This window comes from Pongo pygmaeus, chromosome 2 (assembly GCF_028885625.2).
Source record: "Pongo pygmaeus isolate AG05252 chromosome 2, NHGRI_mPonPyg2-v2.0_pri, whole genome shotgun sequence".
NCBI classification, from domain to species: domain Eukaryota; kingdom Metazoa; phylum Chordata; class Mammalia; order Primates; family Hominidae; genus Pongo; species Pongo pygmaeus.
This window is the reverse complement of record NC_085930.1, coordinates 136,841,419-137,129,776: the sequence shown is the minus strand read 5'-3', so window position 1 is coordinate 137,129,776 and position 288,358 is coordinate 136,841,419. Positions and strand designations below refer to the sequence as shown.

The 288,358-nt window shown below is 38.7% G+C and overlaps 1 protein-coding gene and 1 long non-coding RNA gene across 7 annotated transcripts; one reads left to right on the top strand and one right to left on the bottom strand.

Moving 5' to 3' along the window:
- Window positions 1-68,930: 68,930 nt before the first annotated feature.
- PLCL2 (phospholipase C like 2) lies at window positions 68,931-270,515 on the top strand. Of its 6 annotated transcripts, XR_010125759.1 has the most exons (8): window positions 68,931-69,148; window positions 69,434-69,992; window positions 189,466-191,952; window positions 194,486-194,689; window positions 222,666-222,741; window positions 247,871-247,980; window positions 261,120-261,356; window positions 269,641-269,747. XR_010125759.1 is itself a non-coding variant. In XM_054480690.1 (7 exons), the coding sequence occupies exons 2-7, from the start codon at window positions 69,666-69,668 to the stop codon at window positions 269,818-269,820; spliced, it is 3,384 nt and encodes a 1,127-aa protein (XP_054336665.1). In that variant the 5' UTR covers window positions 68,931-69,148; window positions 69,434-69,665; the 3' UTR covers window positions 269,821-270,515. The 6 variants fall into 6 exon arrangements, 5 of the variants coding, with proteins under 5 accessions (XP_054336665.1, XP_063518233.1, XP_054336666.1 ...); XM_054480690.1 differs by lacking the exon at window positions 261,120-261,356 and having other exon boundaries at window positions 269,641-270,515; XM_063662163.1 differs by lacking the exons at window positions 261,120-261,356; window positions 269,641-269,747 and adding an exon at window positions 250,672-251,669.
- LOC129032807 (uncharacterized) lies at window positions 222,544-234,371 on the bottom strand. The gene is made up of 3 exons (XR_008501467.1): window positions 234,313-234,371; window positions 223,843-223,977; window positions 222,544-222,705 (listed from the first exon to the last, which is right to left on the bottom strand). It is a non-coding gene; the product is annotated as an uncharacterized LOC129032807 (long non-coding RNA).
- Window positions 270,516-288,358: the final 17,843 nt, after the last annotated feature.

The following is a 288,358-nucleotide window of genomic DNA, read 5'->3' as shown; positions in this document are numbered from 1 at the left end:
TGGAAAATGAATCATTTGAACATTTGGTTGTAAGGGGTGTGTATCTGAAGAGATTTTTCTCCAAAATAGACTGCCCAACAGTTGAAGAGACTTCTTAGACTAGGCTCTGACGACGAATCAGAATTTCAGAGATTCTGAGGGTAGGATTTCGACACTTTACAGAATTTTATTCTGTAGTTAGTCTCTACTAGGTTAAAAAAAAATTTCCCTCATCACCATCCTAGTTGTTTTTCAGCCTGGCAGCCCATCGTCATGGAAAGAAAGATTGTAACCAAATATGCTATGGATCTTCAATTAAAATATTCCAATATTGTTTGAAGGTTGGAATTGGTAAAATAATTTTAGGGTTGCTTTCTTTCATCTCAACTCTTTCTGAGTGAAATTTGTAGGAGAAAATTTTTTTTCAAAAATAGTATCCAGAATATTTAAATGTTCCAAATAAAGTCAGCACCAAGTCCACAGCCCCCTCCAAAAAGAAAACAAAAACAAACCCCCAAAATACTCTAAATCGTTTTTTCCAATGGAATTTCCTGAAGAAATGCTTCAAAAGGTCTAGCTACCTCCAAGATGGCTTAAGTCACACTCTTCCCTTAAGCCTCAGTAAGGTACTTGCCTCATGTTCTCAGTGGCTTCTCAAGTTATTTTGGCTACTCAGCTCTGTCAGTTAAATAAAAACTTGATGATAGAAGAGGTTTCATTATGTGTGTGAATGTATTTTCTTCAGCTAATCAGTGAACGGCAGACTAGAAGTCATTCAGAGGCCGGAACAATAATGTCAAAGCTAATTCAGTCCCTCACAGCTCAAGGCTGTGACCATGGCTATAGCCTTTGTCAGACAAACAAATGCATAGCACTTCTGTAAGCATCTTTCCTGCGCAGAAAGTCACACTTTAAAATAAGTGGGCATTGATTTCTCTTGCTCCCATCTGTGTTTATCTTAGGTTCTTTCACTGGGGATAAAGCAGAGATGGTGTTGTTCCTGCCTGGCCAGTAACTCTTCCACACTTTTCTCTCCTACAGCATTTCAATAGCACATGTCAGGATCACACTTGTTATTACATGCTTATTACTCACCACTGATAGGTTGAATTTTATTTTTATTTTTATTTACTTATTTTTGAGATGGAGGCTCACTCTGTCACCCAGGCTGGAGTGCAGTGGCACAGTCTCAGCTCACTGCAATCTCTGCCTCCTGGGTTCAAATGATTTTCCTGCCTCAGCCTCCTGAGTAGCTGGGACTACAGGCGAGTGCCACCATGCCTGGCTAATTTTTGTATTTTTTAGTAGAGACAGGATTTCTCCATGTTGGCCAGGCTGGTCCTGAACTCCTGGCCTCAAGTGATCCACATGCCTCGGCCTCCCAAAGTGCTGGAATTACAGGTGTGAGCCGTCACACCCAGCTGATACGTTGAATTTTCATATCACATTATTTTTCTCTCATATGAACACCCCAAAATATCAGAGTCTTTGTGTAAGGATCTTTATCTTTTCAGGAAGATAAACTGATTTTACAGTTAAATTCTGGAACCAGTTATTCTTAAGTTTTCTCATTTTTGATGCAAGTTATGTAGAGATGATAGATTTTATTGTGATTGCCCTGGACTGTGAAAATGGTCTTAAATTTAACAATTCCTTCATCCAGAAGTTGTTTAAATATATATTTATTTAATAAGCAAAGCAAGAATATGCAAAATAACAATAACGTTTCCTCAGGAATTACACATGACTAATTTTTTTCCAGTGAATGCCAACTAGAACTAAAATTGCCTAGTGAACAATGGTCTGCCTAGGTCATCATCTTAATTGCCAAATCTTGAAAACCTAGCAAAGAAAAATGATGCCTGTAATTTCTAATTATAAACATATAAGGTGGGGTGACCTTGAATGCTAAATTTCCAATTAAGAGATGCAAATAAACAGTCACATCATGTTTCACAATACCAGCCATCTGTTCCCAAAGCCTGTGGGTTCTCTCTCGCTATAAGAAACAGTTAAGTAAAAGACAGAGTCAGACGTCAGCTTTTATAGCCAGTATAGATTAGAAATCTTACCACATATATTTTAATGAATATAATTTTATTACTTTAAGAATATTTTATTGCTTTTTAAAAATGATGGCCAAAAGATCCTTGTTTAATATTTAGAAATGTATGAAGTAAAAAGTGAGGGAGTACCCTATAATTTCTCTATCCCCATCCCTACTTCAGATATAACCACTTTAGACTCTTCAGCAAATTTATTTTTCATCCTTTTGCTCACTTGAAAAGATGAATTCTGCCTTCTTCCTTATTGATTTCCAAGAGCTCTTTATATGTAATATTTAACTACATGAGGTTCGTAGGTGTGAGTGAGACTAAATGCTGTGAATAATAAACAAATCTTGTGCAAATAGGAATAGAATAAACTCTCTACTAAGCAAAATGTTTTGTGGAAGACACTTTATGTGTTTTACTTTTACAGAGCAGTTTACCCTCATCGTTAGGGAATGCTCCTTTCAAAGACTAGACACAGTGATTACATTTTGTTAACATCTTGGCTTTGCTGTTTTGGGGATAATAAGGTTTAGAATTGGAATCTGTTCCCCAGCAGTTATTGCCTGCATGGTTATACTTTATAAAATACATGCTCCCCCATCAAGGAGTTGGAGGATAAGTCCCATCTTTTATATGTGGGCTACATATAGGGACTGCCTTCCAAAGAGTACAGTATGGACAGGGAGATAATGTAAATTTTCGGTGGAGAAACATGTCCAACATGACCTCCGCCGTGTAATCAAGGTTAATATTAGTAGTGGTAAATCATGCTCACAGTATACAGCCTAGATATGGTGTGATCAGAATGGCACTTTACTTCTGCGGTCTCTCTCTCCAAAACTGATAACCACAGTCTAACCATGAGAAAAACACACTGGACAAACCCACACAGGGAGACATTGTACGAAGTATCTGATTAGTACTCCTCAAAACTGTTAAAACAGGTCATCAAAAACAAGGAAAATCTGGGAAACTGTCACAGCCTAGAGGAGTCTAGGGAAACATGACTACTAAGTGTATATAGTACAGTATCCTGGATGAGATTGTGGGGAAGAAACGGGGCATCACTAAAGTTGAAGGAAATAAAAATAATGTGTGGAGTTTCATTAATAATAATGCATCATTACTGGCTTATTAGTTGTGACAAGTGTACCATGAAATATAAGATGCTAGTAACAGAGGAATCTGGGTGTGGTAACTCTGTACTATCCTTGCAAATTTTCTTTAAATCTTAAACTATTCTAAAATAAGTGTGCTACAAAAATGAATGGCAAATATTTGAATTGACCCATTTCCCCAGTGAAGCTATAAACCTGATTTAGACTGGTTGTGACCACGACACCCTCCGAGGCTGACCCTGAACTTTATTAATTTAAGAGCAGCAGCAACAAAACAAAATCTAACTTTGGAATGATTTTCTAGGGAGGCTGAGGTTAAGGTTAGTAGTCATTGTGGCTGTATGACCAGACCAGTGAAAATACCGAGACCATAAAGGGTGACTCCATTGAACCATTTCATTTTGCAGATGAAGAAATTGAGGGCCAGAAAGAGGAAGTCATTCACCTGGGGTTTTGTGGACACTGAACTTGAACCCATATTTTCTGCCTCCTAATTCAGGGTTCATTCTCCTCCCTCATGCTTCTTCCTGAACCCTTCTGCTCAACACAAAATCTTGCTTTTGCTTTCCTCCTGTTTTGTCCAAAGATAGGGGTGCCACATATCCTAAACATTGTATTTTAAAAAAAGGGAGAAAAATACATGAAATTTTGGATTAAGTTGAGATGGGTCTGAATACCAGCACTTTTTTGGTCTCTGAGCCTGTTTTCCTCACTTACAAAAATGACTCCAATAGTCCCTGCCTCTCAGGATTCAGTGAGATTCTGTACATAAAACCTAGTACACAGCCTGGCCACCCAGGACCCTCATTAATTGATGGTTTCCATAAAAATACATATTTGTATACCAATGGCAGTGACAAGATGCCATGGGCCCTTAAATAACACATATGAATTACATAATAACTATATTCATGAAAGATTTTCCTAATCAGGGAAAGCCAGCTAACCATAAAGCCAGCTACTTCTGCAGGCCTTCCTCCTTACCACAGTGTTCTCTGTTAAAGTCAAGGCTAGTGAGTGGGGAGATTTACATGGCAAATTAGTGCATGAGTTTCAAGAGATAGCCTCCTCCTGCATGGGGGCTAGGAGACAGCAGTTTGACTAAATGCATTATTATTAGGATATATTTTTTAAATCACAGGCTGGAAGCAACACAATTTGATGCCTTGGAATGTTCAGCTTGGTCTCTGAATATTATATTGATATTGAATTGTCTCTTCCTCACAGCTGATAAAAAACTGAGATTTGTGTTTCAGATGGCAATTAATAAGGATAATCTCCACTCTTCATTTGCATTTTAATGCAAAAAGCAGTGTGTGCGTTCTATAACTGGTCTTGTGGTCTGCCTTTGATGGCCAGTCCCAAACACTCTTACTTATCATAAAGGCAGGCAAAGAAATGTGGCAAGACAAACCATATTGCATAGTTTGTCAAATTTTAAAATATTTTTAAAAAGTAATTGATTAGCAGCTTTCATTATGGAGTTCTTTAGGAGAACATTTCCAACATTGCAGAAAGGTCTTATGAGCTGTTTTAGATGATGATTTCCTCAGGCTCTTCTGTTCTGTAGATCCCTGAAAATCTTGTCTAAACTGATTATCTATTAGTCAGGATAGCCTAAGTTTTGCTGCAATAACAACTTCCAAACCTTGGTGGCTTCAAACAACAAAGGCCTATTTCTCAGTCATATTACATGTCCAATGCAGTACCTAGGTTGAGAAAGAACCCACCATCTGGAAAATTGTCAATCACTCTGGCAGAGGAAAAGAAAGTTCTGTGGATCTTGAAACACCAATTGGTGCCCCAGATCAGAAATGACATGTCATCTTCATTAACAACCCACTGGTCAGAACAAGTCATGTAATCCCACCTAGCCACTAGGGGAACCAAGAATTTCAGAGAGAAAACCTGGATATCAGTGAGCTGGTCTGTTGACATCAGTTGACATGATCACTTATTCATTTTTGCTCATGAATTTACTCAACAGATGTTTGGATATCTGCAGGTAAGCCCTGGGCATACAGAGATGAGCAAGCAGGCATGATTCTTGTTCTTAGGGAGCTTATTATTTGCCAGTAAATGACCATTAAAAGAACAATGACAGTGACAAGACATAAGTATTCTGATAAGGAAAGGACAAGATGCTTCAACATCAGCAAAGCAAGCAGTTTTCATGGGTATCAGTAAGATAACCAGAACTATGAGTATTTGTTTCAGTTAAAGAATCTAGAATCAGCACTAGGATAGGAAAGCAGGGGCTTCTGTTTATTCTTTCAATCTCTTCATGGGCAGATTTGCTCCATTCCTGAATGAAGCCCAAGAGAAGTGTTTAGCTAGCCCCTCCCTGCCAAGTGGTCATTTTGATTGCAAATGCCTTGGGCAGGTTCCTGGAGGTTGCATGGACACTTGCCTATGTGGGCACACTAGCCCATGCTCACAAGATTCTCCACGGCACCCAGGGCTGGTGTTCCTGACACAGAGGCCGAGCTGGGCAGCAGGTGTGCAGGCCCATCTGGATTTTCACACTGGAGCAACCAAGAGCCCAGGGTCACTTCAGTGAGTCTCCATTGTGGATGGAGGCAGCAGGGAGGCGCCACCAGGTCCTGCCTGGACGGCTCTTGCTCCCCTCCAAGTTCCCTGGTACTTTGCCCTTATCTTCTGACCTGCCCATCCGCAGAAGAGGATATGTGGCTGAGTGTCACAGTTCAGCTCCTGTTATCTGGTTTAGGGGGTGTCTACAAAGTACAAATTCATTAAATCCCCATTTCCAATGATGTGATTCTTTTTCTTTATCCTTCCCTTTAAATTCATTCATTCATTTATTCATTCAAAATAGACATGCTGGAAGACAGCATGACAGTTACAAGCCTGGACTCTGAGGCTAGACTTCCTGAGTTTGCATCCCAGCCCTGCCACTTGTAGTGTGTGACCCTGAGCAAGTTATTTAACCCTTTTGTGCCTCATCTATAAAGTGGGAATAATAATTGTACCTACTTCAAATGCTTGTTGTGAGGATTGCATTGGTTAATAGAAGTAAAGTGCTTTGAAAGGTACCTGGCACATAGTAAGCACTCAAATTAGCTGTTATTATTATCAGTATTTCATTATTATTGTTCCTAAGTACCTGCTGAAGTGCTCAGCAGCACACTTTTTTTTTTTTTTTTTAAATTAGGGCTGGGGAAGATACAAAGTCAGAGAAGCAGCTGTGTAGCCTGGTGGCTAAGGTACAAGCTTTGCAGTCAGCCAGACCTGGATTCAAGTCTGGGCTCTGTCATTTACTAACTGTGTAACTTTAGGTACATTATGAAGCTTGCTCATCTGTAAAATGTGGATAATGATTCTCATGGTTTTCATGGGAATTGGCTGAGATGATGCATGTACCTCAACACTTAGCACCTATTGAACACTCAATACAGTCTGGCTGTAGAAGTAGCACTAGGGGGAGAAGAAGACAGTTAGTGGGTGCTAGACAAGGAAACAAGCACATAATAGATGGTTGTTCTTGAGATGTGCAGGACAGTGAGGTGGAACCATGTAGGACAGAAGTATGGGCTCCAAAAAGGAAGCAGGGATTTCTGAGGGGGTGATCATAGAAGGTTTTTTTGTATAAGATATCATGGAAACTGGGCCTTGAAGGGTGGGTAGGGATTCAGGCAGGAAAAGAGGGAGGAAGCAATCCACATATAGGAAGAGGCAGGCCTTGAAGCCCAAGCTAATGTGATCTCATCTTATTGGGCAAACAATGGGGAGCCATTGAAGGATTTTGAGTTGGAGAGTGACCTGGTCAATAAGATCAAAGAAGGAAGTGGGGGAGTAACTTCACAGAGCAATGGGGCCAATTGACACGTATTCAAGTAGAGGAGATACAAATCGTAACAGTGGCATTTAGAGCACTTACTGTGGGCCTGGCGCTCTCCTAAGCCTTTGATTGCACTAACTTATTAAATCTTCATAGCAATTCCACTGAACGGGTATTCTTATTATTCCCAAGTTACAGATGGCACAGAGTAGTTAAGTGACTTGCTTAAAATCATGTAATGAGAAAGTCTAGGTCCATGATTCAAATCTAGATAGCCTGGTCCTGAGCCCATGCTCTGCTCCATGAGATGCCTGCAGTTTTGTGGGCACTGGAGAAGGACAGAGCGAAGTGGAATATACAGATGTTGGGAGATGTTGCTTCTCCAAGGAGGACTGATGGGAAGAGTGATTTAAAATTCATCTTGGGATATAGGAGAACCCTGGTTCTCTGAAACATTGAAGAAAGAGGAACTATGAGTAGAAGAAGGCAGTGTAGGATGAGGGCAGCTGAGGGACCTCCTTGGAAGTAGCTTAGATGTTCTAACTTGAGGAAGAGTTGAGAGGGAGGTGGCAGAAGGGTGGTGCTTATTGGGGGTTTATTTAAAAAAGGGAGCTTTTGAAACAAAGTCCCTGACCATATAACCTAACAAAAGATTTGTTGTGCCAGGCTAGGGACTTTCTGGGAAGGCAATACAGCTGGAACTGAACTGGCTGCCCAATTCCAAGCTCTGTCATTTTCTAGCTGTGTGACTTTAGGCATGTCACTTAACTTCTCTGTGTCTCAGTTTCCTCATTTGGAAAATGAAGCTACTTACCTCATAGGGTTGTTGAGAGGATTGGACCTGCTAGTTAATGGAGAGCAGTTAGGGCTTAGGATAGTTAGCCCTATGCAAGTGGTAGCTATAATTATGGTTGTTGTTTTTTTTTTCTACAATGCCAGAAATATTTTTAATAGTTTTACTGAAGTATAAGTGGTATGCAAAGAATTACAGATATGTAATGTGCACAATTTGATGAGTTTAGACATATGCAAAAACCCATGATACCATCACTGTGATCAAAATAATAGTCACATCCATCACCTCCCAAAGTTCCCTTGTGTCCCTTTGTTTTTGGGGGGGGTGTGTGTGTGTGTGTGTGAAGAACATTTAACATGAGATCTTCCCTCTTATCAAAATTTGAAGTGTCTAATACAGTATTATAAATTACAGGCGCTATGCTGTGCAATAGATCCCTAGAACTTAATCATCGAACAGAACTAAAATTTTACACCCAGTGAACAACAACTCTCCACTTTCCCAATCCCCAACCCCTGGAAACCACTATTGTATTCTATGCTTCTGTGAGTTTATTATAGATAGCTCATACAAGTGGAATCATTGGCAGACATCCTGACAGCTCAGGGCAGAAAGGGAATAGTTGTAGCTGGTGGCCCAGGCCTCTCAGGGCAAGCCCCACAGCCTGGTGGCTGGAGTACAAGAGCTTCCATGATGTTTCAGGTTGCAGGTGTGCAATGACTACCTTTGGTCAATGAACTTTCTTCTTTTTCTGGTGACAAATTCCAGAATCACCGAGGAAGCCTTTTGATTCTAATTCCTATTGTGAGAACAGATGTGTTCAGTAGCATGCTTACTAAATAAGATACCAAGCCGAGGGGAAACATGGAGGCTTATGAAAAAATGCCAGACACACTAACAAAGGAACTTGGGTAATCTGTGCTTCAAACCACAGATGCTACCACCCCCTCATCAAGGTTTCAGTTGGTTTAAAAGCCTTCTCCTCAATTTCCTGTTTCAGGGCAGACCTTCTATCTTATTTGCCTTTACCATCTGCCATCTCCCCACCCTCACTCCAGGGGCATTAGAGATTCTGATCACTAACAAAACTGAAGATATTGGGACAGGTGACTTACAAGGCTTACAGACAGCAAGCCTTCTGTGAGAGAGGGAAGTCAAAAGGATTCCATTTTAATTTGAGAGCGTACTATGTTACATCTGTAGGATGTGACACACTCAATTGATAATTACTCACTATATCAGCAATATTTTGAACTCAATCTGCCAGCATCTCAGGTGAGATTAATTTCAGAGGTACTGTCTTTTGATGCCGAGGAGCCACATTGGCGGCCCCAGTTCACCTATTGACTTGTGTCGTTGGAATTGGCAAGAGTCGGGGAGATGGAGAAGATGTGCCTCTCAATTCTCAACTAGATATTTCCATGCAAACACACTTCCACAGGCTTATTCCACTAGTTAAAGGTTATTTGGATTTACAAATACCTATGTGCCTTATGGAATTTTCACCATTTGTCTTTCATTACCCAGCTGAATCAGAGCCTCTAGGGGCCACCTGAATTTTCTGAAGCCAGGGGCAGAGGTGAGAGAAGAGAGCAGGGAAGATGAGGAGGTTTCCAGAAGCATTTGACCTTCTTTGCAGATTTGCCCAGGATCTTTTGGCCTTCCATGCTGAATGCCACTGAAAGATGACCACATATAAAATGTCATAAAGAAGTTACAAAAATGTATGCTTACGTGCAGAAGAGAGCATCTGAATTTCTTTAAAATTCATTCACTCAGAGGACCATCATTTATTTAATAAGCATTTATATTCAATGCTCTCAGCCTTGTCTGCACATTGGAATCACCTGCCAAGATTTTAAAAACTCTGATGTCCAGGACATACCTCAGACCAGTTAAACCAGAATCTCTGGAAGTGGGACCCAAGCATCCATATTTTTGGAAAGCTCCCCCCAGGGGATTCCAAGGTGCAGCTGACATACGTGGTGCTGAGTGCTTTTTTGCGTGTATTAATCCATTTAATTATCACAACAATCTTATAAGAGAGATGCTGACATTGTTCCCATTTTACAGATGGTGAGACAGAGGCACAGCGAAGTCTCTTGCTTTGTCCAAGAACACATGGCTGATAAATTTCAGAGTGTGGATTTGAACCCAGGCCATCTGGCTCAAATCCTGTTATACTCTTAGCCAACAGTTAATACTCTTAGCCAACAGGTTCATTTCCTCTCACTACATGAGAAACGCAAGTCCCTGGCAAAACCTCTTACTGTAAAGTAGCCATAGAGCCGGGGATGGAGGCCCTGTATCTGTTTTCTGGGAAGCCGAGCAAAAGATCTTACCAAGCAATGCCACATTTATAATTAGTGGTTTTAAAAAATTTCTACCAGAAAGTGCAAACTTTCCCATTCCTCCCACAGACCGAGGGTAAAATTTCCAACTTTTCCTTTCCCATATCCACCCAAAAAAAGGTCAAGAGCTGGGATCCAGCCGGAATTAAGTGGAGTGTGGGTGTAGTTTGTCAGCTGGGTCTTCTATTTGTGGTTAAGGTCCAGCCCGTCAGGTTGAAGGCTTACTGACACATGTGTGGGAATGGGAGGCTCGTCATATGCTTGTCTTAAATTAGTCTGCTGCTTCATTAGATGGACTAAAAAGCTGAGGAAAGAGGATGGAGCTGCAAGGGGAATGGTATCTGGTCCCAGTTCCTCCCCCAAACCAGCCCTGGGACCTTAGTGAGTAACTTCACTTCCCTCTGGGCTTGGCCACCTCTTCTGTAAAATTAAGAGAGTTGGATTCCATTCAAAGTCACATCTCAGTTCAGCCAAGAGACATGCTTTTCTTGGCCCCACAGTGCTTTCAAATTTTTTGAATTAATTGTGAACATTAAACAATTGGAATCATTTACATAAAAATCTAGATTTCCAGCTTCTTTTGAAAAATTGGAAGAGATGTTCTTGCCACGTTGGGTCCTATAGGACAACCATGGGCTGGAGTTGAGAGCCATCCACTCTTTTTAGATGGGACATACTCTCCCCAGGTTTCCGTTCCTCACCTAGCCAATGTCATTGTTTACTTACCTGCCTGGCCGCTATAGACTATGGGGAAATCTGATCATAGTCCCTTCCAGAAGTCGAAATAGCTTTATCCATGGGATCTTAAAACCTGTAAGGCAGGGGTGAAGTCTTATAGACTCGGGCTTAGTCAAAATTTTCATGTAAAGATAAGGATGATCAAAGGAAAACTAATAAATGGTAATGTTCTCTCTTAGATACTTGCCTATGTTTTATCTCAAAACATAGAATTCATAATATTTGGCATAGTTTCTGTGTATTTTTATATTCTGGCTCACTTTTGGAAGGCGTAAGCAGAGACAAAACAAAAGCCATAAAAGGTTATAAAGAAATTGTGTAGTCAAGAAGAGAGGACACCAGGATAATGTGTTCTCAGAAGGACAGTCTGAAATTACAGAGGAACTACCTGTTCTTCAAAACAAAATAATCTGAAATAAATTCCAAGAAAATATGCCAGGTGGGTGCTAAATCTGATGTTTTTATACAGTCCACATTTAATAAAATTATCTTCTCTGATAGGAAGTGAAGTTTTTAGGGAGCTAGGCTATTTATTTAGAAACTTTCATTTGACCAAAAGTCACTAGAAATCACACGTAAGTTTAATTTTGTTAACTCTTAAAGCTCTTCAGATAGGACCATGATAAAAATACAGCTGGATGCAAATAAATTACTGTAATGCAGCCTGACCACTCACAACATTGTTTTATGCATTTTGTTTATTTTTATTGAATATTTGTGAAAACAAAAGTAATATATACATATATAAAATACAGTAGAAAGGTGAGAAATGAGCAGTAAATGTCTCTTCTCCTTTATCGTTTATTATTTATTGTGGTGAAATACATATAAAATTTACCATCTGGACCATTTTTAAGTGTACCATTCAGTAGAGTTAAGTATATTCACATTGTCATGTTTTCTCTCTTAACCTCAATATTAAACCCAGTTATGTTTTTCTATATTATTTCAGAAAATTATATGCACATTTTTATTATTCGTACAAATAAATTTCCTTACATCTTCCAAAGCTTTGACATCACCATAGACCAATCTTTCTTGTCCTTCGCAATGACTACAGAATACTCCATTTTTATAAATAGGCCATAATTTACTTAACCAATTCTTTATTAGTGGATACTTAGACCATCTTGAGATCTTGGCTGCCACTGAAAAGAAAAAAAAAATCCTATAGTAAACATATTTGGTCCATACATCTTGACCTATGTACAAGTGTATCTTGTGGGTAAATTCTCAGCAGCCAATAAACTGAAACATTTTTTCGGTTGAAATTTTTCTATCTGAACGTGGATATAGTTGCATAATAACGCTTTTTAGATTGGGTAGAATACTCATGATAAACTATAATGACCTATGTGATAAATTTCAGTGGTAGCTTGGACCCTGGGATTAGATGACCTACCTCCAAATCTAGACTTTCACAGTCTAGCTGCGAGGCCTTGGAAAACTTGCTTATAACATCACTTGCTTCAACTTCCTCATCTGAAAAATGGGATTAATAATACTACCTGCCTCTGAGGGTTGATGGAAGAATTGCTGAATGAACAATACCTGGCACATAGTAAGCATTATATGCATTAGCTATTATTTTAGATCTCTTAATCATAAAATTTGAGCTTGAGGGGGGAGGGATAGTATTAGGAGATATACCTAATGCTAAATGACGAGTTAATGGGTGCAGCACACCAGCATGGCACATGTATACATAGGTAACTAACCTGCACATGGTGCACATGTACCCTAAAACTTAAAGTATAATAATAATAATAATAAAAAAATTTGAGCTTGATATTTTAGACATGATAGCTCATCAGATATTTTCAATTAAAAGTTTTCAAGATCCCAACATTTTATTCTATAATTCTATTCCCAAGGCATCTGTGAAATAGACAAAACCTCACAACATGCAAAAACTAAAAGGCCTTACCTATACTCAATCAATTCTTGTTTTCTTCTATTTCTTTAGGAGTACTTTGGATTTCTCTTTCTTTTTTCTTATATTTGGCATGGAAATTGCACTTAATTTTCCTGAACTTACTCTGGGTCAAATGAAAACCTGGGATGACTTTTTGTGAGAACAATTCTTTACCACACCCTAAATGTCTGAAAATCTCCCCCCTACTTTGCAAAATAGTTTTGACTTTGTTTTGTTACCTATAATCACTCATTTTTTTTCATAATGAGGATGCAGCCAAAAGAATCCCTATGATGTCCTTCTCCTCGGTTTCCCTGACTTGGGTGGGTGAGAGAAGAAGACTGCAGATTTACCAATAGCCCATCTGCTGGGTGGCCACTGGCTACCTGCCTGGATTCTGAAGGTCTTACTTTGTGTCACGGAGCCCAAACCACTCACTCTTTGTTCCAGACTAGCTCTTCCTTGCTTATTTTTAGCCTTACAGAAAGCCTCTCCCATCCCTCTCTATCGCTTTGATTAATGGCCTTTTGTTAGAGTGACAAGGATGATTCAGGTGAAACAACAGAAACACTGGCCAAGAAGAGGTTGGTTGGCAGGAAAGATGGTGGGATGGCATGTGGACAGGTCTTTGTGCAGATGGATTCTGTCCAGTGTAGTGGCCGGGTCTTTGTGCAGATGGATTCTGTCCAGTGTAGTGGCCGTAGCTGAGTGCCGTGGTGTGCACCTGTAATCTCAGCTACTTGGGAGACTGAGGTAGGAGGATCCCTTGAGCCCAGGAGTTCAAGGCCAGCCTGGGCAATATAGTGAGAGATTGTCTAAAAAAAAAAAAAAAATCCAAAGGCCTCTTAGCTCCTGCCATTACTTTGTGGCCACAAGGGGTCCCTCTGCCCTAGATTGTCAGGTGATGGCAAAACATACAGTCTTTAAGGTCAAAGACACAATAAGGGATCTTGTAGACTTCCATTTTAAAGCCTCAGATGCAAGCTGACTCGCTGTGAGTAATTACAGTTGGAAAGAAGTTTTGTTGCTGTCGTTTGTTGTTTGTTAGTAACAATGCTTTGAACTGATTTCTGAAAAGGTGTATATCCTAGAGCAGTGACCCTAATGCCCTGAACTGCTCTGACTGAGCTCTGACCTCAACTCCAGGTAGAGCCAAGGGATTCATGCTGAAAGCTAACGAAGAACCTAAATATTTTTTGAGCACCAATTATGTTCCAGACTTTGTTCTAGAACCTGAGAAGGCAGTGAACACAGTGGAGAAAGCACTAGTGTTCAGGGAGCTTACTTAGTGGTGAGAGCAGTTATAGATAGATAAATAGCCAATAGAGTTGGTAACGGTAAAGACTAAGAAAAATAAAGTGGGATGAGAAAGATGAAGAATGACAGCAGTAAGAAAATGAAGTAAAAGACATCATATTGTAAAGAAAGGTTTGAGATGACATAATTTTGTATGTAGAAAATTCTAAGGAATCCACTAAAACACCATTTGAACAAATAAGTTGTTCAACAACATTGCAAGATACAAGATCAATATACAAAACTCAATATATTTTTATATACTTGCAATGAACAGTATGAGAAAAATAAGAAAATAATTGTATTTATAATAGCATCAAATAGAATAAAATATGTAGGAATAAACTTAACAAAAGAATTGCAAAACATGTACTCCAAAAACTGCATAATATTGTTGAAAGAAATTAACAAAGGGCTAGATAAATAAAAAGATATTCCATGTTCATGAATCAGAAGATTCATTGTTAAGATGGCAACACTCCCTAAACCGATCTACAGACTCAATCCCTATCAGAATCCCAATTGGCTCCTTTGTCAAAATTTACAAGATAATCCTAAAATGTATATATGGAATTGAAAGGGACCCACAAATAAATAAAATAATCTTGAAAAACAAGAACAAAGTTGGAAGACTCACACTTTCTGATTTGATTTGATTTGGAGATGGAGTCCCGCTCTGTCGCCCAGGCTGGAGTGCAATAGTGCGATCACGGCTCACTGCAACCTCCGCCTCCTGGGATCAAGCGATTTTCCTGCCTTAACCTCCCAAGTAGCTGGGATTACAGGCATGTGCCACCACACCCAGTTAATTTTTGTATTTTTAGTAGAGACAGGGTTTCACCATGTTGGCCAGGTCTTGAACTCCTGACCTCAAGTGATCCACCCGCCTCGGCCTCCCAAAGTGCTGGGATTACAGGCATGAGCTATCATGCCTGGCCTACACTTTCTGATTTTAAAACTTACTATTAAGCAACAGTAATCAAGATAGTGTGATACTTGCATAGTAGAAACTTACAGGTCACCTGGATAGCCATATGCAAGTGAATGGATTTGGATCTTTACCTCTCACTACGTATGAAAATTGACTCAAAATGGATCAAAGGCTTACATGTGAGAGGCAAAATATAAAACTTTTAGAAGAAAACCCAGGGGTAAATCTTCTTGACCTTGAATTTGGCAATGGATTCCTTGATATAACATTAAAAGCACAAGCAACAAAAGAAATATACTTAAAATGTACTTCACTAAAGTGAAAAACTTGTGGGCCTTCAAGAACATTAAGAGAGTGAAAAGACACCTCCAAAGAAGGGAAGAAAATATTTACAAATCATATATCTGATAAGGAACTTAAATCTAGAATACGTAAAGAACTCTTGCAACTGACTAAGAAAAAGACAAATATTCCAATTTAAAATGAGCAACAGATCTGAATAGGCATTTCTTCAAGAAAGATGTACAAATAAGCACATGAAAAGAGGTTCAGTATCATTAGCCACCGGGGAAATGCAAACTGAAATCACAATGATATGCCACTTCACTCCCACCAGGATATTTATAATTTAAAAGTCAGATAACAAGAGTTGACTAGGATGTGGAAAAATTGGAAAAAACGTTAAACAGACATTAGTAATCAGACATTACTAGTGTGAATACAAAATGATGAAGCCACTTTGGAAAACAGTTTGGCAGTTCCTCAAGTGATTAAACCTAGTTACATTTGGCACAGCAATTCTCCTAGATATATACCCAAGAGAAATGAAAACATGTCCACACAAAAACTTGTACATAAATATTTACAGCAATATTATCCATAATAGGCAAAAGATGGAAACAACCCAAATGTCCATCAATTGATGAATAAACAAAATGTGGTGTATCCACACAATGGAATATTATTAATGCATGAAAAAGAATGAAGTACTGATACATGCTACTATGTGGATGAAACTTGAATACATTATGCTAAGTGAAAGGAACCAGTCACAAAAGGCCATATATTATATGATTTCATGTATATGAGATGTACAGAATAAACAAATATATGGAGATGTAGTGTAGATTAGTGGTAGCTTAGGCCTGGGCTTAAGGCTGGAGTGAATTTGAGAGTAATAGCTATAGGGGACAGGGTTTCTTTCTGAGGGGACAAAAATGTTCTATAATTGATCGTGGTGATGTCTGCACAACTGTGAATATACTAAAATACCATTGAACTGTGTGCTTTTAAAATGGGTGACTTTTATGGTAGATGAATTATATAAATATAAAGCTATTATAAAAAGAGAGAGAGAGAAAAAAGGAAGAAAGAAAGAAAAAAAAGGGAGGGAGGGAGAAAGGGAGGAAACGTGTCAGGATCAGAATTTGCAGGAAGTACCAGCAGCTTGAAAGAAGAAACAAAGGGGGTGACAAGGGTAGAGAAGAGGACACTCTTTCAAAGGGGGAATATGCATCTTTAAGGCCTCTTTAATAGGGTGATGTTTATTTCAGTTGAGACTTTCAGGAAGGGAAGAAATGAATCATATGGATATCTGGAGAAAAAGAGTTCTGGGCAGAGCAAAGTCCCCTTGGCAGGCATGTGAGTGGTGCATTTGAAGAGCAGCATGGAGATGTAGGTGGCAGAGGCAGAATGAGTGAGCCAGGCAGGGAGCATGATGAGGTCTAAGGAGCAGGCGGGGGCCGGATAATGTGGGGCTGGCAGAGCCCCATTGGGATGACTTCGGATTTTTACTGAGTAAAATGGAGAGTAATTGCAGGGGTTTGAGCAGATAACATGCCCCGATTTCCCATTTACAAAGACCATTCTTACTGCAGTGTGGCAAATAGGCTGTAAGGGATGGAGTGTGAGGGAAGTGGCAAAGCCAGGGAGGATGCCATTGGCACAGTTCAGGTGAGATGGCTTTCTGTCTCTATGCTGTGCTTTAGTTTCTCTCTTATAATTAAGGAGACAATAGAAATAGAAATTTAGTAGAAACAGAACCTACAGTCTGAAAATAGCACACACCACTTAAAAGCAAAATTTCCTGGAAAAGTGTGGACAAATGGCCATCATCCACAGTGCATAAAAATGTTTGCTTCCAATTTAACACTGCATGATGTTAATTAATGGCATAAGTACGTGTTTGATGTCTTTCTCCCACGTTAGGCTGAAAGCTTCACAATGGTCAGAACCATGTCCATTGTGTTCTGGAACATTGTGCTAAGTCCCTGGTGTCTAGAACAGGGTCTGACACAAAATACATCCTCAAAAAAACCCAAAACAAAACTCATTGAATGAATCAATTAATGAGCCATTGTTGTCAATCATCTTGTCCCTAGTTATTTCAATGTGTGCTAAAGGCAGTAGGTGACCACCAAGCATCTGTGTCCTCCTCTATATTTCCCAACCTTCCTTGCAGTTAGCTGTGGCCATGTGACTGTTGCTGGCCAGCAAAATGTGAGCAGAAACAACAAGTACTAAGACAGTAGCTGGAGTGTATTCTGCATCATTGAATTCTCTTGTGAGATGGTCTTGCAGGCTACAGATTCTAGATGGCAGAGCCTACAAGATGGAGTAGGACAACCTGACCTATGTAAGATTTAACAAGAGTTAGAAACAAATGTTTTTTCAGTTTGGCCAATGAGATTTTTCTTTTGTGGCAGTAAATACTATTGCTTTAACATATTATGTTTTTTACCCCCATTTTCCGAGTACAAGCCTTTGTAGTATACTCCAAACTGCTGGATTATTTTGGATAATGACAGTTGGAAATTGCCTGCTGCTTCTCAAGTTTAATTTTCCTTGCCACTGTCTCCTTCTTACAGGGCAAGACGTTAATGCTTTTCAAATATTCTCATCACATTTGAAATCACAATAGTAGCAGAGTGGCATATTTCATAATTTCTATAAGACACTCAGTGTAGTTGGACCCAAGGCCCTGGTGATAATAATGGAAGCAACCTAGTCAAGTTCTAAAAAATAGGGCTGGACATCCTCTCATAATTTTTCCAACAATTGGAGGTGAAAGTGTGAAGTCTTCATTCAGCTGGGAAAAGGGGTTGGCAGATGTTTGGAAGAGATGAGCATAGGCTGAGCTCCATTGTAAATGTTCTTGACTTGATTTGTTCACTTCTTCTCTTTATTCTGCCCACTTAACTCCATTCTCAATTTCTTGTTACCCAGAAAGTAGTCTGTAGGATCTAGTTATTAGGATAACTAATGTTTTATGTTTTATTTTTAACACTAAGCCAGCAAATCCACTATTTTTACCCATTATATCTGGAATAAAAGAACACAATTAGAAGTTCAATAAAAATAGTTTATTTTAGTAAGAGAAGGAACAAGCAGACAGGATAGAATTCACCCCCGAGAGTATTTAGAGTTCTACGTTAATCTTCTCATCTACTATTTACCCTGTACTGACCTAAGTACTATATATAGCTTTTCAATAGTAATAGCAGTTAACATTTATTAAAACTCCCATACCTCCTCCTCTGCACAGAGCAGTTCACTCAAATAGTTCCTAAGGGACAAGTGGTTTCTGGAATCGGCTGAAAGTGGAAGTAGTGCTGGTAGCCCCAGGACTACCCCAAGGCACAGAGAGGGTAACCCAGGCTGCGGTGGCACTCCATGTTGTGGCACTCCGCTGGCTGCTGGCTTTTTCATATCCCCGCAGGATACTCTGAACCATTGGAAGGAGCCTATGCAAGTGAAGCATGCCCTGAAGATTAAGCTTAAGCTTAAGCTTATTAGTTTCCAGGTAAATTCACCACTGCTCTCAACACAGAAGGATCCGTTGATCCTATAAGGCAGGGACAAATTGTTCAACTGAAGACTTTGACCCACAGGAACAAAATATTTGTCCCTATAATCCTTCCATGGCCGAGACAGTTCGTATTATTACCAACATTTACAGGTCAGGAAACTAAGGATCATGCAGAGAGGTATCTTTTCCCAAAGCCCCACAGCCAGACAGTGGGTAGGAGTGCCGAGATTCCCACCAGCCTTGCCCTTTGCACACACTGAGGTTTGCAGCCACTAGTTCCATTGTTGGTCTTTCTGGCCAGGAGAGGACGTGAGAGAGCAGAGGAGAAGCTTTGACAGCAGAGGTGATGGAGAACCTTGGAAGTTCCTCCTCACAGCCTTCCTCCTGCCCTGACTTCCCATCAGCTGAAGAGAGTCTCCCCTTCTCCACATGCATATTTGTTTGTGCTTTATGAATTTTTTCCCTCTGATGAGGTCCTTTGTGAAAAGTTTACTTCCTTTGCTCCTGTAAAATTGGTAAGGGTGACATGCTCCAACTGCAAACCCAACAATCACCCACACTCCTGGGGCTCCCCTGGATCCTTCAGCCAATGTGATTTGGCCCAATGCCTCCGACCCCCTCACCCAGCAAAGGGTTTAGGCCCTGTACCCTACATCCCTGTCATGATCTTATTCACTCATTCATTCATTTATTCAAAAATATTTACTGGTTGTCAACTTTGTGCCTGACACTATAATAAGAATAGCTGGGAACACTGTGACACTTCTTCAGTGTGGAAATATTCCACCCTCCTCTGTGATCATCAGGTTTGTGTGCATGTGTTTGCTTATTTGTTTTAGAGACAGGGTGTCTCTATGTTGCCAGACTGGAGTGCGGTTGCTATTCACAGGTGCAATCACAACACGCTACAGCTCCAAACTCCTGGGCTCAAGCAATCCTCCTGCATCAGCCTCCCAAGTAGCTGGACCTACAGATGCATACCATGTCACCGGTTCTGTGATGGTTAGTTTTATGTGTTAACTTAGGCCCACTCACCAGTTATTCAATCAAATACTAATCTAGGTGCCCCAACAAATGTATTTTATGGATGGTAGTTAAAGTCCAAAATCAGCTAACTGTAAGTAAGGAAATTTTCCTCAATAACCTGAGCGGCCTGATTCAATCAGTTGAAAAGCCTTAAGAGCAAAGCTGAGGTTTCTTTGAAGAAGAAAAAATTCTGCCTAAAACTGCAGCTCCAGCTCCTGCCCAAGAGTTCAGCCTGCCAGTCCTCCTGGACCTGTGGATTTTAGTCTTGCCTACCCAGCCCCCAGAATCACATAAAGCAGTTCTTTGCTATGAATGTCTTAATATATGTCTCCTATTGGTTCTGTTTCTCTGGGTAATCCCCACCAATACACCCTGCTTGACACCTATGAAGTTATCCATTTTGATCATACTCATTTTGTCAGTCTTTGACTTGCAGAGAAAGATAAGAGAAATGTTAAAGTTGACAAAGTAACTTGGTTGCCTTCAATGGTGATCTCACCTCAGTAAAATCTGAGGCAGGTCACCATTTTAGGTGACTTCAAAGTTTCTGGGATAGGGTGGAAAATGGGACAGGAGCTCAGAATGGGAAAATCAGATGCCATGCCATTGCTCGTCCTGGTTTGATTAGCCACCAAGAGGCCACCAGGCCTCACACGGCTGTTCCAGGGAAGTCCACTCCCATCAACAAAGCAAAAGTATGTGACACAAAGTGCGGATTACTCCCTAAAAGTCCCCATCTTAGTCACTTTTAAGTAACAAAGGTGTCTCTACTTAAGACTTTAGTTGGTACCTGGCTCATACATTGTTAAAGTCTTTGAGGAAAACAACTGAGGAATGGCATTGTCAAAATCTCTCATGGGCTCTAAAAACTTGGATTTCTATTTCCTGGTGTATAAAATTTGAGGAGCAGACTTCCCAAGTTTCTTTCCAATGCCAACATACTTATGTTTCTCTTTGATAAACCTGTCAGTTTTTACTACCAATTAGAATAGTCTACAAAGTAAAAAATGTTTGGCAATGGATTTGGGTGGGCATTCCTCAGAGAACCTGAATTGTGGAAAATCAGCCTTATTAGGAGGTCTGTCCCGGAGTGGGAGAGCCAGCTGCAGTACCCTAGAAAGTTACAAGTCTACCTTCTGAGAGAAACTTGCACAATTACGGGAATTCTTCTGAAACGGAGAACTCTGCCAATTGCTGTTTATCACAGTTTCTCGGTTTGCTTTTCAAGTACCAGATTGTGAGAGAATTACCTTCATTGCTAAGACAATATTTATTTCCTTAGATTCTCAGTGAGTGAACAGTGACCCAAAACCTGGGGCCAATATGTACAAGACTTTGTAGAAAAGAAAGATTTTGTGAAGAAAAGGAAAAAGGGGTCCTCTAAATTTGGATTGAGATTAGTTTGATTGAGTAATGGAAAACAACCAAAAAACAAACTAATTCTTTGTCAAATCCCACCACAGACACACATTTCAAAAAAAGACATCAATGTCCCTGAAATCAGGGAAAAGCCCACCACAGGAATTTCAAATTTCCATCACCACAAACATCCTCCAGCAGTCAGCACCAAAGCCAGATCACATGACTTCCAATCCATCTGTAGACTGAAACAATAACTTGTGTCAGTTATTTCAAAAATTTCACAGACTTTATATGACTTGTTCCCAAATCTATATAGATGGTGTGATAAGGAACCAAATATAAATTACATTTAAAAGCCCTACTGATCCCTAGTAGCTTTCAGTCTTTTGATCACTCAGGTCACTGAAAGTCTAACTACTTGTACACCAAGAACCATTTTTGACTTTGAAAGGAGGTCCTCTGAGCACAAAGTGAAACTGCCTTTACAAAAATTGTAACTGAGGAAATTATGACAGTGAAAGACATCAGACCTAACCGACCCCATCTTGCTTCTAACCTTTAAGCTGTCCCTGTTAATTCCTGGGCATAGGGAAACTAAGCTTAGAAAGAAATTTAGTTGTTTATAGTTTAACTCTAAAACAAACTAAATAATAGCCCTTTGCCTGGAACCAGTATGCCTTTGTAGGACTAAGAGATTAGCTACAAGATTAGAAAATATGGTTTAGGGACAATGCAACCTCTGACTGCAAGAGTCTGAACCTCTCCAAATTTCTCCTGGGAATACCATCACTATTGTAAAAGTTAAGATTAGTGCCCGAGATATTTTGCAGACTCTGCACTTCATGCACCAGCTGATACCACCCAGACGCGTAATCTGGCTCAACCAGTTCTTTGTTCCCACCCAGGAACAGAAGACAGCAAAAAATACTCACTTCAACTCCCTATGATTCCATCTCTAACCTGACCAGTCAGCACTCCCGACTTCCTGAGCTTCTGGCCGCCAAATTGTCCTTAAAAACTCCGATCCCCAAATGCTCCGAGAGACTGATTTGAGTAATAATAAAACTCTGGTCTCCTGCACAGTGGGCCATGCATGAATTACTCTTTCCCCATTGCAGTTTCCCTGTCTTGATAAATCGGCTCTCTCTAGGCAAGGTGAACGGTTCGGCAGTTAAGAAAAAGTTGGATCCATTGTATTATAGATGAGGAAGAAGAAGCTATGCACTATCAGGCTTGCCCTGCTGGCCCGTCCTTGGCTTCGTGGAGTCCCGCCAAGCCCACAGTTGCTGGTTCTGTCCACACACTCTCCCACCCCAGTTGTCAGACATGAAAGACATCCCCAGCTGTCTAGAGTGAGAGGGGACACAGAGAGGAGGCTGCAAGGCCTGCCTGTGTTTGTGCCTTAACCTTTAAAAGCAGGGCCCTGCAAAAGGACAAGGGCAGTTTAATTTAAATCTCTCTGGAGCTTAAACTCAGCTCTTTTCTTTTGTTTTTTTGATTCCACCTTGTTGCCCTTTCCTTTCTTGCTGGGTTGTGTTTGCATTTTCTCCTGAATGTGTGGTTTCCATCTCGTCCAGCAGATCTAAGGTAATTTCAGTTTTGTTTCTAAAAATGTCATTGTCTGCTTCTTTCCCACCGTCTGTCTTTTGTCTTTGGACAATGTGAATATTTAGCTGCATAACACATAGAGATTCTCTTCCCAATGCTTTATTTTAGGACTACTCAGATCTGATGTAGTCAATAAAACACTCATCTATCAGTTTTTTAGCTCTAATATGATGTCTAATAAATAGGTTAAGTGACATTACATGAAGCAGAATTGTGGGCTACTGCATTTTTTTTTTTTGCCTGCATATTTTTTGGTACAGGAAAAGTAAGACACTAGATTTTGGATATGCTTTCCTATTTTCTTAAACTAACTCTAACAGTTGTTATCTGTCAAACCCAGGGGACTTCAAATGCTGATACTTCGTGTATTCAATATGACTACATACATAATCTGGAAATAGTCTAGCCTTCATTTCGTAAAAGCACATATTGTTTTTTTGCTGCAGGCATCTCAATGTTGGAATAATGTCTTATTCTTAGACTTTATGTTTTTCCATTCTTAAGTAATCCTGAAACTAGCTCAATACATTGAGCTGGCTATGTTGTTTTTCAGATAGATTTCCTGAATTGCTAGCGTCAAGTACTTTGCTCTCTTTTCATGACACCCCACTTCTATTTATAGCCAACAGATGATTAGAAGCCAGGGTCAAGGACAGTTGTTGTTTGGTCAAGCCCAGCTGTTGAACGCTGATTGGTAACTGGCAAGGTGTGGCAATTGCCATCTGGCCATGCCAGGGTCCTGATAGCACTGCCAGCATTTGTTTAATTCAGGCAAAGCAGCTAACTTCAGCTTGCTCTGCCGAAGCAAACCTGTTTTGGACATCTCAACCGGTAAAATTGGTTCCTGAGTTTAAATCCAACTTGAAAATTTAAAGCAGCACCATCTGAGTCATTGGGGTCTATCAAGACACACTTTATATGCCCCTTGGTTCAGATTCAGAGACAGAAGCATGTAGTCTCAATTCCTTTCTGACAAAGAGCATTGAGTACTTCTGCAGAACATAAACTAGAAAACCAATTTCTGTAGCTCAGAAAGATGAGTATTTTTATGGCTCTCCATACTGGAAGGGAGAGATGCATTAAATCAATCATATGAATTAACGCGGCATCGTGGAGTAGTATCCTTCAGAAATCAGATCAGCCCCTAAAAGAAATCAAGTCACTGTTAAATGGTGGAGTATATGTTCTGTTAGTGAGTGACTTGACACTTGTGAGGGTTGAGGGACTGGTGGGAAAAATGCCTTCTCTCTTGGTTAAAACTTTACTGGGATTGGTATTCAGAACTCTTGGCAAGATTTATGCAGATCCTGCTTTGTACTTGCAAATTACTTTCACAATAATTTCAATCGTTATTAATCAGCAGGCACTGTGTGAATGACAGATGCTATATAATCTCTACAAAACAGTCCTCAGGATCTGATATTCCATAGTCATTTTCCCTGTGCAAGGACCAACAAAGCCCAGCATCTTCACCATCTTTCTGGGAGAGGTTGGAATGTTTTCCATTTTTTACGAGAGGAAATTGAGTCACAGTAAGAATAAATGCCTCTCTGGGAGCCAGGATGACACTTGACCTCAGTTTCTCTCTCAGAAGTAAAGGACCCCGGCAAGTGTTCACAAGGAAATGCATTTCCTTCCTGGAGACAGCAATTTTACTTTGAGGATAAAAACTAGTAAGATGCCTTTCTCATAAAAATCTTATTGAGGCTCTCAGAATATAAACTTTGGATATTCTCATGTTCAGAGACCCTGTTTTTAAGGGACCCTGTGTGGTTTGCTCTTTGGTGGCCAAGAGCATCCACCTTGGGGCCCACGAGGCCCAAGGTTGAATCCTAGCTCTGCTACTCAGTTTGTGACCAGAAGCTAGCTGGGAGAGGTGGGTGTCCCTCTGAGTCCTGAGTTTCTGTTTGCATGGCCTGGGCTCAGATGCTCACTTAGGGCAGAGCACAGGTCAGATGGGCTGTGGGTTACATCTGCAACCTGGGCTCTGGTTATTCCCACCCCTTTCTTTCTCACCCATCCTGGACAGAATCTGTGGTTAAGAACCACTGTATGGATACATAGAATGAATCTTTGTCAAATATAATATTTAGTAGTTGTATGATTAAATTTAAAGGCATCTCTGGCAAAATCCCAAATAGTCTTACTGATAGCCTTTCCAGTTGTGTGTAGGAAGTGATTGTGTTTCTGACAGGTTTTGAGATGAGAAATACCACACACAAAAGAAAACCCAAACCATTAGGGTATTTGACTGATAAAATATCTTTTACTGTACGGATCGTGAAGAGATAATTCAATACAGATGGTTAATGAAGATATTTTTACTTCATTGATAATTTCAAGAAATACAAATTCAAAGAACAACAAAATCAAACTTTCACCTGTTACTTTTGTAGATTGAAAAAGAAAATTGACTACTGGTGAGGATTCAGAAAGATGGACAATCCCGTTCGTGGTTGGCCAGAAATTTGATACAATTTTTATTATACGTAGACAAATAACTTCCTAGTACCAAATTTTCTGCCAGTTATTAATACTGAGTGTTATTAACACTGGGAAGTTATTTGTCAGTATATAACAAAAAGCCTTTAAAATGTTTATATCTTTCAACAGAGTCATCTATTTTAAAAAAATAATGATTTTGTAAAGGAAGCAAAAAGTTATACTCAAAGATATCCATTGCACTGCTACAATTTTTAATGGGGAGAATTGGAAACAAGCTCAGAACAATAAAAGGGTGGGTGGTTAAATATGCTACTTAGAATGAAATATTATGCTGGCATTAAAATGAGATTTTAGTAATAATCTATGGTCATAGCTACCATTTATGAAGAGTTTACTATATGCCAGGCCCCAAGCTAAGCACTTCGAATATATATTATTTTATTTAAATCTTATTACAACAGATTAGTAACCTCCCAACTTCCAACAATTTTATCACCTCATTTAAACTCATTTGACAAATTAGAAAATGGAGAAAAAAGTGTTAACATGAGCGAATTCTCTTGATATTCCTTTAAGCAAAAAAAAAAAAAGAAAGTATACAAAGTTGTATGCACAGTAGTCCCCTCTTATCTGCAGGGGATGCCTTCCAAGACCCCCCACCGGATGCCTGAAACCTCAAATAGTACTGAATCCTATATATTCTCTGTTTTTTCAAACTGATAACCAAAACAACTACTAAATGATATACATTGTGGATACTCTGGACAAAAGGATATTTCACATTTCAGGAGGACCTAGTGGGACAGCGTGGGAGTTCATCAAGCACCTTAGAATATTGCATGATTTTAAACTTATGAATTGTTTATTTCTAGAATTTTTCATTTACTATTTTCAGCCTGCAGTTGACTGCGAATAACTAAAACCTTAGAAAGTGAAAGTGCAGGTGAGAAGGGACTGCCGTAGTTTTAGCTCAACTATAGAAGTACAATAAACCCACTCATAATCTTATAAGTAGGAATAAAACTCCAAACTGCATAAAGTGTAGGTTTGTATTATTACCAAGTTCCTGAAGTATCAGTGGGGGCTGGAAGGTGGAGGACAGCTCCATCGCTAGTCATTCAAATGCATTATTCTGGATACATGAAGTTTAGTGACAAATTTACCAAGATGTTGAATGATTTTTCTCTGTATTGTAGCATTATGGGTAATTTATGCTTTTCTGGCTTTTCCACATTTTCTACAATTAGCATGTAGACGTATTGCATTAAAAATGCTTTGAAAAGTTTAGAAAACTTAAAGCAATTTGTTTTACTAATTTTTTAAAATAAGAGGGCAATGGCGTCTCTATTCTTTACAGTCCTTTTAGATCTGACAGCTCAGTAATTTAGACAGGAGAGGGAAAAGGCAAAGCCCAGTGGTCAGAGGGAAATGGGAGGCGTGTCCCCTCCCAGCTACAGTGAGGGGGCCACGTGACGCCTGTGGCAGCATCTGTGGTCACATATGTTACAAGTGAAAAAATATCACAATGAGGTTGGTAAAGCCTTGGGCATTACCCAACCTCATGTAGCTACCAAAATGCTTATTAAAAAACTATTTACAAAAGAAAGACACTATTAAGGGGTAAAACCAGTTTTCTGTATTCTCTAAGAATAGAGATGCTCCCCCAAGTCAGCATGAGAGGCTAATTAGGGAACAGCACTCTTTGACAAGAAACAAGAAGCAGGCTGGTCTCCTTCTGCCGTTTGCAGGATCTTTGAAAACTGAACTGAAGTTAACTTTGAGGCCGGCCCAGCATTTGTTAAATCTGAGCTTCTGAAGCTGCCGCAGGTGCAAGGTGTGCTCCCAGCTCCTGCAGCAACCCAAGTAACCGCGGAAAGTGCCGGAGGTGGCAAGCAGAAGCAGGGAGAGGGGCGATCCCCCTGTAGGATGGGATGCCAGGCCCAGGGTTGGGCCTTACAGGAAGTGCCCAGCTTTTGTTGAGGTGGCTGTGCCAAGCAGCAGAGGGCCCGCCCTTGTTTGTTGGGGTTTTCCTACTGGGTTCTGTGATGAGGTGGCTTAAAAGCAGAAGACTCAGAGAACCCTAGACGCTGGCTCAGGCCTGAAGGCTGAAGTTAGGTGCATTTAGAGAAATCGTTCATGTATGCAGGGGGCAGCTGGAGCAGCTGGGAGAGAGAAATGCCAAGTATTAGGTTCCAGATGGGCTCCTAGCAACATAATGCTAATTTTCCAGAGTGCTTTCACCTTTCTTCAGAGCCACTCATTCATTCCTTCAACTGATGTTTATTCAGTATTGTTATAGGCACTGGAGAAGCCAAGATAAATAAGACACCTTTGCTGCCCATCCAGGTAGGAGACACAGAACCAACAAACACATTTCAGTGTGGTGAGTGCTGTGGTAGGCCCAAGACCAGGGCACTGTGGGCACTCCCTGGAGAAGAACCTCACTGAAGCCAGGGGTTCAAGGAAGTGATAATATCTGAGCTATGTCTTACTTTGGTGCGTCTCAGATTGTAATGGATGCAAAAAGCACTTGGGGATCGTGTTAAAATGCAGGTTCTGATTCAGCAATGTTGTGTGGAGCCTGAGATTCTGCGTTTTTATCAAGCTCTCAAGTAATGCCAATGCCAATTCTGCTGGTCCAAAGTCCACACTTCAAGTAGCAAAGTCCTAAGTGATGTCTAAGGAGTCAGCCAGGTGGAGAAGTGGGAAAGGATATTCCTAAGAGAAGGCACATCCCACGCACTCCACTTAGGGAGCAGGAAGTGTTGCCCCTTGAGGGAAGTTGGGGTTTTGCTGGGTAGGCTTGAAATTGCCCTGGGTTGGCCTCTTTATTCTATTAGGGGTTTAATTCATTTAAAGTTTGAATCATTCATTCAAGTCTTTAAGGCTCAGCCCTAAACCTGATATTCTGAGAAATATATTCCTAACACTCACCTGACATGTGTCCTTAATGGTGCCTAATGGTCTTTTTTCCTTAGTGATCTTTCCCTCTCATGTAGATGATAAGATCCTCAGAGCAAACCCAGTGGTGGTGATCAGCCAATATGATTGAGTTCTTAGGGTCCTAGGCTATAGCTGTACAAGGGAACCCATTGCCTGTTCACACCATAGCTAGCACAGTGCCTGATACACATGAGAAGCTAGTGCTCATTACATACTGAGTTTAAAATGAATGGATAAATTAATATAAATACCTCAGGTGAGGTTCAGTAAGAAAATAGTAGAGTGATTAAGAGTACGAGCACTGGAGTTACAATGCCTGGGTGCAAATCCTGGCTCTGCAAGTGCTAGCTTCATTAACCTGGGCACATCCTATAACCCCTTTGTGCCTCAATTCCTCATCTATAAAATGGGATTGATAGTAATAGCTGCCTCAAAGGATTGTTGAATGCAATAAATAGCATAATACATATTGATTGCTTCCAAGAATTATAAACATTCAATAATTGTTATCTGTTATTTTTGTTAAGGGCTGAGGTTGACATTAGCCAACCTGTCCACATATTAACCGCTATACCGTGGTGAGGATGGGAATGTTTGTCTGAGGTAGGGATTATGGGTGAACTGATGAATCTTTGCTATGCCTGCCCTTCATTAACACACATTATGGCCGGTAATTGTACTATTTTTCATAAAATACTTATTTGAAGCTAAAATAGGAAATCACATACATAAAGATAAAAATAGAGGTCTTGGCAGGATTCGTCAAATGGGACCCTCAAGTATGAGCTGGTTTCATGAGACCACCTCTAGTTATTAGAGAGTGCTGTGTGGGAGAATTTTATTCTGTCTCCCTGTGTAATCACCTGAGCTGGGCTTTTGGAATTCTAGATGAGGTAATAAAAATAGGAATGTTTGTCAACAGGCAGCCAGTAGATATACACCTAGCTGAAACTGTATGTCGTATGGGTGAGAAGGCCATGGAAACTTGTGACTTCACAGCTCAATACTTTTGTGGATTATTTACAGTTCAGAGTGGCTATTGAAAAGCTCTGGGGCTGATACTGTCTTATCTTCTTTTCTTTTTTTATTCGTAAATACTTAGACCTGCACTGTCCAGTACAATTGTCACTAGCAACATGTGGCTATTTAAATTAATGAAAATTAAATAAAATTAAAAATTCAGTTGCGCTAGACACAATTCAAGTGCCCAATGGCCACATGTGGCCAGGTGTCACTAAACTGGACAGCACAGGTAGAAATATAGGACATTCCATTGGACATTACTGACAGAGTGTGAGTCGTAGACTTTAAGAGTTGCAGATTATAATTGAGTTACCCAGAGATGGCAAAATCCCAGAACTCATGCAATAAGGATGTTGCAGAATCAAATACAAAAATTAGGAAATGTAAAGGGCAAGTTTGTGTTACCTTTAGACAATAAAGTTTGACTCTACAGAGTTTTTGTTCAATAGCTATTAAATAACCAGGCACTTACTCTATGTAAACTAAACAAAGGGCTCTGGGGAAGAAAGCAAAGTCTGTCAGAGGCAATCACTGGCCCTAAACTGCTTGCTGGTGAGTTGGATAGACACTAAGTGCGTAGAACATAGTGCAAGGAGGTATGTGAGGAAAAGCTGATGAAATACTGAGACTGGAGTGAGTTCAATACAGGAGGCAATGCCTGACTTCGACATGACAGGAGGCGCAAGTGGGACTGAGTCAAGGAGACAGTAATGGGTATAGCATGCTGGGGAAACAAAGAATAGGTGACTCCAGATGAATTAAAAATATTAATATAACTTGAATGTCAATCTAAGATGATTAGACATCATCCTACACGTGGTGGGAGCCATAGAAGGATTGGGAGCACAGGAGTGCCATCATGCAGGTAGTGTTTCGCCAAGGTGAGTCTGGCAGGGCTAAAGAGCTGGACTGGAAGAATCAGCCATCTTTGCTGGGATACCAGCCCAGAGGTTGTAGAAAAAATCCAGGCAAGAGGTGAGAAACACCTGACCAAGGTCAATGGAAGGGAAAATGAAAAGGGAAGCAATAAAAAGGAAAATTCAAAAGGTTTTGACTGATTGGAAAGACAACCGGCAGAAATGTAGCCAAAATGGCTTACCTATTTTGGATGTTTGGGGTTCAAGAAATACCTGTTGGTTTGGAACTTGACAGGTTGCTCCTAAATGCAATTTCACTGAGTCCTATTATACCTTCTTAGACTGCCATCTAATGTTGTTGTGTGCATTTGGTGTCTACCTAACTCCAGAGTAAGCAATTTGGGGCCAGTGATTATGTTGGCCAGGCTTTGCTTTCTGCCCCAGAGCTTGTAGTTTAGTGCCATGCGTGGAAAAAGTGCCCAGTTATTGAACAGCTTTTCTACAATTAACTATAGTCAAGCCCTATTGTCTAAACTTATCCTTTAAATATACTGAGGTAAAGGGAAGGAATTACTCGTTTTAAAATAAAAATTCTGATAAAATGTTCCATTATTTTGGTAAATAGAGATGAATGTCTACGAAATGTCAGTTTTCTGAAAAATGGGGGTAAAAATACCTACCTCGTAGAGTGCTGAGGATTACATGAGATGCACGCAAACTAGCACGTGGTGAGCCATCAGTAAATGCTGGTTGATTCTAATCTAATGAACTGAATTCTGCACAGGATCGAAAGATCCACATATAATTTCATACCTATTATCTCCCTACTTACTCATTTGTTGGATGCCATAAAATGAGGGACATTCTGGGGTTCTTCCAGATCACTCCAGGCAGAATTGTTAAACATCTTGTTTGCTCAGTGCTGCAGAAGCCAGGGAAGGGGCTCCAGAGATAACTGCTCACTCAGGTGTCTGGCTTTCCCCTCACTTCTTCCTGCTTTTGTTACTCTTTTGGAGTGGGACAGTGGTCAGTAGAGCACCACAGGATAAGAAACATAACAGTAATAAAGAAAACTTTCCAGGAGGAGAGGATGCAGTCTTTGTATGTGATGTGGCTGGTTTTCATAAGCATCAGAAAAACAGGGTCATTGCCCTCAAGTTCAATGTCAACTTCTGCCAGAACCTACCCCAGGTTGGGCCATGGCACTGTGAGAAGGGCCACAGCTTCTTCCCTGCGTGCCTTCCAACTAGTTCTCCTTTACCTTATATATTGAGGTCAGACAAAGCTATTTCATAGACTATCTTCAGCTTGTCGAGAACTCTCAGGGGCCCCCTTTTGCCTAAACGGGAGGTCTGTGCTCCACTGCTTTGTTTCTCTCCAAAAACCTCATTGACCATGTAGACTCAACCTTACTTTCTCATTTTCCAAGTCCATCCCTATCTTCAATAAGGAAGAAGTGCACTATTTCATGTACTGAAAGATCCAATACCCACTTCCCTTCCGGCTTTGGCCACAGCCCTCACCCCGGATGACTTCTCTTTTGCTTTCTGCTTTGCTGCATTTCACTTATCCTTCTATAGAGCCAAGACCCACTTCTTTCAAGATGCCTTTTAAAATTATTCCAGCCGGTAAGCTTGTCACTTTTTTCTGGATTCCTACTGCACTTGTTTACAGTGACAACAATTTACTACTATCCAATTGTCTCTTATTTCTTACTGCTGATTTTCCAACTAGATTGAAGTCAGGGTTTATGTCTCGCCCTTCAAATCACTTTATCAAAATTGAAGGTGAGGGCTCTGTGGCATTTAAAAAAATCTTAATTCTCTTTCAGGGTTTTCAAAGCGACCTCTCAGAGACTTGGCCACGGGGCAGAGGCTTCGTCTTTTCTCTACTTCCCCCACCTATTCCCAATCTTGGCTTCTCTCAAGTCCTGATTTTAGACGCTTTACATATTAAGTAAACTTTTGTCTGAAGAAAGGCTTCCTTAGCTAAAGCTTAAGAACTACACAGGTCCCAGCCATTGGAAACTTGGGAGTTGGCTGACTAGTTATGGTGGTGAGGAGTATTCTAGATTGACCCATTCTGCTTCATGTGTATCTAAAAGCTGAATTACTTCAGGGAAGTAAAGTAGAGAATGGGGCTCAGCCCTTGGGAGATGTAGCCCCACACATAGAAAAAGTACTTTGTTGCTTGTAGTAAACTTGGAAAGCACAGAAAAGTATAAAGAAAATAAAAATAATCTCAAATCCTGCTACCCAAAAGGAACGCTTAATCTTGGTGTACTTTTTGGTTTTTCAGTCACTCACATTCACATCAATATAATTTGTCCCAGTTGAGATTATCCCACATATTGAATTTGGTGTCCTCCTCTTTTCACATACAATTATACCACGATCACTAAAATTCCTCTTACATGTATTTGTGATGGCTCATTGTTACAGATTGGTTCCCCAGGAGGCAGACTCTGAGATGCAGACTGGCATGGGGGATGCTTATGAGGGACCACCCTTGAAATCAACATCTGCCAAAAGGAAGAGAGGAAGCAGGGTTAGACGGAGGGAGAGGCTGAGCTGTGATGTAGGCCTTACCCAACCCCATGGGGGACCTCTGGAATTGGGATGGCCCTCTCAGCTGTCCTAGATTGGGGCAAAGGGGCCAGACCTTTATACATCTAGATGGACTTCTTATTGGTTTCAGGCTGCCCCAGAAGAACACATGCTCTTGGGTGAGGCAGTCTCCAAAGAGAGTTCACAGCTGATGTCCATTTGGGGCAGCAGTCCCATCATCTGGGAGAATAGTACCATCATCTGGATGAATAGTCCCTTCATTCCTGAAGGGGGATCAGAGCAGCAGGTCACAGCCTCCACCACACTCATAACACTACCCATAACATAACACTCATAACATAACACTCATAACGCTATGCACTGTAGTGCATAGTGTAGTTTACTGGGCTTTCAATAATGGCTGAAATTGAGGACTTACTATACAGCAGCGTGGTGCTGGGTGATCTCACTTAGACCCCAGAACTGCCCAATGAGATGATTGCTAATGCTATCTCCTTTTACTGATGTGGAAATAAGACTAGACACTAAGTGGGTCCCACAGCTGATAAGTGCGGGAAGCCAGGACTCGAACCCTAAGCCCTAGCTGTATTTGTTTCAGTAAGTACCTAAAAGAATGTTTCTAGGTAAGAATTTCAGTTTCTATGCAAAAACATTACTGCATATTAAATGAAAAGATGAATACTGTACTGCATTTTCCTTTCATCTTCAGAACAGACTAGAAAGATGATTTTCAGAATGGTAAAAATAATCATTGCTAGTCCAAGGTGAATTAGAAAACTTAAATAACTACATAAGGGCATACTTTCAAAAGTTGTGAATAAATGACAATAGGAACTGCAAGGGTTTACTTATAACACCTTTGATTCAAACTGATACATTCAAAACACAAAGCAGCAACTGCATGTCAATGTGAAACCTCAAGCTCAACCTGCCCTTTTTTTTTCCACCTTGCATGTAAATTATTATTTCTACTACATGTGAGCAGGAAGGGTAATGCTAGGGCTTCTATGTGGCTGTCCAAGAGCCATTTATGCGCATCGCAATTAGTGTCATTTTTGAAAAGCTATTTCAATTAAGGGCTGATAAAAATTACCATTTTATTCTTCATATTATTATAGAATTTAGGATTTTGGGGGTTAAGTTTACTTCCCATTCTTATCTTCATACCACCATTTTATTAATTTTTTTCAACAAGACTACCTAGATTTTTTATATTTTTTAAAGAAAATCTTCCAAAATAGAGGTTTTACCAATTTTTTGCATTGCTCTATTTGCCATACTATAATCTACACGTGCTCCTGATGAGTCAAGATCAATACTCTTTCAGTGTGATTGCATTTGTTTATTTATTTATCCCACTTATGCATCAGCACAAAAATTAAAATTCAGGGTCAGTTATTGCTGGGGAGTGTTCTCCTCAATGTAATTTGGTTGCTAGGAAACCTGTGGGCGGGCGTTAGCAAGAGGAAGAGAAAGCTCCTCCGCCAGCAATTCAATAGCAGTATTGGCTTTCATTTCAAACGTGCTAAATAATAGGGCCCTGCAATTTGCCTCCGTTAGCCCAAGTTGCTTACTTTTCTTCTTGAATGGAAAATTAATCTGGTTTAGTGCCGGGTAACATTTGCAACCATACTTCCTCTGCCAGGCATTAAAAAAAGAAGTTTCCCACTTTGGGAAATAAGAAAGTTCTGTGTTTTTCTTCATGTTTTTTTTCCCTTTCTTTTCCTTTTCTCTCTCTCTCTCTTTCTCTCTCTTTGTTAAGAAAATGCATCATGTTAACAGCCTTTAAGCCCAAGATCAAGCCAAGAGGGAGCAGAGCTTAGGAGAAAGAGATCAGGACAGCCCTTTATTTCTGGGGTGTAGGTAGGTTGGGTATAAAGAGTCCTGCTAGGGTCTGAGGAGGAGATAAGAGAATTGACCTAGGCATACAGAGTGCTTGGGGAACTTGGCCAGAGGTAAAAGGAGACCACATTTCTATGTCAGCTCAGGTCCAGCATATCCTCTACTTGACCCCAGTCCACACATAAAGCAGAACATAACAGCTTGCACAGAGTAGGTGCTCAAGAAACATGTGTTGGCAACACACAAATCCTAATGTAATGAGCCTGGATACAGGAAGTTCTATCAGAACAGCTACAGTCAGTCATAGCGTTGTTGGGGAGCATGTTTTAGGCCTTATGTAATTTCCTGTCTCGGGATGAAAAAAAAATGGACTAACAGCCAAGGCTGGCAAGCTGTTCCTGGCTGAATGGGAACCAGGCTCCAGTTCTGCATCACCAAAAACCCTCCTATGCTTTCCCCCTTTTGAGTAAATTAATTTTTATCTGCCTGCTCTGAGTTTGTAAGAGCTATTAAGAATGGGTCAGTGCTACCTTCAGAACAGATTTAACAGGATCCCTATGCCTTTGCAAGATTTCTAAAACCTGGTCCAGGCTAGGGATACAAAGACACTATCTTGAGGTTCTTTGGAAACATGTCTTCTCTCCTTTCTTCCTTCCTGTTGATGTAGGTAATTGTCTTAGGGCTGGCTTGATCCAGCCTGTTAACTAGGCTTCCTCCTGGGATACTCCTTTTCCATTCTACCCACTGTGTCCTCACAACCTTCTTCCGTCCATATGAGGTCATTCGTAGAATCTTCTCCAATTGTTTGTCTTTTCTGTTGATACTACGTGCATCCATTGTTGTTTCATAGGATCATATCAGCTCTTTTCAAAACCACAGACAGCAGAACTCCCAAGTCAGTGTGCCTTAAAACGGAAGCCAAGCCATCTTGGTGGTCTTCAGAGATTTTCTCCAGGGGCTGGGAGCTCTCAAAATTTGAGTCACTATGCCCTTGTAGTTTTTCACTTGAGCAGCTCACCCTCTATAGTGCTTGTATCATTGAATTTTTGAACTCAAGCTTGTGGTTTACACTGATCTTACAATGGGCAGTTAGAGGGGAGAGGCACATATAGGAGAAAGAGAGAAGAAGAAATCAGAGTTAGATTTTTAGAAGTTAGGCATGCAAGGAAAGAGAACAAATGGAACCACCAGCAGAAGAATAAACAGGAACCAAGACGGAAGAAGCCAATTAGGTTCACCATAAGGACTTAGTGATCTTAGAGCAAAAACCATGCCTTCAGATGATTAAAGAGAAATAGATGGCAGAATAAGAGAATCAGGAATGCTGAGAAGAGTTGAAGGCGCAGAGCACGGGGATTTGGATAGGTCTTTTGGGGAGAAGGGAGTGCATATTATAATTAGCAGGCATTGGCCGGGGTAAGACAGATCATAGGAACTGGAATCCCTCATCCTCTCATCCTTTCTCCCACTTCTGACATTTTCCACTCTTTTTTCTTCTCTTTGGGGTATCTTACATTTCTTTTCTCTTCCCTGAATGAATCAATTAATCAATCTTCCTCCCTTCTCTCTTGCCTTAAAAGTGTTTTTGTGACCTGTAGGTCTTAACCTATTAACAGGTGATGAAATCAGTTTTGAAGCATTTTCAAAACATTGAAATAGAATACAATAGTAGGCTGGGTGCAGTGGCTCCCGCCTGTAATCCCAGCACTTTGGAAGGCTGAGGTGGGCGGATCACCTGAGGTCAGGAGTTCAAGACCAGCCTGGCCACCATGGTAAAACCCTGTCTCTATTAAAATACAAACATTAGCCGGGTGTGGTGGTGTGCACCTGTAATCCCAGCTACTCGGGAGGCTGAGGCAGGAGAATCACTTGAACCCAGGAGGTAGAAGTTGCAGTGAGTCAAGATGGCACCACTGCACTCCAGCCTGGGCGGCAGAATGAAACTCTGTCTCAAGAAAAAAAAAGAAAGAAATAGAAAAGAATATAAAGAATAAAAGACAATAAAATAGAAAATATTTGTGTGCAACTTAGGGTCAGGGCAAATTTGTTTCAGTTATGTGTGCGTAAAATTATTTCAATCAGTCAAGAAAAGTTTGAAGGCAACTAGGATATAATTTACAACTGAGGAAATTTCTTTATTATTTGGTATAATTAGTAATGTTTTTCGATGAGAACTTTTAAGAGGGTCATGTTGATAAAGTTTTAATATTTCTTTCGCTCAACTTCTGTCCCAAACAAAAATATCTTGAATTTTTAAATTACTCTTCCCTGAATTTTTTTTCTTGTATATTAGCACCCCTGGAAAGAGAATATGTTTTGCAGCTTAAAAACATCCTAATACTCAGAATTTATACAGAATATGGACTTCAGTTAAACCCGTAGGCAATCTCCATTTTCTGGATACAAATTAACTGCAATGGGTAGGTTGTTGGCTCAGAGAAGGTGAGTTTTATTAACACTCTTGGATGCAGTTATGGCAGGCAACAGAATGTTGAGACATGCAATCAGTTAATTTTTTGTAAAATATGGCAGGCATGGCCTGGAACTAGGAGGGATAAGTGGAGAGTAACCAACCCTACCTTCAAGAAATTTTCCTCCTTGACCACAAGTTTATATTTTATTTCTGGTTTACTTGATATGTTCCTTTTCACTAAACATTTTAATAACATACACCTGTATAGTAATTTCGCCATCATTTTAAATTTTTTCTGTTTTGTAAATTATAAAAGTTATATATATTTGTTGAATCAAAGTCAAACAATACAGACATGTAAAGGAAAAGCTCAAAAAAATCCTCTTCTCACTACATCACCACTCCCCCACCACACACACATACATAGCCCCGTTTCATGCCTCACTTCAATAACCTTTTGGCCTGTATCCCTCTAGATATAGACAAACGCTATGAACGTTTTAATGTGCACACAAGTCACCTGGAATCTCGTTAAATACAGCTTCTAACTCAGCAGATCTGGGGTGAGCCCTGACACCCCATATTTCTAACAAGCTCTCAGGTGATGCTGATGCTACTTGTCCAGGGATCACGCTTTGAGTAATGAGGGGCTAGACTGTTGCACTGTCCTGTACAGTATCTAATCACCACATATGACTATTTAAATTTAAATTTCAGTTACTTAAAAAGGAGAGAAAGTATTCTTTTACAAGCTACCTTTTCTTTTTTTTCTTCTTAAGTCATATATATTACCTTGTAATCTCCCCAAAATGATTTTTAAATTTTATTTTTGTTATGTGTTTACATACAGTATTTAACAAAAATATTGAGATTACACATAATTTTTGGTGCATATCTAATGAAATATTTATACTGAGAGAAGGATGATTATCTGCTTATCATTTATTCAATTATTCATTCATTCAACGACAGTTGTTGAGTATCTGCTATGATCATCTTGACAAAACACAGAACTTGACATCAAATTATTTTCAATCATAAATTGAGAGCTCAAAATTTGTAGCCTATCTCCATATCAGTAAAACTACCTACAAATTATCTTTTACCCATAACTGTCTATCCTCTGTTTAAGAAACTGACACATACATAGAATAAGATCCCATAGTCTCACAACGATAGATATGATTTAAACCCAAGTGATCTTAACTCGGTGAATTCCTACACCCTGATTTGTGCCCAGGCCAAAAAAAGTTCACTCACTTTAATCAGTTGCTTTTATAGAAGGAATATTCTTGTTGCTTTTGACTTATAGAGTAATGCAGGTTTTCTTTTTAGAAAGTGCTTAAGAATTATTAATCAACTTATTGAGGCACAATTTACTTACAACAAAATGCGCAGATTAAAGGTATATCATATGATGAGCTTTAACAAATGTATACCCTTGTGTATACTCTGCACTATCCTGATGTTGAATATTTCTGTCACCCAGTATAGTTCCATTCTGCCTCTTTGCACTCAAGCACAACTTCCACTCCTACTCCCCCTCCCCACCCTAGGCAACCGCTGTTCTGATTTCTATCATTATAGTTAAGTTTTGCAGGTTTTAGAACTTTTCATAAATGGAATCATATTATAGTGTATACTCTTTTTGGTCATTCAGCATAATGGTTCTGAGAGTCATCGTGTTGTTGTGGTGTTGGTACTTTGCTCCTTTTTATTACTGAGTAGTATTTCATCATATGAAGGTACCACAATTTGTTTATTACTCAACTGTGGTGAACATTTGGGTTGCTTCCAGTGTGAGGCTATTCTGGATAAAACTGCTATATACATCCATGTACATTACTTTTAGTAGATATAAGTTTTATATCATCTAGAAGTAGCTGAGTCATACAGTAGATAAACATCTACCTTTAGAAGAAGTTACCAAATTACTTTCCAAAGTGGTTGTACCACTTTACATACCCATTGGTAATGTACCAGCGTTCATTTCTCCACATCCTCATCAACATTTGGTGTTGTCAGTCATTTTAATTTTTACCAATTCTAGTAAGTGTTAAATGGTTTCTCATTGTGGTTGCAATTTTCATTCCCTTGATAACCAATAATGTTGAGTGTCTTTTATTTTTGAACTCTTTAGCATTTGTGTAACTTATTTTTGAAATGGCTATTCCAGTCTTTTGCTCATTGGTTTGTTTCTTATTAATGGATTGTAAAAGTTCTTTTTATATTCTGGATACAAGGCCAGGGTGAGATATGTGTATTGCTAATGCTTTCTCTCAGCAACTGGTTTATCATTGCATTTTCTTAATGGTGACTTTTGAGAAGCGGAAGCTTCTTAATTTTGATGGAATATAATTATCTATTTTTTCTTTTATGGCTAATACTTCTTACTTCTTAAGAAATCTTTGCCTACCCCAAATGGCAAAGATTTTTCCTAGAGTTCTTCTAGATGTTTTATAGTTTTAGCTTTTACATTTAGGACTATGATCCATTTTGAGTTAATTTTAGTGGATGGTGTGAGATAAGGGTTGAGATTCAGTTCCTTCCATATAGATATCTAGTTGTTCCAGCATCATTTGTTTAAAAGACTATCCTTATCCTTTTCCATTGAATTATATTGGCATTTTTGTCAAAAATCAATTGGTTGTATATGTGTGGCATGATAGGTATAGTTAAGCACTGGTATATTTAAGCACTAGTATATTTTTATATTTTTTTCAGTCTTAAAATCTTGAATGTATTCAAGCCTGGGGTGATGACTGGAACTGACCTAGACGAGAACAGTCAAGCAGTGTGCATTGCAGGACATTTCCTACCAAGCTCCTCATTTTCTGATGCTCCTCTATGCTTCCACATTGAGATTCTACAACAGGCACATGCTCCCTGAGCCCAGCCTGAGAGCGACCTCTTAAAACTCCGTAGTCCCATCCCCTCACCCATCACCTCAGCCTACCCCTCCTTGAAGTCCTGAGAGTGCTACAGGAGAGGACCTCTCATGCTTTGAGGCAGAACCCAGCACACCAGTGGCAGTGGTCTGGATGGAGCCTTCCTCATGGACCTGAAGACTTCTCTCTGAACCACCAACTGGCCCTTTCTGTTGGGCCTAAGGGGACCACAGGGTGTAGGAGACAGTTGGGGTACATTTAAATCCTGCTCTATAGTAAGCCCTACTTGATGACGTTGTAAATCATGGTTCATTGCTTCAGTTGCTTTATGTTTAAAATACTCACTAATTTCATTCAGCAAGGAAGAATGATCTAAAGAAAGAACCTGAAACTTGGAGTTAGAGCCCAAGACTTGGACTGGAGTTCCAGTTCTTTTACTTGCCTAGTGTGTACTCATCATAAATAATAGGAGTGCTGTTAATGACACACAGGATTGTTGTGAGCATCAAATAAGAGCACTCTGCAAATTGTGTATTCAAACAGTATTTTAAGCATCTTTCCTTCAGTAGCCACAAAAGTTGCTATATTCAAATCTGAGTCATTACTTAAATAGGCTTTGTTGAAATAAAGTGCATAATGACTTTGAGTGGATCCACTCTCTTTAAAAACTCATCAGCGAACATTTGCTTCCTGAGTGATTCCTCTGTAACTTTGAAGTACATGAGAAATGACTCTACAGTGGATAACCGCTGCAAGCCTAGGTCATAGTCAACTTGTCATTTGTTAAGGATTAATACTTTTGCTGAAAAAGTATCAAAAATATTGGCAAGACCATGGGCTGGACATAGAGTACTTTCTTTATGGCATATAAACAAAAACAAAACCTTTCCCCAAAAGGCCACATAATACCTTACTTCATGTATTATGAAATATGTATCATTATATTTTCCCCTGATATTAATTAATTTCAATAAATATTTTGTTGGTAAACATTTTTCCCTAACTATAATAGTGATGCAAACTCATTTTAGAAAACTAGGAAACTATAGACATGTATAAAGTTGAAACTGAAAATTGCCTAGGATCTTCGCACTGAGAAGTAACCATTATTAACATTTTAATGAGTATTTTTGTAGCCATTTATACTCATATATATATGCATTTTTAGAAAATTCATAAAGTATTTTTGATATAGTTTTGCACATTGCTTTTTTTATTATATGCAGATTTCAATGTCAATGAATATGTTCAGAAAAATAATTTTGAAAGCTGCCTAATATTTTATCTATACTTAGAATTTCTAAAAATTATTTAAATATTGTTTTTTCTAATTAATATTAAATTAAATTTATCAAAATTAAATTTTATCTACTTAAATTTGTAACTGTTGAATTTCAGTTGCTGAAAGAATTCTGTTTACAGTCAGAAAAATAAAATATGTCCACTCAAATACACACACTAATTTTAAAGGTAGATCATGCATTTTTAGCAGGGACAATATCAACTAAAAGGAAGTAAAAAATTGGTTTTGAGTAAAAAGATCTTTCTTTTTTTCATGGATAAAGTATAGATACACTGTACATAGAGTATAAAAACAGATATGCAATATATCAGTAGTATTAAAATTTCATGGAGGAGAGAGATGATTAGGAAAAAAAAGTCTAAAAAGATTTTTTAGGAGGTGATAATGAAAGATAGATTGAGAAACACTGAGATAATCTTGTAGAATTAAAATCCTGCAGGGCAATGCAACTGCTTTAAACTTATGCTCATTTCAGTGAAATAAGTTTCCTCTCTAACATACAGAATCTTCTGATGTTCTATCTGGTATCAGGTGGTCATTTCTTTTTGAGTACAGGATGCAGAGCAAAGAAAATATTCAAGTTAAATTAAGGTTGAAATTTCACATGTTGTAATTCCATTTAAATAATAGCACTACATTCTAACACTATTCATTGTCAAATGGAAAACTCATTTTCTTACCTTAAAAACCCAGAATCAATCATTTGTCTCTTAAAAGAAAGTATTGTGGTTATGTTCTTTGTATTTTAATTTGACAAACTTCAGTGGTTTTCCAAGAGTATCAATTGTAGTTTTATATGCAAATCTAATAATTGAAAAGACACAATCACCACAAGAACAAAAATGACAGCAAAATGCACTGACTTAGGTTGTCTTTTAATAACAGCTTTATTGAGACATAATTCACATCTATAAAATTCCCCCTTTTAAAATGAACTGTTCAGTGGTTTTTAGTATATTTACATAGTTGTATAATCATCAGCACTATCTAATTTCAGAACCTTTTCATAACCCTAAAAAGCAAGCCCACACCTATTAGCAGTCACTCCCCATTTCCCTTTCCCAACAGCCCTTGAAACCATTAATCTACTTCCTATCTCTATCAATGTTTCTATTCTGGACCATTCATAGATTTGGAATCATACAATACATGACCCTTTGTGACTGGCTTCTTTCACTCAGCATAATGTTTTCAAAGTTCATCCATGTTGTAGTATCCATCAGTACTTCATGCTTTTTTATGCTCTGAATAATACTCCACTGTATGGTTATACTACGTTTTGTTTATCCATTCCTTAGTTGGACATCTGGGCTGTTTCTACTTTTTGGCTGTTATAAATAATGCTGCCATGAACATCTATGTATTAAGTTTCGTGTGGACATATATTTTCAACTTTCCAGATATGTACCTAGAAGTGAATTGTCAGGTCATATGATAATTATGTTTATTTTGAGAAACTATGAAACTGTTTTCCAAAGCAGCTGTAACATCTTACAATCCCAACAGCAATGCGTGAGGGTTCCAATTTCTTCACATCTTTATCAACATTTTTTATTGTCTTTTTAATTTTAATTATCTTTGTGGGGCTGAAGTGGTTTTAGTTTGCATTTCCCCACTAAGCAATAACATTGAGTGTCTTTTGGCATTTCGTATGTCTTCTTTGGAAAAATGTCTATTCAAATCCTTTTCCCATTTTTAAATTGGGTAATTTGCCTTTTTATTGTTGAGTTATAAGAGTTTTTTATATATTCTGGATACAAGTCTCTTATAAGATATATGATTTGGAAATATTTTCTCTCATTCCTTGGATTATCTTTTTACTTTTCTGATGATGTCCTTTGAAACACAAAAGTTTTAAATTTTGATAATGTCCAATTTATCTACATTTTCTATTATCATTTGTGCTTTTGGTGTTTTACCTAAGGAAACATTATTTAATATCACAAAGACTTACTTCTGTTTTATTCTAATAGTTTTATAGTTTTGCTTTTACATGTAGATCTTCGATCCATTTTAGGTGAAATTTTGTATATGGCGTAAATAAGGTGAGAGTCCAACGTCACTGTTTTTCATGTGGATATCCAATTATCGCAGTGCCTTTTGCTGAATAACTTAGGTTTTGAATCAAGATATAATAATGATCGATTAACAGGTTAAGATCCTTGTCTGAAACAGCCTTTCTTTTTTTCAATTCTATCACCCTTTTTCCTTCCTTTCCTTATGTGTAAAATGCCATTTATTGTAATAACATTTGGAAGTCCTATCTTTTACTGAAGACTATTATTACAAATGATGGGAAAGTGAAGTGTTCTGGCTGGTTTTTTCCTCATCTACAAAATTCAGGGCTTGGACCTAGATTTTTGAGCTCACTGAGACCCTGGTTAATATGAATTTAGCATACACCACATCCACATATTGTCACTTTAAAAATAATTAACATGTTATAAAATCCCATAGCATTAAAATTGCTATCAAGTAATATAATGTTTCTTCGAAAGGACTAAATTTAAACTTGGAAAAAAAATAGGATTCTGGTGATGGTGAGGGAGGGTTTTTAAGGGAGAGATAGTGAACCCTATCAGGTGCAACAGAGAATAATCTCCAATAAAGGAGCTCTGGATTTAGCAGCAAGGACATCATTGGTGACCTTTGAGAGAAATCTCAATAATTGGTGGGTGAAATGGGTAATTTTATGTGTCAACCTGGCTAGACTGTAGTTCCTGGTAGTGCCCACCTAATCTAATTGTTGCTCTGAAGGTATTTCGTAAACGCACAATCAGTTGACTTTAAGTAAAGGAAAAATTTTTCGATAATCTGGGTGGTCCTCATCCATTCTTAAGAGCAAAGCTGAGGTTTCTGTGAAGAAGAAGAAATCCAGGCTGTTGGCCTGCCCTACAGATTTCAAACTTGTCAGATTCCACAACTGCATAAGCCAATTCCTTGAAATCTCTCTCTTTGTATGCATATACATATATATGAATGTACATGCACGCATAAATGCTATTATATAATAATATAATATACCTAATATATTATACAAACTTATAATTATGTATCATATATAATTATATATCATTATATATTCCATACATACATATATACACACACTGATTTTATATATCTATAAAATATATCTGATTTTATATATTTATCTATAGATATTATATCTATCTATAGATATTATATATCTGTATCTATATCTATCTATCTATCTATCTATCTATCTACCTACATATCATCGAGAGAGAGAGAGAGAGAAATGTTTGCCAGGAAAATAAAGGGGAAACCAGAGGGCAGCAAGTAAAGCATTTTGGGTATTTGGGATAGCGAAGGGGTTTCAACTAATTGAATCTAACAAGCAAAGTATTGTATTCAGACACTCCACAATAGAACCCCTTGGTTATATTTAATAAAGTTTTTTTTAAATAGAGCTAACTTTTTTTACATTTATCTCCCATCTTTTTTGTAAATATGCACTGAGTAGTTTAACTTTATGATTTCATGGTATAATTTTAGGATCTGGACTCCCATTAAAAGTTTCTCTCTTTCACTGAGTGCCAACTACTTGGATTGCACGCTTAGTGGCAAGAAATGATTGATCAGGCTCCATAACATTTTCCTTATAAATTCCCCCTTTTCACATGTTGGCAGACATCATTTAAAAAGTCACAAAAGAATCATCAGGGGGAAAATCATAAAAACAAAAACTAAAAATTGTAACTTGTATACTAGCCATGGAATCATGGCTATCATGGAATCATAATTAATCATGGAACAACCTAATTAGAAGTTCATTGGATAAAGTCAAGGAAATATGTGCTTTATAAAATGTAAGGAAGTACTGATAATGCCAGAGAAGTAAGGATTTTACTTTCTTATCTAAGTCCACAAAATGGTACAGTCTTCTAATTACACATTACAAGCGTAAATTTACATTCTAAAGTGCATGCTGTAAGGGAAAAAAAGAAAGGATTTGGCTCACTTTCATGCAGAGCTGGATACAGTAGTCTACAAACAAGCTGGCATATGTTGACATAATTTGATTAAATACTATCTAGCTATAATTTAAGTCCTGTTACACTCTATTGATTGCATCCTAGGACTATGTTAGCTTTGAAAAACTTCAGCTTTGTCAATGAGCGTCAGGTTTACTGGGCTACTAAAAAAAATGTAGTTAATAAACCAGTGAAACTGCCTTGAGTATGGTGATGGAGTTTTGCTCCAGAAGAACTCCATGAAGATATTATATAAGCATGAAATCTGAATTTTCTTGAGTCTAGTGACTTTCAATCTTTTTGATGTCTTAGATATTATTGTGTCATGCTTGGTTCTGAGCATGAGAGTAGAGTATTTGTCAGGGAAGACTATGGTAATAATGTGTATATAGATCTTCAACTGATTCTAAAATTTGAAGAAAGCCTCCATTAATTTGCTGAGATTATATGTTAACAGATATCATTCATAGTAATCTGGGGTCTTTACTTTTCTAGAAAATTTTACTTTTACATTAAATTTTACATTAAACATCATATAAATCACTGAGTGGTGTGTACTATCATTAGCTAAGAGGTTACTGGTTAGTTAGGTTATATTGTTAAGTGCATTCTTCTTAATAATTTTCAGTGTTCATCCTTTGGGAGGACAGAAAAACAAACTGCATATGATAGAAGCCCTTTAGAAAGGCTGACTTGTGTTGTCATAGTTAGATAAAATGGATTTTAACAGACAAATCTGTTAAAGTAATAGATTACTGAAAAGTAATATATTAGTATCAAAGCTTTTCTATGAGTAGCTGTATAGAGACTTGCTGCTTGATATCTTTTAATCGTGACAGTTGCTATAAATAATATGAACTAAACCACAAATTACATTGAAATATAATTTGTTAATTTCTCATGAGAGAACGTGGAGATTATAAAGTTCTTGATAGAAAGGACTCTACTTTATTGTCACCGGTAGCATAGGAACTGGTATATAATAGGCATTAAACATTTTTTATGAATAAATTAATAAATCAATTAATTAACTGAGTCATTGACAGAGGAATATTTATTCTGATCCAGCATTGGCCCTAATAATTAGTTTTTAATAAGGTGATGGGTTGATATCAACTCTGACCTTCAACTATGAAACTGTATGCACTCTTAGCTCAGAGGCCAGATTAAAATTCAATCTGATGAAAACTAGAGACCTGTTATGAGGTAGTGAGAACTCATCTGTAGATATATTTGAGAGTTGACTGATTAAAGGGAATAAAATTTCAATAGCCTAATCCAGTCATCCTCCTACTGCAAAATAGAGGGGATTTAATAACTGTGTGTTCGGTGTTCTCTTGATAAAGATCAGATACCCATTGTTTGACAGACTGAATATTATGCTCATTTGGTCAACCCACTCTTTTCCTAATTTTGCAGGGGGTACATATTATTATGAATGCATTCTGGCTTATTCTTGATATATACTACTTTCATCAGTCTGCCAATATTCCTCTCTCCTCAATTCAAGCCCCAGAAATGGGCAGTTCATGGTAGGTTTTATTAGATTTTACAAGAGATGTTAAACACTTAGAGAGCAAGCTTTCCAGCTTTCCATTTGGCATCCTTATTTAGGCAAATTATTATATGCAGTTGCCTAATTGTTAGTCACAGCAGGCCTAAAATTACAAAACCTGCTTGAGATATGTTTGTCTAGAAGCTGTTCAATTTCAATCGTCAGCCTCCAACAGTAATGTTGGCAGAATAATCATGATGCATTTCTAGTATACTAAAACTAATCTGTAGTAAAATTAATCTACTTATTTTATTTGGTCCTTTCACTCAACAAGTACAAATGGCACACATGCATGGCTAAGTCCAAAAGGAGATACAAAGTATGAGAAACAGTTCCTGCCTTTCAGGAATTAAATTCTAATTGGTCGATTTCTCTTACCTATTGAGAAGCTAGGGTAGCCCCATTAATGAGAGTTTATTTTGGCAAAGACTACCAAAAGAAGTATAATTTAAGTCTTAGAATATAATTTTAAAGGGAGAATCAAGAATGAAGATATTTGCTATTTTTGCTAATTTGCATTGTTATGGAGGTCAAAACCAATGTAATAAGATAAGAAAAATTTTATATAATACAATTTAAAAAAACAGAAATAAACCTATATCTTTGAGTATGGATAGAAAACTATCTGAGAGAATAAACTAGGTGATTAAAAGTGGTTGTTTTAATAAGTGGGGCTGTGAAGTTAAAAGGAAGTTAACTTTTACTTGTTCTCTCCCTCCACTTCAGTGAAGTCTGAATTTTACGTTCTACCACAAATGTGTATAATTGATTGCATTTTTTTTTGAGATGGAGTCTCGCTCTATCGCCCAGGCTGGAGTGCAGTGGTGTGATCCGGGTCACTGCAAACTCCACCTCCTGGGTTCACACCATTCTCCTGCCTCAGCCACCCGAGTAGCTGGGACTACAGGCACCTGCCACCACGCCCGGCTAATTTTTTGTATTTTTAGTAGAGATGGGGTTTCACCATGTTAGCCAGGATGGTCTTGATCTCCTGACCTCATGATCCGCCCACCTCGGCCTCCCAAAGTGCTGGGATTACAGGCGTGAGCCACCGCACCTGGCCAATTGATTGCATTTTTGAGTTTAAAAAAAATCAAGGAATTAACAAAAGCATGAAATTGTAAGCCAGAAAGAGAGAGTAAGTGGGTCATAAAAACTGAAGACAGGTCAGAAGCAGATTTTTTTTTTTTTTTTTTTTGAGACAGAGTCTTGCTCTGTTGCCCAGGCTGGAGTGCAGTGGCACGATTTTGGCTCACTGCAAGCTCTGCCTCCCAGGTTCACACCATTCTCCTGCCTCAGCCTTCCGAGTAGCTGGGACTACAGGTGCCCACCACCACACCCAGCTAATTTTTTGTATTTTTTAGTAGAGACGGGGTTTCACTGTGTTAGCCAGGATGGTCTCGATCTCCTGACCTCGTGATCCACCTGCCTGGGCCTCCCAAAGTGCTGGAATTACAGGCATGAGCCACTGCGCCCAGCCAGAAGCAGATTTTAAGGGCTGGGGGATGGAGTCAAAGATTGGAGAGCTGGTAGGTGACAGCAGAAAATTATCAATAAAATGGAAAGGCTGACTGGGGACCATCCATCTGTGACAAAACTATGACAATGAGCTTTTATGTGCATCATGAAGTGTGGTGTGCCCATGTGCTCAAATGGTCAGAATAGGGCTGAAAATGGGAATGTGCACAAAGTAATCTATTTCAAATACTTAAGCACAGAAAGGTACAATCTGATTTACATTTTCTTCTCACCTCTGTATTTAAAAATATTTTAAACTTATGGGAAATTTGAAAAAAAGGTACAGTGAACATCTATATACTCTTCATCTAATTGCACTAAATGCAGTTACCCAATTGTTAGTCACAGCAGTTGTTAATATTTTGTGCCCTCTATGTCTGTTGATATACATTTTTCCTTAAAACATTTGAAAGTAGGTTGCAGATATCATGGCATTTCACCCCTAAATATTTTCTCATATATATAACACATATAACTGTCAAATAGTAATAATAGCTATTGGTTTTAGACCTCTTAACATGTGCCTGACCCTGTAATAAATACTTTGCATACATTAGCTAATTAATCCTTATAACAGTCCCTTGAGGAAGATCTGATTGATGTCCATTTTACTGATGAAGACCAAGATGAGAATCAAGCTGATCCCTGACTGATTCCAAAGTCCCTGCTTAAAAAAACAAGGCAGGATATAGTTGAGGCCTTAGTGAGTGAACTGACATTAAATTTCCATTGAACTTCAGAGCAGGGAGCAATCATGGCAGACCTCAGTAAAGCATTGTTACTGCTTCATCCTCAGATTCACAGTGGTTTAGAAATGTTTTCCAGAAATGGATACCTTGAGCTGAACTGACAGAGATGGTTTTCTCTCCTTTACTAGGAACTTATGTCCTGAAATCACTGACATTTAGATATCCATTTTCCCTTTTCGTTTCCAGAAGTAAAATCAACTCTATGTAAACATTTACTTCTCATCAGCTTTTCCTTATGTATAACTGCAATTACATGCTCTCAAATCAAAGGGTATTACAATACATATTATATGAAATTTACATTACTCTGATGGCATTAACTATTTTCCTGGGGAAAGGTAATAGATCACTATCAAACATTTTCTTTGAATAGCTGTATAGAGACTTTTTAAATCATAGGAGCTGTCATAGCAGGTCTCTTTCTAATGTATATAGTAATGTTATGTGTGCAAATATATCATCTGGAATCACAATATCATAAGTGCGAAACTAAACATGGTTCATAACTCAATAAAACAAAAGTGAGGCTGTGCCAAAACAACTTTGCTCTTCACATTTCCCATTGCAGCAACATTTAAAGAAAGATTATTTCCGAAAATGTGCATGAGTCAGAAGTGGAGAATGAGTAATTCTGTGCTTTGGACTTTATTAATGTTTTACTGCTGAAGAGATATCATCCAGTTTTTTCAGTAAAGTGCTGGGTGACTGCTTCATCCTCAGATTCCTCTGGATTCTTTGAAAAAACTTGAAGATAATTTGAACAACTAAGTTACTGTTATCCTCTGAATTTAGCACTGAGTTTTCTTGATATGTTCTAATTAAGTGAACAATTATTTGATCTAATTTTTTTCTGGGCAGAGAAATGACTACTAGGGGCTGAGGGTTACAATAACCTTAGAAGATAATAGGTCAACAATATTCTTTAGCAAGTAGAAAACAAGGTTAGGTTGACTCATTCAAAGTCAGAATATGCATAAAAATATATTAGTTTGTTGACATTTCAACTTTTTTGGTGGATTTTAAAAAATCCATCATCATGAAAAGGTCAACGAAAACTATTCACGAGGCCCATGATGGGAATGAATTTTATGTCTTATAATTTGTACATTCTAATGGGTTTTAAAAGTCTCTGAATCCATTCCTCTGTATATTATTTATCCTCATCCTCATATTTCCCCCATAAAATATAGCATTTATGGCTCTTCTTATAAATGAGTCAAGGAATTTTTTCAAAGATCCACTTTGAGATTCCATATTTTAAGCCAGTAGGGCCATGCTATTTTAATTCCTAGTTAACCACTTATTACTGGGCATCAACTGTGGTTCCAGCATTGGAATTGGAAAAGAAAACAAATCATCTATTTTTTTCCCTTTTCACTCTTAGAGCTTACAAATGGACCTCATTTTCCCATTTGACACACCCAGGCTTTAGTACAGTGATCCTGGCTTGCAAATAGCAATGGCAAGAATGAACACAATCTTTTTAGGGAAACCTTACTTTTAAGGTGCTGAAACAGAACAAGGGTTTTCATGTTAGAGTTAAGAGGCATATCCTAAATTGCATAGTGGGGACTAGATTTTAATCTATAACTTCATCATGCCATTTTGTTATTGGGAGGAGCTAAATAACACAAAGACCTATCCCTTTAGAGTTACATTAAAAACAAAATGTTTTCCCTACAAATACATGGCCTGTGAAAGCTGAAGCAGGACAGGACTGTCATAGAACTGAAGGACCTATTCCTTCTGCTGTTGAGAGCACTATCAGCAGATGGCCCTCAGCCCTATTTAGAGTTGACCTTGGTTGGAAAGAGTCACCTCCCCCAGGTCGGGCTATCTTTCCAGGGCAAACCATATCTAATAATTGGCCAATGGAGGGGTATAAAACCTGGCACCATTGCCTGCTCCAACTTGGGACAACTCTGAAGGGCCATCCAGCTCCTGAACCCAACCTCTCCTTCTACCCAATCCTGCTGTTTTTTCTTCCTTTTTACAGTTGTTTATCCTAAGAACATTCCTAATAAATCTCCTGCACATTAATCTCCATCTCAGAGTCAGTTTCCTGGGGAATCATTCTCAGAGAATCACTGTGTGAATGATAATTCGTTCAATTTTTGACAGAATTTTGTAAAACACAAAATGAAGGATCTTTGGCTATCAACAGCTTTGATACATATTTCTTCATTCAACTTCTTCACAGTGGACATTTCCATTTTATTCAAGTTTGATGTGAATAAAACCCTTTTCATGATGTGGTACTGACAACCGCCCCCACCTCCCCCCCTCCAGTTTTCTTACGTTTTTCAAAATGCTGAATACTGTTTGATGTAAGATTCAAGGCTAAACTTTCAGAGTATGTGATGATTTGGGGCTTGATTTACTGCTCTTTGGCCTTGGTTTGTTTCCGTTTGATTTTGGAGGATCATTAATCTTCCTGGGAAAGCCTCCTGGGGTGGATGGTGCCCTGGCCATTCATTGATGTAAGCAGAATTATTCAGATGCTCATGTGTCTTCCCCTCTTCTGACAATCTTTATCCTGTCTCCAAATGTGGCAATATTTAGAAGGAGAAAAATAACACTAGAGGGCAAAGGCATAATTGTTTGAGGTTTACCGCAGGGATGTAACTGGGGCTACCACTGGTTTGTTGGTGAGATGACAAAGGGCACTGAGCTCTGGCTCACTGGCAGCTGTTGACCCAAGGCTGGAGAAAGTCACTTCACAGGGCACTGGAATTGCTCATCATCCAGCGAATCCCTCACAGCCCATGGACCCACCAGTCTGCTGATATGCCGGCTCTAGAACCTTATAGGTGCCTCTGCCCTCTCCAGGTTTCTCCCCTGTGGATGCTCTTACACCTTGACATGACCTCAGATCTAAAGTCACACTGGGAATCTGTATAGATTAGTGTGACCCTATACACTAAGTTGTGGGGAACAGCATAGCACGATGGTGAAGTGGTCATGCACTAAAGCCTTGTTCCAATCTTGGCTCTGCTCCTAGCTGTGTGATCTTAGACAAGTTATGTAACCTCTCTGTGCCTCAATTTTCTCATCTGCAAAATGAAGATGATAACACTGTCTAATTTATAAGGTTGTTGTCAAGATTATACAAGTTAATATATGTCTAGTACTTAGAAAAGCACCTAGTACATATTCAGCACTGAATGTGCTTTTTGAAATATAAGTAAAAATCTGTATAAGTGACAAAATAATGCAGCAAGAGGAACATTTGATGTGGAAATAGAATCATAGAACTAGCTCCATCAACAAGCCCAGAAGTCTCCACTGATAAATTCTGAACAGAAAATACAGACATAAAGTAGAATGTGGACCCCAGTAGTCTGAAGCTCCTGTAGTAATTGCATTTGTAACAAAATATAAATCAGAAAAATAATTCTAGGGGAATGGTGGATGCATGGAGCATTCTAATGTTGGCAAAATGGCCAAATTTATGTAGTATTAAAGTTGGACTTTAAGAGCTAAGAAATATAATGACATCCAAAGAAAATACAGTTTTTCATAGCCACCAGAAACACAAATATAGAATGATTAATTTTGGTGTATCTCAAACTTGCTTAAATCAACATATCTTCTACTCTTGTTAATGGTATGATTAAATATCATGATGCAAACCACTTACCCATGAAGTAAATGAATCCCAGCTGGTAACAATGAGCTGGACAGTCATAAGAATTTGTTTAGTATACATACACCCATTATGTTTTCAGACAAAGGGAGGTAAATGAAGCACAAATTTTTCTTCTTAGCAAGGCATCATTTAAGCATAAACTAGAATATTCAAGATGTTCAGGCTTAGAAAACATAAGTATGGCGAGAAGTGTCAGATAATAATCATTTCCAAAAAACTAGTCTCAAGAAAAATGGACTTCTTGTTTTTATCTTCCCTTGCTTAGTGAAAGAGCTGCAGTTTAAATTATTTCAAAAATAGCAGGTGTGATGAATACTTCTACCGACTGTGTTAATCTTTGAAGAGATGCAGGTGCTGGCCACTGGTAGAATTAAAAATATGCTCAGAATTGTTTTGACATCCGTATTTATAAAACAAACGGTGGAAGGGAGTTGGGTTTCTGATAAAAGCAGCTCTTTTGTGTTATAAGTTGCACATATATTAAATATTTGTTTACAGTCTTTGTTTTTCATGCATTCAAGTTTAAGTAAAACTAATACAAAAAATAGATGAATGGACATATGACTTTAAGATTAAAGTTAGTATTAAAATGTAAATAAAATGTGGACAGTGTTCTAAAAAGAATAACAACAAGCTTGGAGGCCTCTTATGTCCTTTGAAACCTTCAAATGCCCTAGACACTAATGGTGGGAACTCACCCATCATCATATTAACTATATTAACCACACTCCCAGTCAGTGATTATAACTTCACTTCTGTTGAAAAGTAAGTGAGTTTCTAACAAATTTGCAATAAAAATTTTCATTGATTTTGTTTTTCCCTTTTTATATTTTTGAACCAATATTTTATTTATTTATTTATTTATTTATTTAAGGTCTGAAACATTTTCTATAGACTTTGAGAAGCCCCTAGGGTTTGGACATCACATCTATGGTGTCTAAGGAATAAAACAGCCCAGTTATTAAGGTTTCTGGATCGTAGTTTCCCCATCTGTGAAGGGAGTGTTTCTCAAACTGAAATATAAAGCAGCTGTTAGTGTGTAGACTCTCCATCGTGGGCTCTTGATGAGGAGTCAGTGAATGTGGGAATGAGTTGAGTTGGAATTATGGCTTCTGAGGAAGTGTAAGGTAGAGAATTTGACTTTGGTGAAGTCAGTGTCTCTAGGACTCTAGTTAGCCAATGTTTTCCTGAAAAAATTTCTAGGAGGTCAACTCACACCCCTTGATGAGTCTCCTTAGGTGCGACCCTAAAATTCTCACTGCACTATCTGATATGCTAGCCACTAGCTACATGTGGCTAGTTAAATTTAATTAAAATTAAATAAAATAAATTCAGCTCCTCAGTTACACTAGCTAGGCAGATTTCGCATGGTGATAAGCCACACCAACCAGTGTCTACAATATTAAAGAATGCAGATACAGATCATTTCCAACACATTTCCAATAGCAGAAAGTTCTATTGGACAACACTGTTCTACAGTCTTGGTGTCTGGTTTTCTTTCAGAGGAAACCACTTGCTCTTTTAATAGCTAAATATTTTTTTTAAAAGCAACTTCATTGAGGTATAATTTATACAACCTAAAATTCACCCATTCTATGTGCATGAGTCAATTTTTAGCAAATTTACTAGGAATCTTCTTCTGAACCACAGAACACAGAAAATGATTGTGGTGACTGTTTTCTCAATTCTCCCAAAATTGAGAAAAAAAAATGTGATAGCTAACACAATCCTAGATCTCAAGGAAATAAGTTAATATTAATACATTACATACTAGGAATGGATGTCTTAGTGAATTCAGACTTAATTTCTCCTGGACTCCTAGGTGAGAAAGACAAAACACAATTTGGCAGCATTTAAAATTACATCAAATAGAGATGAGAGTAAGTACAGCTGAATTTTCCTAAGTGAAACCTGTGGTGCAATTGCACTGTATAATCAAAATTTGGTAACTGTTGTGGTCATGTTGCAGTATAGCATAGCATTTCCTTTTCTTTCTTCATAAACAGAAGCATCTTTATAAAAAATGAGACTTTAAATCCATTCAAACATGCTTAATGTAAAACTACTTTGAAACATTTAATTAATGTAATAGTATTTGGTGTAATAGTACATTACTGTTAGTATGTACATACTGTAATAGTACAGGTACTATCACTTAATATAGTATGTAACAGTATCCCACACTATACCATTATGGCAATATCAGTATTGCATTCTTTAAAATTCAGGTGTTTTCTTTGTCATCTTTTCTAATTTTAGGCTTTCCAAATGCCTGATTTCTGCTTATTTATTATATATTCCTTTATTTATTCATCTGGGTTTTACATTTTTTTTTTAGTCAATCTATTCTGAATTGATTTCGTTAACTTTTTTCATAGTTTTAATGAAAACTCTGTATTTTCTACTGGTATGTCATTAGTATAAAGAAATACCATTGAGGTTGGGTGTGGTGGCTCCCACTTGTAATCTAGCAATTTGGGAGGCCAAGGCAGGTGGATCACTTGAGACCAGGAGTTCAAGACTAGCCTGGGCAGCATAGCAAGACTCCATCTCTACAAAATTTTTTTTTTTTAAATTAGCCAGTCATGGTGGTGTACACCTGTACTCCCAGCTACTTGGGAGGCTGAGGTGGGAGGATCGCTTGAGCCCAGGTGTTTGAAGCAGCAGTGAGCTGTGATCACACCGCTGTACTCCAGCCTGGGCAACAGAGTGAGATCCTGTCACTAAAAATTAAAAAAAAAATGGCATTGAATTTTGTGACTCTGTTAAACAGTCTGATTTTTTTCTGAATTCCTTAATACTTTTGTGGCTTGTTGTTTATTTCTAGTTTTTAGATATAGCTGCATTAACTTGCTAAAACAGAATTTATAATAAAATTTTATTCATTGTATTTACATATCATTGTTTCCTTTTTAAGTACATTATGCTAGTATTTATAGTTGACTTTTACTGTTAACGCATTTATGCTCTATTAAGGCAGTAATCCTTATTTGTTTTGCTGTATTTATTTTGCTTATTTTTTGTGATTAATTTTATTAAATATTTTACTCTAATATACTTGGAGTAAATCCTGCTTTTTCCATACTGGACAATTTTTTAACCTATTACATTTCATTTGCTGAAATTTTGCTTAAGGTTTTGCACCTTTGTTTCATTAATGAGATTGCTTAGCCCTGACAAGCTTGAGGCTCAACAAATTTACTTTAGAAATATTGTTCCCTAAGGAAACATAACACCTTAAAAATATTTTCGGAGAGCAATTTAAGCAGCATAAAACATTATTTATTCTTTAAAAGCTTAGAAAAATTCTCCAGTTACTGCATCAGGGTCATAATATCTAATCTTTCCTATCTGTGTATCAGGAATTGATCATGCTTTTTAATTGCATATGTTTTTATTACATGTTTGTGAGAAATCACATGAACATGATTGCTCAACTAGCTATACACTTACAGCTAAGAACAATGCTCTTTAACACTTAATAAAATCTACACTGTTTTAATTGTCTTTTCCCTGATTTCACTAACTTGTAATTTCTTTTTCATTGGGTCAATAGTTTATCAATTTTGTCCATTTTGTCAACACGCAAACTCTTGTTTTGTTGGTTTATTCCTATTGTTCCTCCTTCATATTTAAAATGTCTGCTGTATTTTTATATTCCTACTTTGTTTTGATTCATTACATTATTCCATTTTAGAATTTAATATAGAATTAATGATGTTTTTATTCTTTCTTATTAATGTATATCTAAGAGATAAATTTCCTTTTTAGTACATTTCTGCTAGCATCTCAGGCTATTTAAATTTGTTGTTACTATAGTTTTACATAAATTAATATGAAATATTTAATTTTTATCTCTGTGTAGGTTTGTTTCTGTGGAATTCCATTTTTCCTATTTAAGTATAACTATCTTGTTATGTTGTCATATGAGAATATGGTTTCATAGGTTTCATGCTATTGTTTCTTGCATTAACTGTAGTGCATTTTTTCTCTCCCAGTATATGATTAATTTGTATAAGTAGAAAGAAGCTTTACAATCCCTTGCCCTATGATTCCATAGTTTCCATAAGTCTATTTTTCTACTTTATTCCTAATATTTGTCTGCTATAGTTTCTTTCTTATTTGAGCACAGATTCTGCCATTAAAGCTTTAGTACTGAGCGCTGTAATTATAATTCTATGAGTTTCTTTTTATACTTGGCCAGCTTCTCCTAGACATGCCTTGAACAAGGACTGGCTTCAAGGGTGACCCTTGTGGTCACACAGGGTCCTGCTCTCAGAACTCGGTTTAATGCTCTATTGTTACCTTCTTGAAATTCTTAATAATTTCTGAACAAGAGGCCCTGAATTTTCATTTTGCAAAGGGCTCCTGCAAACTACATAGCTGGTATGTTCTGTGACTATGCTGAACTCATTTTTATCACAGGCTGATTGGGGAGGATTTGTTGGGTTTTCTAGATAAGTCATTGTATCATCTAAAACGCAATCCTCTTCTAGCCAGGCAGCTTTGAGAAAGTTCCCTGGTGAGCTCTTCACATTTCCTCATCCCCAGGGTGAAATCGCTGCTAAAAGTTCTCTTCTTGTGTCTCCTTTGCTTCATGGCAGGTGTTCCTTTGTTACAGTAGTCCTCCCTTATCTGAAGTTTTGCTTTCCTCAGTTTCAGTTATCCATGGTCAACTGCAATCCAAAAATATTAAACTGAAAATTTCAGAAATGAACAATTCATACGTTTTAAATTGCACAACATTCTGAATAGCTTGATTAAATCTCTCAGCATCCCCCTCCATCCATCCCACCAGAGACATGAATCATCCCTTTGTCAAGCATATTCACACTGTATATGCTACCTTCCCATTAGTCACTTAGTAGCCTTCTCAGTTATAAGATCGAAAAAAAATGTGTTATATATAGGTTTCAGTACTATCTGCAGCTCAGGCGTCCACTGGGGACTTAGAACATATCCCCTGAAAATAAGGAAGTACTACTGTTCTTCCAGGGGAGCCTGAGGTCAGGTGTTAAACCAATGAGAATCACCTCAGGCTCCACTAAGGCTTTTGCCTGGAGCAGCAGCAGGAGCAAAAGTCAGCTCTGCCCCAACCTCTCTCCCACAGCCAAGAATCCTCATCCCCCTCAGCCTCGTAACACAGAGGACTGGGTTTGCTCCTGTGCACTGCATTTAAGGCTTACGACCTGTTCTCCCATACTCCTCTCTGCCTTAGCTTGTCTTCACTGTGGTTAGATCTTGGGCAAGTCACTTCACCTTTCTGTGCCTCCTTAGCCTGCCCATCTGTAAAATGGAGAAAATAAAATTAGCTGTTTATCAGAGTTTCTGTCAGGGCTAAGTGAGGTGAAGCATGAGAAGCTCTTGAAATCGTGCCTGGTGCATATTGAATGTTCACTGATTCTCCACTGTGGTACATGGTCAACCCTCAAGGCTTCCCCAAGATGGTGGTACTACTTGAACACTCCGATGTGTTTTTTTGTCTTTTTGTACAGTGACCTCAGGAAGGGAAGCAGAAAGGAAGGGATTCATGGAGTGGAATTCTCCAAGGCCAGGTGCCCCTAGCAAAGGAATAGCTAACCAAGATGACTGAACTGGGTCCCAATCTGCTGAAGATAATAGAGATGTAGAGGTGTTCACATAGCTACCATTCCTTTTGGGCTGGACTTTCCAGGAGGGTGTCCTGGCATTTTTTTCTCCTCAGTATTCCACAGTGGTAAAGTTAATGGACTTCAGAGCCATACTTGGCCCTGAGCAAGTGATATAACTTTAATTATGCCTCGGTGCCTCATCTGTACAATAGGAATAAATATGTTCAACCTGCTCCTCTTTCTCATCTCAGCACAGCATTCCTCCTTCCCTCTTGCTCACTGAGGGAGACAATCTGGCTCAGAAGAAGATGAGTATTCTTTGTTATCACTGAAAGACCCGATATCCCTTGCTTCACTTTTCTATCTTCAAACTGACCTTCTCTTTTTTAGTATAGCTGCTGCTGAAGGCTTAAATTACACTCACAGGAATCTCACCTCCAAATCCTAGAAACAGAATTTTGATGAAATAAGTCTGTGAAACCTAAATCTCAAAGCAGGCCCACCCCCGAGTCCCTATGTACTCCCTCTGAAGGGCCTGTGTTCAGGGATGTGAGGCTACATCTCTGATACCCTGCTTAGCTCATGATGCCCGCATATCCCATCCTGAGGGCTGGAATTACTGTAAATTGACTCACACAGGGAAACAAAATAAGTTTTTGTTATTTCGTCTCTGCCCCCTATTCCACGCATGCCAGAAACAAGTAGGGCTCCCAAGCCAGCCACACAAGGAAAGCCCTAATTCTCCTGACACTTTCTTTAATTTTGATACTTATGAATAATCTTATTCCCAACCCATGAGCCCTATTACTTGCCCAACTTTCTGGATTCAGAAATGGTTTTCCCCATTACAGTCTCTGGTTGCTGAGCTACCCCGGCTCTTTGTTGATGAGATTATGATTTAGGTTTTGTATTCTTGATGTTTTACGTTTTTCTCTTCAGAATTATCAGCTTGTATTTAAAAGTAAGACATTTTTATAACATGCTGTGTGCTGAGGGGTGAGTGGGTATACAAACAATCCCCAAGTCAACATAATACATAGGAATCAGTTGCCAATAGCACTGCAAAGAGAATGTAGTTTGTGTGTTCCAACAAATATCCATATTCTGTTATTGAACAGACATTTTATTATATTCAAAATGGAAATAAGGGGGTCACTGGCTGGGGTTCTGGAAAGTGGGTGCACGGACATTATCATGAAATATTTATTGCACCCCAAACTCTTCTTTAATGAGACCAGGGAGAAGGGAATTACATTAAATATAGATGAGGCCGATACTTCCTCTGTATGCCAGAGATATCTTGTGGGTCTAATTGACCTTTGGGGAAATTATTTGTGAGCTCCAGTTGCTCTCTTTGCGATCAGCATTCATATTGTCCATTAAGGTTTGCAAATGTTGGTCTGCATCCACCCTGGCAGGCAGATCAGGAGGCAGGTCAGGAGACAGGTCACCATTTTTATCCCTGTGTGACCAAGAAGGAAAATGAAATGGCTAAGCTTTAAAGGATTTGTCTTATGCCAAGCAATGACCAACTGGCAAGGGTTCTGATCCATACTCTCAGCTAGAGTATCTCGGGTCTGGGGGCTAAGTTACACAGCCACGCTGCTTCCTAATACCCAAAATTAGACAGAAGGTTTGAATTTCCCTACAAGTAAGAGTGAGAACAGTAGACTGCTGGAATGAAATGTTTACTCACCACTGCAGAGAAGAGAGCTTATGAAAGACTTAAGATTTAAGCTGAGTGTTTAAAAGGAAAAGAGAGACAGAACAGTGATGGTTGAGATCATTTTTATGGCTGAAATGTCACTGTAGATTAACAAGGTCTTCTTAGAGGAACAGATAAATAAAATAACATAGAGATGGTTCAATGTACAAAGTATTTGTGGAAGCAATAATGCTGAGTTTGGCACTGGAGAATATGATGATTAAAAAAAAACCCAAACACTATTTTGGATACAACATAGAGTTAAAACCCCAAGGTACCCATCGTCAGAAATAGAGATTGAGGGAGATTTAAAATTTCTCCATGTACTGTAATAGCATTAATATTGTACTGTACCAGACACTTTAATTTCCCCTAACTGTTACAAACACAGCAAGTGTACAGCATCAAAGAAGTTACCATGTTAGGAAGAGAGTCATTTTATAATTCTTCAAGTGGAAAATCTACCCCAAGCGGAGAACATCCTGAGATCTTCGGCTCAATGATAAAAGTAAACTAGTGAACCTAACTTAAAAGGTAGAAAAATGGACCAGCTAGATGAAACATGTGAACTCAAACTGCAGGAATATATGATTACAAAGGTATTCCATTTCAAAACAGTAAATAGGCAATTGAACACCCCCGTGAGAAATACGTGTTTGGAAGAGGGCTTAAACATTTCATTACACCACACCAAATAGTAACTCCATGAAAATGAAGACAAAGAAAACTGAAAAAAAAAATCCTAACATCTAATTTGACTTCAAAAAAGTTTTTAAAAATCTGTGATTAAATACCCAGAATCAGCAGGTCAAAGGGAGTCATTCATTATGACCTTTGCCTTCAGGCTGGAACTGCTCATACCATCCCTGTAGATAACTGTCTACCTTCTTAAGGTTCTTGTGAAAAGGAAATTCCAAGGCCTTGTTGGTAATGCATATCAGTGCCTGATGTCAGAGCAGGGACAATTTCCTTGCTGTGGTACCCAAAATCCCTGTGGCTACAGCTTATCCACTTCCTCTAGTTCTTGTCCTTGTCCCAGTTGAGTTCAAGATCCTCTATTTATATGGTCATATGATTTTAAAAGAACATTTAAGGCCTCTTCTTCTTCATCATGTCTTAACTAAAGTTTAATAGTGCAAGAAACATTTGCATAGGGACTAGTGAGTAGAAGAGGAACTTGGATGTGTCTTCGCTTGGGCTGCCCATCTTCCCTGGAATGACCTTCTGACCCCTGTCCAGCAAGCCAGCTCCATCACTTCCTCCAAGGCCTAGGTTCTCTCAAGTCTCATTGCCCTCCCAACCCTTCTCTTAGGTGTTTCTCTGTCTCAGGGCAGACATCGAGCCAGATTATAAAATCACAATATGGCTCACAACCTCTCCTCTCTTGCCCAAGCTGCCCTCTAAGGTTTTTTGGAGTAGGGGATGGGAGGGAGCCCCCCTGAAACTTGTCCTGCCATCTTCTGGGTAACAAGATTAACCTGTCTTTTCTCTCTCATGTGAATGCCATGTCTTTGCCAAAAAGAACAGGGTGACATTTAGCTCATTTTTTGCTAATGAGCATAAGTGGGAGCTGTCTAGGGAAGCTTCCTTTTGCCAGGTAATTTGTACATTTTAACAGCAACCTTCTGGAGATTGTGTCCTCTCTTGTGTTGTGTACTGTTGATGGTTAGAATTTCCAACTAATTAAGAAAGGAGTCGGGCAGTGTGCCAAGCTGATGGGGTGATGTTTTTGGTCTGGTAAGGTTCTGTTAATCTTACGTCTCAGAGATAGGTCACAATTTTTACTAACCATAGCAGGGCTGGGATTGCTCCCTTTATTATTTTTAACTACTTTAAAAATTGGAACTGTAATGCATACATAATGAAAAATAAGCCTCCCTTTTCCTACCCCAAACTCCCAGTCACCTTCCCCCCACAGCATCAAATACAGTCCTTTTCACACAATACATACATAATTCATAAATGCTAGCAACATGATGAACTTACTTGTATTAGTTAATAAGGAAAAATAGGAAGACAAGTTGGAAGGCACAGAATAAAACATATTCAGTCGAACCAAGGAAAGAGGCCTTATGAAATAAGAAAGGGTTTTATAGGCATATGAAGGGCAAAGATGGATTTTAAAACAGGCTTATTAATTAAAATCAACAAATGTATGGAAGATATATGATATGTCAGGTCCTGGGCTGGTGCAGAGAGTTTAAGGATTAATCCTATGTAGTGTCAAACTCTGATGAGCTCATTTAGTATGGAGAAAAGATTTGTAAGTTATGCTCTGTTGATCTCAAGCTCATGTGGGGAAAAAGACTCATACATAAATAATTGCAATATATTATAATGAGGGCCATTGTTGAGGTATGTACTAAGTGCTTTAAGAGCCTAGAGGAGCAATTAATTTTCTGGAATCAGAAACATCTTATCAAAGGAGGAAGCATTTGTGTTTTCTTGGAGGATGCCTCTAAGTTCTTCCGATGGAGAGAGGGAAACAGGAATTCTAAACCTAGCAAACACACTAAGGGTGAGACTGCATGGCCTTTTCAGGGAAGTAGATCGACATGACTAGCATTTATGGAACATATCTAGGTAGGAGACAATGCTAGAAAGGAAGATTGGGCCAGGTTATGATGGAACTTTTGCATCTCCTAAAGGGAATCAAATTTGTTTTAAAGTGAACTGTTGGAGACTTTGGGGTTGAGTAGTGATCCTCCAGGACAATACTTTGGTGGTTTGAGAAATAGATTGAAGCTGGGAGGGAGTAGAGGCAGGCAGGGTTGGGAGGCTATTGCAGAAGTCCAATAGACAATAGTGCAATGAGACAGTAAAGCAGGCCATTCTGGTGGGAATGGGTTTGAAAGATACTTCTCAGTTGATTTACAATGCCTCGATGGTTAACTGGAACAGGAGGCCCTGGGAGTGGAAGCTGATGCTGAGTTCTTCATTCAGTTAGTCTACAGCATGGATAGCAAAACAAAACAGATGTATAAAGGACAGATTCAAGGAATTAAAATTAAGGTATGTTAAGTTTAAGACTTCTGGGGCACAGTCAGGCCAAGAATCTCATCAGGGAAAGAGAGAGTTTCAACAATAAAAGGAGAGTTAGCAATACTAAATGTTCCACATATGCCAATACAGGTAAAGACTAAAAAGTAGCCATTGAGTTTGTTGATATAGGATTTTAACCATGATCTTTGGGAGGACAGTTTCCATAGAAGGGGATGGAAGCCAGTTACAATAGGCTGGTAACAAAAAGAACAATGAACATCAGAGAGAAAAGAATATTTTTTTTTGACAGAAATTTCAGTGTGAGGAGCAAGGAGAATGAGAAGGTGTAGCTTGAGAAAGAAAGAGAGTTGAGGAAAAATTTTTAGGAAGGGATGTCTAGAATGTATTTATATGTGGAAGGAAGCAAAATGCATAGAGAATGTACCAAGAGATGTGACAAAGCAAGGTAGAAGAACTGGAAGAACTACCTCAGTGCTTCAAGGTTTACGAAGGAAAGAGAAGCTCCCTGAGGGGTTGGTCTACTCCGCTTACCACTTGCCTCTTTAACTCACGGACTTACTCAGGGACTTACTCCTGGAATCTCACTCATGGCTGCTGCAGCCATCACACTGGCTGTGGGGGTGAGAGAAGGAGTAGCTCTGTCTTTCAGAGGCCATCACTTTATCCATGATGGTATAGCTGAGAGGAGCTATTAATACTAACCCCTCTTTATTAACAACTTGAGGGAATTAGACCATAAAAAGCACATTTAAACACAAAGTCCCTATCCTCAGAGCCCACAGGCTCAGCCTCATGGGGTTTCTGATGAAGGCAACTTCTTCCCCTTCTGGCTCCTGGAGGCCCTAGTCTTCTCCTCACTCCCTTGGAGCACCCATAAAGACTCAAGGCACTAGATCCGAGAGAAAGTGGTCTAAGGCTGTCTTCAAAATCCCTGACTCCTTCCTGCCCTTGTATGATTGAAGCTGGGATTGGCCACTCACTCAGGGAAGACCCCATTCCAGCTTCTGCCAACTAGAGGGTAACAAAACCCCTTGGTCTCAAAAGACCAATCACACCACAGCACAAGAGTCCAATAAGCATAGAAAATATACATAGATGGTTTCGGATTCAGGGTTAGCCTTAGACAGCAGGGGTGGTGGGTGAAGTAACAATAAGTGGAATGGAAAAAAAGTTAAAGCAGTTTATTTTTTGGTGCATTTTGTGAAGTAGAATCCTAGGACAACTGCTGAGATTGAGAGCTACTGGGTTAGTTGGGATTTGAAGAGTAACAGTTTGGAGAATAAAGATTTATGGCAATTAGCAAAGGGTAAAATATTGCTCAATATACCAGAGGCTCTGCTGAAGACGGAAATCATACACATGTAACACAGCCTAGCTATATGATTTTTTTCCACAGCAGAGTGGCAGCTGGGGGCATGCATGGATAAAGCCATAGTTAGATTTATGCAAAGCTGTATATTGTCAAGGTGGGCACAGCAGAAGGACAAGAATGTGAGGGCTCTAAGATGCTAGTGAGAATGTGGTTTAATTGGAGGTCTTTCTCATGAGGCCCAGGCTAGGTTGGGGGAAAAAGGATAAAAAGGGGTGCTGATAGACTAAGGGATTGGGAAGGGGTGGAGAAAGTACAGGTCTTGCTAAGACTGGCAGGTGGGTTTGGGGGAAGTAAGAGAATGGGACTGATGAAAGGGCAGAGTTTCCGGCTAGACAATGAGTCTCTGAGTTTCAGATTTCAGAGATGAAATATTCCTGGGGTTGGGATTTGGGGGTGGGTAGATGAAGGGAAGTAGGTTGGGAGCAACACATCACATATTGGGATGTGTAAAATGATGTGGTCATCAGATATTCTGACTTCTTAAAACTCATGAAAATAAACCTGTCAATAAAAAACAGATTGACAAGACCCAAAGAAATGCAGACTTTGGAAGGCATTTGCTAAACTTTGCTTATCATGCCGTTTGGAGGTGGGATAGGAAAAAAATAGGTCTCTCTGTAGACTTCATAAAGAACAATACATGAAGACCTCAGTTTGTGGATGTCCTTCCCTTAAGAGAATGAACTAACTAACTAAATAACAAGTTTTATGTTCCAGATTTTTGGCTTCTCTAGAAAAATAAGATGGTCTTGGCAGCACTGAGCCAAGATTCCCTCAAGGTAGCAATAAGATTCCTCACCAGAGTACCTAAGTCTAACATTCCGTGTTGCCATACTACACCTGGCTGGGTGTCATTTGCTATTTATCAGTATGTTCACACATCTTTTTTAGAGTTAAGAGGAAAGTGAAATATTTCTTGTATCAAGGCCCTATCAAAATTAGAAAGCCAGAAGTGAATCAGGAAGAGTATTACTCTGATATGCAAAGTATATCGTTGTTGAAAAAACATGAATTATGATGCTATTACGAAACAAATCCCTCCAACTTCACTCATTACATTACCTACCTGGCCCCCATACACATTGAGTTTGCAATGACTCCTATAATAAAATAGTGGTAGACATACAATCATATACATGAGAGAGCATTTATAAAACCAGTGTAATAAATAACAGTTATTTTTGAGGGACTCATATTAGTCTATCATATTGTATCCTTTTGCTGATAGAATGATCTTATCAAATTCCCATTGATTAATAGATTCCCTCAAAGTGCTACCAATAGCCACTGAAAAAACTTAATGAACTCGCAAAGTAGTTCCTCAGTGGCTGAAAAGCATAGCTGTAATTCCCTGAGTGACTAACTTCTTGGCAGCCATATACACTCGTGGAAGATGGATCCAAGGAAAATGGGTGAAGGATCTTTAGTGTCAGAAGAGAGGAAAATATGGAAATGAAAGCTTTTGGCAGGTCTAACTTGCCACATTACTGCTCAGGAAAAAAGGCAATCAATTGCTACATATTTCTTGTTGTTGAGGATCATGATAAAATAAATATAATTTAAGCTGTAGGAGCACAATAGATTAAAATCAACCCCTTAGATTGACTCAGGAAGCAAATGAGTAGCCAGTGTGGACTAGTACATTGATATAATCTGCTATTTCCTTAAAGCATTTTGGTCATCTACTTTCTGTTCTACTTAGCATTTATGTTAAGCATATGAACAGCAGTTGAATATGAAGGCTGAGGTTGAACTGCATCTTTGGAGAAATAGAGGAAATAACATGTGATTGAGGTTTGGGAAATGAAAATTGTCATAATACATTAAGGAAGAAAATAATCTGAAGGCCAAGTACTCACTGAATCAGAAAAAAAGTTGGAGAGTCCTAATATTGGAGTCTGTGAACTGGAAACTAGATATAAATTCATAACCTATGAGGGTATAAATGATGGCAAGAAGTCAGTAAACTGAGTCAGTGTTATTTCGAGAGACTGAAGGAAGTTTCTTATGGAACAGGGAGTCTGAATAGTTCAAGTTCTGGGCATTAAATTGATGATGCAAATAGAAGACAGTTTGGTGAAGAGTGACAATGATTAAAATCTGAGATGGATTGAAATATGAAGAAAATTTAAAAGAGATAAAGCCTGTATTGCTGGCATGATAGAATGAGATTTTAAAGGTATCTACTTTAAATATTATGAGCAGGTTACTCACCAGAATCCAACCATTTGCATATAGATAAAATAAATTGGCATAAGCATTATGGAGCTATTTAGAATGGGCATTTTATTAATGTCTTGCCTATCTTTTATTGCCCTGCTCTGAAATGTAATCTGAGGGAACCATTAGACAATATTTGCTGAGGAATGACTATGATATTTTGGCTCTTTTTCTAACTCCAACTTCTATGAATTTCACAATGCCATGAAAACACTTCAGCAAGAATTTTGGCAAAATATTTACAATTTCTTCAATAATATTGCTTGTGGAATATGAGGAATGGACAGCAACCACTTAGTGATTGCAGAGAGACAAGCAGGAATGAGGAAAAACAATTACTTACTATGCTATTTGTGATGAAAAAATCTGAGTTTAGCTTATTAAAAAGCCTGTTGGGAGCCAAACATCGCACATGTCAGAGGAACATGCTGCTTCCCTTCACCATGTCTGAGATATGGTACCTACAGTTGGGCTGTTTGTGGGATGAAGAAGTGCTGCTATAACATCAGCAGGCGTGTGACCAGAGGCTTGTGGGAGACAAGCACTTATGGGAATAAAAAGGAACCTGGCACAGGCCTTGGGCCTCTGGCATCATTAGTTACAGGTCTGCCAAGATGCTTTGGGAAACATTTTAATTTAAATGCCAAGTCTATTTCAACGAAGCTCCCTGGTATGACCTGTTGGGAGTCCAGAGTGAGATGGATAGGTGCTCACTTTGGAGGGCACTGGTGAATCAGCTGGTGCTTCTATAAAAAGCATACTGGGGGTTAAACCTCACTAAGTCCCTACTCAGCCCAGGAAAATCATAGTGAGAGCCACGGGATCTATGGCTGTCATAGCATTTTACTAGTGACTCGTAAATGCAGGAAAGATTAGATACCAACACACAAAAGGCAGAGACACCTCTGGGTGTTTATTCAAAATATCAAAATTAGAGAACTTGAAGAATAAAGACCCCAGTATTCTTTCTTCCTCCCCCGAAGCATACTCACAGGCTACTATGACTATAAATTTAATAAAGCAGAGTTAAGAGCCTGATTTGAATTATTTCAATATTTTTTCCTCCAAAACTATCGCAAGACAGAAAAAATAAACATTTTGAAACACAACTAGAAAAAAGAAAGAAAAGAGGTGAGACTGACTAAAACACTAAGCATTGTCCTTCGATGTAAAACTATATCTGTTAGTGTGTAGGCCCAGGTTGGAAAGAGACGTACAAAAACACGAATTCAGAGGATCTGAAGAATTAAAACGCCCCCAAGAATAACATGAAAGTATTTGATGTTGCTTCAGGGGCAAGGGCGAGTATGTATATGTACGTAAAGCCCATTTCCTCAGAGGCTCCTTGGCAGTCTGTTACAACACCACGCTAATGAAAGCCAGGTCTTTAAGTTCACCCCCGCTCCGGACTATTAGTTTCTCCTTCGCGCCCTGCGGGGACTGCATTCCTGGAAATGAAAGCACACGAGTTGGGGAAGGGCTGGGGTGCTAGAGAGGGTAGGAGGCTGGAGCCCACGGAGCCTGGGATGGAGAGGTGGGTGGGCCCAGGCATGGGGCGTGGGGTGACGCGGGGGTGGTGGTGGAAGGTCTGGGGTCTCACCTTTCGGAGTTTTGGGTCTTGTCTGGCTCCAGGGAGGGAGATCCAGGGGAGATATTTGCGAGCGGAAGCCACACGATCAGCGTGGACTTTTAGGACAGTCACTCCGCCTTAAGTGGGTGCGGGAGAACCAGAAGAGGGACTGGCTGTAGCGCTGCAAGTGGGATCCTGTCCCAAAAGATGAGCCTGACCTAGGCTGGGCCCCGCAGGCCGGCAGGGCCAGCCGGCATCCCAGGTAGGGGAATCGGGAAGGTCTAGTGATAAATCTCTGTGTGGAGACTCAGAGGGCACGAAATAGGCTCTGCTGATGTCTTTTGCCCCTCATAGCCTGCCAGCCACCCCAGCCCTCACCCCTGCCTCAGCATCCTTCCAACTAGTTGAATCAATCAGGAGCCCAAGGGTACGGAATTGGTCCCAGTGTATTAAATGGGTCCGACCCACTGGGGAAGTCAGAGAGGAGCGTCCCGAACTGGGTGGGAAGGAAACGAGTTCCGTGCGCGGGGCTGGGGCAAGAGTGAGGCGCAGCGGCCGAGATCCTGAGCCCCGGGACCCTTGTTCCGGGCCCCGAGGCCTGCGCGGTAGTTGCCCCTCGAGGTTCCGGGCGGGTGACTGACAGTTGCCGCAGCTCTGGGGAGGCAAAGGATAGGCAATGATTTGGGGCTCCCGTCCACTCGGCTTTGAGGTCCCCGCGGCCCGATGACCTGGCCTCGGTGACAGCAGCCGCGACGGCAGCAATCTCGACAGGGAGCTGGGCGGCTCGCGGTGGGTCGGGGGCGACCGAGGAGGGACCACGCGGCCTGTAGGGGGCAGCGCCGAGCTCGGGAGGAGACAGCAGCCGGCGGGTGGGGTGGGTCTGGGCTGCCCCCTCCGGGAGCTGCCCCGGGGCTGCACAGCGATTGTCATACCCGGCCGCCCCTGCCCTCCGTGCGTTTCCTCTCGGCGCCGCGGACTTTAACGGGGCTCTGAGGGGACGTGACAGAGCTCGGCACGCGGCGGCCTCTGGGGAGTTAGGGTCCGGAGAGACCCGCGCGTCGCCCCCCGCCCGCCCGGGGCCGGGAGATCCTCGGGAGCCGCCTCCGCGTGTCCAGACAGTGTCGGGGCGGCCGCCACTTCCCCTCGCCCTTCGCCGGAGGTGGGCGCCTTTTCCTGCGTGGCGGGTGCTCCGACCCCAGTTGCTCTGAGCCGCGGGGGAGCGCGCCCCGAGCCCCTGACGTGGGCGCCCCGTTACCTCGGGGTGGGTGCCTGGGGCCCCTGAGGTGGGCGCGGGTTGCCCCGGGGTGGGCGCCCGGCCCGCGCGGGTTATTTTTGGCGCCCGCAGAGGCGCGTGTGTTGGGGCGTGTTTTCCTTCCCCAGGTGCCGAGAGCCGGGGCTCCGCCGGCGCCCGAGCTGACTCGTCTCTCTCTTCTCTCCCCTGCAGGAATCTTCCGATAATTCTGCCGCCGCGACTTTAACCGTGCGCAAGGCGACAGCTCGAAACAAACATCACATCTAAATTAAAAAAAAAAAAAAAAAAAAAAGCGGAAGAAGCGGCCGAGGCGGCGGCGGCGGGAGGAGGAGAGGAGGAGGGGCCGCGCGCGGCGGCCCGAGGCGGCGGCGGGGACGCGGGGACGCGAGGACGCGGCTTTGTGCAGGCGGGTCGCGGGGCGCCCATGGCGGAGTGCGGCCGGGGGGGCGCCGCCGGCGGGGCCCTGCCCACCTCCCCGGGCCCGGCCCTCGGCGCCAAGGGCGCCCTGAAAGCCGGAGTAGGGGAAGGCGGTGGCGGGGGAGGTCGCCTCGGCCACGGGCGGGGGCGCTATGACAGCGGCGGGGTTTCCAACGGAGACTGCAGCCTCGGCGTGTCCGGGGACGAAGCCCGGGCTAGCCCTACCAGGGGACCCCGCGGCGTTGCGCTCGCCCCGACCCCCAGCGCGGTCGTCTGTACCCTCCCCCGGGAGAGCAAGCCGGGCGGCCTGCCCCGCCGGAGCAGCATCATCAAGGTAGGTGGGAGAAGGGCGCTCATCGCCCACCCTCAGCCGTCCTTGGGGTCTATTTTCTCCCTGGGAGAGTGGTGGTGGAAGGAGGAAGCCCACTGCTAACAGGAACCACTGAAGCATGGGTGCTTGGGGTGGTTGAGCGGGGATTGGATGCAAATGGCATGTGGAAAGAATGGAGAGGTGATCCCTAATGTGCAGGGGGAGCTGTGCTCAGACATCCTCAGTTGAACTTGGGGCTGTCACCTCTTCCAGGATTGGTCTGGCAATAGGGCCTTGTACCTGCCTGGGTAGGGCATACTCTTATGTGTAGCCTAGTCTGGTTAACAGACTCCCTGTAAGATTTCTATTGTATCTTAAACACAGATAGGGATTATGTGAAATGTGAGAACATTTTCTTAAAAATCCCAGGCGGCGAACACAGGGTGAACAGAGATTATTTAATAGGTTTCTTCTGATCTGTATATAGTTAGTTGGGTCTTACAAATGTTTACACCTCGTGGGTGCAAAATCTCCTAATATCCGGTCACTCAGTTAACAAAGAAAGATAGAGTAGGTTTCCGAACATAAATGCAGATTTCCGCTTTCTTAGGCTCAAAAACTCTTAGACATTACAGTTCCACACGATTTAATCTTTTTCCTTGCTGCAGTAGGCAGGCCTCGAGTTCTGTGGAAGTTCTTTTGGGCAGTTTGCTTGGTTTTGCTTGCACAGTGTTAGCGGAAGAAAGCCAGCGATTGTTTTGAGCATTTTTAACTCAAGAAGTGATATTAGGAACTCCCGAGTTTGTGTTAGTTTCATTCTAATGTTACATTTTGGTCCGCAATGTAAAAATATTTCTCGTGACATGAAGTTCAAAAAAAAAATAGTTGATGAGCTAAGAAGAGCAGAGCCTTAGGCAAGACCAGCTCATTCGGCTCGCTCAAGTTTGGAGCAAATGAAAACATTGCTTTCTGAAAATCAAGGAGTTATCAGGACAGGGAGCAGCAAAGCAAATTGACAGGCTGCACCCACCCTTCCTGTGGCTGATAACTGGTGGGAGAGAGGGCAGAACGTGCCACAGTGAAGAGAGCTGGCAGTGGTGGTATCTGAAATTTTAATGGACCTACAGAAATCTTCCAAGTACTGTGAAAATGTCTGATGGTGTTATCAACTTATGCAGTAATCTAGTGAAATATACCATCTTGCTACTTTATGTAAGAGGCAATTGTGAAACTGCATTTCCCTTTGTCATCTGTTTGCACAGTTTATGTCTGGGCAGGGACATAATTTGAAGGGTTTGGAGATCAAGTGTATTAACTACCTGCAACACACACTTAGAGATAAACTAAGGAAAGTAAAGTGTCTTTTTGCCGCATACATAGCTTTTAGTGACTTACATTTTCTTTTACTCTGTAGCTTATGTTTCCATGGAAGTTGCTTTCAACTGTGCATGATAATCAATCCTATTGACAGAGTTATGTGACATTTCTGTTTTTATTTGTCATACAATATTTGTGGTGATTTGCATTGTGGTGTTTATAAAATTTGAGGTGAAAATTCCAAAGAAGATACCAGCCTACCTAATTTTAACCCCTTTCTTTTAATTGTTTTGAATACTTGTTTTTGCATTAAAAAATCAAACTTTATTAGTGTCCATAGTGAGATTCATAGTGTAACTTACTGAATTACAAAAACATTTGTTTTAATTTTACATTAATGGGCGATAAGCAAGAAGGATGATTTGTTAGTATTTCTGATATATGGAATTGGGAACTTGTCAATAGATACCATTTCTTCATTGAAGGCTCTAGAAGCACATGGGGGAAATGATTAATTGTTCAAAAATCACTGATTTTAGAAATGATATTGATACTTATTTCAAATTCTGAAACTTTTAAGGATATTTCGTCATTTTTCTTCTTTGTAAAGAAGGCATTTGGCTTCTTGTTCACCAGTGTAACCCTAGATATAAAGTGACAGGAATGTAGTAGCAGCTCAATAAATTGCTTATTGAATGAATGGAGAAAGTACATTTTCTCCATTTTGAGTTCTGTTTTCTCTGAGTTCTGTTAATTTATAAAAGAATTGGTTGTGGATTTACCAGTCCCATATTTTGTTCATTGTATTGTACCTCCAAAGAAGGCTTGACATACTCTTTTTCTTGCCTCTGTTTTCACTTTGCATTTTCTTAAAACTTTCGAAAATTATGGAAGTAGTGTTGAAAGTTGATCAAGACTGGGTTATAGGAAAGAGAGGATGCTATATTTAAATAGGTAACTACTTGGTATATTTCCCCTTGAATTGGTGCCTTGAAGCATCAAGATTTTTGGAATGTATTGTATTTTCTAAAGATAACTTCCAGCATCAGGACAATATCCTAATAAAAAACAAAGTCTTTAACATCAAATTTCATAAAGCAACAAATACTGCACAATTTTGTCATGTGAATGGCAGAAATTATGTTTAACTTTTGTTTAAAAAAAAAAGAGAATAAAAACTAAAGCAGAAGCCCATGTGAAAAAGCAATAGTGACATCTTTCCTTGGTTTCCTTATTTTTTTTAATATAAGGGATGAATGCAGTCAGGTGGTCTCTGAGTAGAGGCAGGAGTAGATTAGTAAGCAAGGTGATAATTGGGGACTTGAGGGAATAGCAGGGAGTGAATGCTGCCTGGGGAACTGAGGCCAGTATTTATGGGGTTGTATTAGTTGAAATGTTGGGCTTCTGAACTGTGCCTCTCTCCTAGCTTCCATCTTCATTACAGTCTTGACAGCCCTCTTTGATGGAGATCCTTAAATCAGAGGGAGAAATAATGGCCTAAATGTGCTATAAGGTGGGCAAAGAAAGGGGGACTATTGCTAAAGTGCAGGGCATATGCAGAAATACACTGTAGGCTGACCCGAGTCTTATTCCTCATTTAAAATAATTTATTTGGTACTCCATCTGTTTTGTAAATGTGGTGTTGAGTAAGAAATTGTTGTAAAACAATATTTTCTGCCAAAATAGATGCACAGATCTATACTAAAAGAGCTCTTTGGTTATGTTAACAGTGTTGATTAAATTCAGAGTGAGCAGCCTTGTAGAACCTTTTACAAATACCTTGAGATGATAAATAAATCATGGAAATCATCACCAGACTTTTCTACTTTTCCTTAGCTTATTGAAAATAACAGTAGACTTTTGAGATTATTTACAAAGGCCCATTACTGGATTTTAGAGAAGAAGCCGTTATGTTTGTCATCTTAAGTAATCTAGTAAATGAAAACATCACTTTCATTTTCTCTTTCCATAATTCATTTCATCACTCTATTCAATATAATCTATGCTTTATTTTGAAACAGTTAATTTGGTTAATTGTTCAGATGGCATACATTATTTGCAAATAGCTCAATCTTTTAATTCAAGAGCTTGGTCTAAAAATATGAAGTAGCATTTTAGGCCTTAGATTTCTGTTTAAGTTTAGAAAGAAATGAAGTTAAAATGTCTATTGCTGTGGATGATTTATTTAGTCAGAACTAGTTAAATACTTTGGTTGATACTTTAAAAAATGAGGTATGATTTACATACAGTAAAATTCACACTGGTTTTTGTCGAGTTCTGTGAACTTTGACCAATACATTCAGTCATATAATCACCACCATCATGAAGATACAGAGCACTAACATCACCTCAAAAAAATCCCCCAGGTCTCTGTGGTCTTCTGCTCCCCTCATCCCCAGACAATGGCAATCTTTGGTTCTTTTTTAATCAGTAGGAAATTCGGCCATTACCTTATCTTGGTATTTAGAAGTAATAACAGTAGCCAACAGTTATTAAACACGCACTACATGCAAAACACGTGAGAAGTGCTTACCGTAATTCTCTGACTTGGTCCTGTGCTAACCACAGAGACAGGAGGAAATCAGAGTTCAGAGAGGTTGACCCTGTGCCCCAGGTGCTGGAGCTACTTGTATCCCGCTTGGGTATATGGCTGCACTCCATTGCTTCCCCACGTTACAGTGGCAGTTTGAATTTTTTGTGTAGTTAAGGCAGCATCAGTGGTTTCGGACATTGGATTTGATTGTCCTCTTTAAATGTAGGAGATATCGGAAGAAGGAAAAGAATCTCTGTTTCTGCTGGTGGAAGAAGTTGGCAGATAATATAGCCAGGAGGCTTAGTCACCTGTTGTGGCTGCTTGACCAGGGCTTGCAGCTTCACAGGGACCAATGATCTGACCTTGCCCAAGGTGGCAGCCCTTATTTTTCTTAATATCATTATTGCCATTGTCATAGTATCATGTTGTGTAGGAGAAACACTTTTACTGTCTTTATACTACTATGTTCACATATGTCTTGACACTGAGCTCTCCAACATGGGCAACAAGCAGCCTTTTCACATCTATTATACACATTTAAATGAAATAAAACTTTTGTATGTGTCTTGGCCCATGGTTTAAATAAACTAGGCTCCTTGCAGGCAGAAGTTGGACTGTATTTACCAGTTTTGCACAGGTAACAAACACTCAGTAACCATTTTTTAATTGGATCTTAAAAATAATATCTGCATTTGACTTTAGACATTTTTTTTTTTGAATGGGGGGAAACAAAGATACCGCATGCCCAGCAAACCTGTGGGCACATAAATAATTAAACAGACAGTAGCTGGATAACAAAGTGAATTTGTCTGGATAGATAGGGAACCTGGATCATTTAGGTCAGAAAAATCTAATGGCCAATCATCAACTCCCCACTTTACTTTTGTGCTAATATATTTTAGACCACACAGGATAACTGTTGAAAGGCCAAAGCATGGTTGCTTGTTTTAGCCTGCTCGAAGAGCTTTTGTCACGATTCAGTTTAGGTTTTCAAAAGCAGAGTATATTAATTTTCATGCCCTAAAATCTACTTGCTCCCTTTTGCTTTCCTCCTCCTCCATTTTCCAGCCTCCCCTAAATGGTTGTATTTGATTTGCATTGTTTTTCATCAAATCCAAATAGGCAACTGACAGGAAATTATTTTATTAATTGCTGATATTGGCCACTTAAGTTATTTTCTTAGAATGCTCTATCCCAGAATCTGTTCACTTCCTTTTGTAGTTCTTTGTGCTCTGCAAGGAGCCTAAACTAGAATGTTATTTACTTTTTTTTATGCTTAAGTTACCCAGGCTTCAATATTCAACAAAATAGGGCAACATTATTTACAGCCTAAATGCAGATATAAATGAAGTATGAACATTTATAGTTTTTCTTCAGACTTTATACTTATGTGTTCAAGAATAGATGCTTTCTTCCTTCTTAATACTAAGTTTTGGATGCCAGTTATTTACTTATCTACCAGACTTCTGGATTACTTTAACTTCTTTTCTGTTCTATATTGGTGGGATTCAAATATTTTTACCAGTGGGCCACAGGATCTGCGACTGTTATGTTTGTAAGCTGCCTGCTCAGCTTTTTTCTACTGATAAGAGTGGTGAATTGAGAGGGTTGTGCTTAGCATAAGTGTCGTTTGTGACTCAAACTGAAGTCAGAGCCGCTAGAGCCAGCCACTATTCTTTGTATCAGAGTAATTCCATAGCTTTAGGGTGCCCAAAGTATATAACTCATTGCATTGCGCTTCAGCAACAATTATGTGAATGGTCCAGCCTTCTGGCAGGACACTTGACACCCGCCCATTCCAGAATGGCAAACCAGAGCAGGTTGTTAGGCCCTCTTACCACTAGCACTTGGTCCCATGGCAGGGGTAATTAGGTGAAACGTGTTTTAGCTAGTAATCTCACCTGGGCTGCATCCTGTGGTCGAGGGCTGCCCCCAGGCCACATGTTGCATATCTGGATCATTCAGGAGGCAAAATTGTGGTGGGAACAATAGAAAGTATGTAGTTAGGGGCTTGGATTAGATCCTGGCTTCCCTGGTTCCTTTCTTTATGGCCTTGGGCAAGATACTGAAGTCTGTATGTCTAGTTACTCCATCTCTAAAACAGGTAGAATAAAACCTCCTCTCATAGCATTGTTGTGAAGATTAAAGGAGATGATGTGTGAGCAGTGTGTGGCACCTAATAAGCATTAGTGTGTTTTTCTGATTTTTAGTTGAGCAGACTCCTTTAGAGAGGTGAGCAGACTAACATGGCCATGCTCGTTTTGAAAGTTTTGTCTTTTGAAATATGCAGAATGTGCCTAGGGAAATTTCTCAGACATGTTCCATAAATGCTCTCAATAATTGTTTTGGTGTCTTTCTAAATCTGATACCTCAGTACAACTGCACACACATGTAAATAGCCCCAATTATGGGATCAAAGGGTATTGAACATACAATTTCATTGTGCCAAGCACCCACATGTCTTGCTTTGCCCAGGACAATCCAGGTTTACATCTTTTGCTGTGACAAGATTATTAATAGTGCCTCGTTTAACTCTCAAAGGCATCTCAGCTTGGACGATAAATAATATGGTCATCTTACTTGTAATCTTCTTTTCACAAACTGCCTTACAACCTATGCTAGAGCCCCATGAGATTCCCCTCTGTGCCTAAACTTAGCCTTTATGGTGACGCCTCTGTTTCCTCAGGTTTCCTTCTCTCTTAGTCATCTTTAAGGTTTTCCTCAGTTAACCACTTCCCAGTTAGAATGAATTATTTCTCCGCCTTCCAGCCACCACTCTCCCTGTATCTCCATGCAGTCCTTCTGCCTCTTAGGCAACTACATCTTTTTCATCCTGAATTTATGAAAACACCTAGTTTAATGTCTTGTGAAAAGTATGTGTTTAAGTATATATTTGTTGAATAAATGTGTGAATGGATAAATAAGGGGACAAGAATGAGTCTTAGGAGTGGGATGAAGATTTTAGACTTAACTCCAACTGGTTTTGATTGGAATATAAAACTCCATGGGATGTGTGCTTCAAAGAAGAAATTTATTCATGTACTTAATTGTGAAAACAAAGGAAATACCTTCATTTAAAGTTGGATCTAGGAATTTGGTTGATTCTGTAAGTGTTCTGTAAGATGTTAATATAAATGATTGCTCCCTTTTGTGCCCTGAAATAAGAATAGGCCTTTGAAATTTTCTTTTGATTTATATTCTGCTGTCACAGTTTAAAAAGGATGGCAAGAGAGCATTGTTGTTTGCTAAGGGATTTAATCTCTTTTCTGGTATTTGGTTTCTTTAAGTGATATCTGTAGTTTTTGCTCAGTTTTTGTTTATTTTTGAGGAACTGAATTACTTAAACTTCTATTGTCATTAATATTTGCTAGTCACATGGTATTCATTGGAAGTGCTATAAAATTAATAATTAAAAATAAAATATATAAGGAATCTGGATAGAGTTGTAAGAGTGTGATCTCTAATCCCTCAGCATGTTTTGTCATGTAATGGTAGAAATTCTGCCCTTTGTTGCAGTGCAAGGATTGGATGAAGAAGAGATACTAGGAGATGCTTTGTATGCATCATCTCATGCAAGTCTCACCAGAACCTGCAAAGAAACATTATCATTCCCCTTACAGACAAGGAAACCCATTCTACAAGGTTTGGGAATTTCCAAGTAAGGTTAGAGAGCCTGTAAGAGGCAAAGCCAGCATTCTGACCAGGTTTGACTGTCCATGTTTTGAACTGCTCCATCACCCTCTCCCACTCCATCCTCCGGATGACTTTGATTTTTTCTTCCTTCTCCTACTTGCCCAAGCCATTCTGACTTCTTGATCTTAGCAGTTTCTACCAGTACTAAAATAGACAACTAATTTTTAATGAGAAAAGTTTGGCTTTTTGTGGCTGAATCTTATGATGAAACCAATGTCTACCTAACCAACATGAAGCCATAACCATAGTCCTGCCCATCGTGCCTCAAGTTTCTGTCTGATCTACAAACCAGGACCTTGTCCTTTTCCTCTCTGCTCTCCTTTGATGGATTAGAAATTCTTTTAGGGGGGTTAGTTTCCATTTTTATTTCTTTTTTAACAAAAAGTTGATTTATAGTTCTATGCATTTTTAGGGTCCTGGAAGGTAAAGCAGGTAACAATTAGTAACAGTTTGTTTTTTTAGGTGGGCTTCTTATGGTATCTATTCCTATTATTGTTTTGGAATTGTCAACTAATTATAGAATTTTAGAATACAATAATACAACACATTACTGTGTAGTCAATATTCAGTATATTTTTGGAGTGTGCTAAATGTACTGATTTGGATATTGCAGATATTAACATCCCAGAAACCAAGCAGCTGGGTTTAAAAGTGATTAATTATGGAGATTCATGAGATTTTCACAGCGGAAAGAGATTATGTAAAATTCTTTTGTAGTTAGAGATACACAAGGCCATACTGATTAGTACATTTAGCTCCTAGCTATGGTTGAATTCATTTATTTGCATATTAGCATAACAGAATGGGAAAAAATTGTTATGTAATACTGCAGTATGTGAGTATTAATAGAACAAGATGTGGTCTTCTAGATAAAAAAATAGCTATTTTTTGTGAATTTGTTTTTTGCTATAGATAGCTGCATGTGTACACATGCTATACTTGTGTATGCATATACCCTGAAGACTGTTTATAAATCGTAAAGATTAAGAGCAAACCAAATAATGTAGTGCTAGGTTGACACAAATCCTGTGTCTCTCTCTCAGAGACTGATGGACTGATGGGTAGCAGGTGTATGCTTTTTAAATTGAAAATGCCTAGGAAGGGGTAGGCTGTTCCCTATGAGCATTGCTGATGAAGCCTCTGTTGTTTTTGACCAATTAGTGTGGTCACAGAGGGTTAAGTGACCTCATTTGCAGCTACCATCAGAATTACGAGCCATATGACTCTCTCTCCATATGGTTTCCTGCTACCTTTTATTTTTTATTCTAAACTCTGATATTCTGTAGGCATAGTAAATGTATTTTTTCAAGTTATTTATATGGTTTAATGTTTATTATTGAATAAAGGATATTGCTTAGATTTTTATTTCTATCAATCCATGCTAATATCTTATATTAAATGCCAATATAATTATTCAGATGTTTTCATATTGAAGCTAATAAAATTCCTGTTGAAATACTGGTTTTGAGAATGTCTTCATCTGTGGAGTATTTGATGATTTGTTGAAAGAGATCTGTATGCTCTTCCAAAGCTTTCCCTGGTTTATGTATATTTCCAGAAATAATTTTCTATACATTAAAAATAATATTAGCAGTAGAATTACTATATTATAGGACAGACACGTGTATATTCAGCTTTAGTAGATACTATTAAGTGATTTTCCTAACTGGTCCAGCCAATTTACATACCTACCAGGTTATATGAATGCTAGGTGCTCTAAATGCACACATTTGGTATTATCACTGTTTCTTTGTCTTTTTGCTTTTTGATTGTAACTAGTATGACGGTTATGTAATGGTACTTTACTGTGGCTTTTTGGCTGAATTTCTCTAATGGCTAATGATGTTGAGCATCTTTTCATATGTTTCTTGGCCATTTGGATATTCTCTTGTGAAAATGCTTGTTCAAGTCTTTTGCCCATTTAAAAAGTCAGGTTGTTTTTATTTTTAAAAAAATGGTATGTAGGACTTAATTTACATTTTCTGAATATGTCTTTTGTGATATATATATATATTCAAGTTGTTTATATGGTTTAATGTTTATTATTGAAGAAAATAAAGGATATTGCTTAGATTTTTATTTCTATCAATCCGTGCTAATAACTTATATTAAATGCCAATGTAATTATTCAGATGATATATATGTTTTGTGATATATCACAAAAGACATTTTTAACATATATAGATATGTTGAAACGTGTGTCTATATAGATATAGATATATGTTGAAAATGTCTTCTAGTATGTGACTTGCTTTTTCACTGTCTTAAAGGGTATATTTTAATGAAAATTCTTAATTTTAGAGAAGTTCAGTTTATCAGTATTTTTCTTTATGGTTATTATTTTTGAGTCCTGTTTCAGAAATGTTTACTTAGCCTAATTCTATGAAGATAGTCATTTATTTAACCACTAGAGCCTTATTGTTCTATTTTTCATGTTTAGATCTGGATTTTATTTTGTGTGTGTGGTGTGAGGTACGGTTAAAGATTTTCTTTCCATATAAATATCCAATTAATTCAGCACCATTTATTTGAAAATAGAATCTCTTTCCCACTGCACTGCATTGGTCTTCAATCCTAGATCAAGTGGCCAGTTATGTGTCTGTTTTTGGAGTCTATTTTGTTATATACATATAAAGTCCTTATGTACTTACCACACTGTCTTTCTGGCTAGGTATATACCTAACAGAAGTTACTCCATATGTATATTGAAAGACATTTCCAAGAGTCCTTAAAGCAGCATTAATTCTAACAGTCCCAAATTGGAAGCAACAACTCAAATGCCTATCTTATAAAATAGCGTATCATACAGTGGAATCCTATGAGGAAAAGGAAGAAAGAACAGTAACAGCAGATGACTGCCCCATGCACTGCTTGAGTCTCCCAAGCATAATGTTAATGAAAATAAACCAGCCACAAAATAATACATATTTTTTATTATAATTATATAAAGTTCAAAAGCAGCTAAACTCATTTGGAGTGGTAGAAGTTATAATAGTGGTTACACTTGGTGATAATAATTGAGGGGGGAAACAAGGGACCTACTGGGTGCCGGTGATGTTTGGTTTCTGCATCTGGTTGGTGATTCCAAATGTGGGTTCACTTTGTAAAAATCCATTAGGTTTTACCCTTAGGATTTTTTTTCTGGAAGTCTATCATACTGCGGCAAATTAAGTTTATTCAAACAATTGTGAACATTAATCAAACTCAGATACCAATTGGTTACTTCCTCCTGCACTATTTAGGGCCGTGCCTTTTATAGTTTTTTGCTGTCTGTGGATCAGCATGTGAAACCTTTCTGCTGCTGTGGACACTTGTACGTAGTGAGACCTGCTAAAGCCCTGAACTGGTTGATGGCCTGGAGAGGGGTTGGGTGGAGAGAGGGGCAGTTTGCTGGAAGAGCCTGAGGACTGGATCTTCCTTGGAATATACTGAAAGCACAAAAGGAGCTGGGCCCGGGTGGAAAGTTGACACATTAGTGAAGAGTGTGTTGGTCACTGCAGTCGTCTTACACTGCAGTCGTGATTGCTTGGAGTTTTTATGATTTGTTTAGTGTAGTTTTGAGCTTCAGGTGCACTGGAAAGTTTTAATATTTGAAAATGTGCTGCTCATAATAAAACTTTGAGAACCACTCATTTGTGGAGCACCTGCTCTTCACATAACAGTTTTCTAGATAGAGCTTTTTGGTCTCAAAAGCAGTTAACAGACCAAAACCAGTTATCCAGATATATGGACAAAATGGAGAGTTGTTTGATCACCACTAAGTAATAGCATACCTAGGATCTCAGGTGGTCGGTCAACAGAGAGTTTTAGCTCTACTGAACACTTATTCTGCCTAACCTAAATATTCTTTTGGGTAGGAAAGGACGAAGGGAAAATAATCTTCAGATGGGTCATTTTAAGACACATTGGAATTACCTGGATTCTAAAACATACTAATGTGAAGACCCCACCTGGCTGCAATTGAATCAGAACCTCTGGGGGTTTCCTAAAGTGCCCTGGGAGATTTTAAAGTATAGCCAGGGTTAACAACAACTGTGAAACCTTTCTTATACGTTGGGTTCTCGACTTCCCTGTGTAGCTCTATTAGATATGAGAGAACAAACAGCTCCTGGAATCCTGCAGATGATAGTTGGTGAGCATGTGGCTGGTGGGGTGTAGGGGGCAGGATTAAACCTTAACTTGCCTCAATGGAGTTTTTCTTTAAGAGAGTCGAGCTGCCCTTTTTTGGAGGGGATATAAAATGTCAATGAAGGGGAATAATTCCTTACTAAAATTTGGAGAAATAGATTTTATATGTGAAAATGACAGTCTGCCCTATGTGTCTTTTTTTGATCTAGGTAAAGGTAAAAATTATGTCAATTACAAAAAAAAAGGCCCTGGGTTGGTTATTTGGAGCCTTAATCCCCCTTGATTAATCATTACTGTGCAGCTCCTAGTCCCTGTAGTTCCTGGCGAGTCCCTGGGCTCTTGTCCATCCCTCACAAGAGAAACTATATCGGTGTACCCATGGCATTCTGCAGCATGAAGGAGGAGCCTCCCTAGGAGAAATTGTCTTTAGAAAGAATTAGTTTGACAGAGGCACAAGCACTATTTCTAGAGAGAAGTGATTGGATGTTTCACTTTGCTAAATTAGTGTAGTAAAAACGCTGTTTACTCACAGAAGATTATAAATCGGCACTTGCCAGACAGGTGTCTGTTTGTAAGGGTGATTTATGCGGGTAGGATGTGAATCATCTGGTGATGCTCCAGTGCTCCTCCTGAGGGTGGGCTGACAGCCTGGGTTGGCACGTCATGACCTTTGCGTGAACGTGTACTTTCTGAATGCTAGAGCATTTTCCTCTTGCCATGCCGACCTTTGCCTTAAGGAGGAATGAACATTGAACTCCTGAGGCATCTATAAAACATATTTTATTGGCTGCAAAGCAGGAACATGAAGATTTCAGTCGTTACTTGTTTGTAACCTTAGTTATACAGTGTGTACTCATTTTCTCCTCAAGCGGACTGCACAAGTTATTAGAGGTTGTCATTCCCATTTATTTTTTTGGGTCATTTTTTTTTCTCTTCCACATTGACAAGGATGAATCTTCTAGCCAAGAAGCTTGTGCACCTCACTTGTCTTGAGTAGGCACCAAGGAAGAGTAGTGACCTGCGGGGAAGGCCAAGTCCTTGGAGACCCCTGTTTAGAGGCTGGAGAGGCACCAACAGTTTGGCAGCAGCAAAGTTTTCTCAAGCTGTCCCTATCTTGATTGTGACACAATTGTTAACACATATACCTTTGAAAGGCCGTTTTATTTACGTATTCTAAATGGGAGGCATAGTAGAAATGAACTTTAATATTCTTTGGGGAGAGAAAATCTACAGCCTTTTTTTTTTGGAACATTCAGTACTCAGTAATATTTACCAAGTGAAGAATAAGAGAGGTTTCCTTTCCTACAGCATAATTAGCCGGATCTTCTTACCTGTCTTCATTGTTAGGAAAAAAAGTATTGTTGAAAAAGACTTTAAAATAGTTAAATAGCCCTTTTGTCCTAAAGAATAGCTGCCGGGTATGAATGCTACCCGGAGGGGTCTGGAAGCAAGAGAGTGAAATAGTGCGAGAGAAACAGGCACATAGCCACATAGCAAGTGTTCTACTGGGCTCCTTACTGGGAAGTTGGTGAGATGTGTGGCCTCTGTGGCAGTGGCCCTGACCTGTCCTCATCATTACTGGTTGCCAGACAGTAAAGTAAGACAAGGTGGAGGATGGCTTAGAAGATACCACCAAAATAACAGGGCTTGATAAAGCTGTCCCCAGATACAGTTTGGCAACTCTCAGGGCCATCACTCCTGGGAACAACAGGGACCACGGGATCTATTAATTATGTTCCAAAATAGCACTTAAAACCTTTCCACACCAGGTCACACATGGAAAATGATATAATTGTCTAGATAACATGAGGAGATTGCTTGGGGCCGGAGGCCCCAACCAGCTGTGGCAGGGGTTGAAGGGTGGAGGGGGAGGGGGTTGCGGGGACCCATGCCTTGGCAGGCCATTTGGCAGTAATACTTGGCAGTAACCACTAGTGCTGTGCTGGGGCGTGCTTGTCAGGAGGTTGTGCTTCAAAAGGTGGTAGAGAGAAGAACGGATGAACAAGGAGAGGTACAGTAAGCTGCAGAGTGCTGTGTATCTGTCACTATCGAGGGGATGCCCTTCGCACCATGATTCCAGTGGCTAACTCACTTTAGTGGTGAGTTGAATCTTGGCCTCAAGGCATGTCATGGAGCGGTGGCCACTGTGGAAACAACACCAGTAGACAGGTTAGCCTGTATATGGATGGAGCGTCTCAGCAGGGAGAGGAACAATTGAGCATCTACCTTCACAAGAGGGCTGCTTTCCTACATAGAAAGGACTGTTAGTCCAGCCTTAGGCTTTTCTGCTGTATCTAAACAGAGCAGACCATTGGGGTCATGTTTGAAAACAGCAACAACAGAGTATCAAGTAGGTACAGAGGCTGAATTCCCTGAACTTCTGTGCAGAAGTTCACACCAGAGACCTGGACACTAGTTGGGGAGCTGGCCTGTGGAGACCAAGAGCTGCAAGTTGAGAGTCATGAGTTCTGATTCGGGTCTGCACCTCTGCTTAGTTGAAGTGTTAAATGTGTCAAGAAGACTGTGTTTTCTCCTCTTTTTTCTGTAAAAAGTGTGTGAAGTCTTGTCTGCTTGATTTCTTGTATGTCTTTTCGGGACCAGGGCAAGTACTTTTCGCATGACTGACATGGTAAGTAAAACCTGTATGGATCTTGGGAAGAGCTCTTGGTCTGAATGATTCAGTTTTTGCTGTTTTACTGCGGATTTGATTATTTATGTGAGAAAGATCTGTGCTGTTCCTGAAAATTTGCTAATAAATCCATTAAAATATCCCCCCCCGTCAAAACACCCTAACAAGAAACTCTATCCTATTTTATAGGGCACGTTTACTTTTTCCCATCTCTTATTTGAAATGTTGTTTTCAACATTCCCTGCTTTGCTTTTTTGAATATCATGTTTTAGTTTTTTATTTTTATTTTGGTTCACTCTGGCTTTGGTTTAATTACCCCTTTAAATGAAAACATGTAACTGCAGGTGCAGTCCATCATTTGTATTAGTTTTCAGCACTCTGAACTTGGGTGGGTTGGGCACGATTGTTTTAGTTGCTACCAGGATAAGACTGTTGAGATCTTAATCTCAGAGTCTTGAAGAATTCTGTTACTGAGGTAGCAGCGACTGTGTTACTAAAGAAAATAACCTTCATTTTTTCTTCTTGACAGAGGTAAAAATTCAGAGAAGAATTTAAGAAGTCAGGGCAATAAGATTAATTTAAACAGTTATTTCCGTATGTTTAGTATTGTCACTAGACTTAAAAAGACAATAAAAATTTTAACTGATAAAATTACAAATCATCCTTGTTTTCCTCATAGAGCATATCAAATTCAGAAGAAAGAAGATATAAACTTTATATCTAGCATGTATTTTGACTTTTAAGAAAATCAGTTAAACTCTATATCTCACCGTATTTTCTCTACAGTATATTGAAATAAAGCTATATGTTGATTTGCTCATTTCATTAGGATTATTATCCTAATGTTTTAAAAGATTTTTAAAGCTCCTGAAGCAAGATGTTATAAAAATGCAAAAAACTTCATAACCAAAAAAGTCTGGGAAAGTTAATTTGTATGCTAATAACACCTCATATTTGCATAGCTCTTTTATCCCTACAGGCCACCTTTAACATCAACTCAGTGGTCTCTCACAGTGCTCCTGTTTGGTGGACATCATCAGTGGCCTCCATTTTACAGGTGAAAAAGTTGAGGCCCATATAAAATACATGTGGTCACACTAGACTTTGGCAAGGTTGGGCTTTGGACTCAGATCTGCTGGTTACTCTCCACGCCACTTGGGTACCTTCTCACATTTTATATGTGTAAATTGGGATGGTAGCAATTCATTTCTCTCTCACTTCAAAAATAGAAACTCAGTATCATCAAAAGATAATCTTGGGGTGGCACTGTTTGAGGTGGTGAATTGTTTGCTAGTTGAGAAACCAAAGAGTTGTTTTTCTTCTGTGAAAGGAACTGAAGTTTAACGCCTTGATCGTGTGTTGCTGGCCCACTGTTACTTAGAAAAATTAACTGCTCCACTGCTTATTTTGATAAGGCAGAGCATCTGTTTGTCCTTGAAGTTTCAAAAAATTATATTTATGCACTAAATTTATTTGGCAAGTCAGACCTGTTTGTTCCAATAAAGCAACAGTATCTCCCCTGGACATTCTGGAAGCCACCTGTTGCTTTCAAGAGTTACATGGAAGGGGCTGCTCCTGAGATATTAAAGACTCTTCAGAATGTGGAGGCCACATACTGGAGCCATGTGACCCACTGGGGAGCTGGTGCTGATGAGGTCAAGGTCCCAGGCTGTCCTCCTCTGTGCAGGGAGCTTTGCAGAGAGCAAGACTCCACTCCATAGTCCAAGTCTGCATCCTCGACTTGGGCAGTGCCCACACAAATTGGCAACTGTTGGCAAGGGCATCTATGTATGTCCATCCTGTCACCACCCCCTCACCATCCTTAGCATATAGTCTTACCACTTGTGTCTTAGAGAAACCCTTTAGCCTTTGTCTTGAGACCTGTACACTGGTCCTCCTCTGTTAATTAACAGGCAGGGAGCTGCCTCTCCTCCCAGTTGTCCCTGCACTCTGGATCGCATCCTCTCCCTCCTGTGTCTTTAACTTTTCTGTCTGTGCCGTGTTTCCCCCATCAGCCTGTAAGCATTCTCACGTTCTAAAAAACAAGAAAGGTAGCAGTAGCCTCTCTCCACCCTTCTCAGCTCTCTCCTCAGCTACCTCCTAAACTTTCTTCTCCCTGTTTTCAGCTGTATCTAAAGAGTGTCTTTGATCTCCTGCATTTGCTTTCCTTCCATTCACCCCTCCACCCTGCCCCGCTTGTGAAGATCATCAGGGCTGTCTGTGCCACACAGTGAATAGGCCTCCTTCTCTCATTCCATGCCTCATTCTGGACAACTGTTCCATAGCCATAGCTGCAGTTACCCATGGATTCACTGGTGACTCTCACATTGATGTTTCCAGCTCAGATTTGCCCTCTGAGCCCAGACACTGCTGTCTGCTCAGCATCCCCTCTAGCATGCACCCAGCCGTCTTACTACAGTGTATTCACATCCAACCTTCCCTGTCTTATCCTGCCCCCTCCTACTGTCTAGTCCTTTTCTGAAGTTATTTAGTTTGGCAAATGACACCACCATCCATTCTCCTTTATAGCCATTGAATCAGACTGGATGAAAGAGAGAGTATTTTTTTTAAGGAGTTGGCAAGGTTAAGAAATTATAGCAAGCTCTTCTTTCATAAGAGAGTGCATTTACCTTTTTGAAGAGAAATGATCAGTTCTGATAGTGGCTGCTATTAAAATTAAACAATTGCTTGATTTCCATGCATTTACCTTTTTCTAAGAGAAATGATCAGTTCTGATACATGCTGCTATTAAAATTAAACAAGTGCATGATTTCTATAGCAAGAACATGGGCTGAACTGAATTAAAGTGATTTAACTCCTAAGTGTAACTTTCTCTCTAAAATGCTTTGGGGCCAGGCACGGTGGCTCATGCCTATAATCCCAGCACTTTAGGATGCCAAGGTGGGTAGATCACTGAAGGTCAGGGGTTTGAGACCAGCCTGGCCAACATGGTGAAACCCTGTCTCTATTAAAAATACAAAAGTTAGCTGGGCATGGTGATGCGTGCCTGTAATCCCAGCTACTCAGGAGGCTGAGGCAGGAGAATCGCTTGAACCCGGGAGGCAGAGGTTATAGTGAGCTGAGATCATGCCACTGCACTCCAGCCTGGGAGACACAGCTACACTCCATCTCAAAAAAAAAAAAAAAAATGCAGTGCGTGTGTGTGTGTGTGTGTGTGTGTGTGTGTATGCTTTGGAAGGAATCATACAAGTATGTAGGTGTTAGTCTGCCTCTACCCTCAACCTTCATTAATCTTTGAGTCTCTTACTATCATTTGCCATGCACTGGTTCATTTGAAATACAAAGCAAATGTAATTGGGATCTCGCTCAGAAGCATTTGTTTTTCGTAGGAAAGGTGTTATAAGTTAGGAATTGGGCATATTTGCATGCCAGAGAGGGATGATTTTTAAGTATTTTGAAAAGGAGTATTCAAGTGAAGCAATTATTTTCTTTTAAGGTTTCAATTTCAACTGTGATCATCTTTAGACTGGGATGTCAGTTCTTATCCTGGTATCCATGATTAACAATTTTTTCCCATTGACTTCTTTCTTGTTATTTTGAAGTTTATTTGAAAAAAAATTATTTTTTATGCCAAAGATGTTACTAAGGTATTTTGCTGCAGGCGAATATTGGGTAGGATGCATTGACACTATGTGTGGTCTGTACGTTGCTATGGGGTGACTTTCATGTTATGGAACTGGTTTAGTTCCTGTTCGACAGGCACTGAAACAGGCCTGTCCTACCATGTGGTCACAGACATCTGTCTCTTATATTGGAAAAATACTAAGAAAGCAAAGTACACTGGAGCTCCTGCCCTTAAATTTTACTTTCATTGCTCAATATGATAAGGCACAAAAGCCCCTGTGCTGGTTTTACAGCAAGGTTCTTGCCAGTGAAAGTGTGGAATCAGTAGTAGTTCTGATGTGCCCAGCAGTGGGTGCTCAGATGTATGAGAGGACAGAGCCCCAAAGGTTCAGCAAAGTCATGTGTTATATGGTCAAGTGGGAGAAGTCACACCTAATTGGAGAAACCCTGTGAAGCTTTATTTTTGGGAAATGGTCAGGTTGGTTTTGTGGCTGAGTGTAGAAGGAAAGGTTTGAAGCAGTTTCTGGAACATGGTATCATACACACTCAAGGTTGCTGACATTTCTTCTAATATTCTTAAGCAGGTTTTGGCAGACAGGTCCCTTCAGCCTGCACCTGGGTGAGCCCACTGGCATTCTTCATTACAACCACATGTTAGTTTTCGTTGATTATGTGCATGTGGAGACTATCAAAAAAATTCAGCTTTTGTGATCTTTTTTCAGAAGTACAGTGGCAATGGATATCTTTGAACTCTAACATTGTGATGGTAAGAAAACTTTGGTCCTGTGAAGGAGGAGCACCTAGATGTTGGGCAGCTAATCTGGCTTTGCTGTTTTGGTGAAAAAAGTCCCATGTGTTGTGGGAACTTGGAGCTTTCTACATCCCTGCTTAGTTTTGTCAAGTCTGCTGGCCAGTAATCCTGAAAAACATTTGATGCGTTGACTGCCCACACAGTTGTCAATTTGGCCAGAGTCAGAAACATGAATTTCACTCCTTAACCTTTTCAAGAGATCCTGACAAAAAAAAAAAAAAAAAAAGAGCAAACTTTGGAGTTCATTTTGTTAACACTTAGGTTTACTGGTTTTCTAGAGAACCGGTTTGGGGTATGTGTGTGTGGCGGGGGTGGGGAGAGAATGTGCTTGTGTTTTAAAAAAGGGAAAACTGTTTTCACAGGGAGGAGTTTACTGGTGGGTTGGCTTATTTGGTGGCTCTCTGCCCTTTGAATGAGGCCTGTCTTTCAGTTCAAGGCTTTGCCATCAATATGATGTATGCTGCTGAAAAAGTAGGAATGCTTTTGCCCAGCTGCCATCCTGGAAGCACAGCCTGGAAGCAGACAACCAAGTGCATCTGCTGGCAAGTCAGGAATTGATAGGGTTTGGCTGTGTACCCACCCAAATTTCATCTTGAATTGTAGTTCCCATAATCCCCACATGTCGTGGGAGGGACCCGGTGGGAGGTAATTGAATCATGGGGGCGGTTACCTCCATGCTGTTCTCATGATAGTGAGTGAGTTCTCACGAGATCTGATGGTTTTATAAGGGGCTTTCCCTCACCTTAGCTCTGTACTTCTCCTTGCTGCCGCCATGTGAAGAAGAATGTGTTTGCTTCCCCTTCTGCCATGATTGTAAGTTTCCTGAGGCCTCCCCAGCTCTGCAGAATTGTGAGTCAATTAAACCTCTTTCTTTCATGAATTATCTAGTCTCAGGTATTTCTTCATAGCAGCATGAGAAAAGACTAATACAGGAATGGTACAGCTCTGGCAGTCTTTTTGCAAGCAGAAGCCTGTATATTCCAGGAGAAACTAGAGAATGCTTTTGAGGGTTATTTTGGTTCTGACAGTTCCATTAAAATGTGGACTGAATCCTCTCCTTCATGACACAGACAGCATCGGTGGTGCTGTCCTTGCCACAGAAGGCCCCAGGGTGTGTGGGCACAGTGAGTGATGCAAGTGATGTAACCAGAAGAGGTTTTGGGGGATTTTCACACTTCTTTACACATGCTATCCTAGCCTGGCAAAGTGGTCTGTGATTCCCCACTCAGTACTACCTCTCTGTCTTTTATCATTAAAAGAAAAACTAGAAGTCAAAGCTGATTGGCTGTCAAACACCAGGCTCCAGTTTCAACCTCTGTATCAAACCAAAATAGCAGCCTTCTAATGGAAATTTTCTTTTAGTATAAAATGTACTTTCTTTTTTATCTGCACAATTTACATTCATTTTAATTTTTTGGAAAGCAGCCAGTTGATTTTTGCATTTAAATGAGAGTGAGAAGTATAATTATTTACACAAATTTAAAATTTTCTGTGTAAAGGAAATTTTCCAATGATGAAATTGTATACCAAAAAATTAATTGCAAAATTTTGTAGGTATGTGCATATGTTTCTGAGAGGTTTTCATCAAATTGTCAAAGGGATCTGAAATTAAACAAACAGCCAAACAACTGATTCAGAGCAAGCTTCTGCTGTTGCAGCAGCTCTAGCTCACTGTTTAGACCTCCTCAGAATAGCGACAGCATACAGGGAGCCTATTAGTTGTGTACCCCAATCTTTGGTGAGCCTGGAGGGAGGTAATTGAGAGGGAGGCAGGAGCCCTGAAAATGGAGTCGGTGTTGATGAGTGCCCATAACTCTCCAGGCCAAGCCAGGGCACCGTTAACCATCTTCTGCTTTGGCAAGAATAATCCAGATCCACCTGGAGAGGCTTTTGGGCTAGGGAGGACTTTATATGCAGCAGGACTGCGTTAATGACTTTCAGGCCCTTTTCCTTTGTAGGCGCCTTCCTCCATTAAAAAAAAAATTGAAAATTATGTTTTATGACTGTGTTGGTCAAATCTGTTAATATTATATATTAAAACGTTTTATCTGAGCTAAAGGTCCTTTTTTCCCTTCTGATTTTAAAAGAAATTAAAACATTTGTGTGAGCCCCTAAAAATATTGTGGGGCTGTAAGCATTGTGCCTGTTGTATCCAGTGAATAAGTTGGCCCTGAGGTATGCAGATCATCCCTTGATTTTTTTTCTAAAAGGTATAAGGAAGATGTGGAATATACAAGCGAATATATTCTTTTCATTCTCAATCTATTATTTTTGAATAAAGTTGAGAGAAGTCATTAAGCATATTATTAATTTACATTTCAAAGAAAGAATTTTGAATTAGTTAATATGGAACTTATATCTTTAATATAGATTTCTTGTATTAATTTTTGCAAAGATAATCATTTTCAAAATTTTAATCAAATTTGAGTTTTTAAAACTAAAATTTTACTGTATTAATATCTGTAATGAATATTCTACAGAGTTTGAAAAGATTTACTCTTCTGAGTGTATTTGCAATGAAAAATATTTTAAGCACTTTCCAGTTTATTTATTTTGTGAATATATATAATACTTTTTACATAATAAATTATTTTCTAAAATAAAGCTTTATAAATTAGTTTTATTTAATAACTTATATGTCTTTTCCTGATTCTGAGAAGTTTTCTATGAATTCTTTGAGTAAAAATCTATTTTAAAAGATAACAGGCAATAATTTGTGACTAGGAAATTTCAGAGTGGCCAGGAAAAACATGCTAAAAATAGAAACTGTTTGTTTACTCTGTGCTCCACCCAGTCTAAAACACAGCCATGTGGTTGCAGACTTGGGGAATGCCCTGTGGTAACTTGGAAGGTGTTTTTTTCCCCCCCTGAGTTGCAGAGTTTAAGAGATCATTCTTATAACTTCTGAATCCTGTTTCCTTTCTTTAGCAACTCAGATAAATTATTTTTGCAAGCTGTTATCTGAAAATGAGTTTGACCATGTTCGTTTAGTTTTTAGTTTCTTATCATCCTCCTTTCTACTTATATATTTAATTTAAGCCCTGTTTCATGAAAGGAAATTTTGAGATTGGAGGTTTTACTAATAACTTATACCTCAAAATTTGTCAGTTTATAGTTTAAACTTTCCGGTGTTTTTCATGATAGTCTAAAAAAATAGCCACTTATTTGTTCATTTTGTTACAAAAGGGGCTAGATTATGAGTTTAGTTCTTGGGTAGGCTTGTCACCTAGGAACAACACAACTTTATAGGACTGAATGTTAACCAGACAGGCCTGTGATTTGTGTGCGCAGATAACAGAGACCATAACCACCAGAAAGGCAGCCCAGTGATACCAGTGTTGGGTCAGCCACACATTTTGTTAGTCAGATGCTTGGAGCACCTACCACTATTCAGGAGTCCTTGCCCAAATGCTGTTGCTTTGTTAACTCTGTGCCAAGGTGTTAGGGCATTGTGATGCCCAGTTCCCCAGAGCATTCCATTAGGGGCTTAGGCTTTGGAGTAAGCTGGCTGGTGTGAATCAGACTGGGGGGTCACCTATTGGCCTTAGTTTCCTTATCTCTAAAATGTATATAATGATGAGATTAGCCTCCATTGGTTTTTGAGAGAATTAATTGAAGTCATGCAAGTAAAGCACAGCTTTCAATAATTATTGGCAATTTTTTTTTGGTATTAACGTACAGCATAGCAAAAGTCTAGATTTACTTCAGGAGTTGTGCCCTTGAAGTAGAATTTGGTTGTTTGCTTTACCTGCCTTCATAATGACTGCATGAAAGAAATAAATATCAATTCATTTCATTGTATTCAATTTGTTTTATTTCAAAACAAGTTAAATGAATCTTTAATTTTTTTTATTCCAATGATATCTATTCATGTCAATATTTTATTCCAGATGATGTTTAAGCAAATATAAGTGAAAATACTGTGTGGGCTGATTTGATACTGTTTGTCATTCCTATTGTATGTTTGACTCCCTACCTCCCTTTCATGGGTTTTCTGTCTCTCTGTTTAAACTTTTTATTATGGGAAATGGACACAAATAGAGAGAATAGTATGATAAACTCTTATATACCCATCTCCCACCTTCAGCAGTTATCAGCTCATGGCTAATATTGTTTCCTCTGCATTCCTATCCACTTATCCCCATCCTGTGTTATTTTAAAGCAAATTCCAGACACCATGTTATCCATAAATATATTTTTACCATCCACAATATTATTATATCTGTAAAATAATAGTAATTCCTCAATATCATCAACTATCAATAGTGTTCCAATTATTTTTAAGAGGTATAGCTTTAAAAAAATTAGTTTGTTTAATTTAGGGTTCAGTTAAGATCCCATACATTTCAATTGGTTGACGTGTCTCTTTTTTCTTTTGATGTACCCTAGTCAGTTCCTCATTGCCTGTGGGCAAGAGGTTATAATATCCCTGGATTAGCTGAGAGCTGTTAGTAGCTAACACTCAGGGCAGTTGCAGGGATTTGGACAGGGCACCCACCACATCCACGTGGTGGATAATCTTCAGGCACAGGGAACAGCATAAGCAGGGACCTGTAAATGCACAGCACAGCATGTTTGATGGAGTGACAAAGGTTGGTGGTCTGGGAGGTGGGCAGCTCAGGTTGGGGTGTTGGGGATTGAGGCTGTGTTCCAGGTGGTTTATTACACATTTTTGATGCCGGGCTTAAAAATAACTTGTTTATTCAGATGAAGATGAAATTAATAAAAGTGTGGTATGAGTAGAGACTATTGGAAATATATAATGTATCAACATACATTTATTTTCTGAAGATGTATAATTTGGAAAATTATGGTAGTATGTGAGAAGCATTGTGACATCTTAAGTTAACTAGATATTTGGAACAAAGTATGCTTCAGCCTTCTTTCTGTTTTTTCCCGTATTATAAAAGTAGTGTTAGTATATGATGACATCCCAGAGGGAAGACCATGGTTATCAGTGTGTCTCAGGAGTAATATAGAAGAGCTTATGTTATCTGCCTGCTGCACTTATGTAAAAGAAATATTTTGCTTATTCAAGAGAGCAGTATTTTAATGTTTTTTTCTAGTACATTTAAAATATTTGAAATTGTTATCCTTGTTTTGAGCTTCAGTTCTTGGTGTGGTAACTTAAAATGTACACTCTCAATATACAGGTTTTTGCCGTTTTTTAATACAAGGACCTGTGTTCAAATTTTAGCTCTGCCACTTACTGTTTGTTGAGCAAGTTACATAACTTCTTGTAGCTTCCTCATCTAGGAAAAGGGAATAATAACAGTGTTCCTACAGAGGACTGCTGTGCTGATTCAATGAGAGTGAATCTACTACATTTAGCACAGGGTTTGGCACACCAAAGCACCCAATGGTTTTAGATATCGCTATTTTTACTATTAGTGTTTTCTTATTAAATATATTTCAGGATCGTTGATTTAAGGTACACTAAGCAGATAATGACTAAGGTATCAAGAGGATTAGGAACAAGAATATTAACTTGTATGTGTCCTGGGATTAAAATTTGCACACCACAACCCAGATATTCTTTTATTAATATATTCTGTAACTTCCTTTCTATTCTATAACTGATATAATATTTCTCTGGAGTCCCATTTCTGTTCAGCAAAAGCCAGAGAGATGTCAAAAATAATTCTGTCTTTTTTGGTTTAAAACAACCTCCATTAGCTTAAACGCCATCTTTTTTGAATAATTCAGAAATTTAAAGATCGGGATGGTTTCTTCCTACTTTAAAGGCTCTTCCCTTCCCATCCCTAGGAAACAATATAATTGGTCTGACTGATTACCATTATTGTTATTTGGCTATGGCCCACTATGATCACATCACACCCACAGATGCTGCTTTCTGTCACCTTACCAAGATGAACTAGCCTGGATCCTGCCCAAAGCTGGTCTCTCCATTCACACAAAAGATCTCAATCCTTCTTCCCTCCTCAGCTAATTCATAAGCAGCTCCCCCCACCTCTCCTGTAGCACCAGTTTTCACTCTCTACTGGATTATTCCCATCAGCATCAAACATTCTGAGATTTCTTTCATATTTTCTTGATGCAACTTCTCCTGCTGGCTACTGCACAATTTCTTTGCCCCCTTTGCAGCAAAAACAATTGAAGAGTTGTCAATGCTCACTGTCTTCAATTCCTTGCTCCTGTTTTTCTTAAAGCCACTCCTTTCAGGTCCTCACTGTCACTGTTCTCCGAAGCCACTCTTGTCAAGGTCACCAATAACCTCCAAGTTCCTAAATCCCTTAAGTCAGTTTGCAGTCCTCCCCTTACTTCACCCGTCAGTAGTGTTTGGCAATGGCTGATCGTTCCCCTTCTTGGTACACTTACTTTGCTTGGCTTCCAGGGCTCCCTACTCTCCCAGTTCTCCTGTCTCACTCATCAGTCTTTTCAGTCCCCTTTGTTGACTCCTTCTCTTCTATTTGCTTGCAGCATTGGAGTGATCCCAGCCTTCTTTCTATCTGTTCACACTATCCTGATATTCTCATCCCGTCTTGTGGCTTAAGTGTCATTTATATGCCAACCACTCCCAAATATACATCTCTACCCCAACTCTCTTCTATGATCCAAGCATATATGTCCTACTAGATTTTTCCACTATATCCTACTAGATCTTTCCACTTTTCATATCTGAAACACAACCCCACCTTTTCCCCACCCAGCCTGCTCCATCTGTAGCCTTCTTTCTTAGTTTGATAATATCCTTTCAGTTGCTCAGGCCTTGGAGTCATCCTTGACTCCTTTCTTATCTCATGTACTACATCAAGTCTATCAACAAATACTTTTGGTTTTATCTTCCAGATATACCTAGTGATAGTGTGCTGTAAGTATTATTCCCAATATAGAATTTGTAATGGGGCCGGGCACGGTGGCTCACCCTGTAATCCCAGCACTTTGGGAGGCCAAGGTGGGTGGATCACTTGAGGCCCACTTGAGGCCAGGAGTTCGAGACCAGCCTGGCCAACATGGTGAAACCCCATCTCAACCCAAAATACAAAAATTAGCTGGGCGTGGTGGCATGTGCCTATAATCCCAGCTACTCCGGAGGCTGAGGCAGGAGAATCACTTGAACCCGGGGGGCAGAGGTTGTAGTGAGCCGAGATAGCGCCACTGTATTCCAGCCTGGGCCACAGAGCAAGACTCCGTCTCAAAAAAAAAAAAAAAGAAAAAAAAAAAAAAAGAATTAGTAATGAGCACAGGTCTGATTTGAATACAGGTCTGTCAGGCTCCAAAGTTTTCTCCATGGTTTTGCATTAATATATTTTTAATTTTATATTTGCAAAGTTATTTTTATTTTAATATCATAGCTTAGTGGGAGAATAGGGACACTATTTAAAACTAAGGAGCAGAAAAAGAATACTCCAGAGTATCTTTAGAATTTACTTAGTTTGTTTCCCTAGTTCTAGGAAATCTGAATCTAACTCATATATTAGATTATATTTTCTTTGGAACAAACCCAGATCTTTAAGAAAGAGGAGTTCAGTGCCTCCTTTCCCAATTAGCTAATCATCTATAAGCTTTACTTTTGTCATACAAAGGTGCTGGACTCCCAGAGTTCATGCAGTCACAACTCAAATGGTGAAGAGGAAAGCTGAACTGTCTCTAGTTATTTTTAGGTGTTCCTGATAATCAATTTTCATGCAAAATACAAATTATCATTTATTTGTCCCTTTGTTTTCATGAATACAGGCTGAGCATCTGTAATCAAAATATCCAAAATATTCCAAAATCTGAAACTTTTTGAGCACCAACATAATGCCACAAGTGGAAAATTCCATACCTTACAGCACCTTTGCTTTCAGTGTACATAAACTTAATTATTAACAATATTGTATAAAATTACCTTCAGGCTATATGTATACGATGCATATGAAACATAAATGAATTTCTTGTATAGACTTGGATTCCATCCCTAAGATGTCTCATTAGGTATATGCAAATATTCCAAAATCCAAAAACAATCTGAAACGCTTCTGGTTCCAAGCATTCCAGAGAAGGGATACTTAATATGTAGTAGTATATGGATGCCTTGCCTCATAGTCACCCTCCCCAGTGCTTTAATGCAACCAATAATTATTTTTGTTTTAAAATATTTGATCTGGGTTTGAATTTATGGAAATACTTCACATGTCAGTTTTTTTTTTATTTTAAATAGCCAAATAGTGTTTCAAAATTGTATCAAGATTGTGATTGGTCTTTAACCTTAGAAGCAAAACTGACATGGAAGGATGAAACCAGTAGTAAAATGGTGAATTTTGGTATTGATGTATTTGGACATCTGTGTCCTTATCAAAAGAAAGAATGTATATAGTTGGACAAAATTGAAGGTCCATGTGGTATATTTAGAAAATATTACTTGTTAGCGGTTTAACATGTGTATAGTGGTTTTACTTCAAGCACTTCCAAAGATTTGAGTTTGTTTCTCCCCTTGTAACACTTCAACAGTCATATTAGTTTGCCTTACCATTTTTCTTTGAAGGGAACTGAGACTGATTCAGTTGTGCAAGGTGATGAGCAACATTGCTCAAAAAGCCAGAAATAGATTTGTGGGCTCCTGACTGTGAGACCAGGTGCTCTCTCCACTGAATTATTCTGCTTTCTTTGACTGTTTTCTTTGCTTTAAAAAATATTAATGCACAATTCTGAATTACTGTTGACTGAGATAAATTCATATTAGATCTATAAATAATGCACTTTCCAACCAAACTAGCCAATGGAACAAAACCATTTTTGAGACATCGGTGTTGGAAGATGGCCTCCTCCCACCAGCTGACTGTATTCTCATCATCCCCCACATCTGTCCCATTGTTTCTGATGCTGGTACCAGACTCCTATCTCCAACACGTGCTTAGATAATTAAAAGAATTAACCTCCCTTCCTTCTATTCTTCTCCCTTTCCCCCAAATCCTTTTCACAGTTTCCAGATTAGTTCTCCTACAGCACTACTTTGTGAAATTCTCTCAACATGTTCTATGATACCCTTTGCTCTGAGGGTGAAGCCCTAACCTTCCTCTTGGTTTCCAGGACCTCCCATGTATCATCAGTGCTCCTCTAGCATCTTCTCCTGCTTCCCAGCAACCTCTGTCTTGGCCAGACTGGACCTCGCAAGCTGACATTACTTCACCTCCCCTGTAGTCTTGTAATCTGTACCCTGTTCCAGAATTACTCTCTCTCTCCTTTTGGTTAGCAAGCCCAGCTTTCCTCTAGGGACTTTTCTTACCCATTCACTGGAAATTTGGTTGTAGGTGTGCCCTGTATCTTTTATCTGGTAAGACTCTTCTGTGGGTTTACTAATTTTCATTTAGAAAGAGGATCACTACCTAATGATGTAAGGTGTGGTGTAAAATTTTTCTCAATTATATTTTCAGATTATTGCCGGGATTCTGTTATGATTAGTAAGCAAATGAATTAATATTTTAGTGGTTGACTGCCTTCTGATATGTTTACCTCAAATTATATCATTTTAAATTATAGATTTAAATTTTAAGAAAAACAAATATTTACATTTAGTTAAAGATTTTGTGAAATAACCGTGTTTTGAGAGAGAAATGAAGTCCAATTACTGAATAGAATATGAATATATAAATATATTTATGTATGTGTATATATGTAAAAAATAGCTGTCATGTAGTCATTATTTTTGTGACAGTGTATTGCTAAAAAATCTTCATAATAATTTTGAATAGAACACTGGGGGTGCTAGATTTAGAAATTAATGATTTTATGGAAGAAAGATCTGCCTGTAAATTTTGCTCCTATTATGAAAAAAAGGGAGACCCTTATTTCAGATTATCGAAATACAGGGACTGTAGCATTAATGTAACACCCACTATAATGTGTTTCTTTTAAGAATGTTTTCTTCAACACCCTGTGATATATGACTTGCCGGATTCTCTGATCCTGGGGACCTTTAGCAACCATGCTATGTGTTGTCATAATGTTTTAAATTTGTGGCTCTAAAATGCAATTCAATTGTGTTTAGCCAGTGTTGATCTTTTTCTTTCTTCTTGTTTAATTTGGGACTTTCAGTGTATGCCATTACTTATGAGAAATGCTTTAGTTATGAGTTGTGGAGAGAGAAAGTAGTTGGAGAGAAAATTAAGGTAACTCTAACATAGATCTTAATATAGTCTATAAAGTTTTCATGAGGATAATAAAGTGAGTTTTATATGTGGAGAAATATATAGAACAGTGAGTGGAGGAATTAGGGAGCAACATATTCAATTGTCTTAAACACTAATATGATCTAAGAGAAAGATCATAAGAAAGTTTTCAAGTTTTCTGAAAGAAAGAAAGTTTTCAAAAGATGTATTTCTCAAACTCATCTGTCATTAAAATTAGTATGTTGAATTGGATTCTCAGCTTATGAATTAAAATATAAGTGTACTTACATGATAAATTGAATTTAAATTTCCAGGTTTTTTTTTCCTCTTGGTGGTCCAATTTCATTGTATTAAAATATATAGGTATCTGTCTTTTTGAGTAGATTTGGTAAACTTTGGTTTTCATGAAGTTAAAATGAATGATTAAAAATCTATATAGAATTTGTTAGAGTCTTCTTGTTACAGGATTTAGGGGGTATGTGAGATTTAAAGATTAATTCATAAAATATTTCTTTATTTATTTTATGTATTTTTTATTGTTTTTAGAGATAGGGTCTCACTCTGTCACCCAGGCTGGAGTGCAGTGGCACGAACATAGCAGCCTCAACCTCCTAGACTCAAGTGACCCTCCCTCCTCAGCTTCCTGAGTTGGTGAGACATACAGTCAAATGTCACAATGTCCAGCTAATTTTTAAATTTTTCTGTAGAGAGGAGATCTTGCAGTGTTGCCCAGGCTGGTCTTGAACACCTATCCTCAAGTGATCCTCCCACCTCAGCTACCCAAAGTGCTGGGATTATAGGCATGAGCCACTGCCTCTGGCCTAAAATATTTGTATAAATTGCAAGACAATACTTTTGAGTTTAAGGAAATGAAGATTTGATCTGCTTATAAAGCTGTCTTAGTAGATGGATGTTGGAACAAATCAATTAAAACATATCTTTTATAATGTGGTAAAGAAAAATTAACATAAGCTGAGCAATGCGTAACATTAGTGAACATTCTTCTCACTATGAGGTTCATGCTTTTGATAAAGGTCTAGAAGTTGCTTCAGACGTCATTGAAATTTTTATATGTACTCTCACCTTGCCTATTTATTTATTTACCTTGCAGCCTTTTTTATTTTTAAGGTGAGAGATTCTGGGTACTAATATACACATATTCCCTGTACACTGATATTTAGCCAAAACATGAAATAGAAAAAGCTGGCATATATTTACTGTTAGAATCTTTGAAATTTTTCAATGTGTATTTCCTGTTATAGTTATTCATGCTCCATAATTCATGGGTTTTCTTGGCACTGGCAACAGTTACTTCCCTGTGGTTTAGATATATTTTTTTGTAGTATAGGTAGGTTTCTTTGCTGCTCTGATATTTTTCCTTTTAATTTTATAATTTTTTTCCTCTTCTTATTCAGATAGTGTTTCGTCTCTGTCATTAGGAAACTACTTCTCATTGATTTATTCTGTTTATGCAGTTTTTCCTTCCAAATTCATCAACTGAACTATGGGAAACTTTGTTTCTTAAAAGGTTATTTTGATATTATTTGGGTCAGGCCAGGTTTGACATAGGGAAAAGGACAGTGCTTCTCCTTTGCCTTCCCATCCACCACTAACAGCTTTGTGAAAGGAGAGAGAAGTAGAAGGAAAAGATAGAGAGAGAAGGAGGGAAGCTTCATTCATCTTACATTTCAGAAGCAGGGAATGCAATAAATAACATGAAGAAAGTCCAGGCTCAACTCGCTCACACCTCAGGAGGTGATTCACGAGCATGTAACACAGCCTGCTAAGGTTTCCATTATTCATAATTAATTAAATCGAAGCATGCTTAGTAAGGGCCCATCATCTTAAAACGCATTCTGTGTTTTCATCTGACTAAAAGTTTTTCCTTTACTTGTTGCAGATGACAGCCTACTTTAATATTATAGCACCAGCACAGTACAGTTGACTCAGTAAACCTGCCACACTGTGGAACAGAGGTTTGGGGAAGAATGTGGAATGTGAAATATAAGATTATTCAGCCCCCTTGACAATCCAAATATTTTGCTTTTGAGCTAGGAGTTTCTCACTTATTTTGGTTAAAAAAATATAACATCCTTTGTTGGGTTATAGGTTTCACTGAGGCAGATGGGTTTCTGTAGTGAATTAGTCCCTGCATCTACTGAGAGTATCTTCCCTCCAGCATTAAAGAAGGGAAATAAGAAAATGGCCCATAGCATAGAGGAATGGTCAGGTGGGAAGTAGCTTCTCCTTAAATTATTTCTGATGGAAAAAATATATTCTAGAGCTTGGCATTTGAGTTCATTATTGCCAAAACTCCAGGAGTAACTTTCTGCCAAGAGCACCCAGTATGTTAAAGAAAATATTCTAAAAGAAGTAAATTAATACCATCCACGTAAAGAATCAGTGGCATTGTGGCATCAAATGAATGTGCTTCATATAATGCTATCATCTTTTTAATTGAGAGGAAAAGTTCAAATAATTGATGATGAACGTTTGCAATTATTTTGATGTCAGTTACTTAAAGAGACTTAAACCATAAATATATTACAGAATTTTGAAAGATAAAAGATAAAGATAGTTAAAATCCTTGATTTTTCCTCTTTGGTATTCAAGGCTGTATGATTACTTATATCTTTGGCTTCCTTCTCTCTTTTGTGGTCATACATTATCCATGTGTCATCCTGTACCTCAAAGGGTGGAGGAACAACTTGTGTGTTCTTTATCTCCCCACCTCCCCTTGCCTGTGTTCTTTGTCGTACGAGCCCCTGGGAGACTCATAGTTTCCTCAGTAGGTTGCCTGGCAGTAACTGGAGAATGAGATAGCTATGCTATAAAAGGCTCTTCCTTCCCTGGCCCAGCCTTTTCCTGGTACTTAGCCCCTTTCTGTCCTTCACATCCGGATGTACATAGGACACGGTCCCATTTTGTTAAGGACACACATCCTCTGTGTAACAGTGGATTCCTCTTCCTTTCAATTAGAGTCACGTCTGAAGGATCTTTTCAGCTTTCTGGACTATCTGGTTACCTAACCAATAAATTAGAATAATTAGTCCTATTACTAGGTTCGGCAGTAATGTAGAGTCTTAATAGCTTTTGTTTTAGGTCAAAACATGCTCATTTGGTTACCTACAAACTATATAACAAATCACCTCAAACTTAGTAGCATAGAACAGTGACCATTTTATTATGATCATGAATTCTGTGGGTTGACAGTTTGAACAGGACACATCAGAAATGTCTTGTCTCTGCTCTCTGATGTCTGGGGCTTCAATTAGCTGGGGGGATTCTGATGACTAGAAGCTGGAGGGTTCACTTCCAGGATGACTTCCATATTCACATGTTGGGTACCTTTTCAGGGATAGCAGGAATGTTGGGCTCAGCTCAGAGTGTCAGCCAGAGTGTCTATGTGTAGCCTCTCCACTTGATAGTTCCAGATAGTTGGATGTTCCCCAGAGTAAGCCTCCCAGGAGAACTAGATAAAAGCTGCATGGCCTCTTCTGACCTAAGCTTAGAAGTTACACTGAGTCACTTCGACTGCATTCTTTTAGTTACAAGTGATTCATAGACCAGCACTGATTCAGAGAGATGGAAATGAGACCCCACTCCTTGATGGGGGAGTGGCAGGTGCACACTGAAGAGGATCATGTAGGATGCAGTATTGTGGCGGTCATCTTGGGAACTTATGCAAAAGGGAAACTCAGTCATCTTGATGTTTTGATTCCATAATGCCAGACTTGTTTTCTTATGTGAATCATTCAAATGTCTCATTATTTGAAAATTTGATACTATGTAGAAAAAATTTGGATGAGTACCTGAATATTCCCCTTTTTACCTATGTATATTACCATCTGACAGATAACTTTTGCATGACTGAATCAAAGGAGGACTGTTCAACACAGTCTTGGTTCATACCCTTAATCTGAGAAACTAAAGTAAGGCTATAAGATTGTGCCAGGTTATTATAAGGAAGAACAGATTATCACTGTGAACTTTACAGTCAGCACGGCATTTAAACCAGGAAGATAAAAGGAGAGAGATGTTAAAACAATAGATAGTTTTTGTGCTTTATATGAAAATCTCATTTTTAAGTAGCTGGTTATTGAAAAATTATATATTTATGACAGAGAAGACTTTAACTATTAATCACAAAATTCAATTTGTGTCTCAGTGATAAAGCGATTTCCTCCTTTTCTTCTATTTATGATAGATTTTTATGTATGAAAATACAATTAATTTCAAAGAATAGTAGGTGAGTCTGGGAACCAAATAGGAAAATAGTCTCTTTATGCAATGTATGGAAAGTACCCTAATGCTAATGGCTATACTGGCTCTAAATAGTATGCCACAGAGAGATGCATTTTGAGGTTTGAACAATAGCTTCATATTACCGTAATAGTTAAGGTAATGGGACAGAATTATGTTCCACAGGATGTAGAATTATCATAACTTTATGTGTCGAAGGAAAAAGGCTAAGCCAGTATAATGACCTGGGCAAGGATTTCACTTTGCTGGGTCTCAGTTTCTTCATCTATAAATGGCTGAAACCTCACCTAGTTATATAATTCTTTGATTTTGTTGCTCTTTGTGCTCACATAGCACTGGAATAAAGCAGTCAAAGTTAATGTTAAATATAGGAGTACAAAGGTCATTCAGCTAAGTTTCAGAAAGTTAATAAATCCTAATCACTTTATACTTGACAGCATATATAAATTTGTATCCACTAATCCCAAAAGTTAAACAGAAGTACTTCAGGAAAACTCTGGATTAAATAAATTATTTAAAAATATATGGACATCAATCTTAAACTTAGAGCAGTTGTTAACCATAATACTTATTTGTGAAATATTTTAATTAAAATTTTTAGTTTTATTTGTTTGAACCAAAAAACTTAATTCACTCATTTGGAGCCAAAATTTAAATTACTAAATAATAATTTAATAGGAAATAGTACAGTTGAATTTCTGAAACTTGTTCTTCTGAGTTTAATAGTGCCTTTATATACTAGCTAGTTTGAAGCCTAGGCACTGCATTATTTTTGTACTATTTGGTTATAAGATATTAGGAATTTTTCCATTTCACCTACGTTTTCAAATTTGTTAGCATAATGTTCATCAAATTATCTCGCCTTTTTACAACCTACTGCATATGTAGTTTTGTTCCTCTTTTCCTTACTAGAATTGTTTGTCCTTTTTTACTGATCAGGTATGCCAGAGATTTATCAGTTTCATAATCTTTTTAAGCATCAATTTGTGGCTTTGTTGATTTTATGTATTGTTCTATTGTATCCCTTTTCTGTTTCATTAATTTCTGATTTTATCTTTATTATTTCCATTATCGTTATTTCTTTTTCTTTCTTTGGGTTTATTCTTTTTGCTATTTTTCTGACTTTTAAAGTTGTGTGCTTAGCTCTTTAATATTTAGCCTTCCACTAGCTTATGAATTCTGCAGCCTATATAGTTAGCCTACAGAAAAAGTATACTCCTTATGACTGGCCTTTTTTAGAGTCTGGTTGAGGGGACATCTATTTTCTTGGAGGTGCTTCCCTCAGAGTGAGGAAGAGTCACCTGAGGTATTGGCACATGAATAAGTGTTCTTCTTGGGAACCCTCATTGCAAAGATTCTGTGAACATGGACTTCTGAAATGGTATTTTCTGTAAGCTGTGGGGTCAGAATTAACAAAGCAATTGAAAATTCACTCAGGCAAATTATAGAATAATGAATATCCATATATGTAGCACATATATGGCATCTGTCTAAAACTTAATCACCAGAGTATAATCTTGTCAACCCCAATTTTATTTTCCTGACTGTCTCTGGGAGTAGAAATCAGTGAGGCAAATATCCTGTGTGTTTTTACACAAATTGAAATTATTTTTCCATAATATTTTATTAATGGTACTGTTTGTGTTTGTAGTTGAGTTACATTGTCACCTCTAAAGCATCTTCCACACTGTAGCATGTGAATGGAACAATAGGTACTTGAGTCACTTGATCATGGATTCCAGATTCTGGAACAGCCTCTTTAGAAGGCAACTGAGGATATTATTTACTGATTTGAGTGGCTTTAAAATATCATTTAACTTTTTAAAATTATATTTATTAGATAGGATCTTAATCTTTATATATTTTTCTTTTATAGATGATATAATAATAAGGCATTATTAGTATTATATAATTCTCAAGGGTATTCCACATATTTCAAATTAATTTATAAAAGTTAATTTTATTGCTTACTATGATTATATGATGAATTCTCACTTACTGAGAATCTGAACTGGAAAGGTCAACCAAAAATTTAAAAGCAGATATATAAATTAGGGCGAGAGATAACGAGAGCAAGTGCTTTGAGCCCTGTGAGTGGCTATTACACACTAGCATGGCTATTGATGAGGGTGAAGAGGGCCTTTAGGGAGGGCATTGCTTAAAAAATGCAGGAGTGAAAATGCTTGTATGGTGTTTTAATTCATTTTAAAACTATATTTTCTTCTCATTTAACCATAGGCCACTCAGTTCCTCAAATACTATGAATAAATAGGATTTTATTGGATTGATAACCACTGTATTACAACCACTACTACATGAGAATACAAGAAAACAGTTTGAATACTAATTTCTCACACCAAATCATAATCTATAAATGTGTTTTGGTAATTCCACATTTATAGCTTTCCTTTATTTTTGTCCTTTAAAGGAAGTTTGGTGTGGTAATGGCCATTAAAATTATTTCTCATTTCAATGAAAGTTTGAATTAGGAATTTTATGCAGATGAACAAAATAGATTAAGGCCATTTTTTGAAAAGGTGCTTAACATTTTGACTGAAAAGCATCTTTAAACATTACAAGTTTTATTTTATTTGTGGGCCTAGCTCATATGGTAAGTTTTCCTAAGGGCATGGAGCAAAGCTCTCAGCTTAAGTGTGTTTATAGCAACAAATACATGCTACATGGTAGGGAGAGAGCTAGTCAGATATTTTAGTCATATATTTTTAAAATGGACTGTTCCAGAATAAGGTTGCCTTTGAAAAGAGTCTTTCAAATAATTAGTGTCAAGTAGATTATTTTAGTTTTAATTTAATCATCTGTTTCATCATATAAGAAAGCTTTCAATATCGTGACCAAGGGATTGCAATGGGCGGTCTGATGTATTGGAAATGTGACTTACTTGCTCCAGACACTTTGAGAAAGTGTGAATTGGTGAATTTCACATCCATTCTTGGCAAGCTGATAGAGTATCTAGGAAAGGGTAAGATTATTGAACACATGAGCTGAGAATAATCTTTTGAGGAAAACAGTATCTAGATTTTCCTAAAAGGGGATCTTATTTCAACAGACTTTCAGCATTCTTCAAAGGTTGGGTGAGGATGTGGATGAGAAAAACAGGAGATGTACTGCTTCCTGTATATTACAACAATGTGAAATAGAAGTATGGCAGACTTTGAGGGAACAAGATTCTAAATTCCCAGAATGTCACTAATTTATTTTCATATACAAGTGCAAAATTTTTTTCTAAAGACAGGTGTAAATCATTTTAACATGATCTTTATAACCACCGCCTTTCTATTAATCAGGCAATCATCAAGAAAGAATTTGATTGTGAAGGGTCCAGATTGAACTGTTCTTTAAGTAAGGACACAGGAAATATTAAGATAACTGTGTGGAAAAATCTCATCCAAGAAACTGGAAGCTATGGGAAAAAGAAAATTAAAGATTCTTTGATTTTAGTAGGTTGGTTGAGTTATACATATTTTTAGCAGAGCAAAAAAAAAAAGGAGAGAGAAAAAAGTTGCGTGCAACTATTTAAAAAGAATGTGATACAACAAAAGCTATTTTTAATCTATGTCAGGGTAGGAGGAAAATTTATACTTTTTAATAGTTTTGAACTTTTAAAATTCCTATGAAACAGAATCTTTACTGCTAGAAGAATTTGGCTCTGCAGTTTTTGTTATGTTAAAACTTATTCAGGAAGAATTTCAGTATTCAGAATTCAGCACTCTGATTTAGAGTTTTAATAGGAATGCTAAGTCAAATCTATTTTAAGCATATTACCTCCCTCAAAGCTTTAAAACAATTTTGAAATTTTATAAAGGTCTAAAATTGGTAACTTTAAAGATGTAAAATCACTTCATACTTTTCTAACTGGATGGAACCTTCTTTGATGCATTGTGTCTCAACTCTCATGAAAGATTACTTCCTTTCTCAAAAGAAATCGTTCCTAAGATCTCATAATTCCACCATATATAGCTATGGAGGAGGCCAAATTAGGGAAATATGTGTTCCTATGCATGTATGCGTTTATACTCTTCATATGCATGTATGCGTTTTTAACAGAGGGCTTAGAAACAATATTAAGTGCTGTTGAAGATATCCTGTATGGGATATTTCTGTCGGTATTGTACCAAATATCATAATTGGGAATGAGCAAATGAAACTCTACCTGTGAATGGGCATAGAATACTTTCCTAGCCCAAAGTAATTAAAATAAAAATATTGTTAAGAAAAATATGTTAAGAAAAAATATATTAAGAAAAAAATAATGTTAGAGACAGCTAAATATACCACCTCAAAAGAGGGTAAAGTATAGCGTTTAATAAAAGACAACCCTTCCCTCACCCACCCTCCATCAAGGCATCCATTAATACCTTGGACAAACAGAAAAGCTTCTGAAGGCAAAATAGTGCGTATCAAACCTTGATTTCCCTATCAATACTTACTGTAAAGGTGAAAAAAAGGATTCATTTGAGAAAACAATAACCCCTCTATAATACATATTTAAAATATAGCAACCTCTTTCTAAGAATGAATTTAAAAGATCACTAAGTATAATAAAATATTTTTAAGTGTCAAAATAAGCTCGGCTCCCTCACAACCACCAACCAGCCATTAAAATGTGATTTGTGTTGGAATACCTGACCAGAGTGACTCAGACTCTACAACATCTAGGGTAGGGGTCTCAGTCTTTTGTCTCCTGTTGGAGGGATAAGGGAGACCTCAGTCCATAACAGTGGCTGTTCACCACCCTGGTGATTTGAGAGTGGAGGTGGGCGCAGGCAGCTGGTCAGCTGGACGGCAGGTATCACATCAGGTGATCTAGCAGTGAGGAGAGGGGAAGACCAGGGAGGTTGCAGCACAGCTGCAAAAGGAGCAAGAGAGCAATGACAGCAGAAGACTGAAGACCAGTGAAAGTGGCCAGGGTTGCACAGGCAGAGGCTTGGATTTCTGCCTGCCATTTCCTCTTGCCCTCTTCAGGGTCTTTAGCACAGCAGCCACCTCTCAATGGACTTTTATTGACCAGGAATTCTATTCTTTCAGACTTTCACTCTTCTTGTGTCAGAAACACCTGGTGGCATGGGGCTTGGTGCATTTGCCCTTCATACATTCACATAACCACTTCTGTTAGTATCACCTTTAATTAAACATTATTTTTCATTTGTCATCAGATTTGGGGAGTTTTCAGCCAGTATTTCTTCAAATATTCTTTCTATGCCTTTCTCTCCTCTCATTGTGGAACTCTTATTATGCATATATTGGCATAATTAATGGTGTCCTACCAGTTTCTTAGACTACTCATTTTCCTTCGTTTCTTTTTCTTTCTGCTCCTCAGATTGGGTAATCTCAATTGACCTATCTTCAAGTTTGCTGATTCCTTCTGCTGTTGAGCCCTTCTAGTGAAATTTTCTTTTAAGTTATTATACTTCTCAACTCCAGAATTTCTGTTTGGCTCCTTTTAAAAAGTCATTTTGATCTATTTATTGATCTTCTCTGTTTGGTGAGACATCATTCTCATGATTTCCTTTAGTTCTTTGTGCATGATTCCCTTTAGCTCTTTGAGTGTATTTAACATGGTTGATTAAAAATCTTTGATTAGTACATCCAATGTGTGGGTTTCCTCAGGCAGTTTTTACTTAGTTGCCTTTTTTCCTGTGTATGGGCAATACTTCGTTCCTTTGCATACCATGTAGTTTTGTTGAAAACTGTAATTTTTAATATTATAATGTGGCAACTCTGGAAATGAGATTTCCCCCACTCCCCAGGGTTTGTTGCTGCTTATTGTAGTTGTTGTTTTTGATTTGGTTAGTGACATTTCTATACTAATTTTATAAAGTCTATATTCTTTGTCATATATGTCCATTGAAGCTTCTGTTCTATTAGCTTAGCAGTCAGTTAGTGATTGACAGAAATTTCCTTAAACACCTGGGACAAAATACCACAAACAACTCCTAGTCTTTGTACTTGGCTTCTGTGTATATGTCGAAACATATTTTAATACTGAACCAGCAGTTTACAACTCTGCCTTAGCCTTCACTTCCTATTTGCACAGAGCCTGGAGGTCAGCCAGAGGTGAGAGTTTAGGGGTATCTCAGGTCTTTCCTGAACATGCACTCGGCCCTAGCAAGTTAACCTTTTCTACAACCTACAGTCACTCTCTGTTGGACTATACCAGTTAAAGGTCATTGGCAGAGAAAATGCAGAGTGATAGATTTCTCTGTTCACTCTATAAGGGCCACTGCCCTGTTTCCAGCAGCAGCATGGAGGGTAGTTTACCAGCATTGTTCAGTATAAGTCAGTGATTGCAAATAACCATGATATTCTTAAAGCAATGATTTTTACTAGGTATTAGAGTATACCTCTAGGTCAGGATTTTAGATTTTATTCAGCTTGATTTCATGTATATGGAATTTAAATCTACAGAATACAGGTTTTTCTTTTTTTGAGACGGAGTCTCACTCTGTCACCCAGGCTGGAGTGCAGTGGCACAATCTCGGCTCACCGTAACCTCTGCCTCACAGGTTCATGCCATTCTCCTGCCACAGCCTCCCATGTAGCTGGGACTACAGGTGCCTGCCATCACGCCCTGCTAATTTTTTGTATTTTTAGTAGAGATGGGGTTTCACCATGTTAGCCAGGATGGTCTCAATCTCCTGACCTCGTGATCCGCCCACCTCAGCCTCCCCAAAGTTCTGGGATTACAGGCGTGAGCCACCATGCCCAGCCAGGGGTTTTTTTTTTAATGTAAAATGATTTAGGCCAGTATGGTTAACCAGCATGTACACTTAGAGTTCCAAAATTCTGTTTGCACATATGTTTATCTTAGCCAATTCAAGTTATAAACATGAGCTCTATTGCTCATTTTCTTTATTGCTGCTATCTAATGTGATGCTTTTAATTTTTTGAGATGCAATTCTCATACCATACAATCTATTTTTTAAGGGCATACAATCCATTAGTTTTATTGTATTTATAGTTTTGCAACCATTACCACTATATAATTGCAGAACATTTTCATGTCTCTTTTCATACCTTGCCCCATAACAGTTACTCCCAGTCCCTGGCAACCACTAAATTACTGTCTCTCTGAATTTGCCTTTCCTAAACATTTTATATAAATGGAATCATACAATATATGGCCTTTTCCAACTGGCTTCTTTCACTTAGCATAATATTTTAAAGGTTCATTCATGTTGCAGCATGTATCAGTACTTCATCCCTTTTTATGTCTGAATAATATTCCATTGTATGGATATGCCACAGTTTATCCATTCATCAGTTAAAGAACATGTGAGTTATTTCTGCCTTTTGGCTATTATTGACTATGCTGCTATGATCATTAGTATACAAGTTTTTGTGTGGATGTATATTTTAATTTCTCTTTGGGTATATATCTAGAAGTGGAATTGATGGGTTCTGTGGTAACTCTGTATTTAATTTTTTGAAAAACCGTGAGATTGTTTTCTAAAGCAGCCCAATCTGCTTTTAGGTGACAAATTCAAGTTCACAAAGAAAAGGAGTGGGCCATATTAACTTATACTTCTATAAATGAAATGTTTCAAATGCTGACAATTTGCAAGGAGAGTATCTGCATGAAAACAGTTAAAATTATTTTTTTTTGATCAGCCTCCCCAGAGCTTCTGAGTTTTACTGCCATGCCCATCAGAATTAAGTCTTTTGCTGATTCTTCATGATAATTGACATTTCTATTTAATCAGCTTTAAGTTGCTCCCAAACAAACAAAAAAAGCCCATTATTCATAATCAAATGCTCCAGAATCAGACAGATGCAAGGGCTGGCTTTACTACTTCCTAGCAGTGTCACTTTGAGGAATAATGCCTTTTCTTGAAGAAAAACTTCATTTTCCTCCTCTGTAAAGCGGGATTAACAGTATCTACCTCTAGGTGTTCCTGTATTAGAATGAGGTCATGTATGCAAAGCAGTTGCCTGGCATTTCCTAAGTGCTAAATAAATATTAACTATTGTTATTATTATTACTGTTATGTCATTATTTAAATGTAATTTTTTGAAAGATAAATAATGTCTTAAAATACTCTCTGAAACTACTTAGAGGCAAAGCCTATTTTAATATAGTGATCAGATTTTTAATCTAGCAAACAAAATCATTTATAATCAAAACCTTTTATTTTATTTTTATTTATTTATTTTATTTTATTTTTTTGAGACGGAGTCTCGCTCTGTCACCCGCGCTGGAGTGCAGTGGTGCAATCTTGGCTCACTGCAGGCTCCACCTCCCAGGTTCACACCATTCTCCTGCTTCAGCCTCCCGATTAGCTGGGACTACAGGCACCCGCCACCACGCCTGGCTAATGTTTTGTATTTTTAGTAGAGACAGGGTTTCACTGTGTTAGCCAGGATGGTCTCGGTCTCCTGACCTTGTGATCCACCGGCCTCCGCCTCCCAAAGTGCTGGGATTACAGATGTAAGCCACTGCGCCTGGCCACATTTTTTTTTAAGGCGAAGGAAGAACGGGAAGTGGGTGGCTGAAAAAAATCAATTAAAAATATTTATTTGCTAGTTATTCATTTTGTCCTTGATATGTATTTAATTTAAAGCAATTTATTTTTCTTTTCTTTCTTCCCTGAAGCAAATGTAATTTGAACACAGACTAATTTTTTTATAGCTAAAGTGAAATGTTAAACAAAATCGTCATCCCTTTTAGCACTACCTTTAAGTTATTCTTTAAGGAAGAACTGGGTAAACCCTTCACAGAATGTTTGCAAAACGTCTGATTGCACAGTATGGTGTAAATTGTTGCATTTCTCTTTAATTTTTTAATAGTGACCAAAGTGAATATTTTTCCAGTGATTGCTCCATAATATTATGCTACAAATGTGTTGTAAATAAAAGATTGATAATAAAATACAAAAAACATGAAATAAACAATAGAAGACAAATATGAAAATAGGCAAGAATGGTTAGCAAACATTCTAATCAAACCTTTTTTGTTAGTTTAAAAGGAATGCATCATTGCTTAGTCTTTGTTCTAAATGAGATGTCCCATTATCTGTATCTGGGGCATCAACAAGTTTTTATGGCTTGGTGGCATCAGAAGTTTAAGAGCTGGAAGGGACTTTGGTCGTAAAGGTTGGTCTAGCACGGGGTTTCTCAACCTGGGCACCATTGACAATTTTGCGTTGATAATTATTTGTTGTGGGGGCTGTTCTGTGCATTGTAGGATGTAGGCTCTACCCACTAGATGTCAGTAGTGCAGGGTTCCCCCTACCTGTCTGTTTCCCCCACCCCCACCACACACGATGAGAACCACTGATCTGGGGTTTGCCAAAGTGTACACTCCATGGAGCAGCACTCATGTTGGAGGGACTGGGATACTCTAGGAAAATATTCTGTTGTCAAATAAGTTTGGGAAACCCTTATTTAGACAACAACAAAAAATTGTCAGAGCTTTCAATGTGATATCTAAAGTGAATTGCCAAGAGGCGAACATGCAGCATGTTTCAGCTTATTTGACAGCAGCCTGTTTTTCAAAGGCAGCTCGCAGGATGGAACATACTCCCATTCCTGTGCTCCAACTCTCATTTTCCAGGTGAGGAAATTGAGGTCTAGGGAGGTTACATGACCAGCCAAAGGCTCTGCAGTACCTAATTTCATAATTGCTGTGTGAGCACGTACTGCATGCTAGCTCCTATGTTAGGCACTGGGGAGGCAATGGTGATACACAGGTTAGGCAGACAGACCCAGTAACTACAACACAATGTAGTTAGTGCTAGGAGGGAGGCCCTCCAAGAGGCTGAGAGAGTATCTCAGAATGGGCACTTCATTCGAATTGAGTAGATGAGCTGAGTCCATGTTGCACACGTTTTAGCTGAGGCATCTGTGGAGGTAGACCAGTTTGGGACACCAGGCAGTAGACTGCCTACAGAGGCCGATTTTGCATTTCTGTGTATAATAATTGAGGCAAGGGACTGTATGAGAGTCCTCCAGGGATGAGAAGCTGAGGGTAGAACCTTGGGGAAATCCATGTTTAAGGGTGCACCAAGGAAGAGCAGCCCCAGATAGAGACCAAGAAGGACACAGGAGAAAGTACAGAGCCAGGCAAAGGGTGCAGTCTGATGCTGCAGAGAGGAAGCCGCAACCTGCAGGGTTGAGGGCCTGGGCTCTGGAGCTGAGCTAGTGTTTGAATCCTAACTGCCTAGCTTGCAGGTTGTGTGATATTTGTCACCTGTTGCATTACTTTGCAAAGGCTCAATTCATAAAAGTGGTATAATTGTAAAGCCTACTTCATCTACTTGTTGTGAAGCCCAGCTCAAGTATGAGAAGTATGGAGTACCAAGCTTGGCATATAAGAAATGCTTAGTAAATATTGGGTGATGCTATCCTTATTATTATCAAATGACATGAGGACTCAGAAACATTCATGAATTTGCTATCGTGGAGGTTGTGGGTGACCTTGGCAAAAATCCATTTCAGTGGAGGGACAGATGGTTTGAGAGTGAGTGGGAAGTGAAACAGTAGAGGCTGTGAGTTTAGAAATTTTCTCAAGGTTAGTTGTGAATGGGATTGGGCAGGGGGGTGGTGGTGATTGCTGTACAAGAGACTTGGAATTTGAGTGCTGGGTTAAAAGAACGCTTCAGGAGAGGCTTGAGAAATTTAAATGCTGAGGGTAAGATGCCAGGAGAGATGAAGATGGTGATGCTAAGCAAGGAGTGAGAGACAACTAGGAAAGCAAGGAGCTTGGGAGGGAGGGGAGGAGGGAATGGGGCTCAGGGAGGAGAAAAGAAACTGCTCTGCACTAGGACTTGTCTCAGAGCCTAAAGAGGCTGCCAGAGTTAAGATTTGTAGGTTCCTGAAAATGAGAGTTTAATGGACCATTTTGACCTTCTCTCCATAATGATAACATATTTTTAAGTCCTGAAAGGCAAGAAAAGAGAAGTTTCCCAAAAAGACTTCTGGGAAGGTGGGCAGGAATCAGAGCTTCCTGGTGAAGTTATCAGACACTCTGGGAGTTGACTTGGAATGCATACTCAACTCACTTTGCAATCATTCTTAACTTTTAGAGAAAGCCTCCCAAATCTAACTTTATTGAACAGCAGCCATTGACTCTTTTTCTGATTTCTCTGTGCACAGATAGAACTTCCAGCATCTCCTTCTTTTCTGCTGACTGTTGATGTGCTGTTTTTCTGACCAGGAATAGCAAACTTTCCTCTTTCCCAGTCTCCTGTACTGGGCAGGAGGATTTCTCACCATCTCCAAATCTTGGAGGCCTGGGGAAGTTGAGTCCTTCTGAAACTTGAAGAGAGGAGAATGCTCTCTATATCCTGACATAGGAACTATTTGAGTATAAAGAAGGTGCTGCATGCATACATTCAAAGGAACTAGTGAACAGCTGGCATGCATTTTGATACTGTACTAATTGGTAGCCCTGAGGTCTTTGGGCTTTGTTTATAGACTTCTCCCAAGAGCCTCCAAGTAAGGCCTGCATGTTACTTCTCACAGGCTCTCAGAGAGTCTTGGGAAGACAGAGGCCTCTCTTTTAGACATGGAGAAGTATTGTGGGAGGTGAGTTGCCCAAGGACACACAAGACTCCTGTGACTTTCAAGTTAGAGTGGTATTGTGCAGCCAGAATTCGCCTGGTGTGGCTTCTGTCTCCGAACCTAGAACAGTGCTCTTCTGCAGTAAAGATTCCTAGTTTATTCCCTTTTCTCTTAGTACAAAAAATTTAACGTGGGTTAGAGTATATTTTTTATTATTTCTCCATTTAACTTGAGAAAGCAACCTCATGGGTTCATATTTTTGTTTCCCTCGTTTTAAAGACAGGCGAGATTTCACGAGTAGATGAAAGAACACCCAAATTTGAGGGAGCGTTCCAAGTTCATAAATACTTGTGGCTGAGAGAAAACAATGGCCCTCCCTCAAATACTGCAGGGAAGAACCAGTATTGGGAACAGCTGTGTTTGAAAGTCTCCTAATTGTTATTTATTCTATCTGTAGATCTATAGTCCAACCAATGTATGAATAGGACCTTTGCTGATTTTATCTGTTTTGATCAGAACTGCTATAAATAAAAGAGTTATAGTGTACTGTTTTCTTAAACTCCTAGGGTATTACCACAAATCAGAGTTGTTTCTCATGATACAGCCTTCTTCAGCCTCTGTTCGTCTCTAAGAAATTGAACCTAGAGTAGTAAACAAGTGATACTTCTGTAAACTCCCTAAGGGATGACTCCTCAGACATGTGAACCCCATCATCCCTCCTAATCTGAAGTGGCTTGTTTTCTTATGCGTTGTGGAGCTCTCCTACAAGCACCTGAACTCCAGCATGTCCCAAATGTTATTCATGATTTTCTCCTTAAGTCTGCTGCTCCTGCATGAGTTCCTATGTCCATTAATGACATTCTTTATGACATGAGCAAGAAATCTTGGCACCATCTTTATCTCCCGTTTTGCTTACTCCCGTGTACATTTGACTACTCCATTTTCCAAGATGATATTCTAGGCATGTCAGTCTTCTATTTTTTCCTCTGTAAAGACAGGTAGTAGGGTAGGATCCATATCTGTACCTCCAATGCCTTCTGCTTGGAAGATGATGCTTCCTGCTGGCCAGTTCCCATTCCTCAGCCCAAATACTACATCCTTGGCAAGCCATTCCTCTCTGAACCTCCTTCCCAGGAAGACGCATTCACTTCTTCCTCTGGATTGCCCTTTTTTTTTTAACTCTAATGCTCATGAAACTTTGTGGTAAATTTTTATTTGAAGGTCTGGCTCTTCTGCTACATTCTGAGATCTTTGAGAGTAGGAACCCAGATTGTACTTAGATCCGTGTCTGGCACAGATGTAAGCACAAAAGCTATTGACTATATTTAAGTGACTTGAATTAGAAAAAGATGTATGAAATAGAAGAGGAACAATTAAATGCTTATTTGTATTTGATCTCATTTTAGTCTTTTTCTCTTCCTATTTCATTCTCTCCTCTCTCTTAGAAAAAAGCACGTAAATGTTCTGTTCCTATAAAAACAATTTAAATAGAGACTTTCTTTATCAGCAGACAGAATAACCTGGTTGCATTGTCAATGTTCTGTCTAAATGAAGTTTAACTAACAACTGTTGCCTTTAAGGGATAGAAAAGAAAACCTCACAAATATTATTTATAGAGAACAGGCATTGGTCTTGGAGTCTGAGGGTCCAGGTTCCAGTTCGGTTGCTGCCATTTATTACGTGAATGACCCCAGGCAAGTCTCTTTTTTTAAGGTTCAGTTTTCTCCCTTGCAGTGAGAATAATACCTCCCTGACAGGTTATTTTAAGAACTTGATGAGATATTGGATATGAAAGCATCTTGTATAGTGTAAGACACTAAGTTCTGACATAGAATAAACTTATGATTGCATGTGTCCCCCCAAAATTCATACATTGAGATATAATCCCCAATGTGATGGTTTGAGATAATTAGGTCATGAAGGAGGAGCCCTCATGAACGGGATTAGTGCTCTTATAAGAAGAGGCCAGAGAGCTAGCTCACTGTCTTTCTGCCATGTGAAGATATAAGGAAAAGGTAGCCATCTGCAGCCTGGAGAGGGCCCTCACCAGAACCCGACCACGCTGGCACCCTAATCTCACACTTCCAGCCTTCAGAACTGTGAGAAACAAATTTATGTTGTTTTAAGCTACCGGTCTATGGTAATTCGTTATGGCTGCCAGAATTAGGATAGCTCTTAATTTTTAGTTGAATCTGAATTTATATGTATTTCTTAGGCCTGGATTTGAAAACCATTCTGCTATGTGGTTTAGGTAGTATCAGCTGTTAGCATACGCATTGTCTCAAGGACTAACTTTTCAATATCTATCTTTATTTCAGGTTAGTAACATCCTTTGTTTGGTAATAACATGCATATTATTTCACCTGATGTTTTACTAAGACAATTAGATTGAATTTTTTTCTTCTCACTTAAGCATTTTGGAGTACCATTAGTCCTCTTCCATGTTTCAGATAATATTGAATTCAAGGCGTACTTTTTAAAATCTTGGGAATTAAATTTAGCAGTTTTGTTTGGAGGTATTTATTTTCATCTTGGTAATAAGACAAGAAGTAAGATGTTTCATAATTATCATATTTTGTCTGGGTTTTCTGCTGAATTTTCTCTCTCTCCATTGCAGTTATCTTTTGGGAGAGGGCCTTCTCTCTACAGCCATATGCTGGTAAATAATGCATGGTAGCTGATCGGTGCTAGAAAATACAGGAGATCCAGAGCATATTACTCCCTTGAACGTATCTTTTAGCTGCAGGGAAAACAAATCTAAGGCATGAATTACAACTTATTAGTTGTAGATGGACTCTGTAACCCAGTACTGATTAAGAAGAAACAGCCCCACTCTGTCCTGCCATGGTGGCTGTTCCAAGTCAAAGGAAAAGGAGAAGTCTGTTGGAGAAGATTTTCTTTCTTTTTTCCTTCTTCTTCTTTTCTTTAGTTCATCCATTCATTTATTTTCTACTATTATGGGACACAAAAGCAGAATTTGTAGTTAGTACTCTTGGCTGTAGAAATTCGTAGTTTTGCTTTTCCTTTAAGGCTGATTCCAGCACCACTTTGTGAGAAGAAACTGTCATAGTTTCACATTGCCTCTAAGAAAATGAAACGTACCTAAGTATTATTGGACAGCAGGAGTATTTTACAGTGGTTGCTGCTCAGGAAATTTGAGTGAAGGACTGCAAAAGAGGAGCGAAGCAGACCCGAGAGAGAAGGCAGCAGTGCTCCCCTGTGACATGCTCCGTCACCGGGCAGGGAAGATGCGGCTGCCACCTCTCCACAGCCTCGTTCAAGAGCACTGGAAATTGTAAGGTGTTTGTTTTGTTTCATTTTGGGAGTGGTGGAAGATTAGCCTTTGTGCTCCTCCTCTAAAGAGTTTTGTCTAAAACACTTACGACTACTTAGTTAAACAAAAATCCAAAGTAAGCTATCATTGAAATATGAAATATACTAACAAAGCCAAACAGTAAAAGATTATACAGGGAAAGGCCTTTCTCCCCATTTTGACTTCAGCCACTCAGTTTCCCTTCCCACAAGTGTGTCCTTCCAGAGATACTTGACTCATGAACCAGCACATATATTCATGTGCCTGCTTTTTCGTACACTGTAGCAGCATATTAGAATATTGTTCAGCATTTTTCTTTTTTTTTTTTAACCTTACACTATTTCCTGATGTTTTCCAAGTAAATATTTTATTTTTTTTCTTATGGTTGTGCAGTAATCCATTGTATAGATGTGTAATTTATTTAGCCAGTTTCTTGAGGAATATTTAGGTGTGGTGTCTCATGCCTGTAATCCCAGCTCTCTGGGAGGCCGAGGGGGGCAGATCACCTGAGGTCAGGAGTTCGAGACCAGCTTGGCCAACATGGTGAAACCTGTCTCTACTAAAAATACAAAAATTAGCCGGGCATGATGGTGGGTGCCTGTAATCCCAGCTACTCAGGAGGCGGAGGCAGGAGAATCGCTTGAACCCAGGAGGCGGAGGTTGCAGTGAGCCGAGATTGCACCACTGCACTCCAGCCTGAACGACAGAGTGAGACTGTCTCAAAAACAAATGAACAAAAAAGCCTTGGTGTATGAATAAGGAAAGGACCCCTAGATATTGGGCGTGCAAAGGCTTTTGTGTTGTCTGAAAAGGTCATGCAATGATAGAAGTGACCTGAGACACCTGTAAACTAATGACCCACAGTTAAATCCACATAAAGTGGCCAGTGCTGTGGTTTTGGGTAAGTGCAGGATGCTGTGGATAGTGGTGCCTAAGAGCTACATTTCACTCAAGTGCTGGAGAAGCAGGAGAGGTTGACCCTAAGGAAGTTCCTGCTAAGCTGAGCCCTGGAGAATGTGAGGAGCATAGGTTAGGAAAGGGTAGGATAGTGTGAGGAACTGTGTTCTAGGAGAGGGAACAGCAGCATGCCCAGAGATCATCATGGCCCATTTGAGCTTCAGAAGTGTGTCTGTTGGCAGTCCGGAGAGGAGACTGGCAAGGTAATCAGGCATTGGAATCACCATAGCTCTCCACAAGTGTCAAGGAGGTTGGACGTAAGGCTATGGGAAGCCAGTGAAGACCTTTATCAGGAGTGGGAGGTTATTTGATTTGTGTTTAAAAATCTCATCCTGCCTGCCAGGTGGAGAGTGAACCGGAAAGGGGTGGGATGCTATGTAGGAAGCTGTTGCAGTAATCCAAGTGAAAGGTGATGGCCTGAACTAGGAAATGGCAGTGCAAGTAGGAAGAAGTAGACATATAAGAGCTCTTCAGACAGTGGAATCAACAGGAGTTAGCAATTTTGAGACGTGGGCATGGAGGCAGAGACCCTCAGCCCTCTGGTTGTTCACTTTTAACAAAAAGATTATGTGCAATGCATTTAACATATTATTCTTGCTTCTTTATGAAACCTCCTCATTATTTCTTTTGGACAAATCCTGGAAGTAGACTTGCTGAGTCAAAGGAAAGATCTTGAAATATTTCAATAATGTAGTCAAATTGCCTCCAGAAAGGCTAATATACCAATTGTCCATTACCAATTAGGGGCACTAGCTTCAGCCTGAGTATTATCGCTTTGAATTGACACCAATCTGATAGGCAGGAAATACATACCTTTTCTTCATTTTAATTTGCATTTCTGTGAGTACTGGCAAAGTTGAAGTTTTTTTCGTGCTTGTTAACTAATTATATTTCCGCAAATTACATATTCATATTTTTGCTTATTTTCCCCCTGAGCTGTTTATCTTTGTCTTTTTTATCTCTAAGAGCTCTGTTACTATTTAGTTGCTTAACCTTTTGTCTTTTCTATTTGTTGCAGGATTTCTCTCATTTATTTATGCTTTTGTTTATGTTTTGTTGATCAGAAAGATTTTTTTTAATGTAATAAAATATTTTGTTCATGCTTTGTGCCTGTAGTTCAGTGTGAAGAAAATTCTTCCTCAACCACAGGTCGAGGTATAAATATTGGGATTTTTATAAATATTCACATTTGTTTTCATTTTTTACCTTTGGGTCTTCAATTCATCAGGAATTTTCGGATATGTGTTGTAGGAATCTATCTCTTTTTGATCCGAATAATAATTTTTTTTTCTGAACCAAAAATCAGGACAACCTAGTCTATGTAACAAATAATTTTTATGCGTTTGTGTGGCGGAAGCAGTCTTAGAGAGTAATAATATTGGAATTTCTGGGACATTTGATGTTATATATGTTGATAGATTATAGAGAGATAAGATTTAAGGACTAATACCTGGGCAACACCAGGGAACCTGTGCCATTGTTAAAAAATAAAAAAAGAAAGAATGGCTCCCAACACCCATTCAGAATAGAATGTTTGAAATCCAGAGTGCATGAGAAAGTTCAGGATCCAGATCGTAAAATATTGCCAATGGTTTATGTAGTGCAACCTGCATTTCACTGATAGCTCATGTTATCCTTCCTATTTGAAACACTAGTTAACATCAAAATGACTTTTCAGGTCTGTGGTGGCTCTAATCTTTGTATGTTGGTAGGTTCCTTTCTATGCAGAACATCCAAAGACAACCCATTCTCTTGAGGCCATCAGAACAAGACCAAAGGTTGTAGGGCCTTGACCACAGTACTAAAGCAAAGCCTCAAAATGACTTAAGGAATCTTAGGAAATAAAATGCCACAGTCCTGGACATTTATGATTTGGCAGCAAGCTAAACATTTCCTAAAACTTTTAGAAGTAATTTAGGTACCTAATGGAAATTTTTTGTTTTCAAATTCTGGAGTTGCCTAAATTGTTTAGGAGAAATTTAGCTGGAGTCTGGCGATAGGACTGTTTATATGTGCTTGGCTCAGAGTGGCTGTGTTGTCCACATTAGCATGACCATGGGCTCCTTATCGAAGCCCTGGTTCCCAGTAAGTGCTGTTTGCAAGAGTGAGGTGGAGTTTGGTGGCTTTCAGGCCACCCAGAGTGCCATGTGTATCTGTTTGATAAACTCTGTGGTTTGTCTGTTCTCTGTGTTTTTGCCAGATTGTTTAAAAAAAAAGAAAGAAAGAAAAAGCAAACAAGCAGGCATCATATGTTAAAAGTTTATCTTTTTACATGAATTTTTGGAAAATCCAAGTGTAATTTTATTCCTGAAAGAACAAAAAGTTGTTTCCCTGGGGAGATAATTTTGGGGTGCATAGATATTTTTAAGGCTGTAGATATTAACTATGAAAATGAATATATGACTTTGTCAATACTTTTTTTCAGCAGGCTAAGTCATATTTTTTCAAAAAAGCGAGGCTGGAATCAACTACTCTTGGCATATCAGAGATCAGGAAAAAATGGGTATTGGAAGCCATTCTTTTTTTTCTTCATAACAGCACAGGCTTTCTGATGTTGTCCAGGTGTACGTATTAACGCTTTAGTCTTATCATATATATATATATATGTCCAGGATTTTTCAACCTCAGTACTATGAACATTTTGAGCTGGATAATTTTTGGCGGGGTGAGCGGGGGCTCTCGTTTGTGTTATAGGATGTTTAGCAATATCCGTGGTGTTTACCCACTAGCTGATCTCTACCCACTAAATGCCAGTAACACCCCCATCAGCCATGACAATAAAAAAGTGTCCCCAGCATTGCCAAATGTCTCCTCAGGAGCAGATTATCCGTGGTTGAGAACCACTGGCATAGCCAATGCAGAGGAAGCAGGATTGGTCAGATCGGAGTTTGTATTTGACTTTTATATGGTCTATTTTCAAGTAATTTGTCTTCAGAGCAAGAATAGGCTACCGGGAGGAACCCTATAACTGAACTTCATGAAAATATAATTAAATTTCATAGCATTCCAAGGCACTAACTAAATTTGTTATATTGAAATGAAATCAGTGAAGTGAGACCTGAGGACAGGTTGAGAACCTGGGAGGTTATTTTCTAGAAAGACTGATCTCAGTTGATTTCAGGCAAAGGGCAGGAATCATGGTATTTCTATGGTGAGTCAGTTATGGTTGTTAAATTTAGTTATTTGCTGTGCTAATAGCATAAATCAAAGAACAGGAAACTTCCTTCCTAAAATATCCGCCTGCCCTTCTAGGTTGTGCTGGCCGCATAAGATTTGCTGTTGCGGCTTTCTATGGATGGTTGACCAATTCAGATGAAGCACCCACCTGCTGTGGAAAATCTGGAAAATCAGCCAAAGTTTGTTTCAAAAACCTTACTTGACTACGTATTTTAATGACTCCAAGTTATACACTTAACTAGAAATTAGTGGTGTGTGTTTTGCTTGCATATGGTTGAATTTCTCCCTCCCTGTTGCAGATTTTAAAAAGATGTTTCTTTTTTATGAACACTGAGAGTACAAATCAAACAAAAGCCAAAGGAGCCACGTCACGTACTCAGTCTCTAGCAGCAAATGTTGTACTTGCATTAATTTTGGATAACAGGTTACAGTTTTAAATTGGATTTTTTTTGTAATGCAACAGAAATTACTTTATGAAAAGTTGGTTTGAAAAGTGGCAATTTATGCATAATTTGATGTTCTATATTAAAATATACATGTCTTACATAATTTTTAGTACTGCTTTCAAGCATAACTACCTATAATGCAATCGTGTTAAATCATCGTTACATGTATTTTTACTAATTACTGAACTGGAGTGAATTATAAATCTCTGCCAAAAACATTGCCTTGTTTATACTGGGCAAGCAGTTAATCATGTTTGGATCTGTGCTTTAAACTTTTTGATGATTTTATAAAGCTTTTGGATAATTAAATTAAGATGAACTACTTCCACACTGTATAAATACCTTGTAATGCAGTTTTAAAGGGCTATAAAATAATAATTAAAACTTAGAATTACCAGCTTCCAATGATCATTTCAATAATCATTGCTGACAGAGGAAGAAGAAGTATTGTAGAAAACAAGAGAGAGTTCGGAAAGAAATACAAGAAGCCTCAGCCATCCTCATTTTCTTTCTGTCCAGCCTTACCACATTGTATCTGCAGTGAGAGTTGACTGGATGGTAGAAGGGGAAAGCCATAGGCTAAGGGAAGACAGTACACTTATGGAAGATTGTGTATTAACCATTTTCTTTCCCTAACAGATTTTGATTGTCCCTTATTTAAATACATTTCTATGTGAAACCAGGAAATAGTAATCTTTTATTGTTGCATGTATAGTGCAAAGGTAGCTTGAGAAGCAGTATGATAGGATTGACACCGGGATGTCATAGCTGGAAGCCTTCTTGGAGATGCAGGGAGCACAAAATGTCTTTTGAGCTTCTTTTCCCTGTACCTTTTCTCCTTTTGTTTATGCCCCACCCAGGCATGAGTTCTTTAAATCAAGGATTTCTATTCACTTTACTGTTTTCATATTTGTACCTGAAACAGAGACAGCTAACACTGTTACTCCAAAACTAGAGCAAATGAATTCAGAAATATGAAGAAAATTTATATAAGCGTTTGAGGGAGGATATTAGTTTCATTTCTGACTTTTATTCAACTTTAAAAACTTAACAGCTAGCTGTATAGTTTCCTTGAATCATCTGATCTTGTCTCCATCTAAATATAGAGATTCCTAGAAATATTATTGTGAATCCATGCTGTATGTTTTGGCTTCCTGAAAATCAACTAAGGCCCATACATGCTGTGCAGATGTTGAAAGTACAGTTCTCCCTGTAGATAGTGAAGGGTAAGCAGGTAATCACACACTCTTTCTTGTCATATTTTCTTTTAGGGTGAGAGTCTAGTAGCTGTTGGAATTTGGACTAATAGTCCAAACTACTAGCGTTTAGTCTTCTAGAGTTTAATAGGTCTATTGATATAGAAACAAATATAAATCTTTAGTCTGTGCATTATTATCTTTAAATGCTTATTTTAGAAAAATCAGTTGGTTGAGTTTATTGGGACATGGAACTATGAAAGTCATGGGTATGAGCTCTGCTACTAGCACTTAACTTTGCCAGATTGTATGATTATATAGACTGCCTTGAAAGAGGTGGTCTTCAAGGGAGCAGGTTTAAAGGGAGAATCTTTCATTCCACAGTTATTTGTGAATGTTGTGCTGGACAGACACTGTAGACAAAGCAGACCACAAACACATAAATAAATGTGAAAACTATCAGATATGTGTGTGCAGAGTATTAAAATTGGGTGAAACAATAAAAACGTAGTTATTTCTAGAATAAAATTTATAAAGATGGATTAAGCCTCAGTGGAACAAAAATGAGGATAGAGTTGTAGAGCCTCTGAATATACAAAAATCCAGGTCTCATTCTGTTTACACTGCACAAAATATTGGGGACAGCTTTTATTGGGGAGATCCTTTTCATTATTTCCACTCCATGTTTTCCTACGAAGTAACGTATTTAGAAAACTTCAGAAAAACGTTTGTTTCTAGGACAGCATAGAAGGGGAAGAAACAGTCTATTTTCCTTCCGGGCATTGGGGGAACAGTGGGAAGACCCAGGCACATGAGTGGTGGGTGGTACCTGAGGGCTTAGGGTCTAAAGAAGAAGAGTCATACTATTTAAAAAAATCCATATTTGAGACAGTGGCATTCAAAGCCCTAAATGAGTGGGGTTTGGAGGAGACCATGGAAAGTAAGAAAAGGACACATGAAATGACAGGAAGCCATGAGATGTCTGGATTACCATCTTGTGTGAAGTTCCTAGGCAGCACCCTCCCTCGTCCAGATGTCCCTCCCAGCGGGCCAGCACCTCCATTGAGTTCTGACTCCTACCCTTCCCCATTGTCCTTCCTGCCTCTTCTTCAAAAAACTTTCACTAGAATGACTTTCCTTGCAGCTGCTGAACCTGTTCACTTCTCACATCCAAAACCAGCCCTTTCTTCCTCTGTTTAGTTTCTCTCTTGTCCTTTTTAATCAAAAAAAGTCAACTCTCTCTCTCCTTACTGTCTCTTTTCCTGTGTTTCCACAACTGTGTAATCTTGCGTTTGCTTTTGCAAAGGCCACAACTAAGTTCCATGTTGTAAACTGAGCTGTTTTAAAATAGACCTTGCAACAGTAGGTACTGGGGGCTAGTGGGTGGAAGAGGGGCGTGGGTTGAAAAACTACCTATCGGATACTGTGCTCGCTACCTGGGTGACAGGATCAATCGTGCACCAAACCTCAGCAACATGCAATTTAGTCATGTCGCCAAATGTACTCCCTAAACCTAAAATAAAAGTTGGAAAAATTAAAATAAAATAAAATAAAATAAGTCTTGGCGTCAGATAGGATAGAGGTTCAAATCTTGGCTCTGCTACAAACTGAGTGATATCAGGCAAGTTATTTAACCTGTCTAAACCTCATATTATAAGATATGATAATAGCTTCTTTTATTATAAAGATCAAATGTGATGAGTATGTGATGTATCATAAATTGTCCAAAGCACTTAGTGTGGTGCCAGCCCACAGGAAGTGCTTCATGAGGGATGGCTGTTGCTCCTACTTCTACTAAACAGTGCTATTGCAGTTACTACTACTGGACCTGCTGCTGCTTTTAATTTTGTAGGCCTGCAGTCCTCTTTATGCTGTGAGCCCTTGGCTTCCACCTCTGTTCTCTGTAGGCTTGCTTATTCTAACCCTGCCTGCAGCTTTCCTCTCCTCCTGACCTCTTTGGCCTTTTGCTACTACTAAGAGAAGGGGGCTCCCATGGATTCAGTCCTTGGTCCCCACTTTGCCGTCCATACTCACAGCTTTAACTCCCTGCTGTATGCTCATGACTGTCACGTTTATCTCTATTGCCTGCTGACATCATTACTGGGATATCTCATGTCTCCTTCACTCATCACAAGTTAAAAACCCCCATCACCTCTCAATTCCACTGTTGCATTAGCCTCCTGACCATTCTTTTTTCTTCCATTTTTGGCCCTTTTTAAACTAAGCTGCCCCATAGCCAGAGTGATTTTTGGAAAAGGCCAATCAGATGATTCTCTTTTAAAAACCCTTCAGCCAAGCACCCCACTCCAGCCCCAGCCTCAGCAGCACCAGCTACAGAGTCTCTCCGTGACAAGTCACGACGCCCCTGTCTACTTAGCACCCCATGCATCGCCTGTCACAGTATGTGCTGTGAAAATATCCATGCCAGTAAGACAACTGAGTATACTGCATGCTTTTTGCCTCGAAGCCTCATGATATTGGCTCTGCCTGGAGTATCTTTCCTCCTCTCTGCTAAGCTCACTTTGATTCTTCTCAGCACAAACTTCATCTTCATAATCTTGGCTGGGCTGAGGGCCCCTCCTTTGTTCTCCCACAGCACCACAACTATCTCTCAGCCTGTAATTGTGACCCATTTTTTAAGTTAAATAAAACCGAACAGAATAGACTAGAAGAGAAAATGCTGTTTTGTATGTTTGTCTGTACTTGTATATAGGTGTGGTATAAGTTTTTTCAAGGTCACAGTAAAAAAAAAAAAAAAGGCTTGGAAAAAACAGATTTGTGATGCTGTACTGAGATTATCTGTTCATGTTACTCCATGAATTGTAAACTCCTTAAGAACCAGGACCATTCTTATCTTTTTAGCCCTAGTGTTAAGCAAAGCTTTAGTCAATAAAAACTTGTTAAATGGAATCTGCTAATTCTTGAAAAAGCAAAGGTGAGGAGAAACCGTGAAGTATGTGAATTCCTAGGATGAAATAAATGATTTGTGAAAAGTTACTTCTCTGAGTCTAAGTAAGTTAATAACTGTGGGCCCCCAGACTGAGCCTCCTTGTCCAGTGGACCAACAGAACCCTATATTGGAAATCTGGAGTGAGAATCTGCTAAGAGAGTGCCTTGTTCTCTTTTGTCAAGTGTGTATGTGCAGATTCTGCAATTACATAGGCGAAAGTGAGCTCTTTTTTATTTGTTTAGGGAAACTGAGCTCCTACCACATTAGGCTATGTGAATGGCTTTTCCTGCAACCAGGATGGTGGAGGAAGGAAAGAGTGGCAGGTGAAAGGTTTCCTATCAACTTCCCCTTACCTTTTCCTGCTGGCAGGCTAGAAAACAAGCCCTGAAAGAGAAGGAGTGCGTCCTTCCCTCCCAGGTGCTCACTGATGGATTTTCAGCACTGAAGCACATGGCAGGAGATGCAGGATGCTCCTTTAAGGGGTCACCAGATTTCTTCTGTCCTAGCAGGGAGCCAGGCATGACTCTATCACGCTTGCCACTTTTCCATTCTTCTCATTGTCTTATTCTCTTTTTCAAATTTTTATTTGTTCTTAATACTTTTATTGCTTTCTCTCATGTTTTCGCTGCTACTATGCCTTTTTCTTCCTCATTTCATCCCATTCCTCCCTTCTACCTCCTTAAAGGCAAAGAATAAAAGAAACAACTGTAAACAACACTTATAAAAGAGAAATTAGTTATCAAATGACTTCCACTTAATTTGGGGACCTCCACTTAATACAGGGAAACAAGTTTTAGTGTCATAGACCACGTATCTAAAAATGATAGTGTTCCTTAAGGGGGCATGCCTAACTTATCTTTATCCCTGTAGGCATAGCATGGTGCTGTGCATAGAAAAATGAGCTCAATAATTGTTTGTTGTCCAGCTAGATTGAATTAATAAAGATTAAGTGTGATGCTACAACTACATTCTGTTTGACTTGCCCTGAAGCAGTTTCCTTGCTCTGTCTTTCATGTCCTTATCTGCCTCCTTCTTTTAAACATTATTATGAGTGCTTTATTTTATACTCCTGACACGTTGACATAAATGACAGTCTTGACAGATTTGATATTATTAAAAACACTACTGAATAATATACTTGTGCTTCTTGAAGTCAGACACTTCATTTGTGAAAAGTTGATTCTCTGAGTCTAAATGACTTATTAACTGTGAGAACAATTATCCTCTGTACTAACTCTAAAACCCTTCCATTGACAAATGGCCTCCTGAGTGTTGCTTTAGGTATAGTCAAAGTCACCTAACAGGAATTACCCCAAGAAGACTTGAGTGCCAGCCTATCCTGAGAGCCCCAAGCTGGGAGGAGTTTGAGCAGCAAATTATGAAGGAAATAGTTTTCAAAGAACTTTCTCTATTGGCAATAGCATTATTATTTTTCAGATTTTACGAACAATGCATATTTACTATAAAAATCAGACTGCAGAAAGGCTTACAAAAGAAAGTGAAAATTACCTACTTTCTTATGGTCTGTCCTTTTTAGTTTATAGTCATCTCTGTTTTTGCATATATACATAACATGTGTTTTTAAAAGATTGTTCTAAAATGTTATTATCTGCTTAAAAAATATAACACAGATATCCATCCATGTAATCAGTGTAGCTCTGTATCATTGTTTTAAGGGTTGTATGGTGTTTTATTGTAAGGTTATTCCATAATTTTTAAACTACATTTAGGTTGTTTCTATTTTTTTAGCATTATAAAATAATTTTTTAATTAAGGTCTCTTCTAGGTAGCTTGATTTGTGCAAATAACTTAATCACCCTTTGGATCGTTGCTTACTTCTGTGAAAGGTGGAGTTGAGCTTGATGATCTCTTGGGTATTATGTTTAGGTCACTTTTTATTACATATGGTTTCATGCCTTCAACTCATAGCTTTCCCTGGCAGAAGTGGAATAGGCAATGGTTAAGGGCATGACTGTTGTAATCACAGTGCTTGGATCCAAATTCTCTTTATTGCACTTACTAGCTGTGTGACCTTGGGAAAATTGTATAACCTTGTTGAGCCTCAGCTTCCTGATCTGTATATGGAGATGATAATACTAACATTATAATGATGTTGTAAGGATTCAATGAAGTGTAATACACATAAAGTGCTTAGCATGGTGCCTTACATACATACTAAACACTCAATACAGGTTAGTCAATCTTTTTATTATTAGGATTTCCACTTCTAACATGCCAGAAGCCTACCCATTTTTCAGTGTGGAGACAGATGACTCCATCTTTCCAGGTGGTCAGGCCAAGAACATTGGAGTCATCATTGACACCCATTACTAGGCTGAACTGTGCCACCTCAAAATTCATCTGTTGAAGTTTTAACCCTTAGTGCCTCAGACTGTAACTGTACTTAGAGATAGGGCCTTTAAAGAGATAATTAACATTAAATGAGGTCATTGGGGTGGGCTGTAATCTAATATGTGTCCTCATAAGGGAGATTAGCACAGGCACACAGAGATAAACAGACCATGTGAAGACACAGAGAGGAGATGGCCATTGGCAAGCCAAGGAGAGAGGCCTGGGAAGAAACCTGGAGCACCTTAATCTTGGACTTGCAGCACCAGAACTGTAAGAAAATAAGGTCATGTTTTTATTTTTTGAGGACTTTAGTTAATAAAAATGTATTGTACTCCGGGTTTTTTTGTTTGTTTGTTTGTTTTTGTTTTTTTTTTTTTTTTGAGACAGAGTCTTGCTCTGTCACCCAGGCTGGAGTGCAGTGGCGTGATCTTGGGTCACTGGAACCTCCACCTCCTGGGTTCAAGCAATTCTTCTACCTCAGCCTCCCGAGTAGCTGGGATTACAGTCGCCTGCCAACCACACCCAGCTAATTTTTGTACTTTTAGTAGAGACGGGGTTTCACCATGTTGGCTGGGCTGGTCTCGAACTCCTGACCTCAGGTGATCCACCCACCTGGGCCTCCCAAAGTGCTGGGATTACAGGTGTGAGCCATCGTGCCCAGCCTATTCCAGATTTTTTTAAAGCACACATTGCTGTGTGCTTCCCAGTTCCCTCTGCCTGGAACACTCTTCCTGCAGATAGCTGTGGTGCTCAACCTCACCTATTTCAGGTCTTTACTCAAAAATCATCTTCTCAGCAAGGCTTTAGCCTGTCACCTGTTTAAAATTACAGACAAACACATACATACACACACACACACACACACACACGCACACACAGCACTTGTCTTCTCTTTCTTGCTTTTCTCCATAGTATTTATATTTATATCTTACATGCCATGTATTTTACTTGTATTTTGAAATATTGTGTTGGTTTTTTATTATAAGTGCCCTGAAGGGTGAAGTTTTTTTCTGCTTTGTTCCTTGTGTATCCTCAGCACCTAGAACATTGCCTGGCACATGTTCAGCACTCCATAAACATGTTTGGAATGAATGGATGTGTTTTTTGGCTCCCTTCCAGTCTCCTACTCTCACTTTGTGCTCCTATAGCACCACCTCTCTTGTGACTTTTCATATATTCTGGATTTACTATAGTGTGTTGTCTGCCTCCACCCCAGACTGCAAAGTCCTTGATCAGAAACAATTCCTCATATTCCTTCTACTGTCCAGTGGCACACTCTATATAGGAAGTGCTCAATAAACAGTCTAATGAATATGTTAACATCAGCAGTCAGCGGTCATATAGCCACTCCGTTTCCATTTCTTTCCCCACACACAGCAAATTTGTGGACCCTGGGGTCGTGGTTCCACTTTATGAATGAAGTAGAGACCTTTCTGACCCAAGCACCATTTACCCATCACTTCCTTTTATCTTCTACAGGTTTATTCACATCCTTTCTACCTTTCCCTCCTTTCACTTTCTCTCAGAGCTATGTCATACGTTTCACTACTTTTCTCTTTTCCACCCTCACATCGGATCCCTTTATTAGCCAACAGATGCCTATTACTAAAAAGAACAAGAATAGTGGCGGTCCATAAACGTTAATCACCAGAGAAACAGTGTAAACTTGTGAGAGCAGCAGGCTTTGAGTCTAGGTCAAGAATCTTCCAGACTGAGGTAGCCTTTTTGAAAATGGAAAGACTTCAATTGAATATTGGAAATGGGAAGAATCTGGATAGAAGAGAAGAAAGGGAAAGGTGGTTTAAATAGCAGGAAATGAGAAGGAAAAAGGAGGCAGCGGAGAGCGCACCTCGTTCACCAGCTTTCCCAGTGCTTCAGTAGGCCTAGCGGACCCTTCAGAATTCCACAGAAGAGAGTTTCCAGTCTTCGTTCTCCTTCATTTACTATTGTTTTTCTTCATATACTAGATGGAGTAGGAGGATCAAAATGAAAGCTTTAAGAATTATTTTTAATTGAATTTAAATTGTTTTCTGTTTGGTTTAACTACTAGTATTTCAACAGTAATTTTCCCTTACTTTTAAGTTGTCTGCCTACATTATTTCAGTTACATTGTGGATTAAATAGGCTTTTCTGGGTTGGTCTGAGATTATAAGGACTATTTATATTACAGTTTTTATGGGAGAATGAATTCAGGGTTGTAAACAACCGACCTATGTAGAAACTTTTGGAATGCAACTTAATGGTTGTCTGTTTTCTTGTAACTGTTTTACATTTTGTTTTGTTTTTTCATTTTGCTTTTCTAGTCTATAAATGGAATATGGTGTGCCTTCTTTGATTCCATTGTTACTCTGTGCAGCTAATTAGAAAGTTTATAGAAGTTATAAGTCCTGTCATAAGTCATTTTACTTCAAATTTCTTATAATATCTTAAAATTATTAATAGTTACTTTCTTTCCACCTTTTAATAAGATAATCAGGGAGAGCTTTTCTTTTATATTAGTTTTCCCACATAAGAGTAAATGAATGAATATAAAATTAAAGTTTTATTCTTTTTTTTTTTTTTTTTTTTTTTGAGACACCGTTTTGCTCTGTTGCCCAGGCTGGAGTGCAGTGGCACGGTCATGGCTCACTGCAGCCTGACCCCCTGGGCTCAGGTGATCCTCCCACCTCAGCCTCCCAAGTAGCTGGGACCACAGGCACATGCCACCACAACTGGCTAATTTTATTTTTTTTTAGAGACAGGGTCTCACTCAGGCTGGCCTCGAACTCCTGGCTTCAAGCGATCCTCCTACCTCAGCCTCCCAAAGTGCTGGGATTATAGGCGTGAGCCACTGCATCCAGCTAAAGTTTTATTCTTATGAGTCATCATTATTTTGTGTGGGAGCACAACATAAACTGCCAAAAGAGCAGTAAATAAAGATTTTCTTAAACTCTTACAGTTGTGAGATTGGACAACAGGAGATTTGAACTCCTCAGGAGAAGTGATGGTGCAGTTGTTCCTAGAACCACACTCAGAAAATGGGGCTGGAGGAATAATGATTCCTACTGCGACTGTCAGAAAGAAAGGCCCATCTGCAAAGCCTTTGGGTTGACACTTCCTACCCTACAAATAGCTCATTTGATTCATTAAGAATTATTTGTTAGGGATGAATAAAGAAAAACATGTATTTTAATTGTCCTCCTTTCTAAATCATCCAGCAGATATTTACATTGAGTTGTTTTTCTTAAAAAGCATTTGAATTATGCAGGAATGTTCATAGCAGCATGATTGTTAATATCTCAAAAGTAAAAGCAGCCCAAATATTCATCAACTTATTAATGGATAAATAAAATGTGGTACATCCATACCATGGAATATTTGGCAATAAGAAGAAATGAAGTACTGATGCATGCTACACAATGGTTAAACCTTGAAAACATTATGCTAAGTAAAAGAAGCCAGACACAAAAGGCCGTATATTTATAAATCCATTTATATGAAATGTCTACAATAGGGCAGATCTGTGAGGCAGAAGGTAGATTAGTGGTTGCCTAGGGCTGGGGTCGGGGGTTGGGGGGACAAGGGGAGTGACTGCTAATGGGTGTGGAGTTTATTTTTAGGGTGATAAAAATGTACTAAAATTGATTATGGTGATGATTGCAGAACTCTGTGAATATACTAAAAGTCACTGAATTGTACACTTTAAATAGATGAATTGTGTGGTGTGTGAATTATATCTCAATAAAGCTATTGTTTTTAAAAAGCATTTCTTAGTATTCATTTACTACTTTCATTTAATGAAATGGAAGAGACTTTAGAGGTACAGAGCATGGTCAGTGAGAGAGGTAAATACACAGTGAGTACTTGAATTTACTAATCTGAGGAAAGTTCTCAGCATCTCTTTGAAACTCTATTTAGGTGGGAATGAATAGAGAACAGATTCCCTATTCCATTAATTTGAAAATATCATTGTACTTATCTACCGGAGAGAAAATCCCAGAGTTCAAATGTACTGAGAATTTTTGTGTAAAACCTGAATGAAATGTTTGAAAAAATCCAGTATGTTTAATGAAGGTACATAAACTATTTCTGCATTTGATTTAGAGATGACCTTGCTATGCATTGTCTTCAGGTCAACTATAATATATCATAGTTTGCCATAAGCCATAAAAGGCAGTTCAGACAACGCAACTGTTGGGTGCATTTTAGACTGCTACATAGCATTTATTATATGCATGTATGACAAATAATATGTATATATCATAATTTTTTAACCATTCCCCTATTGATGGTCATGTAGGTTTTTTCCTAGTTTGGGCTATTATGAGTGGTTCAGCAGTAGAATCCTAGTACATGACTCCTTGTGAACATGTATGTGCAAAGCTCTTCTCTATAATAGAAAATGAAAGAATTACTGGGTAGAAGGTGTGTCCATTTCTACTTCGATACTGCCAGGTTATCCTCTCACAGGTGCCACTGTGCTCTCCCTCTGGCAGTTTCCCTACACACTTGCCAGCGCTTGATATTGTCAAACTTTATCTGTGGTATAAAAAAATATTGTTTTGATTCGCAATTGCCTTTGCATGAGTATTCATGAGCTTGTTTAATGGCACTTTAATTTCCTCTTCTACAAATTATCCTTGATTCTATATCCATTTTTAAATATTTGTTTATCTTTTTCTTATTGATTAGTGGGCATTCTTCATATATTTTGGATATTAATCTTCTGTCTCATAGGAATTGTAAATGTTTCTTCCTCTGTGGCATGCCTTTTGACTTTGTTTATAGTATCTGTTATCAGGCAGAAGTTTTAAATTTAGATGTAGTCAAGTTTATCTTTTTTTGTGCTCAGAATTCCCTCCATCCTCCTCCCACTTTGTTTAATTCTCTGCTGTTGCCATCTTGAAAGTCGTGCATTTTCATTTTTCACTGGGGCACCCAAGTAATATAGTCATTTCTGCTTATATGTTATTTTAGGCTTAGGTCTTTAATTACCCTGGAATATTTTGGTTGTGTGTGACTTGTCTAAAAAACAGATATAATTATTTTGTATTTTTTGCAAATGGACAGCCAGTTATTTCAATACCATTTGTTTCATAGTTAATGCCTTTCCCATCATTTGGAATGCCACCTTTCTTAGATTTTGAATTCCCTTGTATTCATTGGACTGTCTCTGGAATATGCATTTTGTTCTATTAATCTGGTCATCTATTCCTGTACCAGTATCATGATGTTTTAATTGCTGTATCTTCACAAGGTTTTTCGATATCTGGTAGGACAAGACCTTTGTTCTTCTTTTCTGAGATTACTTCAACTATCTTATATTTATTTGCTTTCGTTTTTGGTATCAACCTCTCAATTCCTTGCAAATTCCATTTGGGATTTTGTTAGGGATTATATGAAGTTTATAAATTAATTTTGGGGAAAATAACATCTTCATAGTATTGAGTCTTCCCATACAGGGACAAGATATGTCTCTTCTTTAATTACCTTACGTCCTTCACTAAAGTTTTATCTATTTTTTCTAAACAGGCTTGCATACCAAGCATTTTAAATTGTTATTTTGAATGGGATTTATTTCTAAGTTTTTTAAATTGGTGTATTTAAGAGCTAATAATTTCTGATTTTGGTCTTGTATTTGATCTCCTTGCTGACATCCTTGTAGATCTACTGTTGATCTCTTAGCCTGTTGATTCTCTTAGCTCTTCATGTGGAGATTTAAAAATAACTGACAGTGTTGTGTCTTTATTGCTAATATTTGTTTTATTTTGCTTTTTTTTTTCCGATGCTGCTTTGGCTAGATTAAGTCTTATGCTTCCATTGGGAAGCTTCTACCATCTCATCATTAACTAAAAAGTTTGCTATTGGCTTCCCGTAGATTCTCTTTTTCAGGTTAAAGAAAACTTCTATTTCTAGCATGTTAGAGTCTTACCATGAATGTGTTTTGCATTTTATCAAATCCTTTTCTCTGCAGTAATTAACACAATCATATGTTTTTTATCTTTTAATTTGTTAATGTAGTAATGACCTTCATAGATTTTTTCTCTTCTAAAACCACCATTGTATTTCTGCTTGTTCTAGATATATTGATTAGCCAGGATTTTATTTAGGCCTTCTGAATCTTTGTTCATAAGTTTGGATGATCTCTGGTTTTCTTTTTTTGTTTTGTCGTTGTCTGGTTTGTGTATGAGGGCTATGATCAACCAAACAATATACATGACAGCCTCTCTTCCACCCCAAATAATGATTCTGTATAAAATGTCAACAGTGCTGTTTGAGAAACCCTGTGCTAGACTCAAAATAAAGTGAATAGCTTTCTGTTTTTTTCCTGAGTAGTTTATGTAACATAGAATTTACCTATTCTTTCAGAATATGGTATAATTCACCTAAAATGACCTGAGCATTGTGCCTTTTTAAGAGGTAGATCTTTGAGCACCTTTTCTATTTTTGTTTGGATATCCATCTCAATGGTTTTCTTCTTGAGTTAATTTTGGTAATTATATCTTCCTGGAAAATTGGTCATCTTTTTTATTTGTTAGTTCATTTATATTAAATTTTAACATATTATCTGAATTTTGAAAGTAATAATTCTATCCTTTTTCTTTTTGAAATTCATTTTGCCAAATATTTGACTGGCTTAGGTGTCTTTGAAATCACCAGGTTTTGGTTTTATTCATTAACTCTACTATTTTCTGTTTCTTGATTTCTCATTCATCGTTTTATAGCTATATTGGTTTCTCTTTTCTATATGTTTATTTTCTTTCTCTTGTTTTTAACTTTTTGAATTGAAATTTTTGGCGACTTACTTTTTATTGTTCTCATTTTCTAAACCAGCATTTAAGGCTATACATTTTCCTGAGTCCTACTTTTCCAGTAACACATAGGATTTAGTGTATAGTGCACACATATCATTCATTTTTAAACTGCTGGTGATTTTCATTTTCACTTTTTTACTTTGACCTAAAAGTTTTTGAAGTGTTTTTAAATTTCTACATGTATAGAATTCTTTGAGTTGTTTAGATCTGTCAGGTAATTTGGCCTGTATGTTTTCTGTTTGAGAATGTTTTTGAGTGCTACTCTGTGGCCTAATACAAGATCTTTTTTTTGTGAATATACAAAAAATTAAAGCTTAGTAAATTATTATTCAGATTTTCTCATCATCTGATGAGACCCTGGTGCCTGCTATGGCCTAAGCGAGAAGCCATCTGTGTAGATGGGGTTCTATGTAACAGATGATAGAAACCTGAGGACTTACAAATATATCATCCATTCATTTAAAGTAAAGAAACGCTGCATGTTCTCACTCATAAGTGGGAGTTGAACAATGAGAACACATGGACACAGGGAGGGGAACATCACACACTGGGGCCTGTCGGGGGGTGGGAGACAAGGGGAGGGAGAGCATTAGGACAAATACCTAATGCATACACGGCTTAAAACCTAGATGACAGGTTCATAGGTGCAGCAAACCACCATGGCACATGTATACCTATTTGTGTAAAAATGGGGTGGTTGTGCATACATCATATGAAATGCATTATAATTTTCTGGAGTAATACATAGGAAATAGTAATACCTACCTGTGAGCAAAGGGCTGAATATGTATGATTTCACTTCATGTATTTCTATCATTTTGAATTTGTACAGAAAACATGAATTACTTTAAACAAATTTTAATAAAAATTAAATTTAAAAGTTAGAAAATTATATCACTGTAATACTATTTATGTATTTCCTTTCTCTGTGTGGTAGTAGGCCCACCTGTGTAATAAGCGTGTAAAATAGATAGGATCACTGCCCTTGAAGAGCTTGTTCTCTAAAAATCTCTTTTCATGGATATAAGACATTAATGTTACTATTTTTGTGATGGTAACATGATAATTTGCTAGAAGTCAAATGGTTGGAATTTAGTCATTTCTGACTTCAGTGAACTAATGCTGATTTCACTGAAATTGATCATGTACAAGCTGGATAATCCCAAAGTGGGTGTTACTTGTCTGAGAAAGGAATTAGATGGGTTAAAATTAGTACCATTAGTCCAGACTTTAAAAAACTTCATAGTTTTTTTTTTTAATCAAACATAATAGAACTTGTTTGCACCATTGTATCTTTTATAGTAGACATAGAAATAAGTTTTAGGAGAATTTGTCATTTATGATGGGTCATAAGTATCATATAAAGTTAAAAAGATCCAGTGTAAATATTTCAATTTTGAGAGGATTTGATGTAACTGATGAGCTTTAAAATACCTGCTGTTTCACACAATATTAAGATATAATTTTTACTCAGTGACATATACATTTTTTTGTTTTTAATTTTATTATTATACTTTAAGTTTTAGGGTACACAGTGTGCAGGTTTGTTACATATGTATACATGTGCCATGTTGGTGTGCTGCACCCATTAATTCGTCATTTAGCATTAGGTATATCTCCTAATGCTATCCCTCCCCACTCCCCCCACCCCACAATAGTCCCCAGAGTGTGATGTTCCCCTTCCTGTGTCCATGTGTTCTCATTGTTCAATTACCACCAATGAGTGAGAACATGCGGTGTTTGGTTTTTTGTCCTTGCGATAGTTTGCTGAGAATTATGGTTTCCAGCTTCATCCATGTCCCTACAAAGGACATCAACTCATCCTTTTTAATGGCTGCATAGTATTCCATGGTGTATATGTGCCACATTTTCTTAATCCAGTTTATCGTTGTTGGACATTTGGGTTGGTTCCAAGTCTTTGCTATTGTGAATAGTGCCGCAATAAACATACGTGTGCATGTGTCTTTATAGCAGCATGATTTATAGTCCTTTGGGTATATACCCAGTAATGGGATGGCTGGGTCAAATGGTATTTCTAGTTCTAGATCCCTGAGGAATCGCCACACTGACTTCCACAATGGTTGAACTAGTCTACAGTCCCACCAACAGTGTAAAAGTGTTCTTATTTCTCCACATCCTCTCCAGCACCTGTTGTTTCCTGACTTTTTAATGATCGCCATTCTAACTGGTGTGAGATGGTATGTCATTGTGGTTTTGATTTGCATTTCTCTGATGGCCAGTGATGGTGAGCATTTTTTCATGTGTTTTTCGGCTGCATAAATGTCTTCTTTTGAGAAATGTCTGTTCATATCCTTTGCCCAGAAATGTCTGTTCGTATCCTTTGCCCACTTTTTGATGGGGTTGTTTTTTTTCTTGTAAATTTGTTTGAGTTCATTGTAGATTCTGGATATTAGCCCTTTGTCAGATGAGTAGGTTGCGAAAATTTTCTCCCATTTTGTAGGTTGCCTGTTCACTCTGATGGTGGTTTCTTTTGCTGTGCAGAAGCTCTTTAGTTTGATTAGATCCCATTGGTCAATTTTGGCTTTTGTTGCCATTGCTTTTAGTGTTTTAGACATGAAGTCCTTGCCCATGCCTATGTCCTGAATGGCATTGCCTAGGTTTTCTTCTAGGGTTTTTATGGTTTTAGGTCTAACATTTAAGTCTTTAATCCATCTTGAATTAATTTTTGTATAAGATATAAGGAAGGGATCCAGTTTCAGCTTTCTACATATGGCTAGCCAGTTTTCCCAGCACCATTTATTAAATAGGGAATCCTTTCCCCATTGCTTGTTTTTGTCAAGTTTGTCAAAGATCAGATGGTTGTAGATATGCGGCATTATTTCTGAGGGCTCTGTTCTGTTCCATTGATCTATATCTCTGTTTTGGTACCAGTACCATGCTGTTTTGGTTACTGTAGCCTTGTAGTATAGTTTGAAGTCAGGTAGCGTGATGCCTCTGGCTTTGTTCTTTTGGCTTAGGATTGACTTGGTGATGCGGGCTCTTTTTTGGTTCCATATGAACTTTAAAGTAGTTTTTCCAGTTCTGTGAAGAAAGTCATTGGTAGCTTAATGGGGATGGCATTGAATCTATAAATTACCTTGGGCAGTATGGCCATTTTCACGATATTGATTCTTCCTACCCATGAGCATGGAATGTTTTTCCATTTGTTTGTATCCTCTTTTATTTCATTGAGCAGTGGTTTGTAGTTCTCCTTGAGGAGGTCCTTCACATCCCTTGTAAGTTGGATTCCTAGGTGTTTTATTCTCTTTGAAGCAATTGTGAATGGGAGTTCACTCATGATTTGGCTCTCTGTTTGTCTGTTATTGGTGTATAAGAATGCTTGATTTTTGTACATTGATTTTGTATCCCGAGACTTTGCTGAAGTTGCTTATCAGCTTAAGGAGATTTTGGGCTGAGACAATGGGGTTTTCTAGATATAGAATCATGTCATCTGCAAACAGGGACAATTTGACTTCCTCTTTTCCTAATTGAATACCCTTTATTTCTTTCTCCTGCCTAATTGCCCTGGCCAGAACTTCCAACACTATATTGAATAGGAGTGGTGAGAGAGGGCATCCCTGTCTTGTGCCAGTTTTCAAAGGGAATGCTTCCAATTTTTGCCCATTCAGTATGATATTGGCTGTGGGTTTGTCATAGATAGCTCTTATTATTTTGAGATACGTCCCATCAATACCTAATTTATTGAGAGTTTTTAGCATGAAGGGCTGCTGAATTTTGTCAAAGGCCTTTTCTGCATCTATTGAGATAATCATGTGTTTTTTGTCTTTGGTTCTGTTTATATGCTGGATTACATTTATTGATTTGCATATGTTGAACCAGCCTTGCATCCCAGGGATGAAGCCCACTTGATCATGATGGATAAGCTTTTTGATGTGCTGCTGGATTCGGTTTGCCAGTATTTTATTGAGGATTTTTGCATCAATGTTCATCAAGGATAATGGTCTAAAATTCTCTTTTTTTGTGGTGTCTCTGCCAGGCTTTGGTATGAGGATGATGCTGGCCTCATAAAATGAGTTAGGGAGGATTCCCTCTTTTTCTATTGATTGGAATAGTTTCAGAAGGAATGGTGCCAGCTCCTCCTTGTACCTCTGGTAGAATTCGGCTGTGAATCCATCTGGTCCTGGACTTTTTTTGGTTGGTAAGCTATTGATTATTGCCACAATTTAAGAGCCTGTTATTGGTCTATTCAGAGATTCAACTTCTTCCTGATTTAGTCTTGGGAGGGTGTATGTGTCGAGGAATTTATCCATTTCTTCTAGATTTTCTAGTTTATTTGCATAGAGGTGTTTGTAGTATTCTCTGATGGTAGTTTGTATTTTTGTGGGGTCAGTGGTGATATCCCCTTTATCATTTCTTATTGCGTCTGTTTGATTCTTCTCTCTTTTCTTCTTTGTTAGTCTTGCTAGCGGTCTGTCAATTTTGTTGATCTTTTCAAAAAACCAGCTCCTGGATTCATTAATTTTTTGAAGGGTTTTTTGTGTCTCTATTTCCTTCAGTTCTGCTCTGATTTTAGTTATTTCTCTTCTGCTGGCTTTTGCATGTGTTTGCTCTTGCTTTTCTAGTTCTTTTAATTGTGATATTAGGGTATCAATTTTGGATCTTTCCTGCTTTCTCTTGTGGGCATTTAGTGCTATAAATTTCCCTCTACACACTGCTTTGAATGTGTCATAGAGATTCTGGTATGTTGTGTCTTTGTTCTCATTGGTTTCAAAGAACACCTTTATTTCTGCCTTCATTTCATTATGTACCCTGTAGTCACTCAGGAGCAGGTTGTTCAGTTTCCATGTAGTTGAGCGGTTTTGAGTGAGTTTCTTAATCCTGAGTTCTAGTTTGATTGCACTGTGGTCTGAGAGACAGTTTGTTATAATTTCTGTTCTTTTACATTTGCTGAGGAGAGCTTTACTTCCAACTATGTGGTCAATTTTGGAATGGGTGTGGTGCTGAAAAACATGTATATTCTGTTGATTTGGGGTGGAGAGTTCTGTAGATGTCTATTAGGTCCGCTTGATGCAGAGCTGAGTTCAATTCCTGGGTATCCTTGTTAACTTTCTGTCTTGTTGATCTGTCTAATGTTGACAGTGGGGTGCTAAAGTCTCCCATTATTATTGTGTGGGAGTCTAAGTCTCTTTGTAGGTCACTCAGGACTTGCTTTATGAATCTGGGTGCTCCTGTATTGGGTGCATATATATTTAGGATAGTTAGCTCTTCTTGTTGAATTGATCCCTTTACCATTATGTAATTTTTTTGTTTTCCATTTGCTTGGTAGATCTTCCTCCATCCCTTTATTTTGAGCCTATGTGTGTCTCTGCACGTGAGATGGGTTTCCTGAATACAGCACACTGATGAGTCTTGACTCTTCATCCAATTTGCCAGTCTTTGTCTTTTAATTGGAGCATTTAGCCCATTTACATTTAAAGTTAATATTGTTATGTGTGAATTTGGTCCTGTCATTATGATGTTAGCTGGTTATTGTGTTCGTTAGTTGATGCAGTTTCTTCCTAGCCTTGATGGTCTTTACATTTTAGCATGTTTTTGCAGAGGCTGGTACCGGTTGTTCCTTTCCACATATACATTTTTTGAGCAGTACTGTTATCCTTTCTTTAATGTTTAGCTACCATAAAACTTTAAGTGAAAGCCAAGCTTAGAAAAGGATGAACAATGAACCATTAATTGTAGATAATTATGAAACTAGATTTTTAAAACAATGTTTGTAAAAATGTCATATTGATTCAGCTTATATACCCACCATTTGCATGTTTCCTCATTTTATTTCTGGTATCTGAAAATGCATTTGATGTACAGTAAATGTGGGTGGGTACAGCATTCAAAATAAGACTGTAATAAAGCAAATTAAAAGTGCAAGCAAAAAAATTCCCTCGGCTATTTAACTTAGTAGATAGGTTAAAACCATTGTTTAGGATCATTGGCATGTAATTGAAATAAGTGACATTTTGGATGATGATACAAATATTAGAAAGAAGAAAAAAACTAATGGACCAATTTAATGTGTCAAACTCTTATATATAAAAAATAAAGTCGCTGTGGATAACTGCAAACCTTCCACTTGTACTCCCTTTCAATTCATGCATTAGATTTTATCTGACTCTCTTTTCCACACCTGGAAGCTCTAGATTGGTATTTATTTTCTATAAGTATTTGTTTAATAAACTGTTGAGAATGCACAGCTGTGTCAGGAGCAATGATGAAGGCTGGGTTTGCAGAACTGCCAGATCAGGCTGCTGGTTCCCTTTGGCTTTGCCCTCCATGGAGCTGGATCCTATGACTGTTGTAGACCTTTCCCCCTAACTCGTGTCCCTCTTTTGGGATTAGTTATCTTTGCACTCTGTTTTCCGCTACCAAACCTCACCAACACCTCAGACCATCCTTGGCTTTATATTGTCCTTCCAGCTTCCCAACCAGTCGTGGAGCAAGGGATGCCCCAACTCTGCTCCAGGGCTAACCCCTTCACGTGTGTTTGACAGTGTCGCCCTTTTCCACTGCAGCTCCTGCTTCTACATTTATCCTCACCCTCAAAGATCTCTGGCCCGTTCCCTCTGAATTCTACCATACACCCAGGCTTCCCTGTCATAATATCATGTGCCTCTTGCCTCTTAGTGTCTTTTGCGCCTTTTTACTACAAAACATGTTGAACAGGTGGTCCACGCTCCTATCTCTGCATCTCTCCAAACCAATTTTCATTTCCACCAATTTACTGAACAACTTTCTTCACTGTTACCCTTGATCTTTATTTTACGAAATTCAAAGGTCTCTTGTTCATTATTTCTTGCATTGGCCTTTCCACAGCACTAATGTTGCTGACTCTGCCCTTTATGATAATTTTTATTCCTTGTGGCTTTTCTCGCATTATCTGTCTCGATTCTCTTCCACCTTTCACAGTCTTCCTAGCCTTCCTTGCTGGTTGCTTTTCCTTCTCTCTGACTGCATGCATCACAGACCTTCCCTCCTGTCCATGCTCTTTTCTATCAATATGTTCCCCCTTGGAGAGTTCTCACAGGCAGCAGATATCACCTCTACACTGATGGCTTCCTCATTGTGGTCCTATCCTGGAACACCTACTTGGTCATCAATATCATCAATATCATATCCTATCTGTGTTCAGAACTTTTTCAACCAGATGTCCCACTACAATGTCTCTTCCAGCTTGAGAAGCTGTAATTCTTTAGGTGTAAGAAGGTCGGCTGGGTGCTGTGGCTCATGCCTGTAATCCCAGCACTTTGGGAGTCCGAGGCGGGTGGATCACAAGGTCAGGGGATCGAGACCATCCTGGGTAACATGGTGAAACCCTGTCTCTACTAAAAATACAAAAAATTAGCTGGGCATGGTGGCAGGCACATGTAGTCCCAGCTACTCAGGAGGCTGAGGCAGGAGAATGGCGTGAACCTGGGAGGCGGAGCTTGCAGTGAGCCGAGATCACACCACTGCACTCCAGCGTGGGCGACAGAGCGAGACTCCGTCTCAAAAAAAAGGAAGTTCATCTTCTCCATAAAACTAGTTCATCAAAATTCCTTCCTTCAGCATATCACCACTATCATTCAGATCTCTGTAAAGAGGATAACCTTTATTAGTGATTTAGCTGAAAATCAAGAAGCCTCACATAAATCAGCCCACTCCATTGTCTTGTATGGAGTCACACGCTGATTTATATCAGCTCCTCCAGCACAGTGCTGCCACACTGGTCCATCTTACCTCGCCTGGCCTTCTGCCTGTTAACTCCTGTGCCAGTCCCTCAGGGTCATCACTGCCTAGTGACAATTTCTAAACACTATAGGGAAGCACTAATCATCTAGCTGTTCCTTATTTGCTTTGACATTTGCTTAGCTCCTGGACCTGACTCTCAGGGCCCTTGGGAGTTTGTCCCTCCCTCTGTCTCCCACCTGCTCAGCACCACTTGACGTTTGGTCAGCTGCATTCTTTCTTTTGGTAATTTTAGTTACAAAAGTCCTTCTTGTTTGTATTGCCTGCTTCATGCCATTCTTAGTCCTACCCACCTTTCAAGGACCACCAAAATATCTCTGAATCAACAACATCTGAAGTCAGTCCTGTAATTGAGTATTTTTCATTTATGTCTTATATGTGGATAAATAAATGGTCCCCTCACCTTCCTTCAGAAGCCTTTCCATATACTACCACTTCCTAAAAAATATTATAGTCTCCATTTTCCTAACTGTACTTTAAGCTTAAGGGTGAGAATATATTTCATCCCCTTCTCTGTCTCTTCTGGTGACCAATAATATACAAAGAATAATTTCAGTAACTACTTCATGGTTATTAATTGTTGAGTATCAGTTTAAATACTTAGCAAGTTGAGAAAATATAAAGAAAATAAGATTTCAAACAATCCAATCATCTATATTCAGCAAAACACAAAAAGTTTCTGTTAGATATGACAGGGCCTAGGGTTTATGGAATTAAAACAATGTTTTCTAAATGAAATATATGCTGTTGAGGTACTGTCCTCGTATTTCAGTGGAGATGGAGACCCCACACTTTCCTTGAGATAACCTTCTAACATTTAAAACATAAAACGATTTCATTGTATACTCGTGGTATTTAGTGTATACCACTAGCAAATGTTGAGACTGGGACTAGAAGTTGAAGTTCTTACATCAAATCCGAAGACCTTTCCACTGCAAGTTTCCATATATTCTATTCACTCATTTATTTATTCAGCACATAGTTAGTGAGCACCTACTATGTGTCAGGCCATGCTAGGCAATGAGATAGAGCCTTCAAAGAGCTTAGTCTATCGATAGAGATTGACAAGTCAACATAAAGTTGAAATGCAGTAGGACATGAAGTGGAGGAAAACTTTATCTTAACGTTTTGTTTTCAGACAAGGGTTTAAGGAAGTTTAATCCTGAGGGAAAGTGCTAATAAGGGAGATGATAAAGATTCAGGTGAAGGGTAACTGGCAGAGTGGTGTCCCTTTGAAGGCTGTGTGAAGGGAATGGGGCCCAGGGCACAGGTAGGGACATTAGCTTCCCACCAGAGAGGAATAACATTTCCAACCAGAATGGGACTCAGAAAGCAGCACCAGAAGCAGAGGAAGCATTCTCATTTGATGCCTTCTATTCTAGGTGAAGTAAGAGACAGGCTCATTGAATGAGAATGAGAGTGGTGGGTTGGGGAGGAAGGTAGAGTATGTGAAACCCACATGTAGGAATTAGAAGAGTCTTGACCTTCCCAGGACCCAAGAGGGGCAAAGGCAGTGAGGGGAAAGGGCCTGAGACAGCTCAGTGGATACCCAGCAGAGGAGCAACACCAGGTGGATAAGGGGTTTGCTTGGTAAGAGGTGAACCCTCTCATGTTCGGAGCACTGCAGGGTGCCCAGCATCTCAGCTCCTGCCAAGAGGACTTGGGACTGATGAGCAAGCTGAATGGCAGTTGAAAGATCCAACATCCACAGGGATTATGGGGAAGCTCAGGGAGCATGGAAGCCCAGGAGTAGGTCAGGATAGCACCAACTACAGGGATAAGTAGACATTTTCCTCTTATGGCAGTAGATATGTAAGGAATAGACAGTTGAAAGAAGAAAGAGAAAGGGATATTAGAGAACAGGTTATTTTAAAAGAGATTTATTTTGAAAGGGGATGATCAGTTGATTTAGTATGAAATGGAGAGCTGAGCTAGCAGAGATATCCTGATAAGTTCTGGTCAGTACAAGATGCCTCTCTCCTTGAGTGATGACCAACTTTTGCTGCTTAGCCTGCCCCATGACCCACCTGTTAGGTTCTCTGGATTCTCGCTGCCATCAGGAGCCCCATCCAGGAGCTTTCTTTTTTTTTTTCCCAAGGACCTTTCATGTTTGATTCTTATGCTATTATAGTTCTCAGTGTTAATAATTCAGAGTCAATTGTTTTTAATAACCTAACTATAAATAATTAGTGAAGAGAATTAAAGGAATGGATATACTCATTGATATTTTCATAATCCTTACCCTGCCCTGTGGCATTGTCTGTTACTGATAAAACTTGATATCGTTAAAATTTTATATGATGAAATTCAAATCAGAGGGGAGCAAAAGGATTACAACTGCTTTGAAAAATAAAATGAAGAGCACAAAAAGGAATTACTAGGGCCTTTCTAAACCAAAAAGAAAAATTAATGAATAAAAGATTTGGAAAAAAATTCCTCAAAGTATTAAAATTTCCTTCTTAGTCCTAAAGATAATTGGAGCTAGTAGTAAAAAGCAAAGACTATATGTGTGTTTATACATACACATGCATACATATGTACATACACACATATGAATACATAAACACACTTGCAAGTATTTGAACCAATATATCTTTCAAACTTAAAAAAAGTAATGGGAAATTACATTCAAGATTAAATAAAAATAGCTTCTTTTGAATTAATAGTATATTGGGTAGATGTAGCTAAGATATTTTTTCAACCATGAGAAGCAGTAAGGAATAGTTTGGAAAATAATTGGTTTAGATTATTTTACATATTTATGTAAAGATTTTCATTATCACAAATTTTAAATACTATTAATTTGCAATATTAAAAAGTTTTGATTATTTAGTGCTAATGAAAGGGTATAGTGACCTAATACATAGGTAATGCTAAAAGATTTCTACTTGTCTTCAGATTAATTACATGAATTTAAAATGGATCACACATCTACATACATATATACATACACACATATGTTAGTATTTTAAGCAATATATTTTAAACTTTGAAAAATGGAGCAAGCCATCATAATCATGAAGATGAAAAAATAACTTGAGAAGCTATTGAAATATTTAATAGCTTATCTTGAGAGAAAATGTGTATTAGTAATTCATGAATTGTTAGCAATTCATGAATAGATATTATAAGATCAAATAATAAAATTGCATGTTCTGATCCTATGCCAGCAAATATACATACCTGAGTGTAGCATTTATGAGTTTAGATTAAAATTATGTTTATTAATCATTTTCTCATCCTTGTGACTGAATTCTTTGAAAGCAGAATAGAGAGCAATCTTACTTAACCCCCAGCGTATACTCATAAAAGTATTCAAAAGGCCCTGTGATTATAATGCTTACACTTAGAATATCAACTCTTAGAATAACCTATGACCATACTTTAATTATTATCACCATTCTACAAATGAGTTAATTGAGGCTTGAGAAGGTTAAGCAACTTTTTTTTTTTTTTCAAGTCACCCTTCTCCTAAGTGGCTGGTCAGGAATTGGAACCTAAATCCTGGAACTCCAAAGCCCACACTGTTAACTACTGAGCACAGGCAGGAAATGTGTTGGTTTATTTTCTAATACCTGGCACTGTGCTCAGGCATTGTAGTCAGTCAGTGAGAGTGTTTGAAATAAAGAATGTAAAAGTTATAATAGTTAAAGTTACCCAGGATTAGCAAATTATTATTATTATTATTATTATTTTATTATACTTTAAGTTCTAGGGTACATGTGCACAACGTGCAGGTTTGTTACATATGTATGCATGTGCCCTGTTGGTGTGCTGCACCCATTAACTCGTCATTTACATTAGGTATATCTCCTAATGCTATCCCTCTCTCCTCCCGCCTCCCCACGACAGGCCCCAGCGTCATGTTCCCCTTCATGTGTCTAAGTGTTCTCATTGTTCAGTTGCCACCTATGAGTGAGCACATGCGGCGTTTGGTTTTCTGTCCTTGTGATAGTTTCCTGAGAATGATGGTTTCCAGCTTCATCCATGTCCCTACAAAGGACATCAACTCATCCTTTTTAATGGCTGCATAGTATTCCATGGTGTATATGTGCCACATTTTCTTAATCCAGTCTATCATTGATGGGCATTTGGGTTGGTTCCAAGTCTTTGCTATTGTGAATAGTGCTGCAATAAACATACGTGTGCATGTGCCTTTATAGCAGCATGATTTATAATCCTTTGGGTGTATACCCAGTAATGGGATGGCTGGGTCAAATGGTATTTCTAGTTCTAGATCCTTGAGGAGTTGCCTCAAGGCTGACTTCCACAATGGTTGAACTAGTCTACAGTCCCACCAACAGTGTAAAAGTGTTCTTATTTCTCCACATCCTCTCCAGCACCTGTTGTTTCCTGACTTTTTAATGATCGCCATTCTAACTGGTGTGAGATGGTATGTCATTGTGGTTTTGATTTGCATTTCTCTGATGGCCAGTGATGATGAGCATTTTTTCATGTGTCTTTTGGCTGCATAAATGTCTTCTTTGGAGAAGTGTCTGTTCATATCCTTTGCCCACTTTTTGATGGGGTTGTTTGTTTTTTTATTGTAAATTTCTTTGAGTTCTTTGTAGATTCTGATATTAGCCGTTTGTCAGATGAGTAGATTGCAAAAATGTTCTCCCATTCTGTAGGTTGCCTGTTCACTCTGATGGTAGTTTCTTTTGCTGTGCAGAAGCTCTTTAGTTTAATTAGATCCCATTGGTCAATTTTGGCTTTTGTTGCCATTGCTTTTGGTGTTTTAGACATGAAGTCCTTGCCCATGCCTATGTCCTGAATGGTATTGCCTAGGTTTTCTTCTAGGGTTTTTATGATTTTAGGTCTAATATTTAAGTCTTTAATCCATCTTGAATTAATTTTTGTATAAGGTGTAAGGAAGGGATCCAGTTTCAGCTTTCTACATATGGCTAGCCAGTTTTCCCAGCACCATTTATTAAATAGGGAATCCTTTCCCCATTGCTTGTTTTTGTCAGGTTTGTCAAAGATCAGATGGTTGTAGATGTGTGGTATTATTTCTGAGGGCTCTGTTCTGTTCCATTGATCTATATCTCTGTTTTGGTACCAGTACCATGCTGTTTTGGTTACTGTAGCCTTGTAGTATAGTTTGAAGTCAGGTAGCATGATGCCTCCAGGTTTGTTCTTTTGGCTTAGGATTGTCTTGGCAATGTGGGCTCTTTTTTGGTTTCATATGAACTTTAAAGTAGTTTTTCCAATCTGTGAAGAAAGTCATTGGTAGCTTGATGGGGATGGCATTGAATCTATAAATTACCTTGGGCAGTATGGCCATTTTCACGATATTGATTCTTCCTATCCATGAGCATGGAATGTTCTTCCATTTGTTTGTATCCTCTTTTTTTTCGTTGAGCAGTGGTTTGTAGTTCTCCTTGAGGAGGTCCTTCACATCCCTTGTAAGTTGGATTCCTAGGTATTTTATTCTCTTTGAAGCAATTGTGAATGGGAGTTCACTCATGATTTAGCTCTCTGTTTGTCTGTTATTGGTGTATAAGAATGCTTGTGCTTTTTGCACAATGATTTTGTATCCTGAGACTTTGCTGAAGTTGCTTATGGGCTTAAGGAGATTTTGGGCTGAGACGATGGGGTTTTCTAAATACACATGTCATCTGCAAACAGGGACAATTTGACTTCCTCTTTTCCTAATTGAATACCCTTTATTTCTTTCTCCTGCCTAATTGCCCTGGCCAGAACTTCCAACACTATGCTGAATAGGAGTGGTGAGAGAGGGCATCCCTGTCTTGTGCCCATTTTCAAAGGGAATGCTTCCTGGTTTTGCCCATTCAGTATGATATTGGCTGTGGGTTTGTCATGGATAGCTCTTATTATTTTGAGATATGTCCCATCAATACCTAATTTATTGCGTTTTTAGCATGAAGGGCTGTTGAATTTTGTCAGAGGCCTTTTCTGCATCTATTGAGATAATCATGTGTTTTTTGTCTTTGGTTCTGTTTATATGCTGGATTACATTTATTGGTTTGTGTATGTTGAACCAGCCTTACATCCCAGGGATGAAGCCCACTTGATCATGGTGGATAAGCTTTTTGATGTGTTGCTGGATTCGGTTTGCCAGTATTTTATTGAGGATTTTTGCATCGATGTTCATCAGGGATATTGGTCTAAAATTCTCTTTTTTTGTTGTGTCTCTGCCAGACTTTGGTATCAGGATGATGTTGGCCTCATAAAATGAGTTAGGGAGGATTCTTTCTTTTTCTGTTGATTGGAGTAGTCTCAGAAGGAATGGTACCAGCTCCTCCTTGTACCTCTGGTAGAATTCAGCTGTGAATCTGTCTGGTCCTGGACTCTTTTTGGTTAGTAGGCTATTAATTATTGCCTCAGTTTCAGAGCCTGTTATTGGTCTATTCAGAGATTTAACTTCTTCCTGGTTTAGTCTTGGGAGGGTGTATGTGTCCAGGAATTTATCCATTTCTTCTAGATTTTCTAGTTTCAAATGATTTTTTTTACTTTCATTTTAAGTTCAGAGGTCATGGGAGTTTGATATGCAAATTATTTCATTACTCAGGTAATAAGCAGAGTACCTGTTAGGTAGTGTTTTGATCCTCACCCTCCTCCCACCCTCCACCCTGAATTAGGCCCTGGTGCCTGTTGTTCCCTTCTGTGTATCCCTCTGTACTCAATGTTTAGCTCCCACTTATAAGTGAGAACATGCAGTATTTGGTTTTCCTGCATTAGTTTGCGTAGGATAATGGCGTCTGGCTCCATTTATGTTGCTGCAAAGGACATGATCTTTTTCTTTTTCTGGCTGTGTAGTATTCCATGGTGTATATGTACCACATTTTCTTTGCCCATTCTTCTGTTGACGGGTATTTAGGTTTATTCCGTATCTTTGCTATTGTGAATAGTGCTGCAGTAAACAAACACGTGTATGTGTCTCTATGGTAGAACAATTTGTATTCCTTTGGGTATGTATCCAATAATGGGATTGCTAGGTTGAATGGAATTCTGTTTAATTTCCTTCAAAAAACGCCAAACTGCTTTCCACAATGGTTGAACTAATTTACTTTTCCACTAGCAATGTATAAGCATTCCCTTTTCTCTGTAACTTCAACAGCATCTGTTATTTTTTGGCTTTTTAATAGTAGCCATTTTGACTGGTATGAGATGGTATCTCATTGTGGTTTTGATCTGCATTTCTCTAATGATTATTGCTGAGCGTTTCTTTCGTATGCTTGTTGGCCACCTATGTATGTCTTCTTTTGAAAAGTGTCTGTTGGTGTCCTTTGCCTACTTTTTAATGGGGTTGTTTTTTTGTTTGTTAATTTGCTTAAGTTCCTTATGGATTCTTGATACCAGACCTTTGTGGGATGCATAGTGTGCAAATATTTTCTCTCATTCTATAAGTTGTGTGTTTATTCTTTTGATAGTTTCTTTTGCTTTGCAAAAGATCTTTAGTTTAATTAAGTCCCATTTGTCAATTTTATTTTTTGTTGCAATTGCTTTTGGTGTCTTCATCATGAAATTTTTGCCAAGACCTATGTCTCAAATAGCATTTATTAGGTTATCTTCCAGAATTTTTATAGTTTTAGGTTTTACATTTAAGTCTTTAGTCCATCTTGAGTTGATTTTTGCATATGATATAAGGAAGGGATCCAGTTTCAATCTTCTGCGTATGGCTAGCCAGTTATCCCAGAACCACTTATTGAATAGGGAGTCCTTTCCCTATTGCTTGTTTTTGTCTACTTTGTTGGAGATCAGATGGTTTTAGATATGCAGCATTATTTCTGGGCTCCATCCCATTCCATTGATCCATGTGTCTCAAGACAGCCAGTACCATGCTGTTTTGGTTGCTGTAGCCTTGCAGTATAGTTTGAAGTTGGGTAATTTGGTGTCTCCAGCTTTATATGTTATTTGCTTAGGTTCAACAATCACCTTGGCTATTCAGGATCTTTTTTGGTTCCATACGAATTTTAAGATAGTTTTTTTCTAATTCTGAGAAGAACATCATTGGTAGTTTGATGGGAATACCATTGAATCTATAAATTGCTTTGGTCAGTAGGGCCATTTGAATGATATTGATTCTTCCTATCTCATGAGCATGAAATGTTTTTCCATTTGTTTGTGTCATCTCTGATTTCTTTGAGCAGTGTTTTGGAATTCTCATTGTAGAGATTTTTCACTTCCCTGGTTAGCTGTATTTGTAGATATTTTATTCTTTTTGTGGCTATTGTGAATAAGATTGTATTCTTGATTTGGCTTTTAGCTTGGTTGTTGTTGCTGTATATAAATGCTACTGATTTTTGTACGTTGATTTTGTATCCTGAAATTTTGCTCAAGTTGTTTATCAGATCAAGGAGATTTGGGACAGAAACTATGGGGTGTTCCAGGTATAGAATCGTATGTCTGCAAACAGAGATAGTTTGACTTTCTCCCTTCCAGTTTGGATGCCTTTTATTTCTTTCTGTTGCCTGATTGCTCTGGCTAGGAGTGGTGGGAATGAGTGTCCTTGTCTTATTACAGTTCTCAAGGAAGGAATGCTTCCAGCTTTTGCCCATTCAGTATGATGTTGGCTGTGGGTTTGTCATAGATGGCTCTTATTATTTTGAGGTATATTCTTTCAAAGCCTAGTTTATTGAAGGTTTTTAACACGAAGGATGTTGGATTTTATCAAAAGCCTTTTCTACATCTAATGAGATGTTCATGTGGTTTTTAAGTTCTGTTTATGTAATGAATTGCATTTACTGATTTGTGTATGTTGAACCAACCTTGCATCTCAGGGATAAAGCCTACTTGATCATGATGGATTAGCTTTTTGATGTGTTGCTGGATTAAGTTTGCTAGTGTTTTGTTGAGAATTTTTGCATCTATGTTCATCAAGGATATTGGCCTGAAGTTTTCTTTTTTTGTTGTGTCTCTTCCAGGTTGTGGTATCAGGATGGTGCTGGCCTCATAGAATGAGTTAGGAAGGAGTAGCTCCTCCTCAGTTTTTTGGAATAGTTTCAGTAGAAATGATACCAGCTCTTCTTTTTGCATGTGGTAGAATTTAGCTGTGAATCTATCTGGTCCTGGGCTTTTTCTAGTTTGTAGGCTTTTTATTACTAATTCAGTTTTGGAACTTCTTTGGTCTGTTCAGGGATTCAATTTCTTTCTGGTTCAATCTTGGGAGGTTGTATGTTTCCAGGAATTTATCCATTTCTTCTAAGTTTTCTAGTTTGTGTGCATAGAGGTTTTCATAGTAGTCTCTGAGGGGTTTTTTGTATTTCTGTGGGGTCAGTGATGATATCCCCTTTGTCATTTCTGATTGTATTTATTTGGGTCTTCTCTTTTTTCTTCTTTATTAGTCTAGCTAGCAGTCTATCAGTCTTATTTATTCCTTCAAATAACCAACTCCTGGATTCATTAATCTTTTGTATGGTTTTTCATGTCTCATTTTCATCCAGTTCAGCTCTGATTTTGGTTCTTTTCTTCTGCTAGCTTTAGTGTTGGTTTGCTCTTGTTTTTCTAGTTCCTCAAAGTGTGATGTTAGGTTGCTCATTTGAGATCCTTCTAACTTTTTAATGTGGGCGTTTATCTGTGTCCCAGAGATTCTGGTATGTTCTATCTTTGTTCTCATTACTTGCCAAGAGTTTCTTGATTACTGCCTTAATTTCACTGTTTACCCAAAAGCCATTCAGGAACAGTTGTTTAATTTCTATATAATTGTATAGCTTTGAATGATTGTCTTGGCTTTGATTTATATTTTTATTGTGCAGTGGTCTTGAGAGTGTGGTTGGTATGATTTTGGCTTTTCTGAATTTGCTGAGGTTTGTTTTATGGCTGATTTTTGTTGTGTGGTCAGTTTTAGAGTACGCGCCATGTGCAAATAAGAAGAATGTATATTCTGTTTTTTTGGGGTGGAGAGTTCTGTAGATGTCTGTTAGGTCCATTTGGTTAAGTGTCAAGTTCAAGTTCCGAATATCTTTGTTAGTTCCCTGCCTTGATGATCTAACATTGTCAGGGGGGTGTTGAAGTCTCAGTGTTGAAGTCTCCCACTATTATTGTGTGATTATCCAAGTCTCTTCATAGGTCTCTAAGAAATTGCTTTATGAATCTGGGCGCTCCTATGTTGGGTGCATATATATTTAGGTCTTCTTGTTGAATTGTAACCTTAACCATTGTGTATTGCCCTTCTTTGTCTTTTTTTGATCATTATTGGTTTGAAATCTGTTTTGTCTGAAATTATAGTAGTAACTCCTGTTTTTTTCTGTTTTCCATTTGCTTGGTAGATTTTTCTCCATCTGTTTACTTTGAGCCTATGGATGTCATTGCGTATGAAATGGGTCTCTTAAAGACAGCATACAGTTGGTTCTTGCCTCTTTATCCAACTTGCTACTCTGTGCCTTTTAATTGGGGCACTTATCCCATTTACATTCAAGATTAATATTGATATGTGCAGATTTGATCCTGTCATCATGTTGTTAGCTGATTATTATGCAGACTTGATTGTGTGATTGCTTTATAGTATCAATGGTCTATGTATTTAAGTGTGTTTTTGTGGTGACCAGTAAGTCTTTCCTCTCCATCTTAAGCACTCCCTTAAGGACCTCTTGTAAGGCAGGTCAGGTGGTAATAGATTTCCTTAACATTTGTCTGTCTGAAAATGATCTTATTTCTCCCTTGCTTATGAAGCTTAGTTTGGCTCTGATATGAAATTATTGGTTGGAATTTCTTTTATTTAGGAATGCTGAATATACGCCCCCAATCTCTTCTGGCTTGTAGGGTTTCTGCTGACCTGCCTTTAACTTTTTTTTTTTTTTTTCATTTCTACCTTGGAGAATCTGATGACTGTGTCTTGGGGATGGTCATCTTGTATAGTATTTCACAGGTATTCTCTGCATTTCCTGAATTTGAATTTTGGCCTCTCCAGTGAATGATCTCTTTAAACTACATAAATTGCTAGAAATCTCTGTATTCCTTAAATACTTTAAAATTTTGCTTTCAGATAATAAAGTGGAAAAAAATGAGTTTTAAAGAGTATTGCTCATGAAAACACTGAGAACCCTACAGTGTGATCAGGAAGAATCACCAGGGGAATGAGAAGATTGCTAACTTAAATACCTCTGCTGCTGCTGTCAGTATTCTATTGTGACCTTGGACCATTTACTTTCATATACTCATTCATTCAGCAAATTTTTATTTAGGTTTGTCAGTTTTCATTTAGGTCTATACTGGTAAATAGAAATAGTCATGATTTTGCTCTCAAGGAGCTTATAATCTAGTGGGAGAGACAGACATTCATTATATAATGAGAGGAATAGATATAAAATTGCAATGATGGTAAGTATTACACAGAAGAGGTATATGGTATTGTGAGAACATATAGTAGGAGAGTTAGACCTTATTATGGAGATCCAGGTAGTGACAATTGTTCTGAAATCTGAAGACTGAGGAGGAGTTGAACTAAGCAAAGAGAGTAGAATAGGAAAGGGCATTCTAGGCAACTAGAACGGAATAAGCACAGGCTCAGTAGATGATGGGCCTTGGGAAGTATCAGCAAGAGTGGTGGGGAGAGTGAGGCAGGGCATGAGCCAGGACTTGGGAGGTAGGGGCCAGTCCTTGCAGGGACTTGTGGGCCATCTTAATGAGGGTTATCTCTATCATGAGAGGGGAGGGAAAACATTAAAGAGTTTTAAGCAGGCAGGAATCAAGATCAGGTCTCACAGCTGCAGTGGAAAGTGGACTAGAGGGCAGGACTGGGTGACAATAGCAGGCTGGGAGGCCATCGGATGACCTCAGAGACATAACATGGTGGTGGAAAGGATAGGAGTGGATGGGTTTCAGCGGTATTTAGGAGGTAAGTGTCAATGGAAGGAACAGAAGGAAGAGTGGGTTGGTCAAAAATGTGCCTAGGCTTTAGAAAAATGGATAGTGGAACTCATGCTGAGATGGAGAACTCCACCAAAGACCAGCTATGTCTAGTTTGCTACATCCTGAAATTGAGGTGCCTTTGAGACACCTCAAATGTCTAGGAGGCAACTTAACATACAAGGCAGATGCTCTTGAGAGCTCCAGACTTATGTTTCCTAAAGGAACATGATCTCTCCTGCCTGGGTCTTCACAGCACTTTGTATGTCTCTTGCTGCCACCATTAATGGTTTCTGTTTTGGATCATGATTATCTTTCTGTGCCATCTATCATTTACCAAGTGAAGTCTAAGTCCAAAAGTGTTTTCTCAGTAGCACTAAGATTTAGTAGCTTTGAAAATACAGTTATGTCTCACTTTACATAATAGATGAGTATTGGGTTGTCTTGAAATTACATACACTTAAAAAATTGAGTGTATGTAGAGGGGAAGGGCTTAAATCCATGGCCGAGACACTTGGAATTCCTCCGGAGTCTCTTGCTTCCCTTTGGTTTCAGTTCTGGTACTGGCCCTTTTTCCCAATTACAGGCTTCTAAGGTGAGCCGGTCTGCTCAAGTAGAGGAAAGGTTGCTTACTTCAGGTCTGGCCTTTGTAGAAGGGGCAGTAAGGCATGGAAAATTCCAATGTGGGCTCCAAGACTATTGCCTTCCTCTAAAATGTCGCAAATAACCAAAAAAAAGTTCTTCCCTTGAGCTTCAGATTATACTAAGGCAGAGATAGAAAGATGGACCCTTGACATACAGACTTGTCATAGGGTTTGTTTGGGGCCAGCTCCCCAGGGAAGTCTTGGTGACCTTTCCAAGTAATAAGGGAGAATGAGTCTATGATTTGGTTCCTTATTCGCTTACTCATGGCATAGCTCAGTGAAGCCCAGAATTCAGGCCATTGCTCTTTTAGTTAGTAGGTTCAGCTGCTTTGAAATATCTAGTGTAGAGCATAATAACAGCTTATTAGGCGCCTTTATTATAATAGCTTGGGACCCTTGTGAGGGATCAGAATTCCTAATTACAGAATCCAAAGGATGTAGCTTTCTTGACTGTTCAAACTGGCAGAAGGGTCTGAGAGGCCCAGATGGGATAAGACTTGTTGGTAGGGCTTCTAGGTCATGGTGATGCTCAGACACAGGCCCATACTGGAATTATACCATGGCGGTTCTTCCAAGTGGTTGGGAGGTGGGGCGGCAGGAGTGTGTGTGTGAGGAGGTGTGCCCTTAGCTGAAAGGCTGGAAGACTGGTTGGACAGAAGTCCAGGATGACTGCATTGGGAAAAGGAAGTCGCTAGACTGAACTCCTCTGAGTGAATGGGGCATAGTTCATCCTGAGTGCCATCATGACCTGCCTGAGACAGCAGGACTCTTCTAGGCCCCATTTGCCAGCAGGGAGGCTTCTGCCAATCTCTGTAGAGGCCTAGCTCTCTTTGGCTCAGGTCTGGTGTGATGGGGCTGCTGATGGTACTCTGTATTAGGTTGACTGAAGCAGACAGTGCCTGCAGTGCCTTAATTCCCATTTTAGAAAGAACTGGTAGGACAGGGAGGGAAGAGTTCAACCTTGCCCATCCAGGTGGTTGCTTCTGAGAAGAAGTGGGCAAGGAAACAAAATAGACATCTCAAACAGCTATTGAGAAAAGAGGGGATGGCTCTAAACAAAGCCACAGTCCAGATCACAATTGTATTAGTCAGGGTTCTACAGAAAAACAGAACCAATATGATATTTGCATGTGTATATATGTGTGTGTGTCTGTGTATGTGTGTGTGGAGAGGGGTTGGGGAACATGGAAAAATTTTTAAGAAATTGGCTCATGCAGTTGTAGGGGCTGGCATCTCCAAAATCTGTAGGGAAAGTTGGCAACAGCCTAGAGATTCAGGTAAGAGTTGATGTTCAGTCTTAAATCCAAAGGCTGGAAACTCAGGCAGATTTTCTGTATTTCATCTGGAGGCAGAATTCTTTCTTCTTAGGAGAAACCTGTTTTTTCTCTTAAGGCCTTCAACTAATTCGATGAGGTCCCATCCACATTTATGGAGGCTAATCTGCTTTACTTAAAGTCAATTTATTTACTGTAAATATTAATCCCATCTAAAAAAATACCTTCACAGCAACATCTAGACTAATGTTTGACCAAAAAACTGCACAGCATAGCCTAGCCAAGGTGACACGTAAAATTAACCATCACAACAACACCCATGGAACATTGTCATCTCTTAAAGGAAGAAGGGTCATTAGGTAATAATTTTACCCTTGAGAGAGTGGGGAGATAGAGGGAGGGACAGTGTTGTCCTTATTTGTGGGGCTTATTTATTTCAATCTTTAGCTACTTCTTGAACTTTGAGGCTTCCATTGGCCCACACTAGGGTGGCATTTTGATGGCTGGCCTATGATAGATCATTCCCTTCTTAAAGGCTGCTATCATTTGTATTAGCCAGAGTCCCAAACTCCTGGTCCTTGGTTGGGGCCCATCTATATACATGAAAACACCTTAAGGATATAATCCACATCTGTTCATTTTGGTAGTCCATGTTGTCTAGTACCTTAGTACTGAGTCTTATATATAATGGACATTATTCATTAAAAAAATCAAAGTCTTCCAAGTTCACACAAGGCATTGTGATAGGTGTTGGAGTAGCCATTGAATATGCACACACACACACAATGCATGTACTTATATATACAGACATACACACATATATATACACACACTCTTACATATTTATTGAGTGAATTATTTCACACCACTTTATGTTATGATTTGTATTTTCTTTTTCTCCTGAGTAGTGGGGAATGATTTCAAGCTAGTATATCCTAGAACATAGTCCTGTAAGTACTTACTCCCTGGCTGGCATTCATAGTTCCTGTGATTTGCCTCAGTTTACTTTTCAGCCCTCACTGTTCCCCTCCCACAGCCTGAACTCAGACCACACCACACTAGCTTCCCTTCATAGTCACTCTGGAAGCATTTTCACTCTCATGACGTTCTTTTTACCTGAAATGCCTTTTCTTGCCAGTTCCTTTCTCTTTTAATCCATGCAGATCTATTATTCCATAGAGGAGCTCAGGTCCCCCACTTTCTCTGAATTCTGAACATCACAGCCCTTTCAGAAACCTCTTTTACTTATGGTAGACCACTTAGGTATTTCTTATAGCCTCTATAAGCTTCTAGAAGACAAGGTCTGTGTCTCATTCCAGATTGTAGCCTTGCCCAGTACTTTGTACTTGGCAGGTGTTAATGAAGTAATACTCATTGGAGCCTCCAGTAGTCCTTGTATTATGTTTGATGCATGCTTAGTTTGCCCAGGCCACCATTACAAAATATCCTTGACTGGGTAGCTTATAAACAATGAAAATTTATTTCTCACAGTTCTCGAGGCTGGAAAGTCCAAGATCTAGGTGCCAATAGCTTTAGCAGAGGTTAGGACTGCCCTCTGCTTCATAGATGGCACCTAATCTTGCTGCATCCTCACATGGTGGAAGGGACAAACAAACTCCTTCATGCCTCTTTTATAAGGGCACTAATCCCATTTATAAGGGCTCTGCCCTCATGACCTAATCCTATAGGCCCCACCCCTTAATATTATCACATTGGGGATTAGGTTACAACATCTGAATTTTAGTGAGACATAGACATTCAGAACATAGCAATACGTAAGTTAGGAATCTATTCAGCCAATACATATAATTTTGGGCTGATTACCCAGTTTCTGAACTGTCTTAAAGTTTGCTTTTCTTTGTGTATTTAAAATGTAGTAAAAGGACAGGAGAAGAAATAAATACCCTACCCTTTTTATTGTTGAGAAGTGGACAACTTACAAAAATTAATCGAAGATTTAAAACAAATGATGGCAAGACAGATTAAAAGATATTGTGACTTATTTATCTGTGGTCCTCAATTTCATCAACACTCACAAGTTGATTAAGATGCTTTGCTCTGGAGGCTGGTAACAGCAATCCAAAACTTTATTTTTCTTATTACTCACAGTTCTGTTTCAGTTAGCTGCCACTTAGGAACTCCTTGTCTGGTGAGATGAGAGAAGAGAAAGAGAAAGGTATGTAATGGGAAGTAGCAAAGGGGTGGACTGAAGCCTGCCTTCATTTCTTTTGCAGTTCAGTGGGTTTGGGTCAGACTAGATATCACCACTGAAAGGGAGATAACTGTTCTAACTGTGGAGAAGTTCTGGTGTCCACAATGTTCTTGAGGATGTAACGATGTAAGGACATTCTTACAAGCTCATTAGTTTTCTTACCACAGAGGCACTGGCATGCTCAGATGCCAGAGGACATTGTGTCAGTGCAACAAGCCCAGAATCCTGGCAACAATTTTATATGTTGGAACCTTATTGAAAATGACTCTTTTCACATTAGGAAGTTTTGTTGGCAGAGAATGAAGCAGACTTTGCCCTTTGCCAAAGCATAGGTAAACTTGTGCTTAATTTTCTTTTAGTCAGCCCTTGTTGTTCTTTTAGAATCTTTGGTGGATACGGAGATACTTGCCCAAAGAGAATAATTGTTAAGAAAAGATAATTCTAAGGAATGATGCCTTGTTTTTGGAATGTTTACTCATTCACAACACCAGCAATTTGTTTTTGTTATTGTTGTTGCTTTATTGACTTTTGGATGGTAAGCCGCTGGACCATTCTAAGCCCAAGTAGGGATCTCTAAATTTGATTAGTATTTCAAAATCACCTCATGATATGACTTACGTATTATAGGCCACATGTATTTTGTGGTTAAAAGCCTCAATTAAATCTACGGCATGAACTGTCAGTTTCTTTTAATTCTCATGGCTATGTTCCCCTCATCCCCCAGGGTATTTTGCATATATGAACCCTATTTAAAATGTGGTTTAATTTGAACTACCACTTTGAAAAGTAAAGTTTATCAAATCACTTTCAACCATGATTGTCATAATTTATATTTACTAGAAATATGTTCATTAATCAATAATCTATTGATCAAGTAGCAAAAATGGAAACAGGTACATTTTCCCCCAGGTTACTTTCCATTTTAATTTAAGTGAATTTTATATCAGTTAAGTTTTTTTGTTTCTCTTTTAAAATCACAACATACGTCAAAGGTTTATATTGATGTTCTAGAAAAAAAGTCAACAGTAATCTAATGACTAAAATTGCAAATCCATCTTCATTTTCACTGACTAGGAGAAATGTGTAACGTCAGTGTTAATGGGGCATCATTGGAGTTTAAAATAGTAATCAAGTTTTCTGTGAGTTTGGTTATTTGGTTCAATTGTAATTGTTCTATCTTTGTGTACGTATCTATAGGGGCATCTTCTGAAAAATTCTTATTTCGTTTGCAGCATGGGCAAAAACTGTATTTGAAGATTAATTTAATTACTAACTTTCACATCTTAGGGTTCCCTTTCCTTAGTACAAAAGTAGTTGTGGTCCACTTTATTTCACAGTGCTGTTTATACAAGAACCATGTGATGAATTGCATCTTGAATTTAGTTCCTGAAAGTCTTTGCAAGGACTGTTGCTTGTTTAATTTTGCTGGGCAGTAAAAGATGTGTAACCCTGTGTATTGCCATTTGTGACTTTTCTGTCACAAAAATTTAGTATCTGACTATTGCTGTTTATTCACCTCAGGAGTATGGTGATATCTTTCCCAAAGCTCCTTTTAGATGTTCTATTTCCTTCATCTTAAATTATCCTCTTTTATATTATGCTGTGACCATAGGCCTCTTCAGATTCTTTGTAAGTAGGCTGGATACATATTTCTAAAAATATGTTTTCTGGTTAATAGTTTGATTTCTATGGAAGTGGTGCAAAGGAGAAATATCTGAAGCAGAGAATGCATTTGCTTTATATCCAAAAACCTAGAGTCCGTTAGAAAAATGTATGGCACCTGGGAGACACTTTGTAAATATCTGTCCAGTTGAAGTGAATATACCACATAAATCTTTCTTCACATTTTAAAATTAAGACCTGTCCTGTATTGGTGCTTCTTTGCTTCATATAGCCTCTGCCCTCTTTTTCATCTTATCAATTTTAAAGCAGGTTTTTAGGAACTGTTGTTTATGCCCCAGAGAATTCTGTGAGAGCTGAGCCACAGTGTTCACGTGACTTTCCGTTTTTTTCTCTCCCTGTTTGGGGGTGTATGTGTTTTCAGGGGGAGGAGATGGTATCTGTCATCATCAGTGAAGCACATTTATCAAATCCCATTAATACAGCCCAAAGCCAAGACAGAAATGCACACTTCTGTGTAAAGGACTCTCCAAGATTTTTGAATTGAGAAGCAGGTGGCAGAAGTAAATAGAGCCTGGGATGGGGTGTTGCCTGGGCCTGCCTGATTTGATATAGTATGTAGTGTCTAGCAATTATGTCTCCTCTTTTTCCTCTTCCTTAAGAGCCCCCAACATAGTCGGATAGGACTTCCTTTTTTAACAGCGTTGACCACTCCTGCATCATAGCCAAATTTTCTTCTCTTTCCTTTACTGAAAAGAGAGAAGCTGTTCTACAGCTATGTATTTTCTTATTTGAAAAATAAAGGGAAAAAAAGCTATATCCTTGGTTGTTTCTAAAAATTAAATCCCTTCTTCCTTCTTTAATGGCAAAAATAAATTTACTTTAATTCATGAGTATATTTTTATTTCTATACTGTGGCCTCACCCATATCTACATTTCTGTATTTTATGTAAATACTAATCTGTTATCTACCATTAGTGGGCTTTTGTTTTGAATTGTTTTTCCATGGCAATAGTATATTTTTGTCTTTTAAGTTTTTTATATTAATTCAAACATGATATAAAGTATATACTAAATAACATTTTGAAGACAAAATCCCACTAGGTCTAATTTCTCCCACACTGCTAATTTCATTAGTGCATATTACCTTGTACACGTATTGGACATAGTTGTTACTAAAGGATGTGTTTTGTTTTCTTTAGGGTTTGACTTGTCATGATTCAGCAGTCCCTAATCCATTCTCCTTTGGATTTACAGTGCCTAACCAAGTTTAAACATCTATAATTTATGGCCATGGTTCAAAGCAGAGCTAAGTGACTCTTGTGGGAATAAAGTCACCCATATGGGATATGAGCTTTAGTATCTTTAGAACTCTGCTTGAACTTGGGCCGGGCATGGTGGCTCATGCTTGTAATCCCAACACTTTGGGAGGCCGAGGCGGGCGGGTCACCTGAGGTCAGGAGTTCAAGGCCAGCCTGGCCAACATGGTGAAACCCCGTCTGTACCAAAAATACAAAAAATTAGCTGGGCGTGGTGGCAGGCGCCTGTAATCCCAGCTACTCAGGAGGCTGAGGCAGGAGAATCACTTGAACCCGGGAGGCGGAGATTGCAGTGAGCCGAGAAGAAAACTGCATCTCAAAAAAACAAAAAAAGAACTCTGCTGTAACTCTAACCAAATGAGGTGGTGAGAATTGTCCACTACTAAGTCAATTTATAATACTAATAATGACCAATTTAAAGTCAGAAGACTTTAATAGGGACAGAGAAATTCTCATTGTAAAGACCCTTTCTACTTTATCTAGAAAAGTATCCTGAAACATTTATAAGTTATCATTTGAGCACATTCTGATTGTTAATTAATGTGGAATATGCCTAATGCTTTCATTGCATTTTGCAGTCACATTTTCAAATGTAATGATTTTGTACGTCAAAGTGGGTCAGTAGCAAATTGTATTTTACTGTATATTATGAAGACAATCAAAATATGAAAGGTATTTATTTTCAACCATTTAGGTAAATTGTTCTTTACATTCAAGACAGGAAATGGGATAATTCTATGGTTCTGCCAGAAGCTATGTGATTATGTCTTTTGGTTCATAAATGCTTGGAGGGTATTTCTTTACTAATATGCAAAGCTTAAATAACATAGCTCCAGTGACGGGTGTTGTTACTTGTTTTTAGTAGAAATGAGGAATAGCCTAAACAGAGCTAATTTGATTTTTAAAATTCTGATATTTTTAGAGAAGAAATAAGGTTCTAACAATTCTAAGAATAAGAATAACTTGCCACTAGCTATTTTCACTGGTTCTTCCTTTCCACTTCATTTATTGATTCTGCTTAGTAGACTTATAATTGGTTGTAAACTTCTGGAATTTCAGAGAAATAAGGTTTTATTAAGTAATAAATCATTTCTGTGTTTCTTTGATTAAAAGACTTTCAGTGTGGGCAGAATTGTTAGAGTTTGTTATTTTTATATGGATCTTTTCAGGATTTATCTCTTTGTATTAATCTGCGTGGTTTCTAATCTCTGTAAATTAGAAAATGAGCTGATGATAAATCATAATTGACATGGAAAGTCAGAAAAAAGAGGATGTTACCAATAGAAAAAAAGGATTATGACTTAAGGGTTATTATTTAAGAATCAGACCTGGCCAGGCACGGTGGCTTATGCCTGTAATCCCAGCACTTTGGGAGGCCCAGGCAGGCAGATCACGAGGTCAGGAGATGGAGACCATCCTGGTTAACACGGTAAAATCCCGTCTCTACTAAACATACAAAAAAATTAGCCAGGTGTGGTGGTGGGCACCTGTAGTCCCAGCTACTCGGGATGCTGAGGCAGGATAATGATGTGAACCTGGGAGGCGGAGCTTGCAGTGAGCCAAGATCACACCACTGCACTCCAGCCTGGGTGACAGAGCGAGACTACGTCTTAAAAAAAAAAAAAATCCCTATTATCCCCAACACTAACAATTTCAGGAATAAATAGATTACTTGAAAGAAGCTAAGATAACTGTTTTCATGAAGTATAAGCACAAGAAGTTTCATTCCCTGATTTGTGGGCATAGGATTGTTATCATTTTCAAAGAGAACTGTTTGTGGAATTCTTTACTTCGCTTTGTTCAAGTATGTAGTAGCTTGACCTGTATGTTTTAGTTATTTTAAGGCTCAGGAGGCCCTGGGAAGCATTCTCTGAATTTTAAGGCTGGGAATGGTAGCTCCACTCTGGGTGCCTATAGCTCCCTGGGCATACCTCTCTATTAGCTTCTAATTACATAGTTTTGAAATTATTTATTTCTTTCATCTCCACTACATGCTTTTCTAGTACTTCCATAGTACGTGGCCCACAATGCTTAATCATTTTTTATTGAATTGAAGTAAACTAAAGGCCAAAATAGAAAACATAAAATAGGCTCTCTTATCTCTGAAGTTAACAATATACTTGATCAATGTGACATTCGATATTGCACACACAGAAACATCAAAGGATAAAAGAGGGAAATTTTTAGCTTATTATTCTTATCTGGTATCATTTTATTTCCTTGGGGAGCTGAGAGGCCTGTGTCTCTGTCTACGCTTAATTTGTATACTCCCTATGCTTTTGTCTCCAAAAAGGGACTCTATGAGGAGGACATAGTGTTATTGCCTCTATATTACCTGTGTCCAGGCACTGCCAAGAGAAGTGAAAACTGTGCAGTGCCTAGGAGACCACCTTTCACTTTATATTAACTTATTCTTAGTAGAAGGCATGGGTGTGCTATATTCACCTTTAGTAAGAGCACATGGGAATTAAGCATGGGATAGTGTACAGTCGTTTCCAGTGGCAGCTGCTGAGGGCTAGGCAAAAGAAACAGACTGGTCATCAACACTGAGGGAAATGGGACAGTTCTCCATATTCCTGGCAGCCCCTTGGAGATACCAGGAGGAAGAGAACAAAATAACAAGCTAGTTAATGGAACCATGACATAAGAAGCCCATGAGTCTGAGCAGCTTTGGGCATGTTATTGGGAGTGGCTAGTGGAGCCAAGACATAGGGAACTCTAGTCTGGGTGGGAGACACTTTGTCCAACCAATATGAACAGGCACAAGGAGCTGTAGGGGGAAAGCAGCCAGCCATCAACCCAGCTGAGGAAAAAGAGAAGTGACTAGAAATGATGTTGGACTATTTATAGCTTTGTCATTGTGGACAACTTTCTTAGCTTCCCTGTGTATTGGGTTTCTTTGTAGAAGGTAGAAGATAGTATCAACATCTCAGAAGAGTTGGGTTCACACAAGGTAATGCATATGGTTCCCCTAGTGCTGGGCCTGGCACACCGTAATTATTCACTATGTTAGTTCCTTCTGGACCCTACAGTTCTAGTGTGAACCACCCCACAGATGAAAGGGCCACATCCCCAGAGGTTCTTTTTTTCTTTCTTGAGAGACAAGGTCTCACTCTGTCATCCAGGCTGGAATGCAGTGGCATGACATCGGCTCACTGCAACCTCCACCGCCTGAGTTCAAGCAATTCTCCTGCCTCAGCCTCCTGAGTAGGTGGGATTACAGGTGCACACCACCACACCCAGCTAATTTTTTGTAATTTTAGTAGGGATGGGGTTTCACCATGTTGGCCAGGCTGGTCTCGAACTCCTGACCTCAAGTGATCTGCCCACCTCAGCTTCCCAAAGTGCTGGGATTACAGGCATGAGCCGCCTCACCCAGCCCCCTAGGGGTTCTTTAGCTCCTGCATTAGGGGTGGTAGAATTGCTTTTAAAACTCTAATGGAGGAAAAGCAAATGAGAGCCTAACAATTAACCAAAAAGAGTGACCTATTAGAGAAAAGTGGGATGGGGATCAAGCTGATGATAGCCCGTCAAGTGTACCAGGAGTCCTTGTTACATACAGCTCCTAAATGTTTGGTATACCTAATACATGTTTACGATTTACAGTTCATGTATCTCTTTGCTTTATAAATAGAGAAGCCATTTGATATAGAAAGCTATGTATTTTTAACAGGAACAAGAGGAAGAAGTCTGACATTTATGGGGTCTGGGTGCCAGACCCCATAAATGTCAGACTTTTTTTTTTTCCTGTACCTTCATTATTTTATTTGACTTTCACAGCAACCTTGTAGAAGAAATTATTATCCTTGTGTAATGGAAGAGGAAATCAAGGCCAAGAGAGGACAAATGAGTAGCCTGAGGTCATCAGCTCCTAGCAGGCAGAGCCAGACGTGGACTCAGGTCTGTCAGGTGTTAATGACAGTGCTCTTTATTGGCCCACATTTGTTGAAATTCAGAAAGGCTTCCTAGCAGGAGAGGTTTGAAGAGCAGGCACAGCAGCCCCTCTGCACTGTGAGTGCTTGGAAGGCCAGGGCTGTGTTCTGCTTGGTAACACCAGGGCCCAGGAACATCTGGCACGTGTCAGTCTTTTCCGTAAATATTTACTGAATGAAAGTCACAAGTTAAGGGAGAAAACTATTTCAGACAGTGATAGACTGTCAACAGTATGAAATTTATCATCTTTACAACATTGTTGAATTACTGAAAAATATGTGACATTTATTAATACAGGCTCTACTCAAGTGGCTCTGCAGCAGTTCAAAGATCTGTGTTTAGAATTGGACAATACGTGAAAAACTGACACTAAATAAGATTCAAAATATGCCAGTAAGTTTTCTAATGACTGAAGAGACAAATGCTGCCTTTGGAGAAAAGTAAACTGATTACAAGCCTAAAAGTATATTTTAAAAAGTAATGTGATATAACTTTTGATTCATGTATTCTCTTCTTTTCTCTCAAAGTTTAAATGTTTGAAAGTTACCATTATGGGGATTCTAAAAAGCACTGTTTATCTTTTAATAAATGTAAAGGACAGCACAAACAACTTTCAGTAGATGGAAAATTAAAGTAAATGTAATAATTTAAAAAGTAAATATACTATGCCAGTTCTTGGCCAAATAAATGAAGCTATTAGCTGTGTGCTTTATAAGGATTTTGATGGTAAAAATATAAATGAACGAGCAAGCTGAACATTGGTATTTCGTTAGTAACCAGAGAACCGTGGATTAGTCTAGCCCGGGATCCGATGGAAATTCTACTAGGCTAAAGAAACCAACTTGTAGTCAAATGAAGATTTTTTTGCTAAAAGTAAAAAGGTCATGGAGTGTCTCCACTCTGCACAACTGTATTGGAATTGGTTGAATAACTCAGTTCCTCCTTCCCCAGTAGATAGGGGCTTCAACACAAGAGCCAGATACATTTAAAAGCAAAAGACATCTTTTTCTTTTAATTTGGTCGGGGTATATTTAGAACCAACAGAAACCAGTTCTGTCATGGTGAAGGAAAAAGCGCTTTAAGCACCCTTCCATGTGAGTGCCTTTGGTGCTAGTTGACTTTTCCTTAGAAATTCATTTCAGTCTTAGTGAAGATACACCAAGTATTTTGCAGTTTCATACAACTTTTGTTGAGATTGACCATTTCCTTTTCTTGAGGGAAATGGAATCCCTCTTGAGTTTTATGAAGCCATTGCTGATGGTGGCTGCGGTCTGGGTGGTCTTTTCAGTGGACAGTGGCATCGGTTGTCAAAAGGAACTTGACATTTATGATTTCTGTACCACAGGTTGAAAGAAGCTACCATCTTTTCTTTGGCTGTATCTGTACTGCAGTTCTATAAATGGTATAATGTTGTGGCCTTCAGGAACTACAAATTATTTTTAAGTGGTTATCCTGACTGAGCAAGCTGATTTGTATCAACTAGGTAGCTGAAAGCGAAATGTAATTTGCATCTATTAAGCCTTTAAACTTTCAAGCAAAATATGCTTTTCATAACACGGAGAAAAAAAAGGTATTCATCATTTTCATAAATTAACCTGGTTGTAATATTAGTTTTTAATTCCATTTCAAGTTATGTTTGTGTCCTAGCATACATTATAGCTTCTTAGATACTATCAGGCATATGAGGTCATTTAAATAGTATTTGATGATTTATTTGGTCAATTATTATAGAGATCTATAATAGATCTCGGATCTATTATAGATCTCTATAATAGAGCTGTTTTTGTTTTCTCTCTCTCACTTTTTTGAGAACAGTTGTGACATTGCTTTCTCTTTATGGCATTTGGGGTGATTTGAGTAAAAATCCCAGTGAGTGAACACTGGGATTTTTAGCAATTATGTTCATTTGTAATTTTTAAAGGTGTAAGACCCACAAAATGTTATTCTTCCAAAAAAATTTATGTTGGCCTCACTTACATATATGAATGATAGTCCCTCTTTCCAGACACTCATTTCTGAGTTCAATGAATATTTGGCGAGTGCTTTCTTTGGGCAAAGCACCACATTAGAAAAGTCAGGGTGAATTTGGAATTAAAATATGACAAGTCCCTGCCCTTAAAAAGCTTATCATCTCGACCTGCACTGTCAGATACACTAGGTGCTAGCCCCCCTCTGATTATTGAGCACTAAAAAATGTGCTTAGTCCAAATTGAGATGTGCTATAAATGTAAAATATGGTGGATTTCAAAGACAAAAGAATTCAGGTATCTCCATAACTTTTATATTGATTACATGTGGAAATGATAGTATTTTGGATATTTTGAGTTAAATAAAAAAAACTATTGAAGTTTATTTTACCTGTTTCTTTTTAGATGTGTTAATGTGACTAGTAGAAAATTTTCAGTTACATATGTGGCTCTCATACATTTTTGGACACCATTGATGTAGACATTGTCTCTGCTTCCTCCCAGTACTGTCACTAAGGGAAAGTATTCATCTACCTGAAGATAATTTAGTGTCCAGCCCATAAATACAAATGTTTATAACCACAACAAACAATAGCAATAGAAGCATAATGATTTCTTATTAGCCCTTTAATTGGCCCATTATTATGTAAATATGTAGCTAGATAGCATAGTTTTTTTTTCACTGTATGATAAAAAATAGTAGTAATGCTGAAACCAAGGTTCGTAGGTGCTCAGACAGGATAGGAATAATAAGAAAGGAAAGAGGGGAAAGGATGGCCATTCTCATGTAATAATGATTGCCTGAAGTATGTAAAGATGTCAAGGAAGCGTATCTGAGATTGTCACTCGACTGGGAATGATATAGGCAGAGGAGATAGCTCTGATCAAATCCTCACAAAATGCTTTATAGGAGAGAATGATGATGATGATGATGACGATGATGGCAGTAATAATGTCAGCCACATTAATTACACTTGACATTTATTGGGAGCATCAAAATCTTTAGTAGGCATTTCTACATTATCTTGTTTAATAACAACAACCCGAGGATACAGTACTATTATTGTAGTCCCTGTTTTAGGGTTAGCTACACAGGAAGGGCTGGTGCAGAAGACAGACCAGAGCCCGACACCCAGTCTTTCTCACTTAGGTGCTCTATAAAGGGCTGCCTGAGTTCATGCATTTTAACTCCCTTCTGCATTGGTGGTCAGAGGCCGTGCAGAAGCATTAGAGGCATCAGCCAACCAGCTTTCCTTTTATGAGAGACCAAAGTGTTTGTAAGCTTGCAATGAGCTCTTAAAAGGCAGCTTTGTGTAGTTTTTACTATTTAGGTCCAAGAGATTAACTTGGAAGTTAATTTCAGTGAACTCCTTTTTGCCTGTCCAGTAATTCCAGTAAATAAGACTTGAGGACTTGTAATATAAAAATCTTAGTTAGGTCAGCCTCTACAGCGCTTTCACATTTATTATCTCCTTTGTGCCTAATCAAATCCTTTAAAGTAATTAAGAACAAGTAGTTATTTTCTTCATTTTATAAAATAGCAGCTGAGGTTTGGAGAGGTTTATTGACTTCCCAAAGCTGCACAGTTTGAGCATTGAGTCACTCGGGGTCCAACTGGAAAAAAGAACATTTAAAATAGAGATAATTTAATCTAAGGAATTATTACAGGTAATGGAAGAACCAGGAGGCCAAATGAGATTGAGATTGGTGACGCCACCCAGAGGTTGTCAACAGCAGATAACTATCCCTACCCACAGGACAGAGAGACAGAGAGCAGGTGGTGGGGCTTTGGGAACTCAGAGGGGATGCAGCCTTTGCTAGAGACACTCACCGTGCCCTACAGAGAGAGGAGGAGGGAACCACCCATTCCCCGGCTTTGCCCTTTTTCTTTCCCAGCCTTCAATCTGCTGCCAGAGCCTCATGTGCATAACCCAGTGGGCATCCAGCTGAGTTGGGATCTGAAGGAGTCTTCCATGAGGGCTAGCCCTGTGGCTACTGAACAGAGCAGGGGAGGAGGAGGAGGAACTGACCTGCCTGGGTACTATTTAACCTCTGAAATGGGAAGATAGGTCCTGCTTCACAGAGTTGAGGATTCATAATAGTAGCTCAGTAAAGGTTAGCTCACCTCCTTTCCATGGGCACAACTACACTTAACAGCAGACAGTAGTTACCATGTGGCTTGAAAAGCTGAGGTATGTGGTGGTGAGAATTATTAGGATTCTGATCACCTCTCTGAGTGCTGTGAGCTACTATGGATTTTTCTGGATCATGGGTTTTATTCTCCATACTTCATTCTCTTCATTCTTTTTGAAATGTTCTTTTTAATTCTTAAAGAAAAATTAATTGATAAAGAAAATCCATTATATCTTCTAACTCAAGGAACCTTCCAATTTTATCTGGAAGTATGGGGTAGTGGGCCACAAGATGAGACTGCCCCTGGAGAATGGATACAGGCCATGGAGAGGGTTGGTTTTCCCATATTCCTGGTTGTATCTTATTTTTTATAGCCTGTGTTTTCAAGTTTTAGTCTTATTAAATTAAAAACTGTTCTACAGTAATGCTTTCAAAAGTACAACTAAATTACTTAAAAGTAAATTTATAATTGAAATAAAACATGGTTTAGCTAAAACTTCAGCTCTTTACAGAGGACAAAATGTGATTTATGTGTTGCCATTATAATTTTCAGTAAACCCAAGTGAATTTTACCATCATATTTAGATTGAGGGAGGAAGGGAGATGACTCAAATTAGATTAAAAGATAATCTAATTTTTAGATGCATTTCTTAAGTGCCGTGAGCCACAGACTCAACACAGCAGCCCTGCAAAGAATTTCTGAACTTGAAGAGTTGAATTTTCAGATGATGGAGGGATATTAGAGAGTCCAAGATTGTCAGTGGTGACATATGTGATAGTAGTGATGTCATATGTGTGTAATACATTAGTGTTTTGACTTAAAATGAGAGATACAATACACATGCATATGAACAGGGCAGAGGGATTGGGTGGTGATCAGGGTGGAGTGGTGATGGCCCTGATTCAGTCATCAGAAAAACTGACCAGTGATCTCTTAAGAAGGTCACCTGGAACAGCCCAGCCATCAGTGCCTTCACCCTTCCTGGCACCCCACCTCCTTTCTTCAGCTCTGAGAACTCATATTTAGCTTCTAACATCCCCCTTCTACCACTGTGTTCCCTTTGTGAAGGGAACCACTAACTGCCCTCCACAGTGCTCACCACACCTCCGTTATCACATCCAGCAAATAACCCCCATTTTCATCTCTTCCCCATTTGTGGGCTATACAGGCATCGTGGTGAGATAGGTGAGAAGGCCAGAGTGTGGGAGAGGCAAGAGGTGAGATTGGAGAATCTGAATTACAGCATCCAAAGGTGTGTGGGGAGCACAGGCCAGTGCCTGCAGGACTCCCCTTCCTGGTAGCCAAGCAAGAGCAGGATCCTGCATAGCTAAGCAGGTGGCCACATTGTCCTCCCCACAAGATCCATGCCCATCAGAAGGAAATTCCAGCCAAGGGCTGGGCGAGGACTCAGTTCTAGCCAGGCAGGCTAAGGATTGGATTAAGGATCCATGCCCATGAAGGGGCAAAGGATAGGGAGAACTGTAGCCAGCCTCAGGAAATAAACAAAAAGCAGTCATAAGGATTCAGCCACCATGCCCAATGATACACATGGCTGTTCATCTCCTGGGTTCAAGGCAGGAAGACTAAGCCAGACTTCACAAGCAGGTAGAAGTGGGTTCCTGGCCTGGGTAGCATGGACTCCCAGACTGGACAAGGTGAAACCTACAGGTTGAAAGGTGAGGAGACCTTTGGTGAAGCCTACAGGTTGAAAGTGTCCAGACAGACTACAACCGGGAACCTGCCTGACTGCCAGTCAGGATGAGAATACCCCTGTAGCTGAGATTATACTTTGATTGTACATGCATTTCCAGTGCCTGGGACTTAGAACTTAACACATTATTAATAAGATCACTTTCAGGTAGGATGATCATACGTTTCAGTTTGCCCAGGGCAGTCCCTGTTGATGTGGCATGTTTATTGATACCCACTTTCACTCTTTTTAACTGTCCCACTTTAGATGTCATTCTACCTTGGGGAATATAGTTCACCAGTTGCTGGTGGTTCCAGCCATTCCTGTGGTTTGCAGGTGCTGGGGACCTCATATGTTCCCTCCTGTCAGAACCTTCTGTTGGGACACCATTTCATTCCCAGTGCTCTCTCTCCAAAGGTCTCCTCTCTAAGTAGCTTGAACTTTAGTGAGTCAGTATAGAGTTGCGTAAAGGACTAAAGGGTCAGCTTCAAAACTCTGGAATTAAAGCCTTGTTAGAATTGGTAATTGGTATGGCAGCCTGACTCTTGGAATAAGGATAGCATCCTGCTTATTAATAAGGGGATTTGGTAATTAGCTTGCAGGCAGAATTTGTCCATGTTTTTACTTCTGGATGACTTTAATGAAATAAAATACAGTATAATTAGATGTGGCATTTTAAGCTTGCGTTATAATACTTTTCTGTAAAATCTAAGCATGACTTATAAATGCCTATATTTTATTCTCACATCAGCATCCATATTAATGCAAGGCCCTTCCAGTTCCAATTCTCAAAACTACTATGCAGTGTGTACTTTGTAGGATTGCCTGAGCTTCTTGGTTTTATAGTCTATACAAAATGGTATAGAGACCCTCTTAATCATATGTTCTGTGCCATATTATTTAAAACATGAGCTAGGTTCAGGAAGCTTTATTTAGAATGAATTTGGTGCCTGTGTGAAATTAAGTGTACATTTACCGCTGGTAATTTTCTCTCAGTAGTTGGGACTTAACAGCAGTGAGGCCTGGTAATGGTGACACAAGATCATTGAAGCAGTTAAATTGCTTTAGTCACTGGCAGCATATGCCATTTAAAATACATTAATGATGATATTTTGCTGGTTTTTAAAACTGCTTTTTATTTTAGTTTGATGAGCTAATTAATTTGGAAGGGACTTGTGGTTTTAGAAAGGTATACAGTGAAACAGGAAAATGGCAGAACTGGACCTTCTGCAGTCCAAATTCGCATTACTCTATTTTGCAAATGCTTTAGATTAATCACCTGAGTCTTCTGTATTCGGGCCATGCAGATATTGACATTTTTATTGATTTCTTAACCCAAGCATGGCTTTTAATAAAAAAAAAAAGGCACTTACTATGGGTATGACATAAAGTGGATGTATATTGTTGCTCTCTGCCAAGTAGATACAAAGACTGTGAGGCATGTCTGTGCCACTTCAGCAGATGTTTGTTTTAGGAAATCTTTCATTTGCATATAACACCTCTAAGTAGAAAAGCAGTGGATTTGAGATTTGCTGCAATTTTTAAATTACTCATTAATTTTGCAAAGTGGATTTACAGCAATGTGTATTATAACATTTTGAGATAATTGTAATTATTTTAAAACTGTTTTTAAAATATATAGATTTCTACTTGGTGTTTGAAATGGTGATCCTACAAGTGGTACTCTTTGAGTTCATTCATTCATTCATTCGGGGGATCAAGAGACTTGATATTTAGCTTCTAACATCCCCCTTCTACCACTGTGTTCCCTTTGTGAAAGGAACCACTACTTGCTCTCCACAGTGCTCACCACAGCTCCATTGTCACATCCAGCAAATAACTCCCATTTGCATCTCTTCCCCATTTGTGGGCTATACAGGCATCGTGATGAGATAGGTGAGAAGGCCAGAGTATGGAAGAGGCAAGAGCTGAGATTGGAGAATCTGCATTAGAGTGTCCAAAGGTGTGTGGGGAGCACAGGCCAGTGCCTGCAGGGCTCCCCTTCTTGGAAGCCAAGCAAGAGCAGGATCCTGCACAGCTAAGCAGGTGGTCATATTGTCCTCCTCACAAGATCCATGCCCATCAGAAGGAAATTCCAGCCAAGGGCTGGGCAAGGACTTAGTTCTTGGGAACTTGATCCCCTGCATGAATTTTTCCAGCCAGAGGCTATTTAAACATCATATGTCCTTTAGTGTAGTTTATTTAGGGTGTTAAGGCAGAAACAAAATAAATGCCTACATGTATAAGCTGGTGATTCTTAGTGTGGTAAAACAAAAGAGACTTCTTCTGTTTATTGACCTTTTAAAACAGGTGGTGAGTTGTATTTGCACACAAAGGGGAAATGCAGATGATTATCAGTTTTGTACATATTTGTATTTGTTCTGTCTGCAGCCCAGGAACGTGCACTCTCAGGCCGCAGAGGCCTTCTCTAAGGAGGTGCTGGCTCCCCTCACAACAGAGGCAGGCTAGCTGTGCTTCGCAGTATTGCCCGGAACTCATATCCAGCCTCCTTTTTTCTGATCCTTCCCCCAGGCTTGTGAGCTTCTTCTGACATTACAGTCTCTTTACTACCTCAAATCCGTGTAATTGTTGTTCTCTCTGATTGGCTTTCTCTTCTCCACATAATATATTAAAATCTAATATTTGAAGTTTTGTATTTTAAACCATTTTGATTTTAGCATTTTAGCTGTAGACTGTGGATCGCATTACTAAAATTGGGCTTATTTTTTTTCCATTGACAAGTATAATTCTGCTCTTTTTTTATGATGTATTAGACAACTCTGTGTAGTGTGGCCTTAGGCTCAGTGGAGGATTCAATAAGCCAACAATAAATTTTTTCAGCGTGAATTCTGCTTCTTAAAAGTGTATGCTCTAGTTGGGAAGGTTTACAGATTTTTCAAACACTGGTTGTCTCTATGGTACTGACTTTAAGCACAAAAGGATTTAAGAGAAGAGAGGTTAGCCACACTCAAGTAAAGTAAACCCTTTCACCGAAGGCCCAGGGTTTCAGCAAGACCTCTAGGGTGGGGCCACATTTGGAGATGAAAGGATAGGACAGAGAATAATATGGGCAGGGAAATCAGCACTGACCCCAGAAGTGGCTGAGGAACGTAGATATCCTACTCTGGGAAGCTGCAATCTAATCTGGAACATGAAGGTGAGCACACCTACTGAGTTGTTTTGAGGAATAGAAAGAAGCAAAACACTGAGTCCCAGGCTTAGCACATGGAGAGCACTCAAGAACTGGCAGAAGTAGCCATTGTTACAGGAATAGTTATAGTGAGAGGAGTGGGCTGCGACTCAGGGCATCAGGAGACTTAGGCCTTCCCATGGGCAAGACTGACACCACATCCTGCCCTGGACTCAGGGCCTTCCTGGGTATACCACTCTCTTCCCTTCCAGCCTCCAGCTGGACACCTGTAGGCAAGTTACCTTATCTCTCTGGAACTGAAGATCTTGATAATACTCATGTTATAGGATTGTTGAATACATAGTAACTGTGTAATTAATAAATTTGAGCTATATATGATTCCGAATTCCTAGGCCAGAAGATTCAGACAGTGAGTGGGTCCATAAGGGAAATGGGCCAGTGACGTAAGGAAGCTGGTCAGGGAGCCAGGGTGAATTTGGTTTTACAGGAATTTGAGGAAAGAGCTGAAAAAGAGATAGGGTAGAGACCCAATTTATAAATCAGAACACAGAGGATGCTGTTATCAAAAAAAAAAAAAAAAGTTTTGTTAACAGATTTATCTCCATGTGGCCCTTTGGTAGGCAGTGAACATTTTGTTACAGAAATAGTCATTTGAACATTGACTGGTATTGCTATAGAATTGTAATTATTTGATGTTTAAATAAATATTATAGATAAAACAGCCAAAGTTGAAAAATCTTAAAATTTAATCATTTACCTATCTGTCCTTGTACTATCAACTTTGTCTTTATACTATTTTACATCCAAAAGACCTCTTGTACTGAGATGTTTGGAAAAATTCTTTTGAAGATGCTTAGTATAAAAGTTATATGATCTGTCACCCCTCAATTGAAGAAACAAAAAAATGAGTTATGCTTCTTTTAAAAACACATATACCTTAAATAAACAGTCATTTTGTTAAGTTAAAGAATTAGCTTATTTTGTCTTTCTGTTAGTTCCAAGGCCATCATTGGCTTTATTAAGATGACCAGTTCATTGAAAAGAGTTTCTATTCTGACTGTCAAAATTGGTCCCGCCAGAGGCTATAGAAGATAAGGCCCATTCCCTTTAAAAATTTACCTTCTAGTTGAGGAGATAAGACTGACCTGCATTAAACAATTAGATAACTGAATAAGACTGTAATTAATTATGCTAAATTACAGGGTAGACACTATAAATACTGTAAGAGTTTAGAGAAAAGAGAACACTGAGGGCTGAACTAGGGGGGCTCATGAATGGTTTGGAACTTACGAGTGTTTTGTAGAAAGCTGAGTTTCTCTTTTATGTAATTCATTATTTAGTTTCTTTTCTTATTTTTCCGATCTAATTGTCCCCTTCCACACACACATTAATTTCTTTTTTTTTTTTTTTTTTTTTGAGACGGAGTCTCACTCTGTTGTCCAGGCTGGAGTGCAGTGATGCAGTGGCGCAATGTCAGCTCACTGCAACCTCCACCTCCGGGGTTCAAGCAATTCCCCTGCCTCAGCCTCCCAAGTAACTGGGATTACAGGCACCTGCCACCAGGCCTGGCTAATTTTTTGTATTTTTAGTGGAGATGGGGTTTCACAGTATTAGCCAGGATGGTCTCGATCTCCTGACCTCATGATCCACCTGACTTGGCCTCCCAAAGTGCTGGGATTACAGGCATGAGCCACACCACATCCAGCCACACACATAATTTCATATGCAGATAAACCATTTGGTTAAAAAAGGCCCCAGGAAGAAGTTATTTTCCTACAAGACAAGACAGGAAATAATAAACAAAGTGATCACATAATAAATTGCTAGCGGGGCAATTCTCCTTAATTTTAAAATAATTATGGAATTATTAAAATTTCTGACTAGAAAGTTACTATTCTTTGTTTGCTCTGGTGGATGTCATGTGTCCCTGGGCAATAGCTTTGCCCCCGCGTGCTGATGGATCTCTAAGAAACTTTCCTTCTAACTCCTGCATCAACCCCTGGATTGCATTTTTTACCTCAACTCCAAGCAGTGCCGGAGTTAAGGATTAAAAAATGAGGAAAATAATTTTTTCTTCAAAGTTATCCTGAAATAGTGAAAAACCAGCACAGTGTAGGGGAAAGAAAATTAATGATTGAGAAGTTACTCTTAGAGTTGATCATATTTTTCACATTATGTGATTCAACTTGCATATCTTTTAAAATTCAGTTCAATTTACTAGACAGTTGTTACCAATTAAAGTTATATAACTACATCTTTAGCTTTGTAGTATAGGAAGTCAGCAGGCTCTATAATGTGCTGAATATGAAACTACATATCCACAGTTGAGAAACACGGTTTTCACACCAAATTTTGCCACTTAAGTACCATTATAATAGATCATAAATTAAAATTTATTAACATCATTATTTTCACTAGAATCTAAAGGATTACTAGTGTAATTTATAGGAGCTCAGTGCTTACCATTAAGTTTTTCACTACTGGAGAAAACTGATGAATTTTATTGCAGTTTGCATTGGACACAGATGTAGATTGTGGCTTTATATATTTACTTTCAGGAAACATTTTGGTAGTAGTGAAAATGCTTTGCCAAAAGAGTGTTGTTGTGAAAGCAGTATTGTATGTCATTGTGGTCCTATGATTTCACAATTAGAGACCCCATTGTTTTAAAGGCAGATGTAACCCATTACATTGAATTATTTGGAACCTTTAACCTGACTTTGAAAGCTTCATTTTACAGAAATTGAAAATTTGTTTTCTTCACATGTAGCTGTTTTGGGTGCTGTAGGTTTATCCACATTGCAAATAACAGGAGAGTGTGAAATAGAAGGAATCATCTGAATAATTCCAGTCACAAAGTGCTTTGAGTGAGGTCATTCGATCATTTTGTAGATAAAAATATTCTGGAGATTATGGGGATCATTGCTTCAAATTTGTACTCTTATGCGAATACTTATACAAGACTTAAATTATAATTTTAATTAAATTGATGGGCTTTAAAATTAACACAAGACTTTGAGAAATGGTTTTTTTCCCTATGGGTGTGGGGATGTAGCCTTCTGAAGCTTTTTGAGAGGGCAGCTGGCTATCTTTGACAGTTTCCCAGTATATCTTGGGCATCACATACATTTGGGTGTGCATCAGTTAAACAAGACTCAGAGAGGGTGACGTTCATTCTGTTTCTTCTGTGATAGGATTATCTTTCAACAAATCCTAAGTGTTTAGAGTATTGCAGTGACACATTTATGATGGTATTTGTCTTTGTTGTTCTTCCATGAAGAAATAATTTCAGCCTGAAATGTATTTATTGAACAGGATCTAATGTAAAGTGTACAAAATTCCAGGCAGTGTTTAGAGCAGTTTTCAAATATGAACTCATCTTATCATTGTAACAACCCTTTGATGTAGGTACCATAAATAACATTTGGGGAATAGGTATTATTTTGATGGCTATTTTACAGATGAGGAAACTGAGGCACAGAGGACCTGCAGTGCTAGCTCACATCTTGTGGCGCATAGTATTTCTGTGGGTGATTCCTAAACTAGAAAGTTGATAAACTATTGAATTATTTTGTTCTACTCTGGTATAAAGAAAACCATTTCACAGCTATCAATAAAAGTTCTTTGTGTGCTTGATTTTGCTGTTTTTATTAACAAAATTGTATTACTTATATCTATAAATTATGTAGTTTTCATTTCTTCCCTGTTTCCCAGATTGTCATTTCTCTTTTGGATAGCCTTAAAATTTCCTTCACAACTCTGTAAAACATTTATCCTCTGCCTTTACTCTGGCATTTAAGGTTGACATTTTCTCTTTGGAAGTGATAATCTTCTTCTTTGTCTTCTAAAGTTTATGTTAATAAGGCCATGATTCTAAACTTCTTAGAGGAAGGGAGGTGAGTTTGCAGATCCTTTTGAGAATCCAATCACAGTCTTGTAGAGCATCTGAAACTCACCTGTGACCTTTCAAAGACTAACATCTAAGTTAGAGATGCCTTTGTCTTTGAAAGCACAGATGAATTTAGGGACGGCAGTCCTTTAAAAGAGAATAACTTTTATTTTGAGCCTATGTGTGTCTCTGCACGTGAGATGGGTTTCCTGAATACAGCACACTGATGGGTCTTGACTCTTTATCCAATTTGCCAGTCTGTGTCTTTTAATTGGAGCATTTAGTCCATTTACATTTAAAGTTAATATTGTTATGTGTGAATTTGATCCTGTCATTATGATGTTAGCTGGTTATTGTGTTCGTTAGTTTATGCAGTCTGTTCCTAGTCTTGTAGGGACATGGATGAAATTGGAAATCATCATTCTCAGTAAACTATCACAAGAACAAAGAACCAAACACTGCATATTCTCACTCATGGGTGGGAATTGAACAATGAGAACACATGGACACAGGAAGGGGAACATCACACTCTGGGGACTGTTGTGGGGTGGGGGGAGGGGGGGAGGGATAGCATTGGGAGATATACCTAATGCTAGATGACGAGTTAGTGGGTGCAGCGCACCAACATGGCACATGTATACATATGTAACTAACCTGCACGTTGTGCACATGTACCCTAAAACCTAAAGTATAATAATAATAATAATAAATAAATAAATAAATAACAATATGCTATAATAAAAGTTAAAAAAAATAAAAAGAATAACTTTTCCCATAAAACTATCCATTATACGTAGTACATTTGCAGGCTGGTGGCCAAGTAAACAACTTGTAGATATAAGTGGATCACCTGTAATCCATCTGAACTAGAATTATCTTTTATTTTTTTCAATTGATACATTATAATTGTATATATTTGTGGGAGTACATGTGATATTTTGATACATGCATACAATGTAAAATGATCAAATCAGGGTAATTAGGACATCAGTCATGTCAAACATTTATAATTTCTTTGTGTTGAGAATATTCCAAATCTCCTCTTTTGAAATATACAATAAAGTATTAATAACTATAGTCAACCTACTGTGCTGTCAAACTCTAGAACTTATTTCTTCTGTCATTTTGTACCCATTAACCATCTTCTCTTTATTCCCCCTCCTTCCTGCCCTTCCCAATCCTCTGATAACCACCATTCTACTGTCTACCTCCATGAGTTTAACTTTTTTAGCTCTCACATATGAGTACATATGACATTTGTCTTTCTGTGTCTGATTTATTTCATGATGTCCTCGAGTTCCATCCATGTTGCTGCAAATGATAGTATTTTGTTCTTTTTATGGGTGAATAATATTCCATTATGTATACTTACCACGTTTTAAAAATCTATTCATCCATTAATGGACTCTTAGATTGATTCCATATTTTGGCTTTTGTGAATAGCACTGTGATAAACATGGGTGTGCAGGTATTTCTTCAATGTACTGATTTCCTTTCTTTTCGATATATACCCAGCAGAGGGATTACTGGATTATATGGTAGTTCTATTTTTAGCTTTTTTGAGAAACCTTCATACTGTTTTCCAAAATGGCTATACTAATTTACATTTCTACTAACAGTATACCTTTCTTCACATCTACACCAGCTTCTGTTTTTTTTTTTTTTTGTCTTTTTGATAATAGCCAATTTAACTGGGATGCAATGATATCCTCATTGTGATTTTGATAAGAATTTCCCTGATGATTAGTGATGCTGAGTGTTTTTTCATATACTTGTTGGCCATTTGTATGTTTTTTTTGAAAATGTCTATTTAGATAATTTGCCCATTTTTTAATTGCTTTTTTTTTTTTTGCTGCTGTTATTAATGCCTCATTGGACAGTTTGCACATATTTTCTTCCATTCTGTAGACTCTCTCTTTTCACTCTGTTGATTGTTTCTTTTGCTGTTTTTACAAATGTAATCCCATTTATTTATTTTTGTTTTTGTGACTTGTGCTTTTGAAATCTTATCCTAAAAAAAATCTTGCCCAGCTGAATGTCTTGAAGTATGAATTGTTTCCCCAGTGTTTTCTTCTAGTAGTTTCGCAGTTTCAAGTCTTACATTTAAGTCTTTAATCCATTTTGATTTGATTTTTGTATATGGTAAGAGATAGGGATCTAGTTTTATTCTTTGCATATGGATATCTGGTTTTCCCAGCACTGTTTATTGAAGAGACTGTCCTTTCCTTAATGTATGTTCTTGGTGCCTTTGTTGAAAATGAGTTGGCTGTAAATGCATTGATTTATTTCTGGGTTCTCTATTCTGTTCCATTGGTCTATGTGTCTGTTTTGGTGCCCGTACCATGCTGTTTTGGTTACTATAGCTTTGTAGTATATTTTGAAGTCAGGTAGTATGATGCTGCCTCCAGCTTTGTTCTTTTTACTCAGTATTGCTTTGGCTATTTGGGGTCTTTTGGGGTTCCATATGATTTTTAGGATTTTTTTTTACTTCTGTGCAGAATGTCATTGATAAGGATTGCATTAAATCGATAGATCATTTTGGGTAGTATGGACATCTTAACAATATTAATTCTTGTAATGCATGAACATGGGATGGCTTTCCATTGTTTTGGTGTATCTTCAGTTTCATTAGTGCTCTATCATTTTCATTATAGAGATATTTCACTTCTTTGGTTACATTTATGCCTGTTTATTTTTATAGCTATCATAAATGTGATCGCTTTCTTGATTTCACTATTGGCATATAGTAACGATACTAATTTTGATTTCATTGTTGACATATAGTAATGATGCTAATTAGTAAAGATACTAATTTTGTATCTTGCAACTTTGCTGAATTTGTTTATCAGTTCTAAGAGTTTGTTGATGGAGTCTTCAGATTTTTTTAAATATAAGATCATGTCATCTACAGACAAGGACAGTTTGAATTATTTCTTTCCAATTTGGATCCCCTTTCTCTCTTTCTGTTGCCTAGTTACTCTGGCTAGGACTACAAATACTATATTGAATAAAAGTGGTAAAAAATGGACATCCTTGTCTTGTTCCAGATCTTAGAGGAAAGACTTTCAATTTTTCCCTATCATGTGAACTAGAATTCTTATTGATGTTTTTCTATATGTGACTTTCTTTTTTCTTTGGCTGCCTCAAAGCTTTTCTCTTTGGCTGCCTCAAAGCTTTTCTCTTTAATTGGTTTTCAGCAGTGTAACTATGATATATCCAGGTGTGTGTGTGTGTGTGTGTGTGTGTGTGTGTGTTTGATCCTGCTTGAGCTTCTTATTCTTGAGCTGCTTAACTTGGAAAATTCTAGGACATTATCTCTTCAAATATTTTGTTGCCCTATTATCTCTCGTATTTTTCCTACAGAGACTTTGTTTTCACATAGGTTAGACAACAGCTCTTAGATGCTCTGTTTTGTTTTTCTAAAAAAATATATGTATATACTCTTCCATTTCCTTGTATTTTCATTTGGATAATTTTTATTGACCTATCTGCAAGTTTACAGATTCTTTTCTTGACTGTATTTAGTCTGCTTATTACCCTATCAAGGAATTCATCATCTCTGATGTGGGGTTTTTTTTAACAGTATTTCCTTTGGACCATATTTTATAATTCCCATCTTTCTGTGGAAATATACCATCTGATCATGCATATTGTCCACTTTTTCCACTAGATCTTTTAACATATTAATCATAGTTGTTCTAATCTTCCCATTTAATAGTTTCAGCATCTTCTGAGTCACTTCTAGAGTCTGGCTCTGTTGATTGCTTTATCTCTTGACCATGTTTTTTTGTTGTTGTTTTTGTTTGTTTTGTTTTTCTTTTTACTTTTTTGGTATGACCTGCAATTTTTATTGGATACGAAAATCATGGTTAATAGAGACTGAAGTAAATGATGTGCTCAGAAATGGGCATGTCTCTTCTTCCAGGTCATTAGTGTTGGGAAGATTGAGTCAATAATTGAGCCAGGTTTGGGATTTGTGTTGCCATTGTTACCTTCAATGTACCACTGGCTTCAAATTTCTCCACTGGTGGGCCACCATCACCTCGTGTTTTGTGTGAAGGAGGCAGGTAGCGTACTAGAGGGTTTACTCAGAGTTCCTGCTCTGCCCTCAGCTCTCAGCTGTGAATACCTGTGTCAGAAAGGGGTCTCTTCCCATGTTCTTGTCCCTCCTGTAATGGTAGACTGCTTCCATTTTGGTGCTAGGCTTCTGGTGGGGTCAGGGAGAATTTTTGGTCCTGCTGATCCAGTTTCAGTCTTAGGCAGCCCTATGCACCTGGGCCTCAGGAATGGGGCTTCTCACCTGTCCTAACCTGCCCTGCTCCCTGTGGCAGCCAAACTCTGCCTGTATCTGTTTTGAATTTGGGCAGGTGATAGTTTTCTGCCACTCTCCTGGTCATAGCAGAGCTGTGCTTTTGTTGGTGCAGGCTCCTGATTACAAGAGGTTCTGCTACCCCCTGGGGCAATGGATCTTTGCCTGGTTCCAGAGGTGGATGGGTTCTGCTTCTACCCTTTTCCCAGTGGCCTTTACCCCCAGTTTTTCTCAGGAGCACCTATGGAGAAGATTTACAAATGAGTGCAAACTCTTCCTGTGTCTGGCACTCCCGGTTACCCTAGATGGATATAGTGGGCCACACTTGGCTTTTAAGAATTCCTTAAAATTTTATGTGATTTCCTCTTACCTGCTTCCATGGTGGCCACATCTTCTTCCCACGCTCTACCAAACCCAGAACAGTTTCTTGTGTCCTATTTCTCCTTGGAGGGGCGTGTCACTCTTTGAAATTCAGTTCCCTTGGTTTCTGTGTGACCGTGGCTCTCTGATGGATACAAGAACAGTTATGATTTTGTAGATTATTGGGTTTTTTCTTGTTAGGGTAGAAGTGATATTCTATTTTGGCTTTCTGTATTGTAAAGCACCATCTGAACTTTACTTGCCCCCACTTCATGACTTTTTAAGTCACCCATAGGCTCCTAAGCCATTAGCAGATCTGAGCCCTCATAGACTCTGCCAAGCTAGGGCAGGGGTGAGCTTTTGGAATACAGAATACAGTAGAGGGCATGACAGAAGAGGAGCACCCATGGAGGACAGGCATCCACAGGCCAAGGAGTTTCTGTTACTTGCAGTAAAGGGCCTTTCCACATGAGCAAGAAGCAGCATTTAACTGTACCTAGCTTTCCTTTATGTTATTTTATTCTTTTTATTTCATTTTATTTTATAAAATGACCTTCAGAGTGACTGTCTTGCTCCAAATTCCCCCTTTTCTTCTTTTTTCTCATCTTGGAGAGCACATCAAAGTTTTAAAGATGTGTGAAAAACTTTGCAAGATAGCCCTTATGTGCCTGGCATGACTTATTCTTTCAATTCAGAGTTATTGTTATTGAGCTGAAGAAAGGTCAGGCCTTGCTGTGCTCGTTTAATGGACTTCAAGTTCTTTCTTGGGTTTTTTTGTTTAGTTTTGTATTGTTTTGTAAAAGAGAAATTTTTCTAACCCCCAGTTTCTCAACTTTCTAATTCTAAATCCCCCTTGATAAACATGATGATCCCCTACCTTTCTTTAATGTTATTTGTATTTCAGATTAAATAACTTGATTCAAGCAAACCAGAGAGATAAACGGCTGCTTTGTTTTCATACTACACCCTCTCCCCATTCTGAGCCACCCCATGCCCACACCCTAGCCCCACACCAGAATGACTGCTTAGACTTGGTGACTCTTTTGCCAGGGTATCGAATCTGGATGTTGAAACATCATTTTCTCATGATGTTTTTTGAGAAATAATCAAACAGAAAATGGGAACAAATGAGTCTTGAAAGACAGGAGTCTTTCAAGTGAAAGTCTTTCAAGTCTTTCAAATGGAATAGGAAACAGGAGGTAATTTTCTTCCAGCAGGGCATTAACTATCTGTGTGCCCTTAGACAAGACTGCAACTCCACAACTCGGTTTCTTGTTCCTCTTCTCCAGAGCAAGCTAAATTGGTTGAATCAGTGCCAGACACTTTGTTGCCAGCAGAAGAAATGAGGTTCACCTATTCCTTATCCCATTTCAGGATGAGAATTTATGAAATTACCCATGCCCATTTATGAAATTGCCACTACTTAAGTATCCCAGGATGGTAATTTTAGTGGCCTCCTATTTTTAGTGACAGCCTTCTATTAAATAAAGTAGGCTGTTATGTTAGAAAGATGTATGTTTTTCCATAGGACTCAATATGGCTATTTATATTTTTAATGCTAAATGCGTTCTATAAACATTTTTATTTTTCCTGAATTTGCTGTGGTGCAGAATGTTTCCCTAGCCTCTTTCTAGTTCATTGCTTTACCTAAAATCATTCCTGGTATGAAATTGTTATTCCGTTGGCTAATGTACAAATGAACCTTTGTTTCTTTCTAGTTCTAAATTTTATGATTGTCAAGAAATGCAAAATTTCAGGGTTGATCTGGAGGTAGGTTCTTTGGAAGCTGGTTTTCTTCCAGTCCAGACATTGTGTGTTCTTTCTCTTGAGGTTACTAAGTGCTAATAGAGTAGCAGAATTGCACCAAGTTTCCCTTCTGTTGTATTCACCACTCAGAAGCTTTGGGTGATGAGTACTCCTTCACAATATAACAGCCAACTCCCAGAAATAGTTTATACTATTTTTTAAAAGTATTTTGAGGCACAAGTGTCTCAACAGAAACCTGCATTTTTTCCTCTGGTTTTAGGCGGTTAATGCTTGTGAGTATTATGCATTTAATGTTCTTCCAGTTAAAAAGGTATATGTATACCGCATGTAGGTTGAATAATTTTCATTATTTAGTTTAAACTAACTTGCATTACAAGGCAGCATAAACAATAGATCCCAGCTCTCTGCTTCTGACCAGCTACTTAGCTTAGGCAAGTATTTGATCACTGCCGGGCTGAACAATGAAAGCCAAGTTGAAATGAGTAAGAGTGGGATAAGGATTCCAGGAATTAGGCAATTTGGGGCTCAATCTCCTGCCATTGAACACCAGTTCTCCTTCCCTCCCACACAAGTGCTTCTGTCCTCCCCTTCCTTTTCTTCTGGCTGTGGAAGACCATTTCGCCAGCTTCTCCTGTATTCACATCCACTTGTTGCTCCCAGTGAGAGATTCTGGTCCACCCATTAAGGAGTGCAAGCTCACATCTGTTCTCTTCCTTATTGGTCTCTAAACAAGCATACTCCTCTATCGGTGTTTTCTGATCACTTTGTCTGCTAGTGAGGAAGGAGAAGCAGATTCAGGCCTTGGTGTGCTATGGAGAGGACAGACGGTTCTAGGCAACAGCAGATGGAGGGAGAGGAAGAGACAGGAAGTCTCTGCTAAGGGGTGTCCTTGATGTCATTATATTTGCCTCTGCTTGGGTGGTCATCATGTTCATGTGTCTGCAGTTGATGACCAGAAGTCTCCATTCAAAGCCTGGGCTGGTTTGTGAAAAGCATGGCAATGTTTTTAAAGCCACAGTATGGTGTTTAAGCTGCTGCCTGTTCCACATACATGGGTATGTGAGCATGTGTGTGTGTTATTAACTTACTTTGCTATTAGGCCTTTTCCCTCTTAATAAAAAAGAAACCTATTTATCTGAAGTGTATCATTTATAACAAATTAGAAAGTGTAACAGAATATTAATCAGCCTGTAAAAATGAAAGAATAAAAGATTACAATGTTGAGAAAATACTATATATTTCTTAATGGATCAGTGGATAAACCACCTCCATATATTTTTGTAATTGTTCTACTAGTGTCATCTTTGAGACACGATATATAAAGATTATAAAATTCCCTGAGTCAGTATGTTGCCTTTATCAAAGGTAAATGTGTCTTTTAAAAACTAAAGACATCAGTTGGGCGCAGTGGCTCACACCTGTAATCCCAGCACTTTGGGAGGCTGAGGCAGGCAGATCACGAGGTCAGGAGACCGAGACCATCCTGGCTAACATGGTGAAACCCCGTCTCTACTGGAAAAAAAAAAAAAAAACTAAAGACGTCATTCTGAAAAACAGAAAATTATACATTTGTTTCATGTCCTTATGCATGTCTGATTACAAAACTAATTTCATGCTAACTCACTCGAATTGATATAATATAATCTATGCTTTAGGGATTTGAAATGGCTTTAATATAATGTATCTTACAGATAAAATTACCACAGTTTTTATGTATTTTGCACTTTATTGTTCTGAGGATATAATTGTAAAGAAATATTCTACCTTGTGGCTTTTATGTTTTGTCTTGGCACTCAGATCACAAAAGCTTCTATGGTTCATTTTGAAACTTTGAGGAAAATGATACCCATATGATTTAAAGTTTAAGTTTAATTACCTTCTGCAAATTGCTTTTGAAAGTATAGGTAGTTAGAAAGTAAAAGTGGTTTTAAATTTCAGAGATAGAGTATAGCATAATAGCTTTTTAAAATATAGATATTTTCTATCCAGAGCAGGAAAATTAGAATTGCCTTTGGATAATATTCAACAATGTTCTTTTCTTTGTCATGAAAGTGATACAATTCCAACTCCCATCCCTATTTCTTATTTATGAATACAATGAATACTGAAAATTTGTCATAGATTTTATACACATACTGAAAGGCAGTATCATCTTTTAGGTTTAAAATTGTGAAAGATCTTTTGAGGTAATTTGAGCACTTTTTTCAAATAATAAAGGTCTCCATACAAGGAAGGACTTAAATACACACACAGATGTGGATGTCAGCTCCTTAAGATGAGAACATGTTACCTTAAGCAGGAAAGTTGAACAGTGCCTTATTGGTGATGCTAACTGCTTTAGAAATAAGTGCTGCCTGAAGTTTTAAACTTAGTCCTTTTAATAATCTATTAATATTAAGGTACAAGGTGACATTGTTCTAAGCATTGGGGCATAGTAATAGGTTTTAATAAATCCAACTCTATGATTTTAGGAGCTCCAACAGCTATAATCTAGCCCTTCATCTCAGACTTACATGTCTATCTGATGTATACTGATGACTGATCTAGTATGAGACTTTGGAGAGAGGAATTTCTGCTGGAATTCCCATTTAACAGATACTTAATTGGTTTGTACTTAGCTGTTTCTCATCATTTGGTGCAAATAGTTTCCAGAAATAGTCTAGACGTCTTAGCCCAAGTAGTCAGGAAATGGTTTTTAAACGTTAGTGTACATCCCCCATCACATGGAGTGCTACCTTGATGTAAATTCCTGGGCACCAGCCCCAGGGAGCTGGTTCCATGGGCCTAGGAATCTGCATTGTAGCCAGGTAACCCAGATGATTCTGAGGCAGGTGGTCTGGTGACAAGCCTTTGAGAAGTATTGGTGTAGGAGGTGTACATAGAAACAGGGCCTGTTTCATGGTGTATGACCTGTACAGTTGCACAGGCTTCACACTGACTCATAAGAGCCCTGGGCTTCACTTAGCTGCTCTGTCACCTTGAAATTCTTAATAATTTTTAATCAAGGAATCCTGCATTTTCACTTTTCTCTGGGCTCTGAAAATTGTTTCTTTCTTTCTATTTTTTGAGACAAGATCTTGTTCTGTTGTCCAGATTGGAGTGCTGTGGCAAGATCATAGCTCATTGCAGCCTCAATCTCCTGGGCTCAAGCAATCTTCCCATTTCAGCCCCCTGAATAGCTAGGACTACAGGCATGAGCCACTGTATCTGGCTAATTAATTTTTTTTTTTTTTTTTTTTTTGAGACGGATTCTCGCTCTGTTGCCCAGGCTGGAGTGCAGTGACAAAATCTCGGCTCCCTTTGCCTCATGGCTTCAAGCGATTCTCCTGCCTCAGCCTCCCGAGTAGGTGGGATTACAGGTGCCCGCCACCGTGCCCGGCTAATTTTTGTATTTTTAGTAGAGACAGGGTTTTACCATGTTGGCCAGGCTGGTCTCAAACTTCTGACCTCGGGTGATCTGCCCCTTCTTGGCCTCCTAAAGTGCTGGGATTACAGGCATGAGCCGCCATGCCCGGCCAAAAAAAGTTTTTTTCTGTAGAGATGGGATCTAACTGTATTACCCAGGTTGGTCTCAAACTCCTCGCCTCAAGCAGTCCTCCTGCCTTAGCCTCCCAAAGTGCTGAGTTTATACGTGTGAACCTCTGTGCCTGGCCTGAAATTGTTCTTCTTGATGAATATGAATTGCAATTATTCAATAATGATTCATACCTGTTGGTATTAGGCTGTCAACTCCAAGGCCAATTCTGAGCTTTAGAGATGAATGAGTATCATTCATCACAGGAACCTAGAATAGGAAATCTTACTAGTATGGTTTTTTTCAAGGAAATTAAATTTCTATTCCTAATCTTGAACATAGAAACCTATATTTATGTTATTCTAATATACGGTCTTGTTTTTCTCTCAGGATGGTACAAAACAGAAGAGGGAACGGAAAAAGACAGTCTCATTCAGCAGCATGCCAACAGAGAAGAAGATCAGCAGTGCAAGTGATTGTATTAATTCAATGGTTGAGGGTTCAGAACTCAAAAAGGTTCGCTCCAACTCTAGGATTTATCATAGGTACTTTTTACTGGATGCTGACATGCAGAGCCTAAGGTGGGAGCCATCTAAGAAGGATTCTGAGAAAGCCAAGATTGACATTAAATCCATCAAGGAAGTGAGAACAGGAAAAAACACAGACATATTCCGCAGCAATGGCATTTCTGACCAGATATCTGAAGATTGTGCGTTTTCCGTCATATATGGAGAGAATTATGAGTCACTGGATTTGGTTGCCAACTCCGCAGATGTTGCAAACATCTGGGTTACGGGACTGCGGTACCTAATTTCTTATGGAAAACACACACTTGATATGTTAGAAAGTAGCCAAGATAACATGAGGACTTCTTGGGTTTCACAAATGTTTAGTGAAATCGATGTAGATAACCTTGGACATATAACTCTGTGTAATGCTGTGCAATGTATCAGAAACCTCAATCCTGGTTTAAAAACGAGCAAAATTGAGCTTAAGTTCAAAGAATTGCATAAATCAAAGGACAAAGCTGGTACCGAGGTCACAAAGGAAGAATTTATTGAGGTTTTTCATGAGCTTTGTACTAGACCTGAAATTTATTTCCTTTTAGTTCAGTTTTCAAGCAATAAAGAATTTCTTGATACCAAGGACCTTATGATGTTTCTTGAGGCAGAACAGGGTGTGGCACATATAAATGAGGAAATAAGCCTTGAAATTATTCACAAATATGAGCCATCCAAAGAGGGTCAGGAAAAGGGCTGGCTCTCCATAGACGGGTTTACTAATTACCTTATGTCACCTGACTGTTATATATTTGATCCAGAACACAAGAAGGTCTGTCAGGATATGAAGCAACCTCTGTCTCATTACTTTATAAACTCATCTCATAATACATACTTAATAGAGGATCAGTTCCGAGGTCCCTCCGACATCACAGGATATATTCGAGCTCTTAAAATGGGTTGCCGGAGTGTTGAATTAGATGTATGGGATGGGCCGGACAATGAACCTGTAATTTACACAGGCCACACCATGACCTCTCAGATAGTTTTCCGCAGTGTCATTGATATTATTAACAAGTATGCATTCTTTGCTTCAGAGTATCCTCTTATCTTGTGTTTAGAAAACCACTGTTCCATTAAACAACAGAAGGTAATGGTTCAGCACATGAAGAAACTTTTAGGAGACAAGCTCTATACAACATCACCCAATGTTGAGGAATCTTATCTACCATCCCCAGATGTCCTGAAAGGTAAAATACTAATTAAAGCAAAGAAGCTGTCCTCAAATTGCTCTGGTGTAGAAGGAGATGTTACTGATGAAGATGAAGGAGCAGAAATGTCTCAGAGGATGGGAAAAGAGAACGTGGAGCAACCCAACAATGTGCCTGTGAAGCGATTTCAGCTTTGTAAAGAACTGTCTGAACTGGTCAGCATCTGCAAATCAGTTCAGTTCAAAGAATTTCAGGTGTCATTTCAGGTTCAGAAGTACTGGGAAGTCTGTTCCTTTAATGAAGTGCTTGCCAGCAAGTACGCCAATGAAAATCCAGGGGACTTTGTAAATTACAACAAACGTTTTCTTGCTAGGGTTTTTCCCAGTCCAATGAGAATTGATTCCAGTAACATGAACCCTCAAGATTTTTGGAAATGTGGTTGCCAAATTGTAGCCATGAACTTTCAGACACCAGGACTGATGATGGACCTGAATATTGGCTGGTTTAGGCAGAACGGAAACTGTGGCTATGTCCTCCGGCCAGCCATCATGAGGGAGGAGGTCTCCTTCTTCAGCGCCAATACAAAAGACTCTGTCCCAGGGGTCTCACCTCAACTTCTTCACATTAAAATCATCAGTGGGCAGAACTTTCCCAAGCCCAAAGGATCAGGTGCCAAAGGTGACGTGGTGGATCCTTATGTTTATGTTGAAATCCATGGAATCCCTGCTGATTGTGCAGAACAAAGGACAAAAACAGTGCACCAGAATGGAGATGCTCCCATTTTTGATGAAAGCTTTGAATTTCAAATCAACCTGCCTGAACTGGCCATGGTGCGCTTTGTAGTGCTGGATGATGACTACATTGGGGATGAATTCATTGGCCAGTACACAATTCCCTTTGAATGTTTACAGACGGGCTACCGCCATGTCCCCCTGCAGTCCTTAACTGGAGAGGTCCTTGCACATGCTTCTTTATTTGTCCACGTGGCTATTACTAACCGAAGAGGAGGAGGGAAGCCTCATAAAAGGGGCCTTTCTGTGAGAAAAGGGAAGAAATCCAGGGAATATGCATCTTTGAGAACATTGTGGATTAAAACTGTGGATGAGGTATTCAAAAATGCCCAGCCCCCTATACGGGATGCCACAGATCTGAGAGAAAACATGCAGGTGCGTGCTTATGTTTAATTATTTACTCAATGGTTTTCCTACTTAGTACATGTCCATAGTTTATAAATATATTGGTTTTTTAATAATAGTATATTTAAGTAGTTTTTAAATTCCAATTAGTTCTTAGAATGTTTGCCACTAGTCTCTTTTTTATCATTTAAATTCCTGAAGGTACAGTTGATGTTGAAAATATTGATTACATATTGGGATAAGTGAGTCTTGTTGCTGTGTTACACACGTTCGTCCCAGTCCCCGTTAATCACTGCTGAACAGTTCCTTGTTTTTTCTAATAGTATACATGGGAATCTCTGGGATTTCTGAATATTCCTTACCTGGAACACAAATTGATGATCTATCAAAATAAAAAGGATATAGGTCAAAGTAAAATGGATGTGATCCAGTCCTTTCTTATGAAGCTGTAATGCTGAGGAGATGGGAAACCTTTAAATGAGCCATAAATATATGTGTATGCATAGTGAGCCTCCTCTTGATTTGAGAGGATAGCTAATTCTGTAAGTAAAAGAGATGTCTGTATTTATTAGAAGTTTAAGATAATAATTACCTCTGAAATATATAACGGCTAAAAGCAATCAGTTAGGAATTACATATTTAATTAAGGATCGCCCACACATCTAGCCATACACTAGGACCCCTGAGTGACACAGAGCTAGACAGCAAGGGCCTGCCTCATGCAGACAGCAGCCCTAACCTGTCATAGTGTGTGAGAAGTGGTGTGTGTGTGTGATAAGTGCTCCATGTCTGTTTATTTTGTATTTTAAAAAATTATCTTTTAAAATGACCAATGAGAATGATGCCAACAAATAAAATCTGACTGAGAAAATTCAACATTTTTTCCCTATCAACTAATTCTGTGTGTACTTCATGAATAAAAAGACCTTCCCACAATAAGGAAATTTGTTTCCTTTCTCTTAAAGTAAAAGCATAGCAGACATATGAAGGGCTTTTCCCTGTTTCTGAGGGTGAAAGTGGTTTGGTAAACCCTCAGCTCTGAGGAAACGCATTGTCCACTGCCCAGTGGCTGCTGTGGTGTGTGTGACACAGAATTCCTTTGAGGATTTGTCAGAGCTCAAGCATTGTCTTTTCCAAAGCCTCGTCTGCACTGAACCTGACAAAGTAGTCGGTAGTGATACTGAATGAGCACCTGCCATGCACAAGCAGTCCAGGCCATGAAGATGAAGTGGTGAACAAACAGATTGACTGCCTGCCTTCAAGGGGCCTGCATGCTAGTTGGGGGCAGGCAGTGGGAAGGGGAAACAGACAGGAGGCAGGCAGATAAACAAATAGAACAACTGCAGATATGAGTAAGTGGTGTAATAAGAGTGACTGGGGAACTGCACTTTAAATATCACAGTCATGATTGATTTATGTAACTGTCCATATCAAAGTGATTTGAGCCAATGATGTATAGTTTGATGTCCATATTTAAAGCAATATTAATAAAAATGAAATGTTTAAATTTAAAACTAAAGTGTTGTTCATTCCCAAGAACCTGCATTATTTGAGAGCAGAAGGCACAGGCCTGCAGGGTCTAGGTCCACCCCCTCTGCCCACATGCCCGGCCCAGACCAGGACCCAAGTGTGCCTGAAATAGCCCACCTGACTCTTATTATGATTATAATTGGCCTGTTATTACTCACGGTGACTCAAAGCATGGGGCTTAACATCAACAGCTTTCAGGTAAAATCTTGACTCCTTCACTTACTAGTTGTGTGATCCTAGACAAACAGAGAGGGATTATAGCTAAGGCTCAGTCTTCTCATCCATAACATGGCTTGCTGTGTGGATTAAATGGAAGTAATGTGTAATAAATATGCCTAGTAAGTGTTCATAGAAGGCCAGCTCATGGCATTTTACAGTGTTGAAGGTTTTTCTTTAATGGATATTTAAATGGCATACCTCTGGTGATTAGAAAAAAGAGAGAGAGGCATTGAGATCAGCAGTGACACTAATAGGGGAAGGTCACAGGTAACCAAGGTCCCAGCTGGGCAGACTCACCAGAAAACAGTAGCATCCTCAAAGGTTCTTTAGATTTTGAGCCAGCAGGCATAAATAGATGAGAGATTCAGGTTTCTACCTTGCGAATATTTCTTTCCCTTTTGTATGGCTGGCATATTTGATACTTATTTTAAATCAGATTTGATTTTTTTTCTTCTAAATCTTTACCCTCTTTGAATGCAGAAGCTATTCTCTCTGTTTGCTCGTAGTTGCATATCCGCATCAGCACTACCATGAACTTTGGGCTGAAAAAAGGCCTTGCCCTTCAGAAGAATTTGACTTATTTGCATTTTCAGTACTTTTGATAAATTGGTGTTACCAATGTCCATAACAGCATTTACTTTGGATAATAGCCATTTTTCCCAGGAGAAAACAATCATTAGCTAATTCTGTTATAACACTGCTAATAACTGTTGTACCAGGTGGTTCAAGCATAATCAGATATATCAAATATAATATCCATGAGAAATTAAAACCTCTAGTTAATTACAAATGCTCCTTTCATTCCATTTAACAGAATGCGGTGGTGTCATTCAAGGAGCTGTGTGGCCTCTCCTCTGTGGCCAATCTCATGCAGTGCATGTTGGCGGTGTCTCCCCGCTTTCTGGGGCCTGATAACACACCCCTAGTGGTCCTGAATCTCAGCGAGCAGTACCCCACAATGGAGCTGCAGGGAATTGTGCCGGAGGTTCTGAAGAAGATCGTAACAACTTATGACATGGTGAGTTGTCCTTTGTCCTTTTACATAGCCTGGGTGAGAGAGATATCCTAAGACAACACAGCAGACATACTTTGGAGCTTTTGCTGAAGTGCGCTTTCCTATTTCATGCTTCATTCACCTATGCTGGAGAAGTAATTCCCCTGACCTTGCTGTATTTGAAAGAGATTAGTGTTTTGTTGTTTTGAAAGCAGAATTCAGAGACACTCACCTCAGTTGGATTAAACATTGGTTAGCTTCTCAGCTATATCTGAGTTGATTTTTAAAGGATGCACTATTTTCCACACAGATGTAGGAACGAGTTTTTAAAAATCTTCTCCTGCAGTCGGTCATTGATTTATTTGTTTTCATTTTATTTTCATTTTTTCAACTGGTAAAGGCAAGAAATTTAACTTAAAAATGTAATGCCATGAGGGACAGCTGCCTGTATCACATGACTCTGCACTAGGCCGTGGTTTCCCTTCTTAGAGGAGCTGCTCTGTGATACCTGTATTTGTAATCAGCTTAAAACTAATGGGGTATCCTCAGGACACCTAGAATATTACATTTTTCTACTTAAGATTTACCTTGCATTTTCTTAATCACATCCTGCTCTTACTGTAATTTTTTTTATTTATCATAACTCCAAGAGAGAATTTATTGGGTGAAGGACACCCATTTCAAGTGTATGATGTAGTTGAAGCTGTCATTGACTCTTCAACCTATCACGGTTAAGGGTGGTGTTGGACATTGCCCTCCCAGATGGGCCAGGCTGTCTTCCAGTACTATTTAGAGTACTTGGGGGTGAGTACCTCACCTGCTACCTCCTCCACTCCAAAAGCACAAGCTAAGACCGTGAAACTCTAGGTTTCTTCTGATGTAGCTTGCTGTGCTCAAGGACGAAACAGGATCGGCATCATAAACCTAAACAGAAATATTTTTGACTGTTTCATAAGTTGTCTGAAAGCTGTAATTCAGAGGGATTTATGCATTTCAAGGGAAAGAAAAAAGATGTTGGGCCAGCACTTCTCAATTGTGACTACTTTGTAGGTTTCTTAGGATGTTAATAAATATCACATAGGGGAAGGGTTTCATAGGATGTTAGTAAATATCACATGGAGGGAAAGTTCCTTGATTAAATAATTTTGGGAAATACTAGTTTGAACAAAAGTAATCAGATATCTTTACTGCAGGATTTCTTAGAACCTTTTATTTGCTATCACCATGAGTTCCAAGATAGTGATAGAGTATTTCCAGTTTCACAAATTGACTTCACCATTGGAATACTATTTCTAAAAACAAAGATTCTGAAGAATATATTTTGGAAAATGCTTCTGCAGTCTTTGGATGAATAAGTCTAGAAGTACAAGTCAGAAGAATGCAGTGTTTTAAACAGCTTATGAGTTCATTACCTTAAAAAAAGTGATATTTGCGCATTTCGTAGATTCCTATGAAGTAGTCACACATTGTAGTGGGGGCTGTTTCCTTCTTAGCATTCATGGTAACCTTAAGAGACACCAGGAACTGAATATTGGACACTGAAAGCGAACTACATAGAGTGGCATCCTCCTGCAGAGAGGAGGGAGGCCAGGGTCGGGTGTCTGATGAGCCTCAGGTGCTGAGTGCCACTGTGCTGAGTGCCAAAGGGGGCCACAAAGACTCATATGAACAGTCCCATCCTCGGGGAGCCATCAAGTCCACCAGGAGAGAAAGTGAGGCTGGGGACCAACATCAACACAGGAAGCATGCTGAGATTCCTTTGGTGGGGAAGTGGAAAAAGGGGTAAAAATGGAAAAGTCTGAAGATCTTTTACATGCTATGACCCAGACTGCCTAGATAGTTCTTGACTTAAGTTTTATGAGACAAAGCCAAAAAAAGTAGCTGATATTTATAAATGCTTTTTAAGTATAAGCCACAAATAAAATCACATACCTGTTTCATTGACCAAAATCTAATATGATTTACCCCCAAGACATTTCCTTGATTTCTGTGACAGTCATACAGTGAAGTTTCTTCATGGCAAGCTTTTTAACAGGGACTTCTTGAGAGTGGGGTGGTAGTCCCCCATGGAGGTGATAACAGCATAACAGGGCAGGCCAAGTTCAGGGGCTGATTTCTGCTCTATCAGGAGTGTGTGATCATAGCTGGTTTCTCATGGTCTATGTTAAAAATCCTTATGGCCACCGGCAACCTTTATGGCACTCACAGCAATATTCGGCTCAGGAATGGCTCATTGCTCCTTGGTTCCCTGCCGCTTCCTCTTGGACTGGTAGATGCTAGCACTTAATATGTAACTCTTATTTGCATCTAACTGTATCATTATATTGTTATACATTTGACAAGACAGAATATGCTAGCTTGCTTAAAATTTTTAAATTATAAAATTACTCTTTTATAATGTACAATTGAAATAGCTGTGCAGCCTTATACCGCCTAATTTATCGATATGTTCTGTTAATTCCATCTGATAAAATAAGCTAATAAAATATTTAAAATTAAATTTAAATTATGGCTGCAGCAATGTTATAACTCTTGTAATATTTTACAGTTCTTTTTAGTGACTTAATGGTTTCTTACCTTGTGACAATTTATTAAAGCTAGCCAGAATAGATTAAATATTGATGGGAAATGTACTAAAGGTCTCGGACAGCCCGTAACTCTAAATAAGCTCTTTATTTTTGTAATGTTATGTTGAGCTTGACCCAAAATTAACCTTAGAAATAAGATCTTATTTCATTCTGTTGACTTCCCATGTATAATGTGTGGAGGCGAATGAGAAGTAAAGGCAAATTGAGAAACTCCTCCAGAACTCCTGTGTCATGGCCAGTCTACATGCCTAAAGTGTGTCTTCCTGTGAGGACAGTGCCATGGTACCTCCTAAAATGTACAGATGTGTATTTATGCTATCAAGATTGTGATTACTTTTCAATATGATTAATAGAGTTTAATGAACTCTAGTAATGAAATAGTATTTCAGAAGTGTGCCAGTTTATTTGTGAAAACGGAGAATGCAGATCGTTGTCCTAATGGCTGCCGTGATTACTACCAACAAACAGGCCTTGAAAACTGCCAGAATTGTGCCTTTACAGGACTTGTGGTGCTCTCGTGGCGCCTGTGGTGGGGTGAGCCTGGGACCTAGCTCAAGAAGGCAGGTATCAGAGCCATTCAGGAGTGGAGAAGAAGAGAAATTCACACACCTCCTTAGACTAGGCAGATTAAGGGAGTTTTGGTAGGAACTGGACTGGGATGGAAAGTGGGAATGACCCTATTAGCAGTGCTGGAGTCAGAGACGTGAGTGTGGGATAGAAGGCACCTGCTGAACTTGTGCCTGGAGGCCTGGGGCACACAGATGACCCTTCTTCCTCCTGATGGTGAGCAAGGGCCCTAGAGTCCTCTCCCGCTAGAACCTAGAGCACGAAAGCTGCACATAGCAACCCTAGGTAGGGAAATTGTAGTAGGGCTGGAAGGGGGCCTCATGCAAATGGAGGCTTACAGGGCCTTTAAATGAGGTATCTTTGTCCCCTTAGGCTCAGTGTCCTTAAGTACTTCATCTCATGATTTAGGGGCTCAACTTGTGAGGGCTCATCTTCCTCGAGTCAGCTTGTCCTGTCTGCCTCTCTTAATGGAAGTGACCCTTGAGTCCCTTTTTTCATACCTATCTACTTCTTTTCAACAGATGGGGGCTGGGCTCCATTATTAAGTCATGTGGTTGGGCTTTTGCCCACAACCCCTTATTTATTGCATTGGACAGCATATATTATTATATCATACATCATGACCGTAAAGTCAGAGGGTCAAACTTTTGAACCAAATAATTGATTTGCTTTAAAGATGTCATGTTTGGTTGTTTTGAAGTGGCATATAATAGAAATTTAATTGGTTTATTTCAATAAAACAGATACAAAATAAGTTACTGCATTTTTGGTGATGAATTCAACACCCATTTATAAGCTCTTAGCACATGCACTGCTCACTCATCAACAACAAGTATTTATTGAGTGCCTACTGTGTACCAGTGACTATTCTAGGCAACATGAGGTAATATAAAGATGAAAAAGACTTTTTTTTTCCCTTGAGGAGCTTATAATTTAGTTGAAGAGATGCTGTAGTATGTTTATAGATAACTGATAAGATGATAGACATAGATGGTAAATAGATATTTTAAAATATGTAAATGAATTATTTGAATCTTCAAAGGAGAGAATGGTTAGTTTCAGGTTCAGAGATTAGGAAGACTTCAGTGAAACATCGGCCTTGAACTAGACCTGTAAGAGTGAGTTGGAATTCAACTGGTAAAGAGGAGGCTATCGCAAGATGAGTTCATAGGGTGAAACATGCTCACAGGTGAAATATGCTCAAGCACATATTCTGGGAAATCCAGGTTTGGACTGTAACAAATAGTAGGGAGTCCTTGCACATTTTTGAGCAAAGGGCTAAGCTCAGAATTAGGCATTATGGACTCTGGGAGGCTTAGAGTGAAATAGAACTCAGAGACCACCTATTGAGCACTTTCATTTTGCACATGAGAAAATGGAAACCCTGTAGCACAACAAATTAATGGCAGAACCGGGGTTGGCACCCAAGTGGTGTCTCTGTCCAATTTTTTTCTGCAATCCAGATCAGAAAAATTAACTGTGTAGAATGTGTAGATGAATGATCAATATAGCAATAAAGCCCAAGTAACTGTAATAATAATAATATACAGTTATTCATGTTGGGCTCTTGAAGTCACAGGCACCTTATTTTTTGTTCTTGTGCCCCATAAAGGTAGAAAATTCTTCATTTTGCTTTATTTAACATATATTAAAAGGCAGATTTAATGCACTTAAAATAAAACTGTAATCAGTAGATCAAATTCCACTCAAAGAAATTCGATCATAAATGTCTGAACACATTGTTTATAATTTCAGAAAACAAAAGTTTAAATATTTTTCTTAAAATATATATAAATGAGCTTGAGTACACCCACTATTGACAATCAAGATCAAGATTGAGCTTGTTCGCTCATGTAATTAAGGGCTGGTAAGAGAAAATAAGGAATATGTAACCTGAGTTTAAGAGATTCTAGTGAATATCTGGATACTCTTCATAGTACACAGTGTTCTTAAGAATGGATTTGCACTGGCATTTCGGTGCATCTCCCCTACCCCATCAATATAAGTGATCTAATTCATCATCTTTTTAAACTGAAGTGACTTTTACTATCCTTTTTATGTTGAGAGTGATAATTCCATTCTCTAGCTATCTTTATTAGATGCAGATTTACCACCTGTTTTAAACTTGAATGTTTAAAATTGTTATGAGACCTGTCCTAACTTATAGAGACCAAGGAGTCAACATTCTTCCTCTATAGAGAGAAAACATTGAAAATTTAAATATTTTGTGACATATTACATAAAAAGAAAGTTCATTTCTAAAGTTTGTTGTTAATTTTGCTGCAGTTTTTCTGTCATGGACTATGCTTTAGTCATTGTAATTAAATTGAAGTCGTAGAGAGGAAAAAGGAGAGAAGAGGAAAAAAATAAAGAAAATGAAGCCTATCTCTCTCTTACAGGCAGTACGCTGGTTCATATACACTGCAAATGGGCAGCCCCCACCTGTTCAGAGATTGTACATGAATTCATTCTTGTCATTGCAGTTCCATTCTCTATACTTTCCCTTTGAAATTAATTTTTTCAGTCATTTTTTTTTGCAACTTCACAAAACTCTTGATTTTAATTGCCTTCAGGTTTAATTAAGAAAGCATACTCTGAGGAATCCATTTCCCCAGTAAAGAATAGTACTTTTTAAAGGGAGGAACAAGATGCTTTGTCTGGGAGGATATTATTTGCTCTCTATGAGTGTTTTTATATAAGTTGCTGAGTAGTCTCTTCTAACACATGACTTTAAATATTTCTTAAATAAAACAAGGTTATTTAAATAAAATATGTGAAATGAAGGTTTTTTTCCTTACACAGAAATGTTGGCAGTTGACATGCAGCATCATGAACATTCTGGGTTAAGTTGTTGGTATGGTGTCATATACTTTTTCTTGTTACTTCTTAATTCAGTGAAGAGATAAATCACACTTCATAATTAATGGAGTCTGCTGCTGGTTTGGACCAAGCCAGAGATGATCTGTAATAAGGTTACTATTGATCCCCATCTCCTTTGTGGCTTCTTTTATCACTCTCCTGCCTCAGTCATTAAAAGCTTCTTTTAATTAGAGGTGTCGGCACTACCAACTTTTATAACTGTAGAAAAAAGACCAGATGGAATATTGTGCTTTGGGATAAGAATAAGCTAAAAATGAATGAAAGAAGGAAGGGAGGGTGGCAGGGAGATTTGGGAAAGGTAGATGCATCCTACAGAGTGATGATTTGAAACCCAAAGGCTATTTTTAATTTGATGACTGGAGAGGTCCAGCCAATGTTTCCAAAATCAGTTTCTCTGAAATCATCAAAACCATTTATGAGCCATTTTGTAATGGTTCAAGTTACCAAGCCAATGGAAGGGAAAATAAATGTTTAAACAATACAGTGTGCTGGTAGCATCACATGTATCATCAGATGAGAAGTACCAGGCCGCCACACAGTAATCAGGAGCTGGGAGATTGGGAAATCTTTGGGAGATTGTGCTTCAAGCATGTAAGTAGCGGTAATTGTAAGATTTTCCTTCTGATCCAGTTTTCTAGCTTAACATGTCTCCACAGAAACCCCTGAGGAACACATATTTTAAAGTATTCTTACACACACACACACACACACCCCAGATACTAAGCAAGGAACAGTTGAGGAAAGAGTAGCACTTTGGGGGATGGCAGTCCGCTTGAAAGAGACTTCATCACATAGCATCACAGAGCAGCTTTTATCCATTAAGTTTGATATCCAGCTCTAAACTCTCTGGGAGGATGACTTTAATAGAGTTCAACATGTTGTCAGATGGTGTCCTCAGACAAGAAATGATAAATGCTATTAAGCAAGCCACTATGTCATCTGACATACTAACAGTCTGATTTAAAATTGCCAAGTAAGCAAGGAAACAAGAGCTGGGGTGCCATCCAGCCCTATTGGTGAATAAGAAATGGGACCTGGCTGTTAGCATCACTTCAGTTCCTAGATAGATTTCATTTGAGCCATCACCACCTAGAGAACTGTTAGGGGGCAATGGTTTAGGGCCATGTATTTGATAGGGTCTCCATGGTTTTACTTTTCTGTTTAGAGCATTTTTATTGTCTTTTAAAGGGGCAAAGGCAGATTGCTTATTTTTCAAACACTTTATTTCTCCGAATCTGGTAGAAAATATGAATATATCTGAAACCCAAAGCTCAAGAAAAGTTAGGGAACTTCTTTGTAAACCTATGCTTTATGCAAAAGAATACTACTACATTTTTTATAAAACTAAGATATTCAAAGTACTGTAGTCTTTTTTCTTCCTATGCAAAAGTAGAGGAGTTACTTCCTATGTTCCCATCAAATTCCACATCGAATATTGGATTTTGCTCATGTATAATTTCTTCAAGGCTTATTTTTGATACTTTTTCGATAGTTTCTCTGTGTTTCTGCAGTGGCTGAAGGTGCCTCCTAAGTTCTTTGCTAAGTTCTTCTCTCGGTCAAGGACCCTTACAGGAAATTTAAAAAAAGAAAGAAAGAAAAGGATTTTATATATCTTTAAAATTGTGTTGGTGCTCTGGAGATAATATACATAGTTCTTTTGGTCAACTGGCAGTTTCCAAAGCTGTGAGGAAGCACTTAGCTTCCTTACCCCCATTTATTCAGTAAACTTTTTGTCATTACTAGACTTTGAATAAATAAACTTTAATTGAGTGGAGGAGGCAATGCTGGCTGAGTTCCCATTTCTGTGGCCCTAATTCTAGTTGAGCCTTTCATCACCTTATGCTGTATGGCAGAGTTTGAGTTCAAACTTTATACTCATCCCAGGTGAAAAAATGTAACTTTCTTACCTCTCTTATGAGGGAGGTAGATGTCCCTGGATTTTAATTCTGTTGGTAAACTTCATATATTGCATTCATTACATTATTCATTTTGGACTGTAAATGCTCAGCTCTTTAGGTAAAATGCTCAGTCTCTCTGACTTTCTCTCTTTCCCCCTCTTCCTTCACAAAGTGGCCACTGGTTGCCTGGAGAGGGTGTGGTTGCAAAGCCTTCTTTTTGTGTTCTTGGCAAAGAATATCTAAACATCTAAAGCCACCATCCTCTCCTCCACTTTCTATTCACCTTGAGGTGAGTACATAGTGGGGGGATTTCCCAGCTCCAACATGAGTCACTCAATACTGCAAGAGGCAGTATTTCCTCCTCTCTCTTCTCTCTGTCAAGAAAGCTGCAAGAGCCAGCTCCTTTCCTCCTGCCTCAGAGCTGCAATTCCCTTGGCTCAACCTTTGTATTTGGAAGGAAGTCTCCTCCACCTTAGGGGATAACACTCTGTGATCTACGGGTTGTTTCTCCATGACATGGTTTGGCTGTGTCCCCACCCAAATCTCAACTTGAATTGTATCTCCCAGAATTCCCATGTGTTGTGGGAGATACAACTTGAATTGTATCTCCCAGGGGGAGGTAGTTGAATCATGGGGGCCAGTCTTTCCTGTGCTATTCTTGCGATAGCGAAGAAGTCTCGTGAGATCTGATGGGTTTATCAGGGATTTCCACTTTGCTTCTTTCTTATTCTCTCTTGCCACCACCATGTAAGAAATGCCTTTCACCTTCTGCCATGATTGTGAGACCTCCCTAGCGATGTGGAACTGTAAGTCAAATTAATCCTCCTTTTCTTCCCAGTCTCGGGTATGTCTTTATCAGCAGCATGAAAACAGACTAATACACTCGATATGTCAAAATAATTTAGAACAGTTTGATAAATCCTGATTTTCAAGTCTATCATTTTGGTGGGAACCTGAGCAAAAATCTAATTTGACCTTTAAAACTGAGAAATGTCTCTGTGTTCATAAGATAGTTGCTGCTCATCCAAGCTCTGAAACTTGTCATTTGAATAGGTGGAAAGCTCCAGGGAAAACATGATTCATAAACTATGGCAGCATCTGTGAAAAGAAATAACTTATTGACACTATCCCCATCACACTTCCGAGACTGCTGAAGCCACCCAGCCTGCAGCCTTTCCCTCTCTGCTGCAGTTCATCCTCTGGTTTGCCTTAGAGACATTCTTCCTGAAATATATCACTCAGAGAAAGGCCTAGGTATTTCTGGGAGGGTCCAAGAGGTAGAGTTAGAAGTATGATGTGATAACTTTAAGAACTAAGCCAGCTGGAAGGATTATATTATGATCATCAAGAACAGTGGAGCCAAATTGCTCTGTTACCTTGACTATTTTTGTTAGGTGAATAACATTTTTTCTTAGAGCATCCTGGAAAAGTGGCATCCCTTTGGTGTGTTGAGATTGATGAAGAATTTGAGTTAAGCCTAATAATTGCCAAGAGAGAGAAAAAGGAGAGTGAAGCGTGAGAGGAATAACTTTAAGAACATACACTTCATGTCTATTTTCTTCTAGCAATTGAATCTTTCCAGCATCAAGATTTTTTATTTACTGTTGAAACGTGCATCAAACACTACTGGCAATCGTATAAAGCCCTTTTTAAAAAAAGTTTTTATAGCATCTAGGATCTGTGCAATATCTTAAATTGTGTAATTATTTTTGTAGTATTCACAGAATAGTATTGTCTCTACATTCAGTTTTGTGGATTGTGATTGTCCTCTTTGTGGAAATTCAAACAGAAAAGCAATGATCAAAGAAACAAAGAGCTTAATTGGCTTTCCATGTGTGGTAATTTGTATGTCTTTATGCAGTTTGTGAGTTCCAAATCTTTTCAGATTGACGACAATGAAGACTAGCTGACCTAGAACATGTGACTCATAGCTCATTAATGCATTCAGCCTGCTTCTCCCTTTGAGTTGGGAGCCTCCTGCTGCCTATTACGTGGGACCCAGAGGAGAGCCATGTTGTTCCTTGATCCTTCAATCTGTGCTGTGGGCACAGAGGCAGCTGTGCCAGCTTGTGATGGCTACTTTGAAAGAAAAACAGATGTGTTCATCTTCATCCATATGTTTATGGAGACTAGTGATAGAAACCTGGGCGCTTCATGAGTGTGGGCTCCATTTGAAACCCCAAGTACTCCTTGAGCCACACCCTGTTGGAGGGCACGGGACACACACCTTTACTGTCGAATTTAATTAGTTGTCCTAATGGTGGCAACTTCTGACCAGGTAGGATGATGTGAAGCCTGTCGTGGTTCTTCACTGCACCTGTGAATGAAGGTGGAACATATTCAGGTTAGAGTTTAGAAAGTGTGTAAGTTGCAGTGATAATATAATTTTATTGTTTAGAATCTTTATGTTCTTGATATCCTTCCTTGGCTCTATAAATGCAAGATCCATTCATCAGGAATTAACTCAATCTATTGCCACTCATTCTTATGTAGTTTAGAGAGGTATATAGTTTTTTATTTAGAAATTTGTCAGTGTTACATGTCCAGTGGAGTTGAGTTGGGAAGACTGAAGTTATATCAGACACTTAAATCAAATTGTTAGTGGTGAGACATGGGTTTGTTTGTAAGTGCCATGATGAGCTGCTCTGTATTTGTGGACATGAGCTTTTGGGATGTACAATCACATTTTATAAGAAAAAATGGAATAATTTGGATGGAATATACTTTATAAAATGAAGCTATTGAAATAACCAGTTTATATGAGAAATCAGATATTTCAGAATTGTTTTGTAAATGTGATTGTTGACACCTACTTGGGCCACCTTCTGGCAGTAAGGTGTGCTAATTTCTGACCCATTTTTCTGTCTGTTGTGTCCATGGTCATGACCTGGAAAAAAATTCTAAGGTGTTTCTTCACAAGCTTTTGAATAATGAGGCAGTGATTTTTCTCCACAGCTGATGTATTTCTGTAAATAACATTTGACATTTCATAAGCTTTGAAGCTCATATTTTGTTGTTATGTTACATTTGACCTCATGTTCATAAGAGATACAATTCAGCATTGCCTCTCATTTTCACATGAGTGGGAAGACTCACCGTCACCTTCACACCTTCACCAAACCTCTCAGAGAAGCGCACGTGTCTGGAGGGTGAGTCCCTTCTGCACAGTAACTGCTCTGTCAGTGGGGACTATGGGAACTGTCACTCGTTAGTTTATTTAACAGCTCCTGTTTTTCATTCTCTTCACTTCTATTCCCCCAGATTGCTGTGAAATAATTAATGCCACTCACCCCACCAAAATAACCACTTTTAATACCAGTAAGCTGATTTTACTACCAGACGAATTTATCAGGAATAAAAATAGCATTTAATAATGGTTTTAAGCCTTTTCTAACTTAATTAGGGCATTTAAAATTCTGAGCCATAAGAAAATTACTCTCACACAGTGGGTGGACAATATGATGTGTTAAGAGTTAAGTTTAACTCTACAAGCTTAATTACCAATTAGTTTAAAACTAACATGTTAAGTGGTTTAAAACATTTGTTTCCCTACCACATTAGTATTAGTCAGATCTTTAGGGCTAAATGTTAGGGATTTTTATATGGAGATTTTATATGAGATTATTCATCTACCTACAGAAATATTTAATTCAGGTATTTCCTTTGAAATCAATGTTGATCATTCTAGTTTTCTTTGTAATTATATTCTGACACTAGAGAGACATCAGATGGAGCCATACCGTCATTTATGTAATTCTGCGGCATGAAATAACTTTAGCTTTTAAATCACTTATCTGGAACAGATTACTCACGCTGTAATCCCAGCACTTTGGGAGGCTGAGGCAGACTTAATCGAGGAGTTTGAGACCAGCCTGGCCAACATGGTGAAACCCCATCTCTACTAAAATTACACAAATTAGCCAGACATGATGGTACATGCATTTAGTCCCAGCTACTAAGGAGGCTGAGGTGGGAGGATCACTTGAACCCAGGAGGCAGAGGTTGCAGTGAGCTGAGATCACACCACTACACTCCAGCCTGGGTGACAGACTGAGACCCTGTCTCAAAAAATAAATAAATAAATAGATCATTTATCTTGTATAAAAAAAAAAAAACAAAATAAATTCTATCTTTGTGAATAGAAACAGCTATTTAATTATTTAGCTAATATAACTGGGATGGTATGAATTTTAAGCTGTTTTCCTAAAACTAAGCCCTGTCTTTATTGTTAAACGTTAGAATTCTCCATAGCCAAAATTTTTTGGCCAACATATATCATAATATGTGTTTATTCTTTTAAAATACCAACTACACTTGATTTTTCATGTTCTTTCCTAAAAAGTACATGTCGCATATCAAACTATATTATTTCAAGTACTTTTAGTCCAGTTTTACCAAGTGATGCATCATGTAACATTTTAGAGCAGGAGCTGAGAAACACATGTTTTTGTATAGTCTGAAAGCTGAGAATGGTTTTTACATTTTTAATTGATTGGAAAAATAAAAAAATAATATCTTGTGATATGAAAGTCATATGAACTTCAAATTTTGCTCTCCATAAATGAAGTGTTTTTGGAGCACAACCACCTCCATTAAATACTATCAATGACTGCTTTCTCACTACAGTGGCAAAATTGAGTAGGGTAGTTGCGACAGAAACTAAGCCTAAGCCTAGCAGCCTACAATGTTTACTGTCTGGCTCTGTACAGAACAAATTTGCCAACACTTCCAAAAGTGGATTGGGTAAAAGTCCTTAGGGTATTTTGATACAGTGATTTTCAAAGTCACCTTTGCCAACCTAAATTATGACTTTCTCTCTCTTTCTTTTCTCTTTTTCCTTTCTTTCTTTTCTTCCTTCCTTTCCTTTAAAATGTACTCACTACATTTTGAGTTTTGATCCATAAGAATGGGATTCTAATTGTTAACCTGGAGGAAGGAGGAGACTGTTACCGTTGCCTTAGCACTCCTCTTCTGGAAAAAGCAATGAGCCCAAATGTGGTCCTACTAATTGTTACGGTCAGAAACCTAAAGAAACAAGAGGTGGAAACTAAAAGAGGAAAGAGCCAGTGGAAATTGGAAATTAACCTTTGCTCTGATTTTTATAGTGCTCGTGAGGCAAACATGCTATGTCAGTGGGAAATGGTGACAATCCACCTGAGCTGTGTGCTATAACTCAATAACATTTGTAACTAATTTAACCTCACACATATTTAGTGTTTATGTATGAACATGGTTGTGCTGCTTGGTAATGAGGCATTAAAAATGAGCCAGTCCAAGAATTGAGTTTAAATAGTACTCCTTCTCTCAGCCAAATCAAGCATTTCTTGCTAAGGGGCTGAAGGGCTGGGTGGAGAGAAGGGAATTGGGTAGAGTTAGTGAGCAGCTCTACATCGTCTCTGAAAACCCCTCGTTTCCTCTCACCCTTTCCTAAGGCAAGGAGGAGGACTTTCTCTCAAACTGTAAAATCCAGGCTGTGCTAACCACACTCAGTTTAAAGGAAGGGATTATAAAAGTGCTGGAGGTGGAGACTAATCCCATGAAACCCTCTCCCACCCAAGGAATGGGAAAGATGCTCTGAAGCCTCTGTGGATTCCCACACCTTACTGTTGTTTATGCTATTCACCTCCTTCTTACACTCATCACGACTTACAATTATATATTCGTTAGCTTGATCCTTTTTTTTTTTTCTTTTTCTTTTTTTTTTTTTTTTTTGAGACAGGGTTTCACTCCTCACCCAGGCTGGATTGCAGTGACGAACTCTTGACTCACTGCAGCCTCTGCCTCCTGGGCTCAAACAATTCTCCTGCCTCAGCCTCCTGAGTAGTTGGGACTACAGGCTCGCACCAGCATGCCCGGCTCATTTTGTTGTTTTGTTTTTTTGCAGAGGTGGGGTTTTGCCATGTTGCTCAGGCCGGTCTTGAACTTCTGAGCTCAAACAATCCACTCACCTCGGCCTCCCAAAGTGCTGGGAATTCCTTTTTTAAAAGTACCTCTCTTCCTCTCCTTGAAATCTGAGCTCCAGGATAACAGGGCCCATGTGTCCTATTCAACATTGTGTTCTCAGCACTGACAGCAGAGCCTGGCACACAGCAGGTACTCAAAATCCATTTTTGGTGAATGAATGAAAATAACCTTGATCTCCAGGACACAGATATCAGGTGCCCTTCTTACCCTACATGTCTTTCCCATAAGTCCCTGTATTCCCCGAACTTGATTTTTATTTCCATGTACACAAAATGCCTCGGGGCATGGGGAGCAGAGGGTGGAGTGGCTGCTCTTCCAGTCTTAGGTCTGTATGGAAGCACTCACATTCTAAGGCAGTGAGGGCTGGCTTTGCTGGTCCAAGAAGAGAAGGATGCCTGAGGTGCTTGGACAGCTCCAGATGCTTGTAGGGAGAGAGGGACCAGAGGCAGGAGAGACCAGTCCTGAGAAGGAAGATCTGAGCATCCCACCTCCTGGATCTTTCACCTCTTGCTCAGACCCTAGATGTCTCCCCAGCTTTTATCAGAAGATCCTTTATCCTATCTGAAATTCCCTCCTTAAAGATTCATATGCCCTTAAAAAAAAAAAACTATATAGAAGAGCTTAGTGCAGAAGAGAGGAGGAGGAAAATGTGAGAGCCCCTAGTTGTTCACCTGGCTACTATAGGAGAGAAACCTGGTTCAGTTAAGCTGCCTGAGGTGGGAACATCCCTCATATGTGTACAGTGTTTTATGATTTTTTCCCAAGCATGCTCATAAATCAATTGTTACATGAGCTAATAGTCAGAGGCTGTGGTGTACAATGATCTTAGCACATGGACTGGGGTCACACGAGAAAAGAGAAGCCTTGGGTAGGGATAGGCTCCATTTGAGCTGAGCAGAGAAATTCTTGAAAGCCAGATAGCCACTTTCCCCCAGCTGCTACAGGCCCCCACTCTCCAACACCTACTGACCCTGCTGAGTGAGCCAAACCACATCTCCCAGGGAAGAAAGCCTTGGCTCCCCTTCCCCTCAACCACACACAGCATCCACCAGCTCCAGCTCCACCTTGGGAAATCCTTGTCTTCATCCTTATCTCACCTGCCACCATGAGCTGGCTCCCAGAGCAACAGAAGATATGCCCTGGCATGTTTTGCAAAGGGCACATCTTAATAAGAACAGTGGTGTATTCACAGGCCACCCAGGTAGGTATGCATGGAGTGTGAACACATATGCACAAGACTGCACCCTAGGAAGTAGATGAGCCCCTGCTAATGAGCTAGCTCCTGCACTAGTGCTTACTTGTGTGACTGGGGGCAAGGCTGTTTCTCTCATTTTTTTAAGAAATGGGGTCTTGCTATGTTACCCAGGCTGGTCTTGAACTCCTGGCTTTAAGCGATCCTCCAACCTCAACCTCCTAAAGTGCCGGGATTACAGGTGTGAGCCACTGTGCCCAGCCCAGGCCCATTTTTTAAACTCTACAATGGGCATTAGATCACAACCTCAAAGGATTATAAGAGTATATACCTGTAAATAGCCTAGAACATAATAAATATTCAATAAATCATAGTCATTATGATTGTCATTATTAGTTTTCAAAGGCTGGATGCATATAGCTCCTGAAGCTTGAAGATCTTTGTGTGAGTTTATTTTAACATCACTCCAAATTCCAGAGCAGCATTTGTCATGCCCCACTTTGTTATTTATACAGAGCATGGTTACTCCATTTCATAAAGTCAGGTTTAAAGTTCAAAATGAAAAGCAAAAGGTAAGTTCTCCCATCATCTTGCTAAGCAAGTTGTCTCTCTGCTCTGAAAGGGAAGATACCAGAACATGTGAGTTGTGTGGTCAACATCAGGAAGAACGCCACGCCTGGGTTTATACAGTAAATACTCTAGTAGCTGCTCAGATGCATTCTTCCAGCTCTGTTATTCCTAGAGAACTGTGGACACTGCTGTGTTTAAAAAAAGTATTGCTTTTCATTACAGAGAAGTCTTCAATTGCTTTCCTCTTTTAACGAACGTCTATACTTAGTTATCACAGACTTGAGAGAAACTAATGATACTTTACAGTAAGACTATGATTAAATTACCTTCTGTTAATTAGGAGTTTCTAAATCACCTTCATCCCCTTGGAGAAAGACTTGATGTAAATAGGCAGTAATAAAAGTGGTACTACTATGTTTAATTCAAATTGTATCTTTTTAAATTTAATTAATTTAGTAGTAATAGTTTTAAATGAGCATGTCAGAACTAAAGGGTCCTTAGTGACTTGAAAGAGTTAATGTAGCATCCAGAAGTTTCTAATGTACTCTTCAGAAGTAGCTTGCTCACTGAATAATTGAGTTTAACCAGCTCAAGTTCCCCTTTCCTCCCACGGGAATGATTCAGAGCAGGTTTTGAACCATTCTCATAGTTTTTTGGAGACACTACCCTCCATTCAGGGTGTAGCCTCTGAACTCACTATCTTTAACATTTCCAAGACCAAGGGAGAGGCAGTGAGGCCCTGGGCCCTCTTTCCAGGCACTTACTAGAGAGTAAGCCAGCAAAGTGGCTGTGGGCTACATCCTCACTGGACTGCACCTGGCTGCTCACAGCACCTGTTGAAAGTTCCTTCTAAGTTGCTAAATCCCTTCATCTACCCACATCCCTTCCTTCTTTCATGTCTGTAGAGAATACTTGAGCACAAGGCACACATAAATTTCATGCTGTCTGGGATGGGATAAGGATGTCGTGTAAGCACATCATTAATGTAGCTTAGAAAAGCTGAAAAGTGGCTGGGAGAGGATGGGGTTTGTGTGTGTGTACATCCTTGAGGTGACCATGTGCAAAGCAATTTATCATGTGCTGTAAAGTAGATTGTTTAATGTGAGACTATTGTATAAGGCTTCCCACAGTAATCATGTACAAAATGATGTATAGCATACCAAGTTCTCCCCTAACAAGACTTCTGGTCATGTAAGGTTGGTAATAAACTAGATAAGTAAAAGGATTATTATCATTTAAATGCATGTGGACTTACTGTGTGCATGCTCTTCATGTAGAAAAGCATAGCATAATAAATTACCACATAAACTGGTAGAAATTATTATATAACTTTTCTGGATAGTTTTATAATTGCAGCAGAGTTCCTTTGCAGGGTAGTTTAGGTTCTGTTTTGTTGCTCAATTTTCACCTCTTTTTTTTTTTTTTGCTTTTCCTATGAATATCATATTGTTCAGGACCAGAAACTACAAGATCAAATTCAAAACTCCTTCCATTTTTTGAAATTCTATTTATTTCGTGAAATAAGATTAAATAACTTACATTTCTTAACTTAAAGTTTTGGTTAAAAACTAAAATTTAAAATTTAGAAATTTTAAATATTTTCCAAAAATTCAGAGTAGGATAAGTATTTAAAGTATATTCATTGACTTCATAACCAATCTTTTGGTACAACTGGAACCCCTCCAGTGACCTTTTCAAACTATTGCCTCTGGTCTATTTAAATGTATTGGGGACCACATGGAGACTTCTGGTAATGCTAAATCTCAATCTAGAAATAGTAGTGAATGCCTTTTAAATCTAAGTTTGGTTGTGACTTTATGGCTCATTCACTTGTCTGCATAAAAATAAAAATTTCTTACCTGATATAAAAGCACAGTTTTTGGTGACATAAACCACCCTAGTGCAGTCATTGTTTTGATTTGTTTTGATTCCCCTAAGCTCTGCCTCTGTGATTTTGTCGATTTTTTTTCTTTTAATCCTGTAGATGTGCTTTTTTATTTTTTGCCCACTATCCTCTTTGTGCTGTTTTTCCTTATCTTGGCTCCTTTTTCCTCACATCCCAGCCTAACAAATGTGTATTACTAAGGACTTCTAGTGGCTAATGTGGGAAGTGCCTCTCAGAAATACCCACAACTGTAAACAGTAGGTCCATGCAGTGCGCATTGGACACACAGCACCTGTGGAAAGTAGGAACCAAAGGCAATAAACTGGTTCTTTTAACTACATGATATTATTTATTTCATGAATGTTAGGCTGAATCCAAATAGTTATTGAGTGAATGCAGGAGACACCCATATTATACTTGTATATGATAAGCATATGCCTGTATCTTATGTTTGTATGGTGATTACATTCAGAAACTGCACTTAAAGTTTAACCTGTGAAATATGGCCCCCTTCTAAGTGTGTGAATATGATTATATATTAATTTAGGCTGAGAAGTGATAGAGACATTAATTGTGTTAGAGGAGGCTTTTTATAATTTGAAAATTCAACTAGATACCTACAGATAAGATGGGATGTTATTTTATAGGATTTTATCTGAAATGTAGTACATAAGAGGTTCAGACTGTATCAGGGTTTAGATAAAAGTTATGTAACAGGAAAGACACATTGATCCCTTAGGTACTACCCTAGCTCTGAAGTGAGCTTTATGAAAAGTTAGAGCATATTGGAAAAAGTTAGAGAATAGTTAGCTTCCTACACGTGGACCCTGGGTCACTCTTAATTCATAATTCATTCCAGATTTATATAGCATTTGGCGTCTGTTCTCTGGCAAGAAATGATCATTAAAATAGTTGAATACAGTGTTCAGGCAGACTTATATGACGCCAAAACCATGCTTTGAATGTGGCAGAAACTGAGAGTTTAACTTAGACTTCAAATAAAATTGCATAGAAGAATTTTGTAAACAAATTTTTTGGAAATATTTTGAAGTATTCTCCCTTCTATAGTAAGTTCTACTACAAATACTTGTTTTGAAAATTCAAACTTGCTTGAATGCAGTTTATATGTTAGGCAACAATTTGAGCATACCAAAAATTTTGCATTTGCTTGTGCACAATTTTGTGTGAACTGAAATTACACACACACCCCTCAGACATCCACCATATTCTTCAATTCACAAAATGTGTTATGAGCTGCACCCTCTACATCTTGTGTTACAATTTTCCGTTAGATTTCAGATCACCCTCCTTCCACTACTTCACAGTGACTCACAAGCTGCAACTTTTCCAACACCCACTTCCACCAGCAACCTTCAGGTCTTTTTCAAGGTTAAGTGCCATGTTTATTGTAGTATTTTTTCATTCTTTAACCATTTAACATATGCAGAACTGTGATATTGTTTTTATTTGATGTCTTTTTTTATGTGTCACTGCAAAATTTTTTAGTGTTGTGCCCCTAACCCACTTTCCTTATAAGCCCTGTGGTTTTTATTGCACAATTTTGTATAGTGAGGTGAGTTTTAGGATTGCAGAACTGTCATACTGCAGTTACAGCAGGTCCTTGAATAATGTCATTTCGTTCAGCATCATTTCGTTATAACACTGAAGAGGAAAAAATAATTGATTCCCAGCTGGGGCCACTTGTATGGAGTTTGCGGGTTCTCCCCACGTCTGTGTAGGTTTCCTCCAGGTACACCAGTTTCCTCCCACATACCAAAGATGTGAACTTCAGATGAGTTGGACAATCTTCAGGGTCTCAGTGTGAGTGAGTGTGGATGTGTGTGTGAGTGTGCCCTGCGATGGGATGGCATCCTGTCCAGGGTGGGTTCCCCCTTATACCCTGACCTGCTGGGATGGGCTCTGGCCACCTTTGATCTGGAATAAGTGGGTTGGAAAATGAATAAATAAATCAATGAATGAATATAAGTTATTGGGAAATAAAAATTTATCAGGTATTTGACAATCATCCAAATGCACGGCAATATTTGTTAACTGTTTGTGAGCTGTGTGGTAGTAGGAGGTTCCTCTGAAAATTTTCATTTTGCAAACGTTTGTTGATTTAATACACCACCACTATGACTACTGTCACGAATTCACCACCAATTGAGTAAATAATGATCTTACTTGTTTTCATTAATCTTTCTTAAATGTATGTATAGTTCACATTTATTTCAGCATTTAAAATTAGAAGTGTTTTGATCTTTATTGAGAAGTTTGATGACGTTTTTGTGACCAGAAATACGCTGTGGAAACTTAACCCTTGTTTATATCAGTTAGCCTAGGGTAAAATTGGTTTCACTGTACCTTGTTCACTGAAAGTCACAGTTTCCAAGAACCTGTCCATGTTAAGAGAAGACTTAATGTATATTCTCCACAGTTACTGAAGATCACCAAATGACCAGATCCGCAGCTTCCAATACTGTGGACTCACTCTCTTTCCAGCCCCTCTCTCTGTACATGTCTGTAAATGTTTAGCATCCTTGTTCTTTTCCTGCCCTCTGACCACTCTTGCACCTGTCATACTAGTTATTATTCTCTCTGCTTATTCCAGTGATTCTGGAGCATCATGCAATGTTCATTCATCTTTAAAATTCCTCCCTCAGAAATGTAGACATTCTTTCATCTCAGCTACTACCTCTGTGCAGAAAAGTTTCAATTATTCAGTGCCAGAACCAAGCTGTCACATAATTTCCGGTTGCTACTCAAGATTCTTAGACTTCCCTACTGTAACCACCAGTTCAATTCAACTAAGCTGGAAGTTCACATCCTAAATGCGTTAACATACTTAAAGGAACTGTAAAGCACTCTATAACTATGGGGTGTGTAACATGTTTAGTTGTAAACTGTAAAGCACTCTGTAACTGTGGAGTGTGTAACATGTTTAGTTGTAAACTGTAAAGCACTCTATAATTGTAAGGTGTGTTAACAATTTTTCTTATCCTGACCAGTTTTCCTCTCTTATCTTGGCTCTTCCTTCTGTGCCCACAGCAAATCAGCCTTGGAGTCCTCCTCCATGTAATATCTTCATGTCATCCTTTCTTTCCCAGCCCCTCTGCTGCCTCTCATGTCTCTCATATAGCAGTGGCCCCCACCTGCTTCCTGTTCCCGCTTTTGTGCCCCCATCTCCCATTTCTTCCTTCACACTGATGCTTATTCATGGTTCTGAAATTTTACTTTGTTCATAACACCTCTGCTTAAAATTGTCAAGGGTTTATGATTAAATTCAAACTCTACAGTGTAGAAGTTCATATCTTATCCAATCTGGCCCTCACTCCTTTTCTATCCATGTTTCCTTACATTCTCTAATACGAGTTGAGATGCCTAGAAAGCTTAACAATATTTTACATGATTTCAAGTCCTGGCCTTCCGCATCATGCCTGCAGCGGGGTCCTTTGTGTGGCAGCACCCAAATATGCTCCTCTGTATGTTTGTTAACAGTTGAGTAGTGCTTTTTGTCAAGCACATCTCAGGTTCTTTCTATAACTTTCTTTTATATAGGGTTTTTTCCCCCTATAATTTGCGTAGTGGAAGATGTGGTAGTGGAAATGAAGTTTCATAAGAAACCTAGGACAAGTTACTCTGGAAACGGTTTGTTATTTAGAAAGTGTTTTCATAGTGACCTTGCTGGAAGGGAGGATGACCACAGCTCTTAATGATATGGCAGACCTCGGCCCCTGGATGGGCACCAGCTCTCTGTCCTCCCCACAGTGGACTGCAGCCACAATGCTCCCCCCATGTGAGATGGAAAGGGGAGCTGGGTTTAATTGTAGCGCACAGCTGGCCAAAGACCTCTACAGCAATAATCTTTCAGTATTTCAATTTAAATTTGTGACTTGTATTATGTTCAAGTATTTAAAAGTACGTTGTATTTTCCAACAATAACTTTATAAATGGTGCCTCTTCCATTAGTTCAACTTTGTAACATTTTTCTGTACTTGGAAGCTTTAGTAAAGGAAAAACTTACCTCTGGATTTCAGTTGAGAAGTCTCAAATCCCGATGTTTTAGAATCAAACTAAAATTCTTCACCCACACAGTAATAATTATTTTGAAGTGTTAAAAAGAGAGATTATATTGTTAACTCAGAGAGGTGTTTCTTTCAAGGTGCAGAAAAAAGCACCAAAGCTTACAAATTCCCAAGGGCATCTTGATCTTACTTTCTGTCCCATTCACAGCATTAGTGAACTAACTGGCTTTGCAGGGCCAAACAGCACAAGGCTGACCACCCACCAGGGACGTTGAGCTTTAAGAGGCTGTTTTAGTCCATTTTGTGCTGTTGAAACAGAATATCACAGCCTGGGCAATTTATAAAAACTGAAATTTATTTTCTCACAGTTATGGAGGCTGAGAAGTCCAAAATCAAGGCTCAGTATCTGGTGAGGGTCTTTTGAGTGGCTCCTCACGTGGTGGGAGACAGACGGGCATGCTAGCTGAACGCTGTGTGAAACCTCTTTTATAAGGACCTTAATCCCATTGACTAGGGAGAAGCCATCATGGCTTCATCACCTTTTAAAGGCCCTGCCTGTTAATACGATCACATTGACAATACTTGAATTTTGAAGGGGACACATTTAAAGCATAACAGAGGCTGCCATTCAGAAAATTCTGACTAGATGGGAAAAAATTACTTTGGATTGAACTAGTTCCTATTTTCTGAAAACCTTATCCATGATAACATTTGCTGTTCTGTATTCATCCCTGGAGTCCAGAGAAGCAAGTCCTGCTTTGGTCCAGTCCTCCCACGGTCATCCTGAGCCTGGTGGTGCCTGAAGCCACATCTTGCCACCTGGGCGTTTACTGGTCCACTGAGGCCTATCATGGATCTCCAAGGTGGTCATGGCAGTTTGCGGGCATTCAGTGGTTAGGGCCAGGTGTATACTGCGTCATTTTTGTAAGTCCATTGGCATGTTTGAGAATGATAATCTTTACATTTTTTGAGTTTGGAAAGATAATTCCCTGTTATGTGTCAAGTAATCATAGAATCCGTGTGAAAGAACAAAGTTTTTTTACTGTCTAGCCTTTTTCTTTTATAGCAACTTTAGGACTTCTCAGACTTTGTAACTTCATTAGAAACAGCTACAGCAGAAGATGCAGTAGCCACATCTGTGTTGAGTAGGACAGGCAAAGAAAGGAGTTTAGAGGTTGGGATTTTCTATCTGAAACTGAGATTCAAAACAAGATAAAGGGGAAAAAAATCTAGAATTCAGAAGATGTTGTTACTAAAATTTCTTTCACCCAAGTATTTAAAATTATTGACAAACTACTTTTATAATTATTAACAAAATCTGTGTTCTTAAGATGAAGGGCAATTCAGTGAATTGTCTGAAATCAGACATAGGGTCCTTATATAAAACCACAGACTTGCTTATTCTGAAAATGGAATTTTCCTAGTTGATAAGCAAGTTTCGAAACAAGAATATGAAGGAGCAGTCTATAGAAATCTAGTAATATATAATATATAATAATAACCCTTCTCATAGCTGTATCTATAAACAGAGAAGTTTACACTAACATGGGAGTTACTTTCAAAACATAGCACTCTGATGAAAGGCATATCTGGTTTCTTTCCAGCTTAATAAAATATAAATTTTAATTTTTACTTTGCCTTTAGTTGAAATTTCCTGCTTTTCATCTGCTCAAATTCTACATTAAAATCTTATATTAGAGGTGATCAAATTTATGAAATAGATTTCTAGGCTATGTTACATTCATAGATTTTCCAAACACTTTAGTTCCAGAAATGTAGGAGGTACTGGTAACAGGCCAGTGATATAAAATCCATTAGCAACAACTATATAAAAGCATCTTGCCCTAGAAAAAAACAATATAGGCATCCATGTGGCGAGTTACTCAGGCTGGCAGCAGGGTGTCTGATTGCTGTGCCAAGACTTACACCTGTGTGTTTATAGGGGCTTGATAAAATTCATGCATCTGCATTAATGCAAATAATGCTTATATAATTAACCACTCTACTTGGCCTTGCATTCTAGTGACATATCAGTGTAATATACACAGAGAAAACAAGACAAAGTAGTTTTTTCCTTTGGCTCATGCATCGATATTACTACCCACACATCTGCTTTTGTCTAATCTGAGATGCTTATTCTAGTAGTTTCACATTAAATATAAATTATTTATTATTTATAATGAATTGTAAAATAGAGCCAAGTAATTTATTGCTGTCATTTTAAAATGTTTTCTCAAAGTGCTTTATAGAAACATTGTTCTAAAAAACAACTTTGGGTCAATGTTAGTAGCTGAGATGATATTACTATATTGTGTGTAGCACCTTTTAGGAGTTAGAAAATTTCCTCTGCTTTTGTGCTTTCTTCGGATTGGAACGGCCTTTCCTCTTCTCTTGTGCAATTGCCACTCATGTGTCAAGACTTATAATGGTTTTGTGGGAAAAGCAGAGGCTTCAAGACCAAACAGAATACCAGTTTCATGACTTACTAATTACAGTTATTTTACCTATAATACCAGATTACCTTGAAAGGTTGCTTACGTTTCAGGTAGGTCTTCAGTGTTCACATGTGTAAAACTAACCTCATAATTACTCACCTCACATGGATAATGAGATCAGTAAATAAAATAGAAAGCACCAAGTACATACTGATGCAGAGATGTTGAATTACTTTCATCTTGATTCATTCAACCAACACTTGTACTATTTATAATCACAGCTTGTTATAAAGTAGCAGACCCAGACAGAAAGTGGCCCCTGCTAGATCAGCTGGTGGCCCCATGTTGCCTCTGCTGCACCCTCAGTGCCATGTGCACTACATTCAATCATAATTGATGGCAGAATGAAAGGGAAACATCAGCCTGCTGAGTAGGGGCCTGAAGGCCCATCGCCTAACCTGTCCTCTAAGCCTGCTGGACTCTTCACCTGGTGTTGCTATAGGAGCCCACAGTCCTGAGAGCTTCCTTAAGAGCACCTAGAGGAGCTCTTAGACTCAAAGAGAATTTATGCAATAGTGCAAAAGTTGAAGATTAATATATGCCTGTTAAGAACAAGAACTATAAACTGTTAACCATACATTAATTTAATTATAAATATGTACCCCAAAACTATAAAAAGATACTTCCTTCTCAAGGAAGTAGTACAAATATTTGATAACAGGTGTGACAACATGAATCATCTCTGCTGAGGTCTGGATATGTTTTCTGCCTGCCTTGTCTAAGCTTTGCTCATTGTTTACTAAGGGCCTACCTTCTTCTAGGCTGGTTCCCTCTGGAATTCCCCTCTAATACAGTCTGCAAATGCCTCCTGCTGTTTACTTTCAAACCTAGGAGGAATGGCTTCTCACTATTTGTGTTCTCCACCCTGATGTATTAGTCATCTTCATATTTTATATACTACTCATGAATGGGGGGACGATATTCACTGTCATTATCAGCAGAGGAACTTCCTATATTGAAATCTAAGCCACAAGTGGATCCTTCTGTGGGTGTCAACAGGGATACCATTACACTACAAGTGCTTCACCGTTAAATATCCTGCCAAAGGGCTGTAACTTCAGAATGTTGAATGTTATCACATCCAATAGCTCACAGGTTACAATAGCAATCCCACCTTTTTAGTTATTCTTTGTGCATCTGTTTTATTTCTGTACTATAGTCCCAGTGCAGCAATTGTTCTTTTTTATATATATATACTTTAAGTTCTAGGGTACATGTGCTTCATACTCAGCCCTTAGCTCAGGGTCCCACACATAGAGGGCCTCAGTAAACGATTGTCCCAAGAATAAACAAATGATCCTCCAAGTGTTACAGAGTTTAGGAGGTAGATGAGCTTCTATATCTGGAGTCTTGAGATGGATGTGCATTTATTCAGCCTTACGTATATTTTATAGCTGGAAGGTGCATAATTATTTATCCTTTGGTGATACTTAAACTGGAAGATGATTCTAAGAATAATAATGCAACTTGTTTCTCTGAGCTTCATCACACCCAGCTTTTCAAGTGGAACTAAAATTAGTAATGAGTATTGGAAACATTGCCAGTGAACATATGAAAGGAGGGCATTCAGCTAATTTGGGGCTACCAGAAAATGCTCTGCCAGGCATCCTGGATAAATGGGGAGTCAGCCGTGACAGCTGCCACTTGCAAGTGTCTTCATTGTGCCAGTCGCTCCTCACGCATCCTTTCATTTAATCCTCACATTATGAGGTGTAATGTCTTTAATAAGCTTATTTTATGGGTAGGATATTAGGGTTATGAGGTTAAATATCTTGTCCTAGATGACAAAGCTAATGAGTAATAGAACCAGGATTGGAACCCATGTAAATCTTTGCTCTTTCTGCTGCTACACCACTCCCAAGATGAGTTTCTCATCTGCATATGTGAGCCTCTGCTTAATGCTGCTGTTTTGTTCTCCTCCACTCGTTCTGCTTTTGCTCCTGTCCTCATTTGTTTAATGACTGGGTTCATTTCCTTGATCATATATTTTTTTTCCTTCTCCTGTTTGAATGATGGGGGCACAGTTGGCCAGTTCTTTGATACAAAGCTGTAGCAATCACCATCCTTGCTTGAAGAAGTCCTTGCTTCTTTGTATCTCTCATTTGGCTTGACATCAAAGCTGAAAAAGGTTACTGATGATGGTATGAACCTTTTCAATATGGAAATTATGTAATGGTACAAACGACTTTATATCAGTATAATAAAGTTCTTAACGATTCATTTTTATTGCTGCCTGTTCAATATGTCAAGCTGTAAAATAGAATATTTTAATTTACAGGAATGACTCAGATCCTGAAGAATGAATGTGAAAATACTGAATTCCAAAGTGCAAACTCTGCCATAGGCTGTGGACTTTTTGAGGACAGGGGTTGTATCCTGTAGGTCAGGTATCCCTGGTTTCCACACAGGGGCTGCCTGCAGTAGACCCCAGCGATGACTAAAGATACGTTATGAAGGCATCAATAAATGCCTGCCTTGGCCTTTAAACTTTTGATCTTTACCATTTTTTTAGAACTGTGCAAGTTGATAAATACTATCTGACTAACCTTAAGAAGCTAGTACACTTTTTAAGAGACATGTTGGTTATATTTTAAATAAGTGTAACTTACCAAAATATGGTGGTTTTTGAATTATGCAAATAATCCAACCTACATATATTTAGTTACTATAAAATAATTACTATGGCAATTAGTGATAAATGCTATAAAGAAAAATAAGGCAGGCCAGGTGCGGTGGCTTATGCCTGTAATCCCAGCACTTGGGAGGCCGAGGTGGGAAGATCACTTCAGCCTAGGAGTGTAAGACCAGCCTGGGCAACATAGCAAGATCCCGTCTCTACAGAAAATTTTAAAAATTAGACAAGCATGGTGGCACACACCTGTAGTCCCAGCTACCTGGGAGATGGAGGCTGGAGGATTACTTGTGCCTAGGAGTTGGAGAGTGCACTGAGCTGTGATTGCACCACTGCACTCCAGCCTGGCTGACAGAACAGACCGTGTCTCTTAAAAAAATAAAAAGAAAAAAAAAAGAGGCAGAAATGAAAGGAATGGATGGGTGTTTATTACTTAAAATATGATGGTCATGTAAAATAGATGAGTAATATTATAATGCAAAATATTTGGATATTTAAATATAAATATGTTAAATTTATACTAAGGTAGATATCATAATTGTACCCATTTGAGCCATGAGACTTGTTTCTGGCTATCCCATTTCCTTTTCATAGTGATTTTAGAGCCAACAAGATTACTTCAGAGGGATCTTTTCCTAGCTTTTTGGTGAGTAAAATAATGGATCAGCTGTTCACTGATTCTTTCCCTTCTTCAAGCTTGGGCTGTTAAAACAAGCACATGCAAATTGGAACAAGAATTCAAATTTGAACATTTTAAAAACCATTAATAGGAACATAAAAATACTAGTTTTAGAGATACTATTAGTGATGAATGGTATCAAATAAATGCTATTTTTTAATTCTCATTGTATGTTTTAAACTGAATTTCAGATGAAGACATTTTGGCTGAAATGAGTGAAGTGTGTAGGTGTTGAAGTTTTCTATAAGATGAAGTTGAAAATTTTGTTAAAATGGATAACCAAAAATACAATTTAAAACTCAGATCAGATTTGCACGCATATTTGTAGCTTTTCACGCTAAAATGAACTCAGTTCAGTATATTAGCTCAGGGTTCAAGTGCAGTGTTGTACTAGCCTCACTGCACTTGGAAAGTAATACTATTCACATCTTGTTTTAATCATTATGTGGGGATGCGTGATTTTATCATTTTCACATGCACATTTGAAGTTGAGTAGTGGAAAGTCAGATAAAAAAGCATTTAATATCATCACATCAGCCTGTTTTAGGAGAAGAGCCTTGTGCATGAATGCAGGAGGGGATCTAGTTGTCAGGTGTAATCTCATGTCTGGATGTTCCCTTTGCAGATGATTCAGTCCCTCAAGGCGTTGATTGAAAATGCAGATGCTGTATATGAAAAGATCGTACATTGTCAGAAGGCAGGTAAGTGAAAGTTTGTTTCCTCTCTTTAAATGAAATTAATAGCATCATATACTTTGCCCCAAAGCTATTTCATTTTTTGGATGCTATATCAAGAAAATCAAATAAGAAAATTATTTTTCTACGGCTAAAGAAAATACCAATTCAGTGGTTCTCAGCCTTAGGTAACAAACTCACCTGAGGGGGCCATTCAAAATACATCAACATTGGTCTGAGGTGTGGGGCTGGGAATTAATAACTGTTTTAAATTCCCAGGTGTTCGTAATGTACAGCCAAAATTGAGAAACTCTGCACTAATCTCTTCTTCAGTGTTAACTGTGTTGCCAAAGCTCCTGCTGGTCACCCGTGACTCTGGTACACAGTAGGATAGGTAAGGCTTGAGTAGAGGGAGAATGGCTTCTTGTAAAGGAGATAGATACCAGTTACAACCTCCTGACAGTTTTTAGTACACTGGCATTTTCACGTGCTGATAAATTCATTAATTTAACATCCAAATGTTATACCAGATTATAAAATTGTTCTTATATAAACAATCATCCAGTTAATTTTAGCTGTGGTAAAAACCAAAAAATTCAGTATTCTGCATTGTAATAAAAATACACAAAATGGAGTTCTTTTAATTTTCTGATTTTTTGAGTGTTGATTTGGGAGATTCTAATATGGAGAATATTTTCAAGTCATAAAAAAACTGTCCTGACTTTCTAAGGTTTTTTTGGTTGCTGTTCTTTAAAACCAAGAAACTATATTGCCTACCCTGAAAAAAAAAAATCCCTTATCTCAGAAATGAACTTGTTTAAAATAGATCAAAGATAAGGATATGTGTGACATTTTTTTTCTGGTATCTATTGAAAGAGTATTCATATTAGTGACTAATCAACAAACTCCACAATCCCCATCTTGTTTTACTCATCTTGTCAGCAAATATTGTTAGCAAAGTGGTCTTTCTACTTCTAGTCCTTTCCAGGCTAACTCTCCCTACAATCTACATTTAATTATTCAAACACAGTTTTTATCTACAACACAATCTACAGATTATTAACACAATCTACAAATTATTGAACAGGAGATATGGAAGTAAACACAGTAAATATATTGAATACTTACTGTGTGTTACTCAGGAGTCTCAAGTTGGTGTGTGAGGCACTGGGGAGACATTGGTGTTTGTGTAGAACAGGAGAGGGACTGAGCTTTCAGGTACTGACCATAATAGCTGTGTGCAGAGAATGTCCATGGGCAGACCTGATGGGAGGCAGTTGGCAATAGATAAGGAAGGTGCTTCTGGAGAGTGAGGGAGGAAGGGAAGGGATGGTGAGCCATCTACCCTCTGCTTTGGACTGCCTGTCCCCATTCCCTGTGTTTCTACTTAATCAGATTTGCACACACCACTCATCTGCTGAGACTTCTTTCTCTGCCCTCTCTGCCAATCTGTACTTTCTTCTTTTTCAATTATCTCAACAGTCTTCTAGGAGACCTTTCAAGATTCCAGGATTTATGTTACCTAAAGCATTCTATTCAGCCCTTTAAACCTTTAATTTGCTTCAGTTGGTAGGGCTTCTTCAGTTATTGTGTATTTTATTAATGCATTCCATCTTGCAAACAGGATAATAACCTCCTAAAGCACTAAGATTATATATCAAGTTGCTCTCTGTATCTTACCCATGACATCTGTTCTAACATTTTGCACAGAGTAGTTGCCCAAATATTAACTAACTAAATATGATTTGATTTTAATTATTTGATTCCATTCAATGCATGTATTGCTATGAAAATTGTGGACTTTGTGGAATTTGAAAAAAGAACTGTTTATCAGAAAAAAAAACTATTCAACAATTTGAGTTATTGTCAATTCACTGGTTTATGAAATTTGATAATTTTCAGTATAATGTGGCTTTCTGTTTATGTTTGATTTCAGTAAGGGATACATGTGCTTGTACTTAAAAAGCTGAAGAATCTTATCTATTAGGGATTTTGATTAGGATGTGGGGAGAATAACCACTGTGTAATGGTTCAAGTTGCTCTGGGTTTAAAGATCTTCAGAAGCATGTAAAGATTATCTTTTGGTTTCACAGTTACTGCTGAACGCCTACACAGCCCTTCTGTTATCCCAAGTACTTATTTTAGAGTCCCTTGATCTTTTGTTTCTCATGTTTACAATTATGATAAGGACGTATAGTCATTAGTCATATGAAGAATTGCTAATTTGTATTGGGCTCAAAAGACATTTGCATAAGATCTTACTTTTGATAAGTAATTGTTATTCTGCTTGCCAACAGATATAGGTCACCAAAGTGCTGCAAGAGAGGATTATTTTAGATGTATTTCAAATTTTAAAGCACAAACATGTATTTTTATTAGTTAAAACCTTGTTTAAATAACTGAATGGAAATAAAGAGTCAGACATCCACCCCCAAACACATGTTAAAAAATGTCCCCAGTTCAGAAGGGTTCAGGCTCTTGGCTGTGTAATCTATTTTTTACATAGGGACATGCTATGCTGATGTTAGTACTGGGAAGAGGAAGCGTGGCAGGAGAGGAATGCTGAGAAGTGAAGACCTCCAGCCAAGATAGGCTAGGAACGTATGCATGCCAGCAGTGGAGGACCCAAAGGGACCATGGAAAGAGCAGTGGAAACAACTCGGAGATGCACAGTTGGAGGCAGCCTGCCTGCATAGTCCTCTCTGTTAAGAAGAGAATGCAGTAGCACAAAGAGTTGGGGTAAAAGAGAAATTTTAATAATAAAACCATGTTGCTAGGAATACATAAACGGCCCAGTGAAGAGGAAGATATTAATAGATGAGACAGAGATTCAGGATGAAGGATGTGAGGTCAGGAATGAAGTACAGTCGTGAAACACTTGACCTTAGAAAGGGAGAAAGGTTCCTCGTCTGAGATAATACAGAAAGCCGTGACATTTAGAAAAATTCTGAAAAAGCGAGGAGTGTTTTCCATTGATGAGGTAAACAGGGAAGTAGTGTCATAGGAGAACACCAACTTTGGGGGTGAGGAAGTGAAAGCGGGGATTCAAGACAGGGGCAAGAGTATGGGGACTTTGCTCAGAGTCAGAGATCAGCAGTGCCAGTCAAAGGGACTGATTAAATATCAGATCCTGCAGGGGTGATATGGGATGCGTGAGTCTGGGCCGCCATGGGAGTGAGAAGTGATGTGGCCATGCAAGAATGGGTCTCTATAATTCATAAGCCCAAGCGAACACACATGCATACACGTTCTCAAGTAGGGGATTGGTAAGGAACACCAGCAGGAGAGCTGAACAGGAGTCTGCAGAGGGAGAAACATCATAAAAGTTCATTTATTAGAAATGTATAAAAGTTGGGAAAAGATTTGTCAAATTCTTTCAGGGCCAAAGTCTTTTCCACTTTCTAATACCTATGTTTTTGTCTCTTTAAATGCCAAAACTGTAGCCCATTTTTGAATTATAATTTCCTTTCTAGTCACTGAATTGGTATGCTTAATAAAGGATAGGAAGATGATCAAGAAGGAAACCCAAACTGCTTTCCCTCAGTGAGCTAGGTGTTTCTATCAGGTAATTTTAAATGGAAAATAAATTGTTCTCTGGAGGAGGAAAAAAACAAATCAATGACATCCTGTTAAAGATGGTGAATTAACAAATGCTTTTAATCTCTACTCTAAAACCTCATTAAAATGACAGTAAAGGGTTTTTTTTTTTTAAGCCACAAATCCATACGGATAAAGAAATCGGGAGCAACAAAATTCTAGAAACTGAGTAACAACTGAACAAGTGATAATTGGCTTAGCTGCCCACTCAGGAACCTGAATCTGAAGCTGGTCTTGGTGGGCCTGACACAGCCTGACTCACAGGCCAACCACCAGCTCAGATCTAACCTGGTGACCAGGTACCTCTGGGAACTGGGGTAAAGCTAGTGATAAAAGAGAGGAACTGTCTGGAAGCTGGATTAATTAACACCTAGATCTCTGTGTCCTGACAATGGGGAGGTTAAAAATAGCAAAATACTCGTTCTTCATATGGGGAATTTAATAGGTGATGCTTGAAAAACAGTTCTAAGTAAACAATATAAGCATGTTACTTGGAAATATGAACATAAATACTAAGGAAGGGAAACAATTAGCTAAAGGTGTTGAATGTGACTGCTTCTGGGGAGGGAGAATTGTGGACAATTATTTGGTTCTTTACGTACATGCATAATTCTAGCAAAAATAAAAACTAAATTCGAAGAAAAAAGAAGGAATCAAGGGGCAAAAGCTGCCACAGGAACTGAGGATGTTCCCAAAGATGTGATCCCACACCCACAAGGCTTGGGACAGTGTAAGGTTTCAGAGGCACAAAGAGCCTGCATAGGACACCTGCTGGCTTCCCTGCTTTCATGGGCATGCCCCAGGCAGAGGTGATGCCTGCATGCCTGGGAGGATGAGAGTGTGGTTCCTCTTCTGGCAGGAGAATCTGTTCTGTGCACTTTCAGAATGACTGTTAGGAGGGAGGATCAAACTAAATGAAAGATGACCCAGCCCTCTCCAGACCTCTTTAAATGGAAGGTTCTTTGCTAAAAGCTCCAACGTTTTTTCATGCATGGCCAGGGTTGCATCTTCACTGAGTAAAGTGGGATCAAAGAAAATAACTTTCCAAATAATGAAAGCTTTAATTACCCTTCATTTTAATCAAATGTAATGGGAAATTTTCAGTGGATCTTATCCATCCCTGCTTTCTTAAATTTGATTTGCCAAAAATAATTTGAACATTTGTTTTGAAGACCCAGAGTCATCTTGAGATGCTGCGGTTTAATGCAGTGATTTCTTGGAGGCGTTAAGTTTGGAGGCCCCTTAACCTGCATACACAGCAGCCTGCCTGCTGTGACTGTTCAGATCTGGACATGGTGTTAATAGTTTAATTCCATCTCCTTTCATTAAACTCTCACTTCCTACTGCTTTGTACTGTATTTCCAACCGTCTGTTTGTATACCGCTCTTTTTTTCTCTTATATTTGCTGCTTCCAGTCTGCTGAGCAGTTGATGTCTCCCCTGTGACCAAGTGATTTATCTTAAATAAAAGAGGATGAGGCCCCGACACACTCCTGCATGGGGTAAACCAGCAGAATGTCAGGCCAGACCTACATGACCTGGATTTAATTGCTCAGAGACTTTTTTTTTTTTTTTTTTCAAACTCCTCAGATCTCAGTGTGCTCCTAGGAGCTGAGGTTATCAGATAAGTAAGCCATCACCATCTGTCACTTGGTTCATGCACATCATCTTGCCCAACATAGTAAAGAAAATCATCTGCAAGATTCATTCTGAAAGCACTTCACAAGTGTTCTGTTTGAAAATACAGTTGAACCTTGGACAACACAAGTTTGAACAGCATGGGTCCACATATATGTGAGTTTTTTCAATAAATATACTGAAACATTTTTTGGAGATTGGCAACAATTTGAAAAAAGACAGATGAACCATGTAGCATGGAAATATCAAAAAATTTAAGAAAAAGATAGGCCACAAATGCATAAAATATATGTAGGTACTAGTCTATTTTATCATTTACTGCCATAAGATGTGCACAAATTTGTTATAAAAAGTTAAAATTTATCAAAACTTATGCACACACTTAAAGCCCATACATGACGTCATTCACAGTTAAGAAAAATGTAAACAAATGTAAGATGCACTATTAACTCATAACTGCTAAAACTAACTCCAAAACATACTTTGCTACTGTAATAATTTCATAGCCACCTCTTGTTGCTGTTGTGCTGGGCTCAAGTGTTGGGATTATCTGCTTAAAACACTGTGTGATTCTAATCATCTCTGACTGAGCAGTTTATCATTCCAGTAAATTGCATTCACAGTAAAAAGTGATCTCTCACAGTTATGGAATATTATTCATCATGTTTAGTGCAATACCATAAACCTTGAGTAACACCATGGGACCTATATGAAGTGCCACTGGTGATACTGCAAGTGCTCCCAAGAAGCAGAGAAGAGTCATGACATTACAAGAAAGAGTTGAATTGCTTAGTATATACCATAGATTGAGGTCTGCAGTTGACTGCCATTTCAGGATAAAGGAATCCAGCGTAAGGACTGTTCTAAAAAAAAAGAAAAGAAAATTCATGAAGCTATTTTTGCAGCCATACCAGCAGGTATGAAAACCTTGCACTTGTGCAAAGTTTTTTTACCTTACGTTGAAAATACAGCTTTTAGGTGGGTACAGGATTGCTATACAAAAGGCACACCTATAGACTAATATGATTAAAAAAAAAAGTGAAGTCATTATATGACAATTTAAAGTAAAGGATCCAAAACGGGAGAATTTAATGCCAGCAAAGGATGGTTTGATAATTTTAGAAAGAGGTTTGGCTTAAAAAATGTCAAGGTAATAGGCCAAGCAGCTTCTGTCAACCAGCAGGCAGCAGACAAGCTCCCAGATGCCATTAAGAAAATAATTGAGTCAAATCATCCTTGTTTGCAGATAATATGATCTTATGTTTGGAAAAGCCTAAAGACCCCACCAAAAATCTGTTAGAACTGATAAACAAATGCAGTAAAGCTGTGGGATACAAAATCAGCATGCAAAAATCAGTAGCATTTCTATATGCCAACAGTGAACAATTTGAAAAGGAAATTAAAAAAGTAATCCCACTTAAAATAGCCCCAAATAAAATTAAATACCTGAATTAACTTAAAGAAGTGAAACATCTCTACAATGAAAACTATAAAACACTAATGAAAGAAATCAAAGAGGGCACACATAAAAAAATTGAAAGATATTCCATGTTCATGGATTGGAAGAATCAATATTGTTAAAATGTCCATACTACTCAAAGCAATATACAGATTCAATACAATCGCTATCAAAATCCCAGTGACATTCTTCATGGAAATTGAAAAAAAAAATCCTAACATTTATATGGAACCCCTAAAGACCCAGAATATTCAAAGCTATCTGGAGCAAAAAGAACAATACTGGAGGAATCGTATTACCTGCCTTCAAATAATACTGCAGAGTTATAGTAATCAAAATCGCATGATAGTGGTATAAAAGCAGACACATAAACCAATGGAACAGAATAGAGAACCCAGAAAGAAATCCATACACCTACAATGAACTCATTTTCGACAAAGGTGTCAAGATTATACAGTGGGGAAAACACAGTCTCTTCAGTAAATCATGCGGGGAAAACTGGATATCCATATGCAGAAGAATGAAACTAGACCCCTATCTCTCTCCTTATACAGAAATCAAATCAAAATTTAAATCTGTGACATCAAACTGTGAAACTACTGCAAGAAAACATTGGGGAAACTTTCCAGGCATTGGATTAGGCGACGATTTCTTGAGTAATACCCACAAGCACAGGCAACCAAAGCAAAAATGAACAAATGGGATCACATCAAGTTAAAAGGCTTCCACACAGTAAAGGAAACAAACAACAAAATGGAGAAATAACACACTGAATGGGACAAGGAATTAATAACCCGAGTATAAAAGGAGCTCAAACAACTCTGTAGGAAAAAAAGTCTAATAATCCAATTTTAAAATGGGCAAAAGGTTTAATAGGAATTTCTCAAAAGAAGACGTACAAATGAGAAACAGGCATATGAAAAGGTGCTCAATATCATTGATCCTCAGACAAATGCAAATCAAAACTAAATGAGATATCATCTCACTGCAGTTAAAATGGCTTTTATCCAAAAGTCAGTCAATAACAAATTCTGGCGAGGCTGTGGAGAAAAGGGAACTCTCATACATTGTTGGTGGGAATGTAAATTGGTACAACCATTATGGAGAGCAGTTTGAAGGTTCCTCAAAAAAACTAAAAATAGAGCTACCATATGATCGAGCAATCCCACTGCTGCATGTATACCCAAAAGAAAGGAAATCAGTATGTCAAAGAGATACCTGCACTCCCATGTTTATTGCAGCATTATTCACACTAGCCAAGATGTGGAAGCAACCTAAGCATCTACCAACAGTTGAATGGTTAAAGAAAATGTGATACTTATACACAATGGAGTGCTATTCAGCCATGGAAAAGAATGAGATCCTATCATTTGCAACATGGATTGAACTGGAAGTCATTATGTTAAGTGGAATAAGCCAAGCACAGAAAGACAAACATCACATGTTCCCAATTATTTTTGGAATCTAAAAATCAAAACAATTGAACTTATGGAGATAGAAAATGGAAAGATGGTTACCCGAGGCTGGGAAAGGCAATGGGAGGTCAGGGCGGGGGAGGTGGGGATGGTTAATGCGTACCAAAAAAAAAAGTTAGAAAGAATGAGTAAGACCTAGTATTTGATAGCACAACAGAGGTGCTGTAGTCAATAGTAATTTTATTGTACATTTTAAAACAATGAAAAGACTATTATGGGATTGTTTGTAACACAAATGATAAATGCTTATTAAGTGGATAGATATTCCATTTTCCATTATTATGCATTACATGCCTGTATCAAAACATGTCACATACCCCATAAGTATATATACCTACTATGCACCTATAAAAATTTAAAATAAAAATAAAATTTAAAAAAACCATTGAGGAGAAAGGATATCTGCCTGAACAGGTGTTTAATGCAGCTGAAAGTACCCTGTTCTGGGGGAAAAAAAAGTCACAGAGGACAATTGTTAGTAAGGAAGAGAAGCAAACACCAGGATTTAGGGCAGGAAAGGATAGGCTAACTCTACTGTTTTGTGCAGATGCAGTCAGGTTTATGGTCAGGACTTCCCCCATCTACAAAGCTGCTAATGCCCAAGCCTTAAAGGGGAAAGATAAACACCAGCTGCCAGTCTTTTGGTTGTACAACATGGAGGCCTGAACAACAAGAGCTTTTTCTATATTAGTTTCATTGATGCTTTGTTCCTGAAGTCAGGAAGTACCTTGCCAGTAAGGGAATGCCTTTTAATTTTCTTTTGATATTGGACAATGCCATTGGTCACCCAGAACCCCATGAGTTCAACACTGAAAGCCATGAAATGGTCTCTTTTCCCCCAAGCACAATGTCTCCAAGTCAGCATGTAGATTAAAGGGTCATAAGTACCTTTAAGGCTCATTACAGAGGATGCTATATGGAAAGGATTGTTAGTGCCGTGGAAGAGAACTCCCGATAGAGAGGACATCATACACATCTAGAAGGATTCAAAATCCTGTTGAAGATACCATTGTTGCTACAGAAAAATCCGTGAAAGTCATCAAGTCCAAAACAATAAATTCCTGCTGGAGAAAACTGTCCAGATGTTCACACAGTTTATAACAGAGCTGCTGAAAGAAATCATGAAATAGATTGTGAATATGGCAAAAAAAAAAAAAAATTGGGGGGGTGAAGGGTCCCAGGTTACAGATTTTGGAGAAAATCAAGAGCTCATGGACACCACACCAGAGGAATTAACAGAAGATAACTTGACGGAGATGAGTGCTTCCAAACCAGTGCCAGACAATGAAGAATATGTAGAAGAAGCAGTGCCCCCAAACAAATTGACATCAGACAATCTGGAAGAAGGGTTCCTATTATTCAAGACTGCTTATGACTTCTTTTATGACAAAGATCCTCCTATGATACTGGCACTGAAACTAAAGCAAAAAGTGGAAGAAGTACTGGTACTGTATGGAAGCATTTTTAGAGAAGTGAAAAAGCAAAAAAGACAAATTGCAATGCATTGCTGTAAAGTTACACTGAGTGTGCCTGCCTCCCCTGCCTTTCCTTCTGCCTCCTCCACCTCTTCTGCCTCTGCCACCTCTGAGACAGCAAGACCAACCCCTTCTCTCCTTCCTTCTCCTTAGCCTACTCAGCTAGAAGATGATGAGGGTGAAGACCTTTGTGATGATCCACTTCCACTTGATAAATAGTAAATACATTTTCTCTTCCTCATGATTTTCTTAATGTTTTCTTTTCTTTTTCTTACTTTATTGTAAGAATATAGTATATAATACATATAATATACAAAATATGTGTTCATCAACTGTTTATGTTACCAGTAAAGCATCCATCAGGTCCAAAGTAGGCTATTATTGGTAAACTTTTTGGGGAGTCAAAAGTTACATGCAGATTTTTGACTGCATGCAGAGTCAATGCCCCTAACACCCGTGTTGTTGAAAGGTCAGTTATATTTGCAAATGGAAACCCGAGAGCCTTATAACTTTTTGTTTTGTATTAGTCTGTTCTCGTACTGCTATAAAGAAATAACTGAGACTAGGTAACTTAGAAAGAAATGGGCTCATGGTTAGTTGGCTCATGGTTCCACAAGGCTGTACAGGAAGCATGATGCTGGCATCTTCTCAGCTTCTGTGTAGATCTCAGGAAACTTACAATCATGGCGGAAGGTGAAGGAGAAGCAGGCCCATCTTACATGGCTGGAACAGGAGGGTTGGAGGAGGTGATGCACTCTTTTAAACAACCAGATCTCATGAGAACTCAAAAGAGGGGATGGTGTTGAACCATTCATGAGAACTCTGCCCCCATGATTCAATCACCTCCCACCAGGCCCCACCTCTAGCACTGGGGGTTATGTTTCAACATTAGATTTGGCTGGGGACACAGATTCAAACCATTTATTCTGCCCTGGCTCCTTCCAGATCTCATGTCCTTCTCACATTTCAAAATACAAAATTGTCCCTTCCCAGTAATCCCCCAAAGTCTTAACTCATTCCAGCATTAACTCAAAAGTCCAAAGTTTCATCTGAACAAGGCAAGTCCCTTTCACCTATAAGCCTGTAAAATCAAAACAAGTTACTTACTTCCAAGTTACAATGGGGATATAGGGATTGAGTAAATAATCCCGTTTCAAAAGGGAGAAATCAGCCAAAAGAAAGGGACTACAGGGAGCAGTGTCCAGGGGCTGTACAGAGCAGCTGGGCCCTGGACCTGGTCCATGAAACCATTCTTCCTGCCTAGGCCTCAGGTCTTTGATAGGAGGGGCTGTCAGGAAGGTCTCTGAAATACTTTTCAGGCCTTTTCCCCATTGTCCTGGCTATTAGCATTTGCCTTTTAGTTATAAAATTTCTGCAGCCTGCTTGAATTCCTCCTCTGAAAATGGGCTTTTATTTTTTACCACATGGCCAGGCTGCACATTTTTCCAACTTTTATGCTCTGTTTCCCTGTTAAATATGAGTTCTAGTTTCAGGTCATTTGTCTGCCTATGCATATGAGCATAGGTTGTTAGAAGCAGCCAGGCTACATCTTGAACACTTTGCTGCTTAGAAATTTCTTCTCCCAGATATCCTAAATCATCAGTCTCAAGTGCAAGGTTCCACATATCCCTAGAGCAGGGACACAGTGCAGCCAGGCTCTTTGCTAAAGCATAGCAAAAGTGACCTCTACTCCAGTTCCCAATAAGTTCCTCATTTCCATCTGAGACTTCCTAAGCCTGGACTTCATTGTCCATATCACTATCAGTATTTTGGTCACAACAATTTAACAAGTCTCTAGGAAGTTCCAAACTTTCCCTCATCTTCCTGTCTTTTTCTGAGCTCTCCAAACTGTTCCAACTTTTGCCCATTACAGTTCCAAAGCTGCTTTCACATATTCAAGCAATGCCCTGCTTCTCAGTATCAGTTTCTGTTTTATAAGGCTTCAGGAAACTTACAGTCATGGTGGAAGGCAAATCAGGAGCAGTCATCTTCACATGGCCCAAGCAGGAGAAAGAGAGTGGGGAGGTGCCACACAATTTTAAACAACCAGATCTCTTGAGAACTTACTATATACTACCAAGGGGGGATGGTGCTGAACCATTTATGAGAATGCTACCCCCATGATCCAATTACCTCCCACCAGGACCCACCTCCAGCATTGGGGATTATATTTCAACATGAGATTTGGATGGGGACACAGATCCAAATCATATCAGTTCTCATTTGTGTCAAAATGTTTCTCAGCTCTGTTTTACAGAAGTGAAAGGTTCTTTCCTGGGAATTCAGAGACCCATGTTCTGGTGCCTTCTGTACCATGTCTTGCTGTGTGACTTTAGTTTAGTCACTTGACCCCTCTCTGCCTCATTTTCCTTCTTCTAAGTGGCAGTGGATTATGTGATTCCCTGATGGCCCTATGCCTTCTAAATTGCAGTGAACTAAGATCAGTTACATAAACAGCAATTTGGGAATGGCTGGATTACAGTTACTGAAAAAGATTAAAAGATTAAACAAGTCATCCCATACAATGTTACAGGACACATAAATTGTAGCCCATCATCATTAGTTTCAAGGAGGAAAGTTAACACTTTGAAGATGAGACACAGGAAACCTGCTTCAGACTCCCAGGCCCCATTTGAAATCCACAGTATCTTTTCTCTTAAAGACTGGATATTGAACCACCACATCTTCTTCTAGGCATTTACTAATTAATTAACTAATAATTAGTGAAGTCAAGGGAAAAAAAGAAGTAGCAAGGTACTCAGTGGCCTCTTTGTCATTTTAATTCCCTCACAAGGGACCTTCATCACTGATAAGGGATGGCAGAGGAAATGACCACAAAGACAACAACTAGGCCAACTCATTCAGAGCAAAAACTTCAAAATAAGCAACTGGTCTCTAGAAACCGCTGTCTTACCACACCTCAACCGTCCCTGTAACCTTCACCCTAATTCTGCTCTAAGATTCCCACATCATATGTTCACAGAGTCATGCAAAGAAAAGAAGGATTCACACATCAACTTTCACACTAATGTTATTTTTCATACGTGTGGTCAGAATCTCCTGGGAATGCTTGTTGAAAATGCAGTCTCTTTACATCATTCCCAAAATATTGACCAGCTGGGAGTGAGACTCAGGAATTTGCATTGTGGTGAGCACATTCAGGTTTTGAGAACTTCTCTTTTGAGGGTAGGGCAGAGCAGACCCTCTTCTGAGTTCATGCTCTTTCCCTAAGCCTCTCTCCTCTGTCTCTCACAGGGAGAGTGTGAGTGACTGCTCAGACTCAGGCATGCACCAGCTGTGTGATTGAATGACAGCCAAATTATCTTTCTAGAGCAGCATAGAACATGGCTTTCATCAGTGACATTTCCCCAGTGCCACAAATGGCGGGAAGTTTTGGGGACACTTGCCCTTCCTGGGGTACCTGTTCTGTAATTAAATCCCAACACTGTGCTCTCTTGTCACATCTTCCTCCCTGCTTCCTTTGTAAACCCGTAGAGTCTCTGAAAGCATCCCCTTGTATTTAAATAGCAACTCTCAAGGTCATCTTAGCAGATGTTCTGCTGAAGAGGGGTCAGGAGTAACTCTCAGGCTGTTTTTAACTCTGGCACTTGCATAAATAAGCCACTTGGTTATGAGAATTCCCATTATAATTGCTTATTAAAGCTGAGAAGAACTACAATTCAAGTAAAGTCCACAGACCAAATGAATCACCTTTCTCATACAAATACCAGACGGTTATATATATACACACATGTATGTGTGTACATTAGGTATCCTTAGGTTTAATATAAAGTGATTTGGCCCAGATTATCTCCAAGGCTTTTCCAGCTCTCAAATTCTATGGTCTACAAATCCTACAGTATATTATAAATATATAAGGGATTGTAAAAGGGAATATATAAATAATTGAATAAAAGTGAACAAATGCATTCTCAGAATGTTTTAACAGTATTTAGAGATAAACTTTCTTATAAGAATAAGGAATATAAAGCAACTTTAATTAACCCATGTTCTTTTATTATAGGTCACTGTATTCTCATTATAGGTCAGTGCCATGTCAATCACATATTAACATATTAAAGAAAAAACCCAGTCATGCATTTGTGGAATTTGTTTCATGACAAGTTATTATACTAATTACTTATTGGAGATGCAAAAAAAGGATGATAATGTCTGTACCATCAAGGAAAGTTACAATAAAACACAACCAAGTGAGTGGTATAGATAACAGGTATAAATGAAATTTGAAGAAAGGAGCAGTCTCAGAGGCTTTTGTTGTTAGGAAAGGAGGTGGAGCTTGAACTAGGGGCTTGAGGGAATGCAGGATTTGTATAAGTTAAGCAGAAGGAACAGGGCATTTTAGATGGGCCAAAGCTTAGCAGACTTTATCATCAAGGTGTACTTTCAGTGCACATGAAATATATTGTCCTGGCTGAAGGGAAATATTTGCTTCAGGAAACAGTGAAAATTAGGGTTGGAAATACCGGCTGGGCCCAATGATGGAAGCCTTTTAATTCAAGTCTAAAACATTTGGGATTGATTTTTTTTAAGCCAACATTTACTAAAGCCTAATTCATGCAACACTAGTCATGTTCCTTGGGCAAAGGACTTCATCATCAAATTTTTATAATGCAACTTATCCCCTTTGGAGATTCTCAGTACACATAGCATGCTAAATATCCTCCATTTTTAACTCAGCATTTCTCAAACTTATTTGGTGGTAAAGCCCTTGTCTCAAGTTCTATCTGTCAGTGTCTTAAATACTTTGGGAAACTGTTACAAGCAGTGAGGTCACTAGATAGTTTAGGACTCACTCGGGGACTCAGTGATTGGTTCTGTCTCCTCTGCCCTCCATGTTCATATACTACTCCCAGCAAAAGAATGTGAATGCCTGAAGTATTAGTTTAGGAAGAAGTTGGTTGTGAAGGTCTGTTTCAGGTTTGACACATATGAGATCACAGTAGGATGCTCAAATGGAAATAGCTAGTAAGTTGTCAAAACAATTATAGTGAAGCTTCAGATAGAGATGAGGCCTACAGATAGAATTGGCTATCATCCAAATAGAAGGGCCACTTGAGTGGATGAGTTCTCTGTAACAATTGTTTCCTTGTAACACCCCATATAATTTACTTATGCCCATCACTTGTTGTCTGTGTTTCTCCTACTAGAGTGGAAACTCCTTGAGGGCAAGGGACCTTTGTTTGTTCATAACGTGTCCCAAATGCCAAGAACAGTGTTTGGCACAAAGCCAGCACTTGATAAATATGTGTTGAGCTGAATTGAATACAGAATGCTGCATATTTATTTGTTCAACAAACGAGCTCTTACTCTCCATCTGATCAGGAGCTGGAGATTCCACAGAAAAACGGGATATGGACCCTCCCCTAAGAGGGCTCCAGGTCAAGTATTGGAGACAGGCATCTAAGCCACTCATAAGTGTAAGTGCAGCCTAGGTTGTAAGTGCAGGAGTGAGTGCGCACTGCCCTAGAGCCCTGATCACACAGAGGAGGAGTGGGGAGGTCTGTCTGTGGGGATAGTTGAGCCAGACTTTAGGGCAGGAGTTAAGAAGGTGGTTTGTCTAAGAGCCAAGGCAAGTGGACACAGACGGAAGAGCGTATGCAGGGCAATACAGCCCAGGCCAGCAACAGCAGTGAGCAACATGGAATATCACATGGGAAAGACAGGAACAGCAAATGAGGTGGAGATGCAGGCCAGGAACTAATACAATCCCAGAAGCTTTAACATAATATTAAGCAAACAAACTTAGTGTTAGACTGCATGTAAAAGAATTTCATATGGCAAAAACAAACATTCTGAAGGTTGTGCTAACAGTACTTATTGATGGATTGAGTGTGGCATAGGAGGAGAGAAAGAGATGATTTTTGGCTTCATCTTGGAAGGATGGAGCTGCTATTTACCAAGATGCTGAAGACTGGGGCAGGCCTGGTCTTGAAAGGGAAGATCAGGGGTTTGTTTTTGGACAAGTTAAGTTTGATATGCCTAGTTGACCTCCAAGTCTAAAGTTTGGAGGAGAGATCAAGACTGGAATTATTAAATTTGGGAGCTATCATTGCAAAGGTGATCTTTCAAGCTGGGAGACTGAGCTAATCTAAGAGATGACCATAGACATAGAAGAGGGATCCCTGGCCCCTAATGTTTATATGTCAGCAAGATGCAGAAGAACAAACAGGAGGTTAAGGTATGGCAGCCAGAGAGGTGGGAGGAGAACACTGATCTTCTGGAAGTCTAGTGAATGAGGTATTTCAAGGAGATACCATTTTTCAGATGTTTGTATTAAAGACCCCAGAATTCCATCACATATAAATCACAATGGATTGGTAAGGATATTGGGAAAACTGATAACTCAGATTTGGGGGAGGGAGGGCATGTAAATTGGGTCCATATCTAGGGAAGCCCATTTGGCAGTAAATTTCAGAATTTCAAATTCTATATACTTTCAACCAATAATTCCATTGTTTCAGATATTATGCTATAAATATGATCAAATACTTAGGGAAAGTCATATGTGCAAAGGTTTTTGTTGTAATATTGAGGACAACTTAAATGCTTACCAGGAGGGCCCTGGGACATACATTATGATACATCCTTATAATGGAACATTATGCCACTGTATAAAGAATAAAGAATTCAAAAATCAGCCAGCTGTGATGGCACGTGCCTGTAGTCCCAGCTACTAGGGAGGCTGAGGCATGAGAATCACTCGAACCTGGGAGGCAGAGGTTGCAGTGAGCCGAGATTGCGCCACTGCACTCCAGCCTAGGTGACAGAGCGAGAATCTGTCTCAAAAAAAAAAAAAAGAATAAAGAGGTATGTATGCGTGTGTGTATGTGTATATATATGTGTGTGTGTGTGTGTGTGTGTATATATATATACTTGTGTATATATGTGTATATGTATTTCTATATATGAGTGTATATATATTTGTGTGTATATATACACATATATACATATATATACTTGCCTCCAGACATATATATACATATATAAGAAAGATCTTACATACATATATAGATATATAGATAGTTGTAAAAGCAAGAGAAACTATGTGTGTTATTTGCTAACATTTGCTTTAAAGAGGCAGGGAGAATATGCCGTTTGTGCTGTGTGTGCATCTCTCTGGAAGGATACCTAAGAAGGAATAACAGTAGTTGCCTGAGAAGGGGAGGGAAACGAGGAGGCTGGGAGATGGGGAAAGGAAAGACAGTTCCCTGTATTTCAGTTTATACTTTTAAAATTGTGGAACCATATGACTACATTATCTGTTGAAAATTAAAATCGGAAGAGGTGTCAAAAAGAAGGAGAAACATGGACAGGCTGCAGTCTGCAGTCACGAGGGCCTTGTGTGTTATGGTAATCATGCCAAACTGTGGGAGAGCAGGAAAGCATCGATGTGAAAGTGGCGATCCAAACAGAAATGTTCTAGGTCTAACAGAACTCCTCTGTGCATAACTGCGGTGAAGAAGACCTCTTTATTTCTCAGTGAAATGAAGTGAGGAGGGTCTTGCTAAGCTCATTATTCTTTGTATTATCCCACCCACGTGAGTCACGTGGTTGTGTGTTTAGAATGGTGGCGTGGTAATTAGATTCCACAAAGGGCTGAAAGTTATGCAACTTCATCTCACCTAGATCTACCCAGATGGAAAGTGCTGGCAGAAGAAGAAAACCTCCCTCATATAATTCATTCACAAATTGTACTGCTGTGGATTTGGCATTGCAAGAATCTTGTCATCCATCTGGGTTTCAGGCATATATTTAAGAGACCTGGTTTATCTTTTCCATCTCATGTGGAACGGGATTTAACAGTTCAAAATCCATCTTAAAATAATTTGGCTTTTGTTAATGCCCGGATTGTTTGGGAAGAAGGCCAAGAAAAGGAGGCTACCAACTGGAACTATCTGAAAAGCAATTAGGCATTTCCACATCTCCACAAGGATTAGGATGTAAGCACCCACAGGTAGGCCGCACACCCAAACTTCAGACCTCTGGAGTTTTGAGGCAGAGCATATAGTTTACAAAGGCTGTACATTTAAACAGGTACTATATATAAATTATACATATTCTTATAAAATTATCAGCTATCCATATTTTGTTCTCTAAGTAGTGTGATATCATACCATAAGTCATGTACAGACCATGTTATGTTAACGTACTTTTAATACTGTTGATATAGCTACCTCTTGAATGAGGTCCCAAACACACCTGTGTTACATGGTATTCCATCTTTCAGGAAATATTCCACTACACCTAATTTGGGGAATTTGAAATAAATTAAAAATATAAATATATATTGTCACCATTTAAAAGATTTTAGCTTTTGCTTTTAATTTCTGTTTTTTAATCTACACACAAAAATTTTTATACTGGTTGTGTTTGTGAGAAAAGAGCTTTTTGGGACAGCAAAGTAAATTTTCAGTTGAAAAACTAATCTTTAAGTGTATCCATTTAAGATCAATATGTCTCCTTGTGAAGAATTTTTAAAACTATATTTGCTTCTAAAATTTTAGCCATGTGCTACATGCTATATTTTATTTTCATATCATTTAGATTGGTAGAGAAAATCCCAACCAGAATGTTTGAAAGGTCGTCTGCTTTATGTTTGGCAAGAATAAATGGCATTCATTTCATCGAAAAAGGAGATGATGCCATGTTTCTGACTTGGCCCTCACTTCCTTTAAAAGCAAAAGCCTCTTTTTGATATCTTTTTATTGTATATATCCTATTTTTATTTTTAGGGCTGTTTGGTTTTCATCTAAGTTTGTTATCTCTGATGGGAAGCAGAAAACTTGATAGAAGTGGAAATTTCTCTTCACTATATCCCAGTATAGTTATATGCAGTTGTACTAAATGTTCTGAGTTAATTTAATTATGCCATCTTGAAAATTTTGCACCCATTTATTAATTTTTATAAAACCTGACATTTTATCAACATTATAATTCATTTTTTGTCATTAAGCTTTTAAGCCCTTCAGGAAAAAACTACTTAAAATATTTAAATTATAAAGTATTTTGAAATAATAATCGGAAAATTATGTGTAATCAACACCTACACATATAAAAAAATCCTAGCTGTTTAGATTTTAGAGATAACATGAAAGAAGCAATAAATTTCTAAAATATGTTTCTTTATATAAAAATTCAATAATGTAATTTTGTGTGGCCATACCAATTTTTAAAATTTAACATTATAGCTATAAAGCAAAGGTTACATGATTTGGGCAGTCCTCACCATGAACTGGTGGCTTTATTCTGTTCTTTGTTCACACAGCCTATATCTTCCATTCCCTTTCGACCAGAACTGAATTAAACTCTCGTTGACATCACCTAAGGATTTTCCATGTGTCCTTTCTCTGCTGCTTGATGACCTACTATTTATACCCTTAGTTCTCAAGTTCATTATCACAAAGAAATTGCGCCAGGTTTCCTCATGGTTAACATTCCAGAAGAAAAATAACCCACTGCTTTTCCCTAGGAACAGAAACTTGGGCTCATGGAGTCAAAGGAACCTAATGGTTGGTTCTTTGGAACAGAGCAACTGAGGCTCAAAGACAATCATTTTGTTGAAAGAGCAGCCACACCAGGCCAGCCAGGTCTGTGTATGAGACACTGATCATTTGCTGATCTCTGAACATAATTCACCCCTAAGCATTAATTGGTATTCTTGCATGTTTTATTGGATTCATGTAATATGCTCACAGCCTTCAAACTTAGATGTCTTTAAACACACTGTATATTCTGACCGTGAAATATATAGCACATAGCAATTGTGTCACACTTCCAAAGGACTGTTTACCTACTTAGTGTTGGTTTTCAAATGAAGTTTTTTCCATTACTTTGGCTAGAATTAACTGTTACCTCTTGTCTTACTTGGGTGGCAACATGGTTGTAGAATCAAGGAATCCTGGTTCCTTCCCCTCTGTCTTTAATAGCTGCCCCAAAATGTTACGTTTCACCTTTAAAGAAAACATGGATGAAGCCATACTTTATTTGAGACTTTTATAGTACCATTTAGTTTAAATTAGACTGGTATATGGGTCATTGGCTAATAGAAAAAATACAATTATTTTGTTAAACAATTAACTTCAAGATAATGTGAACAACTATACTTGGCTCTAAAATATACAAATTTAGGATGCAAATGTGTTCGTATAGTATTTGGAAGATATTGGAAACATGCAGGGAATGGAACTTGTTTTTGAAAGAAAAAAAAATCCTACTTCTTATTCCGTCATTATTATTGGCCTGGTTTCTATTTCTGAACCTGAAGATTGTTTTCACAGTGGGAATTCTTGTCACTATCCCTAAGCAGCGGCAGCGGCAGCAACCTTGACACCGTCCTGAATCTGCCTTCCTGTTTATTCTCCCCAGTGTCTGCCTGGTGGCTTTCCATAGGTCCAGCAGGCAATGCTCTGGCCACATAAGCTAAGAGCCACACTCTGTAAGAATATTAGGACTCTTTTGGCTTAAATCCACAATTTAAAAATTTCTAAATATGACCTTCTAAATATGCAGATGATCATCACAAAAGAAATTTTCTCAGGATCAATAAAATTCCAATTATTTTTATTAAGTATGTAGGTTTTTCTTACCTATAATTCATCAACGAAAAACACTTGTGTCTTTCCCTCCCTTCCTCCCTTCCTCCCTCCCTCCCTCCCTCCCTCCCTTTCTTCCTCCCTCCCTTCCTCCCTCCCTTCCTGCCTCCCTTCCTCCCTTCCTCCCTCCCTCCCTCCCTGCCTCCCTCCCTTTCTCCCTCCCTCCCTTCCTCCCTGCCTCCCTCCCTTCCTCCCTTCCTCCCTTCTTTCCTTCTTTCTTCATTTCCTCCTTCCTTCATTTTTTTAGGATAGACAGTCTTATAGTTCTTAGATTTTCTGAAATACCCCTCTAATAATGACCCTCTGATACCTGCTGAACATGGACTTTGCATCTCTCAGTTCCATCTCCCCATCTTCCTAATCGGATTTTCTTCAAAATGATCCTGAGTCCTCTTGCACGGAAATCTGGAAATGTCTGTGGCTGGGCCCACCACAGACCTCCTGAATCAGAACCTCCAGGGAAACACAGGAGCCTGCACTTTAAACACACACCTCCAGTGATTCTGTTACTTGTTGAGGTTTGAGATGCACTCTCTAGTCTCCATGTGACTTCTCTGTGCTGCCTGTCCCCACCATTCTCTGACAAGTTCCCCCAGACCCTCCTCACATGCTCTTTAAATTATCTGGATTACTGTAACAGTCTCCACTTTTGCCTGTTCAACTGCAGTCACAGGTTCACACAGCTGCTTGCCCACCCACAGCTCTTCCCAACACTGGGTCATGCTCCATTCACATCCGCATAGTGGGAGTCCCACATCTCTTCTCTTCCTGTAATTAAAGTGCAAGGAGTTTTAAAACAAAACCAGCTTGACTTCTTGGGGGAGTGGAGAGGGAGTGTGACTTAGTCCTTAAGCTTCTTACTTCTTACCTGATTTTCGCCAGCTACTTTAAAATTCACTCTATCTAGTCTTTAGACAGAATAGTATGACTTACAGAAGGAGAAGAGATGCTACTCTTCAGCTTTTTAGTAAGAGAAGGACTTTTTCATTGGGCTAATGTTTCTTTGCTGAAAATAATTTGAAAAATGAGGTGGTTACTTAACTTCTAACCCAGAGAAGTTCTTTATACACCGTTGCTGTTGTAAAGAACTCTGAAGACCTCCTGTGACATGCTAGGAGTAGATTTCCTAGTAATTTAGTTCCAAGAGAATACTGCAATTTGCATCTTAGATATCTTAATGGATTTATTTTGTTTTATATAAACAGACTGATCCAGTTCAAATGTATAATCTCATTCTCTCTCTCTCTCTCTCGCTTCCCTTATAACTGGTACCTATGCAATAGCCCTTACAATGTTCTGCCCACAGAATAATTATTTTACACATATGATTATATCAGACAAACCAAGATTAAAATCCTTCTTCACCACTTCCTTAGGAAAGTGCTGTAGCCTCTGTCTGCATTTCTTATATAGCGTATGTGAAGTGCCTGGCAAGTTGCCTTGTGATTCCCTTGGTTGTGTATCTTTCGTCCTTGTCCTGGCCCTCGAATGTCACAGGGAGACAGTGAAAGGTCAAGGTGAGAACCCTTTTCTTAAAAAAATAAAATCAATATATGCTTCAAATTAGTTGATTAGCAAAATCCACTCTGGCGGATTTTGTCATTTCTGGTGGATCAGTCATTTCTAAGTTAATAACACAGAAATGTTTAAACGACCAGCCTGACCAACATGGTGAAACCCCATCTGTACTAAAAATACAAAAATTAGCCACATGTGGTGGCGCGTGCCTGTAATCCCAGCTACTTGGGAGGCTGAGGCAGGAGAATTGCTTGAACCCAGGAGGCAGAGGTTGCAGTGAGCCGAGATCACACCACTGCACCCTCACCTGGGCAACAGACTGAGACTCTGTCTCAAAAAAAAAAAAAAAAAAAAAAAAAAAAAAAGACATGTTTAAAAGAAACAGATGTGTTATGCAGCAAATCAAATAATTAAATAAATGACAATGGGATTGATAGTCTCAGTCACTTTTTTGGATTCTGAGTTTTTTATTTTTAATTTAGTATTTCCAGTGTTCAATTTGTCACCTTTTTGCCTGTTTTTTAAAAGAGCTTCACTAATAAAACATTTTTGCATGTCCCTGTGAACTTTTATTGGGCTAGAGGTATTTTAAGAGGAGTAAGATAAGGGGGAATGGTCTTGTCTCATTTATTTAATAGACTTGTAAAATATGAGCTTTTTAGATAGCAGCCATGTATGCAGCTACACTTGTTTCTTTAAATGTTTCCCCATTTCTTCCTTATCTATATCATTTTTTATCCTTTCAACTCTGTTTCATCTTCAAGTCCCCAATCCTTCTCAAGGCAGCCTGTTCTGTAACAGCCTCTGGCCCTAGGCTCATACTTTCTGAAGTTTCTGAAAACTGTTTTCTTAAGACCTAGGGTAACTGTTTGTCTAAGCTCAGCATTCCCTTCTTCTGCTGTTCCATACTACATTATGTGAGTTGGAATTAAGCCCAGTATACCAGTTCCTGTCATTGCCTCATTACCTTACAGGTGATCAAATGTTCAGCAAGGCACCATAAACAGTCTGCCCCTAGCAGAATGAGGCTTCCATGCAGATACCTTGATGTTAGAAAAATCCCCCACTATTATTGTTACACCTTGTGCCAGTTTTGAAATGCCATAAAAAATCATTGCAAAGAGCCCACATCTGGTCAAGCAGTTGTAATATGTGGTCCTGCGTTAGTTAACATCACTTGCATTTTTCCTCCCAGTTTCTTTTCCCGTTCATCTTGCAGTCCATGGAGTCATATTTCTTGTTTGTAGAGAGCTACCTACCCCCTCCCTCCCACTCTTGTGTCTCTTCCCTTTCCTACAATTCCAGTCATGGATTCCATTCTTCAAGCCTCAGTGATACTTATGAGAATATGGTACCTCCTGACTGCCAGAAACATAATGAGTATTAATTATTCCTGTTTGGAAATCCAGAACTCTTGCTAAAGTCCAATATTAAAACTTAGAAAAGCCAAGCACATCAGTCTTATCATTAGGACCCCAACGGGTGGATCTGAGTCATGCAGCATGCTTCAGGGAGTCTCCCGGATGTGAAGAGTGGGGATAGTGTGTGTGTGGCATTGGGGTGGAGGGGGCTTATTCAGTTAACCAAGTTGGGATGTTCTCAGGTACCATCATTAGCAAAAGAAAAGTTGGAGAAAAGGGGAGTGGTCCATGCGTTAGCTCCCTGGAGAGTGGAATGGATCTTACTAGTTACTGTTCTTTCCCAAAACCAGTGAGGCTCCCATACGTTATTAGCATAACAGGAAGTAGGACCACAGCTCCTGGTTAGGTAGGAAAAAGAAACACAGAAGTAAAAAGCCTAAATTGGCCATTTATTGTGTTTATTATATGTGTGTCAGCTTTTGCTTGATATTTAAAGACACTAAGAAATAAAGTTGTTGTCAATCACCATATAAAGAGTTGCTTCGAAATGGTGTTGTATAGAAAGGGAATTAGAAGTTGGAATGCCCAACTGAAGAGTAAAAGTGTGCAAAAGAATGTACAAAATGTCTTGTAAAATTTACAACAGTTCTAAATTATATGTAATAGCAAAAGTTTTTAAACAATGCAACGTCCTTCAGTAGGGGACTGGTTAAATAAATGCTAGTTCATCTACACATTGGAGTCTCTGTAGCTGTCACAGAAAAGAGTGAGGAAGAGCTCTGTACACTGACATGGAGTGAACTCCACTATGCAATTGTGTGAGAAAAAGAAAGAAAACAACCAACATGCAGGACACTGTACATAGTATGCTACTTTCATGTAAGAAAGGAAGATTATGAATAATACGTACACATTTGATTATATTTGCAAAGAGAAACAATACAATAAAAAACTAATAAGAACATATAAGGGGAAGAAGGATCAAGGTAGAGAAGACCATAAAGGAGGCAAGACTTATCTGAATTCACCTCGATATGTAGTTTAATTTTGGAATTACATAACGTTTTGATATAATCCATAAAACAAATTACATCCAAAAAAAGCACTCCCCTCCACCACACACGTGTAAGATGAGAAAAAAGAAACACATGACCTAATTGTACATTGTCAATAACATGACCACAGAGAGAAAAGAATTATTCCAGCTGAGCCTAGAACATCATATTTTTCACTGAACATTCTCAATTACATATACTCTTAAGGACAAAAAAAAAATGCTAAGAATGTTTAAATTAGATTCAGCAGTCTTACTATTAGCAGTTATATTGGTGTGATTAGGAATTAAGATTTTCCACCTAATGGAAAAAAAGCATAAAATTTTTAAATTTTTGTGAAAACCCTGTAAACTAAATTTGAATTAGAGGATCTACAGATCTTGCAGAAATTGTTTTGAACAGCAGTAGGGAATATTTATTAATTATATAAATTCTGGTATAGAATAAATGCAGAGTTAGAGTTCAGGGTCTTTCTCCACTCCCATCCTTGTACTGTGGGCTTGGTCTCTGACCTCAGATTGACCCTTTTTGTGACAGAAAATACATTACTTTGTGTTCTTTCTAGCCCTGGTCGCCACTGTGTCCTCAATGGAGCTTAAATCCGCCTTCTGAGAGTCCAAGTCCAGATGTTCGTCCCAGCCCTTCTTTCTGCTCCCTTGTAGCCTCCCATCTCTGAAGCTTGCTGAGCTTCCCTTCTCTAAAATAAGAATAACAATAATCATAGGTGCCCTGTTTCCCTTCAGAACAATGAGGAACAATTGCTGACTTCGAAGATGCCTTCTGCCTTGTTGTTGCCATAATTTTTCAGTGTTTTGTCCCCATTATTACATTCTTAAATGGACACATTTATGAAATTCCACTGGAGGTTGGAATCATTTTAGCTTTACCTAGAAAAAGAAATATTTCCAGTTCATTACCACAGATTTGATGGGAGGTAATATACTTTGTCTTTTTTATTTCTTTCAGCCATGGAATTCCATGAACACTTGCACAGCATAGGCACCAAGGAAGGTTTGAAGGAAAGAAAACTACAAAAAGCAGTGGAGAGCTTTACCTGGAATATTACCATCTTAAAGGTATCTACAGAGTTGTTTCTGATGCTGGTGATTTTGCAGTCTTTTTCAGCATGCTTCCCTCTCTTAGTATAACATTTCCTGCATTGTACGTGGTCAGCCACTGAGATTGTAGAATGGATGCAGAAATCACGTGAAGAACTCTGCCCTCCTGGAGTCTGTAGGCACAACAATTTGACATTGTGGATCAGTTGAAGAACAGGGGAACTTCTATGATTGGCACATTGTAAGTCCTGATAGACAAAGGACTTTGTCATTTTATCTTGAGACATTTTAAAGTTCATAAATGCCAGTTGCTATATGTAAAATAGAAACTATTGATTACAGAGGAATGATTGGGAATTTAAAGATTCTAGTTACCCAAATTTCATTTAACACTTTAAAGTGTAATTATAGCTATAATGTTCATATGATCCCAGAAATAAATAGAAAAGAATTGTATGGAGCATAATCAAAGGAAATACGTAAACGAATTGCTATTGAAAGAAATATTTCTTGAAGGGAAATGCCATCTCTATGCTTATCTATTTTGGCATAACAGTTTTTAAAAATTAACTTTTTATTTTTTGTTATAAAAATAATATATTTTCATTGTCAAAAATGTCAAAAGAGCAATAATCAAAGGTAAACACAATCCCATCATCGAGAGACAATTACTGTTGGCCTTTTGCTGTGCATTCTCTCAGGCTGATTTTCTATTTTATATGTAATGTGACATAATTTTAAAAGTAATGCTGTGTATGTACCTCAAAACTTCTTTGAGCTTTACCTCAATAGTTCTTCTCAGTGTTACTCACAGAGCATAAATAATAATAACACAGAGGTTATTTCATTCCAGGTCTTGGACAATTAATAAATGTAAAATTACTCTCTGGTGTTTGCCTTCCAAACTTTATGCTCAGCTGAATTTGTAGGGAAAAAAGGAAGGCTTCCCTTTCACCCTCTGAAGCTGCCTTGAAAACGACCTGACAATTGACAGATTAGCAGGCATAAAAAGGCCTACATATTATATTTATTTAAGGTGCAGAAGCATGAGGAATGGCAGGAGGATGATTACCTAACAACCCAGTGTGGTCTTGATGCTTACAAACCCTTCTTCATATTGGAGGGACATGGGGGAAATGTGGCCATTTTTGAGGGGTAGTAAATGAATTTTAGGGGAAATTAATGGGCCCAGTGCTCAGAAATGGGATAGTAAATGATTCTCTTTGGGAACTGAATGGTCTTAAGAAGGAAAAATAGTTTAGGAGGAAGTTCTTCTGTGCTGTAGTTGTGGTGTTTAATTTTCAGTCTCTTCTTCTGTAAATTTTAATCTTCTCTGGTTAATGAAATTTCAGAGAGGAGATCAGAGGCATTTCTGCTCCTCCTTGGTGGGTCCAGTTTCTAGTTAGATAAGGGAACTTGAACAGCCTCATCTTTGGGAGAGAGAGGACTGAGAGATATGTGGTGGGGGTGGTCAGAGAAACTGTGAGCCTGCTTCTTTAGTTCAGCATGTCAAAGTGTCATCTTTTGGGGTATTGTTTTCTGAGCCCCAACAGATTCAAGACCATAAAGACATTATCACAGCTGCCTTTTTAAATTTCCTCATTCCCCCTCAAGTTAAAAGCTCCATCCCTGGAGCTGACAATAATTTTCAGATTTGATGTAATAAAAGGTATCTTCCAAAGCTAGTCGCCATTTGCATTTTTCTCACGTTAAACCTCTACCTATTTTTATAATTAAGATCATTTTTTTGACTTCTTCAGACATTTCCCTTTTTACATATGTACTTTTTTTATATACCTATTTTGCTTAGAATTTAACCCTGATTGTTTGCAGATCAGTAACAGCAGACATAAGAATTTACAACAAAAAGGGATTTGGCTTTACAATTTGCTGACTCACTCCTGGTCAGAGGTGGGGGGTACATTACAAATTTCCTGTAAACTCAGGAAAATATAGCACAGCAGATTAAGCCCTGTGGTAGGAACAAATGCTCACTTTGCTTTAATTTTATTAGAGCCAAATATAGACATAGGGACCAAACTTTGGCCTGTCAAGTACCCTTGCTACTCATGTGTGGTCCGGGAACCAGCAACCTGGGCCTCAGGGGGGAACTTGTTAGAAATTCAGAATCTCAAGTCCCACCCTAGTCCTGCTGATTCAGAACCTGCATTTTTACAAGATCCCCAGGTGATTCTTAGACACATTAAAGTTTGAGAAGCACTGGGCTGAGAGCCACCAAAAATGGGAGCCTGATGCACATATTAATGAAAAACAGCTGACATAAAGCAGTGTGCCATATTTTAGAAGTAATTGGACCAAATAGATACACTGAAGAAACCTACTTTCTTTTGAATTGTGTCCAGGAGAGAGAATTAACACCTCAGACTTATGTTCATATGGAAGTAAATGTATAGGATGGGGTAATAGGTCTTTTTTTAATTTCCAGGGTAATATTTGCTACAGATGGTGTTTAAGGATGGTAAAATGTAAGTGAGGGATGAGGAAGAATTGGAGAGATCCATGTGTCATTTCTGTAGAATGGGGGGGCTTTTTTCATTCCTGTATGTCACTGGTTTAAACTTTCTTTAGAAGAATGAGTGCTGACAGGGAATCTTGAACGTGAATTTAGGTCTGAGTTGAGCTACCAGTATTTTCCTGGCGGGAGGGCATGCGATCTGTCGAGTTCTTCCCATTACTTTTTCTTTGCAGTGAGCTAGGAGAGGTGGCAGCGCTCCAGGCAGATGGCCAGCAGTAAACACACAGCAGGAGGCTCCCAGTGGCACAAATGCTTAGGGAGGGTCTCAGATGACCCCGGAAATGCAGAGAAGAGGAAATGAAGGAGGAAGCCAGGAAGACTGCTGAAGGAGCTCTGAAACAGGCCAAGGCTTGAGAATTACCTGGGATGCTTAAACATGCCCTCTCCTAAGCCTCACCCCAGACTTCCCAGACCAGAATCTCCAGGCTTGGAACCCAGGAATCTGCTTATTTAACAAGTTTCTTAGGGGATTCTGAGGCACACTAAAAAAAAAACCTTATTATTGTCGTCCTAGAATCAAAAGCTTTCCTGATGCATCACCATAGTCGTTTGAACCATAAGGAGGTAGGGTGGCCAGCCATCCCAGAAGCAAGACATTCAGTGCTAAAACCAGGACAATCTGGGCAAACTGGGACCATTGATCACCCTGAGAGGAGTTCCTGCCACTAAAAATGTCGTTTTATTGAAGGATATCTGTCCCAGTTTTTATGAATCTTTACTTGCGTAGTTTCGTTTTTTTTAATTTTGAAGGTTCTTTTAAAATTCAGAAATGAACAAAGAAGAAATAAAGTCATCTATAACTGCCACACCCAGAATTATCTACTATTAACATCTTGGCATACTTACTTCCAGTCATTTTTTTTCTTGAATAAAAAAGCATTCATTTGTTGTTATAAATCTATCTTTTTTAAAATAGAAAAATGTTTTTAAATGACCCAAGATTCTCCCTCTGAGAAATAACCATTATTAGACATAGGTGACCTTATTCCAGGAACCTTTCTATATGAATATGTCTGGATGGATCAGTATATATTTTAATGATTCTAAGTCATACTTTTTTTCACACTTTCGGTATCTTTGAAATTAGCATATATCTTATAGTCCATGGCATCTTTGCATTATATCCTGGTTAAATTGGCAATGATTTTTATTTCTTAGTGCTACATAAAATACTGGCACATCTCACAAGCGCTAATGTCTCAGATATTATAAAATAAGTTATGTCAGTAGACATAATTCTTTTTTTTTTTTTTTTCTTTTTTGAGATGGAGTCTTACTCTGTCACCCAGGCTGGAGTGCAGTGGCACAATCTCGGCTCACTGCAACCTCTGCCTCCTGGGTTCAAGTGATTCCCCTGCCTCAGCCTCCCAAATAGCTGGGACTATATGCATGCGCCACCATGCCCAGCTAATTTTTGTATGTTTAGTGGAGACAGGGTTTCACCATCTTGGCCAGGCTAGTTTCAAACTCCTGACCTCAGGTAATCTGCCCACCTCAGCCTCCCAAAGTGCTGGGATTACAGGCGTGAGCCATCGCGCCTGACTGATAGAATTCTAATATAATTGTTCTTTAAAAAAATTTTAAGTACTAAATTTCATTATATTTAACCATAAAGATGCTAAATGAATTGGTGAGCAATTTCTACCATAACAAAGATTTATTTCCATTTCCCAAAAGATCCCTTTGAGGTTAAGAAAAGGGATTATGAAAAATGTTAATAGAAGTCATTTTGCCAGGTATTTTTAAAGCTACATGTTTTAGTTATAAGTATTGTTGGTTGACCTGCTATGAAAGATGACAATATGGCCCGGGCATGGTAGCTCACGCCTTTAATCCCAGCACTTTGGGAGGCAGAGCTGGGTGGATCACCTGAGGTCAGGAGTTCAAGACCAGCCTGGCCAACATGACGAAACCCCGTCTCTACTGAAAATACAAAAATTAGCTGGGCGTGGTGGCAGGTGCCTGTAATCCCAGCTACTTGGGAGGCTGAGGCAGGAAAATCGCTTGAACCCAGGAGGCGGAGGTTGCAGTGAGCCAAAATCATGCCACTGCACTCCAGCCTGGGTGACACAGCGAGACTCTGTCTCAAAAAAAAAAAAGAAAGATGACAATATGAGCATTCTCTAATATTACTAGATAGAGCATATTGTTATTTTTTTATGGTCCATGTTAAAAGTATTCATATTTGGTCTTAAAACTATAATTGCCATGTCACTTGAAGTTCAGTATTTAAATTGGTTCACTGTCACCATCAATCCGAGAAGTCACCCATGCTTTCCTGCATCCTACAGGAATAGCAGGGAAACGAGCTAAAGCCAGTGGGTGTCATTGCCAGGCTTCTTATGATATTGGACTCAGCCTTCTCTTCTCAGAGTTTGTAAAATGTCCCGTTCTAGGGTTTCTGCTGCAAACTAGGGAGAGGGTGTAATCCATTCCCACAGGCCTCCAATTGCTTCTTTGATTTAGAAGCCAATTTTGAAACCTCCCTCCATTAGATAGTCAGCATCATTCTTTTTTGTGTGTCAACTTTGAGACATAATGTTTGTAAAATAAAATTCACCAATTTTGAGCACAAAATCCTATGAGTTTTGACAAATGTATATACAGGCATACCTTGGAGACTGCTTGTTCAGTTCCAGACCATGGCAATAAAGCAAATATCACAATAAAGTGAGTCACATGATTTTTTTGGTTTCCCAGTATATATAAAAGTTATATTTACACTATAATGTAGTTAATTAAGTGTGCAGTAGCATTTATGTCTAAAAACCAATGTACATAGCTTAATTTAAAAATACTTCATTGCTAAAAAATGCTAATAATCATCTAAGCCCTCAGTTAGTTGTAATCCTTTTGCTGGTGGAGGGTCTCACCTCCATGTTAATGGGTGATGACTGATTAGGGTGGTGGTTGCTGAAGGCTAGGGTGGCTTGTGGCAATTTCTTAAAATAAGACAATGGAGCTTGCTACACTGATGGACTCTTTCTTTCACCACAGATTTCTCTGTAGCATGCAATGCTGTTCAGTAGCATTTTACCCACAGTAGAACTTCTTTGAAAATTAGTCTTCTCAAACCCTGCCATTCCTTTATCAATTAAGTGTATGTAATATTCTAACTCCTTTGCTGTAATTACAGCAATGTTCATAGCATCTTCACCAGGAGTAGATTCCATCTCAAGAAACCACTTTCTTTGCTCATTCATGAGAAGCAACTCCTCATGCATTACAGTTTTATGATGAGATTGCAGCAATTTAGTCACCTCTTCAGGCTCTATTTCTAATTCTAGTTCTCTAGCTATTTTCATCCCATCTGCATTTACTTTCCCCACTGTCGTCATGAACCCGTCCAAGTCAACCATGAGGGCTGGGATCAACTTCCTCCAAAATCAGCTTCTTCCAGACTCCTGTTAATGTTGACATTCTGACCTCTCCCATGAATCATGAATGTTGTTAATGGCATCTTAGAATGGTGAATCCTTTCCAGAAGGTCTTCAATTCACTTTACCCTGATTCATTAGAGGAATCACTGTCTATGGCAGCTATAGCCTTACGAAATGTATTTCTTAAATAATAAGACTTGAAAGTCAAAATTACTCTTTGATCCATGGGCTGCAGAATGGATATTGTATTAGCAGGCATGAAAGCAATATTAATCTCCTTGTGCATCCCTATCAGAGTGCTTGGATGACCAGGTACATTGTTGATATGCAGTAATATTGTGAAGGGAATCTTTTTTACTGAGCAGTAGGTCCCAGCTGTGGGCTTAAAATATTCAAGAAACCATGCTGTAAACACGTATGTTCTCATCTAGGCTTTATTGATCCATTTATAGAGCACAGGCAGAGTAAATTTAGCATAATACTTAAGGGCCCTAGGATTTTCAGAATGGCCAATTAGCATCGGCTGCTACTTACAGCCACCAGCTGCATTATTCCCTAACAAGAATATCAAACTGTCCTTTGAACCCTTGAAGCCAAGCATTGACTTCTCCTTTTGAGCCATGAAAGCCCTAGATGGCATGTTCTTTCAATAGAAGGCTGTTTCATCTACACTGAAAATCTGTTGTTTAGTTTAGCCACCTTCATCAATGATCTTGGCTAAATCTTCTGGGTAACTCACTGCACCTTCTACATCAGCACTTGCTGCTTCGCATTGCACTTTGATGTGATGGAGATGGCTTATTTCCTTAAACCTATGACCCAACCACTGCTAGCCTCCAGCTTGTCTTCTGCAACTTTCTTACCTCTCTTAGACTTCATAGAATTGAAGACAGTTAGGGCCTTGTTCTGGATTAGGTTTTGGCTTAAGAGAATGTTGTGGCTGGTTTGATCTCCTATTGAGACCACTCAAACTTTCTGCATATCAGCAATAAGGCAGTTTTGCTTTCTTATCATTCGTGAGTTCAGTAGAATAGCACTTTAAATTTCCTTCGCAAACTTTTCCTTTGCATTAACAACTTGGATAAATATTTGGTGCAAGAGACTTAGCTTTTGGCTCATGTTGGCTTTTGACATGAACTTGGCCTTCCTCAGTAAGCTTCATTATTTCTAGTTTTTATGTCAAGTGCAACTCTTCTTTTCACTTGGACACTTGGAGGCCTTTGTAAGGTTATTTTTTTGGCCTAATTTTCATATTGTTATGTCTCAGGAACTTTTCATGTCATTAGGGAGGCCCGAAGAGACAGAGAGATGGAGAGTGACCAGTGGAACAGTCAGAACACACACAACATTTGCCAATTAAGTTTGCTGTCTTATAAGGAAGGGCACACTTTATGGTGCCCCAAAATAATTATAATAGTAACATCAAAGACCACCGATCACAAATCACCATAACTGATATAATAATAATGAAAAAGTTTGAAATATTGCAAGAATTACCAAAGTGTGACACAGAAACACAAAGTGAACCCATGCTGTTGGAAAAATGACACTGTAGACTTGCTTGATGCAAGGTTGCCACAAACCTTCAATTTGTAAAAAAAAAAAAAAAAAAAAAAAAAAAAAAAAAAAATGCAGTATCTGTGAAGTGTGATAAAATAAAGTCATGCAACCCCCAGCACAATGATGATAGGGCATTGCTGTCACCCTGCTCCCCCAAATTGCATTGTGCCCCTTTGTAGTAAAATCCTTTATGTTGGCAACCACTTATCTCATTTCTATCTCTATAGTTTGACCTGTTCCAGAATGTCATATAAATGGAATTACATGGCATACAGTCTTTTCTGCCTGGCTTATTTCATGTAGCATTGTGCTTTGAGTCATAAAAGTTAATGTAGGTTTCAGTACTCCATTCCGTTTTATTGCTAAATAGTATTCTGTTTTATGGATATAACACGTTTTGTTTATACATGCACCAATTTATGGACATTTGTGTTGTTTCCAATTTTTAGCTATTACAAATAAACCTGCAGTGAACATTCACATATCAGTCTTTGTATGGACATGTTTTTATTCTTCTTGGGTAAATATGAGTGGGATTGCTAGGTCACATGGTAAATGTGTGTGAGACTGATAAGAAACTGCCACAGTGCTTTAAAAACAACTGATGTTCCATTTTGCATTTCCCCAGCAGTGTTGCAAGACTTTTAGTTGTACCACCATCCTTGTCAACACTTGGAATTGTCAGTTTTGTCATTCCAGTAAGTGGATGGGGGTTGAGTATCTTTGTGTGTATGTGAGTTTTAAAAAATATCTGACAGACTCTAATGTGGTTTTCTTTATGTTTCTTCTGCTTGGGGTTTGTTGAGATTTTTAGATATGTGAATTTATAGTTTTTAACAAATTTGGAAACTTTTTGGTGATTATTTCCTGAAATTTGTTTCTCTTACCCTTTCTACCATCTCCTTCTGTAACTCCAATTATATGTATAAATATACTGCTTGATATTATCCCACAATCACAGATGCTTATTCATTAGTTTTTAAGTACTTTCTGTGGTTTAAAAAAATTTTTTTTTGAGACAGGATCTCACTCTTGTCCAGGCTGGAGTGCAGTGGCATGAACACTACTCATTGCAGCCTCAACCTTCTGGGCTGAAATGATCCTCTCAACTCCGCCTCCTGAGTAGCTGGGACCACAGGCATGTGCTACCATGCCTGGATAATTTGTACCTTTTTTGTAGAGACTAGGTTTTGCCATGTTCCCCAGGTTGGTTTCAAATTCCTGGCCTCAAACAATCCTCCCATTTCAGCCTCCTAAGGTGTTAGAATTACCACACTCAGCTGTTTCCTTTTTGTTTTCTTTTTTAATTCTTGATATTTTTATTGCCATGTCCTTGAGCAATATTGCTATATTTTCAAGCAACACTTCTGTCTTCTGTAATATCTAATCTGCCATTAATCCTATTCGGTTTTTTATTTCAAATTTGTCATGTTTCTCTTCGTGCTAGTCATATCCTCTACCTTCTTGAAGACATGTCATATATTCACAATAGCTGTTTTCCAGCTCCTTCCTCTCCACTCTTGGCCCCTCATGTTCTAGCCACTGTCGGCTCCCTGAACTCCACACCCTGCCTTCTCACCCCAGTGGGACTGCTGGGCTCTGTTTGAGTTCCCCTTTCCTGCACTGCACCTGGAACCTACAAGCAGTAAGCTGGACACGATTGTTTGTATTTCTTCTCTCAGGATCACTGTGTTGTACTATCTGAAAATCATTGTTTTCTGCATTCTGTCTGGTTTTCTATTTGTATGCCAGCCACATTTCCAACTTTTCCTGGGTCATTTCTTTATTCCCACCCTCTGCCCCATCTGCTACTCCATGAAACAGAATATTCGCTCCGTTTGCATCTCTCTGGTTTGGTTGTGTTTGAGATAGAACTTTCAGGACTTTTATGACTTGCCAACATGACTTCTGTGAGTTTTAGTTCATAGAATGATTATACCCTTTTTTTAGTTTAGTTGCTGTTTGTGGCTTTTTGCTTGGCTTTGTTTTTGCTCATTTCATCAGGAATGTAGAATAGAAATTCTGTAATGCATTTTCAATCCACCAGTTTAATCAAGACTTCCTCTACCTTTATTTTCCAGTTGCCGAAATATTCACTGTACTGGTGGTAATTTTCACTGTGTCAATTGATTGCCATTCCTAAAATGGTAGAATCGCATGCTAGAAGAGTCCTGTTTTCATCGGTCTGTTTTGGTTACCAAGAGTAGAAACTCACTCCGGCCAGTTCACAGAGGAGTGGCCACAGATGCTGGCTCACACAAGGGATCATGAGAGGGACAGGGACCTCAGGGAACTTGGAGACCGGAAACTGCAGTCCAGCCTCATGACAATAGCAAGCTGTTCGAAAACCTGGCAGCCCCCGAGGTAGCTGCTCTTCTCTGTGGAACAGGGGTCTTTCCTCTTATCTTCTGCCTCTTCATTCTGCTTCCTCTGTTGGCTGGCTCGTTCTGTTCACTCAGAGTTTCTACTGCTTTATAACTTGTTCTGGCCTTGGTCTGTTCTTTACCATATCCTCTAAGCATTTATTTCAAGTACTCAATCTATTTGTGTTTCCTACCTCAGCCTAGCCTTTTAGCTCCAGACCAGTGGTCCTGATAAACCTCCTCTTGTATTAAGTGTCTTTGGATCCGGTTCTCCCCCTGCTTTAATCCACTTTGTCCAGGAAGGTATTGTCAGATAGCACGAAATATGGCTCCCTTTAGTGGCTGTTTCAGTTATCTATTGCTGTATAACAAACCACTGCAAAACTAGTGGCTTAAAACAATGACCTCATTTCTCATGATTTTGTGGGTTAGCTGGGCTCAGCCAGATGGTTTTCCTGCTCCATGTGGTATTAGCTGGGATCACTTAAGAGATTTGTTCTGCTGGGAACTCAGCTTGGCCTGGAACATCCAAGAAGGCACTCACATGGCTGGATCTCATCTGGGGTGGCTGGGATGGCTGGGCTTTTTTTATAGCATCTATATCATATCTTGGACTTGAATTAAGCTTGTTACAACCCAACATGTTTTCCAGATGAATGGCTGCCAGGCTAGCTCTCCTGACCTGTGCTCCTCTACCATCAGAAACAAGACTATCAATAAACCCTAAAAGTAATTAGAGATTCATTCTCTTTAGGAACCTAAGACTTCTGCCAAAAAATAAATCAATAAACCAGATGGTTTTTGCACCTGGTAAGACAATTTGTCTTGATAGTCTTCATTTTTACCTGAGGTACAGTGCTTATCTTGAAGACTTAAAGACTGGCATTTGTTTCCTTTTTGAAATTACCATGATGGTTGATGTATAACTCCTTGTATTGAGGCTCATATCTTTTAGTTATTTTTATTTATTATAGGTAGTATAGTATGTTGTCTCTTTTCCTGAAAAGCTATAATTGACTGAAAGCCATTTCTCTATTTAGTGTGTGAAAATTTCTCAGAATGGCTCAGAAAATCAAACTACAGTAGCGTTTGTCATTAGGCAGGCTGTTCTTTCTGGTCCATTTGAAACACAGCAAAACCTCAAACATTGGGACCCCACTCATGTGGAGTTTGTGATTACTCAGCTAATATTTGACTGTGTAAATGGTGTGCTTGAAAGATTAATAGTGCAAAGGAGGTGCTTACATGTGCGCTATTTTCCCTGGTGTTTCCAAGGGCTCTCACACCCATGGCCCAGCCCCACTTGCCTCTCAGTGTCCCCTCGCTCTCTGTGTCCTCTCTCTACACAGCTGGGCCACCCTGCCCTCCCCTGTGGCCCTGGTCCCTGCCTGGAACCCTCTCCTGACACCCCACCTTCTGTGCTTAGGTCATGGCTCACCTCCACTGTCTGGAGACTCCAAAGGCTGCTCCTGAACGCTCACCCTACCTCTGCCACCAGAGTGGCCAGCTCTGTGCCAGACAAGGCCACTGTCCTACTGCATGCTGCATGGTGGACTTTAGCCCTTCCCATGGCCAGGTCTGTAGCAGAGGGAGATGTAGTCAAAGTCAGAACCTAGAAAGCTTTGTAGCATAGAAATCATGCTGCTAAATGATTGGGCTCCAGAGGCGCCATGTGTTGGAGTCACGGTCACTCCTCTGTGGCAGGCAGCATCAGCCCCTGGGCCTGCCGCCGTCCTTTCCTGCCCTGAGTTTCCCCAACTCAGACACCGCCTCCTCCGTGGTGCTGCCAAGGAGCCCCCAACCTTCCATCTTTGGTGAAGGAAACGTAAAATTGTTTCTAAGGAGGAAGGCATTCATTCTGAATTTAATAAATTGAATCTTATATTTAAAATTATTAACTTTTGTACAAACCTCTGAGCACAACCATGGGAAAATTGGAGACTAACTGTAAATGTGATGACAGCCAAAATATAGGCAAAAAGTGTGGCAGGCAAAGGGAGCCGCACGGATAGTCAGATCCATGCAGCCCACTGTCCCTTCATCATCAAGACACTGCCTCAAACCACGAAACATCTCTTTGGATCCAGCAAAAACCAAAGGCAGGAGCTGTGCTTAGAGGGCTCTCCTTTCCGCTCCTGCACAGAACTCTTCATCCCCCTCCGGCAGCTTCTTTGCACCCTTTGGAGTGGAGGTCAGGGTGGAGGGAAGGTGGTCTTCCTGCTGTGGGGAGACAAGCTGATTTGCAGCTCATGTTCCATGCCCATCAAACATGTGAGTGCACATACAGGAAGCCAAAAGGACAGAAAACATCACGCACTCTTAAAATGAGCCTAACGTCCTGTACAAAAGCCTGTGTCCTGTTGCTGTAGGTTTAGGTGACTCTGATGATTAGGGAGTCTTTTTTCAACTGTAAGGTTTATTGAGACTTCAGTGGGAAGTGGACCTGACCAAGCTAGGAGGCCTTCCTTAATTCTGATGAATGTGCCACGATCTCAGCCAGCCTCAAAAGAACTTTTGAAAGGGGAACTATCAATGTATAATAATGAGAGGCGATTTAGAATCCATAGCCAAGACTCCTACAATCCATTCATTCTTTTTTTTTTTTTTTTCCCAGACAGAGTCTGTCTCTGTCCCCCAGGCTGGAGTGCAGTGGTGTGATCTTGGCTCACTGCACCTCCCGGGTTCAAGTGATTCTCCTGCCTCAGCCTCCCGAGTAGCTGGGATTACAGTCGCCTGCTACCATGCCCGGCTAATTTTTGTATTTTTAATAGAGACAGGGTTTCACCATGTTGGCTAGGCTGGTCTTGAACTCCTGACCTCAGGTGATCCGCCCACCTTAGCCTCCCAAAGTGCTGGGATTACAGGTGTGAGCCACCACACCCATTTCATTCTTTTGTTCACTCATTCCTCATTCGACAAACACACAGTGGAAATCCATATTTCTGTTTCTGCTTTTAATCACAGGAAGAGTGAATTGTCTACACAGTTGTTGATGTGCTGGGTACATGAAAAATGTAGTGTATGTTTCAACCTGCTTGCTTTAAAATATTGCATGCAGTCTGTGGGGTTCAACTCTCTATAGTTTTGGCCTCACAGTTTAGTTTACCCAAAAGGAAAATAAACATACCAGAGAGAAAGGTGTGTGTGTTTCAGTGTGATTTGCTGTTCAGACTCTACCCGTAATCTCTCTAAACTCAGTGTCCTTTTTATGAAACGAGAATGGTAATAGCACTTCCCTTGCATCCCCTCTTTGTGGAGCAGGTGGTATCAGTGAAGGTACCTAAATTCTGCTGTGTTTCTCTCTGCGTTCCCATATAGATAAGAAAGACAGGAAGGAGGAGTATTTTTGTGCCTCCGACTCCCATAATGGTATGAGTACCCTCCTTCTTCTCCTCCCTCACACTGCATGTGATTTGGAAGAAAAGTGTCTGCTGGCCCCCAGGGAATGGAAGGTGCTAATCTTTGCTCTCTTCAACATCCAAGCATGTGGCCATTACACAGGTGGCAGAGGGCAGGGGAAGTCTTAGCTGCCGCACTGGATCCTTCACCTCAGAAGTAAGACAACTGTTTTTCTCTAATAGATAGTTGGACAAAAGGACTTTGAAAAAATTAGCCAGATGTAGAATCCCTGTTGTTTTGCCCCTACGTCTAAATAAAAGCAATGACTTGTGATTGTTAATTTTGGCTCCTAAAATGTAGCACTAACAGATGTGTCTTGAAATATTTTTAATATATTAAAAACTAGAACATCTTTTGTGGTCATACAGAAAGTATGGTGATTAGCCGAGGGTTGAGCACAGCTGGGGTGCGGTTCTGGCATTTGGAGCTGCCATCATTCTTTTCCTGGCTACTCTGGCCTCTGATCCAATCCCAGGTAAGCCACAGGCTCAGCCAGAAAAAGCACAGTCACGCCAGACTCGCAGCAAGAGCTGCTGGGATCCAGCCACTGCCCTTAGTTACATCTTTTAAAGATTACTTTCTGGGCCTAAATAAGAACCTTAAATATTTTGACCTAAGGTTGTTATAACTCTTTCAAGATGAAAACAAAATAGAATAAGTTAAAAAAATTCAAACCAGAATGTGTGAAATCAAATGACATTTGAGTTGTTCAACTGAAAACATTGCAAAGCCAGCTTTGTGGAAGGAGTCTTCAAAACCAGACACCCTGTGTCAGTGGGTGGCAGTGTTTTAAGTAACCTTTGCTCTTTTCAAGTCTTTTGAAGCAATGAAATATGAACACTGCTACAACAAACACCTCCACCTCTTTCAGAACTTTTTTTTTTTTTTTGAGACAGAGTTTTGCTCTTGTTGCCCAGGCTGGAGTGTAATGGTGTGGTCTCAGCTCACTGTAACCTCTGCCTCCTGGGTTCAAGCAATTCTCGTGCCTCAGCCTCCCAAGTAGCTGGGTTTACAGGCGCCTGCCACCATGCTGGCTAAATTTTTTTTTTGTATTTTTAGTAGAGACGAGGTTTCACCGTGTACTCCTGACCTGAGGTGATCTGCCCACCTTGACCTTCCAAAGTGCTGGGATTACAGGCATGAGCCACCGTGCCTGGCCAGAATTGTTCTTCACTCATGCTACATGCCTTACCTCCAAGACATCTTAAACGTAGTTTTAGACACATAGAACAAAATAAAAGTGATGTGGACAAAGTTCAGCAGCTCCTCAAGCCCAGATTTATTGCCTTTGGGAGTCCTTTGTGTCTTGCCTTGGTAATGTCCAAAGGCCTATTCTGTTTAAGATACCATGATGACTTCTCTGAAGTTGAGAAACATAAGATTCAACCAGATGAAGAATTCTGTTATTACCACATTAATTATCATATGCCATCTGGGGATTTTTGTTTTTAAATACCCTGTCATCATGTGGTAGATCTATACATGCTGACACGGAAAGATCACTAAGACATAACTTTTTGTGAAGAAAAAAGGAAACCAAAGAACAATATAGATTGCTTGATTATATTTACATTAAAAGTAAAATAAAATACCTATTTGTAATATATATATAATGCCGAGAAAAAGACAAAACTCATTGTTGAGGGGGCAGCTGTGAGATTAAAGGGGAGACTTTCACATTTTACTTTAATTACATTACTTTAATTGCATTCAACAGATGGTTATGGAGCCCTTACTCTGTACCTGGCACTGTTCTAGGCTCTGAGGATACAGCAGTGATCAGAAGACAAAAATTCCTGCCCTCGTGAAGTTTACATTTAGTGGAAGAGACAGACAATAAACCAAGCAGTAGAGTATGGCAGTAAGTGTTATGTAAAAAGCAAGGCAGGGAGGCGGTAAGGAGAATTATGGACAGGAAGTGGGAGTTCTAATTAGACAAGATGGGGCTGTCAGGGAGGGCGCTGCTGTGAAGAGGGCATCAGAGTCAAGATGGCATCAAGCGGAGGGGAAGGAGCTAGCTAGGTGCATTTCTGGGGCAAGGGCATTCCCTGCAGAGGGAACATTGAATGCATAGACATTGAGGCTGGACTAGAGAGGACCTGATGGGTTTGAGGAACATTTAGGGGGATAGCATATCAGAGGCTGAGTGAACAGTACAGGGTGGGTAGGTGGGTGAAGGAAGTCAGATGAGGCTGTGGGCAAGGACTTTGACTCTCACTCTAAGTTATTTGGGGAGCTGCTGAAGGGTTTTGAACAGAGGGGAAGGGATGTCCTGTGTTTTAATTTGAGCTCTCTGGCTGTCACGTTGAACATGGAGAAAGAAGACCAATCAGAATAAACTCTAAGAAAGATTATGGTGGCTTAAACCACAATGGTGGCAGTGAAGATGGTAAGAAGTGGTGAGAAACTTTATATATATGTTTTGAAGATTGTGACAATAGGACCTACTGACAGGTGGGATGATAGATGGAAGAAAAAGGGAAGAGTGAATAATGACACCAGGGTCCTTGGTCCAGGTCACTGCAAGAATGGAGCTGCTTTGACTGAAGAGTAGCTGGTAGTAGGAGTAGTAGCAGGATATCAGAAACTCAACTGGACATGTGATGTCAAAAAGAATGATGCCTAGATAGGCATTTTGGTAGGTACTAATTTTTATTAATAAAAATAAGAGCATACATCAATGAAATTAAAAACAGAAAATGCATAGAGAAAAATCAATAAAACCAAAAGCTAGTCCTTTGAAAACCTTATTAAAATCAGTAAGTCTTTAGTCAAGCTAAGAAAGAGATGATACAAATTACTAACGTCAGAAATGAAATAAAGGATATCACCACAGATTTTATGGACACTAAAAGGATAATGAAAGAATATTATGAACAATTCTATGCCCACAAACTTGAAAACCTAGATGAAATAGGCCAATTCCTTGAAAGGTACAATCTGCCAAAACTCACATGAGAAGAAATATACAATCTGAATAATTCTGTATCTATTAAGGAAATCAAACCAATAATTAATAAACCTCCAAAACAAAAAGCACCAGCCCAGACAGGTTCACTGGTTTCTGCTAAACATTTAAGGAAGAAATGATACCAATTCTCTACAATATCTTCCAGAAAATAGAAGCAGAGTGAATACTTCCTAACTCATTCTACCAGGCCAGTTTTATCCTAATACCAAACCAAAGACATTACAAGAGAAGAAAACAATAGACCAGTATCTCTCATCAACACAGATGCAAAAATCCTTAACAAAATATTAACAATTAAAATCCAAAAATGAATAAAAAGAATTATTCACCATGATCAAATGGGATTTATACTGGGTATACAAGGCTGATTTAACTTTTGAAAATCAACTAATGTCATTCATCATATCAACAGGCTAAAGAAGAAAAAGCTCGTGGTTATATCAGTAGATGCAAAAAAAAATTTGACAAAATTCAACTCCCATTCATGATAAAAATTCTCAGTGAACTAGGAATAGAGAGGACCTTACTCAACTTGATAAGGAACATCTACAAAAATCATACTGCTTACATCATATTTAAAGGTGAGAAACTCAAAGCATTCCTGATAAGATTAGGGACAAAGCAAGGATGTTCTGTGACACCACTGCTTTCAACATTGACCTGGAAGTCCAGTCCTAGCTAATGCAGAAAGACAAGAAAATAAAATAAAAGGTATATATCTTGAGAAGGAAGAAATAAAACTGTCTTTGTTCACAGGTGATATAATCATCTATGTAGAAAATCCAAAAGAATTGACCAAAAAATCTCCTGGAACAATATAATAAGCAATTATGGCAGGGTTGCAGGAAACAAGGTTAATATACAAAAATCAATTGATTTATTTTTTTAAGAAAAAAAAATTTTGAGACAGGGTCTCACTCTGTCACCCAGGCTGGAGTGTACTGGCATGATCATGGCTCACTGCAGCCTTGACCTCCCTGGGCTCGGGTGATCCTCCCACCTCAGCCTCACAAGTAGCTGGTACTTCAGGTGCACACCAACATACCCAGCTAATTTTTGTATTTTTATATAGAGATGGGGTTTCGCCAGGTCGCCCAGGCCAGTCTCGAACTCCTGAGGCTCAAGCCTTAGCCTCCCAAAGTGCTGGGATTACAGGCATGAGCCATCACACCCAGCCAATTTATTTATTATTTTTTTTAAGGCGGAGTCTCGCTTTTTGAGATAGAGTGTCGCTCTTGTTGCCCAGGCTGGAGTGCAATGGTGCGATCTCGGCTCACTGCAAGCTCCGCCTCCTGGGTTCATGCCATTCTCCTGCCTCAGCCTCCCGAGTAGGTGGGACTACAGGTGCCCGCCACCACGCCTGGCTAATTTTTTGTATTTTTAGTGGAGAGGGGTTTCACCATGTTAGCCAGGATGGTCTCAATCTCCTGACCTCGTGATCTGCCTGCCTCGGCCTCCCAAAGTGCTGGGATTACAGGCGTGAGCCACCACGCCCAGCCCAATTTATTTCTTATATACCAGCAAAGAACAAGTGGAATTCGAAATTAAAAACACATGACCATCTACATTAGAACCCCCAGAAATAAAATACTTAGGTATAAATCTAACAACATACATATGACTTACATGAGGAAAATTATAAAACTCTGGTGAAAGGTATCAAAGAATTAAGTAAATGGAGAGATATTCCATATTCATGGATGGGAAGACTTAATATTGTCAAGATATCAGTTCTTCCCAACTTGATATATAGATTCAACATAATCTCAAACTTCCAGCAAGCATAAAAATAAATAAATAAATCCACCAAGTTATTTTGTGGATATTGACAAACTGATTCTAAAGTTTAAAGAGAAGCAAAAGACCCAGAATAGCCAACACAATATTAAAGGAGAAGAATAAAATCAGAGGACTGACTTTATCTGACTTTAAAACTTACTGCAAAGCTACAGGAAATATAGCAGTGTGAAAAGAATAGACAAATAAATCAGCAGAACAGGATAGAAGAGCCCAGAAATAGACCCACATTAAGTAGTTAATCAATCTTTGGCAAAGGGGCAAAGGCAATACGGTGGAATAGAGACTTCATCTTTTCAACAACTCGTGCTGGAAAAACTGGACATCCACATGAAAAGTTCAATCTAGGCACGAATCTTACAAGAATTAACTCAAGATAGATCATAGACCTAAAGATAAAACACAAAACTATAGAATTCCTAGAAGATAACACAGGATAAAATCTAGGTGACCTTGGATATGGAAGTGCTTTTTCAGATACACCACCATAAACAGTCCATTAAAGAAAGAATGGGTAAGTTGGACTTCCTTAAAATTTAAAACTTCTGCTCTATAAAGACAATGTCAATAGAATGAGAAGAGAAGCCACAGTCTGGGAGAAAATATTTGCAAAGGACACACCTGATAAAGTACTGTTTTCCAAAATATGCAAAGAACTCTTAAAACTCAACAGTAAGGAAACAACCTGATTAAAAACTGGGCAAAAGTCTGAACAGTCAAAGAACTCTTAAAAAATGCAAAGAACCCTTAAAACTCAACAGTAAGGAAACAAACAACCTGATTAAAAACTGGGCAAAAGTCTGAACAGTCACCTCGCCAAAGAAGATGTACAAATGGAAAGTATATTAGCATCATATGTCACTAGGGAATTATATATTAAAACAACAATGAGATACCAATACACATCTATTACAGCAGCCAAAATACAAAACTAACATCACCAAATGCTGGCGAGGATGTGGAACAACAGGAACTTTCGTTTATGCTGGTGGAAATGCAAAATGGTGCAGACAATTTGGAAGAAACTGTCAAACTATCTGTAGTTCTTACAGAACTAAACATACTCTTACCATATGATCCAGCGATCGTACCCCTTGGAATGTACCTAAATGAATTGGAAACTTATGTCCACACAAAAATCTGCATACAGATGCTTATAGCAGAGTTATTTTTAATTGCCAAAATTTGGAAGCAACAAAGATGTCCTGCAGCAAATGAATGGATAAATAAACTGCAGTGCATCCAGACAATGGAATATTATTCAGCACTAAAAAGATACGAGGTATCAAGCCATGAGACATCATGGAGGAAATTTAAATGCATATTACTAAGTGAAAGAAGCCAATCCAAAAAGGCTACACACTGTGATTCCAACTAGATGACATTGTCGAAAAGGCCGAACTGTGGAGACAATAAAAAGATTAGTGGTTGCCGGGGGTTGGGAGTGGGGAAGGATGACTAGCAAAGCACAGAGGAATTTTAGCATAGTGGAACTATTCTGCATGATCCTATAAGGGTAGATAGATGTTATACATTTTTCAAAACCCATGGAATACACAAAACCAAGGTGAACCCTAATTTAAGCAATAGACTTGAGGGGATGTGACAACATAGGTTCATTGATTATAACAAGTATACCACTGTGGTGCGGGATGTGGCTACTAGAGAAGGTTTGCGTAGGGAGGGAGCGTAAGGGAACTCTCTGTAGTTTCTGCCCTGTTTTGCTGTGAACCTAAAACTGTCCTAAAAATTAAAGTTTATTAATTTTAAAAAAATAATATTTGGAGTTTTAAAACACAGACTAGTTACAGTCTATTAAAACTGTGAATGTGTGTAGCAATTCTGCTTGTGAAGGGAAATACACTAACATGAAATTATTCTCCTGACACAATATGCTATATATACAAAGACCTCATAACTAGTAAATTTTCAACATGTGAGTTCAGTGACTAGTAAGAATGAATAAAAATGAAGCTCCTTTAGTTAATCTACGCAAGGGAACATCTATTTATAGTTACTAATTAAAGGACTGTGTAAAGCAGGAAAACCATGCATGGTAAGTAGTAAGCAACAAACTGTTCTGTGGATTTGGGCCTCATGATAGTTTAAAATTGCCTTGCAATTTGATCTCACCAGTGGCTGACATTTGAATATAGTCCATTTGCCAGCCAAGGTAAGTCCCTACCCATTGCTCTCTGCAGCTGGCCCCAAGCTCTTGCTAGACAGGAATGCCTTAAAGGGAACGCACACTGGGAGGCAGTTCAGAAAGAGGGAAAGTGGGAGGAGGTGTAAGTAGGACAAAGAAAAGTCAAACTACAGAGGAATCATAAAGAAAATAATAGAAAAAATTGAGAACCCAAGGGGATGGAAAAAAAAATAGCAAGCAAGGAGAGTAAGAAAGAAGAAAAGGTAATAGTGTAAGTAGAAAAAACTGTTAGTGAAAGGCAGGTTAAATTTGGAAGGAAAAATAGAACAAAAAAGCAAAGTGCGAGTGTTGGAATTTACAACAATAGAGCACCACATCATCTCTTCTGCTCGATAATTTTGGAATTGTTGGCTGATGCATTAGCCCAGTGGTTTTCAACTGGGGGTATCTCACCCTCCCACTCAAGAGACAGTTAGCAATGTCTGCAAACATTAGGGTATGCTAGGGGTGCTGCTAGATATCTGAAAATACACAAGACAGCTCCCCACCTCCAGAGAATTCTCTGGTCCAAAATGTCAAGAGCAAAGAGGGTGACAAACTTCATTGGCCCATTGTCAGCACCAATTCCAGGCTCCCAGTGACTGTGCTTCAATTCACCCACTGTTTTCTGACCTATATCGTGTTATACTGCATATAGATCCAGTTGATGGTTAGACCTCAGAAAAGAAATTAAAGTTTGGCTGAGAAAGTATATCCAGAGTAGAAAATCCTTTGCTTCACTCTTTCTTTCAGCAAATGCTCAGTGAGGACCTGCTGTGTGCCCACGGCTGCCAGCACTTACCAAAGGCTGTGTGGGCTTCAGAGATGGAGAACAGATTAGTGGTTGCCAGGGTTTAGGGATGGTGGAGAGGAGGCGGTGGGTGTGACTTCCTGGTGGTGCTGTGTGCAGTGCTGTGCCTTGGTTGCTGTGGTGGTTACGTGAACCCACACATGTGATGAAGTCACACAAAAGCATAGGCACACTTTGTACCCCTGTCAGTGTCTTGATTTTGATATTGTGCTATAGTTATGTGAGACATAACCATTGGGGGAAATTTGGGAAAGGGTATACAAGACCTCTCTGTACTATATTTGTATCCTTCTGTGAATTTGTACTTATTTCAAAATAAAAAGTTTTTTTTTAAAATCAAACCTTAAAAGGGAAAAACAAGATTGGCCAAACAACTAATGAAAGATGTAATTTTAACCAGGATAGATAGGAATAGTCCATGCACATAGAACCCCATGCAGATCTATAAATAGAAAGGGCCAGAAAGGCAGCATACTCTTGGAGTGTGGTGTTGAAACTGGGAAAACAAACTCACTTTTTATTAAAATTGACCTATTCAGATGCAGTGCCAATAAGAAATAATTATGCCCTCTTGTGGAATCAGAATACTTCTATTTCAGTGAAAGATATATATTGTTGAAGTATAACACTAAGTTATGTCATATCTAATACTGTTCAATTGCATGTTTTGTTATAGGGACAAGCAGATCTTTTGAAATATGCTAAGAATGAGACGTTGGAGAATCTGAAACAAATCCATTTTGCTGCTGTTTCATGTGGACTGAATAAACCAGGCACCGAAAATGCTGATGTCCAGAAGCCACGCCGGAGCTTGGAAGTCATACCTGAAAAAGCAAACGATGAAACTGGAGAATGAGGAAACTTACAATAAATCATTATGGAGTTTATAACTCTAGGACCAATTGTAGTCAGATGGGACATTTGCTTTGCACTCACTAATGAGAATAATATTCGGGATTTTAAAGCACAACTGGAATAGCTAATTACAGTCTATTAAAACTGTGAATGTATGTGGCAATCCTGCGTGTGAAGGCAAATAAACTCTTTAACAAGCAATTATATTGCTGGCCAAAATATGCTATATTTGTATACAAAGACATTCTAGCTCAGTTCCAGTATGAAGAAAAGATTATTCACTCTAGCTCCATTGAGAAACATTTTCCTAAGTGAAAACAATTTCTTAAGATGGAAATGGATTGGATTGTCAAATTATTATTTATTGGAGAAAACAACCTGATCTACACGTTTTTACTTATGTGGGGTTGCCAGAGTCTCTGGGTTCTAGATGATTTTGGTGGCATGCTTGCTGAGCCATAATTACTGAAGAGAATGTAAGTGGACAGGTTCCCTGAATCCCCGGGGTCCTTGGAGAGCCGTGGAGGAGAATGTGCAGTTGGACCGAAGCTCCCTGGCTGAAGACACATGCCGAGTCAGCACATGGGTGGAGAAGATGTAAAAGCAGCCAATCTGGAAACAATACATTGTAAATAGTTTTTCATTGTATGAAGTAGTGTTCACATTAAAAAGATGTTTTATGATATTTCTCCAATAGCAGTACATGTGTTTAATGAAGCGTTAACTTTTAAGATTTCTAGTTCAAAATATTCTGCTCTTAAGTGTAGCCACTTACTTGTTGAACAGCTTTGTCAAAAATAAGTTGCTTGTCGGGGTTGACCTTATTTTGCTTTTGGTAAGGTTTCAACAGCTTTAAGCAACAGCAGCTGACTGTAAAGTGAACCGAGATACCCACAGCTGCCCTCTTGATGCTTCTGAATTAGGTCTGTAGTAATGTGCACCTCTGAATCTGGCAAAGAGTAAGTCAAAAGTAGTTAGAGGGGCAGGAGCAGGTGTAGCTTTCCTCCAGTTCTACTGGCAACAAATTCCTTCAATTTATGTTTGTCTGAGAAAGTCTCTGTTTCTCATTCACTTTTGAAAGATAATTTTCTCCCAGCTGAGTTTTTAATCTAAGCTTTTATTTTGCAAATCAGTGAAACTTCGTGCTTCAAGATACTGAACACTGCAGCCTAATTACTGCTTCTCCCAAACCAAAACTGATTTCAAATTTTGAAAGGGTAAATATTTACTCTAAATCTTCAACAATCCCTTCTTTTCTATTCAGTGACTCAGGTATGTGAGCCAGATAAGTATATGTAATCTTCAGCTGAGTATCTTATTAGTGATTTCCTCACAGTTCAAGAGATGCTCAGGCGCTGATGTTCAGTTGTTCCTGCCCAGTCTCCTCAATATCCTCTTAAAAAAACAATTCTTTGCTCAGTTGTTGTCATTTGCATTCTAATAATGTGCTTAAGTTAAGGTACCCATCTCCACTGCCCTTCTCTGGATATAATTCGTTAGAAAATAAGCCTGTTACTTGGATAATGGTGCTGTTCCCTGCACACCCAACTAACCACCAGCCAGTAGCTTAGGCTCTTAGCTCAGAAATGAACTCTACATGGGGTAAAAATGAATAGAAAATAGAGAACTAAAAGTAAACTTACAGAGTGAGAAATGAAATAATGTATAACTTAGATTATTGTTAAAAATACTTAGCTGGAAGTAAATAGCAATATTCAATTTAAAGTGAAAAATCCAGAAATCATGAAAAATTTTTATCTTTTAAAGTATAATGAAATTGAAAAAATATTTCTACATTTCTAGTAATGACAGGCATTATCTAATATGTGATTTGAATAACTGATAGCAAGACACATGTAATTTATTGTAGTTTATACAGGCTTAGAATCAACAATTTTATAATTGAAGGAGTCTGAGAGATCATTCAGTCCTACACTTTGTTTTTCAGATGCTAAAGTTGCAGATGAAAATAAAAAATGCATTGCCTGATGTCAAAAAGTCTGTTAGAGGTAGTGTTGGTGCTGAACCCAGCCCGGGGTTTGCTCCACCTTTCCATGATAAAATGTCAACCTTCTTTTGACCCGTCTCATCAGAGGAATAAGCCAAGTGATGGGAATAGCAGGCATGCCTGTAGGGAGTTGTTCCCAAAGCCTGGGAGTCTCTCCTGTTTATCTAGATCCTCCCCCAGTAAATGCACCGTCCTTCCTCGAGGATGATGGCTCGTATCAGCAGAGCACAAATTCACAGCCAATTGAGCTATTCTGTTCTTTTTTTCCCATTCATATGGAAACAGAAAACATTCATTAAACTGGCAAGGGCCAAGGTTATGATTTATGGACCTTTATAAACAGCTTTTTCTTACAAAGGACTGACTGATCCACTCTGGATTGAACCTGTGGAGGCCTTATTATATAACCCCCACAGTTCAAATAAAAGTGAGATCCCTGCTCCTGGGTTGCATAAGTTGTAGTGACAGCAGGGGTAACATGCTTGCTTCCTCCCATTATCTGCATTCCATAAATGGGCAGGGGGGGCACCCATTTAAGTTACTCATAGTAAATACCAATAATTCCTTGTGAATTTGACTAATGCGTACATAGGGCACACTATAGACACACACACACTCACACAAACTGCATTGTTCCCAATTAGGAGACATATATACAATCAGAGGTAGCATGAAAACAACTGGTAAGTCTCTGCTGAGGACACAGGAAAATTCAGATTTGGACAAAAATGCACAGAAATCATGGAAAACACCTGGTCAATTCAGTAGGAAATGAAACGTCACACTGCAATCAAGCCCAGTGTCACATTTCCAGCAGTTATGTTGATGTCAGTCCCACAGAGTAAATCCTGAGGCCTCTAGGAACACACTAAGTACATTCTGCTTCCTCTTTGCACATACATATTCAGTGTATCCTCTCAGCTACTTAAACTCTTGCAGGCATTGGTCTATTTTCTGCCTTTGGCAGGCATGGCTTCTAAACAATGGGAAAGAAGCCATCTAAACACAAATGCTTACCATCTCCAGGCAGGTGTGACCCAGGAATCACGGCATGGAGCAGAGTTCTTAGGCAGGGTGGTGGGCAGCCCCTAGGGAGGCTGCTCTTCCTCACCCACATGGAGTTGAGCTGTGAAGCACTGAATGGGGAAAGCCATCCAGCTTGCAAATGTTTCCACATCCGGTCTTTGTCATGTGGCCTCATTTAGTATGTTGAGGTACTTTGAATTTGTTGAATCTTCAATCAAACGTTGTAAAAAGTTACAAATGCAAATTTAGTGCAGTTACAGCATAGTTCTGATTTACCCATCCAATGAGGAAGAGTGCTCAAGCTGGATGTATCTGTCTACAGGTTCAGTGGTTACTCATGTCTCGGCCAATATTTGCTGTGAACATACCTAACATTTGCTGTCAGTTGTAAGAATTTTCTATTTATAATATTTGACAGTGGGACTCTTTGTTGGGGCTGTGAGCCAAGGACTGTGTCCAAGACACTGCACATATAATTTCATCTTCTCAACAACTGGCAAAGTACTTGTCTGATGTTACAGAAGAAGAAATGAAGACTTTAGACAGGTTAGTTAACGTAACTGAGGCCACGGAGTGCTCAAGTCAGGACTTAAACTCAGCTTTGCCTGCTCCAAAGCCTATATTCCCAACCATTCTTTTGAATTCCAGATATATATATATATAACCTCTAAACTACAAGATGGGTACTATCTTGTAAAGTATAATGAGGCAGTTGGCATTTTCTTCTTTTTTTTTGAAACAGAGTCTCGCTCTGTTGCATAGGCTAGAATGCAGTGGTGCAATCTCGGCTCACTGCAACTCTTGCCTCTCAGGTTCAAGTGATTCTCCTGCCTCAGCCTTCCGAGTAGCCAGGACTACAGATGTGCACTACCACTCCCTGCTGATTTTTGTATTTTTAGTAGAGACGGGATTTCACCATGTTGTCCAGGCTGGTCTCAAACTCCTGAACTCAAGTGATCCACCCACCTTGGCCTCCCAAAGTGCTGGGATTACAGGCGTGAGCCACCGCGCCCAGCTTTATTCTTCTTAAATGCGATACATGAACTCTCTAGTAGCCACTGAGACTCTGATTTTATTTAGCACATTTTAGACACCAGGGATTCACTCTGGATAAAAACAGGCATGGTCCCAGCCCCCATGGAACTCACGGTGTAATTGGGAAGAGAGAGACATTTATTCAAATAATTCCAGAGGTATAGGTGCAATTAAAACTATGGAAAGTGCTATGAAGAGGCCCCACTGAAAGGCTGCCTGGGTTCCATCCCATCACTTCCTAGCTGAGTGCTGAGGGGAGGTGTGCTTAACCTACCTTACCTCTGTAATTGTGGAAGTATTTTGTTTAGTGCTGCGTTCCTTTACAGGGGTCTTATGAGTTGTTTGTAAAGCACTTAGACCAGCACCCAGCTCGCAGTGGACTTGTTGTAATGTTGCCATTCATCATTGATAGGTGGGACCATGAGGGTGTTTAGCGGGGCTTCACCACTGTTGAGAAGATGGAGGGAGTATTTATTGCTCTGTAACCCAACCCCTAAAACCTGAAACGGTCATTTGTTCTCATGTCTGGGGCTTTGTGTGTTGACTGGGCTCACCTCAGTTTTCTTACTTGGGGTCTCTTGTGCAGGCGCTGGCAGATGTTAGCAGGGGCTTTGGTTATGTGACTGGGCTGAACTGCCGGCTGGCTCACTAGCTGGCACAGCCACTGCAGGGAGCTCAGCTGGGGCTGTGGACCAGAGCATCTGCATAGGTCTCTCCATGTGGCTTGGACCCCTCACTGCGGGATGCTGCGTTCCGAGAGGGATTGTCCCAAGGGCAAGCATTCCAAAGACCCACATGGAAGCAGCTTTTCTTCCTGAGGCTCCTGGAGGCCTATCCTCAGAAGCCTCGGCATATCCCTGCTGCTACATCCTGTTGTTTAGGCAAGTTGCTAGGTCCTGCCCAGGTCCAAGGGGGTGGAGAACTCGACCAGAGGGTGGCAAGGTCACATTGTGGAAGATGATATGGGATAGGAGATGTTAAGACTATTTTTGAAAAATACAGTCTACTGTGGAAGCTTCCCTGAGAAAGCGGTATTTGAGCTGAGACCTGAAGGCAAAGATGCTCTCCCTACTTGCCCCACCCCAAAGAAAAGGGTCAGCAGCAGGGGATAGAAGAGTGGAAAGCAATTCAGGCAATTTAGACCAAGAGCCCAGCATTCTGCAAAGGCCGGTGGCAGGAGGGAGTGCAGCCTTGCTTGAGGACCTGAAAGGACAGTGAGACCAGGGTGCAGAGAAGGAAAAGGAGAGGGTGTGGAGGGAGTTGCAAGGGCACGGGGGCCTCTCAGGGAGGGCTTGGCAGTCCTTGTTAGGGAGTTTGTTCTTGTTTTCCTAAAAGATTAGTGCCAACCATTTAGTTGTATTATATTTAACCCACTTTGCATTCATTTTACTTAATTACGAAAGAAGTACATGCTCATTGTTACCAAAAAAAGTCAAATGCTGACAAATGTAAATTTAAAAAGTGCATGTGCCCCCTCACACTGCCCTTCTCCCACTCCCCATGGGAAACAGCATGGCCAACGGCTCCTTACATGGCGATGTTCAGATGCCACCAACAAATGCCTTCCTCCTCTCCCTGAGAAGTTCTGACTTTTACTGTCAAGGAAACGCTTAGCTCTTTTTAAGGATCAGAGAAATCAAAGCATTGAGTATTTAAGTAAAGGCAATGAGCAATTCAGTTTTATCAGCTAGAATATTTATGTATTTATTCAAAGCCGCAGATGTTAGATGTTAGGTAGAAAGTAGGGATCCACAGTTTAACAACTTATGTTTAGATGTAACTATTCACATGTATAAGAACAAGTGTCTCCCCTCTAAAAATATTTTTAAAATCTCACACGAGACTCTAAACAAAAAACCATTGTAAAAAATCCTTTGGAAATGGACCATTGTAGCCATTGAGATGACAGGTCAAGGTGAGTATTCTGAACATATAACAAAATATAAAATAGGTAATAAATATTCAAAGCATGAAGGAGGTATAATATGAAGAGTAAAGTCCTCCCCTCATCTCCCCAAGCCTCAGTGCTAAGAACTTATCATGTGTAATTTCTGGTTTTGATTCTTCTGATAATTATCTCACAAACTCTGGACCAGTGCTGTAAAATAGAACTTTCTATGATGATAGAAACATCTAAATCTGTGCTGTCTAATATGATAGGCATGAGCTACGTGTTGCTATAAATTTAAATTTTAATTAATAAAAATTAATACAATAAAATATGTAGTTTCTCAGCTGCATCTGCCGTATTTCAATAAGTCAGTAGCCCCATGTGGCTAGTGGCTACCATAATGGACAGTGCAGTGATTGATGATATGTTTATACCTCTGCTTTCTGCTTTGTCAACTTTAAAAAGACATGCTGACATCACATGAAGGGAAATGAAAAATGTGGCTCATTTCACTACCTCTTCTCTTTGCTCTCCTTCCATTCCCAATCCCTATTAAGAACATTTTCATTTTAGTTCTACTGGATTACCTTAATAACTTTTAATAATATAATTAAAATTGCTTATTGATGCATCAATTGTTGACTTTCATACCTTGATCCACCACCATCAGAAAATTCATGTTCTCTATTGTTTCCTTCCAAAACTTCTGCACTTTTAACTCCCAACCACCCGCTACTCTACTTGCCACATCAGCAGTCTCTAAATAGCATTAATATTCTCTTCTGTGACTATAAACTCTCCATGCTTCTCTAAGATTGGTTCTAAAATTGGAAAGTAATAACCAGCCTTTATAATATTATAATTGCATAAGAATTAATTTATTACACAAATCGTGTGGCCAAACCTGCAAAAAAGGAGACATTTGTGATTTTATGCCACCAAACTTGTGCCATTCAAAAGTGAATATGCTAACTTCCACCTTCAGCCAAGGTAGAGAACAGATTTTCCACATAAAACAACCCAAAGCAGAAAATATATATATGAAACAATAGTTTTCATAACCCCGGACCCTTAGCATAGAAAGACAGTGATGACTTAGAAAAGGGAAACAAATGGGGTGAGCTCTACGATTGCCCCAGCTTATAACTTTGAGTTTCCAGGCCATGATGCAAGAGGGAGAAAGCCAGGCAGAGCCTAGAAGACCCCTTGAATTGAAGCAATGGAGGTGAGATACCTGGGAGACCAAGGTGGCTAGAGTTTTCAGGACAGAGCACCCAAGAGGAGAGAGCCACACAAAGAAAGAGCAGCCATCTGTAGAGTGCCCCTCTGGCATCCAGCAGAGTATTGGTCACCACACCTGTGAGAACACTACCTGAGGCAAAGCACAGAACCACTCAAAATAACTGGAGCGACAACCAACCTTTTAACAATTATCAACTGTCACGGAAGTCATTTTAGACATTTTCATAATCATTCTCCCCCATGAAATTTTTATGCCACAGATATTAATGTATATGTGATACATTATGTATATGATATATATATGATACAAATGTTATGTATACCTTTGCTTTATGCATACACAGTTAAATTTTTTCCCTAAAAACTAAATTTTGTCCCTTTGGAAGCAATATTGCCATCTTTGAGAATGTATGGATTAGAGAGAACAGTACACAGTACATAGGGCCAGGATAGTGTCAATCAGAGATCCTCGTACTTCAGAAGGGTCTTGTCTCAAGTAGGTAATAATTGGCCCCAAAATATACACTGCCCTGGTCCTACCTAAAACATTTTAAAGCAAGACCTGAAAAGATCAAACTGTTTTTCAGTAACTGAACTGCTTGCCTGATCAGGGCCCAAAATGGTAAAATTCACAAATGTTTCCAAAAGAGAATTACTAAGCATGCAAAGAAGCAGAAAAATATGACCTATAATGAGGAGAAAATTAAAACCAACCCAAAACTGGCATAGATGTCAGAATTAGTAGACAGGAGTATTAAACCCTTACTATAGCTATATTTCTTATGTTCAAAAAGTTAAGTAGTGACATGGGTAATATTTCTTAAAAGGCCCAAATCAAACCTCTAGGGATAAAAATTTCAATATGTGAGATTAAAAAATACAATGGATGGGATTAATGACAGAATTGATTTTTCAAAAGAAAAGATTAAACCTGAAGACATAGCAATAATACAAAGTATCCAAAATAAAGCACAGACATAAAAGAAAACATCAAACAAAAAATGAACAACCATCACTAAAAGGAAGACAAGAAGGAAGGAAAGAAGGAAGAGAAGACCAGAAAACAAATAACAAAATGGCAGGCATAAATCGCTACTTATCAATAATTACATTTAATGGAAAATGGACTAAACTTTCCGATCAAAAGACGTAGAGTGGCTGAATGGATGAAAAAATAAGACACAATGATCTGTTGCCTACCAGAAACATGCTTCACCTATACAAATACACAGATTGAAAATAAAGAGATGGAAAATGATATTTCATGCCAATGAAAACCAAAAAAAAAGAGCAGGAGAAGCTATACTTATATCAAAAAAGTAGATTTCACGACAAAAACTAAGAAGAGAAAAAGAAGGTCATTATACAATGATGAAAGAGTCACTTCAACAAAAGGATATGGATATTATAAATATATACACACCCAACACTGGAGCAGCAAGCTGTATAAAGCAAATATTATTAGAGCTAAAGACAAAGATAGACCCCAATACGATAGCTGGAGACTTTAACACCCCATTTTCAGCACTGGCCGTATCTCCCAGACAAAAAATCAAAAAAGAAACATCAGACTTATTCTACATGATAGAACAAATGGACCTAATAGATATTTACAGAACATTTCATCAAGTAGCTGCAAAATTTTTCTCCCCAGACCATGGATCATTCTCAAGGGTAGACCATATGTTGGGTCACAAAACAAATTTAAAATATCCAAAAACATTTAAATAATATCAAGCATTCTTCTCTGACTACAAGGGACTAAAACTACAAATCAACAGCAAGAGGAATTTTGGAAACTACACAAACATATGGAAATTAAATAATAGGCTCCTGAATGACCAGTGGGTCAATGAAGAAATTAAGAAGGAAATTGAAAAATTTCTTAAAACAAATGATAATGGAAACACAACATACCAAAACCTATGGGATACAGTAAAAGTAATACTAAAAAGGAAACTTATAGCTGTAAATGCCTACATCAAAAAGGAAGAAAAACTTCAAATAAATGACCTAATGATTCATCTTAAAGAACTGGAAAAGCAAGGGCAAACCAAATCCAGAATTACAAGAAAAAAAGAGGTTTTAGTAAAGGTCAGAGCAGAAATAAATGAAATTCAAATGAAGAAAACAATACAAAAGATCAATGAAACAAAAAGCTGGTTTTTGAAAAGATAACAAAATTGACAACCTTTAGCCAGACTAAGAAAAAAGAAAGCAGGCCAAAATCAATAAAATCAAAGATGAAGAAGGAGACATTGCAACTGACACTGCAGAACCTCAAAGGGTCATTAGTGGCTACAATGAACAACTATATGCCAATAAATTGGAAAATCTAGAAGAAATGGATACATTCCTAGACATGTACAACCTACCAAGATTGAACCAAGAAGAAATCCAAAACCTGAACAGAACAATAACAAGTAACAAGGTTGAAGCTATAATAAAAAGTGTCCTACTGAAAAAAGTCTGGGACACGGTGACTTCACTTTTGAATTCTACCAAACATTTAAAGAAGAATTAATACCAATCCTACTCAAACTAGTCTGAAAAATAGAAGAGGAGGGAATACTTCAAAACACATTCTGTAAGGCCAGTATTAACCTGATACTAAAACCAAACAAACAGAGCTCAAAAAAAGAAAACCACAGGCCAATATCTGTGATAAATATTGATGCAATAATTCTCAATAAAATACTAGCAAACCAAATTCAGCAACACATTAGAAAGATCATTCATCATAACCAAGTGGAATTTATCCATGGGTACAGGGATGGCTCAACATATGCAAATTAATCAATGTGATACATCCTGTCAACAGAATGAAGGACAAAAACCAAATGATCATTTCAGCTGATGCTGAAAAAGCATTTGATAAAGCTTAACATTACATCATGATAAAAAAAAAACCCTCAAAAAACTGGGTATAGAAGGAATATCCCTGAACATAATAAAAGCCATATATTACAGAGCCATGTATTACAGTATGGCACTATCTGTTAGTGCCAAAAAATGGAAAAGTATTCCTTATTCATGGATTGGAAGAATCAATATTGTTAAAATTTCCATATGGCCCAAAACAGTCTACAGATTTGATGCAATCCCTAGCAAAATACTACTGACATTCTTCACAGAAATTGAAAAAAAAAATCCTAACACTTATATGAAACCACAAAAGACCACCCAGAATAGCCAAAGCTATTCTGAGCAAAAAAAACAAAACTGGAGGAATCATATCACCTGACTTCAAATTATACTATGGACTTATAGTAACCAAAGCAGCATGGTACTGGCATAAAAGCAGACACATAGACAAATAGAACAGAATACAGAACCGAGAAACAAATCCACACACCTACAGTGAACTCATTTTCGACAAAGGTGGTAAAAAAACCTACACTGGGGAAAACACTGTCTCTTTAATAAACGGTGCTCTAAAACCTGGATATCCATATGCAGAAGAATAAAACTAGATCCTTATCTCTTGCCATATACAAAAATAACATCAAAATGGATTAAAGACTTAAATCTAAGGCCTCAAACTATGAAACTACTACAAGAAAACATTAGGGAAACTCTTCAGGATATTGGTCTGGGCAAAAATTTCTTGAGTAATACCCACAAGCACAGGCAACCAAAGCAAAAATGGACAAATGGGATCACATCAAGTTAAAAAGCATCTGCACAGCAAACAATCAATAAAATAAAGAGACAATCCACAGAATGGGAGAAAATTCTTGCAAACTATCCACCTGACAAGGGACCAATAACCAGAATATATAAGGAGCTTAAACAGGTCTGTAGAAAAAAAATCTAATAATCTAATTTAAAAATGGGCAAAAGATTTGAATAGACATTTCTCAAAAGAAGACATACAAATGGCAAACAAGTATATGATAAATTTCTCAGCATCATTGATCATCAGAGAATTGCAAATCAAAACTACAATTAGATACCATCTCACCCCAGTTAAAGGTGTGAGGATAAAGGACTTTATCCAATATCAGGCAATAACAAATGCTGACAAGGATGTGGAGAAAAAGGAACCCTCGTACACTGTTGGTGGGAATGTAAATTAGTACAACCACTGTGGAGAACAGTTTGGAGGTCCCTCAAAGAACTAAAAACTGAGCTACCATATGATCCAGTAATTCTACTGCTGAGTATATACCCAAAAGAAAGGAAATCAGTATAACAAAGAGATTTCTGCACTCCCATGTTTATTGCAGCACTGTTCACAAAAGCCAAGATTTGGAAGCAACCTAACTGTCCATCAACAGATGTATGGATAAAGAAAATGTGGTACTTGTACACAATGGTATACTATTCAGCCACAAAAAGAATGAAATTCTGTCATCTGCAATAGCATGGGTGGAACTGGAGGTCATTATGTTAAGTGAAACAAACCAGGCACAGAAAGACAAACATCACATGTTCTCACTTATTTGTGGGTATAAAAAAATCAAAACAATTGAACTCTTGGACATAGAGTGTAGAAAGACGGTTACCAGAGGCTGGGAAGGGTAGTGAGTGGGTGTTGGGGGAGGTGGGGATGGTTAATGGTACCAAAACTAGACAAAAGGAATAACATCTAGTATTTGATAGCACAGCAGGGGACAATAATAATAATTTAAATGTACATTTCCAAATAGCTAAAAGAGTATAATTAGATTGTTTGTAACACAAAGAACAAATGCTTGAGGGGATGGATACCCTATTTTTCATGATATGATTATTATGCATTGCATACCTGTACTAAAATATCTCATGTACTCCATAAATATATACACCTACTAGGTGCCCACAAAAATTTAAAATAATTTTTTTTAATGAACAGAGTATCAGTGAGCTGTGGGACAACTTCAAGTGGCCTCATGTAAATGTAATTGGAGTATCTTAAGGACAGGAGTGAGCAGGACAGAAAAAAAAGTTGAAAAAATAATATCCAAACATTTTTCACATTTGATGTACATTGTAAACCCACAGATTCAGGAAGCTCAACAAACCCCAGGAATAAGATGCATGAAGAAAACTACACCATGGCACATACCATAGTTAAATTGTTTAAAACCCACAGTGATAAAGAAAAAAAATTGTACAGGAAGCTAGAGAAAAAAAGACATTTTATATAGAAGAGCAAAAATAAGGATGGTAGCAGTTTGTCTTCAGAAACAATGTAAGTGAGAAGGCAGTGAAGCAATATCTTCAATGTACTGACTCCAAGAAAAAAATTCTTCCTAGATTTCTATACCAGCAAAAAATGTCTTTTAAGAGTAGAAAAATAAAAATTATTTTGTATGTACAAAAGCCAAAGCAATTCATTACCAACAGACTCACATTAAAAGAACAGTTTTTTTAAGTTCTTAGGAAGTAGAAAATGAAACCAGATAGAAATATTGATCTGCTCACACAAAAAAAGAAGAGTACTTGAAATGGTAACTACATATATATTAAATAAATGCATTTTAATTTTTTCTTATGTTTAAATCTCTTTAAAAGATAAGTGACAATGTGGGCTTTATATGCATACATAGTATGACAACAATTGCACAAAGTCCTAGAGGGGAGAAATGAAAGTATATTATTGCAGGGTTTTTATGCTATGTATGAAATGGTATAATTGCACTTAAAGTAGGCTACTATATGTTAACGATGTAGACTATAAGCCCTGGGAAACTACTAAAATAACAAAATAAAGAGTTATAGCTAATAAGCCAACAAAGGAAGTAAAATAGAATAAAAAAGTACTTAAAGCAGAAAAAGAGGGCAAAAAAGGAGCAAAGAATACATGGGACAAATAGAAAAATAGAAAACAACTGGCATTATTAAATACAAAAACTTCATAAATTTGATTTTAAAATAGACTTCTGCCTTTCAAATGACACTATTAAGACAAAACTCAAGCCACAGACTCGGAGAAAGTATTTGCAACACTGTATTTGATAAAGGACTTGCTTCCAGAATATTTAAAGAACTCCTACAACTCAACAGTCAGAAAGGAAGCCGATATGATAAAAATCATAGATAAAGGACAATTGACATAAAATATAACAATAGCCAAAAAGCACTTGAAAAGATGCTCAACTGTGTAAGTCATTAGGGAAATGGAAATTAAAACCACAACATATGTCACTCCACACTCACTAATATGGATAAAATTTTAAAGACTGATGATATGGTTTGGCTGTGTCCCCACCCAAATCTCATCTTGAATTTCCATGTGTTGTGGGAGGGACCTGGTGGGAGGTAATTGAATCATGGGGGCAGGTCTTTCCCATGCTGTTCTCATGATAGCAAATAAGTCTCACAAGATTTGATGGTTTTATAAGGTGGAATTTTCCTGCACAAGCTCTCTGCCTGCTGCCATCCATGTAAGATGTGACTTGTTCCTCCTTGCCTTCACCATGATCGCAAGGCCTCCTCAGCCACTTGGAACTGTGAGTCCATTAAACTTCTTTCCTTTGTAAATTGCCCAGTCTCCAGTATGTCTTTATCAGCAGTGTGAAAATGGACTAATAAAACTGACAATACTAAATGTTGGTGAAAATATAATTCTTATACATCACTGTTGGAAAGAAAATGGTACAACCACTTTGGAAAATAGTTGGACATTTTTAAATATTGTTAAACATACGCCTGACCTATGAACTAACAATTATCATTCCAACTTATATCTACTGTAAGACTCACACAAGAATATTTATAGTAGCTTTATTCATATTCATATGTATGTTCAACTATAAGAATAAGATGGTACCTGCAACAAATATGGGTGACTCTATAAAACCTCTTGCTGAGTGAATAAGTCCAGACACTACAGACTACATACTGCATAGTTCCATTAGTTCTAGAATAGGCAAAACTAAGAGATAGTAATAGAAATCATGTGAGTAGTTTCCTAGAGTGGGGTGGGTTGTAGTGGGAGTTGACTCCAAAGGGAACTTTCTGGAGTGATTTACATGTAATATAGATGTAATAAGTCAAAATCATGATTGGTGTAGTACACCTGGTTGCAACTAGTATACAACTAGTACAAATAGTACAACTAGTGTACCTAGTTATAGTTACAATGTACATGACATCTGTCAAAACTCATTGAATTGTACATTTGATATGTTTACATTTTATTGTATGTAAATTATACCTTAATAAAGCTGATTTTATATCTTAAAAAGAAAAATATACCAGAAAAATTAGGAGAAAAACAATCGGAAGTAGGAGTGGAATGGGGAATATGCTATATTATTATTACTATTATTTAATGCTTTTCCCTTATCAGTAAAATTTTTCTTGTTTCTTAATCATATAACGTGTTACAACTTATTATTATTATTATTTGAGAGAGTTTCTCTCTGTCACCCAGGCTGGAGTGCAGTGGTGTGATCTCCGCTCACTGCAACCTCCGCCTCCCAGGTTCACATGATTCTTGTGCCTCAGACTCTGGAGTAGCTGAGATTACAGGCAGCCACCACCATGCCCAGTTAATTTTTGTACTTTTTGTAGAGACAGGGTTTTGCCATGTTGCCCAGGCTTGTCTCGAACACCTGAACTCACGAAATCCACCCACCTCGGCGTCCCAAAGTGCTGGGATTTCAGGCGTGAGCCACCACACCTAGCCTACAGCTTATTTTCTTTGGAAGATGTTTTCTTCTCAGAACCTTCTGATTTCTTGTTTTAATTTGGACAAATTACTTGTTAGGCATGCTGCACAGGTTTAATTCTGGGATTCACTTTTAGTTATTTCCATGCTGACTTAATTTGAGTATATATTGCTCTTTCTTGAATTCTATTTTCTTCTTTTTTTTTTCTGAGTACATTTGTGAGTCATTCTTTCATAAAGTGTTTATAGAAGGCAGATTTTCTGAGTCTTTCCACATTCAAAACTTATTTACTGTTCTCATATTTGATTGAAAGTTTGGCTGGGTATCTAATTCTAGGCTCAAAACCATTTACTCTTGGAACCTTGAAGTATCACTACTTTTTTTTTCTAGAACTAATATTGCTTATAAGAAAACAGGTAAGTTTCTGATCTTGTTCCTTTGTAAGTAATCTGTTTCATTTTCCTGGGAACTTTTTGGATTTATTCTTGCTTTTTTGCTGTTCTAAAATGTTGTGATGATACATATAAGTTTATTCATTCATTCAACAAATAGTCATTATAGATATTGATTGCTAGGAACCCTAGAGGCTGGGAATGAAGCAATAAGATTCCTGTTCTTATGGAGGTTACATTCTAATGGGGGAAATAGACAATAAAATATGAACAAATAAGCAGATGAGAAACCTTCAGATATCGGTAAGTACCAAGAAAATACAACAGGACAATGGAATAGGTCATAGTAAACTGGTGCAGGATGAGGGGGTGCTTTGGATGAGGTGATTAGGGGTGGGGAGCCTCTCTAAAGTGACACTGAAGCAGAGCTCTGAATAATGAGAAGGAGCCATGTAGCAATCTGGGAAGGAGCACTAGTAGAAAAGGAACACGACCCCAAAGGACCAAGGCAGGAACGGACTGGATGTCTGGAAACAGAAACGTACCAGGGTGACTGGATAATTTGTATTCAATGCTTGAAAGGGATAGGAGATGAGGTCTGAGAGCCAAAAAGGAGATAGACCCTGCAGAACCTGCAAGGAACTCGGATCTTATTCTGGATAAACTAGGGAGGAATATGATCTGATTTCCACTTTAAAGATCACTCTCTCACTGTTGTATGGAAAATGGGATTATAAAGGGTCTAGAGGAGGAACAGGAAGATCTGTTAGGAAGCTATTGCTGTCAACCAGGCAAGCAATGATGGTGGTTTGGAATAGAGTGTGGCGGTAGAGATGGGGATATGTTATCAGATGTGGATCTTAATTGGATGCAGGAGGAAACGAAATGAAATCAAGGATGGCTCCTTGGTTTTCACCTGAGCAACTAGGTGAACAGCATGCCATTCAATGAAAGCAGCAAGACCTGGGGGAAAGCAGGTTTGGAGAAAAACGTTAAAAGTGCTGTTAGGACCTATCTAAATTGATGTGCAAGATAGACTGATGGAGCCAGTGTATATGTCAAATGGTCTAGGCAGCAAGACGTTAGGGACACAGGTTTGAGAGTCTTCAGTGTGTCAGTGATATTTAATGTCCTCCTTGATCACTGATAGGCCCTTTTATTATGAAATCTTGTGTGTCAACTCTGGAAATATGTTTCTACTGTTTATTTAATTATAATCTCTCTATTCTGCCTATTCTTTCTTTCCAGAATTCGTATTACAGCCAGCCTTTTGTATCCATGGAATCCACATTTGTAGGTTCTACTAACAGCGGATAGAAAATATTTTTGTAAAAAAGATGTACCTCTAATTAATTGTGTCCAGCCAAAAAAAATTAAAAATAAAAATAAATAAAAAATAAATGAACAAAGGATCGTTGTGTCTGCACTGAATGCGTACAGACCTTTTTTTCTTGTCATTATTTCCTGAACAATAGAGTATAACAACTATTTACATAGCTTTTACGTTGTATTAAGTATTATAAGTAATCTAGTGATTATTTAAAGGATACTAGAAGATGTGCATAGATTGTATGCAAATACAACACCATTTTATATACAGAACTTGAGCATTCATGGATTTTTGATGTCTGCGGGGGTCCTGGAACCAATCCCCCACAGACACCAGGGGACGATTGTAGGTGGATGTTAAACCTCCTAGATCAATCCACAGGGTCCCTTAATTGTCCTTCATTTTATTCATCTCTTGCGCTTTTGTTTCTTAAGAGACTTTCTTGATGCTTTCTTGTTCAGTTCTTAGATTGATTCATATGATGCTGGCTTTAATATTTCCTGTTTTTAAGACGTTTTTTCTGGTGATTACTTCTTTTTATGGGAACTATTCCTGTTTTGTGACTGTAATTAGGACCCATTTAGATCCTTCTAAATTTTTTTTCCTCCATTATTACCTCTGTGGACAGTTGTTCTGTGTGTTTGTCTTGGTCCTCGTCTCTTTTACGCTAATATTTTTCATGGTGTGTCAGGAAGTCCATAGAACTCTGTTCCTTTTTATGAATGCAGAACTGCTTGCTCGATATTCATGGCTGGGAAGGTTTTCATGCAAGTGCGTTGTCCTCTGGGTCTTTCCCCTGAATTGGGGAACTGGTGTAGAGGATAGAATGTGTCTACTCTCAGGCCTCATCATAGGGGTACAAGCAGGAAATGGCAGTCAAGCTGACATCTCAAGTGCTTTCAAATTTAGTGGAGTATGAATTCTTCTGGGAAATCACATCATTATTATTTAAATAAGGAATAATGAATAACAGTTACCCCTTCCTGAAAACTCATGCCCAGGTAAATATCACTAGCTGATAAAGTCCTTCACGAGGCATTGACCCATCAGTGATGTCTGCCATGGGTGTGGGAGGGAAGGCTCATAGCAAGAGGCTTTCACATATCCTTCTTTCTTCAGCCCACACACCTGTCCAAGTCATAGTTCAGACCTAGCCTGGAGGAGGCAGATTGGGCTGGGGCCTATATGACAGTCATTTCAGCCAGTGGTAACTCATAGTTAAATTTATGTAAACTTACCTTACTGTCTGCTGCTGGAATGCTGACAAGAGGGCAGCCCTGAGAGAGAATTAGTTTGAGCATGAAGTAGCCACATGCATTATCCTTAAAATGCATGTGTATGGTTAAGTGGGTGATTATATTCCGAGGCTGATGCAAGTTATTTGGGGAATATCTATACCTCTGTTACCTCCACAGGCATGGTTCATCAGAGTTCACTGCATGTAACCCTATTTTAATAGCTGATAAGACAGACAAATATATTGGCCCTGCAAAGGAAACCAAACAGGATGTTATCATTAGTAACTTGGAAGGACAGACTTAAATATTTTAAGACTTCAGTAAAAGGGGACATGTATCAACAGATTTTACATCCACAAGGATAAATTACAGCTATAAACACAGGAAGGACAAACAGTCCAAATGCAAGATGGGCTAGGGCTGATTCATCCAGGGTTAGCAGAGCACCCACTGCAGAAGACGTTAGTGCATCACAATCGTGATGAGTCAGTGAGGCTAAATGTCAATCAGAAATATTCAAAGAGAAGTGTAATGGTGGGATAAATGATGATTATCATCATTGGGAAAGGGAAATGGGCAAGAGTTGTACACAGAGATGCTTCCAGGAGCCAGGCTGGTGATGTAAATGTGTGAAACTGATGAGAGTACAATCAGGAGCGGTGAGGACTGTGGCCAACTGGAGAATAAATGTCACTCTGAAGACATTCTCCTTAAGATCATATATATATACACACACACATACACACACACACACTGGCCAGGCAGAAAGAAATTTC

Bases quoted from the DNA above. Each gene is read 5' to 3' on its own strand.
- PLCL2 (XM_054480690.1), top strand. From the start codon at position 69,666: ATGGCGGAGTGCGGCCGGGGGGGCGCCGCCGGCGGGGCCCTGCCCACC. The intron at 191,953-194,485 runs GTGCGTGCTTAT...TCCATTTAACAG, and splicing joins ATCTGAGAGAAAACATGCAG to AATGCGGTGGTGTCATTCAA. The intron at 247,981-269,640 runs GTATCTACAGAG...GTTTTGTTATAG, and splicing joins GGAATATTACCATCTTAAAG to GGACAAGCAGATCTTTTGAA.